The sequence below is a fragment of the Cygnus olor genome, chromosome 5 (genome assembly GCF_009769625.2).
Source record: "Cygnus olor isolate bCygOlo1 chromosome 5, bCygOlo1.pri.v2, whole genome shotgun sequence".
Taxonomy (NCBI): Eukaryota; Metazoa; Chordata; class Aves; order Anseriformes; family Anatidae; genus Cygnus; species Cygnus olor.
The window spans coordinates 58228455-58516812 of record NC_049173.1 but is presented as its reverse complement, the minus strand read 5'-3'; the positions used below and the strand labels follow the sequence as shown (position 1 = coordinate 58516812).

General features: G+C 38.4%; 1 protein-coding gene and 3 long non-coding RNA genes across 14 annotated transcripts; 3 read left to right on the top strand and 1 right to left on the bottom strand.

The window, feature by feature from the left end:
- The first annotated feature begins 48050 nt into the window (after nt 1-48050).
- On the top strand, nt 48051-55653 carry LOC121070796. Its single transcript, XR_005820231.1, has 4 exons — nt 48051-48178; nt 53369-53419; nt 54663-54777; nt 55638-55653. It is a non-coding gene; the product is annotated as an uncharacterized LOC121070796 (long non-coding RNA).
- Nucleotides 55647-62110, top strand: LOC121070797. The gene is made up of 3 exons (XR_005820232.1): nt 55647-55787; nt 57479-57664; nt 61980-62110. It is a non-coding gene; the product is annotated as an uncharacterized LOC121070797 (long non-coding RNA).
- A 19003-nt stretch (nt 62111-81113) lies between these two features.
- On the top strand, nt 81114-277230 carry MPPED2 (metallophosphoesterase domain containing 2). Of its 11 annotated transcripts, XM_040558433.1 has the most exons (12): nt 81114-81313; nt 88321-88427; nt 105507-105659; nt 106664-106762; nt 163218-163366; nt 170775-170911; nt 176758-177001; nt 208628-208809; nt 230560-230785; nt 270172-270287; nt 272415-272528; nt 275812-277230. In XM_040558433.1, exons 7-12 carry the CDS (start codon nt 176874-176876, stop codon nt 275928-275930), a joined length of 885 nt encoding a protein of 294 aa, XP_040414367.1. In that variant the 5' UTR covers nt 81114-81313; nt 88321-88427; nt 105507-105659; nt 106664-106762; nt 163218-163366; nt 170775-170911; nt 176758-176873; the 3' UTR covers nt 275931-277230. The 11 variants fall into 11 exon arrangements, with proteins under 11 accessions (XP_040414367.1, XP_040414370.1, XP_040414371.1 ...); XM_040558436.1 differs by lacking the exons at nt 105507-105659; nt 106664-106762; XM_040558442.1 differs by lacking the exons at nt 81114-81313; nt 88321-88427; nt 105507-105659; ... (1 more) ...; nt 163218-163366; nt 170775-170911 and adding exons at nt 183743-183810; nt 184803-185011; nt 207594-207635 and having other exon boundaries at nt 176862-177001.
- On the bottom strand, nt 167173-171511 carry LOC121070795. The gene is made up of 3 exons (XR_005820230.1): nt 171256-171511; nt 170055-170162; nt 167173-167536 (listed from the first exon to the last, which is right to left on the bottom strand). It is a non-coding gene; the product is annotated as an uncharacterized LOC121070795 (long non-coding RNA).
- Nucleotides 277231-288358: the final 11128 nt, after the last annotated feature.

Below are 288358 nucleotides of genomic sequence, written 5' to 3'. Positions count from 1 at the left end.
GATAATAGAGATTAATTTGTAATTGTGTGTTGCCCCCTGCTCCTCTAGCCATCTGTAGATGATGGAAATGGTTGTGAATGGTAAGAAGCAGGGAGGCTTGCAGGGAGGAAAACCAATGAAACTGAGATTTCCCTCCTTGCTATGCATGGTCTATTCTTTTGCTCATATGCATGAAATGACAGAGATCATAAAGATATAGTAGGTCATTATTAAAAATCCTTCAGGAAGGGCAGGATTGTATCTTTTTACTTGTGCATTACTTAATTCATTTTTGTAGGACTGAAGCAATAAAACTTCTATCACTTGTCTTGGGGATGTCTTTTCTACAGTATAATACTCCTCTCTGTTAAGAATATTTTTTTCTGACATTCAGCCAAAAAATATTATCTGCTCAATTTACTCCCACCACTCCCCCTGTACTACTACATTTTGCACCTTTCCCATAATTTTGATAGGAATTCATCCCACTTAATTCAGCAGTGAAGTTAAGTCATACACCGTTCCTTTGCTAGTCTATACAAATGAGAAATGCACCTTCCTAAATTCCTCACATTACTTTGACTTAGCTCCATTCTAGGAAAATCCTACGTTTCATTACACCAGTGCTTACCAGGCAAGAGAGTTTTTCTGAAATATTGTAGCTTTCTTTTTTTTTTTTTTTTGTAAATTCCATTCATATGCACTTTTCTTTATGCTGTTTTACACTGTAAGGCCATTTGAGAGGTGATTCTGGCACTTAAGAGGCTTTACAGCAAGTGCATATTTTGAGACTTATGCTTAGGTTTTCAAATGTACTTGGAAAATGTAGGTTCCAAACTTCTGTATTCAGAACTGGCTTCAACAAACACCTCTAGGCACACCTTTAATGAGCTTTCGGTAGGGTCCACGTAGGGTCTTAAATGCTTGTTATATGCAAAATGAAAGGTAAACAGTCTGGCAACACCGGCAAATACTTGTATCACCTCACTTTTTCACTCCAAGCCTTATTCGAGCTGTGGCTGCACTTCTGATTTTGACTTATACTTGAGACCGTTTTTACTTGCTCAATCTGTTTAGCTGCAGGGATTTTTAGTAAGAGTAAGCCCTTATATCATTTTTCTAATAGAGATCAGTTTTTTCAGATCATCTTTATGGTAGCTGGAAAAGTTTTCAGTCAATCTGAACGTTTTTCTAAACACACCTTGATTTTCTAGCAGTATTACTTCACATGAGTACTGTACCATACTAGGGTAATATTTCTAATACAAACGTATTTATATCAACTAACTTAAGCTTTGTGTCAACATACAGTTTTGTTCCATTTTCTTCCCTCTTTCCAATAAAAAGTTATACCAGCAAAAGCATATTTTGTATTATAATTTCAGTGATGCTGCATTTATCAAAGATCCTGCCTTTTCTTGTTTGAGGCAATGACTATGCTGGCAGAATTTTGTAGTGTAGGTGTGCCCTGAAAGATCAGAGACGACTGTTCTTAGTACAGGGAATAGAGAGGTTGTCAGCCGGTGACCAAATATTGAGTCATGGTATTACTAATACTGTTTTTCCAAGCAAAAACACTCAAATTATAAAATTGCTGGATAGATTGCTGATACAGTTTCATTTTTTAGAACTCTAGAATTTTGCCTGTACTGCATAGAACAAAATAGTAAAATTATGAGGTTTCTTCTACTTCTATATAATATCTTACATTTTTATGATCTTTATTTAGGGTTTTCAACATTTCTTTTGTTGACCCAAATCATTACAGCTATATACAAAGGTTAAATTGTGCTTTCAGGTGCATTTTTATTTGACTGTTAGAATATGAAATTGTGTTCAGAAGTTAGTGTGGGGTATTTTTAATAATAAAAGGGTCCAAAAGCCTGATAAAGGATTCACCTAATTTACAATGGGGTGTTTAAATTAAAAAAAAAAAAAAAAAGCTATTGAAAGCGTTTGTTTATATGTTGGCATGTCTGGATATATGGGTGAGTGTGTGTGCATAGCAGTGCCAGCCCTGTAAACTAATAGACTTTTGCCACTATATAGCTTCATCAGAATCTCACTGGAGTTACTTGGAATCCTGCAGGATCTGGTCCATGAGCTTTTCGTTCCCTTTATGGTGTTGTGGTGGAGACAGTAGCATAGGGACCGTATTTTGCAAGTCTCTACAAAATGTGCATCTGTAGACTCATACATCTTCATAAGCAGGCAAAGTTTTATAAACTTAAATTATAACATTCTAAACAGGATTTCTTGATCTGATTTATGCACTTCCAGTGTTTTCTGGGTTGTATGGCGATGTGTACGTTTTAGAGGAAATATCTCCTAATTATGACTTTGAAGCAATTTTCACTTGCGGGGCAAAATAAACAAATAAACTGAAATGTGTCTTATTAAAGGCAGACAGTGGGGCATTTTGAAAATATTATGATGGCACTTAAAGAAGACTGTAAAATTTTCAGAAAAATATTGAAAATAGAGATTCAAATTATAGAAGACGTCCTTTGAAGTGGTGTATGTCTCACTGCTTCTGTTGATCCAGATTCTTTTTTGTTCTGGACTTTGTTGACTCATCTTCTACCTCTACATATTGAAGGTTTCCTCTTACCCATCATCATGCACTGTTCATTCTTCTGTCTACTCTACATCTCTCCAAATATATGTCAGCAAGAATGATTACTGGTGTTTTCTACTTACATATTTCATCCAGCTTTTTTCTTTTCAGCTTAATATTATGGACTTCAAAATAATGCTAACCAGTGGTGTTCAGATAACAGTTTAGAGAGTTTTGTCTGTAATTTATTGCTCATTGCATTCCTTCATTTTTAGAAATAGCCTCTCGCTCCTTTGAAAAATAATTTTCTTACAAACTAAAACATTTGTTCATTAATAAACCAGTGACAACATGAAGACAGTAAATTAAAATTCTAAAATGTAACAACTGAGTCCCTTCTAATCTGGCTCCAAAAAGGAAAAGTTAATTTTTTTTTCTCAACTGTAAATCTTGACTTTCCTAAAACCTGTCCTAAAACAAGGGCATGTGACTTTTAGAAAGATAAATTTTATATTCTAAGGTACTCTAGCATGAATTAATAGTGACACGTGAAACTGATAATAGATTTTTTTTTTTGCCATGAATCCAAAAGATGGATGTAAAATCAATTTTTATTAGCTATATAAAACTCCATCTATACTTTAGCTTTCTTTCTGAACGCTACAGAAGTTATTTTTTAAAATGTGTTTTTCACAGTGAAGCTTTTATTCCTTTTACATTTGACTTTGCCAGTAGGGACCTCTGTTCAGTGTTTCATCCAAAGAAGACACCTTTGACAGTATGGTTGCTCTTCCCCTACAAGCACTGTGCCTCTGTGTCATCACTGAATTACAGCTTAAGTTTTTTTGTTGTCCTTCAACCCCTGACCTTCTGGCCTAAAGGCAAGACTATTACTACCACAGCTATGCTGAAGCAGAAAGCAGAGAGCATGCAAAGATGAAACAATGTGGAACTAGTCAAAACAGCTTTTTTGTACATTGTCCTCTTAAAAAAAAAAAAAAAAAAGGTACTAAAAAAAAACTTCTAACGGTTTCACTTGAGGCTTGAGTAACTTTAGGCAGCTTTAGTTTGTTCAGTGACCCAGGAACAAGTACCATCATCCTATTAGTGCCCATAATGTGAGATAACTATACCAAAACAGTCTATTGAACTGCTGTGTATGCATATATTTTGAGCAAGCTGAAGACAGTGTGTTTGTCATTTGGTTGTGTTTTGTTTCTTTTTCTGAAGTGTGTTTTTTCATGGTGAGAATTATTATTCCAATCCATTAAAAGTAATTTAATAAACCACACAAACAAGCTTGTGGTATATATAATGGATCCACAAGCACCAATAGTAGAAATCATTCAAAATAATATTACAGTAGCATGTGTTAGAACACGTATCTTTCAATCTGCTTCATACTGTCAAAATGAGTCATTATAAGAATTTATCAACACAATGAAGGCAGAATGGATCTTTACAAGCCTAAGTTTTGCTCTGAATTTGTTCAAAAAGTGTAATCCTTTATTATCTATGAGATTATTATATAAAGTTATTCTACAAGTTAATTTGTTAAGAAACGTTCCTTTCTTTGTTCTGAGACCTGTAACTCCTTGCTCCATCTGATGACCTCCTACTGCTTAGGTTGAAATAGATGGTTAACAGTCCAGTTCACTTCTCCATGCTTATCTAATAGATTTCTGTTATATCCCATGTCTTCTCTTTCCAAGCTGAAGAATCATGATCTATCATATGATAGAATTATACTCCATTGTTCATTGTATAGAAACCTGGCACTCTAGTTTTGTACCTAGATACACATATATGTTCTCAATAAATGGTGGAATTTGTTGTAATTCTGATTTATGATAATTAATTTCTTAAATTTAGTTCTGAAGACTTTTCTTTTACATTTTGCTTAAGTCTACTTTTTAAAGAACCCTGTATATGTGTTCAAACAAAAGTTTCAGGTATGTTCAAAAAATCCCCAAATCTAGGATGTGAACAGATGCAGCAGTTGTATGTATACTTAAAATAAAACAGTTATTTTTTAAAATTACTTCTGAAACAGTGCAAAAAATCTAATAATTGTACTTTTATGTTTAATATTTAAAAGGTTGCTATATTTTGCACTGTACTGTTTTCTTCATTCAGACAGATAATTTCCTGGAATGCTGCAATACTTTGCACAAATTCTGTCCTGTTAGTTCAAATGAAAATTCTGTGTATCATATAATCTTCTTATTTAAAATGTTGATGGAAATGGTTTGCTCAGCTGTTATGACCTTTATCCTTATGAAATGTATAGTGTCTAAATGATTAATCTGAAGCCATATCCACTCTGCATATTTCCTATTGTAAATTATAGCAATACAAATGCCTCAAGAGAGATGAACATTCCTCCACCAATCATAATTTTTAATGTAAGATATATAATGTATACACTGTAAAATTTGTTTTATACACTTAATCTGCATATATGAATTTTTGTAGGGTAAAAGTATAGAAGAGGTTAGTTCCTTAACGCATTTTCTTTAACAACTCAGTTATACCTTCTTATACTTTCAAGCTTAGATAGAAATAACATTTAGCCAATACATACAAACATTATTTTAATTCAAAACAGAAAAATGAAATAAGTAAATTAGAAGGAAAATTACCCATGAAGTATTACTATGTTCATTTTGTTCTTCTGTGGCTTTGAATATTGAGATTACAAGGTTAATTCAGGAATTAATGGGATCTTAATTCTATGAATAGGCTGATTTCTCAGAAAACTTCTTTTTACTACAAACAAATTAACACATGAAAATCCTTCTTCTGTTCATGGGCTTTATTTTGCAAAATTTTCAGCACTTTTTTCAAGTCTAGTAAAACATTTATGCATCTGGTTAATTGAATGGCATTAATGTTTGATTTTAGTGGGACTTCAGATGCACACATTTGCTTTGCTTGATTATGCCTGTTTGCTCACTATCAAGCACTGTGTAGGAATACAGTCTCAGACTTTTACAGAACTGTGATGCAGAAGGATACTCAAACTATAGGGAAATTCTAACAATAGAAAATAATTCCTATATCTGGTTCTTCTCTCCTTCATTTGTCTTTGCCAATGCACCTCTCCACTTGACTAATGTATACCAGGATAAGTCGGAGGAGCCCCAGGTTACTACTTTTGTTAGGCTTTTTGTTAGGGAATATTAGTAGTCTTGGATCACCCTTCTGCATATTAAATATTTCTGTCAATTAAGCAAGTTTTTATATATTCTGTTGAGTGTTTGAATTGAACTCAATATTCATAGCACTGTCAGTAGAACATCTGCTGTAGGACTGAGATTATCCTAATTTTCAATTTGTAAGAACAAGCACAAAAGCTGCCTTTTTCATAAGTACTGATAGAACTCAAATAGTTTAAATGATGTGTCCACAAGAGAAGGTAACTAGGGCTTTTCTGTTAACTAAAACATGACAGGTGCCATTAATAATCTTTATAGAAAAGTGTCTCAATATTTCCCTTTTTCATGATTTGTTCATTCATATGTCAAATGAATATGGAAGTAGGAAGGAGGGAACGTATTTTTACTCTTTTAGTACATAATAAATCATCACACTGTGTTATAATTTTGTTTTACTTAAGCTTATAAGAACACAGGTAAAAATAACTGCATTCAGAAGTAGTTTCCCCTGCTTAAAAGGCTCCAAGGGAGGAATCTCTAAATTAGTTCCCCCACCCCCGGCAAACACGCAGCCCTTTATGTTAGTCCCATTAATGTTCAGTAATAAGTTAGTCTTCAAATATCAATAAGATGATGCGGTCTTGATGGAAGTTAAATGTCCCTAAATCCTATGAATTGATCTGCAGGAGCTGTTTTCCACATGAGTGGTATCTTCACCCAGGCATACATCCGCAGAACGGTGGAGGTCAGGGTGATGAAGGAGGAGCGGGCTTGGCGGCACACATGCACTCTATTCCTGACAGTGTCTTGCTTCAGCAAAGGGAAGTGAAGCGCATATACCATGCTCAGTGGCATTTCCAAATGCAGCTCAGCTGGGGGCCTGTGCTTATTGCATCAGTGGCACATACTGAGAAAAAAAGGAAATACATAATTTTGTCAAAGTAGTAGATCACAATCTCCCCCTCCTCCTTCAAAATCATCACCAGCACACACTAATAGCTCTAATAGATACAGATTTTATGCATATTTCAGTCACAGCAGTATTTCTAATGCATATGTGAAAGGGTCCTTAATTTATGTCTACCAACTGTGTGGTGCCCTTCTTTTGGGTAATGTCATCATCCTAATGGTGTTTCTATTATACTCAAAGGTAGCAAATGAGGCTTATTGCAGGAAGGTAATTGATTTTCACTGAGTGAAAATGTAAATAGCTATAAGAAATCCTATGAAAGACAAGCAGTTCAAAATTGCCAGGAAAAAGAAAAAATATTCATATACATTACTTATTGGAGCTAGTACCTGTAAAATGTTTCTTATTTTAAGAAACCCACAATGACTGTATTTCACATTATTTTATTTCAAATTGAAGTAAAAATTGGAGAATTTAGATGATTTTGTCTTTACCAGTTTGACTGTGCATTTTATGAAAATTACTATCCTGTTCAGTAAGGGTGCTTCATTTTGTCAGGTTTCTCTCAAGTGGAAACACTGTGAATAAAATTCCTGATATAGACGTGTAAAGAAAAATGATTCTTATCTAGAATTTCAGTGGTAAGAGGTAATCGTTTAATGTATCCTCTCTGTGGATTTTCAGTGGGAGCTTTCCTTTTCATCTGAAGGGTTACTGGGCATAGTGCAGTTTACTCAGACCTCAGAATTCCAGAAGAATGCATGAGTTAAAAAAGAAAACATGCCCTTCGTGTTCTGGCTGCATCGCAGCCACTGTTTTAGGGAATTGTTTTAGGTCAGCAAAAATAGCCACCTGTGGTTATAGTCTTTCTGCGTATTTTGCAAAGTATAGTTTTTGTTGTTGTTGTTGTGGTGTTTTTTTTCAAAGATTGTCTTCCTGTTATTTTTGCTGTCCACAGTGTGCTCCTAATTGCCAAAGTGATACCTGCTACTAAGGGCAAAGCTGATTAGATGCACATTTACCTCCTTTCAGTATTGCACTGAGTTTAAAGTCATGTGTGTTTTATGATCAAGGACTGATGGCAATAGCTTATTTTTCTCCCATGAATAAACTGATTTTCAAATCTTCCAATGAGTAAATGACCAAGAAATCCTTCACACTTTAATCCCTGCTGGCTATACCCATTATCTCCAAAGTCATAGTTTTGTCTCAGCATAATTGTTTGGAGGTTTTAGTCCTTTAATTATTATTTTCATAACAAAACCCACTCTGCGAATAATTTATTTTGTTTAGAAACAGGACACTTTTGACTTTGTAACTAATGAGTGTTTATCCTTCTGCAGTTTGCCTGGAGTAAAATAAAAAGCCCCATTGATATTTCACTTCAACTATAGCATTGCGAATGCTCTCAGTGTTTCAATACAGTATAACAATACTGCGATTAAATATGAACGTAAGAGAGCTTGTTTTCAAAGAGTCTTTGAAAGTTGCTGATTACACTGTTATTAGTTCCTTTAATTATGTTTAAATGAACGTTTAAAATCATTCTGTACATGTTTTATATGGTCTAGATGGAGTATATAAACACAGGTCAAGCTTTGCAGTTTGTGTAGGTGCAAAACAAATGAGAAAGCGCTTTAATTTTTACAATAACAGAGTGAGTACAATTTTTTAAACATATTAAGTACCTGTATCCAGTTTTATGGGATCTCCTTGCTTGACAACTGCCTATAAATTTTAAACATTAAATCTGTTGTTTCTATGAACAACTTATTTTAAAAAAAATATTCATATTAGAAATCCTGTACAAATAATAGTACTGCAGTCTTAACTCTGTATAGATACAAACTGTAGTTAAACACCTTAGATTTAGAGTAAATGTCCATTATTGCCTGTTTCATTTCAGCATTAATCTGTGAAATTGAAAGCAAAACTAAAAATCTCATCCATGAATGTTGCTTAAATCTTCATATATGGTGTCAGAAATGCAGTGAGTCTGGTGCTTTTTAGAAGTATTTTTATGGTAAGCCTGCTTTTGTCTCTGAAATGAATCTGCAGATCGGCTGGTGCATTCACTTGAATTTTTAGGTATTCAGATAAAGAAGTTTTTTTTGTTTGTTTTTAAAAGTGGGTTTTGTCTGCTTTTAAATAGGGAGACCCAAAAAACAAATCTCAAATAGGCATTCTCTCTCTGTAGTTATTAGTACTTTGGCCTATTCGAGCAGGTTTTGTAACAAAATATTCCGCTTTGCAGAAGTAAAAAGATGGAAGTCTTAGGCAAACGTTTAGCAAAATGCTATACCTGTACAGTCATTACATAAATATATAGTTGTATTATATAGTCATAGGTTTAATTTCTTTAATTATTGCAACCTAAAAAAGTCTGTTATCCAGTATTTTTTTCTTAAAGCTAGAAGAATAGCTGGCAATATGTAGTTCTGTAGATGACATTTGAATCTGGAAACTTGAATACTGGTTAATTGAGAGTATTTGAAACTTGAATCCAAATGCTTTTAAAAAATCATGCCATTTTGTTGTTTGACACTAATTTTCTACCCAGCATGTATTAGCAATGACTGAAATTAGCTCCCAGTGAATTATAGTTAAGCTATTTTATGCCATCTGCAAGGAGTTTCTGATGGCAGCACTGTTTTTTTTGTTGTTGTTGTTGTTTGTTTTTTTTTTGTTTTTAATTTAATTCTCTGAGAATTTAGAGCTCATGGAAGGTGAATTTGACAGCGTTGTAGGCTTCCCACTTCACAATGCCAATACAGCATCGTTAGTGGAGTTTCCACTACTGGCCTTAGCCATGACCTGGAGGTACAGATTCAGGTTCCAATGTGGTATAAATTCTTAGTGTTTCTCCAAACACAAATACTTCAATGAACTGAGAGTTTACACCAGATGAAGTTCTGACCAGCATTTCACAGTAGAATTGGGCTTTATGGGGTCATGGGTGAAATCCTAACCAGAGCAAGTTCAATGCAGATTAGTTCACTTTTGACTTCTGTGGGACCAGGATTTTGCCTCTCAAACTTCCTGCTGAATTGTAGAAGCAACAAGAATGCCAATAGTGCCGGGCCTGATTGCATGCTTCATGATACAAGTCTACACTAGAATGGCAGTGAATCCATTTATCCAGCCAAATCTATCCTTTATACTTAACATGCTCTTCTCAGGTGGTATCTAAGCAATTCTGAAGTATTAAAAAGTACAATCAAAAAATCACCAGCGCTAGACTGTTGGTAGATGGTGGTAGCGTGCTTACCATCTATAATTTTATTTTTAGCCTTAGGTTTCAGAAATTTAACGTTTCTATAAAATCCACATGTATTAAAATCTTGTTAGTACACGATACTTAATGTGCACATCTTGAACTGGATTACGTATTATGAATCAATAATTTTGTAATGAATATCGAAAATATCAGTATCTCCTGGGAAACAGAAGCGATACTTCGAGCGTCGGACATGCTATTTTCCATCTTGGGAGTATGAATCTGAAACATGAGAGTATAAAATTACAAAAGAAAGTTTTATCTTTTTGGTTCAAGACCTTTATCAGGTAAATAAATTTGCAGTGGTGAGATACAGGCATTATTTGACCTTCTCTATCATTCATAAATTATGGTGGGTAGTTAGCATTCATAAGAAGTCATCAAATAAATTATTTGCCTTAGAATAAATATGATTGAATTAGAAATGCACAGTGCTGATAGCCTGACCTCAAGTATATGGGTTTCTTATTTAGAGAAAAATGCTTAGATATACCTCTGTTAGTCTGCTAATTGTGTACGTATATTAAGTAAATATGTAACTTAATTCCAAACGATTGAAAGCTTTTGTGCAGGAAGATGAAAGGGGAATGGCAGTTCATTCAGACTTTTCAAGAAACTAACCAGAATACTCTGCAATTTTATATATATTTGCATTTTAAAATAGAAAATTGTCTGCTTTCTATAGAGTAGCTATATTATTTTTCCGACTTCAATTTGAAAATGATTGCAGATTTTAAAATTTTGTGAGGAATTAATGCTAAGCTTCCAAGATACTGTTTCTTTAATATTGTTCTGCAGTTAACATTTCTAAGCTCTGAAACAACTGATAAAGTAGTTGAAGTAAGTAAATAAGTAATAAAAAGCACATCAAAGTAGTTATGATGAGACAGCCAGATGGCAGAGAATTGCAGTTCTTGCTGTAATTTTATCAAAATTACTATTGTCATGGCATGTTAGTTTTCATAAGAATTTGTACAGTCACTGATCTTATACAGACAAATTAATTTCAGGTTCTCTCATGTGTAGTCACATAACAGCTATACTTGAGCACGCACAAAGGAAAATTAAATAATCATAGTCACATAAACTTGAAAAGCGGCACAATTTCTTAAGTTTACTATTCCATAACGTCTTGGGATCAGTGATCATTTTTCTTATGGTAGACTCAATTTGATCTACAGGAGTTCTGCCATTATATAGTTTCTGCTGCATTTAATCTTCATTATGAAAAGATATAGTATCATCTAATAGGGTAGAATTAGTAGTAATGCACCAGCATTGTAGTAATTCCTAGGAGTTATATCATTTAATGGAGTTTCATACTTTTTCCTCCCATAAAACTACTGGGATGAAAATAATTGAGCCATTGAAGTTTCATGAATATGTTGTCATTACATGTTCCCTTTTTGGTAAAGGATACCCCATGTCCTATAAATGTTTGCAGAGGAGGAAAGACTGAGAATCACATATAGTGAAAACAACCATATTTTGATCCAAGTCCTATCTAGGATAGTGGCATGCTTGAACTGTTCATTTCCCATCACCATGCTGTCTGAAGCAGGAAGCCCACACGGCAAGCTGTGAGAGATTTCCTCTTCTTGAAGGTGGGCTTTTTATGCAACTGGTCTGACCTACTGTTTCTGTTGTTACATGTTTCTGTGTGAATCCTACTCCATTAAAAAATGATGGGTAAAATGGGTGCATAGGCATTACAGCATTTAATCTACTTTTAAAAATTCAGATAGTCTGACTCCATGGGCTTCTATGGGGTCCTTAATCAATTAAAGGCAGTGTAAATAAAGATGGTATTTTTTTTTTTTTTGAGTTGCTAGTCCAAAGGCTTTGGAACTAACTTTTTTTAAAGACTCATATTTCAGTTACAATGCAATCTCCATTAAAAAAGAAAAAAAAAAGTGAAAATACAGAGAAACTATCAGGCTTATGGTGATAGATGTTTATGGTGCTGAAAGTTTGGTAGCTTTCTTAGGCATGTAAAGGAAAACAACAAATGTAGAGGACTTGAAATTTCAGTTATTTTTCACATTGGTGAAATTTCACCAACTTCAATTCTTCCTAAATGTAATTTATCTATTTATCTTAAAAAAACAAACAAACAAACAAAAAAACAGTAGTAGAATTACTAAATTAAGGCTTTTGACTGTTTCTTTGAACTTTAAACATCTGAAAACTAGGCATTTATACATGTACTCCCTATTTTTATCAACAAGTATAAAAGCAACTCAATGCAAAAATCTGTTTTCTGATGTAATGGTCATAGCATTTGGTCCAAAAACAATGAATTAGAATTTGGAGTGTCTTGTTGTAGATTGTGGTATGCTGACATTATGAAGATATAAATGTGTGTCTCAGAAATTGGTGTTGTATTTGTGTCGGTTTCTTGGTTCCATTTTTGACTAATTCCTATTCTCATTTCTTCAGAGACCTTTTTTGTCTACAAAGATTATTGTTGCTCCATTTTTTTGAGGGTTTACTGTACAAAGGGAAATGATTGAGAATATATGCAGGTCTCTTGGAAAATAACTTTTTTTTTTTTTTAAAGTACTCAAAACAAGCATGAAATATTAACTAAAACCAAATTGGAGGGAGGAAGGGGGGCTAGTTATCAACAGATTATTCCGCATGGCATCGACATTTGAAGTGTACAAGAAATCTGTCTCTAGACAGAAACATGCATACATGTTTGAAGGTGTAAGATATATATATATATATATATGAATACATGTTTTCATAATATTTACATATATGTGAGAAAATGTTATGTGGTTACATTAAGTGTAGAACAAGTGTAAGGATCCATATTTAGTACTGCTCCTTTGAGCAGGTTTGTTTTTCCATCCTATCCCTGTGTAGATCCCCAATTATGAAAGTTTGTGCCTGTACAAACAGTCAAACTAGGCTCTGAGATTTGTACCTGTGATGTCACAATATTTTAAGATGACATTTTAATCACAGAAATTTGGTAACTCCTAAGGCCTGATTAAAGAATGTATCATCAGAAGAATTTGGCAAAATACAATGAAAGCATATTGGAAAATATAAACAGTTTGTAATCAAGACATCTGAGACAACTTTGTTATTAACCAAGGGATAGAACTTCAGGAAGTTTATAAAAGTAGGCTTAGTCTGAAGCTGAAAAATTTCCTCCTGTGTGGATTTTACTAGTGATACAGGGTGAAATAGCTCTTATAGAAGGCAGCTTTGTCCTATACCTTGTGCAGTTTGCTATACGTTCTGCTTGTGATGTTTACTTAACATGAATTTACTCTCTAATCTGCAGATCACCTGCAACAGACATTTGCAGAGGCAGAAAAATTATTTGCTACCAATTCTAAAGCTCATAAGCAGACTCAAAATGAGAAAGTTAATGTCATAATTCTTGTATGTAAATTCCAGTAATATATTGATTTTGAGCTGATAGTATATTTTCTTGAGATTTTAACCAATAAATGAAAAGCTGAAATTATACCATAAAATGAAGCTGTATGCAGCCACACATTAATCTCATGTATATTTATGCAAAAAAAATCACTCTGAGGAATGACAATGATCTGATAAGATTAGTTTAATGTAGAATAACAGTAATAAATAGGCAAAAGCTACCAATGTGATGGAAACAAATCCTGCTTGAGAAATCTATCACAAAATAGAACAGTTCAAAACTAGTATTGAAACACCTGGAGGGAGGGAAGATGGAAAGAGAAAAGGAAAAATTAAGCAAGTAATAACACGAGCAGCTGGAGACAAAAAGAGGAAAAAAAAAAAGCAGTTGATGAGAGAAAGAAAAGAAAAAATGAAGCACGCTGTTGAAAACCTGTTATTACCAAGAAACAATTTTTAATGTGGCTAAAAATCATGTTTAACAACAAAAACAAGACTTAATTCATTATGAAAATACCCAAGAGCCATGAACTGCTCTTCCTGGAGGTTAGTGGAAAATGGCTTTTAATCCATTACTTTTTTCCTGTTAAGCTGTGAAAAATTGAACCAACGTATATCTCAAGCAAACGTATTTACCCATTGTACAGTGGGTAAGATATTGGTAATCATGCAATGTATAAACAACAGTGAACAAGATAATCTCAGTATGTGGGACAGAGACCAAACAGAGTATCCCCAAGATGTTCCTGGGTACTAATAAGCTTTTATGTGTGTAGTCAAGGCAGGTATACAGCATGGTTTACTCCACTTATTTTTGCAGGCTCATAAATATGATCTAAAAATAAATAAAAAATAGACATAGGGTCTGTAATGTGACTGACTTGTTCAGAATTCTTTGGGACAAGGTAGAAGTCAAGTTAGATCCGTGTTTAAACAGCAGTAGACCTGCAGGACATGTTACAGGAATAAGACTTACATGTGCCTCCTTTGTATTGCTATATGTGTTTAGTATTTTGACTAACCTGTAAAAAAAAAAAAATTTACTCGAATATTCCACTTCTCTCTTCTGTTTTCTACAGGTCCATGCTGTTGCTCACTGAGGCTGAAGATACGTATGTTTTGCATTCTTTAAGAATAAGATTGCAGTTCTTTGCAATTCCATTTGAAACTAGTTGGAAAAAAAAAAAAAAAAAACAGACAAAAAAAAACCCTTAAGTATAAGGTAGAGCACATCTGATCTACTTCGGGAGACCCGAAGTAGATGTTTACTGCTATTTCCTATTGAATGGATCTAATGGAGAATCCATGTCCTGTTCTGAAGTTGCTTAGGGAGCCTCTTGGTGATTTTTTTTTTCTCATTGACCTCTTTTAAAAAAGAATAACATCTTCTGTCCAGCCTTCTGGAGTAATTCTGGGTCCTAAGTATGTCACTGGGTGACTGGAAGATATCTTGTGTCATTGAAATTTCTTTATGGAACACTATTCATTAACTTAGTTTTATGTTATTGGATTTTTATTTTGGAGATTCTCATGAACAAGTAAGGGGATCTGCATAATTGTAAATACCTGACTAAATACTGATGGCAGGATTTTTTTTTTCCTGGAGAAAATGCAGTTTAAATAGAACTGTTCAGGAACGTGCACTAAAAAAAAAGTCACGAGTCACCAGTCACAAGGTAAATCTAATCTGAAATCTGACAAGTTTCTAACCAAAGCAATTGAGTTGCAAAACTGAAAATTAACAAGCACATTTCCTTTTCTCACATGAAAACTATATTCTGCAAATATTGAACCGCTCGTGTTTTTAAAGAAGCAGCATTTGTAGCCATTGTTTATGGAAATGGCTGTGTGTTAGTTGTATGCCCCCCAGTTCTTTCTCCTTGCATTTCTGAGATCAGCAGGGCAACAGTCAATGCTGATCGAACTTTCTTCAGGAGAGGCCATACAGGGAATCTTATATAATAAAAAGAACAGCCAGCCTCTGCCAGTAGACAGTGCCCTGAAGGAGAACACTTGAAATAGCAACATGTAGTAGTAAGGAAGTTAAGGAAAGTGTGGAAAGCATGTTATAGTAATACTGCTTTTTGACATGTTCTGTGTCAGAAGTATATGGACAGTTGTCTTTATACACAACATACACTAACTTTTATGCATTTTTTTCCTTTTGCAGACAAATATGTATTTTAATTTAATTTACCAAACTGAGGACTAAAAAGGTATTTCAAAATGTTTAATTGTTTTTGTTTCCTCTTAAACAAAGGAGGTCCTTTTTTTAGACAAAGATTGTTTAGGAAAAAAAGACAGATTAAATAACCTTTTTTTATGTCAAAATGACTACTGCTTTGTCAAGATGTATATAAGCATTGTACCCAATCCTGATCATTAATTACTAGAATAACCAGTTCCAGATGTTGTGGAGCTTTAAGTTGGACCGAAGACCATGGCAGTGAACAGTGAGATAGAGATAATCCTCATGGTCTTTGTGTGTTATACTTTGTTGACCTTGTGGCCAGCTACAAAGTTTAACTGCTGTTCCTGAGCGAAAAATATTTTTAGATATGTTAAATGAAGCATACTAGTGTTTATTTTTAAAGGACCATAAGTATGCATAGCACTTTAAAAAAAAAAAAAAAAAAGTGTACTAAAGCAAAGTTCCTACCCTTGTAAACACCTGATGCACAAAAAAAACCTTAATTGTATAGACTGACGAGCAACAAGCTACAGAGAAACAGCAAAGAAAAAAAATACTTTTTCATTAGATAAACTGAAATTAATACATAACTAGTATGATATGTAAGTGCATAGTGGAATTATCTGTATTAAGAATAAAAGACTCTTCTGGCCCATGTACTTTTTTTCCCCACAAATAAAAGGGAAAAGATTTTCTCTGTAAACTACACATGAAATTGGCCATTGAATTCTTTGTAGCAAGGCTTTATCACCAGTTTAAGAGACAGTTCATGTATATTTTTATCTGCATACACAATACCCTGAGTCAATCATTTATGAGGAGGCATGTGCCATCCTTAAATAAGATCTTAATGCACAGTTTTGCTCTTCAGCCTATAGAGTACATTTTTAAATTTTATATTACTGTCATGAATATCTGTGCTGACCCGCTTCTGTTGCGTTATAGCTTGTCACAGCAAAACTTAAGGCCCCATAGGCAGTCCAGACATAGAATTAAGATGACTGCATATCCTTAATTCACTGACTACAGCATCTGTTTCCTAAGAAGTCCCCAATCAGTTGTTTAGGCACTCAGATTCTTAAATTTAGCATTTCTGATTTCAAAAGTATGATGGGTTTCTTCTGAAAGTGCCTGAGGCATTTTAACTTCTGAGTAGAATGCTCCTTGATGTGCAACATCCTCTTCACTTGGAGTCATGAGATAGCTACAGCAGTGCCCTCCTACTGCCACGATGATATGCAATAATGACAATTTCTAGGGAGTCCTCCGGAAATATTTAGGTCATGCTCCAAAAATTTATACCATATATTTTTCTGCCTGATTGCAGGTTGGTTCTTTAGTTGTTTTCATATAGTAATTACACTTTATTGAGAGAAGGTATCTGCCATTTCTTCCACTGCTTTCTTATGAATTTTGCAGTAAACATTGTTTCATCAAATAATTAAGTAAACAAAATATAAGGCTACTTCTGGAAAATCTACAGAACTTACTATAAACAGATTCTTAAAAGTTTCTCTTATGCCTTTCAGCCCATTTGGGTGAACAAAATAGAAAAAAGATCAAGAAGGTGGAGGAATGTTACTGTCAAAAAAGAGCCTTTAGAGTTGGTGGGTAGAATTTTGTGCAGGCATGAAACACATACAGTGGTGGTAGTCGGTACAATTTTTCAAGTATTTTAAAATCAGTTAAGTATCTGGGCTTGCATCTATGTTCATCCTGTAAATGGGAAATTCCTTCCAATTCTACCCTACTTTTTCTTTTATTAGCAAAAGCAAGTTATAAAGCCATTATTTTTTAGAACTCTTCACTTTGTTTTTCAATGAGACAGCCAGATGCTTTTTAAAGTATAGGCCTCCATCTCTGTGTTTTCCCTTTAAATTCCCAATAGGATAAATATGCATCCTTCCTAGTATATTTGTATACTTAAAATAGTTTTTTTAAATGTAATTTAAAATCAAAATTATTTGCAGGCTTAATTTTTGTCTGTTGCAAATGAGAACAGGAAAGGCTGCATGCAGAGAGGACTCTTCTTGGCGATCTGTCATGGATATCTTGATTCTGATTTTGTAGTTCAGAGAATCAAATTTGGCATAAAGGACAAAGTCTATGGATCTAATAAATCAATCTTAATATGTTGCCACTAGTAATCTATTGTGCTCCTTTCATTTTAAAAAAGTTATAAGTTGATAAGGACTGTACTTGGCAAACAGGAAACTTGCCAGACTGAGTTGTCCCTACAACACTGCTATTTTCTTCAGATAGATAGCACTCTGGATTCAGGTGAGCTCGAGTACCGACAGACGGCTACCAGGCAAGATCCAGTCCTTGTGGAAACTCTGATCTGAACATGTCTGTTTGACGTCAAAGTGAGGAATGATCAGATGGAAACACTTTTCTTCCTGCTTTTCTTAAAGAGCAGAGCTATCATTAATAAGCTGTTTAAATTCTGTGTTTGATAAAGGACACTTGGATGGTTTTCCTGCCAAGTGTATATTGTCTTTGGTCAACTTCTACAAGATATTCCCGACCTTGTAGAGACGCTCTAATAAATATACAGGAAATCTGACTTGCCTGTGTACAACTACCCAATGCTTCTCAAAACAACTCATCCTATGTCTAAGGAGGAATAAACTATTAACTTTTATTCCAAGGATCAGAATGAAAAAGTGGAAAAGGAGCTAATGTTTGAAGCAGATTTTTCATCATACTTTGTCTGGAGTAACCTCAGAGTAACTGAGTCACTGGGCTATAACAGTAATTTACTTTTGTAATTTCTTTGTAATTTTCACTTCTGTTGTAATTTTCATCCTTCTGTGAACGTTGGCTTCCTGGCTAGTCACATTAATCAAGAACTCATGATGTTCAGATGCTCATGATATAATGATTTCACAGAGACCAGGCAGCTCATTTGATTATAGAAAGAGCTTGTTATTATTTGAGTAAGTCATCCAACCATTCATTTAATTTGAAAGGTCCAAAGCTAAGTGCTCTCAAGCTCAGGGTCTGCCTGGATTAATTCAGCCATATACCTAGTATGAGGTACCAGAGTTCTGGAATCATCAAGATTTTGGTTAATATCCTCAAGTGTAATTTTTCTTGGTCATTTTCTCTTAATACAAATCTGTTAGGTTTCTGTTCTTCTGTCCGTTTCGTTAAGGACATCTCTCCCCCTCCCTGCATTTCAGACCTCTTGTTGATTTCCCTGGTGGAGATCCAAAGGGTTTGTCCAATAGAGGAAATGGGGAAATAACTTAGCAGAGTATATTGTATACTGTTTGTATATTGTATAACAGTATACTGTTGCAAACTCTGCTTTTTCTGTTCTTCAGGTTCTTTTAAAGAGAAGGGGGCTTGTAGGTCTTTCATAACCTCAGGCAGGACACTCAAATCCACACATGATGTTCATGACTGCCCATAAAGTCTAAGTGCTTTTAAATTGATCACAAACTGTATGACACTACTGTTACTGTATCAGTGAGCAGAGATTAACTTTGAAGAAGTTGACTAAAGCATCTATAGTATGGTAAACCTAAATATAGTATACAGAGTTGCACTAACCACTTCCGAGGACAAATTATTACTGCTTACATAGAATTTGATTTTCTGTCAAATAGTTTAGAACAGGAAAACAGTCCAGCAAAAATTAATTTCTTTGCATGGTATGAAGGCTAATAAGCCACATTTCTTTTAGAGCCACATAATTGTTGGGCTTCTACTGTTAATGCAGGTCTAATAACAATAATTCCTAGAAATATCTATCAGACTATTGTAAAAATGATTTAAATCATTACAGCATTGTTTCAGCATGGAAGGTACCACATTGTAAGCCACAAAAATTTAATTATGAGTAGAGCTAATGTCTACACAGAAATCAGTTAGTGCTGTGTGGTAGGGATGATAAAAAATGGCAGATTCTAACAAGAAGATACTCAAATATATTTGCCATATTCCCCACTAGTAGTTTTCTAGCATAATCTCAAGTCAGTTGTGTTGCAACAGTCATTTTAGTAATAGTAAAGATAGAGATCAATGCTGCAAATTGACAGTATTATGCAAAACCACTTATGTCTTTCCTAAAAAGAAAAAATTGAATGGAGGATGGAAAAGTAAAGGAAATCTGGAGTCCAAAATAACTCTGACATTGGGCAAACATGCTGTCTGTAATATTTGATAGTTTTTACTTGCTTTTCCTGTTTACAATCCTTTCTCTTTCATGTGCAGTAATTATCAGTGTGTTTATCCTGTTCTACTAACAGGAAGATTTAGAAATGAATGCCTCATTCACCTTCAGTGTTTTAATTATACTGCAGGGTAAGCAAGCATGCTTCACGTTCTCCATTTAATTTTTTCAGGTTGGAAAATACTGGCCTTCTGCAAAAGAAAGTGGTATTTGTAATTCTAGTCAGTAAAGTCCTGAAACTTCCCTACGGGTTTTCACGGGCCATTGGGAGCAAATGCCCAGTTTGCAGGTCAAAATCCACAGCACTGCTAGAACCTATGTACATAAAATCTGATGTGCTCCATTGAACACTGTATTTCTCCTGTCTTGTTTTGACATTTACTCACAGTGAAACAGCCAAATCAATCTAGATCAATTCAATCCTTTCTGGGTGGAAATCAAGAAACCTATTCAAATCTTTGCAGAGATTTGCAACACTCAAATGTATGTAATTTCCTTTAACTTGGAGAGATCCTGGATACTGTAAAGAAAGGGTGAAAATTCTGTTTAAAAGCTAACAGCCATATTCTCTACTAGTATTCAGCTGGCGTATCTCTGAGCAAAGTTTGTTTTACACTGGAAACAATATTGGTAATTACAGCAACATCTCATCTCTTTGCGAACTTTCCTTTTTAGGGAGATGCAACTTCCCCCTAAAGTTTCCACGTAACTGTGTGATGTTTCTTCGTGCCACAGTGTTTTATCACGACACTGACACTTCACATCTTTGAAGTGTTCAGGAAATGAAGAATAATTGGAACATGTGGAACAATCTTTTGCTTACCCCATAGATAAGCTGTAGAGGTTTCTTTAAAATTCCAAAGAGAAAACAGGTTATAAGAACTTGCTAACCATTGTGCATTGAGCTGTCACCTTCAATGTACCTTTGAAATACTGGCTGTTTCTTAAAGGGGAAGATGGGAAACAGAAAGTGTATAGTTTCATTCGCGTAGACTTTGTCAGAAAGTGCGGCTGTGATATGATTTCTGTCAGAAACAATCTGCTTGAAATTTTTCTGTCTTTACTTTTGAACATGAAGTTGCTTGTCTGTATTCTAACCCTAGGTGATGGGATCTGCTGCCTTGTCAGATAACATTTGAGTTCACTCACTACCTGCTTGTTGACTAGTGCACAGTCTCACTGTGGTGGCAGGGAAAGCCTTAAGGCTACTCAGCATCTGTCTCTTCTTGTAATTAGTTGCAGCCTTGTGTACAGAGCAAAACAGAGATTTTTTTTTTTTTTTCTGTGAAAGAGTAATGTGCGCAGACAGGAGTTTTTAAACCACAAAAGAGTTTGCTAGTGTTTGTCACTCTTCTTTTTCAAGATGAAATGGATTTTTATCTACCAAAAGCAAAGTGTTGACATCCTGACACCTGACATCCTTTTTTTTTTTTTTCCCCTCCAAATTGTTCCAGGGAAGTAGATTTTAGGGAAGAACACCCTAAGTCTAAATCTGGATAACATATTTTTATTGTTACACAAGACAGCCTAGGTTTGTGGAAGATCACTGGTAATTATGCTGCTTTTAGTCCTGCTCAAGTGATTTTGTTGCTCCGTGTAAGAGTAAGCCTTGCTAACAGTGTGAGGATTTGCAGATTTTAAGCAACCACCACACACTCTTCACTGAATGCTACTCAGAGAGGCCTCCTTGAAGCAAACTTCAAGAAAAAAAATAATTCTAGGTGTGACAGCAGGAGACACTGGATTTTTAGAAGGGCTTTATCTCTTGCTGCAGTTTTGCATCTCTTATGGTATCATATTTTCATTTTTCATGTAAAATATCAAGAATAAAAATGCGTTGTTATTACTGCCAAGAATATATAGTAATTCAAAATTATTAAAATGGTTGAGAAATAGCTTGGTAGTGCATTTAAATCATCGTGCTTCTGGACACAAACTACCACAACTAAAGATGGAAGCAACCTTTCTGGAAAGGCAAATTATTCTGTAATTGCTTGTAGCTTAGTTTCTTCTTTCACATATCAGAATTTTAAAGACTTTATCCTCATCGTTAAGAATAATATGTGACACCGAAGAGAAAATCACATTTCTTCCATATTATGTCTTTTATCTTTTTCAGGTTAATCCAACATGAAACATTATTTGGGTACTTTCTCCTTCTGTTCTTATTTGAATGGACACAATGCCACTAGGTTTGCAAAAGAAAAAAAAAATTAAATGTGTTCTCTGGATTAAAATATGTCACAAATACATTCTAATTTTATTATCTTGTGTTTATTTATTTATTTTTTTCCCCTTAGGGCTGAGCTAGCTTTTTTATCTAGAATTTTGAGGTGACTTCAGCTAGTTTTTTGATGTACAACAGCAAAGACAAGTACATTAGATCTCTAGATAGCATTTTATAAACATCAAGTTAAAGAATTTTAATTATGTAAGAATAATAAAATGAAGAAGACAGATGTTCTTTCAAAATAGTAGGTGACATTTGCTAAGTGATTTCAAAAGCACCTAGGAACCAAGGCCCATTACAAGTTAATGGGAGAGTTTTAATCTTATTGATTTATTGCTGTGTTCTCAGTTGTAGTACTAGTAGCAGACTGGTTAGATAAATACGGCTTTACGATTACACAAATAGGATTTCAAATAACTGGTTGTGCTTCCTTGCCTTTCCTATAAAGCTAAGCAGGTGGGATATTTATGATGGGTGTTCTGGAAAAAAGTGTTTGAACAATGTGTGGAATGCTCAAGGTTATTGAATCAGTGTCATATTTTTCCTTGCTTTGACTGTTAAAAGGTAAAGCCAAATTTCAAAAAAAATCCAGATTATCTTGGCAATGACAATGTTTTTCTTTTCTTCTAATTCAGCTCTGTTAATTATATGAAATAAGTTTGGTGGTCTTAATAGAGCTTGCACTAGACAAGTTGAAGAAACAGAGCTCTTGGCATCATCCCAAGAACAGCGCTGGCTGACATGTGCAATCACTCACTTCTGAGAGGAAAAGTGTCATTTTTTCACCCATTTTACCTCCCAGTTCAATGCTTGTATTTTCCTTCCATTTTATTTTTCGATGGCTTTATCCTGTGAAGCACACAAATGTCTCCTGGGGCTTTCCTACACAGATTTATTAAATTTCATTACCAGGGCATCTTTCCTGTATTTATACTGAATATTGTCATTACTTATTTCAAGATGCTCTTCCTTATCGTACCTCATATATGGTTTTAGATGATTCTTTGTGGTAGTTATGGTCCTAAAAGATGACCCCTTTTGTCAAATCTGCAGAAGTCTCTGAGGAGCATGAAAAAGGATTGCATAGGTAGAAGAAATCTGCTCTAATGGCTGCTGATCTAAAGGGTTATATAGACAAATGGGGTGTTACACAGAACTAGCCAACCTGTACCATTTTATGAACTGGAGAAACTTGGAGAAAGTGCAAGGAAGTACCCAAACTTTTTTTTTTTTTTTTTCTCCATTGAATGGGTACTAGTGAACACTTTTTCAAATGTTCTTTTTTAAATAAGCACTTAAATTTCTTCATTTGATTGTAGGCCTCATTTAAATGAATGATATTGGCTATTTTAATATTTTTAGGCTTCATAGTTTTAAGTTGAAATCATGTTCTCTTCCAGTAAAAAGACTTAAAAACTTTTAATGAAGATCTCATTCTTTGTTCAAGAAGTCAGTAACTGTAAAGAGAATGTTATTGATCCTATAGGTAGCGCACTGGGCAGCTCATTTACGGAAACTTTAGATTGTATATAAATGTAGTGGTCTGTCAAGACAATCAAAGCTGCATTGGCCTTTCATATGTGAGGTTTAGAACTTTTTAGATGCATTAAATTAACTACGATCTTAAGCATCTCTTGAATCAGTGCAAATAGAAGCCACACTACACAATACAGCCTTTGTATTGGACAAATTGTAACGATGTTCTGTGTTCTACTGTCTGATAACTAACTGTAGATATTTGGTTATTTCCTCCTTTTGGTAATTTATCAAGGGAATACAGATTTCCAGGGGAGATTCAGCTCTGATGCCAGAGTTGATCAGCATGTATTTTGAAGGTTGAAGAAACAGCATATGGTTATTGAAATACAGTATGTGAATATATCAACTTGTATATGAATGATTTTATAACAACCAGGCACCTCCCGCTTCCATAATTACCAGGGTCCTTTGCACAGAAAGCAGTGACAATGACTAATAGGCACAAGCAGATTTTTATTGCTGGAGCTGGAGTGTGGACTCAAAAATGTGTTTAGTTTAGAGGCTATAATAAGTACACTTGTTTCTATGGATTTTACTCTTAAAATAACTTTTCTAGGTCTTGAAGCCGAGAAGCTAGGCCACAGTGGGTTCAGGAGTTCATCATGAACTCTGTTGTGATTTAATTTCAGTTAGCAAAAACTAGGTAAAAGAAAGGTAAAAAGAGGGCAGAGCCTAAAAATCAAAGAGTGAAAAACAGATCTAACACCAAGGAAAGCAGAAGATGAATACAGGGAGGTGATTAAAGAAAAAAAAAAAGGAAAACAATAAGAAAATATATGTAATCCTGCAATGGTCTGTCCAGTTCCTGACAGCCTAGCTCTCCAAGGATGCTTTATAAGTAATAGGGACATCCCTTTAGCTCACCAAATAGAAAAAGAGGAAATATCAAAACTAAATTGTGTTTAGTTTGCTCTGTAATAGTTAATTTTTTTTTAATGTGTCATTTTTTAGACTTTATCATACCTATGTTTTACAGTATGTACTTTCTGGGCAAAATTTTGTAATTACATAGAAGAAAATACGTAGAAAATGATAAATCTCTACTATGCTTGACGTTTTTTTCTGAGTATCACTCCATTTTTAAATATAGCCACAGAGTTCTTTGCCATATATTACCATCTATTGTGTCCCTCATTTCAAAGAAAATTTGTCATATTATGAATATTAATTTGATCTTGCTGATAGATTTTGACAGTAATATTTAGCTTTCAATAGAACTTTTCACCTGACAATTGTAAGGGACTTTACAAATCAAGATAAGTACTTTCTTTTTACAGGTGGGAAAACTGAAGCACAGCTATATTAAGTGATTTGTCAAAGGCTAGCAAGAAACAATCTGTATTTCTTATCTGTAGACAGTGCTAGACTCTAAGTTATCTGCATAGAGGAGTCCACAATAAAATTAGAATTTGTCTTTGTAATATACCAAATTGTTTTATTTTACATTTATTCTTCCAAGGTTATTTTAATTATAATGTGGAATCAAAGAGTATACACTTCATCGGTTCAATCATTAAGATGTTTAAGGGACTGAAGTATCACTTTTATGAGGAAAGGCAGACCGTGCTAGGACTGTTCAGCCTGGAGAAGAGAAGGCTTGGGGGATCTTATCACTGTCTATAAATATCTTAAGGGAGAGTGCAAAGCAGACACAGCCAGGCTCTTTTCAGTGCTGCCCAGTGAATTTAGTAGTGTCTACACTGATATCCTTACACAAAAGATGCAGAGTGTAAGCTAAGTAAGGAGCTATGTTTTCAAAGAGGAATAGATCTTTGTATCTATTTTAATTGACACTGCAGGAATAATAACCATGTCTGCAGATAGGAATCCAGTGTTGTTCTGCATATGCTTATGGTATCCTATGGGTTTCTGGCTGCAGCTCCAGGGTGACATTGGATCTCTCCTAGATCGTTACATCTTGCACAGGTGTCTTGGCAGAAATTGCCTATGCTTATGCCCCCAAGTTACACCCTATTATTCCTGACCATATTATCCTAACAGCAGTATGTCAATTTATATCTACTGCTGCAGAATCTTTGTGCATGTCATTACTGAAAAAACTAGACTGTCTAAAGCAAACTTTGAACTCCTTTCTGTTTTCAGTAGGCTACAACCTAACAGAGAAGGATTAGTCGAATGTTCTAGATGTGAGGAGTAATACTAGTAGTTGTTTTTTAAATAACCCATGAAATATGGCTTCTTAGATGGTACGTAACAAAGCAGATGAGTCCTGGAGGAGTCTACTGAGTCTGTGTGAATTAATTTTGCATGCAGATTCTTTATTACTTGCCAGATCTGGTAGTCTTAGAAAACACTTTCCTTTCTGAATCAGCATTCACAACATATTTGAGAAGTGTCTCCCTCATGGAAACAAATAAAGCTGCCATGCAGAGTCTGAATCCTTGCCCAGCATTCTTATCATTAAGATTTCTCATTTATGACACCAAAACCAGCTGAGATTTCCTATATTAGGAGAGTGAATCTTCGAGCTTTGTTTCACTAATAGATGTTTGGTGTCCCCGTTGACTCCTGTTAGGTGGAAGGATAATATTTGGGATCCTTAGGACTTTCAACAGCTGGGTCGGATTTTGCAGTACTGATGAACAGCTGGTAACCACAGCGTATGTGCTGCAGGGAACTCTAGCCCAGCTGTGGAATGCACAGTGGTCCACTGTGGGCTCTGTAACATGGGATGTTTTTGTTCTGGAGACGAGAGGGAGGAGGAACAAATGTGTGCTGGTTAGAGTTGAATTTGAATGTGATTTTTTGGCAGTTTAGAAAGACTTGATCAGGATTATATGTGGAACTGAGCTGATTCTGCTTTTCAAAGTCGAGGCAAAACAAAAAAAGCCAGCTTGAAAACATAGCTAAGTATTTAAGTTATGGTCATACAGAATGTTGCACTGTACAAAAGTACTCTGACAAGATTGTTCTTGCAGCAAAAGCCATTCCTCATTATTTTCTCCTCATTATTTTGTCTGAGTCCCTACTAATGTCTGCGTATGCAAAGTCTGTCAAATATGAATAACTCCACCAGTGTAAACATTTAAGATTCCAGGTAACAACAACATCAGGAGTTCAGGAAAAAAGGAGCAGAAGAGTGATAGATTAGCCAAATATTTATGTCAGTAAAATCCATGCAAATGTATTTTAGTGCATATTCATAACCTCATTGCCCAATTATTCTTGCTTTTCTCCAACAAGCGCATTTACAATAGATCCAAACCCTTTCCAAAACGTAATACCCATATTTTTTCCAAGCATAAAACCTTGGTTCATGCATCCACTCCAAGTAAAAGATGTTTTAAGGACATTCAAGTTTGATCCTCCACTTCTGGGTCACTATGCTCATACCCAGAAAGAAAAGTCTGGTGTTGTCTTCCATGTAGCATTTCCCTCTGAGTATTGTGCTTTTTTAATGCATGTGGGCCTAGTGTCAAAAGTTGGAGCTACAGCAGCAAAAATGGAACAACTTGCCCTGTGACTTATGGAAGGAGGGACATGGCATGTGACATTATTGCTCTAATCATCTCCTTTTTCTTCATCTTTTTTTGAAGACTTTTGATCATACCTCTGCTTTAATGCACTATTAGAATATTCTTGTATTTCTCAGAGCTTGGTCCTTGTGCTTGGAGCCCAGCTGTCCCATTGGGCCCATTGTGCAGCCGTGTGGTACCGGTGTACTACTGGGAGGGACAGACTAGCTCTGCATTACTGTGGCTGTTGGCATTGCCTTGAAACTGCAGCTGAACCAGTAGAAATCCCCTCAGCTGACAGCCCTGTTGGTGCAAACAATATGCCTTAACATGTCTGTTAACCGTTCTTCATCCAGATCGTAGCTTGCCAAAATGGGGACCTTGTAATCCATATCTACGTGTATAGAAAATCCATATATCTATTTATATCTATATAGATATATGAGCCTGTTTATATACATCACTCTTTTAGTTTCAGTTAAAGGATACCTAAGGATTTTTCTAGGCTGGAATATACTGACTATATTTTTGCTTCTTGTTTTTCACATTGTAACTGGGAGTATAGGCATTCCCATTATATAAATGTCTGTTTTCATTTGTTACAGTGCTGTTTTACATTCCCACGGCAAGTGAAGTACCAGCAAGTGATCTTTTAGAGGTGACATATGTATTCATTGTGTTTCCTAATGCTTCTACTCTTTGCCTTAAAATGTGTGCAGTGTGATCACATGGTATTAAACAACGGATATTTTGCATCTTAGAATGTATGCCAGTGGCTGGTAAAATAATCTGTTTATGCCTCTCTTATATCCCATAAGATTATTGTGATAAGTGTTTGGAATGAAACACCAGGATATCACTTTTAACATTTTCTGTTGATTTAGAATCCTCTTTGTAAGCTGCTACATAGTACTTTTTCATATATTGCTTATTATAATAGCAGAACTATTCCAGTAGGATATCATGACTACAGTTTATAAGAAATTATATGGGCATCAGTGGCACAGAGTAACATACAGAAACCTGTCATATAGGGAAGGTGGACTTGATAGATCTACTGTTGTATTTATATCAATGCAGTCATACAAGATATTTCCCGTAGATGATGTTAAGTTTGTTGAAAGACAGTAAATGGTAAATATTTTAAGCTTTGTTCCACTTTATAGGAGTCTACGTTGTTCAACTGATGCGTTTAATATTTTAGATCTTGAAAATAATAACAACACTGTATTTGTCTTTGTAACTTGGTCTTTTTCAACATCTTGATTTTTTTTTTCCTCAAAAGGTCTTTTTTAAAGGGAAAAAAGTCTTTTGTTTTAAATAATTTACTGTCTTACTGTCTTCATTCACAATGCCTTAGTTTTCACAAGTCCTTTTCTGAATAGCAAATTGTAGCATTTATTTAGTCAATGTATTGGATTTGATCAGAACTTGCCAAAGTATAGTCTTTTTCAAAACTCCAGACTACAGGAGACAGAGGAATTAATACAAACGTTAAAAATGATGGGTCACATGCTGCTCTCATCTGAGGTATTTAAGAGTATCAGTTGTGGTGTTGTTGACTGCAGGCTGCACAGGCCTCAAAAACATGCGGCTGGAGGTCTGGTTTTTCTGAGAATTGTACCAGAACTCCCACCAGCTTTAAAACAGTGACAATTCCCCCGTACGTCAACTGCACAATAAGTGATATGGGGCTGCAGTATTTAGGGGGGGGGTCTGAACATAAAATTGCTCGTCTGCACGTGTGCAAGCACATTCTATGTTGCATGTGAAATAATGTTCATTCAGCTGTACAGCTTAATGAAAGGTAACTCATTAAAAGTGGGGGTTAATCAAATCCATCAAAAAAAAAAAAAGCTTTCATGTATGTAATATATAAGGGGACATATTTTGCTCTGAAGTCACAAGAGCATCTGGTACATGAGCCTCTTTTTTCAAATACTAACTGATAAAGACCATCTTTTCTCCAATACACCTCTCACTTATTCCTCTGAGACTTGTTCCAGGGATAGTGATTTGTGCAAAGACTTGTACTTGACTGAACATTATGTATTATAATTTTTGGAACATGGTTCTGAAGAGAAACTGCCTTTTCAAAATTCAACTTCTTGAGATAAGAATGTTTTTCATGAGAATGCATTCTTACACCTGTATACGAATTTCATGTGCAAATTAGAGGGCCAAGAGTTCATATTTCTGAGCGATACTTATTTTACAGCTACAAAAATTACACTCATGGCTGATAATATTGTCTTCAACTGTAATGCCTTAAAGAGTTTTGCTGGTTTCCAACAGGAAGAGAAATGCTTTGTTTTAAAGTTGATAAAAAGATTAGTTTTTTCTACTTACTGTCAACATCAGTAATTATAAAATGTCCGTCCGTGTAATTTGCTCATCAAAATTACTTTTAAAAGCCTGTTGTTTAGCTAATTCTTAAATTTCTAAATTCATGGTAGGCAAATATAGACGTGTAGATATCTACAATAAAGAAAAATTTATTGATTTATAAACAGAACTTATATATTTACTTGTGAGTTAATGCCTTTTTCTCATTTACATTATATGATTGTTTATATAAGGCCTGTTCCACTATAGTATACTACTTTCTGATTTCTTGATTTCTATCTAAAGATAGAAATAAAATATTTACTTTAAGCGTGCTAACCAATACAATATTTTTCATCACTAAGCAATGCCTTTTTATTTGCAAGTACGCTTGTTTGTATTCTGAAATTGGAAAAATCCCCTTATGTAGCTTTCCCATGCCAAATGTTTACAAGGGCAAAAGGAATATAAAACAAAGGCAATTTTTAGGATTTTGTTAAGATTCATGTTTATCACAGTGTGGACAAAAATGCAAAAAAGCATTTTCTTATCTATTCCTGTTACATTAGAAAAGTTCATGCCCTGCTCTTAGCATTTTCCAACACAGCTGTAGAGTAGTTTAAAGCCTATTTTTTAAATAAGTGATGCTCAATTTGTCTTTGATGATCCGCATGATTCAGGTGAGATGGGAGCACGGTCGGGCCCTTATTTGCATAAAAATTAATCACAGAAAAATGTAAATTGATAAAATTTTGCCTGGCTTTTCCCCCCTATTCGAGAACCCATGGATGGCTCCCAGAAGCAATCATCTCAGTATGGTGCCGCATTGGATGCTATACAAATGATCACATTTGTGTTGAATACTCACTCATTTAAATGTCAGCACTGATGGGGCGGTACATCAGTAGAAAAAAATGAAAAATAAATACACAGCAGCTGAAGACCATCAAATCTGTGGGCACTCTTTAGAGATATATGATCTAATGTGAAAAAATTGTAGATTAATTATCCTTTTTCAAAAAGGTAATTGTTTTAGGATCACAGCAGAAAAAAAATCTGCAATTTATTTGGAATCAAACAAAAACCAGTGATGTTAAATACGTCATTACATCATTGTGTTTATTAGAAGGCTACAATTAATTCCTGAGGCTCCTCTGGTCTCCAGAACTGCATAAAATGAAACAAAAGAGCATTGCTATTAATTTTCAAGCACCCTAATCCTGCAAATAACTCACCCAACAAAAATAAAGTAGTAACAATTTGAAAGTAAAAACTTTGTAGTTTTATTATTTGCAATGTATTTTTTTATTTTTCTAAACTATATACTTGCATGACATTGCTGTGGTATAGTGGCATCTCGCAATCCTTTATGAATTTGTCATCCTTTCAAAGGAAATAAATAATTTTTCCCATTTCATCTGTGTAACTGCAGCATAGGTATTGTACCAAAATTGCAAAAGCTTCCAAGAGTAAGCAACACAGAATCCTGCCACTTCTCTAATTTTTTATTAGAGAACTTAATTTGTGTCTGCTTCCTTATGGTGTAAATTTCAAATGGGGAGTAAATAAATTGGGTACTCTGTCTATTGCTCTGAAACGGTGTTTCTGACTGAGCTAAATCCAGCATAGACAGAGGAAATGGTAGTTTATACTTTTTTTCTTTTTCACCTTCTGGCTTTAAGAAGCAATCTCTAGAAAATTATAGCAACACAAGGACTTCTGTAATTTATAATCATCCATAATAGGTCAGCCACAGTGCATTAGATTAGTGCATTAGATCTTCAGGGGTTGGAATGCAGTGTTTCAGCAATACAGTGTGAGTCTGAACAGAAAGCAGAAATTTAAAAAGCCGTTCGTTATGCCTGCACTGTATAGCTTTGAATATTAAGTAGTTTTCGCTATTAAAAAAAAAACATTTTGGGTATACTTATGTTTCCTTTTTTCTAGTTTGTTTTTTTTTTTGGTGGTGGTGGTGGTTTTTGTTTTTTACTTAGAGGGACATGACAGTACTTGGATATGTGAATTATCAGGGAAGCACCCCCACTTTAATACACATGCCTTACCTTCCATATTGACTGTGCCAGTAGATTAAGATGTATCTAATGCACATTGAAAAAAAAAAAAAAAAAAAAAAAAAAAAACACCTTTTCATTTTACAGAACTGCTTCTGACTTTTTGCAACTATATTAAATGCAGAGCAGTAATTCTACTTAGAACAATAGATCTTATGTTTTTTGTGTTTTGTTATTGAAATCCATGGTTCAAATCCTGGCTGCGCCGAAATCAGTGGGAGTTTTGCTAGTGATTTCACTTGCCAGGGGTTTCACTTCAACAAGAATTTCACTAAGGGTATACATTTATTTTTCTGAAACGTATGGTAGTTTCTCTGTGAATGTAATTATATTTTTATGTTGTAAATGATAGTGTGTGGGAACAGAATATATGGCTGATGATCTGAATATTATCTGATAGCATACATGAGAATGCTGATATGCCCCTGTTGGGGGGTTTTGCAGGGATTGTATGGATGGGAATTTAACCCCATACTGGAGGGTTGGGGATTTTTTGAAATTGTTATCCTTTACAGTGTTCATGTGTATAGCTGTCAGCATTGCTACCTTTGCTGTATCCTTATTCTTCATATTTCAGCTGAGCTCTTTGAGTGCTTTTGTTGCTACTGACCTAGTAGGCATGCAGACGCTTCTTATACTCCTCTTTGTAATAATGAATCTTCCTTCTATCTCATGCCTAGAAAACGGCTCATGTTTTTGTCCTTTACTATATTCCTGCTACATTCAACTCTTAAATATTGATTGCTGTCAACAAGTGGCTACATACATAATCTGGAAATAATCTGCCAGAAAAAGCAGGTTTAGATTATACACAGCATGAAGGATTCAGTGTGCAGGGAGGAAACTGTGACCAGGAGCAGGAACATGACTGACATGTGGTCAACGAATACACGGTGCATACAACATATGCACCACACAGTTGACTTGAGAGTATCTACACCCCAGATAGCTACTTGTGATTCTGCATACTGGCTTTTTTTCCAGACTCTGTCACTTCTAACTGTATAATACCTGCTTTCATTCTTATAAAACTGGGTATCTCACCTCTTTGGGTCCTGTCCCCTCGCCAGCATTACAAAGGGAGAATAGAACAAAGATGGACTTCTGACACACACAAGGCTTCTCCCTTTCAGAGTAAACCGTGACGTCTGAACCTATCATTGCCATGAGGTACTTAAGGAATGATACAATTAAGAGCAGCGCTGTGGATGCCACGTACCACTGCAAATCTGCAACATAATACAGTGTTTTGTAGCTGTGTTGGACTTCTGTGATGGATGTTCTCATAGATACATTAAGAAGATAAAGGAAAATCTCAAAAATATTTTTTAGATGTAAAGAGGAAAGGATTTTTCCTTTTTTTTTCTCCATCAGCCCCTGCATGCAGAGCACAGAATAGCTTATCTAGTCAAGTATATTGGAGAGTTATTTATGAGGAGCATTAAGACCAGCTATGTCTAAAAAAAAAAAAAGTGACTTACAGTGGATGGAAAGGAGAATTTTTTCTATCATTGTTCATGAAGTTGAAATATTTTGTAAGCAGTAAACATCACATACAAATTTGAAAACACGAGTTGATTTTAGCTTAGATTTCATACTGTCGTCTTTCCAAGTCTATTACAAAAAGTGATTAGATTTTCCAAAGCACCAGCAGTTCCTGCTTATTTCTATGCTACTCATTAGAGAGTCTTTCAAAATCTGACTACTCTTCAGTATGGAATTCAGAGTGCAACTTCAAACACCAAGATTCGAAAACTTTAGTCTGTATTTAAAAACAAACAAACAAAAAAGACAAAAAGGCAAAGAAGGGGAAGTTTTCTACTTAACAATTCCATCTATAAAACTTTCCCCCCATCTGAAAAGTAGAACTAGATTCAAGTTAGTAGTAATAAGTAGCCCAATTATGTGAAATATGGAATATATGAATGAGTCATTGAGAAAATGGAACTAAGAAAGCTAGATTTTTCATTAATTTGCCAAGACTAAAATATTTATAAACTGGTGGTAAAATACTCTGGAAGGGCAACCTGGAGGTTTTTCCAGTAACCATCACAAACTAGAAACACAAATCCTTCATGCTGTGAAAGTTACCCAAAGATGTCCTCTTTGGTCTGTTTCATATTATCAGTTACACTTAGGCTTTTGTTTTCAGGTTCTATGTCAGTATTTGTAATGCTTTAAAGACTATGATCTTATTAAAACATGTAAGAGCCTTCAATAATAGCTAGAAAAAATTGCAATCCTATGGATATGTAGACTGAGTCAGATGGAAGCACATATTAATCACAGAAGTTTCTTTCTTCCAGCGTTAAATTATATTATAGATCATTTTGGTGAATGTTTACCAGGCTGGTCAATGTCCATTAAGTCAATTCAGCTGCTGACTTTCTGACCCTCAAACAGCCTGCTCAATTCTCTTTTTTTCCCTCACACTAGGCAAAAGTCTGTAGGACAGCTACAGAGACCACAGCATCATGTTCTTTAAGAATGGTTTTCTTCGTTGCTTGAAAAGCAACCCTGCATTTGAAAAGGCTTTGCTGCCCTTTTTTAAAGCATGGATGGGGTGTCTGAAGGGTGGATGCAAAAAAGGCAAAGCCAGACTGCTTTCGGTGGTTCCCAGTGCCAGGACAAGAGGCAATGGGCACAAACTGGCACACAGGAGTTTCCCTCTGACCGTCAGGAGGCACTTCTGTGCTGTGCAGGTGGTGGAGCACTGGCACAGGTTGCCCAGGGAGGCTGTGGGGTCTTCCCTCCCTGAAGATCTTCAAAAGCTGCCTGGACAAGGTCCTGTACAACCTGCTCTGGGTGTCCCTGCTTGAGCAAGGGTGTGGACCAGATGGCCTCCAGAGGTCCCTTCCAACCCCTAACCAACCAGTCTGTGATTCTTTGAACAGATGTCATGAACAGCTTGTACCAGCACAGTAACAGCCAATACTTCTCTTCCTTTACTCTTTGGAAGAGGCAATAGTGCAAAGAAACCTAAAGGAATCAACCCAAGCTACGTAAATTCCAGCCGCTTACTGACCACGATCAAACCCCAGCAGCCTGCAGGGAAATTTGCCAAACCTTTCCAATGGTTCTGCTAACTTAAACAGATGTTTCCAAGAGGATCCTTTTGGATGCAGACTGCCAATATGCTTTCATAGACTATATAGATTAATAGACTACAGTCGGCTACAGCTAGGCTCAGCCAAATTCAAAACTTTGAAATTTGATTTCCATTGGGAAATTAGCCCACGCTCCCATTTAGTGTGGTAAAAACATTTTAACTCAAAACAACTTCATTGCTAGGAGATCCCATCTTTTAGACAATAAGGAGATAGTATGCCAGAGTAAGAACTCCATCTGCATTTGTTTTAGCAGCTTAAATTAAACAGCTTACTTTTGCCTGCTTTTTAACTTGTACTATTTTTATAATTTGGAAATATGTCAGATTTGCAGGCTGTATTATGTAATCGCTTGCTTCTAGATACGTTGTCTCACATTGATGCAATAAAACTCCTTAAATTGCTAACCACTTTAAATTTTAGGCTGAATATCTGCAGCGTGGTCTCCTGGCAGTTGTTTAGTTGTTTGCACTTATCTTTGTTGGCTTTTCTCTTCTAGTGCATCCTAACTAGTTCAAAACTAGTTCATATGAAGTTAAAGATGGGCACAGAGCATATGATATCAATCATTGATCATGACTGACGTGAAAACTCTCCAGCTGCTAACTGGGAGACAGTTCTGTGGTAAGGACAATTAAATATGCTATGATAGGCTCAATAAATCAAGTTAATGTGGGGAAAGTAAATTAATGTGTATGGATTTTTCTGTTGTTTATTTTTATTTCCAGGAATTTCAAAAGTATCATTGATTTCACAAAGGCTGAGGTTTTTAATCGAGTATGTATTTTCTAATTATAAAAAAAATAATAATAAAAAAATAACATGGTAAGGATGTTTCTTATGGCTCAAGAAAAAATGCAGTCAGAGTTACCATTAGTAAATAAATTTCACGCATATTAGGCCTTGAAAGAAAGCTCTGGTACTTTGTTTATAGTTTGCCTGGAGTTTTATGATTTACGTATGCATACACGTGTGAAAGAGATTCAGGGAGACCTGCTACCTACTCAAAGCATGAATAATTTTATTTTACTTTCTTTGTTATAGCTACTAAAAAAAAATGTAACCTTGCAATCTGTGATGAAGTGAATGGAAAAGTGAAATCATGCTAACTGGCAGTAGCTGTGGTACAGCAGCTAGAAAATGTATGTTAGCAAGCATTGTGTGAATCACTGTCTCCACCTAGTGCTGTTAAAAGAAATTACACCTCTAAAGCCTCTGGAAGTTACAGACGGGATTCTACAATGATAAAACATTCTGTACGTATCTAGTCATAACAGTTGCAGTCATTAATGCCATTATAGTTTTAAATATGTCAGCTTTTATAAAAGGCAACTATAAGGGCTTATAATCTGTCTATAAATATTCACCATTTGTTGAAATTTGCCAGCATAATAGTGTTTTCTGCAAAGACCTTTTGGCATATTCTACAAACGTTCATTAACAGTAAGGCAGAGAATTTGTCAGAAGCTTCACAGAACTATTCATATGCTACTAAGGGTCTGGTTCAAGAGCCTCTTCCTAGTGCCATTAGGAACAGAAGAAAAATCAAGATAAGATCAATTTTCAGCTACCAAAATATGTAAATTAATGACTCACTGATACATTATAGACAGTGCTCTGTGTCAGGAGAAATAGGTGGTAGTGCACAGCTTAGTTCAAGGAGTTAACACTGATACATAACAGCTTACTAACTGAAATAATCTCTATTGTAATTTTTACAAAATCTTGTACTTCGATACCAGGTTAAAAACTAGTTGGAAATTCCATGTTGCCTACATTACCTCCTCCACATTACTGAGAAACTTTCAAATGTAACAGAAAATTCATGTGCAATAGAATTTGTTCCTATGCATGAAACATCTGCAACACAGACCTTCAGCTTTATTCTTAGTTTAAGAGAGATTATTTTGCCACCATGCCAAAACTAATAGAAGTATGAAGACAAACAGTGACTTCAATCTGCAACATACATTATATTTTCACATACTTGTAAGGTGTTTTTACTACAAGTTTCAATCTTGGCTCCCTACACTGAACCTAGCACCTGTCCCAGGAATTAGCTTGTCTCTTTTTAAGGAATTATAGATGCATGTAACTGTGACTAATGAACTGTGTGAAGTTCTGTGCATTGATTTGAGCAACCTGGTCTAGTGGAAGGTTTCCCTGCCCAGGGCAGAGGAGTTGGAATTAGATGATCTTTAAGGTCCCTCCCAACCCAAACCATTCTATGATTCTACGATACTTACCCTAACAGACTCTGTTATTTGGCATAAGAGGGGACTGGGAGCTCTTATAAAATGTTATGGCATTCTAAAAGGCTCAAAATCATACATAGTTTCATGAGGTTTTTTGGTGGGTAGACTGTAAAAAAATAAAATCCTCTTTCTGTAGTGTGAAGGTAATAATGAGGAAAATCCATCACAACTGTAACTTTTATCTAACCCACTTTTATCTTTCTAGATAATTTTAAACACGTTTTTTATGATTATGAACTGTAATTTATCTAATCTTGCTCAAATTAGATAGTGTCACATCTCACCAATTTAGTAGAACAGTTTGTAAACTCATGTATTAATGATTTAAATCAAGATTAACATTATAAATCTTTGTGCTGTGAGTTATAATAGGTTAAATAAGACAAGATAAGAATAGTAACAAACATTTTTTTGCCATTTAAATCAGATTTTGAGCATTGTTTGGATGTGTTTTCACTGGTTATTATACAAAATATACGTATTAAATGAAAAGTTTTTGTTGTTACATTAACCAGACATGAGTCACAGACAAAGAATTTGGGACAACTGTTTTACTGAGTCTGAGCTCTGCCCGGTCGGTATGTGTAATATAAGGCTCTGAGTGTTATCTTAGGTACTTTCCTGCATCTTCAACATAAAGACAAGTTGGACAGTAAAAACAATTGGCTATCAAGATGAACATAAATTTAAAACTAACATAACAGTTTTTCATAATTCAAATAATTTAAAAGGTTCATTTAAATCTCTGAGTTTCACTGTATTGTCATGTGGACCTTTAGATTTCGCCAAGGCATCAGCAGTAGTGCTGTCAGGTAATGATACATAAATCAGTCTTCATTTTGTCTTGGCAATCTAAATGATGAAAATTTTCAACTGTATTAAATGTGGACTTGATAAGATTAGCTTCACTCAAAAAAAATAATTTATTGGGAAGTTGAACCAAAAGTAGTTAAGTGTTGTCCATCAGGCTATATAGTTTTGGTATCTATCAGAGACTAGTGAATTTGGAACACATTTATTTTGTTCATAGAAAAAACTTCAAATGTTTGTCTCCTCCATGTGTGTTTGAATTTATCTTTTAATTTTTAACTTTTAATTCAAATATTTGAATAGTGAAAGTAAGTCTGAAGAATGTGAGAGAACAGATATTTATATATTCATGTAAGCAATAAAAATAGTTTATTTTAAAACTTAAAAAAAAAAAATCTTCCTTGTGAAAATGTGTAGTATTTTTAAATGAAAGAAATACCACCAAAAAAGCTAGTGGTTTTGGTTTTGTTTTGTTTTTGTTTGTTTGTCTTGCAGTAGTAAAAAAAAAAAATAAATTAAAAATTAAAAAAAATCCAGATTTGTTTACGTAAGTTTCAAAATACCAGTTACGTAAAAATCTGTATAAAATAGCCAGATAGGTTTCTAATAGCACTTTCCACCAGGGATGTTGTACAGTTACCTCTGATTGTAAAGTTAGGAGGGAAAGTATTCTGCAGGACAGCATAACCCAAATCCTGAAAAGACTTAGTTATGCTTGATTTCAGCAAGCCAGTGGAACTCTTAATGGTGGCAATATTAAAATGCATTTGCTGTGTTTGCAGAAGGAAGGTCGTATATAAAACATTGTAAATCCAGTGGAAGACTTTTTTTGAAACCTCAGATATTTTTTCATGTTTGTTCATTTCATGTTTTTTTTTTTTTATGTTCTTCAAAGGTTGAGAAGCTAGAAACATTTTCCTTTGTCAGTCTGTGTTCTATACCAGATTTCATCGCTGCATATAAATGTTTATAATGTACTTATATGCAGTTAACTTTGAATATATGCAGTGTTCTCTGCAACACTAGTAAGTCAAAGCAGAAACTGAAAAGGTTTGTTGAAAGAAACGTACCAAATTCAAATAATGTTTTGCTTTTTCACTGAAAACATTTCTACTAGCCACTTGAAGTGCTGCTGATTCAAAGCCTGTTCACTACTTAAGTTCCCAGTCCAGAATTTTTATCACTTTATGCCTGTGAAACTGCAAGTCTTCTGGAATGGAGATAGAAACAAAAGCAAGGGCATCTGTCATTATTAGATGAGATATCACAAATTTGTTAAAGAGACAGTGAGGTGGCAGCAGTTCATTTTAATAGTGGTATGAAATTAATTTATTTGAATGCAGTTAACTTTAATTTGAGTAGATCTTAAAATTGGAAAAAAAAAAAAAAAAAGCTATCAATAACTGTAATGATAAACTTACTCCAAAAGCCACAGTAGCCAAAGTTATCACTTTCCTTATTAAGTAATGATTTTTTCCTTAGTTCAAACAGACTTTGAGTATTACCCTTGTGTTACCCTTTGAGAATATCTTACCTTGTCAAAGGTTTGCATGCGCACAGTCTCTTCATTTGAGTCCCTTCTGTTCATCTCAAAGTAGCTTCTTCATTTCTAAGTGAGAGTTCCTGACATAGGAAGTGCAAGCAATACAAGACTTAGAAGGTTGTATTTTTTCAGTATTTCTTCCTCCATTACTGTTTGTATGATCCACGACTGTGAGTCAGGGTACATGGAAAATAAATATTTTCAGTCTAAGTCTGTCAGAAAGTGTTCTCTGTTGGCATAGTTCACGTTCCTTTGGGCAGTTCCTTTTCTGGCTGGTGGTATGCCTTCCACACTAACCTAACCCACTGAGGCTGTCTGCAGCACTGTTGAGAGAGTTGTGGCTTTATACCCAGGACATTTTAACCTATGGCACCCGCAGTGAAAATGCACTTAAAATGTGGCCATTGATTGTTTGGACAGGGACAAAAATCCCATGTACGTTTCAAATGAAGCAGCACTGGACAGTGGGGTTGGAACTCCTGGCTTGAAAATGAATGTTTTTCCACTCATAGATTTCAGGGGAATAGTTCCTTATGTCTAGCTGTCTTAGTTGAAACTAAGATGATTGTCATTGTTTCAGTGACTCTGAAAAGATTAAAAAGGAAAAAAAAACAAAAAAAAAAATGGAGGTTCATGTGACAGTTTTATTAAGATCAGGCTCGGATCTTCATAAAGTGGGGTTCGCAATACTTGCGGAAATGTGAATTACTGAACTAACTGTCCTTGTTGGCAATTACCTTATTCTGTAATAACGAACACGCTGACAAATGATTTAATGACTGTGAGGACCATCCTGTCAAAGGTTTTTGCAGCCAGACATTTAAAATGCACACCAATTCTTAAATAATTATTTAAAATTCTCTTAGTAAAACATGGAAAAATGTCTGTTTCATTATTTATATGATAATTTTAATCAAGGGGATAGAAAAATGCATTTTACACTTTAATTTTATGTGACAAAAGGATAATTTATATACCGTGAAAAGCTTGGATGTAAAGAATAAGTTAAATACACTGTTTCTCATATTGTTGCCAGAGTTGTTACCTTTTGACCTTCTGTTTGAGATTTTTTAGAACATTTGATGCTTCTCATAATAGTTTAATATTACTTTCTTCACATTGATTAAATACACTTCATACATCACTGAACAATGAGTAACATTCAAATAAGGCTGTCCACTGAACTGCCTGCAAAAATGATAAAGTAAAAAATTAATCTCCAAAGTAAGTCAAGCCTGAAATTGAAATCTTTGACGCATACATTTCATAATTAGTTCATTCTGCTATATCTAAAATGCAAATACAGTGCTCTTAAAATAATTCAGATCTTCTTACATGGAGCATTAATGAATTGTTCTAGCTTCTGCACCTCTGACTTCTACATACTTTGGAGTCATTTGACTTCGTTGTTTTCATTGTTAAGTTGCTGAATTTTCTTTTCTGTAAGGCTCCTAAAAGTAGTCCTCCTTATCTCCTGTGTTTCTCTACCATTTGTTTCAGTCAGTGGATCCACTTACAGGTCAAGGGAAAAGAATCTCACAAAATACATGGAAAATCAAGGTACAGCCCTATGCTAGTTTCTCCAATGCCAAAGCCAGCAGAAAAAGTCCCCCCATTGCTCTGCCCTCAGCCACTTCCGTGTTAGGAACAGTCCAGCTGTATGTGGGACTATTCTCTAAACTTGAGCAGCGAAATTATCCTGCTGCTTTTTGATTTTATTTCTTGGTTTGTTTGTTGTATTGGTTGTTTTTATATGATTTTACCTTGGATCATTTTCCTGAAGCAATTTACTTGGCAACCACAGGAGCATTAAGCAAATAGAAGCTGGTGTTTTAGAATGGGAAGAAATCTCATTGCCACACAATGTGTTGTCAGGATTCTCCTTGCAGGCTTAATGTTCTGTTTGCATTCACAAGGCAATGATCGTGAAGGTTGTTTCCTCTGTATTTTGAAGTGGATACTATGTCAAAAACTAGCATTGAATGTAATTTAAATTTGGTAAACTTTTTACTGAATTCAAACACTTTATATTTTTGTAAATGCTGTTAATATCTCATGTAAACCTTAAGAAGTGAGTATACTCAAATTCTGTGGTAAGAAGTCAGGTTCCTGTTCGCTTTTCTGGAATCAAAAGATCATCACTGTTTCTCGGTATAGGCAATCCACAGACAAACTTCTCAGAGTGAATTTCTTCAGGAAAAAGGTTGTCTGTGTTCACAAACTTTATAATCACTCAATAACCAGAATCAGAGAATTCTAAGTTGTTTCACATATTCTCTAAATGCTGCAAATACTTACTGTGCATAAATGAAATATTGATGTTTTTGATGCTAGAGCAGGTAGATATCTTCTCATGTTAAGCAAGCTCAGTGCCCAAATGCAGTGATTTATATATATATATATATATATATATATATAAAATAATAATGAAAAGCCTTCTGCATGTTTGAATGTTAACATCCTCTTGCCTTGCTGCAAGAATTAGATTGATTTCATTTCCCAGCACTGAGAGGGAAGAACAGTATACTCTTTATCTCATGTTTTTGTCCAAAGTAGAGTTTGGAGAATACTGTTGAAGTCCATTGCATAGCACTGCAGGTCTGATCAGCCAGGACTGACTGTCCTGCTAGAGTCAAGGTCTTCAGATTGCTATTGTGTTTTTAAAGTTTAGTAATAAATGCATAACCTTCCTAGCCACTTCCAACGCCAACAGAAACCCGCATGTTGCGCATCCTCGATAACAAATACTGGATACTGATATAAAACTGGTAACACAACTTTATATACAAGATTAGCCTTCCAGAACAGATGGTTATACCTAAGTTCCATTTCTGCTACCAGAACAGCCTTCAGAAAATATGTACCAGAATTGTGGGAGAAGGAACCTGAATCTGCATCTCCTATTTACAGTTGCACACCATAATGTTTTGCTGCTTCATGTCATTTCCATTGGGGTGGTGGGAGGTTTCTATACAATAGCACCTCTTCAGCAAGACAGCTGGGCATTCCCAAATGGCAGCAGATGGTCTCCCACTCCCTGAATAGGTGCCCTTTCTACCATCATATATAGAGAGCAATTCCTCCAGCCATGCTTAAGAAGTGGACTCTGTTGTGTAGAGCCCGATAGTGCCCTGTACTCTAATGATAGCTGCACTGAGCCTGTAATCAGGAGAAATCTAGGGTGGGATGCATCAGCCCAGGTGTAGGGAATTACACTGCATTCATCTGCATCTGCTTTAGGGAATGCTTCATTTTGGGTTCATCAGGTGCCCATTTCCAGGTGCAGAAAATTAAAATGAAAACCTTGACATGGCTTAAACACATCCAAATCTCACTTATGATGTACATGCAGAATAATCCTGTAATTTTGTTAGTATCTGTCTCAGAATTAGTTTTCAGTTCTGGGTTTTAGGGTATAGATGGAGAAAAAAAGGTACAATGATAACTATATCTTAAAAGTTTACAAAGTGTTCTGAAGGATAGGAAGTTGAGATAAATATTCAAAATTATCAACCTTTTAAAAAAAAATCTTATTCGCTTTTATACAATGACACCAGATTGTTTTTGTCAATACTTTAGCAATGTTTTGTAATTCACTTTATGCATCTTTGTATTCATAGTAAGTTATAGAAGTAAAAGGCAAATGCAGCTGGAGACAGACTTCCTTTAGACAGATGTTCTACTTCTGAAGAAAAAATAAAATAAGGAGTTGGAGGAAGAAACAAAAGAAAAAAGTAACAGTATAGAAAACAATTTAGATCATGGTCTGTAAGTAATCCAGAACAGTCATATTAGCAGCTGTGATGCATAAATTTTAGCAGAGATATACATCTATAAAATACTATAAAGGCAGCTACATATAGATCTCATACTAACATGGTATTTCTACAGTGACTGTCCAAAAAACTAGCTTTAATCTGATGAGGCTAATCTTCCTAGACTCCCTCTATGGTTAATACAGTAATTCAGTGCCCTATGGATAAATCATAATGCGAAGCCCACTTTTGCTGGTTGTAGATTAGTCTCCATCAGCTTAACCTTTGTGAATAAAAGCCTTGTGAACACCCTGATTAGATTGTGCTGTCCATATCTGTAAGAAAGACATTTTGCTTGTGCCTTTTGGAAATTACACATTATTAACAAAAAATAACAAGAACAAGCTGGCAGCTATGTTGAAGTATTTGTAGCTTTTGCATTCTATCAGCTTCTCATGCTAAGTGATAGCTTGTCAAATTTTCAAGAAGTTATAGGTTAAAACCAGAGGGAAAGAAATAAAGAGCACAGCAAAAGGCTGAGAAAGAATAGGAAAGATGAGGGTGGTGAAAGTAAAGCAGAAGACATTTAATCAGAAATTCAGAACCAGAACAATTTTTAAGTGCTGTTGAAAGAACGGGTTAAACTTGCACTGATCACAGATTTTTGCTCTCCTTTTCTGAAACCTAGTTTGTATCATATTCTCTCCCATCAAATGTGTCTGTAAGAATTCAAAGGAAAAGTTTCAAATGCAGATGGTTGCACTGAAAGACCCACAGTCCTCTGAAATGCAACCAAATTTTTCCCTCCATTCCTTCATATACTACCTGTGTTTGACATTTTTTAGTAAAACAATACAGTACAGTGTAACCTGAGAAACTAAATATGTGCAACCTAATTGGAATAAACTATGAACAAAGCAGAAGATTGTAAATTTCATGCCCCTTGTTGAAGGATTTTTGTTTCACAAGGATTATTTTTTTTCTTGGTCATTAAGAGATTAAATGATGACTCTAAGTATCTGAATGGGGAAAAAAATCAGGAAAATTATATTATATAAAAATTTAAAATAATTTGTTAGATGTATTAAAAAGATGTTAGATTAGTTAGATGTATTTAGAAAGAGCACGTGTTACAATAAGATTATCATTCTTCACAGGTTCTTCTGTATTGCAAATTCTAAACTTTCCACAAGTTACCTCAGGCCATTTGCTTCATTACAGTATCAAGGTAAGAGTCCAGGCTTTTTAAGTAACAGTGTCAGCACTAAATGCACTGATTTTTCTCTGCAGCCTGGTTGTTAGCTACCCCAATAGTTAATGTCTAATGGTTATAGAAATCACCCTTTGTTCAATGACGTAATTCCCCCAAATCCTTAACCAAGCCCACTACTGAAAAATAAAAGTATTATGCTTATTTCAACGTTTAACCACGTAAACATATTGAAATTCATTAGCCTACTCTAACGTGAGACAGGAATTGCACAGCTTTTCCAGAAAACAATTGAATAGTGAGTTGTTAAAGCAGCAAAGATAAAGCAGAGGGATGTGAAACTTGTCTAAGAAACATTAATTGTAGAAAGCAGCTGCACTTACTGTATGTAACAACAGATGGCAGTATTTTCTTATATGTTAGGAGATGTAAATAAGGTGTCTAAATTATAAATCTTATATCAACAGCTATTGAAATCCTATATGAAAGTATTTTTTTCAGAAACTCAATGTATATGTCACTTCTGGATAAATGTTAACTTTAGAAGAAGATTACACTGTAAAAACATTCTTTTACATACCTAGGATTTAAACATAAAAACATCCTAAAGCCATTCCCTGCTAAGGTCACTGTCTGGGTTTAGTTACTGAGCCCAGAAGGTGGTATGATGTGAAAGAATCCCAGGCTGAAGGTGCTCCCCAAGGAACATGGCTAACACATAGATCTATGAAAGATGAAGGTGCTAATTTTGCTTCTGGCTGAACAAGGCTCCACAATTTTCCTGTGCAGCAGCTGCTCATGTACTTTGTCTTTGCATGTGCTCACAAGGAGGTAGCTCTTAGCAAAATAAAAGGCCTCGTGGGACTGCCACGGAGCCCACAGAGTGGGCTTGGAGTGCCCACAGAGATGCACAGTGAGCTGTCAGACCGTGCCTTCCTCCAATACCCACAGGTTGGTGCCCATGTGAAACGTAGTTTCTGTTTGGTTGTCCATAAAGTAGACAAACCAGGAGATCAATCTTTTAGTCACTTTTCTCCAGTATTCATAATTTTAAAAAAAAAAAAAAAAAAAAAAAAAAAAAGAGCTTCTCCCATCTCTAAAATAAAAAAGAGAGGAAGGTAATTTTTATGTAGGACTATTACTGCTGCACAGCCAACCTCTTGCCACATCAGAAACTGTATACTGGGTTCTAGTTCTTAGAAAAAAGTATACATGCATTAACATACTACTAGTACTGGAAGAAAATAAATACATATATAAAAACCAATTTGTAGATGAAATTCTGAGTGTACTACAGAGAATGAAAAACCTGCCATTCACTGCAGAATATGTGTTACACCTATTTGCATGAGAGGTAACATGTCTTGCCTTGCCTTCCCTTGCCTTGTGTTTCTCAAAGCTTAGAGAAAAGTCTTGCTTTTTAAAATATAAATAGTTCTAGCAAGAAAGTGTTCATGAATTTGATGAAGAGAATGGATTCCCAAATGACAAGAATGAAGAATCATTTCAAGATAAGAAACTACCAAAAATCACAAGATTACATATTTATACTTTCTCTGAAATATTTTCTCATCCGTTTCCCCTTTCTTTGTTTTTTTTTCCTGATTTTTTTTTTTCTTAATCCAGCCTTCCTAGTCTATGTCCCTGTCTGCAAGTATGCATTATACTGACTTTTCTAATATAATTCCCATGAGGAAGTTAGAAACCTGGGCCATAAAACATAGAGATTCTGAAGACTATTATTTGTACATAACACTCTATACTATAAGTTCACAAAGTATTTTATCAACCTAAAGTTCAGCTGTTTATCCAGACCTCAGCCAAAGCTCTGCAGGATTTAACAAAGCACAAGACAGCTATTTGAGTTTGATCAGCACATTATAAATCATGCAATCCCAGGCCTTATTTTGAGAGTGTGGGATTTTGACCTATGTCTTAGGCCTGAGGTTATATTAGTGGAAAAGACATCTGATGGTATCGGTCACACCAGCTTTGGAAAGCGAATGACAACTGAAACCATTCCTTGTGTTTTAAGACCCAATGTTATGGAGGCAGACTTTCTTTATTATTTTTCTTAGAATATAAATGCAACTTTATAGACTGTTGTCTAGCTTTTCAAAGCCTTTATTGTATTTGAGAAGGAATTGGGTTTAATGATTTAATAGGGCCTCAATATTCTTCTATCATTTCCTTACTTTATTAGCCACTATTTCCTGCAAAGAATCTCACAAATGAATTTGAACAAAGCTAATGTGCCAGTATAATGACAGATTGCTTTCAAGCCTAATATCAAGGAACTTTCTTCCCATCTAGTGAATGAATCATAGTCATTTAGTTGTGGACTGTTGGACAGATATGCGAAGTGCTCTTTGCTTTAAAGATCTCTGAACATAAGGAATGATCTTAGGATCAAAATATCATCAAATAAAAATACTATACTGTTACAGAAGCTCAGATTAGTATTGATATAAGAAGTCCAGACACTGTGTCTTTCAAAAACAGATTAAAAAATATCAGCATGTATGCACCATTTGCCTTTAATCACAAAGACATACTGAACATGCTTGAAATGCCAATAGTTTTATAGATTGCTGTGCCGTTTACTACTCCTCTATTCTTCACTTTTTTCCCTTAAGAGATGAAACCCAGTGCAGCAGCATGACAGAAGATACATTGAACCAGTCAGCAGACCCATGAAGAGAGATACTGGACCTTTCAGTAGCAACAACATAATTTCAAAGTGGTGCTCTTGAAAAGTGTCTGACTCCAATAGCAGCATTCCCTTTGAATCTTCTGTGACTCAAGATAAGTCCACAGCATCCAAGATTTATATATATCTAGGGCTATATTTTCAGATTCTTCTACATATTTCTGTTAAACTACTTTTTCATCATATCTCAACTTGCGCAACTATTTTGCATGAAATCTTAAATCCAAAGAAAACTCCCTAGGGGTCATCTTTTTTGACAGTCATCAATTTTAATAAGAAAGTGTTTTTTACTTTCCTGAACCCCTTTTGATTTTTACCCTCTCAAAAATAGCACTGCATTCCCTTTCTTTTCTTTTTTCTTTTTATTTTCTTCTGTACCATTCAACATCCTTTTCTTTTCATATTAAATCATTTTCCTTCACAGCTGTTATTGCCAAAAAATTAATTTTGAGTTGGTTGCAGCTGTATATGTTGTATGAGCTGTGTCACTGCAGAATTGCTGCCACACCTTGGATCTTGGATTGCACTGTAGACGGAGTTTGATTGTTGCAAAGCAAGCTTCCATCATTTTACATTCACAACCATTGTGGTGGCCTTTTTTTTTTTTTCGGGGGCGGGGGGTGGGGATGGAGCGTGGTTAGAAGAGTTGCTCTTTACAGTTAATGTTAGTAAAAATAAATGTTATTGGAATGCACAAATAAAAATGTTGAGCTTTCTTGTACACATCAAGCAGAAGAAGCTGTGATCTGTATGCTGTCAGAAGGAAGTAAAGAATAAGAACTTGGTTAAAGTAGATTTTCTCATGTTAATATAGGAAACAATGCCTTCTTGTACTTTTGAAGTCGGTGTGCTTTTTCAACCTTTACCTATGCTTGAGAAATTATTTTTGGTTAGAGTATGTGTGGGTAGAATCTAGAACTAGTAGAAAATACCTAGCAGACATTTCAAGGTGCAATATAGGACTGAGCTCTTGCTGTCTGATTACCTAGACAAAGGTTTGTCCTATTGTTTACGGAGGAAAGGCACAGACAACTTTTCTCCTTTGATTTTGCAACCATTTTTCAAGGGGGCAAGTAAAAATCTTTTTGGATGCAAAGGCTGATAAGTTTTCTTCATGAAGGGAGGGGAGAGACTGTTCTGAGAGATGGGTGCTTTTGAAAAAGCTGAGCAATTTGAAAGGATTTATTAATGCAAAGTGTACAAATACAGCGTATATTACTGAACAAATCTGAAACTCTGAATGGATACTTATGATAATGGAACCAAGATGCATGTGTCACTGTGCAGATAACCTTTCTGGTGAGGTTTCTGCATAAAAATAAACAAAGAAAAGCAATGCATGTATTTTAACATAACATCGTTGTTATTTTTTTTGTTAGGAAATTTCACCAGATGAGTGATTTTAAACCTGACATCAACAATTACAATGCCCACAGAAACAACTGCATGTGAAAGGAATAAGGTGAAAATTCAGAGGTGTCCTGTTGTAGTTCAGGTAAGATGGGTGGATTTCTTAAAGTAGAAAATATCATTTATGATGTATATTTATATACTAATCCTTGTCCCAGCTGTAATCTTTAAATTTAATATACTTCATATTAGCATATATATGCTTCATATATATTTTATATATATTCTTTGACCAATTTTTGTGTGCATTATAGCAACACTTGACTTCCAAATGCTAGTTTTGTTACAAAAAAAAACCAAACTAAATAATTGTATAAAATAAATGGTCAATGAAAGAGCATTTAAGTAATGTGCTAGCGTATAGAAATGATGAGCCAAGGCATCCCAAGCAGTAGTTTTAATATAAGAAATATATAAAGTCAAATGGAAAAGAAATGTGTAATAACTGACTGGTAAAAACATTTTATGTGTTCTAGTTCTGAATGTAGACAGTATATTTCACTTTCCTAAGTTTTTGTTCGGCAGTAAGCAATGTGCAGCATGGTAAAGACTGTTTAGACTAGAAAAAGTCATTGTGCAGTATGTACTTTTGCTTTTTCATAGCTGCTTCATCTCAGTTCTTCCAGCAGTTAAACCTGCTGATTACATCTCTGGCGAATACTTCTGTGTGTGAACACAGATTTGTCTGAATCTTCCTCATGTTTCTTTCACATAGAGTAACTTGCACAACCTTTGTAGAATCTGTTCCTCCGTTTGTGATTAAAGTAGTTTTAAGCTTAATGCATTCTAATAACCATGAGTGATGTTCATCTCGCTGAGCTCCTCCCAATTCAAGCTAATGTTGTTACATGCTCGTGTTTTTCAAGGATGCTGTTCTTCATTTACTTATCAAATTAAATGAGAAGGCTTACTTAGCCCTCCCCTTTGCCTTCAGCCTTTTGCTGAGCAGATACATTATTAGCTGCTACAGATCTTGAACAGATACACATACTATGCCCTGATACTGGGAACAGGTGAGCTTGATTTGCTTGACTATAGATCATAGAATTATAGAATAACCTGAGCTGGAAGGGACCCAGAAGGATGGATCATCGAGTCCAACTCCAGGCTCCACACAGGACCACTCAAAAATCAGACCATATATCTGAGAGCGTTGTCCAATCACTTCTTGAACTGCGGCAGACCCAGTGCCCTGACCGCTTCCCTGGGGACCCTGTTCCAGTGCCTGAACACCCTCTTGGTGAGGAACCTTTTCCTAACACCCAGCCTGACCCTCCCCTGTCCCAGCTCCATGTCCCAGCTCCGTTCCCTCGGGTCCTGTTTCTGTCCCCAGAGAAGAGAGCTCAGCACCTGTCCCTCTGTTCCTCTCATGAGGAAGCTGCAGGCCACCACTAGGCCTCCCCTCAGTTTCCTCTTCTCTGGGCTGAACAAACTGAGTGACTGCAGCCACTCCTCATGTGTCTTCCCCTGTAGACCCTTCACCACCTTTGTCACCCTCCTTTGGACACTCTCTAGTAGTTTTATGTCCTTCTTATACTGTGGTGCTCCAAACTGCACACAGTACTTGAGGTGAGGCCGCACCAGTGCAGGGTGGAGTGAGGCTATCACTTCCCTTGACCACCTAGCCAATGCTTTATCATCCTGTACGCAGATTATATTGCCAGTAAAGAAACACTTTGAAAACAATACATAAAAATGGATGATTGAGAGAAAATCAAGAACACAGAAAAGAACACAGAATTCAAGCTACCATGCCATTTATGCCAGCCTTTCTCTTTTGGAGTATCTCGTACCCAGCATAAATGCAGAACATTCTTTCTGATTTAAGTCTACCCATTTCAAAACAATCAGCAATACTTTTCTGTAAAATCTAAGATGGCATAAAGGAAATTACTTTGCTTTGATTTTCTTTTACAGAACAGGGTTCTTTAGGCTACAGATGGATAAAAAGGTGCCTAAATGATTAAGCATTTTAATTTGAATGTCAAATTCCAAAAGAAAATGTGAGAAAATTAAGCATAAAGTGTACCCTTCTTTAACTTCTAACTTCTCACATTCTTTTGCTATCTGCTGTCTCCAGTAACAGTCATTTTCTGATGTTTTTGATCTTGAAGTTCTATTAATTCAGCTTCATTTACTTTTACATTAGTGGATTAATTTCAGAAGTTGCTGTATAACTTTGGATAGGAGGGAGAGAAGAAGAAATCTGTTGCTTATGACATACCATTATGCTGGATCTGGCTGGGATGGAGTTAACTTTTTTTTTTCTTTCTTACTGAATGAATGACATTAGAAAAAATACTAACATAGAATAAACATGCTGCTCTTTTTTGTATTTTAGCAGGCTCTTTTTAGTTTAATATTGTCTCAAAAACCTCATGAATTAATTGCACTATAAATAGGTATTCTTCAAAATTTTTGTGAAAAGTTAAGCGGAATACACCTAGGCGGCCAGAATTTTATACTGTCTAAAGCAATGACGTGCCCAATTTGAGAACATAATTAATGTCATTGTATGTACAGATTATACTAGTTGCTGCCTAACTGACCATTACTTTTACAAATTTTTAATCTATGTACACAAGTACAGTCATTGCACAGGTTAATTAAATGCTATTGAAAATCAGACTTGGTGTAAAGGTTATATTAAATAAATATCAGACTACTGAAAAATTATTAATTGGTCAGACTTACATGCAAGATGATATACATTTCAGAGTAGGCTTCTGAAGTAGTTTTATAATATTACTGTTAATCATTTTTACTTTTCTCACTTGATATATCTGTGAGTACATAAAGATTGATTGTTCTTAATACATTTAAAATAATTAGAAGGAAAAAGACCCTCAGGATTATAAATCCACTTTATATACTAGTCTGCCGAGAGTAAGAAAAGAGAAATAAAAATTTGAGATTAGTTTAAAGATTTAACAAACATTAAAGAGGTACAATATATCCTGTTCAATTTGCAGTTTTATTTTTGTATATCATTAATTATTAGATGGATGTCAGTCACGTAAATTCAGATAAATTCAGAATAATGACCATCCCAAAATATTACTGGGTTTAGTTCCTGCACTATAATTGGATTTATGTCTACTAATTAAAACTTAATTTTATTTAAACTGGTAAAATATGTATGCTCATATTCACATCCCAGTTACTTCCATGAGAATTTCAAAGACATAAATACAAATTAGCTTCCAATACAAGATCCAGAGCATCTATTTCTGTTTGCAGAACAGCTAATGCCATATATGAAAATCATATGTTGTCCACAGCAAGCTGATTGAAAGTTTTAAAACTGAATGAAATCAATGCCAGTAATTAGATACTACAAACAGAAGACTCAAAAATCATCAATTTGCTCCTTGCTTCACACACTATGCCAATTAATTAACAAATTAAGCTTAAATGGATACAGTGTTGGCAAGGAGAGATCAGAAATGAAGTTTTTCCATCTTTGCTAAATATGCAACTACTATGGATAAGAAGAGTAGTTCTTTTGGGATTTCTCTTTGTCCTCATTTAAATGTGTAATGACCTTTTTTCACAATGAGATCAATGAGATTTCTGACCAACTGTGCTGTAGTTTGTATTTTAAGAGGCTCCTGAGAGTGGGACAAACTAGAGTCAGGCCCTCTGACTTCTTCAATGACTCTTTTGGCAGCTAAGCTACGAAGTAAAAATACAGGACACAAACCACCTACTGTGTTTTTGAATATAGGTCGTATGGCTAATTTACTTCTGTTCACATACTGGAGCCTAATTGCAGAGACTTGGGAAAAAATCACTCTGAAGGATACAGATGAAATTAAATCAAGTACCTACACAGCGAAGTACTCAGTGAAATGTGAAACACTTTCTCGGTGTGTGGACCACTTCCTTGTTAAACGCCTCCATCTTCAAACTCTTTTTATGCACCAAAACAAATACCTTGATCTTGTCCGCAATTTCTGTTGAAGTGCAGACATCTGCATACCTGAGTTCCTGCTGTAATTCTGACAATCTCCACCAAAAGTTATTTTTTAGCCTAGCAAACAATTTTTTTTGCTTTAGACTGATTAGATCCATGCCTACCTCATTGATTTTTTTCCACTTTTCCTCATTTCTTCTTCCAATATTCATTCTTCCTTTCTTTGTCCATCTTTATGCAGCCTTTACCTTGCTGTAGCTATATTTGCACCCTCAGATAATCAACACCATTTTCCTCTCTCCTAAAAATGATAAAGTTCAATGAAAGGTGATAATAAAGGGTAGATTGCATGGTAGTTATTGCTGTCTAGACATACCTACTAACAGCAGGGATTCATGACATATCATCCTTTATTCAAAAAACTGCCAATGTCATTTCTTAATCTACTACTTTTATGCTTTTGCCAGCAAAACTGAATTGATGGGCTAAGAATGTATACAGCTAGCTAACTTTGATGAGAGGCATAAATGCTAGATGCTGTTTTGAGAATTAATAGATGGGAGAAAATATGAAATAGACATATCCGTATCACAAAGCTATCATGTTGGAAAGAATGGTAATTCATTGTATCAGAAATAAACAAATACAAAAGAGAAATCTAGAAAGGTAAAAAAAATCAAAATGAGGGAAAAAAGAAAACTTAAAAACAGTGGAACAAATACATATATTTTTATTTTTCAAATGTTCAAAAATTTCTGGCATTGATGTGCTATATAAAATGAATGTAAAACCCATTCAGTGCTACTTCAAACAAAAATGGCAGTGCAGTTTTCAAACTGTGAATTTAATTTACGTACTTTGAGTGTTTCTAAGTGTTATTCTGTGTATTAATAGGATACAGATCTCAAAGATGATAAAAAACACATGCAGTTTGTTATTACACCCTTTTGGGTGTGGAATAACAGTTTTCGCTTTTCTTTCGAATGCAAACTTTCTCACTGAAGGACTTCTGAGACTCCTTATTAGTGTGTGGTAATATTTTTTAATTCTAGATCATTTTAAAATACATTGTTAATGAGACCTAAATTTCTGTATTGATGTTCTTTAAACCTGCAGATAAAACTCATTGTGTTAGCATTAATAGTATGGGACTTGGTTATTTGAAAAACTATCTGTTCTTTGTATACCTTTTTACCGCATAAGAAATACAAATTTAAGATAAGTTCATTCTGGCTTATCTAGAATTTCCTCTTAAACCATCCTACCAGAGCTATCTTGGCTATGGTTTAAGAATACAAATTCCAGAATTTACAAAATCCTGAAATTTGTGTGCTGAAGAGTATTTTCTTTTATCTGTAGGTATTGTGAATTTGGACGAACATGATTACCACTTGTCTGACCTACTAATAGGTATAGTTAAATATTTTTCTTTGTGTTAAGCACTACAAGAGAAAAAGCAGGCCTTGAACAATTAATTATTGATTTCTCTCACTTGTTTTAAATCTTTTATTTCATTGCTTGCGTAACATTATCACTATATAAATTCTTAAAGTAAAAACATTGTGATTCAGAAACAAGTATCTAAAAGTTAGCATTAGTCAAACTATAGAGAAATTATACCTTTTAATCTGCTTTTATGATGTCAAATTTTTTAAGTTTCATCTACATAGGAAATTTTGAAATACTACATTTGATGCTTTTACATTTTGACATACCACTCTGTAAGCATACAGTTTGAGCCATACCATAACGCTGAGTTATAATGCCAAAAAGCCATTTATAGATTTAAAAGCTGCCATCTTCATGCTATAAATACCCACTGCTGTCACTGAAACGAAGTAAATGAATAAATCTGAGTCTTTTAGCCTCCCTCTTGTTAAAGACAAGGTTTTACAGCAATGTTTACTTGACATTATAATATAAAATGTTCTGTTAAAAAAAAATCAGAGATTACTGTACATACTGTTTTCATCTTTCTTAAGAGGAAATGGTAAGATATTAGTATTAATATCTTAATATCTTTAGAGAATGGTAAGATACTAGTATTAGTAGTTTGTTGTTACCGTTAATGCACAAAATCCCTGCATTGTGTTTGAATTAAGGCTGCTACGTACATCAAAATTGAAATTTGATTCCATGAAATCCATGGGATCTTCAAAACCTAAAAAGCACAGAAATGAAAAGATTTGGCTACCAATACTAGTTTTCCTTTACTGTATAACAGAGACACAATTAGCCTGTATGGAACACAACCATATTGCAGAGAATATGGTATAGAATTCATAGATGTGCTCTTATTCCACACCACCTTGCCCTAATGAAATCCATGATTTTCTGCCAGATCTATTCCCAGATCATATAGTCTCTCCCTTAGTGAGAGTGCACATTCAGGAGTTTGAAAGGCATGGCTAAAACATTATCCTTTACATGAGGTAAACAAAGCATGCTACATTTTTGGCTGTAGATGTGGGGTCAATAGTGAGCTGTGACTTGTTAAAACGCATAACAATGCTGACATTTTTCCGTTTTCATTTTCTGACTCTTCTTGCCTTTGTACTTCATCTAACCAGAGTAACCATAATGGATGCATAATGAAGTGATTTTAGGATGGTAAACACATAGGTTCTTCTTCTTCTTTTTTTTTTTTTTAAAGGTACTTAACAATGATTCAGGTTCACGTATATCAAAGAAACCCATCATCATTAAGTCCTCTGGATAAACAAAGAACAAAATGGCTGACTGGTTTTATGGAGAGTACAAAAGAAAAGGTAACTGTTGTTTTCCTTTTTTAAAAGATCCTCATTGTTGCCCATTCTTCAGCTTCTCCAGCTTTTTCTTAGGCAAGTATAATAATTTCCAGAATTTCTTGAAGTAATTTCTGATTCGTCAAAGACCATCTTCATCTAAAAAACTAAGATTCATGACCTTACCAGAATCCATTCCCAAGGCCCCTCAGTGGTTTCAGAAAACATTACTGAAGGCATATATCAAAAGGCAGTCTTGTATTCTAGTCCTGAGCTTTTCAAAAAGTCTTGGAAGTTTTTGCTTGTTTCTTTGACAAAGAATAATAGTATTTTTTTCTGGTAATTAACCAAATAGTTATAAAACCCTAGAAGGACAATGAGACTCACAGTATACCAAATACAAAAATTTGCTTTTCTGTAATTTTAGTTTAGTTTAAATAGGATTTCATTAAAATCTCACAAAGGTTGTTTACGCAAATTTTCTTCTGTAATCCTGTGAGATTTAAATGGTGCACCTCCTTTGTCCTCCAGCAATAAAGGTTCAACCTTGATGGTATTTACATTTCCATACACACGCCCCTTTTAGTACAAAGATTTGCTTTAAACAACCAGAGACAGAGATTTTCCACATCTATTGTTTTTCATCGTGGATCATTCTGCTATGTTACCACCTACCCCTGTGGTATCTTTGTTTATTCTTATTACCTTCTTCCATGATGTAACTGTTATAACTCAACCTTTTATTTAACTTGTTTTTATTAACACCCAACACATGAGCAAATGGATGAAATGAAATGTAGGTAGCTTGAAGAAAAATAGTAAGTTCAGAATAAATTCTTTATTCTAACGTTATAAACCTCGTCATTGGTTCTCTGAAAACCCAGGAAAAGCAGTTGAAAAGAGTGAAAATAAAATCACATTATCCTTGATGAGTGCAGGCAGTTTAAACATGACAGCTGGTTCTTCGTTTGTGGACATCTGCAGAAAGCTAACAGAAGTCAATTTCCTGTGGAGAACAACTTTTTGTCTGCGTGGTATGTATTCTCTATGCACCCTTTCTCTTCTGTAGTGTATAGACAGTCAAGATATGGTCGAAGCTGCCCTCCTGTGAAATGGCTGGCTGGTGTGTGTGCGACAGGCCATCAAGGGGCTGCCTCTGGGGAAGGAAAAACATCAAGTAATGATTGCCTCTCCTCAGGGGAAAATCTGGGTCTGTCTCATCTACCCTATGTCCGTTTTTATGTAATTTTTTAGCAAGGTAATATACCTGAGTCCTTTATGTGCCTGTCAAGTTGGATTGGAATTAACCATTGGATCTGAAAGATGTTATGGGAAGGACCAACAGATAGACAGACAGATTATTGCAGTGGCTTTATTTCCGTAGGTAATGAGGCTGATTTTCTGACAGTTTTCATTGATTTTCTGATAGTTTTCATTTATAAGAGTAAGAGCTTTAAACTATGTGTACATGTTAATAAGATGTTATAATAGCATCTTCACTGCCTTACAAAAGTGACTAATGATAGAACAGTTTATGTAATAGAAACAGTTAAAATAAATGCAGATCTTTTTCTTCACTTTCAAGGATTTTGGTAAATCTGCATTCTTTCATGGAACTTCATTAGGACATTTATCTTCAATTATTTGTCTATAGTTGAATCTCCCTAATTTGTCACTCTTCATCTTTTTAAAATAATTTTATTAAATATTTTTCCATAATAGCAGTGATTATACTGACTAGCTACTATAAATCTATATTTATCCATAGGAAATACAGACAGTAGAAATATTGTATTTATTTTATGATATATTTAGAAAAAAAGAGCCATTTATCTATAAAATAACACATTTTTCACTGATCTACATGCCAAGAAACTCAGAAAGAGAAAGTTATGTTAAGATATTTTTAAGCACTCTGTAATGCACATCATTATGGATTTAGGAATTTATGTCATAATGGGGTATAAGTATTTTTTGAAAGTCCAAATTTATTCATACAGTTCGGTATTTGGGCACTTTTTTGACCTAGAGAAGCCTTTGTAACATACGAGGTTCTTCCCATACAGATTTTTCGTGAAACAGTAATTTGAAGAATAACATTGCTTATGTCAGGAAATGCACTATTAGAAAGCAAGTTAAATTATGCATTTTAACAAATGAGGTATAATGCGTGGGCTTGGTTAAAACAGAAGAATAGAATTCACCATAATCTTTATAAATACATGAGGTAACTCAAGGCAACTGGCAAGCAGTTAATATTTAAGTTTAGTAAACCTCAGTGTGGAAAAAAATCAGCAGTTTAAAAAATACAGTTAAACACAGCTGTGTTTAACACTGTGTACTAGCATGGTTGTCACGTAAGAGCTACTCTCCTAAGACAGTAATAGAAAGCACAGGCAATAGGAAGAAAGTAAATTGGGGTTATTTTCAAGCACCTAATCCCTTATCCAAAACTATATCCATGAATAGTGGGAAAAGGCCTTTGCTGTTGCAGAACAAGACAGAAGTTAAACACAAAATATAAAGAAGGTGACTTTTTTTTTTTTCTAACATCTAAACAAAAGTTTTCTACATATTAACCCTTGGATTAATTCAAATACAAATCTGATGAATAGATTATTTGCTCCTTTTGCTTAGTCTGAACAGAATGATATCTCCGTATTTACTAGAGCTTTATTTTCCAGAAAACCTGTTTTTAGTTTTGCCTTACAAATCACTTTTTTAGTATTTCAGGCTCAATAACCTGAACAGCATAATTTCCATCTCGGAGGAATGAATGACAGCCTTTAAACCAGCTATGTTGGTTCACGCAAGAAGCCCTATCCAGCCTGTAATAGTGAAACCCTGCGGAGGTTGGACAAAAAGAGCTCAGGAACAAATGAAACTCATTCCAAATGCACTGTATACGGAGGTATTTCAATATACTTTGTGTGAATATTCTACAGTATAAAATATTTTTCACATTGTTAAAGACCTTTATCAAATATTTTGGTTTTTAAAGATCCCAATGATAAATTAAGAAGATTCTATATTACATTATTTCTAAGGGGCTTAACAAGATACTCTAATATACATGCAATTTAAAGCACAAAAATGTTTCAGCTGACTATAAGTCCAGAACTATGACCTTTAAAAAGATTAAAAAATAGTCATACAGACATGCGCATGACTAATTACATGTAGGACAGTAAAACAGGACTGATTTCAGTGCTAACAAATCCTTAGGGTAACTGTCAAAACATGAAAAGAGCAAAGAGTGAAATGCTGTTTACTTTAGAGGCATTTAGAATGTAAAATGTAATCTTCATCCATATGGATAAGCAGTCAGTATTTTAGTACATGGTTATGCAGAGGATATGTGATCAGATCTTAAGCCGTGATATGTGTATGTAGAAGATGTAGTAGGGAGGATTTTTTTATTCTTAACTTTTTATTTATTTATGTATTTTTCCTTTGGAAACATTTTAATCAAAACTGCACTGAAATTGCATGGCTTAAAAGAAACAACAACTGGTGCTAATAACCTTAATACTGTGTAGCCTGTTGATGTGTTATGTAGTTTGTTGACGGTGTTGACATCATGAAGAAAGGCCGAATTAAAGATAACAAATAATGCTTCAAGATCAGATGGGAGAGATTATCTAAGCATATGGTGTACAATACAAACTGTGCACAATACATATTTCTATCCTAAATATGGAAGGCAGAGGAAAAGCAACAATTTTGTAATTGAGCATTATGTCAGTGTGCTGGGTCTGTCTGGGATGGAGTTAACTTTCCCTGCAGCAGCCCATACAGTGCTGTGCTCTGCACTCATAGCTGGAGCAGCACTGGTATCACTCCAGTGTTGTGTCTGTTGCTGCACAATACTGGCACTGCATCAGGACTCCCTCCAACCCCTCCAGAGCCAGCAGGCTGGGGGTGGGCAAGTGATGGGTAGGGGACATCACCAGGGCAGCTGACCTAAACCGACCAAAGGGATATTCCATACCACATGATGTCACACTTAGCAATAAAAGGGGGGGCTCTCGTGGTGGAAGGGCCTGTCCTCCCGAACAACCATTATGCATATTGAGGCCCTGCTTCCCAGGATGTGGCCGAACATCGCTCGTTCGAGGGAAGTAGAGGGTAACTTTTTTTTCCTCTCTGTGCTACTGCATGGCCTTTTTTTTTGTTTGTTTTTTGCTTGTTTCTTTGTTTGTTTTTCCCTCTCCCTTTTCCCTTTAATTAAATCATCCTTATCTCATACCTTGAGCTCTTGGTGTCGTATTTTCTCCCCCTTCTTCTTTGAGGATGGGGAGTGAGAGAGCAGCCGTGGTGGAACACAGCTGCCCACCCGAGTAAAACCACCACAGTCAGTCAGCAATAGTTGTTTTCTCTAATATAAAATGGGTAAAAATCTGGCCATGAAATATAAATGAGTAATGAAATATCCAAATTATAGGTAAGCAATATTTGGACCATCTGTTGGCCATAATCAAGTCTTGTCTCAGTTGTATAAAATATCACTCTGAGATGCATTCGGCTTGGCATATATGTTCTTTCTTTGACATACCACTAGAGTATTTGAAATGGATTGTTTTATTTATTTACAAAGTCTAAAATCTTGAGAGAAATTTGTGATAATTTCTTTCTCTAAATTTTTCACTTTATAGACATATTACTCAGAGTTGCAATCCAAAGGAAATTTTTCATTATTACTTAAACTGCCATCACCCAAACAGAGATGTCTGTATGATCAACCAGCTGCAAAAAGAATTGTGCTTATCTGCATGGTTATAAACCTGACCATAGAACTTATGCCTCAGGAAAAAGAATTGCAGAGGTAAAGATACTAAAAAGGAGATCTGACTGTCAAAGACAGAGCCTTGTATCACAGAGCAGCTTACAAGACTCAAGTCTTGTTGGAAAAACATGGAGATTCAAGGATTGATTTCTTTACTAGATTAATTCCATAGATTCCTATGGTGCAGTCAGACTAATGAGAATTTCACTAGGGAAACAGTTTTGTTTGTTAACAGCAATCGTGCAGTCCTGTTACCTTGAATCCAGAGTAAAATGAATGACACGGCCTGTAAGACATAGACAGTAAGGTATAGTTTGTTTGGTGGTTATTCTAAAAATCTCTTGCCATTATATTTTTTTCAGATTCATTCTCTCTCTATGATTGTGTCTAGTACTATCTTGTTGCCTTCTGTTGTCAGTTTTACAGTCTTAGAGCTTTCAGTCCTCCCTCATCTTTTTATTATGATATAGCAGGTAAAATTTCTCTATATAGATGAAATTGTTCCTATTTCCAAAGATACCTGCATTAAGTTACAGTCTCCTACTACTTAAGACATCTAATTCTACAAAGGAGCTTGATGACCATATACTTAAATGTATGGCAATACTTGCCCTTTTTCAACCTGTTTCTGAGAGCTTGAAGTCATATTCACTTCCTTTGTTATAAAGTGTACTGTTTTATGTATTTGGTTAAATACATTTTATGAAAGTCTGCAGGAGACCTACAGCAACATCTTCATTACAATAGTTACATAATTTTAAAATTTTGTGATTTTTTTTTTTTATCCTGTAGACAGGACTCATCCACATGATCAAAAAAAAAATAAAAAAATGGTTGCCTGCTAGAAGAAAAGTAAAATAAGATGATTCTTTTTCCACCTGATAAATCTATCAGTTTTCTACTGATAGTAACATCTAGTTACAATTCTCGAGGATTGGTTACTTCCCAAAAATTGTGTTAGAAAGCAAGTTTGAGTTTGCTGGCTATGTGAGATATAGCTGTGCTCCAGCAGCAGATCACTTTTAGTCCAATGAAGTATAACAAGAACAAATACTTGCAGCTCTAGATCTTACATCTAAATAAGGTGATTTTTTTCACCAGGTTATCATCTTTTCTAATATTTTAATCATCTCTCTCTTTTATATTGCCGTATCTGTGAATTTATTTCTTTTGAGGAATTTTGAAGGAAAATCCTAGTCTCTATTTATGATGTGAGGGTTTTAAAATATGACAAAACTAAAGGAGCAAAGGTCATTTGTTTGTGTATGCATTAGAATGAAATATTATCTTCAATATTTGTTGAGTTATTACTGTACTTAATGCATAGATCTGAGATCTAGGTTATCAGGGTCACCTGCGTTGTCAAGAGTTGCATATAGCTACCCATGAAATCACTGCTGTCTCTTCCTCCCATGTAACTTACGGTCTCACCCTGACCTGCAGCTGCCTCCATCTCCTCTCGTGAATCGCTGTATGCATTGCAGCCAGGTTCCGCCCATTGGCTGTTGATACACAAAAAGTGACTCTAAGCCTGGCATTAAAGCTTTATTTCCTTCTGCTCTGCTACCCAGGGGTTCAGGAGGACAGCCACTCTCTTGGCTCACCCTCTACTGCCCCTTGCTCTACCCTTGGAGTCAGGGAAGTCCTGGCAGAGGCCAAGTATAGGCTTCAACAGAAGAATGGACTCTGTCCAGGTCTCCAGGTCCAAAACTGTCTTTCTGCATGTGTTGGCACAATCCATGAATTATGCTGACTTTATTTAACACTTCACATCTAATACCTGATAGGAAATACTGAAAACAATATTATAAAGCAATTTCTTATTCTTTATGTAAACATATATGTGCATGTGCATTCCTGGGCATTCCCATGCATTCAAAATTCAAGCATTCTCTGCTTGTCCCTTTCCTGAATACCAGTTTCACTAATTTGGGGGAATAATATGTGAAGTTGCAAGAGTGTAATGATCTATTCCTGAAATCTGTCAAATAATGACCTAGACCACCTTCTTGGCCAGAATGAACTGTGCCAAGACATCCAAACTACCATAAAAGCATTCATGTTGATACATTATTTGAAAAATATTTACACTTATGAGGTGTTAGACGTCTCTGTCTATGGTGGTAAATGTAAAAGAATGTCCTCGATCATTTCTGCTAATCTCATATTGCATGGATCAAATCCAAACCATTTTCTTATTCAAACTCTCATTAACAACTGTAAAAGGTTTGTGTAAGACTTGAAGTGTGGGCCTTGACTAAGGGTCTGTGGCAAGAGGTATTGTAGTGTTTCTTTTATCGGAGCAAGTTCTCTTATACCATTATATGCCAGTATTATTATTTTTAATTTATAATACTTAGGCCTTAAATAAAGAGTTGATTTTAAGTTGCTGCACCAGCACACATAATAATATATTTGTATTTTCTTTTTCATCTACTAGATAACCACACCTTTCAGCTGAATGCACAACAGCCTGCTAAAGCTCTTTGTACAAGAGACAGTGAACTGCATAAATCATGAGATGAGATAGAGAGAGACGTGGTTCTGTTTGTTTCTTCAGGAGAACCTTTTATGAGCAGAGAAGGTAATTAATTAATCAGATGTATCCTTCTACAAAAATTACACAAGTTACAAAGTCTTGCCAGATGGCCAATGCATGTTACTGAAAAAGAATGGACTATAACTTAACTGCACATAGAGAGTAAAATCTGAATCCTTTTGAAATTCTTCACCTAAATATAAATTTAGTCTTCATCTAAATTTAAAATTTCAGTAAAACTATCTTTCTTTAACAAACTCCATTTTAAATTGTAATTTGGCTTAAGCCAATTAATTTCTCAATTTTTATTTGATCTTTCTTTTTCCCTTTAACAGTTAGTTCTGGTATTATTGACATTTGCATTATAACATATCCTTATTGCAAGCAATTCATCAGTTTGGCGGCTGGTTTCTAAACTCCTAAATTTATATAGTCTTCAACTGCCCTGAACATCTGATAAAACTATCTATAGATTAAGGAAGCTGTTCACTCTGTGATTCCTTAGCTTTTGAAAGGCAATACCATCATTCATCAATCTGGATGTTCTTGAATTATATTGTAATTCGACTTAATGGAGTAATAATGAGAAACTGAGTGGGAGCAATGGATTCATACTTATCCTCTGAAATAAAAAATAAACAGTATAGGAATTAAATAGCAAAGGATATAGAAATTACAACAGATTTCGTTGATGTCTTATTCTCTAACAAAATGAAATATATTTCATTCAACTGATATTCCTGTGGTAATTGGTATCGCCAATCATATTTCCAAGGAGCACTGTATGAGATTCACCAGAAAAGAATAGTAAATTAAATGACTGCATGTGAGGAGCATAGACAGAATTTCCCCCTCATTTATTCAAGACTGAACACAATAACCAAGGAAAACTGATGTAGCTAACCACTTCTGACTTGTGTAAATTGATATGGGATGGAGCTGTCATCTCCTAACCAGATTAAGTCTTTTCTTTAGGCCATTTTTAATCCAAGTTCCTTCATGAAGTTTTACTTGAGGGCAAAATAAACTGCTTGGTGCTCCACTACTAAACTATTGATTTAATAAGATGACCAAAAGATAATCATCCACTGGTAACCAAGCATTTTAGTTGTGTGTATTTTTGTGAATGCCTTTTCACTTGTGCTTCACAATATTTTGGGTAGTATAAGTGAAACAGGGACTAATCACTAGTTTGCTTTAAATAATTGGATGTAATATTATGGCATGGTTGTTTGAATTGTTGTGATATGGGAAAACTTGGAATATAGTCATTAATATAAAAGACACACAGGTAGAAAAGTAATTTTTATTAGGTGCCTTACATCTGACTGCATATGAGATTGAAGGAACTCATACTAGAAAATTCAGGAAATGCAGCAGCAATACTTACAGAGAACTAAGAAAGTAGATTGGCCTTTAGTGTGGTCAGAAACTTGAGCTCTACATTGTACTAAGACTCAATTATAAATTTTTCACTCATCCTAAATTATCAGTGATAGTTCTCAATTATCATTTACGTTACGCTGAACTCATTTACATTCCTGATGCATTATGGTTGTCAGCATTTTTCTGGGTTTACTTCTTCGTACTTCAATTGGAGGCTTACAGTTTTATATCTCCCTGTTTTTCAACCTCTATAGCTTATAATATTACAATCCCCCTTATGCTAACTTAAATCTACCTAATATCCCAATAATGCTTGAATTCTAAAACCTGATTATCCCTTCCACTTCTGCAAGGGATGAAATGATGATCCTCTTTTGAGAGGTGATGAAAGAGCAATAGCAATAATCCTAGATTTTTTAAGACTCCACCAGAGCTTTGTAGAGTCAGAGGTCCCCAAGATTTTGGAAAAATAGGCAAAATCATAACAAAACATGACAAACTACTCATTTCTGAAAATGGTTTCAGGACTAAAATGTTCAAGCAGCAAGACGTTATTTGCTACATGGATCTCCTATGGTTCTTTTTTCGTAGCTGTTCTGCAGAGATAATTAGTCTGCGGGAATGCCATGAGTGATCACATAGGAAAGAGATGCTCCACTGTGTTGTAGGGTAGGGCTAAATAACACTGAATGCCTTCCCTCCCAAATTTTGACTATATTTCCATATTATTTGGGTCCAAGAGTTCTCTCTCTTTTCTTTTCAAATGTGAGAACAGAACAATCTACAAACTCCAAGAGCCAATTTGATCTGTTGGTTTTTTTAATCTTCTTTTCTACTATGATTTATTTCTCTTTATGTATCAGCTTATTTCTCTTTGCATGCAGCTGTCAAAAAATACAAAATTGTTTAATATTAAAATGATCAATAGGTGACATACTACCTGACTGAAATTCTGATTCATTTCCTTTAAATTCTATAGCAGCTTTTAGTCTGTAATCTGTAGGTCAACCCAAGATACTTTAAGATAATCTGTATTCCTGATATTTTGTCCTGTCATCTCGCTATATTTTTATTTATAAAATACTATGTGTTGTTGTACAGAATACAAAATAAATATATATAGTATATAATTAAGGCATCTCTTCATAAATTTTGATTTTAAAATGTACAAATCTTAATTGTTATGCCAGCATCCCAAAACAGCAAGATCCAGCTGCAACAAATACTGTTGTTCTTCCTCCAGGGAAATCTAACAGCCAGATTTTTTTTAAATAGGAATTTTAAACAGAATCTAGAAAAGATATATGGACACTATTTTTTTAATTTATAGTTAGAAGTGATTTATTCCGTCACTGTGGTACATCAGTAGTAGCTCTATACAGTTCATCTGCTATGAACTTCATAGTAATACAGAATTGATTAAAAGGATTCTAGATGTGTAATGCAACATATTTGAAAAATTTATCGTAAACACAGCAGTAGACCTGATAATTGAAGATCTTTCTTTGACTTTATTAGAAATATGTTTTCCATTCTATAAAAGTAAGAGATGCTTTAAATTTTTAAATGCATGACAACATTCAATCAAGTGAATCAAAAAGAAATTTTGCTGACATTGTCATGGAATTAACCCATGTGAAGCTCTGCCCTTAACTATCATACCAAGTGGTGTTTGTGTGTCTGTCTGTCTCCTAGGAACTTTTGTCATATACTTTGGGACTGTAGCCTCACAGGACTGATGCCACTTATAATATTATATTTTTATTTTAATGCAGTATAGGCTGCTTTCACTTTAGTAGAAATTAAGCAAAAAACTATTAAAAACAAATACAACACAAGTATCAAAGAAGTTCTCTAAGTGAATAAAAGAGTCTCGTATCCAATTTTTCAGAAGTAAAAACATGTAAATGGAGTTTCATAATGTGTTAGGATTAATAATCAAAAGCTGAATGGATCCAATCTAGTCAGAATGCTCACTTACAAATCTTACTTTCTCTAGATAAATTTTTCAGTAATGCTATTTTCCAGTGTGGCTGAACTAGGCTAAAATTTTTTGTGTAAATGATATCCCCAAATTCTCCCGCCATCTCCACTTGCCAAGACATGAGCAGTGGTAATTCCTACAGAGTAGTAGCAAATATCTCTCATTTTTAAGTCATAAAAATCATCCCAGATGTAATAGTTCTTTTTGTCCCAGCATGGCAAGGAAGAAATCCCAGCTTGTAAGGTAATATCTGTCAGTTCTCCCCTCACTGAATTTTTCTATATTAGTTAAATTTCCTGTTAATATTCTGAAACAACAACAAAAAAGAGTAATGTTTGTTGTGTCCAGTCCTACTGTAACATCATTAAGCAAAATGTAACTGCCTAAATCTCTAGTATATTAGCCACTATGTAGAAAAACAAGTGTCATCATTGTTCAATATTTAACTGAAAGGTGTTTTGAGTTAGTCTGAATAATGAGATTTCTATGAAATAAACAATATCGAAATTAGGTTAGTATTCATTATTAAGTGAATACTTGTCAAGTAAGCTACAGATCTTTACTCCTAAATGCTTAATTTTTGGGGGTGTGGAAATATTCACTGTTATTAACCCTTTGGTTAAACTTTGCACTTATGGTCACGATTGCGAAGTACCACAGCTTTTTAACAAACCTGGTAATTTCTGGAGGGCTTTTAAAATTTTGCATCAACTATTTGAAAGCCACAGATTAGATTCCAGTATTTTAGATGAATGAGAAACCATGTTGTTATTAAACTCGAAAGGTACCAACATCTCTGAGCTTGACAGCATCGCATGGAAGATATATTTCCTGCTGCTACAGAAACATTAAGGTGATTCAAAGGTAAATCAGCAGTGACAGATCAGTGACCATACTGCACACTCAGCATCCTCAAGAGTACTGTGTTTGTCTACATATCTCATACTTTTCTTGTCTAAAGAGTTTTCATATCCATAATTAACATGAGGATTTGATAGCCATAAAGTGTTTATTTGCAAGGTGTTTTCAAGCAAAATAAAAAACAGCTCATGCTGTGACTGCCTCCCTTTCTGTAACTGGACTACAGTTTTGGACAGAGTGGCATATAAATTGAAGTCTGACACTTTAATGTTGCTGTAGCAGCTTCAGAACAAAATATGTTGAAATCAATTATAGAAGAAGCTAAGATATGCATTGCAATATTGCAAAATATGCAAATACACCTCAGGAGCTGGTTGCTTCTTTATATCTATAGACTTTCTATGCTTATATTTCTACTGATAAAAAAGAGTAAATCCATATTTATACATATAAATAAGATTTAAAATATTCATAATTTTAAAGGGAGATTATGTGTAGCCTTATGCCATGGCTTTCCTTCTTTGGATTGTTTTTTAAACAATATGTGATTACTTACGGAGGGGCAGAAATTGTTCTCTTTCTTTAATAAATCATAGGTGTTTCGGGATGGTTTGCTGTTAATAAAATGTTAGCATCTGCATGTTTGCTAAAAGAAGAAAACAATTTTGTTACAAACTACTGATTTTTAATTTTATTTTAAACGATGCCTAATTTAAGAATATGAAAAATATCTATTAATGCTATGATACAGTGATTATGATTATCATTTTCTATTAATACCCAGGCTCCCAGTTTACTTTCTGGATCATATTAGCAGTACCCATTTCTCTGCTTGAGGCACTAGGTAAGCAGCAGATGTGGCCCCTGTTTTGTGACAGATTGCTCAATATGTGATTAGCTGAGCAGCTGACAACCTTCAATGTCTGTACGTAAATTCTTAAGTAATTTTTCCACTCTTAGTATCACGTTGGATACAATAATTTTGAGAAAATTTCAGACAGAAGCTGAAATGGAGTTGGTCAAATCATTACAAGATATTTAACAGCTATGACATAGTCCACAGCATGTAAGCGACAGCAACAACAAAAATGCACATTTCAAAGATTTTTTTTCCATAAAATTGATAAAGAGGAGTGCTTTGTCTGTAACTGTGAGGCAGGTTCAAACTTGAGAAGAGGAAAGAATTTGCTCAGTGCTGAGAGCTTTATCTAGTGAAGTTACGTGTCCATTGTGCACCACAATGAAATTAAGCTCACATACTTAGCTAAATTGAAGCCTAAGCCTATTACCAAAAACTGAGCAAGCAAAAAAAGCATGGCAGAAAGAATGGCAGCTTCAATGTACCACTTTATACCCAGGAAAAAGGGAAAATATAAAAAACAATACTACAAAGTAGCTGCACAAAAACAGAGAGGTTCATACATAGTTTACAGAACAGATCTTAGGAGAAATGACTTCGCTGCCCTTAGAAGAATGTATCTCAGAATTGCACGTGATACTGCAAGATTTCTTCAGAGAACATTTTGCATTGAGGGAAATGCAAGTCATTAACTGTTTTTGGTGTGTGTACACTACCATGGGATGAAAAAAATGTTACAACGTGAGAAAAACTGGCAATGTAAGCAACAGAAATTCAGAAACTCTTACAATTCCTGAGAAAATTTTCTATCTTTTCTAGCTAAAAAAATTGTCATACTCAGGGTCAAGCGTGATGCAACAGAACCTTTAAGATTAACTGTTTCTTTAGTCAACTTGAAATTCTGATTGTCTTCACTGGGAATCTCCTGCTTAAAATTAAGGACATTTTTAAGCATATGAGAATCAAGAACTAATCTTAGCTGCTTATGTGATTTTCATTACTGTATTAGTTAACTTCATAGTTGTTAATGTTGTTAGCAGCCTTGCTCCAAGACAGATTAGTGACTACTGAGGCTTGGTAATTCAGTTAGAAACCCACCTTATCGCTTGACATTGGTAGGCTATTATATTAAGAATTCATTCCCCACTGGGACATTAGCTTGGTATTTCAGGACTCCTTAAAAGCTACATTTTGAAGGATCAGCATCCTGCTCATTATTACATCATTTTATGAAAGTAGCTTACCAGTAGCTACTATCTTTGCTATGAGAATACAGGAGATGCAAATCAGCCTGAATGACCCAACACATACTGTGCTTTTGAGGGATTGCCTATGTTTTAGGAATCTTTCCAAAGTAACATTGGAATTTCACTTGAAGTCAGGGGGATGTCTATAGTCATTCTGTACAGCTGTTACTAACAGCAGTCCAAAGAAATGGTTATCTCTGTGCACGGGTTGTTGAAGAGGATGGTAGATGTGCTAAAAGATTAATTAGGCAGAACCCTTCAGGCATTGTGGCTCATGTATCTGGAGCGCAAGTTAAGCCAGAGCTCTGTCCACTCTTTCACCAGCAACATTTCATGGATGTTGCACTTGATAGAGCAGTCCGGCAATAACAGGAGTTCTTCTGGTCATGTTATCTTCTCTTTGACCTTCCCTTCCTTCTTGCAGTCTCCCCATCCTTGACACGGAGTGTATTCTAAGAAGAGTTTTTAAACTAAAAGAGGGAAAATTTATATTAGATGTTAGGAAGAAATTCTTCACTCAGAAGGTGGTGAGGCACTGGAACAAGTTGCCCAGAGATGCTGTGGATGCCCATCCCTGGAGGTTTTTCAAGGCCAGGTGGGACGAGACCCAGGGCAACCTAATCTAGTGGGTGGCTGGTATCCATACCCATGGCGGGTGGGTTGGAATTGGATGGACTTTAAGGTCCCTTCCAACCCAAGCCGTTCTATGGTTCTATGACAAAGTGTAGTTTACATACGCCCAGGTGAGATACTGCAACTGAAAAAAGCCCAAACATATATACACCAGCTGTGGGAATGAATATGTAAATACGTTTAAGAATTCTTGTTATTTGTAAGTAACCTCCCTTTCTGAGGGACATTGCTATAGAAAAAATACAAAAATCCTATGTATTCTTATCCAAATATTAGTAGTAGTATTAGAGCACTATTAGTTTGAGCATCACATTTAATTAAAATTTGAAACACCCTCAATATACTTTTGTAAAGGAAATACTAATTCCAAGGTACATTCTATTTTCAGAAAAAAAAAAAAGTAAAGATATTGAAGATACTAAATTAGGTGACTTGAAACGATCTAAAATACATCAGTAGTTTCTTCTTCAAAGATGAGATTGAAAAAGCTACCATGATCATACCTACAAGAAAAAATGGTATAACACTAAAAAGTTACCAGTTAGAATTTTTACTTGTCTTTCTTCCTTTGATGTAACGAAAATCTTTTGAGATGAATGTGGACTTAAAAAACAGTGAAATTACTCAAGAAATATAGTAGAAGACTTAACCTTTTGACTTCTGCCAAATGTCCCAAAATCTACTGAAAATGTTCAAGGTGATTCAGTGAAATGTGTTCAAAGCACTAACATCTCATCTGCAGCGAAGAGTTGAAATAGCCCTTTTGTTTGAGAAGTTCTCCCATTCCATTTCCATATTCCTCCTCCTTTTTTCTATGACAGTCTATTCTTTCTCTTAAACTCAGCCTTTCCACTTTTCCTATCTTTCAGTGTTGAAATTCCTAGACTCCTGCCAGATCACTTTTCTTCTGAGCTGAGTCAGTCTTTCTCAGCTGAAATTCCCAACAATAAATAAGGAAATTCTGCTTGCAAAAATGCTGTGTTGAGAATACTAGAATCTTAGAAATGCTACTGCAGTAGAACATGAAAGAAAAACAATATCAACACCACCCATAAAAAATGCTGTGATGTTTTTTATAATAGTTGTGGTTACTGATATTAGTGTTTAGTATTGAAACTGGGCAAAAATGCAATCTTAAGAAATTACTGGAGATTTTTTGAAGTGTTTTTTGATTAAGAGTTTGACATTTGAAAAAAAAAAGTTATCAGCTCTATTAAATATTAGACCTTTTTCATAACAGTCATAAACATATTTAGGGAATCACAATTACAAGTAGTATCATAAAAAATCTGCTCAATGCCCCAAATAATGGTATAAGGAAATAAAGTTGTATCTCCATTCTAATTACTGAAGTACCAGAGTCAATGAACTGAGAGCAGTGTCTTACATTAATTTCTGAGGTAAAACTTGAACTGTCTGGTGTTTCTCTGTTATCTGCTGCCCTTGGCGGGGGCGAAGAAGGTCCTGCCTCGTGAAGTTTACAGTACAAGGGCATAAGGGCTTTTTAAGCTGAATTCAAGGGCTGAAAGATGCAGAGGAAACAGCACATACAGAAGTAATAAAGTACTCTGATCTACTGATCTATGTTACTATTGAATGTAGGAACATCTCCCAAATGGAAACCAAAGATTAACAAAAATGTTGTTTAATGATAATCGAATACTAATAGTTGTGTTGATGAATTGCATTGACTCTGTCACCTGCAACTGCATTGAATCAGTTAATATAAGCTCTAAAATACACAAATAGATTCAAATATAATTGACTGTGTTACCATTACTATGGCTTTCATGCTTTAAGCTAGTTCTTGTAAAAAAAAAAAAAAAAAAGTCCTCCTTGTAAAAAGCTCTCTACCATATAATCAGTCCCCTCTGGCCTTTTCTTGGACATACAGAATAGATCTTAACTTGTCAGCAAAATAATGAAGTAAAAACATCTGAAAAAAAAAAAAGGAGGCTTTAGAAAAATGAAGATCATGACCCGACATAAAAGAAGAATGAACCAGCTCCATAGTTCAGGTGGATCCAGGTTTCATCATTCTTCACCCCCTCATCCACGGAGCACTTCACATAACCCCCTTCTGGATGTGCCATATAGGTAACATCTGCAAAGAATATGGGCATCACTCTAAAAACAGCTATGGTTCTTTGTTGTGTGCTAACTGCGAAGAGTTTCCAATTAGAATTACAGCTCATCAAGACTGTGCCAGCAGGCTTCTGGGTGGTTAAGCCTCCAATTTTAATTGAACTGCCTTTAGCTGGTGATAAAAGCTGTCTTTTTAAACAGGCAAACTGCATAGTTTCTATAGTTAGTTAAATTCAAGTTGGGTTTGCATTCAGGATAATTACATTGAGTGGAATCTAATTGATTTAGTTGAAATGTGTATTTGATTCACCAAAGTTCTGGAAAATGCAATTCTGCTTCCCCCCCCCCCCCCCCCCCCCGCCCCCCTTATTTCTCTCTTTTTTCTTTTCTTTTTTTTTAATTATGTTGTTCTTTGCAGAATAATTAATGTGCAAGGAATAAGACATGAGAAGGGAAGAGTTCTCTGGTTGAAAGCCAAGGTGCTTCAGAGTTTCCATACAAATGGAAAAGCAGTTTAAAAACTAAACTTAATTCATAATATCCATCTTGTACTGCCAAAAACATTCAGCACTGTGTGAAATTTAGAGAAATATATTGCACTAATTTATCAGACTGTAATACCAGAGGTTACCAGAGTTTCTCCAGCTTCCTATGCCACAGAAGAACGAACAAGGAAAGAGCGTATTTCTCAAAATATTAACCAAGGAAAGCATACTTTTAGGACAAGTACTCTCCAAGAGTAGCATGACAGTCTTTAAAGATATTGTTAATCCACCGTGTTTAAATAGAAGTATAAAATAATCTGAGGGGGGGAGGGGAGGGGGGACGGACACAATATATTCTTTAAATCTCATATGTATTAAGCTGTAAGTATTAATAAAACAACATTTTTAATTAAAGAGGTAGTATAAGAATACCTTTTAACTATTTCAGGATATTTTTAAAATTCACAAAGTACTGTAGGGACAATCTGAAACTGGTCATAATTGTATGTGGTATAGTTAAGCTATTAGTGTTAAGAATTCAGTCTATTGCTATCCAGAAAAACAGGTAAGCACACCTATTACTGTAAATGCTCCAATAATCTCCTCAGTCATGTTTATTATATTCATTATATAAAGTGGTGATGAGCAAAAAAAGTATAGTTTGCCTTCTGTCTGCTTCACTGCACGGGCATGTCTGACAGCAAAATAATCTGCCTGTTATATCCAGGCTCACTCGTCCAAGGGGTGCCATTTAACTAGAGGCCTCATTTGCAGCTGATCAAATATGTGGACATGTCATTATTTTTCAATGATGGGGAGAAAGTAATTATTGATCTTCAGTTGCAAAAGCAATACTTGGAGTGAAAAAAGGAATTTTAAGACATTCAGCAACAAAAGCTATCAAATGCAGCAAAAATAATTCTCTAAATTACGCATGTACAAAAACTTCTTAAAAAATAGATTTTTTTATCCAGAATAATCAGCAGTTGAAAGTATGACAAATGAGTCACCTTCCAGCAAACCTGCTGTAATCTTTTCAGGACGGAAATGTCTGGGGGAGGTACACGGAAGTCACTCTGAATGCACATGGCTAGAATACTGCTTGAGAATTTATTTTTCAGAATCATAGTATCATTTCAAAGTATGTATCTCAAATGATGGACTATCTGCCACTCAGGATTATCTCAGCATAAGTATGGGCAAACTGCTTTGACAATCCCTTTTGCAGTGCTGGAGGAAGCCCAGACTTCAGTTGACCATTGTAATAAATAAGAAACAAGAGAAACAAAACACATTGCAAAGTTGTAATGCAATATCATTAGTGATCACCAAAGTTTCTGACTGTTTCTATCTCTTCTTTCTTAATGTTTGCCTTTTTTTTTTCCTAGCAGTTAAGTTTGATGTTAATGGAAAACCCATTTAAAACAATGATTACCCTATGAAGACAAAGTGAGTGCACTCAAGTGGAAACGGAAGACTTATCGATCAGTTTTCAGGTAAGCCTTACTTGCCTGACACTTCACAACAAAGAAATGCATTTTTATTACTTGGCCAGATAGTTCAGATTGCTTTCATTCTTAATAAAGACCTTCTTTATAACATTTATAAAACTTTATTACAGTTATAATAATAAAATTGGATTTCAAAAGTCACACAAGATCTTGAGGGGCATGAATCTATAAACTTTAAAATCATTATTAATCTTAATGCATCTATTCTGATAAAATGTGTGTTTCTTCTAATTTCTGTGCAGATTTTAACAGTATTTGTTGTTTCTTTGGACAGGTGAGAATTTCTTTGGTAATCATTTTAAAATTTGTTTGATTAAAAAAAAAAAGTTAATGTTATAAGTTGGAATTTGCAGGCACATTCTTCTGAGGAACTTAATTAAGGTAGATCACTGTATAGTTGATGTTACCTGGGCTCTCTTGTGCACTAGACACGTTTTAGGAAGCTCGTTACTGTTGTTGTAAACGTGTAGAAAGTAACTAGAAATAAGTATTTGTGCAATCTCAAAAAAATAATTGTGAATTGTGCATGTTCTTAATTGTGTACTAAATTGATTCTAGATATGTCAAAATTAAGTAGTAACAAGAGACTGGAACACTAGGAAGCAGGTGGCCACAGTACTTAAGGATATGCCTCCCCCTGCAGCACAGTTAGCGGTGATTCCTCCAGAGGAATACTCAGAGTGTGGATTGAGCTCTGTCCAGGCTTTCTGAACTAGCCCCTGAGGGGTCTTGTCCCCGTTTATTGGGATACAGCTGAAGAGATCAGCCTCACAAATTAGGTTTTTCAAGTAGATACCCAGGTGGTATGAGTATTTGCTTACAATGAAGTTTTGAAGTCTCTCTCACAAATCCTGTCTGGAGTTTTGAAGTTTAGTGTAAGCATTTAAATTTTCAAAAATACACGCCTTCTGAAAAATAGAAGACATATGCTAGTTCTAAATTAGAAAAATGCAAGTGAATTGGAATGAAGAGTGTAATTTAACTAGTATTAAGAAACCTTATACATTTTAATTTGGTTTAAAATCTTTGGAACTTCTTTAGAACTATCCATTGGACTAAGATTCACAGAGATAGCCTTAGGAGGTGAGGTACCATTTTTACTACTGCTTGAATACATCAATATCTTTCTCGAGCTAGCTAAAGAAACCTAACTAGCTGAAGATTCAGTGACAAAAAAAATGTGATCATAGACATCCTTAGAAAGTTAAGAAGTGTTATAAAATCATCAGTATCATCCAAGAGTATTTTTAACTTAGAGATGCTAGGCAAGATCCTCACCAGAGATAAATTAGGAATACTCCAATTAACTCAACTGTACTATGACCTTGTAATTAAAAAGAAATTTGTTTCTTTTCCTGGCTGTTTTTTCTGGAATTAGGTCTCTGTATTATACAGATTCCAGGATCCGTTTACCACATTATTCTGAAAATTCCCTTATTTTCAGATCATCTCTGAGTTTAAAGACTCAGATTTTACTTACAGTATGACTCATCAAATGATCAATTCTTCTTTCAGCTTTCCACTGCTCACTCTTTGGGTTTGGTGGTGGCGTTTGTTTTTTGGTTGGGGATATTTTTTTTTTTTCTTCCTAGAATTCCCACTTCTCATATTTCTTTCCTCAAATAAGGATAAAGCCTTATTTCCAAAATCAGTAAAAGTCTAAGGTTATACTAAATGGACTAAATTGTTTTTTTTTTTTATTTTTATTTTTTTTCTGTTGAAAATATGGGAAATCCGTTAGTGTTTTTGAGAACAGATTATAGCCAAAGTCATGTTGTCCTGAATGCTTATGGGTTGTTGGGGTGTTGTGTGTGTTTTTTTTTAATTATTTCAGATAATTTTTTAATTATTGTCATAGATAGCATAATTTCTGCACTAATGCTACCTATGTAGTTATGTTACCATTGAGTCCCAGCAACAGATGCAATCTTGGAAACTACTGACAATTTACAAATTTAATGTTCTTGTTTTCTCTTAAGTAATTAAATTTTTTCTGCAATCCTTAGAATTCTGTTAGGTGAAGGCTGCACAAAAGCAGTTATATAGACAGGAGTATACAGAGACTGATTTCTAGAATCCATAACTGAAATCTTATCTTCCCTAAATCGGATTGCCTATTTTAACTAGAAAGTTAAAATTCAGATTCATGGCTATACCAGCCTCCTTTATTACAAGTTTCTTGAAGCAATTGAAAGAAACAGCAAAAGATTCTGGATAGGGAATATTCAGTTAAAAAAAAAAAGAAAAAGAAAATCAAAAGACTAATAAGATATCTTGGAGAAACTTCTCTGGACCTTTTCTGTACTGTGTGAAGATATATACTGAAGAAAAGCATATCCAAAAGTATGACTAAACATTAGAATTTGAAAAAAAAAAAAGAAAAAAAAAAGATATGCAACCACTACAGTTGTATACACCTGCCTATAATTGGTTTCAGATCGTAAATTTTCCAGTTGTAGTTCAATAATCTTAATCTAAATTATTTATTTTTTAGCAGAATTGGCTACAGTTGTGTTTCCCTCTTTGATTATGAGTTTTCTCAAAATCATTTGTTATCATGAGAAAACAGTTTTCAAAATGTAACATGATATAAAAACTGAATAACTAGTACAGAACTGAAATGTAGTAAGGGATTAAGATAACTTCTAAGATAATATAAAACTGTATAAAATAATAAGATAATTTTATGCATTAAGAAAAAAATCATGTTAGTTTAATGCAATTTTTAACAAAGGCTTGATAAAGCTTTTATGAATATACAAAAGACTTGGCTCGAAGCTATGGCTCTTCAGCTTGTATTATTTAGTATGATTTCAGCAGGCATAAATCAATAGTCTAGACAAGTTGGGTTTGAATTTAAATAGTTTTGATCTCATTATTTTAAATTTTGGTTTAAGTTTTGAGGGTATATTAGAAAAAATAATCAAAAGAGAACAAATAAGAAATTCTTAAAAGACCCTTTGATTCTTGCTATGTTAGATCTCATTATTAAAGTATTAAAGAGAAATAATTTTCTACAGAAGAAAGCCAAACTTGATGCCCACAGTGTTCTGTTGCATCTATAGCAGCAAGTGGACAGTGGTAAGTGCCTGATCTTCACACTATTATAAGATAATTGAAGTTGATGGAGTTATTCTACTGTAACTGGGAGGAGAGTGAGGCCCAGTCTTTTGAATTGTCAGTTTTAAAATCACGAATGAGAATAGTTTTAATAAGAAGATTTTCTGTAATGAAACATAATTTGGATTATTGCAGAAGGCTGGGCCCTCTGACAGACAGAATATTTCCTGAAATTTCCTAGGCGTAAAACTGGAAGCATTATATAGAGGTGATAGGAGGAAATGTGTCTTCTAATTTTGGAAAACCTGTTATCTTGCATTCGTTTTAAAACAATTTAAAGGCAATGATGATGTAGAGATTTGTACTTATTATAGCATTTTTTTTTATTGGACATTACCATTTCTACCAGGCTGATATAATGGAATGCTGCAGATTCCTCTGCAGAAAATAGGAGCTGCCAATGCATGTCAAATAACCTTCAAGTAAAAGTATAGGTAAATTTTTAAAGTTAGTTACTGCACTGAGGTGTGAGCAGTGAAGACCTTGACAGACTCATCTACACATTCAAGGGTATTCTCCATGTATTTGACTTCCACCAGTTCACTAAAACTAGTTAAGAGAATCACTCCCACCAGAAACTGAATGCATGTGATTCACTGTCAGTGGAATTACATTTGGAAGCTGATTAAAAGTGTAACCGAATCATAATCTTACAACCTTATTATTCATGTGGTGCATTAATTGAACAATTTTGTTTGTTAGTGACTTTTAAAATAGCCATACATAATATGTGCTTCTTAATGAATGAATGAAAATGAAATCTATCCTTTGCATTTTTCACGTAATTGGCTTTTACTTATAGAAGTGATTATATTTAAATCAAAAGAAACAGTAGTGCACTTACAAATAAGGCTTTTAAGGATAACTCAAAATTATCACTAAATGAATACTTTTATATTTAGGAATAATTGTAATACATCAATATGTGTAATTCATGTATTTTTGCCATGCACTGAATTATTTCAGAATCTATAGAATCATTTGTAGCTTTAAAAAAATATTATACAAGATAGACTACGAAATACATTTTTTGCTGCAAAATTGAATTCTGTTTATCTGGCATTTGGCATGGATGTGATGTATTTTTTGTGATATTGCTGCTATATATTCTTTACTATTTAATTTTATTTATTTATTTATTTATTTATTTGAGATGGATCTTTGTAAAGCTTAACTTGAAAAGCATTAGAAATCCAGACAGGCTATAGAAGAAGGCTATCCACTTCCCATTAAAATAACTTGATTGAAATCCCCCACTGATTTCAGTGCCTGAGTCATGCCCAAGCAATTTTTTTTATTTTTTTTTTATTTTTTAACCAGGTGTTACCTTAATTCCCTTGATAAAGGAAAGTATTTTTAAATAAGAAAATATTGGACTTGTTTATACCTAATGAACCACTGAGAACAGTATGATCACACTTTTGCTGTTAAGCGTGTACCTATCTGAACCTCAACTTTTAAAGTGTCTTGAAATCACATGCAGGTTCTAGCACCAGACCTCTGTCAGAAAAGACTTACAGATCTAATAAATTGTATAAAGAATATTCATAATTTAAAGTCCAGTTAAATAAATGGGTGGTTTTTTAATGTTTCATTTAATTTAGACCCATGTCTAAAAATATAGTGAAATATATCCACTAAAATCAGCTCATACTGTGTGAAGCATGTTCACATGTCCTTCTGTAGTCAGCGTCTGAGCTTGAAGACCAAATAATGTGTAATACAAATTTAGCATTGGTATTGAACTTTCCAAAAAAATGTCAGTGTACATCTCAAAATCCCATCAGTCACTGATGAAGGAATGATGTTAAAATAGAGAAGCAAGTGTAGCCAGGAAGCAAGGTATTTGGTAGAATCTCTGGAATCTTTGGAAACACTAAATTCATGCAAAATCTTAAATGCAAAGAAAAGACCCATGCCCTAAGGGGTCATGGCTTCTTGTGCTTCTTCTTTTTTTTTTTTTTTTTTTTTTCTCTTAAATCATAAAAAGTATTCATTTATCACGTTCAAGCAGAAATTGAACCTTTCTTCAGAGTTCCAGCTACTCTGATTTAGTGTCTGATTTTGTAGCTCTTTAAATAAATACAAAATCTTAACATATTGGCATGTTTAATATATATGTAACAGAATATACATAAGAGAAATTCTTAGTTTTATTTAGTCTGTACAATATATTTATTTATTTATTGCTTTAAAGGTGCAATTAAAAGTTGTTTTTGATAACAACTACCTTTTACTGGACGAAGAAGAGCATGCTCTTGGTCCTAGTTATCTATCAGAAGTTGATAAATTGTACCAATTCCTTCCTATATTTTTGTTACTTCAGTTACTGTAATGATGCCTGAATAGGCAGAGATTAGTTCCTTTAACTCACATTTCAATCTTCGGAGGTTCTACCATTCAGCAACTTGCAGGACTGGGCTTAGGAGGAAGACTGCTAGATGAAAGGTTAAAAACTTTTTTTTTTTTTCTTTAAAAAGAGGACTGCTGGGATTCCAGCTGCTTTTACGTTGATCATAATGCTTGTAAGATTCCCTATAGTGTATCAAATATTACAACAGTTATTAAGAACACAAGAAATGTACTAGTGCATTTCTGAAACATCTATCATATCAAGGGAGAATACAATAGAATACAAGCATATAACATGTAAATATTTTTAAAAATAAGTGTCAGGAAACAGTATTCTCTCTCTAATATTTCATTTCTCTAACAGCACACACAAAATGCCAAGAATGCTTAGAGCCCCTGAGCTCAGTAATGCGACACCAGTCTCTTCTTTCACAGTCCTTAAGATACAGAATAATAATTATAGATTTTTGCTTTATGCTAACATCTGAAACTCACATGGAAAATACAGCAGAGCGGCCTATGATAACAGCATAGGGAAAGGCGACTTTAAAAGAAAACTTCTAAAACCAAAAAGAAGGGGCCTTTTTTTTTTTTTAATTGCCATACAGTGAATAGGGAGACTGTGTAATGCTATACCTCCATCTAGCACAAGACTGATGCAGTATTTAAATAACCCTTCACACTTAATTAGTCATTTTTTATTATTGTAATAGGAATATGTCCCAGCTGATATCAAGGCCCAAGTATTCTGAGTGCTAGAATACATAAAAAATAGAGCTCTGGAGAGCATCTCTTTGGAGTCCAGAAAATAGGTACCTGCTAAGTCTACTTAAGTAGTTTATCAAATTATTATGGCTCTCCAGCATGTTGTTAACTTGTCTACTTCTTATGTCTCAGGCATTTCCCTTGTTTCACAGCATGATCCTGTCCACTCTCCACTCACACAGCTCCCCGGGCAACACATGCAGGGAGCATTCAGGATCTCAGGAGTTTCTTCTCTTTACATAAAGTTTTTTATTGTAATACCCCATGCTTTTATTCATGATCTACAAAAAGCCAGAGCAGTTGGGTAGCTGGGGCCAGGGAGCAGGATAACTGTTCCCAAATCACAGTATACTATCCTGCTGGTTCCCTTAGCCTATCACTGTTGCTGTGGTCACCTCCAGCATCAATGAACACCTGGTCTGTTTCCCAGCACCACCACCACCTCACAACCCAAAATCTGTGCACTATGGACTTCATTTACATATGTCCTCCCTTGACTCCCCTCAGCACAGAAGGTCTCTAACCATGCACGCTGCTGCTTCGTCCCTTGCTCTTCTCCCTTCTTGTTAATTTAGTTTGAAAGCCAGAAAGGTATAGGTGTTAAGGCAAGCAAACACCTGTCCACTTATCCTGCTGCCTTGCCCTGCCCATGTGGACAAGCACAAATTTTAAACTAATTCCCTGCTAGTTTCATGGGGTGTCCCAAGTCCTCCCATTGCAGAATGTGGTATGTAACAGTTCTGCATCTGTGAATGGGTAAAGCTTGCTCGCATCTCTGTCTTCTCACCTCCATACCAGTTCTAGATTTTTAGACTTTCTTCTTCACATAATGGTTACTCCCTTTGAACATTTTTGTTGCCTTTCGTGGCATCTTCTCTAAATTGACTGTCTTACCATAGCTGTGGAGACCAGAAATGTGCAGTAGTCAACATGACAAAAAGACAGTCCCTTGTGCCCCAATAGCTTTGGTTCTTGTCCAGTGTTTTGTTGGACACTTTAACCGATGCAGTGACCGGATACTTTCAGAGAACTAGCAAAAAAACCTGCTTTCTGGAGCTATAGAGACAATATAGGCTCGGAGTAGAGATCTTCGTCCTCAGACATAGAGATACATTTATTTGTGTATTTGTTTTCTTTTCCACAGGCACATCAAAAGCTTTCTAATCAACCCTTTTCTCTCTCGGTGTTTTCCTCCCGGATGTGCCGCTTGGCAAGGCAGGACAGTGAGTGGAAAGGAGAGGCAGGGCCAGGCGGCAGGCTGCAGGCCTCGCCAGCTGTGCAGCCTTGGCGCCCAGCACGGCAGCCGCATGAGGAAGGCCCTGCCGGTCTCCTGCCCCTTCAAAACGGTGAGGAAGGAGATTTTATTTTTCTGGATCGTAGTCTCCACTAAAGGTTTGTTTATTTATTTATTTATTCATTTACGTATTGGGAACGATTCGCCTAAAGATTTATTTAATTATTTATTTAGGAACGATTCGGCCGAGCGCCCCCGACGCTTTGGACACACGGAGGCCGCAGCGCGGCCCCGGCCGCCGGGGGACCCCGCGGCCGCCGCAAGGTGGCGCCTGAGCGCCGGGAACCGCTGCCCCCGGCCGGGAACCGCCGCCCCCGGCAACGCTGAGGCGAGGCGGCCCCGCGGCGCTCAGGTGAGCCGCGGCGGCAGCGGCCGGGAAGGGGCTGGGCAGGGCAGGGCAGGGCAGGGCAGGGCAGGGCAGGGCAGGGCTGCGCTGCGCTGCGCTGCCAGGCGGGACCTCGGCCACCGGCCGGCCCGGCCCCTCGCAGGCGGCCCGAGGGACAGGGCGGGAGGGGTTTGAGGCAAGCTCCCGCTTGGCGTGGTGCCTGACAAGCACGACGCGAGGCTCAGGGCTCAGGGGGTGGCGGGGATGTCGGCTGGGACCTGTCCCGTTTGCCACTCAGGTGCCTTCCATTGACTGCCTCCTTTGACAGGTGAGTTGTGCTGAAACTAGCAAATTTGAGCGGAGGATTTCTGTCTTTTCAAGCAGCTTTCGAACTACTGGCGCAATGCAAGCATGCACGTGCTGTGGTAGGAGAAATAGAAAACAGCTTGAGGTTTTTCTGCCAGAGTTAACGAGTATCCAGTTTGTGATCTGAGCTGCTTGCTCTTTTTTTGAGCAAATGCCAGTGAGCCTTGCATTGCTTACGGTGAGGCGTGCAGAGTAGAAATTTACTGCATTTGGCTGAGGGAAAACTTTGCTTTTAGGTCTTTGGTAATGCCTCTCCTTACTTCAGAAGATTTAATCCTTAAAGTATGCAAGTCTCCAGTTCGTATATTTCAGTGGGCTTTTCCTGACTTGCTAATTATGTTTTGAAGCCTCCAAAAGATTTATTGTAATTGTTCCCAAATGCATAAATACAACCCCTCTACTAGATGGGCACATGCTTAAGATATCTTCTTTGGTATGAGTCTAGTTCAGTGAGCTATATAACTCACTTGGGAGTTTAACTAGGACTTCCAATGGGCTGTGGAAGTGCAGAGGGCAGAGCGCACAGTGCTCATAAGCAGGTGAGCTGCAACTTGGCTGGCCTGTTAATGAAGATTTTATGGTTTAATGTCTCTTCTGCTGAAGTCTTCTTGTCCAGAGGACAATATACTTGTATCTCAATATATGGTTGTGCTAACACTTCTGTGACCTAGATGTATATTAAATGTGAGTTCATTAGCTTATTTGCATACAGTGAAAACAACAACTGACAAGCAATTACATTTATTTCTCAGGTATTACTTTTGACGAAGTAGGGCTGGGGAACACAGATGGACTGGGGCATGGTTTGTATATTGGTCATATCAGACATCAAATATTACTAAAATATTTTTCAGAAGAAGTGGCCTACTTCCAAGTGGCTTTTGTTGTGACAGTTTTTTATTCTTGGAAAAAGAAATGTACGGCTGTGACATAAGCCTTTCCTTAAAATGATACATTTGGGGTAGGGTATGGCTTTACCACAGTCAACAAATTCAGAAGAAGTCTCAGTATTTTGGGGCTGAAGTGCTGATTAGGAGGCAAGGAGCTCAGGTGGACATTCTCCATTTATATGGTACTCAGCCACTGAATTTTCTTGATGTATTTTCTCATTTCTCTCTCTGCCTGTTACAGGAAATAGGATACAAACAAGTTGCAGGCTATGAATGTTCTCCATTGAGTGAAGCATGATCTGGTCTTCTCTTTGTAATTTTTAGTAAAGTGAACATATTTGAATAAATAAATATATTTATGTATTCAATTTTTTTGCATTGTTAAAGTTGGCAGTAGGTATCATTCTTAGATCTTTCTTTAATCAGTATGATGAGACTTTTCTTCTCTCTGCCTCTGAGGCACAACAAAGTTATTAACCATGGGTAAACGATAGCACCACCATGTGATTTCTTTAAAAATCATCCAGCCAGGGAGGTCACTCTTCTTATGGTAATAAGAGACAAGTACATCCCCAGATGTTCTCATAAGCCTAATTTAACTGCCTGAGGGGAGGCAGGGTAGATTTAAAATCAACTATTTAAAATAGTCATTGGCACTAAATTATTTGCATTTAAGCCTTTTTTTTTTTTTTTTTTTGTGGGGAGCTTCATTGGTAATGAGATAAAATTTTAGATTGTTTGACCATATAACTTGAATTTGCTTAAGCTTTCTATTTCTCATGCATTTAGTTGTCTTTCATGTAAATAAAACTCTGGATCAGATAAACAAATGAGGTGGAACATAACTGTGCTGTTATCAGAATAGCTGTGCTCACTTGGACCAGCTGAAGATGTGTCGCTGTATGGTCAAAATCAACATGTGATTTACTTTTAAGTAGAGGATGGGGGCTTGTTGGTCAGATGCTGGATTCATTGTCAGGAAATGCAAGCTTTATTTCTGCTCTGGTCCTGAGTTTACGTGTAAGCTGGAGCAAGCACATAATTCCCTTACACTTTGTCCATAAATTGAGAACAATTCTTTCTCCCCTCACAGGGGTACTATTAAGTTTAATTCAGTGATGCATAAAATGGGATAAATACTTAGATTAAAGTTGGTATGCAGGGTGTCAGTCACAGTATGGAAATAGATACATTTTAAAGCTGTGGGACATTTCTTCAATGAGGTTAAGTTGAAGCAGTTTCCTTAAACCCCCAGAGGGGTGTGGGCTCATGCAAGCTGAAGGTCTGATCCATGTGTATTTCTTGAGAGGTTTTCTGTAGTACAGCCTATGTAAGAATATTGAGTTTTGCATATTGGAGATGCTGTGAAGGCTGGAAGCAGTCTGTAACTGTTACTTATTAATGGTCTGTATTAATAGAAGGAAAAAAGTCCTTGTTAAATTTTTCAAATCAGCAATGCGTTTAAAGCTGAAGTAAATTTGATTCTGCCAGCTGCACGTAAGTGAAATAGGTCACCATCACTACTACTCTGGTGGGCTTTTTTTCTTCCTTTGCTTTGATGATGCTTTGCAAAGCTGGAGGAGAAATTTTATACGCATCTCCCATATACTTTATTAAAAAAGAAGTCTATGTATGTATACTCTAAAGGAATAGAATAATAAAACCAAGGAAACACCAAAGTGTCTTCAGGCTACTTACCTGTGGTAAAAATGAGTTGAATTCATATATACTGTACTTGCACAAGATAATGTAAAATAGTAATATATTTACTCTGTGATGCAGCGTGGCCCACTTATTTCTGCCCCATATTAAATGGAGAGGGGGATGAACACAACCTCCAGGTGAATTTTTCAGTGTTCTCCAAGGAGTTTTGTCCTTGTCAAATATTCCATAGCTCCTGTATATGACTGAGCTATTCTCGCTAGAAGTGGTTGGATGAGAAAATTAGTTTTGGCCCATGCCATGTAGACCTTTAAAAGAAAAAGGCCCGAGGGGGACATCTTATTTAATAACTCCCCACACCCCTGCATAGCAATCAGGTTCTTCAGTACAGCCAGAAATGGATTTGTGCAGCTGTGAAAGGTATTGGTTGATTTGCCAAGGACAGGCCAGCTTGGAGGTAGGTCAATGGTGGCACGTCCCTCTAGTCCTGGCAGTGGCAGAAGTGGATGGAGAGTTCGTACAGCACTTCTGATCTGGGGCCACGCTGTGTCTGCGCACTGCAGGTATTTGTGCAGTCCTTTGTTGGTTTTGCCTATCACACTTCTACCCATCTCAGGGCAACTAGCTGTCATTGTGCAATCCGTGTAACAACAGCTGGGTGTCAAGAAAGGATGCCATTCAGCAGTGTTTAGTGTTCAACTTAATGCTACAGACTTATGCAGGGTATCTGTCTTGTACTTGTTTGTTTATTTATGTCCTCGGCTATTTCTTTATATTCGATCGGTCCATTTGTCTTCAATCATTGTGACCAACAAAGGGTATCTGGATGACAGTAACAGAGATCATTTGCTTCACAGAAATGTGTTGCCTGTTACTAGCATGGGCTACTGATATCACAAATATCAGGATATTAAGAGTGAATGATAAACACACTTTTCTTATAGACTGGTGGATTGTGATGGCATTAGGCACTCAGCAGTCTTTAGCTTTAGAATAGCAGTGTTAGAATGCAGGTAGCAAGAAGATAGTGTCTCCAGACGTCTTGTCTGTAGGAAGGTGTCAGCGTCAAATGAGGAAAGAATATGAAAGAGAATCAAGCGGAAGCTGCAAGTTTGTCCCAGGCAATGGTATAAAATCATGTAAGCTATGCTAATTGGTACTCTGAGGGGATTGATTCCTGCCCCTCCCCCCCCAGTACAGTACCTGATGACAATGAGGGAATGGAACCAGGCTCACCGCAAGGGTTTATGTAAATATATCTACACAGCTTGACTCTGAAGTTTACTTCTCTCCCTCTGTTCTTTGTATTTAGTCTGTTTGCGACTCTGACATTTCACTAGGACTTCTACTGCTTCTCTTCCATCAATGTATATTTTCATTTACAATATTGTTCTTCTCCTCCCCTACGTTTGCTAGAAAGATTTAAATTAGCATTTTACTAAAGCTTTTGCTGTATGTTGGTTTCCTCCTCTTGTAGGAGGATAAGTTGGATGAAGAGAAAGCTGCTATTTTGTCTTTGTACTTGCTCCTATTTTGTGTCATTTTGTTCTGCTAGACAAACTATCTTTGATTTAGTAGGGTTGAAGTATGACTGCATAATAGATTATCTGTCACTGGACCAAATCAATCATGGTTAACAGTGTATTGACAGAGCATATAGCAAGTATCCTTGACCTGAGGTTGACAATACCTGTTATCACCATCTTGTGGTTCTTGCTGCTGCTTGGCATGAACTTTTAGATAGAATATTCTTTATCAGCTGTTTTTATTCTGCTATATATCTGAGTTTTCTTTATTTGAGGCTTTTTGAGCTAACAGAAGCCGTCTCCTTCATTTGTGAAGCACCGTAGAACCTGGCTAGTCATGCCTGAGTGTTCTTGAAAGTAAGAGACAAACTCCTGTGCTTTAAATAGAAGTCAGCATTTAAATGTTAAGGTTACAATGAGATTTTCACTATAGTTAGGCTGCCATTTAATTGCCCAGGTCAGGTGGTTTGATTTTGTTTATTTTACAAATACAGTATCATATACCACAAATGAGTGTTGCTGGAGGGAGAGAATTGAATTGATCATGTCTGTTATGGTGATTCCTCTGCTTCTTTGTTCATTTTAAGCATTTATGCTTCAGCATTTCATTCACACAGCTATAGGCACTCCTAATAACATTTCTTTTAAGGTTATAGCAAAAAGTTCCCACTGCTTGTTGTGCAGTCTCAGTGCTGTATTATTTTCTGCCAGAGGAGAAGTGTCTTTTCCCTCCTTAATGGGGATGTTTTGGGATTTGCCTTGTGATTCTGCACAAATGAGGATGCTTAGCTACTTGCAAAAGCAGTCAGGAGATGACAGGGTCAGCCCGAACCATTGGTCTCAGTTCCAATGAACAGGTGAGATGTGCTCAGTGGTACCTTGTTTGCAGTGTTAATGTTGCTTATGTCTGATTTCAGAAATTGGAATGATGATTATATTTGGGCAAATATATGAACAACTCAGCTGAATTTTCTGGTGTTTAAGTTCAACATGTGCTCGAATGCTGTACTGAAGTAGGAGCTTGCCTTGGGTCTGCGCATATCTTTACAAAGATGAAGTGGTGATGCAGAGTAAGTAAAGTAATCACTACCAAGTGAGAAATAAAAGACTTGGAGGAATATTATTGATGTACTTTGCTACTTCAAGAAAAATGTATTTGGTAAGCTTCCAGGCAAGCAATGTCTGTGCTCAAGTTTGGCTTGCAATTTATGGACAAATGAAAATATATTTTGCCTACAGACAATGTAACTAGATCTTCTTTATCTTGCTTATCAAAGCATACATATATTCATGCAAGAATGACAGAAATTCTACCAGAATGCATTTTTCTTCATTGTTACTTTTTTTTTTTTTTTAATTAAAATGTTTTCTCATATTGTTTTGTAGTCCTGGCATATGAACACTGTCTGGTAGCATAATCAATGATGTGGTAATGTCTTGTCTGCTTTTTATATCCCAAATAAGGACTGTATGTTTTTGAAGGGGAAGGTGAAATGTTTTCCTCTGTGGACCAGATTGTAAATATATATTGTTGGAGAGGACAAGGTAGCAGTTTGCTTTCTGTTTGAGTCAGAATTGAGGAGATACGTGATGATCCTTACTTTTTGCTTTTCTATGTTTGTGTCAATTTCTTGTGTGAGCCGTGCAATAAAGAGAAGTTTGTGACACAAAGTTAGTAACATGGCACTGTTGGCCCAAGTATGGTTTCTTGTTTCTCTAATAACATCTGTTGTCACACCACCTCTTCTAGGCATCACTGTTTCTCCTTTCAGGACTTCAGAATACTCTGCCTAGTTCGTTCCTCAGGATTTGAGTCTGAGCACATGCTCCTTTCCCAGTAGCTTTCCTGTAGGACATACAGCCACTTTCTGTTATTACAAATATTTGATAATACATCTACCATTCCTGAAAGAAAATGTTTACTAAGATCAAATTTGGTCTAACCTTGGCTCAACTGAAATGCTACTAAGAAGCAGATTGCTCACTCCAGTTTGGAACCAGCAAAACCATTGTTGGAAAAAGCAGAATCCGATAATGGGAAAGGCAAAACAGAAGTGGGGTAACTGTCATCCACCCTAAACCACAACATTTGAGAAAGAAGAATCATATGGTACCCAGGACAGAAAGGTTTGTCTGTTAACCAGTTTCTCAATGAGCTCACGTGAGGCTAATAAAGAGTTTTCATCCGAGTCAGATGTAGTTAAATTGAAGATCTTCTAGATTAAAAGATGAGAAGAAAAACTCATTGTATTAACTTGTAGACCACAAAGCACTCATAACGACAGTGTTCGAAAGCAGCAATGTTTGATTGCCAAAGATATGAACAAATGCTAATCCTTCTCAAACTTAACCCAGAGGGCACTAATGAAATGCTGCTCCTTTGCTCTCCTTAGGGTTTGGGAGGTATTAGATGCTGGGGAGATTTCTTGCTAGGGGGAAGTGACACGCTACTGGAACTGAACGAGTAACTGATAACATGTCCAGTTTTTCTTTCTGGCTTCTGACCTAAAGAGAGAGCTACTTTATTAAGATACTAACTTTCTTCAGGCATACGTGTGAGGCTTGATAATGGGTTTTCTTTTATCTCCTCTGATGTGTTGTAAGCTGTATTCTGGTTCAGTCCTAGCTGAATTAGCAACTGTAAAGTTTAAAAATCAGACAAAACAAAGCTCTGGATATAGAGCGGCTACATATCTGTAGCTATATGTATTTTCCTTTTTCTCTTGCCTTTTTCTCTTAAGTTTTTGTAAAAATGTTTGGTTGATATAGAGTGTATTGTACTACAAAGGAGATGTAAACTCTATGCTAAAAGAGACTTAACTTCTGTTAAGTTTTTCTCTTAAATCAGATTTATAAACAACTTTAAACTAAAGGTCCTTCTGCATTTGCAGGGGAGAAGGAAAACCAAAACAATTGTGGTGAGCAAAAAGAACCAAAGAACCACAACAAGTGAAGAGACAACAAGAGGAACAGAACTGGGAGAAATCACCGTACTTCTGTAAGTAGATGGCCACGTTGCCTGCTAAAACATTGCCTCAAAGTCTAGAGACGCTCAGGTGAAATTGCCATTGCCTCCTTTGCACACCCAGCTGCTAGCATGTCCTGTCGTTTTAAGCATCTGTGGTGGGCTTGGCATTTTTGGTTTGTGGTTTTGCTGTTACCTTCCTGTTATGGCTAATTAGTGCTACTATTAATATCTGCTGAAGTCTTCCAGGTGTGGTGGTGGAAACCAACTTATTATGGGCAAGCGATCTGGGCTGCTGGTGTTCCCAGTGTAAGGTCTAATGGTGAGGAGATGTGAGATGCTTTTGGATCTTTTCCTGTGGTGGTTAGATAGCAAAGCTTTCAACAACTTCAGTTCCAGCTGGGTCATTGGGATTCTGAACTATGTACTTCAGCATAGCTCATGGATTTTAAACCTGTCACATGGTACTGTTATTATAGATATGGTCCTGCACTTGCAAGCTGTTTTCTTGATCTTTTGCCAGCAAGGCTTTTGTAGCAGTCCTTGGAAGATATACTGTAGCAGTTCTCTTTTATAATATCTATCATTAACACCTCGTTGGCATCTGTAAGAGTTTCTTCTTTGCTGGAGATTGGAGCAGTTGATTAAGCAGCCTTTTGCTGTCCACAGGCAATTTCTCAGATTTCCACCTTGTTTCAGATCCACCTTTTCTAGCAAAGGTCCTGGAAAAAGGTTGTGGCAGGGCAACTACAGCCCTTACCTTCATGATAATAATAAACTGTTTGAAAAATTTCAATCAGGCCAAAGCAGTAAGACAGCCTTTAATGAGGATTTGTAGTGACCTTCTGTTTTATAGTAGGTGGATTCTGGCACATTGTCAATTTTAATTCTTACTGATCTTTCAGTGGCTTTTGATACTAGAGATCATAGGTTTCTCTTAAAATACCTGTAGAAGGTCCTGAGCCCTGAGGGCCCTGCCCTGACACTGTTTCTTTAGTATTTGCCTCAGTGGTGCCAGTTTGTCACTGTAAATATCTCATCTTCTGATACTGCCCCTGTGAACTGCCAGGTTCCCCAGGGCTATGAATTGGGCGTGTCCCTGGGTTTCCTGTATGTATATGTGTTGTGGTTTAGCCCGGCTGGCAGTCAAACACCACACAGCCGTTCGCTCACCCTCCCCCCTCCCTCTCCGGGATGGGGGAGAGAAACGGGAAAGTGAAGCCTGTGAGTTGAGATAAAGACAGTTTATTAAGACAGGGAAAAGAATAACAACAATAATAATAATAATAATAGTATTAATAGTAATAATGTGTACGAAATAAGTGATGCACAATGCAATTGCTCACCACCCGTTGACCGATGCCCAGCCTATCCCCGAGCAGCCGGCCACCCCTCCACCCCGGCTAGCCACCCCTATATATTGTTCAGCATGACGTCAGATGGTATGGAATACCCCTTTGGCCAGTTTGGGTCAGCTGTCCTGGGTCTGTCCCCTCCCAGCTTCTGCTGCATCCCTAGCCTGCTCGCTAGCAGGACAGAGAGAGGCTGAAAAGTCCTTGGCTTGGTGTAAGCACTGCTCTACAACAATTAAAACATCAGCGTGTTATCAGCGCTCTTCTCATCCTAATCCAAAACATAGCACCCTGCCAGCTACTAGGAGGAAAATTAACTCTGTCCTAACTGAAACCAGGACAGATATCCACCCCTTATTCCATACCATTTATGTCATGCTCAGGTTACACTCTTTCCAGTACTTTCTAATTAATCACCATTTTCATCTATGATATATAGCAACCATGGTAGCGGTGACATACAGTGTTATATGATAATTAACATATTATAATTCAACTCATGGGCTATTCTCACCCAGTATTAGGTCCCCTTGAGGTACACACCGGACCTCCCCATTCTCTTGCATTACCCACCAAGTGCATCCAGGTCCCCGAGCAAAAGCAATCCCACGAATGGGCTTGCCTTTTCCTGAGGCGGGAGTAGCCCAGACTGTCTTACCCAGCATGTTTCTTACGTGCACTACAGGAACTTTATCCCCTTCTACAGTGCGTAACAGGTTTGATTGGGCAGGTCCAGCTCGGTTGGCAGATCCTCTAGTATTGACTAACCAGGTGGCCTTTGCCAAATGTGTTTCCCAATTTTTGAATGTCCCAGCACCCATTGCTTTCAGTGTAGTCTTTAACAGTCCATTGTATCGTTCAACTTTCCCGGAGGCTGGTGCATGATAAGGGATGTGATACACCCACTCAATACCATGTTCTTTGGCCCAAGTGTCTATAAGGTTGTTTCGGAAATGAGTCCCATTGTCTGACTCAATTCTTTCTGGGGTGCCATGTCGCCATAGGACTTGCTTTTCAAGGCCCAGGATAGTGTTCCGGGCGGTGGCATGGGGCACAGGATATGTTTCCAGCCATCCGGTGGTTGCTTCCACCATTGTAAGTACGTGGCGCTTGCCGTTGCGGGTTTGGGGGAGTGTGATGTAATCAATCTGCCAGGCCTCTCCATATTTGTATTTCAGCCATCGTCCTCCATACCAGAGAGGCTTTGACCGTTTGGCTTGTTTAATTGCAGCACATGTTTCACAATCATGAATAACCTGTGCTATAGTGTCCATGGTCAGGTCCACCCCTCGGTCACGAGCCCATCTGTATGTTGCATCTCTACCTTGATGGCCTGAGGTGTCATGGGCCCATCGGGCTATAAATAATTCACCTTTATGTTGCCAGTCCAGGTCCACCTGAGCCACTTCAATCTTAGCAGCCTGATCCACCTGCTGGTTGTTTTGATGTTCCTCAGTAGCCCGATTCTTGGGCACATGAGCATCTACATGGCGTACCTTTACAACCAGATTCTCTACCCGGGCAGCAATATCTTGCCACAATGCAGCAGCCCAGATGGGTTTGCCCCGGCGTTCCCAGTTGTTCTGCTTCCATTGTTGTAGCCACCCCCACAGGGCATTTGCTACCATCCATGAATCAGTATAGAGATAGAGAACTGGCCACTTTTCTCGTTCAGCAATATCTAAGGCCAGCTGAACGGCTTTCACTTCTGCAAACTGACTCGATTCACCTTCTCCCTCAGCAGCTTCTGCAACTCGTCGTGTAGGACTCCATACAGCAGCTTTCCATCTCCGATGCTTTCCCACAATACGACAGGACCCATCAGTGAACAGGGCATATTTCTTCTCATTTTCTGGTAGCTTGCTATAAAACTCAATTTGGGAAACAGGCACAGCAGACTTGAGATTAAGGCAATCAACATTGTGACTAGCAACTATTAAGCAGGTCGAATACTTATACCAATTTTAGTTTAACACACTCTGGTCAAATCTGTCGATATCTCAACCCTTCGAGCCCCACGTTGGGCGCCAAATGGGCTGTTGTGGTTTAGCCCGGCTGGCAGTCAAACACCACACAGCCGTTCACTCACCCTCCCCCCTCCCTCTCCGGGATGGGGGAGAGAAACGGGAAAGTGAAGCCTGTGAGTTGAGATAAAGACAGTTTATTAAGACAGGGAAAAGAATAACAACAATAATAATAATAATAATAGTATTAATAGTAATAATGTGTACGAAATAAGTGATGCACAATGCAATTGCTCACCACCCGTTGACCGATGCCCAGCCTATCCCCGAGCAGCCGGCCACCCCTCCACCCCGGCTAGCCACCCCTATATATTGTTCAGCATGACGTCAGATGGTATGGAATACCCCTTTGGCCAGTTTGGGTCAGCTGTCCTGGGTCTGTCCCCTCCCAGCTTCTGCTGCATCCCTAGCCTGCTCGCTAGCAGGACAGAGAGAGGCTGAAAAGTCCTTGGCTTGGTGTAAGCACTGCTCTACAACAATTAAAACATCAGCATGTTATCAGCGCTCTTCTCATCCTAATCCAAAACATAGCACCCTGCCAGCTACTAGGAGGAAAATTAACTCTGTCCTAACTGAAACCAGGACAATATGTTAGCTACAGCTTGCATTTCCAAACCTTACACACACACAATGGCACGCAGAAAGTGCTTGGACACATTTGTTTCATACAAGTATTTCTGTATATATGACAGCAGTGCTTGCCTGCCAAAATTACTCTGTGTAAAATGTTGCAAAAGTAAATGCAAACACAGTGAGATTATGACTGCCTCGTCTCCTTTTGATTGAATTGTATTGTTTTAGTCTTGATTCAGTATCTTAAATCACTGTGGTGGTCTATGCACTGTAGGAATTTTAGGCTGTTTGTGGTTAGTCATGTGCTGAAGAAGTATTTCTGGATGCCAAGAGGCAGCATAAACTGACTGCTCTTACCATTTGAGGTAGTAATGGCAGTATGACTTGCTGATGGAGAAAGTCTGCTAAATCATCAACTTCTCCAGTCTGAGCAGAACTTTACCCATAGGACATCTGCTAGAAACTTCTGCCTAATCCTTGTAAAAAAAAAAAAAAAAATCAAAAATCCAAGATAGGGGAATCTTTATATACAGAAGGAATATTTTTTTTTAGAGTTAATCTAATGTCCTTATTCTTTTTTCCTTTACTTCTAGTTATTCTTATAGTGACTTGAGGTAGAGTTAATCTTGTATTGAAGATGTCAGTAGTTAGATAAATAGCTACCTCTGGGCTAGATGTCTAGACTGTGGGCTTCTGTCTGTAGAAAGACAGAATAAATCTGTACTATGATTCATTTAATCCATAAGTGGGCTTGTATAGTGCAGACATTTAAATCTGGACAAATGAATCCTAAGACTTTTATATGTTTGTGAATTGCTGTGTTGTTTTGGTTGTTAAACACTTGGCCTCAGCCAAGGAACTGAACCATTGCAGTTTGGACGGTGGGTATAAATAGAAGATTATGGTCTGAACAGATGTAGGCTCGGGAAGCAAAAGCACAAAAAGGCAAGATGCCAAAAGATCCACAAGTAGCTTGTGCAATGTTTGCATGTCACAGACTTCTTAGTGGTACTGCTTTTCGTAACCTTGCCCACCCAGGGTGTGCTGTGAGGCTATAAGGGGATTCTTGTAGATTCTTGTAATTCTCAAGGGGAGAATTAGTTCCCTGAAGGCCTGCTATGTTGTAACGCAGAGGCCAGAACGAGTGTCCAAAACATGGAAGGTGTTTGTATTGTTGCTGACTGCCTCGGTTGTGTTCCTCCCCTGCCACTCAGGCAGTGGTTTCATAACTCACTGTCTGAGCTTGTAGTTCATTGTGGTATCCATTCAATTAAACTGTCTCTGTCCATTGTAGAAGAAGAGCTAGTTGATAATTTACCTTGTGATTTGGTGTATATATCCTCAAATTGTACCTGCCTATTTGAATCATGTTTCACTTTGAAATGATTTCTAAGGTCTCTTATTCACAACCTCTGTGGATTTCACTGTGGCAGCTAAATCTGACAGGAGTTATGAATTGGAGCCCTTCACCACCACAGTTCAGTCCAGGGTATTAAAGTGAACTGAAATCAATAGTGGTTTACATTATAATGGGCCTGGCTCTGAACTGGAAACTGAAGAATAGGCACATCTCTTCTTTTGCCTCTTATGCTAGAAGGCAGCAGCCTCCAGCAGGAGGAAGGATGGCCAGCACCAAGAAAGCTCTTTAACCTGGCTAATAGGGCTTGGAAGGGCTCGTAAGAAAATGTTGTTCCTTGATAGTTAGCTTGCTTTCTATATTGTTTGCTTGCTTCTTCCATCTGTACTTGGGATTATATTTGCCACATGTATTAACTTCGCATGTGTTTCTAATTTACCTAGTTTCTTCAAATTTTGTAATCTCATGCATTTTTGCCGTTTATCCCAAATTGTTACCAGCTGAAAAGATCACAGTACATTTTTTCACACCGTAGTCCTAATCACAAATGAAAATGCTAACTAAAACCAAAATAGCAACTCTCCTATTGGCACAGGAGACAATTTCTGTATTTGAATTAATACCTTGCTTCACGTCAGTTGCTATACAGTGCTAGAGCTATGATCTGTGTATTTCACTGCTCTGTCTCCACCACTGGTGGTGAGCAGCAAGGACAAGGGTAACAGCTTGTTTAAATATGGGATTTCTAGATGTGTAATGATTTCAAGTTAATTTTACTGTTTGTTTCTGGTTTTATCTAGCTGAATTTTAATTCCTTATTGCTTTAATAAATGTAAAAGAGATGTTAGTATTGGAAACTTCACTTAAAAAATCCTCAATTAGGTGAATGTAACTTTATCAGATGAAAAGAGTACATTACTGATATAATTAAATTTGAAATAGTTTCTGTAAATCAATGGTATTCAGTAGATGCTATCCTGCTTCTTTCCTAAGCTCTTTTCAAGCTTGAAAGCCGATAAATGTTGTTGCTACATAATGACAACTTCATAACAGAAATGATCAGGAGTACGCCTATCTTTCTAGTTCTGCAAAGCAATGCTGCGTTGTTGTTGGTTGTTGTTTTGTGTGTTTTTTTGGGGGGTGTGTGTGTGAAGGTGGGCAGGCTGTCTCTCCTAGCTTGCTATGACTTTTCAAAAATTACTGTCAGTGCTGCGGTAAGTGTGGCAGCAAATTCCCTTTTGAGCCATAGGATGTGTGTGTCTGAACCAACCAGGTATGCTTATGCTCTGTTTTCAAGCGTTGCCTCAACTGCTTATTTCTATAGTTGCTTTTGGTGACTCCAAGACACTGTGACCATCAGATAACATTGTTGAGCAGTAACATTAAAGTCTTGTTCATTTCCATGAAGCAGAAAGACAGCAGCAAACCTTGTCACCCTAACTAAGTGTTCACAGCACAGCCCCCCTCCCCCAAGGGCTGTACTAGCTTCGTGTTAAATCATGTATTGATTACAAGATTACAGCATTTTGTATACAAAATGTGTGTGGTCATGGGCCTCTAGATTTCAATTGCCTATTTATCTCTGTGGAAGATTGTATATATTCACAGGGGAGCTTCTTGGGGTGGTTTGGCACACCGTGGGGGGAAACCAGTTGGGACTGAGAAGCAGATGCATGCAGAGACCCCTCTTCTGAGGACTCTGCTCTTCGGTAGACCCTGGACTTCAGCATGTGAACAGCAGCAGAGAAGGAGACATGGCATTGCCTCTCTGATCACTGATGCACAATGCGATGTTGTCTCATCCCTGCCAGCCATGAGGCTAATGTATAGGACATGCAGGATTTCTTTATCCAAAACACTGTAATCGTAGCTGTGAAGCATTTCTACTGTCTTAGCTAGGGAAAGTGGAATTATCTTTACAGTGGCTACACTCTCTTTGATATAAGGAATCAAGTGTCAGGTTAAAGTTACCTCTAAAATCATGTTTTACAAATGACTGGGGAAAGCAGTTTCCTGTGCATCTTGGGAAAGTCTGAGATATGGAACATCTTGTGCGTGGATCTGCACTGGTACAGGTATGCATAATTTGCAGTAGGCCGTGGTCAACTTCATTTTATAGTTGTAATCTCAGCTGCTTATGATTGAGTTAAGTATGGCTGTCTCTTGGATGGTGTCATGTTTTACACTGTAGTGAATTAACTTAAAATCCCATAGCTTTTCTCCTGTAAAGCACTTACCTCATTTTCTTTAAAGTATTCTGAGGTCTGTGGGGCTGCAGCAGTGTATCTACTTTAGTTAAAAATAATAATTTAATTCCGTATTATGTGAGTATATTTAGCCTTTCAGGGCAAGTAATAACAATGAAATATCTCACTTTAATTCTCAGTTTTTAACTAGTTGCTTAATTTTCACTCTTGTCCTCCAAATTTTCATAAAACTTTGAAAGGCTATCCTAATATTTAAGAAGTGGTTACTAGTATAAATGTGGGAAATACTGATGAGAAATGTGAACTTGTACAGCTGCGCGCAGAACTGTGTTAATGAGAAGTGAAGAATGGCAGATACTGAGAATTTCCTGGTGGTTGGATGCACTTAAAGTATTCTCTTGATACTTGTACACTATCCATGTAAAGACTACTTGGTCATACAAAGGTCGAGTACATTTAATACAGGGGCATGAGAAGTGCAGAATAGTCCTGTATTTGCTAGAAAAAAATATATTTTGAGACTGTTTTGTACCAAGAGGTGCTGATCTGTTATGATCCCAGTAGGAAAGGCACTCAGACTCTGTAAAGTGTCATCTAACATGTTACTTATTGGAGCTAACACCAAAAAGAAAGAGAGAATAGTATAGATGATCTTAAATCCCTTTCCATACTGGGAGCCCTGAGCTGTACAGTGTCATATGGGACTCTGATCCCCATGCTGCACACCACACAGACCTGTCTGTAGGAAGGGTTACCCCGTTTCAGCCATTGAAGCTGTTGTAGGCTTGTCCAACAAGAAAACAACTCTATTCATCATTCCTACTGTCAAACAGAAAGGATGTTCGCGTGTGAAATTCTTGCTGCACTTCTAGATAAAGGCAAGGCCATGCAGGTGGTGCAATCACTGCTGCCAGGGGGAGCTGCTCCTCTGTTACCCTTAGCCAGCAAAGTTTATCCTGCAGATCAGGGACATGCGGAGCACATCACAGCCTGAAGGTCAGGCTGCACAGACAGTGCGGCACAGGCTGGGGACTGCTCAGGTGAGCCGTCACGCGGACCACTAACTTCTCAATGTACAATAGTCTTCTGCTCAGAAAAACAACACCAGGGATTATGACATATATATGTACATATACACGTACGTATTACCGGTCTTGGATGCAGCTTTAGAGTTTTATACATATTATGGCAAGAATACCTTTTAAGGAAAGGCAAGGATGTCACCAGCTATTGATATACTAGAAATGAAAACCTCATTAAGGTTTCATAAAATGAAAACCTTATTAAGTATTCAAAGAATGTCCCAATATGGTCAATTGCAGTGTTACTGGGCTGCCACAGCTTGAAACAGAGAATATAGAATTAATTGAATCTGAACTAACTCTTTGGACAAAGCCACAAAGAGAATTGTGTGCAGGTAAAATCCTGATGCTGACCTTACTCAGGAATTTCACCTGTTCAGTTTACACTGTCTCTTCACTGTATAGCCTGAACTCTCCTTCACTATGCAGAATTTCCCTTAATGCATATAAATGGAGTTATAAAACAAAACAGTGACAAATGTTTCTCCTAGATTTTGTATTTTGAATGTAACTATATAAAGCATTCTGAAATATTTGAAATTTATAATGGTGTTACTTTCCAGACATCATATGTTGACTTATAAGTCAGCTTCTGAGCAGTATTAGTAGTAGAGTATTTTACTAATATCTTGATTGTATTTGATACACCTATTACAAAAAAAAGTGTTTATGAAAAAAAAATGAAGACATTATTATTGTGGTTTTTTTTGCATTCATAATCCATGTCATCAGGTTACTTGTGCGAGGCAGAGGCAAAGGAGATGCTAGAAAATCTGAACCTGGCAGCTATACAAAGTTTACCAAGAGTCGTATTTCTCCAGTAACTTGCACTGATGCTTATTATGAGCTGTTGTAGGGAAGGCTTTTGTTTTGTCACTTAGAATAATCTGTAGGTTAAACATTTGAAAATACAATAATTGGGACCATTGCACTGAGTATCCTGTAGCCTTAAGTGTGCACGTATACATTTTCCTTATGCAGCTGTTTGGTTTGCATTCTGAAACGTGTTTTGTAGCCACGCTTGTTCCTAGCTCTTACTTTGCCAGTATTGCTGTTCTTCAAGCTCTGATGCCCAGTGTAACATCAAACAGAGCGCGCTACCTAGCATGTGAATACCGATGTGTAATTAGTGTTTTCAGGATCAAGGCTTTTGTGATAAGAACTACAGTACTCTAAGCTGTGTCAAGTCTCAGAGCGGCAGGTAAAACAAATAGGCTGAACCATAAGGGTTCTTTCTGATTATACTGAATTACCTGGATTTCAGAACAAAGATTTGTGTTTTTAATATGACATATTAAAACAAATGGAATCCTTTTTCTGCTTTGAGATGGTTAGGGATATTTACTTTGCAAGGACTCCACAAAGTAATTACTGAGTTCTACAGCTGTTCCAGAATTTAGGAAACTCCAGGAAAGAAACTAATAATTAAAATCTTACATGAGAGTGGGTTTAGGGTTTTGGTTTTTTCCCCCACCTACTAGACAACTTGATTGTTTGAATGCCTGCTAATTAGTGTAGGAATGGTCTAGATCAGTGCTCTCCTCCCCTTTCCTGGTGTATTTGGAGAGGTATGTTTCAAATTATTTACAATCTTGAACTGGTGAGTACTCCCAAATGTTTCACTGCATTTTTTTCCTACTGTTGCCTTAGATTTAATGTAATTAGTTGTCTCCATTTCATTAGGTCACTCAGGCTGATGTATATCCTGAATGAAATCTTCTAATCTTACATGTAACTAGTACTTAGAACGTACTTAGCCCAATAGGGTTAAGTATTGATATTTAACTTACTTTTTTAAATTCCCATCTTCTGTATTTCAAAAATGTGGGGTTTCATTTGTAATGGTACCTTTTTTTTTTTATTTTTATCAAATATGTTGCTTTGTCTTACTACATGGTATTTTAATGTCCTCTTATACTGTTTTTTTGCCATCTGGACCATATTGTTTTAAACTTACTCTAAACATACACCCAAGCCGTGCGCAGTGCTGTTCAATCTGTTCTGTTTTCAAGGGATGAATGAAGTTTGGGTTCCCGTTTTGTTTGTTTTTAAAGATTCCCTCTTCCTCCCTCCATTATCTGTCTGGTCCCTTTCACTCCTCAGGGTGGAAATGGGAAATAATATTGTTATTAAAACTGCAGAATACAATTCCTTCCTTTTTTCTCCCATGTTCACAGCAGTCTCCCTCCAGCTGCAAAATGTTTTGTCCTGGTGACTGTATTGCAGACCAGGTTATTAGGAAGTAGAATATTGATAATTTAGGATGAGTTTTTCAAAGCTAGCCTAGAGGGTTGGGGTGTCCAATTAGAAATTAATGACCTAGAGGCAGCTTTGAAAATCCCACCTGAAGAGTTGAAGCTTTTAAATGAGTCTGAACTTAAGAGTGCAGCCATAATGAGTGCACAAATTGTGTGATATTTTCCTGTGATTGGAAGGAGTGTTAAATAGCAGCTCTCTATTTTCATGTCAAATAAGTAAGAAAATTACCCGAAATAGACTTCAGATTGGTAAACTGATCCCCCTTTCTGTGCAACAGGCTAACAGGCAGCTACTTAAAAATACTAAGGCACAATACAGCCCCACTGTAATGACAAGTTTTGTCTAGGAAGTCATGCTGTATGTGTTTTCTGGAGAGAGTTAATCAGAAACTTTGAAATAAGCCTAGAGCAAGAGCAAAAGCAGGAAATGTAGATGCAGATTTTCTTTTCCAATGGAATAAGTGAAAAAAATGTTTTTAGTTATTTTTAAGAGTTTAAGTAGTAGTACATCAGCTAAGAGAATAAAATTAAAGCAAGGCTCTTGCGTGCCAAAGATTTTTTTTCTTTTTAATGATTCCAAGGGTATGGCAGGTGAATCCATTTAGCAAGTCTAATGACTGGAAAGTGGAATGTTTTTCAAATAGCATGGATGAAACGATCTGTAGCCCATCAGCGTACAGCTGGAATGATGTCATACATGGTTATGCTTTAATTCTTCCTGCGTTGCTAAAGGGGGAATGGGGTCTGTAATATCCGCAGACTGCCTTGCTGAATGCAAATCCTCAAGCTGGAAATGGAGAGCCTTCTCTTTCTCAACATGACTAATGTTAATTTCTTTAGCAGAAAAAAAAAAATTTAATATGTCTCTCTAATGGTAAATTACCATTTATTGTAAATGTGCCACATAAAGGAAGTAATAAGTCATTATTATTGACCTATTACTGTTCTTTCTATTTTACCTCTAATTAAATAAAAATGTGCACTTTGAGTTAATATGCTTTTTGTTTGAATATTCTTTTATTAGTCCAGAGCCTTCAGCAACCAGTGCTGATACTCCAGCACACTGCAGTAATCCAAACTTTGCGTTAGATTTTGGTTAAGCTGGGGGTGAAGTCTTCATCGTAGTTGTTCTCTTTTAATCAGATTCCCCCACCCCATTACTCTCCTTGTGACTTCGAGCCGCAGTATGGCGCTCTTAGGTGGTGTTTCTAGTCACTTGTTGGCTCTCCGAGCACAGAGGGGAGACTTTCTCCATGGGTTTCTCTGATGATACTTAAAATGTGTTAGTGCTTAAGAGAGTGGATTCTAAGATAGAAAAATGAAGGCGAGTAATTATAAAAGAGAGGCAGGAACTTTCAGGATGAGGATGATGTTACAGTGTACCTGCTAGAACAGCTGAGTGATTGAGGTAGTGGGGTAGTACGTGTGCTGGGCAGTGTTAGGAATGAGTCTCTCCTCTGAAGACAATTAATGCATTTACTGAAAATTGCCACTAGGGTAGAAACTATCCCAGATAGACTCAGAAACAGATGGTAATCAGGGAACCTAGGGGCAATTTACCCTGTCTTTATAGATGGCCAGTTGTGTTCATTCTTTCCCATGCTTTTTCCTTCAGATCAGCAATCCTTTGTGCATAACAAACAGCACAGGGTTAGTGGGAGGAATGGCAGGAGGAACTGTCGTAGCTTTACATACACCCGGGAGGCCACGCACTCTCCTTCGAGCTGGGAAACACAGACTTGAGCCTTGTTAGGTGAGGAGGGCTTTGAGCCTGGCCTCTTACACTCTAAGCAAAACTGTGTGTCACGATGGTATATGATGGTAAATAGTGCAAACACCACCTTGTTATATCACATTTTAGGAAAACAAAACAGCAACAAACAAAAAAGCTTCTTGGATCACATGGAGAATAAGTGCAGAAGACTACCCTGAGAAGATGGTCCAATACTCTGTGTGCTGGTGCTTGTCTGCCTTGCTGAATAAATGCATTAGTTTGGCATTTAGGATATTCTGTGAGCTCAGATTTTTCACTGGATTCAGTGCACTGGTTGTTTTGAATCCTGCTCTGAAATGCCAAGTTCCTCCATGCACTGCAGACATCGGACTCTGAAATCCGAATTCCCTCCTTGGGATTAGAAGCCTAGAAGTTAAATGCCGTTGCTTGTTCTTTATGGAGCCCCATGTCTCTTACTGGGCATACTTAATCCCAAGAGTATAGTCAGAGTGCAAGGAGAATATGTTACCTCGTGTCTCCTTAGCGATCCTGTTGCAGTAATTCTCAGCAGCGTTACTCCGGTCCCCCTGGTTCAACTGAATGGTGGCAACAATGCTGTAACTGCAGCGGGGATGAGTCTTTGCTATGCATCTCTTGACTCTAATTAAAATACGGTGATGTAAATGTAACAGTGGACCAAAATTATCATAGTATGATTAAAAAAAAATGCTCTTATTCCTTGAGAGATGCTGAAGAGCATTGCTAATTGAGGACTGTAAATCCTCATAGACTGTCATGACTGCTGATAATTATGTCAGTCCATAGCTGTTGCAGGAAGAGTAAGAAAATCTGTAAAAGCAGCTGCCATGTATTTCTCCAGAAAAATATCCATATGCAAGAACAACTGAAAAGTCTTTTGAAGTGCCGAATCTATTTAAATTTTGTTTTCTGGCAGTCATAGTTCCCTTGGTCACCTCTTCCAAAGAACATCTTCCTGCAGCATTTCTCTTGCTTTCCCAGTCTTCCCGTGCTTGCTCAGCTCCATCCTTTGCCTCTTAAACACACATCTCCCCTCGATCTCTTCTCCCAGAGACCAGCCTCTTCTTTCCACCAGTCCCCTGGTATCCTTCACTGTGTGCTTTGTTTGTTTGTTTTACTTTCTTTTGCTTTACTTTTTTTCCATGATGCCTTTGCTTACCTGAGCTTTGTGAGGAATGCTTTGAGGAACACAGATAACCGAGGCCAGATAGTAATGGAATAAATGCATTTAAGCTAATTGCCTTCTTCCGAGGAAGAAGACATTCTTTCTGGCAGAAGTTCCATTGCCTCATTGTAAGCACTCTTAGAAGAAAAAAGAAGGGGAAAAAAAACACATTTTTTCCTAGAACTCCTAAATGATCGATCTATTCAGCTCAAAATTTTCAATCTCTGATGAGTATTGTTAGTCTTCAGCAGTGCTCCTTAATAAGATGGAGAAAAAATAGAAAATATAATTTCTCTTTTAATGCTCTTTGTATAAGAGTTCTGATGTGGAAAATCAATACTTGCTATTCAAAGGAAAGCTACTGAAACAAATAATATTGCTGGTCAGCGGGCTTTGCCAGGCTGTTTGCTTTGATTATATTCCTGCTGACATAGTAGTGTGCTGGTGTTTAGAAAACACCCAAAAACAATTTTAAGTGTTTATCTTATGAAACAGGTTAAACAACGTAGTGTTTAGGAATCAGTTGAAACAAAACTCAAGAACAGATGAGAATATGTTATTACTTTAGCCTTAAAAAAATTATATTAATAAGCAAATAGATTTTGTATGTCAACAGAATGACAGTTATTGTCGCACCTCCCCCCGCCCCCTTTATTTTGGCGGTTCATGGTTAAAATAAAAAAGCTTTTTGTCAAATTCTTAAGCAAGAAATATATGATACTTGGATTTTTTTTCCCAGATTTCTCTGTGCCCATACTTAATCACAGGCATTTTCCTTGTTATATCTGAAACACAGATTACTCAACAGTCTTTCTTTGTCTGTGCCAGCTCATATAATTCACATTTTTATTACCCTGATCAATTGAAACATTTTATTAAAGGTCAAAAGAAAAGAAAAATTGTAAAATTAGAAATGGAAATGGATTTGATTAACGATTGAAAGCATAAATATGGAAGCAAATGATCCAATTTATTACCTTTTTCTGTTTAATAATTATCTTTGTCTTTGATGCTAGTTCTGCATTTTACTCTAGCTGCTTTGACTCTACAACTATCTATTCTTTTTCTATCTAGCCATATATAAATGTGGGAGAAATCTGTGTTAGCCTAGGTATGTTTAAAATGGCTGGTAACAATGGCAGCTCGAGACAAAGCGTTAGACTTGGTCAAATGCATTAAGCGTTCTTTTTCTGATTTGCAAATTCAATTCAGTACTGAAACGCTGGGGGAGGTAAATCTTTTTCCTGAGATTTAAATTGTAATGCTAATCATTTATTACTATTGAAAGCCTGTTTTACAGACTCTGTGTGCACGGTGCTTAGAGTAACGGTCACCATGGCTGTGCCTACGTTGTGGAGCAAGTATATTCAGCGGTGCGTCGTGACGCTGGTGTGTCAGTACTGATGACACTGATGTTGGCTGTGCTGTGGGCCGTGGGTACTGGGACTTGTGCTGCCAGTCAGCCCTGGGCTCAGCACCCATCGTCTCCCACTACTCCTGCTTTCCTCCTGAAGGAGACAGGGCTGTCTGAGCAAGAGGGGAGCCGACTTACAGTACAGTGAGCCAAGGGGTTTGGTGATCGGGTGACCAGGGCGGGGGAGTTTCTGCATGTTTGAGCATACTTCAGCCACACGGCGTGTACACTGTGTAGGTTATCCTGTCTTGGTGGTGGTGTAGCTCCAGGGTTCAGTGGTTGCGGAGTGTTTAATGGATATGGTAGTGGAAAATGGAGCCATTGTATCTGAGTATTGAGGGCATTCTCCCTGTCAGCGCCCAGGTTCAGCAAAAATACTAGCTGCTTTCTTAACTTTTAAGCATGTCAGTAGTCTTCATGAAAGTTCAAGTCAGTTAAATGTGAGCATATGTAACATGCTGAACTGTAGGCTATTTTCTTTTTCCGATTAATACTGCAAGAGAGCCCTTGAGACCCTTTGATGGAAAATGTAGCCCTATAAGCAGCCAGAAACAGGCACTGAGAAGGAGCAGTTGCACCCTATGTGCGATACGCTGTCTGAAATGCTATCAGGCCACATCAGAAACCTGGCAGAGGGCAGGTGTAGAGGACAGTTGGGCTTTGAGAGGGCAGCTGGGCTGACAGTACAGCTGGACACTCCCCAGGAGCTGATCCCACGTGGATTCATTCCCAATCACCACCCGGCTGAGGTTATTTGGAGGGACAAGAGCCCAGCCGTCCCCATGACACGGGCTGAGAGAGAGCTCCCCTCATACATCTCCGCATGTCCTAAGGGCAAGGGGGTGACTGTTACTGTGCTCCTCACACAAATAAGGGAGCAGTACCTGAAGTATCATGTAAAGAAAGTGCTGATGACACTTTGTGCACTTTTAATTACACAAAACAGATTGACAGGTACAGTGACATTAATGTTAACTGAAGACCAAAACAGACTGAAGCCTGTTATCCAGGCGATGACAGTATTCAACAGAGAAACATGCTGAGGGTTTTATTGTTGTTTGCTTGTTTTCTTGGAGAAGTACTAGTGGATTATTTATTTATTAAAGGAATCATAGTACACCATTTTTAGCACTACTAAATCATGTCCCTTATAACTTGCATAAATATATTTGTAATAGTACTTTATCTCCTAATGTGAATGTTTTATCTCAGTGCCCACTGCTTATATCTTACACTAAATTAACAGCTTTCTCATAAGCTTTCACTGATGATTGCAGCAATGTTATCTAACACAGCCATGCTTTCAGCAGCGACCAGCGCTCCAGCGGTCCTCTTTGGCTCCAGTAACAGCTCTGTTTATGCTCCCAGGCGTCTGTGAGCTGCGGTCTCTCCAGGTGGTTAGGTATTGTTGGTAGGGGCGAGGTGGGGAGTGCAGAGAGTGTCCATTGGGAAAGTAAAACTGGTGAATGCTGGATGAGTAGGAGGGGAAGGTGGAGGGGTAGGAGGAGAAGCTCTGGAAGAGCTGCAAAACAGTTATTTATTTTTGGATGCTGAATGTAAAATGCCTAGGACATCTACTTTAGAAAACTTACTAGAAACTGGCACTTGATATGTTGAAAGCTGAACTTGCATTGAGGTCACATTTGAATGTGCTCTGTCCACAGAACTGCATTCATACTTATTTAAATCAAACCCCATGTCTCAAGTCAAGCACTGACAACAAACACCTGAGGAATTAGTGACCATCTGAGGCGGGGGGAAAAGTGATTTGTGTAGCAAATAGCTTATGTGGCAGGCCGTGAGGTTGTATAAGCTTTCTGGGTCAACTTAACAGCTGACATATCTTTTTTTGTATCATCCTGGACTCTTTCAAAACACAGCTTTTTTTTTTTTTTTAGCAGCTAAAGCAGGTTTCCTTTACTTACAGCTCCATTCCTTCTCCAGAAGAACTCCAAGTTCCATGAATGAAGCAAAGAGACTTGTGAAAATGTCACTATAGTGTGTTGCACACGCTGCATGGAATGGAATGGAAATGGAGTGAAGGGAATTGTTCAGTCAGCCATAGTCAGATATTTCTCAGGTTTGGAATTCTTGGTGTTTTTTTTTATTTTTTTGTTAGGCTCAATACTGTTGTAACACAAGTTTTTTTGTGCGTAATTGTACAATACTCCAAATATGCTAATATGCATTGGTTGAGAAGATTGATGGATTCTAAATATATCAACAACGAATTACCGGAGATTATCTCAAGGGGTTATTTTAGAGACAAACAAGACAAGACAGATATTTTGAGCAACAATCATATAATTCTTTTACATGGAACAACTCTTTGAGAGATGTCTGATTTACTGATAATTAAAATTATAAATGACTCTTGTTTGGCCTGAGTGATTATGTTCATGCTCCAGTGACTGTGGCCTCTAAGTACTAAGGCGTATAATTAGACCCCTCTTTGACCTTTCAATATCATGTTGACCACATCTAGGCTATAACAGATCCATAGCCTAGATAGTTGTTTAGGGCCAGATGGTGTTTTCATGCAAAATTAACGCAAGAGGTTGCTACAAAGCTCCTTGTTCCATGCAGAGCACAAGAATGGATTACTGAAGCGGGGTCTGGTATGATATGATGAACTGTAGCTGAACTTACTGAGGCTGGGTGCCTTGTATGTATCATCCACCTTCCTGTCCAGCATTCTCCGTGTCCATCTTCCTAGGTGATTTAACTTGTAATCTTTTAAGAATTTTTTCCATTTAGAGGCAAAATGTAGGCTTTAATCTAACTGTAAGAATAATTCATGTGTTTTACCAATAACAATCTTGTATGTGTTTAGCTAATTATAATAACGGTCCTTTTAGAATAGCATGCCAAGGTACATAATTCACATGAAGCATTTATGTACTTTGTACATCCAAAGTAAGCGTTACCTTTCCAAACAGCAAGAAGAATAGGGGATTTTCTTTCAAAAGTAATTATAGCCTGGCAGAATTTCACATATAAAATCCAATTACTAATTCATTTTCCTGAAATTTTAGTTTGGGCTGTTTCCACTTCAAGCATTTTAGATTTTGACAATTCTTGTAGGAAGAAGGGTCAAACTAAAGAAAATGATAAAACACAGGATAGTAACGAATCTGTCAGGCACTGCTAAGAATTTCCTCGAGTTAGAAGATGACAGCCAAGGTAAGCATGCTTTTTGAAATAGCCTTATGGGCCTGAACTTTCAGAAAGTAGTTAATGTTCAGTGTATGAAACCAGCACTACTTCTCAGTACCCAAGAATACAAAAAATCATTTTTGAAATTATGGACTATAGCCATCGACCTGTTACAAAAACAAAGTTATGAAATGGAGAAGTATGTATCAGCTCTACATCTTGAGTGCAGCTGTTACTGCACCTTACCTACTGATGAGTTCATCAAGAAATAATGAAAGAATCCTTAAACTTCCATATAATCTTTAAATATGTGCACAGGAAGGCATGAGAAACATGATTTTTCTATATTCATTGGTTTGCTAACGAGTTGACGAGATATTGGGCTAAACTCCACCCTTGTGTATCTTTAGTGTTGCTTTACTGAGAATTAATATTGCCACTTTTTTCCAGAGTCAGCTGTGAGTATTTCTGTAGTGCAGTTTCCTTTTAGTGCTTTCTGGTAGACTTTGGAAATGATATCCAGCAGTAACTTTTTCTGGCAGTGCCTCCAGTTTTCCACATGTTCATTTAAATGATTTACATTTTCATCTACCCAGTCCATAGCCAAAGTCTTCATTCTGTACCTTGCTGCAGGTAATGGACCCAAGATGTATTTAGAAGGCCAGATGGAAGGTTATTGAATTTAAATACTTTGTGTATGAGGCATATGAAAGTAATATAAAACAATTTGACTGTTGATGTTGATAACCTAAAGGAGTATATTACTTTTCAATTATTGATTTTTAAGTAAGCCTTGTGGTGAACGTGTCTTTGGTTCTGATGTTTCAGGCTCTTGACTACAGAAGAAACTGGTGGTTTTTGTATGGTTGGGTTTTTGTCCTCCTAATCTGTTTAAAATAGAATACTGCGTGGCCTGTATTTATGTTGGCAAACCAAGGTTTTTCTCTTTTCCTTCTATTTGTTTCATCTGTAAATCTGGAGTAATGCCACTAACTTAATAGTTACAGTAGCTTCGTGTGATTATAAAGCAGGTGGAGGTTTGGTCTCTGTGTTAAGTCTCATTCAGTTCTGTTAGGTGTGATTTCCTTCGTAAGTAGAAATTGAGGAGTCTGATTTGCTGGTAGTGGCATGCCTGTTAATGGCATGGAATTGTTTCATGAACCCCATCCTCTTTTTGCTGAAATTTGTATACAGAAGTTTACATAAAACATGTATTAGTAATTACCAGAAAAGCACTTGTAGGCTAAGGTTGTGCTAAAAAGGCCTGAATAATGCGAATTCTTCATTTATGTAGCTGAAGGTAGTGGAAAATATAAGTTGAATCTGAACTTTTTTTTTAATTGTGGAGAAGATAGCTCCCTGTAGCTGTTTAATGGCATCTTTTATTCTAAACATACTAACAGAAAGTCATGTCGTCCGTTGCTGAAATGGATCTAACACTTGTATTTAAACCATGTTAGCAGCAAGCAAAGGCAGTTTGTAGAGAGCAGCAGAGAACGATAGAATCATTAGGATTGGAAAAGACCTCCAAGATATCTGGTCCAGCCATCCACCTACCACCAATATCACCCACTAAACCATGTCCCTGAGCTCCAGTGACACTTTAACCGCATCTTCTTTGGAGCTTGCCTTTTTTAGGAGAGAGATGCTAGGGTAAGGATGGATGCACAGATGAATGGGGAAGGACTTCTTGTTGCCCCTTTGGAAATCTCCGCTGTTACCTTTGTGTGCCTGAGGAGTCCTGGTGAGCTGGGAGCTGTTGGAGTTGCACTTAAGGAGCAGGGTAGGAGAGAGATCAGAGCCGGAGCTGCTCCAGAAAATGCCAGAGCCTTAGGCAGTGAGTGCCCATGAAGTCTCTCAAGGTTTGAGGTCTGGCCCTGTTCCGTACAAGGGTAGCTTTGAACGTCATACATTTCTTGTTCCCTTTCTGTCACCTCTCATGACTCCTGTGAACTTCCCTGACTTCTGCTTTGAAAGGGAAAACTCCGGTTTGTTATTCTGTTATGCAGGGAAATGATGCAGTTTGACCTGGTAGCCCTAGGAAGTTTTCAAGCACCTCTTTGAGAAACTGAAGATCAGTATAGGAATCTGTAAGGAAAAATGAATAAGGCAACTTATGATAGAATTTTCTAAAAGGGCTTTTTAGTAGTTGTTGTTGCTGGTGTTTTTTTAACCAGTGCAGAACCTGCTTTAATTATCTTGTGGTTTCCTTTATTCCATTTTCTCCAGTTGTACCTGTACTGTCACTTAACTTCTTAAAATATGAATATTCTCTTTTTATTATAAAAAGTGGATTATAAAAAGACACTGTTCAAGTAAGAGTGCACACCTGCTGTGTTAAGGTCTTGCCTTCTTTGGGGTTACTGGGAGAAGTGCTTTAGTAAAATAACCCCCCTTCCAAGGCGAATATATCAAGCACCTCACCTCAACCAATTGTATTTTAACTATTGGCTGTAAAATTCTGATTTAAATATAAATAGATGTAATGTGTTTTGGTTTGTTGTTTTTGTTTTGTTTTGTTTTCCTGGTGTTAAGTTTTTCTTTTTGATATTGTATCTTTCCTTGTGTATTCTCATTTTGCAAGGCAGCTGTTTAGGCTTATACAATGCAAAATAATGCAAACAAACACAGGAGGTTCAGTCAGCATTATGCTTTTGTTTTACTCTGTACTGAGCACTGAGTACAAATGATAGGTTGCAGTAAGTATTCAGTTCTCTGATGAGGCTTAAAAGAACTTAGGCTCTCCAGTGTATCAGCATAGGACTCCTGTTTCACCATGATAAGAAGTGTTTGCCTTTAGGGAAAAGGAAAATGATTGAACGCGTGTGTTTTACATTACTTGAACCATGATCATTTTACTGAAACAGGCCAAGACATTAACAAGGGTTTGGCCATGAGGGAATTAAGAGTCAGCCATGTATCTTATATCCTAGTCTGAAGTTGCTTTTTTCTTTCTTTTAAAAAAAGTGCTGGAATTAACTACAGTTGGCTCTACACAAGCGTACATAGATAAGGGCATATGTTTGTCCATCCACATACATGGGTGGCCTGTATGCAACATCTGTATATAAAGCATGTCATTATCACTCAATGTTAATAGCAATCATCAAGTAGCAAAATGTGTTCTGTGAAGAAAACGTTAGAATTTAGGTAATGGAAGTAACAAAGAACGAGATGTGGTTATGCCAAGTTCAGTGGCATTATTCAGATAGATTCGAATCTAAATGAAAGGTGCTTAAAATTCATGTGTAAAGCTGAGTTATGCATTATATACTTGTGGCATTACAATTCTTTGGTAATTGTTGTAGCTTCCATGTAGACTTCTTGTCATTTTCAGACCACTGATCCACTCTCATTCAGGAGTGTCTGGCCACAGCTGGCCACCCTTTAGATATTGTTTTGTACCTGTAAGCTCTCCCCGGAGCTGCATCCAGAAGTATTGTTGCTTACAAGTCGTGGAGGATTCCACATTCATTGTTGCTGGAAAGCCACCTGGCTGGCAGTTCAGATGATAATCTGGATGTTGTAGCATGATCCTATATGCCATGTCAGTACTGATGTTTGTCTGTCCGCTTCCTTTCAAACAGTAGCCGCATTGATGTTGTCTTCAATGGCATGATGTGAGGGGCAGGCACTGGGCTATTTGCTGATATTTTGTAAGAAGCGATGATTCTGAAACACAAGAATTCCTTGCAGCAGTACTTTATGACTGAGTTGCTTCCACAGACCAAAAGCCACCCATGAATAATGGCACGGAAAAGAAAATCCTGGAATCTGCTTACTAAAAACGGGATGGCACAACTCATTATGCCTTTTCATTTGGTGCTTATTTTCAAACAACAATATCGTAAAAATAGGATGTTGCGTCCAATTAAGATTTGTCTCGTGAAGCTGGTAGGGTAGCCGTGGTTTATTCCAAGTTTAGAGCTCTGGAAATTGTTACCTAGTTGTTTAGAAATGATACTGCAAACTCTTGGAGGTACCAGGTTGCTGGTCCTCTGGGAAACATCGTAGAGACCACTGATGCTTGTGCCAACTCCGAGTTTCTGGGCAGCTCTAGACTTAAGCCCTTAGCCCCTTAGCCAAGCCCTGTTATTTCATGCATCCTGGTGGAATACACGGGGGCAATGTGCTTTAAGAACTGGAATGGTTGCAGTCCGCATGTTTATATTCACAAACTGCACGGGCCAGATCCTTTGCCTGCCTAGGTCAGTCTCTGCTGGTACAGTTTATGTTACGTGCTTTTAGTTCTAATGATGGACCTTAGGAAAGCTCTAAAAGACATCTCCTTGTATATGCCCAGAGATCCGTGCTGACCTACAAGATAAACTGTTTAGATGCCAGCCAGGCTTTCTGGTGGCAGATTTTGGTAGTTCCCAGGGGCCCTTGTTTTCCTGGCACTGCCTGCGCTTCCTAGTGGGGCGCAGAACCTTCAGCCTCATGGAACACGCAGCGTTAACCTGTGAAATCAAGATTTTCACTGCAACATAAGCTGTCGTCCAGGAAAGCGGTGTACAATGCATTTGTGAAATGTATGAAAAGAAGTCCAGGAATTCAGTTAATTAACCACATCAGTTTCTTAACGTGATCAATTTTAATTAAACTGAATTTTAATAGAGATCTGTGTAGTCTGTAGAGAGCAATTGCTAATTCTACAAAGCATGTGCTGCTTTTCACTTCAGATTTGCTCCCATCTAATTAATATGGATAGGGCATTAAGCCTTTTTGGACTCTGGTGGTTTTCATTTCATGACTATTAATGATTTTAATGAACTGGACTAATTCAGTAGTTTTCATCCTAGTGTTTCAGAGCTTTGTTCATCACAAATTTCAGGTTTATAATTGGTTTCCAGGTCTTAACAGTGGTCATTGATCAGCTTCAGCAGTTTCTTTTACAACCCAGTAGGAACATAAGAAAAGTTTTTAACCCTTTGCTAGCACAAGGGCACATCAAAACTGCCTCAGTATCCAGAGAAAGAAGATGGGCTCTAGGAGCTCGTTGAACATGCCAAACTGCCTCTGAACGGGAGCTGTGTGGAAGTGTTGCCATTTAAGATGTAAGACAAATGAAAAAGCAAACACGCGAGGTGAAACTCTGTCAATCTTAAAGTGTAGCTATGGTACAGAGTTTACAAAATGGAGGACTGGATTCTGTACTGTTCCTCATGGTAGTTCTTTATACCAATGCACAACTATGTTAAAGCATTGCTACTCTAAATATGCGTATTACGGATCCACTGCATATATATCAAATGGTTGTGAAAAAGTGGCAAATGCTTGTTCTTGAAGTCTCCAGTGTATTCAAAATTTTGCATTAAGAGATCAACAGACCTTTTTAACTCTTTCTGGACCTTATGTATTTAGATTGGAAACCCTTCACAGGTTCATCTCTGACTGCACGGACTAGCACAAGGCATCCTTCTCTCAGTAGGAGGCCTTTAGCGTGCTATGTATTATTACTAAACAAAAACATTTTCTCAGTAGGATTTAACTCCACTGTTGAGATAAATAAAATATGTATTATTTTGGCATTTAAATATGTTAAATATTTCTAATGGGCTTTGATCAAGAAAGCTTATGCCTGTAAGGCAAGTCTTATTGGTATGACTTCTTGCACTGCCTTTGCAGTTGTTCAGAACCTAAGGAAAACCATTTCAGAGGAAGAAAATAGCATCATATTTTATTTTTTAATGAATTGGTCATCTTAGACCTAGGAAATAACAACAACAAAAAGTTTTAGATTTGTTTTAGATGTAAACACTTCCATTTACAAGCCACATGGAATGCTTTGTAGTTGCTACAGACACCAGTGCTGAAGCGTGGAAGTAAGAAGTAACTATATGTGTCCTGGTGTCACGAGGATGCTGTTCTGTTTGTTGAAAATATTGATCACTGATCAACGGAGTGCAGAAGGTAGAAGAAGGTTAGCTTGCTGCACACTGTATTCAGCAGCTGCCTGGCTGTTTGCTGATGGCCATCTGCATCAGGACACAGCCCACTGCAGGACTGCTGCACATTGGCATGAGAAAGCAGCATGGGCTTGCAGCTGAGCTACCTGTGGACATTGGCTTCCTCTGAAATGAGTTAGGAAGAAGCTGTGCTCTCCAAGTCTCTTGCTGAGTTGTGCGTCAACCTTTTTTTCCACTCTTTGTCACGAACCATGCAAGTTTGGAGTCCATGACGATGAAGCATTTCACGCCAACGATTACATAAATGTTTATATACATTTCCAGGCTCTAAATACTTGGTTTCATAGAATCACAGAATGGTTTGAGCTGGAAGGGACCTTAAAGCCCGTCTAATTTCAACCTCCCCGCCGTGTGCAGGACACTTCCCACCAGACCAGGTTGCTCAAAGCCCCATCCAGCCCGGCCTTGAACACCTCCAGGGATGGGGCATCCGCACCTTCTCTGGGCAACCTGTGCCTCACCACCCTCTGAATGAAGAATTTCTTCCTTACGTCTGATCTAAATCCACCCTGTTTTACTTTAAAGCCATTCCCCTTCGTCCTATCCCTACACTTCCTGGTAGAGAGTCCCTTACCAAGTTTCTAGGTGTTAATGTCGGCTTGGAATCACATTTGCAGGTACCCTAGATATGGTCAGGGTTTGTTTTTTAGTTAATTCTGCCCTCAGACTGTGTCACTTCTTATGAATATGACAAGGATAAAAATGTATGGATGTGTAAGACCAAAATTGTTGGATTGTTATAATGGTGAAAAAACATGCTAATGACTTTCATTATTCTCTGAAACAAAGGTGTCTTTTATTTTGGAGCTTGCTTTTTTACATTCACCTAGCAATGTTAAAACTTTCAACAATTCTAAAACAGTACTGTCTGAGTCAGAGCTAAGAAAAATGCTGAAGTAGTAGGACCCAGTGAATAGGGTAGCAAAAGACAGTGAATTCCTGGCTCAATATTTCCTATGGTAAAGTGAACAGAGGCTCTCGTTTTATTTACTTGCTGTTTTTGAGGTCGGAGTTTATCTGTAGTCCAGCAAGCTGCTCTTATACAGTGCTGTGATGATTTCTTGGGTTGAATGTGGGGGGGAGTATGACTTATTAAATTTCAAGAAAGAGGAGTTATCCTTGGGTTTCTACCCTGTCTTGATTAGTTTTTTGCGACTACTGGATAAATGCATAAGGAAATACTTCAGGACAGTAAAATTAAAACAGTAGAATCCTTCTGACTCCCCATCCCTGCCCCTGCTTTGCTCTGTCTTCTCCCTAGACCACTGCTGTGGGAGGTGAGCAGTGTGCTGACTTTATGATGACTTGCAGCAAGATATGCACAGCATTATCTGTGTGCATGCCCCAGGCAGGATTTATTCATTTCATGAAATTTGCAACTTGCTGCAGTGATTCTGTGAAGTCAGAAAATGTTCTGTGCAGAAGGATTAAGAGCCAGCTTGACAGCTGTAAAAAATACAGATATGTAACCATGTTTCATGATCTATTAATTCCTTTTAAGTGATGGGTGTAAATATTAACGTGTCGGTATAGGAATCTAGTGACACTGAGATACCGCAGTTCTAGGAATCGTATAGGTAAATACTTGTTCTTATACTGGGGTGTAAAGGAACTGCCTGGTAGATGTGTAAGGGAGGAGGTATGTAAGGGCAGGTGCAGTATTATTAGAAAAAACTTGCCTATCTGATTTTAACCATTATGACTGGTTGACTGTTTTCATGTCAGTTGACCATAAGGGTGTTAAAGAAGCAGATGTCAATTGATTCAATTAGGTTAAAAGTGAGGCTTTTCTTATTTTGGTTTGCACTTCTTCCCTTTGATATAATCGAGAGATAATGAAGACAAAACAAAAAGAGAATAAATAATGGGGAAATAAAGACAAAGGAACATTAAAATACAGAAAGCTGCAGTCTAGTTATGGATATGATTTTGTAAGCAAGAGTCAGAGGGGAGAAATGTTAAAAAGCACCAGAAAGGGACAGAATTGTGTTATATTCTATGTTTAATAAAGACCTGAACATAGAGTTGCTGCAACACAAAAAGCAGCTGTGATTTAGAAAATGGTCACGTTTGAAATGTCTAGGTCCCAGTTTTCCTATTTCTTTCATCATTGCAGTCAGTATAGTAACAAAAAATAGCTCTCATGATGTCATAAACTTTACTGAAGAAAGCTGTGTGTTTCTTGAATAATTTATTTTACATAAAACATTTATAAAGTGCTACCAGACAACATATAAGAGCAGCATAATAAAATCAATAAGCTTTAAAATCAGAATAAATTTGGGCACCGTATACACCCTGTGGGATTATTCTTCAACTGTGTCCTATGTGTGGCTACAAAATGCTTTTTCTGCCATCCTTGATCCTGCAGCATCTCTGGGGAGACTGTATGTATTGGAATAACACAGCTGGGCCATCCTCAGCCAGCTCCTACTATTGCCAAAGGTCTGTGTCCCAGGTGGGAGTTGCTTGTCATGGTTTGTGTTGGCCATACCATTTCCTCCCTCCTCGTCTCCGGGGCCTTTCTGAAGTTGCTGAGCACCGGCATTTTTTGCAGAGGTTTGAAGTGTAGCACAGAGCTGGCTCAACTAACCTGTGCAGGACTGTCTCTGAGGTCAGGGATCTCCTAGCTACCTGGTAGCAGAGCTTTAGGTCCATAAACTCCCTTGGAACGGCAGAATAAGGACCAAGGAAACAACTTTCTATTGCCTTGAACAGCAATTGTTAATCTCAAGTCTGGAAAAGTGATAAAATCCTCAGCATAAGAAATAAAATGCAGCTAAGGAGTGCGAGCAATGTGGAAAGGAGATAGAGATGGATTTTGTTCTTACTGAATAAATAAATTTGTAATTATCTGAATTAATAATGTCACTCAAATATTGGATTTCTGCAAAATGACAGCATTATATAGGACATATATAAACATAAAATGCCATCATAAAATATAAACATAAAATGCCATCACTTTGATTAAAAGCTGAATGTGTGCATATGTACAATGCAGAGGCACTGAACGTTGCAAATACAGTTTGGCAAGTGAAATTAGTTCGATGTCACATAAAAAAGCTTTTTGCAGCGTGTGTGCTGGTGTCATACATTCCATCACAAAATTTATTTTTGAAATTGCTGAGTGATAGTTTTGCTGTGAGGTGGTGCTGATGCAGCTAAATGCCTTTTTGAGATGGCTGCTTCATCCCCTCGGATAGTTCTCAGCTGCATCTCTTCGGTTCACACTTGGGTGAGGTTGGTGCCCTGGGGAGGTAGGTTATCGTGCTACCAGCTCTTGCTGTGCACGCTATTTCTCATCTGCTCTATCATCTGCTTGCTTCAGAGCAACTGCTCTGGGTTTCCTGACTTAGTACAGCACGGTTCCCCTGGGGCAGTATTGGTATTGCCTGCTGATAAGCTGTCAATATGCTTCCCAATAATAACCTGTCAGATGCTGCGTGCTCCGCTGTGATTTCTTAGCATGTAATTTGTTGGTGGGGTGTTATAGTTCCCATCTAATTTCTAGACAATGTCTGCCAACAGATGGTCCTCCTGCTCCTGCCTCTTCCTCTTGATAATCCTGTTGGTTCCAGAATGCAGTCACAATTCAGTAGCTGCAAATAGTTGATGTGTTTTGGTTGTTTTTTGTTTGTTTGTTTGTTTTTAAGTCTTAGGTCAGCTGTTGAAGAAAAAAAGCTGTCAGAAAACTTGCTTTTGAGCTGAAGCAAATCTTGACTACTTATTTTCTTGTCTAAATGAAAGAGGGGAAAAGTGAACAAAGCATATAATTCAAACTTAAATAAGCACAAAAAAACCCTGCTGATTCCTGTCTTTTCTCGGTTGAACCTGCATCTTATAAAATTAACTCTCAGACCAGGCAGTACAGTCACTTTCTTATGCCTTTTTTTTTTCTCAGTAAATATTTACATATTTTGCACTAACTGAAGGAGTATCAACAGCAGAGGCTGAGATCACATACACAGATGCTGTGTATGGTTTTGGCTTGCGGAATAAGAAATGAAGGTTCAGATTTTCCTAAGCAGAGAAATATATTGCATCTGGCCTTGCATTGCTGTTACTGAATGCTGCTGACAGCTCCACTGACAGTTCAGAAAATTGATCTTCAAAAACGTTTTTTCATTCTCCAAGGGTGTTACGGTGAGTTTCACACAAATTTCCTACTAGTTTTGACCCATGTGGTCCTGGGGTGGCCCAAATTAAGTCTTCCAGTAAATAACTTGGAATAATATTTCCAATTTTTAGTATGTGTGTTGGCTTGTTTTTGGTTAGTTATTTTTTAAAGGACCCTGCATGACAGTCCTCTTCAGCAGTAGGCAAAAATACCTGGCAAAAGTGATGTTTTGCCAAATTTTTCAGTTTGTGACTGTATCAAAGATTCAACAGATAGTTCCTGTACAATTAAAAACATTTATTTCTTTTAGAAATTACAACAGTCGCACATAGTTGTGAACGTACTTTGTGTATTATCATAAGAAGCCTAATCTGATAATTTTTCTGCGGTGTGTTTTGCTATGCTGATCAAAGTGTACTGGTCTCATGACTGAACTGCTAAAGCATCTAAAGAGCCTCTAAGGCTTCACAGAAGAGCCACTACAGTGTGCGAGTGCCGCAGGTTTTTGTATGCAGACTCACCAAACTGTGAGAGTTTTTATTTTTGCAACCTAACTTCTCTCTCCATGGCAAACTGGACAAGGGATCTGCTTGCTTTAACTAGTGTTCAAGTGGCTGTGTCACAGATATCTCAGTAGTAGGCGGTACCCTGACAGCAAGACTTCGGGGCTCAGTTTGGACGAAGTTCTGAGATCTTACGCTTTCTGATGCCTAGAGATGTTTGAGATCTGCTCCAATGTAGAAAGTTCAGTGCCTTCAGGTCTGCACTGCAGTTGCAAAAATAATAGACCTCATTTGACTGAAGTGTTTTGTGGTAAAATGCCGCCTCTCTTTAAAAATCTCCCACCATCCAAGTGACAGATGTGATCTGACACCGACGGAGGCTGGGTTGAGTTCAGTGAATATTGTATATCCTATTGGAACACTCAGCTTAGGAGTAGCAGCTTTGAAAGTTTCTTGACAGCTTTTCCTGGCAGGCCTTTCAGTACACACAGTGTGCTCTGCCCATGGGGGACGATGCCTGCTTTTCCCGTCTTGAAAGGTGGTCGGTGCTGCTGGTACGTGCTGTGGACTTGGGGCTGGGTGGGACCCAAAATCGGTGCCGGAGTTTCTGCATTTGGGGGGGGGGGGGGGGGTGAGTTGTTTGTTTGGTTTGGTTTCCTTTGTTTTTAAGTAGCCCTTTTGTTGTAAGGGTTTCTAGCTCCTATTCTTATTGCTTGAACATTTCTAAATTGTCTAGTAAGGGTGCAAAGCGGAGTTAGTAACAGAATGGCTATTTCTTATTTTAGAATATTCATTCTAAATAATGTAGTATAATTTTTATAAATTTGTTCTTTGCTGGGTTCTCCAGTTCCATTACAGAGTTGCTGGTAGGTTTCAAGGCAAATACTTAAAAATTTGCTCAAATAATAACTAGCATAAAGACAGGTTCTAGAATCTGAAAAAATTATCAGCTGGAGTTTTGATTTATTTATTTTTTTCTTTTAACATGAGCCTCTGAAATGGATAAGTATTATAGAAGTATTTAGTAAAAGAAGTAAAGAAGTATTTCCCAGTTAGAAGAATCATCTGGCTAAATGTTAGAAACAGATGAAGTGCTGGTTACTAGATGCCAGTCCCCTGAATGCGTGCCTCTATTTCCTGTCATGATCCGCTGTGCATCACTCAGTTTTGGACGCGGTGCCCAGGTAAACTGGGCTGGCTTTTCTGTAGACAGCAGTGCAGGACTACTGTAATGTAAAAACTCAGCCTGTGCATGCCTCCACATTGCTATATGTTCTTCTTGCTACTGCTGAGCAAAACGTGGGAGTGCAAAATGGGATGACAAGGCAGTGCTGCTGAACAAGGTCACCTGGAGCCCACGTTTCGTAGCTAAGCAGGCTACTGCTCTTGACTGAGTCCCTGGTGAGTTCACTGCCTTGAAGAGTAGGTGGCCATGACGAGCTTTGCTTGCTTACTTTTGGCAGGAGAATAAAGGCAGCGCTGGGTGCCTGAGAGAGGCAAGAGCAATGAATTCTGTCTTGGAAGGCTTGTTCTTAAGGTGGCAAAATTCAGTTTTTCACATACTATATGGAGCGGAGCACATGACCGTCATACTTCAGACTTAATTTTAGTAAGGAATGGGAAATGTGGAGATGTTAACTTTGAAGTAAGTGATCACTAGCAATTCAGTTTAAATTAGGTGGAAGGATGTACGTAAACACTAAAGTAATTTCAGAAGGGAAGAGTTTGGGAAACGGATTAATTAAAGATCAATCAAGTTAACTGGACTGAAAAATTGTGAGGAAAAAGTGCTCTGGAACCTCAATTTAAAGGAATTCCAAGGTACAGTATAAAATTTGCAACTAAGGACCTAATTACAGGGATTCAGGATACAGTTGCTACGGAGATAACTTCGGGCCAAAATTAAGGTATGCAACCCGTATACAATCATGTTCTTTGCATGCCCCGAAACTATAATTAAGCTAACGCAAATCTGGTGGGAGAACAAATGTGTGTAATCTTGCTTTGAATAAATTTAGATTGAAAACTAACTATTGAGATTCTGGCACAGCTCTCCAAAACAAGCCATGGGGGACAGAAGACCTAGTGGGAATGAAGGTGGAGCCCACCGTGTTTAGATGTGCTATCTGGAAGGCGGGTGGAAGTTGAAGGTGTAAAGCAGATATGAACTGTGAGTGGCCTCTGGTATTTTTCTGCACAATGCTGTATTGCACAGCGTGGGTTTACCCTTGGAATTTGTTTGTTACAAACCTCTTGTACTTTTTCAAAAGACTCCCATTGACTGTAAATGGTCCTTGAATTATATCCAAAAGCAACAAGTATGGTTTAATTGTACAGCCCCTGTTACTTCAGCTCAAGGTATTTCTTATTTTCCTTTTCTTACACTGTAAAGCCTAAGAGAAAGAAAAGTCTGATTACCAATATTTTATGCATATCACCTGCAGCTGATATTTTTAAAGGCATACAAGTTATTTTATGTGAAAATAAGGTATCTAAAAGTATGTAGTCATATATGGATATAGGTATTAAATATATGTTAAATATTTAGTTTCAAAACCTGTCTAATGCTAAGAGCAGGAAATTGTTCTGTTACAATGAACAGGATTATTTATTGGCTTAAATAAAGTAATTTGTGTAGTTCATATACAGAAATATCCAGTGTACCCAGTGTTTATTAAATCGACATATCATCTCCTGTCCCTTTCATGTTTTGGGGATCCAGGAACTATTTGTTTATTGAATACTTGACATTAAATCTAGGAGACTATATTAGCAAAACTATTATACAGTTATAACACTTAAAAGACAGAGAACATTTGTTGCTATTAAATTACTGTCTGCAATAGTCCATCGGTAACTGTAGGTACCTGCAATGATACCTAAAATATTTTAGCAAGGTCTGTGAGAGCTGTGAAATTTGCTTTAAGGGCTGTATAGTTAAGCACTTTTTAAATGCACTGCTTAATTTTTCCTCACATTGTAATTCATTGTTGGCCTTTTCTGCAATGAATTGTTGGGATTAACCAATAAATCAGCAGAAAAGACATGCCAATTTCCTCAACAGTTGACAAATTACAGTGTGGGCAAAGTACTGTATGTTTTATTTATTTTTTAAATTTATTTCATGAGGAAGGGTAACATTCAAATGCCCCCCAAATGTGTTGTTTTTATTTGGTAATATTATGTTTAGTCATGTTCCACTGTTTCTCAAGTAGCATATGTAAATGTATTGCTAATAGTTATTACCAATATTAAAGTAACATTTTCCTTGATTTGCAAATATTTACTTTAAAAAAATACATTGTTGGGAACACAAGATTTATAATTACAACCTTTTTCTTTCTAGACCTTTATTTTAATAGAAGACCTTAGTCTTGGGTGCAATTTTTTAGAATAAGTAAAAGAGAACTTGGAGGTTCAATACTATAGCTCTGAATTATTTAAATACTTGCATTCTGGTTTCTGCACGTTCATTATTTCCCATTGTTTTGAGACTGTAGCTGTGCAGTCAAACCCAGTACAATATCAGCATGCACAAATCCTGTACCAGTCTATATGGCTGGACGTTTAGCAGGCCATTTGTAAGCAACACTTGATGTGTGTGAGTAACAGTGATAAATAACCATGCAAATTAAACCCTTAATTGTACATTAATTTAGATTTCTCAATTCTTAAATATCATTGCCTGCATGAGTTAAAACAGATATAATTGCTGGTCAGGAGTGTAGTCTCTTTTTTGTCTTTATCGTAACAAACCTATTGTTTAAGACAAGCTTTTGTTAAGTGCTTAGAAAGTGCCAGCAGAGGGAAAATGTTCCTGACCTTGGCCATGTACTACACCTCCTGAAATTGTATTAGCTTTTATACTGCATGATGTATGAGCAGCCTTTTGAGATCTGAGTCTAGAATACGATGGTGAAAAATAACCATCCATGTGATTCATTCAGTATTTAAGGTGAGACATATCAAAAAGACAGCAACATCTTAGTGTATTGCAGCATGGTGGGGCTTTGTACAAAGGTGCAGCTGCCATCTCTACCCGGGCAGCTCCCTCGGGCACCTGCCTACCCTGGGAAGTTCCTGCACATCAGCAGAGCGCATAGCTTCACCAAGTGCTTCCTGCCCCGCTCTGAGGCCTTGTGGGGACTCTGTGAGACCAGGGTGTGCTGCCTGTACCTACCTCATGCCAGAGGAGCATGCACAGAAGCCTTGGTCCTGTCGATTCACTGCCTGGTGGGTGCTGTTGAGAATTCTTCCTCTGTACGAGACATCCAACTGTGGCGGGGAGAAGCTGGCATTGGGATCTGCTGCTTCCGTGTGCAGTGCCAACTGCGGGCACTCTGCTGCCGTGACCACCCTGGTCTGTCTGAGAGCTGCTCCAGAGAAATGCAGTCAGTCTGTTGCAGCAGTTCTGGGTCTCTGTGAGCTTGCCTCATTCCCACCACAGTGCTGTTGTGGGGGTACTTTATTTTGTTATGTCTAAGATCCACGTGTTCCCCTGGGTGTGCAGGTGCCTTCCTTATCCCAGAGACAGGAGTCATGTGGAAGGGCTGCCAACCTTGGTGGGTGCACCTGCAGGTGAAGAGGCCGTGAATTGGGAATACTGGGGGGCTTCTTGCTCACTTTTTAGAAATGGTTTGGTATTCAGTTATGATACCAGTCAAAAATGGTGCAACTTCTGTAGTTTGGCTCCGTTACTGCGTGATAAAGTTCTTAGCCCGCTTCTGGACAGGGAGTGTTCTGGGAAGTCTGGTGGCCCCATAACAGCAAAAATAGGGATGGGAGTGATGGGGAAATATATATAGTGTCTGTTTGCATTTTTAAACTGAGTTTCTGTTTACTCCTTTGAAACCCTCTAGAGAGTAGGGCTAGGTATAGCTTATTTTAGAAAGCATACATTATTTACTTAGCTGTGACAAACGTGCTCCTGATTTAAAACAAAACTGCCTCTTTCTTAGGTACCAAGCAAAAATACTCTGTGTCAGAGGAAGCATAAATAATGAAATCATCAACAGTGCTATAGTGTGGTTTTGGGAGGGGGTTGCTTTGTTTCTGGAGCTACCAGACTTGGTGGTAAGATACTAGTAGATATGCTCAAGCAGATAACGAAGCAAATTCTTGGGTATGGAGCTGTCTGCCACACTGGCATTAGTTAGAATATAGTTAACAGGAAAAGATTATGAATTGACAGCACTTTGGCTTTATATCTACGCTTTAAAATGATCAGCTAAACTCTGCTCTAAGGAACTCTAGCTGTATTTCTGTGTCATCATAACAGTTTAAACTTGTGTTTGGCTATAAGTATACAACAACTTCTAGAAGTTAGCTTACTCATGTAATCTGAAAAGTGCAATAGCACCACTCAAGCTTTTTATTATACATGTAACAATCTGCAAACCTCAGGGATGCCATTTTTCAATTCATTGCTCTGAGTGGTTGGGCTGATTTGAACAGTTTCTAGCCTGGCCGGTCATTTCTGTCTCCTCGTGCTCGCCCAGCTTGCTGTGGCGCTGGCCTTCAATGGGAACCCATGCTGGTTAAAATCAACCTTGCAGACAAGTGAGAAAACAATGAGGCATGCTGCTTGGGGTGGGCGAGAAGGAAAGCTGCTTGTGCCAGCCCTGCCAGCAGGGCCTAAGGGCTGGGAGACTTCGTCCTCTGTCGGATCTTCTGCACTGACTTGCATTTTTGCCATTGAATTGGAAGCTTATAAAATTGTTTGCTTTGTTGCAAGACAGCAATATTTCACGTAACAGTTTCTTTTCTGTTTTCCCCAGTGGTTCAAAATCAAGCTTCACTAAACTGTTACAGAGGGAAAAGGGTTTCCTTTTGTCTTTTTCCTATAAGCACTCTACCTCTTACATGGTATAAAAATATTATTTACCTCTCTTAAGAAGGTTGCAAGGGAGAGCCTGAGAACTTGGTATATAAATATGTGTTAGAACAAAATGGTCTTGAAGGTTACTCTGTTACGCTAATTTTGGTGACAATTTACAACTACTTTTGGAATCACTGTTTTGGCAACGCTTCCCTTTTTCAGTCTGTAAACAAAATATGGCTCGCAGAAGTATCATACAAAAAAACATAGGAATAGGCAATACATAGAGTAAGTACGTCTTTCTCTTTTGAACCAGTAGTAATATAGGATGAGATATGTAATTTGTATAAACAGTCACAGATGGAGCTTTAGTTTTACTATTAGGATCTCTCATAAAACACTAATTACTTGGCTTAAATGAAAACATCAGGGGAAAAAAATGGGCTTCATGGATCAGGAAAACATGGAATCTGATGTGAAGTTTCTGCTTCAGAATCGCTTATGCCTTTATTTTGGTTTGAGATATAGTGTGACCCCCAAACTGTATCTGACTCTGTTTTCCTACAGATTAATTTACATAAGGCAGTAGTTTAAATAACCTTCCCGTTAAATGGAAGCATTTGATTTTTTTTTTTTTTCTTGCTGTATTACTGGCAGAAAAAAGGTTGTTGTTTTTTTTTTTTTTCCTTGTTCCTTATTTCCCAACAGGCATATGTCAGACATGAGCTCCTGACAAAATAAGTAAAAAGATTAACAATGTTTCCCTGAAAGTCTGCATGTTAGGACAGGACCCAGGACTGCAATCCTGAAGAGTGAACCCAAAGAAAAATCTGAATTTACTTTGCTTTTTAAGTCAAAGGTATTTATAAATGTAGGTAATTTAAAATTAAGGTGATGAAAATTGTCTCAAATTGTGCAAGTTTCTTTCAGTTTATTAGTAATTTTACATGAGCTAAAATCACATGTGCACACCCATGGAATGTACACATTTAAAAAAAGAGTTGGTCTGTACCAAGCTCTAACAAATTTACCAACTGATGGTACTAGCGTTTTGTCACTGAGCAATGATTCAGATCACCCACACAGCCTGGAACTCTTACTGCTACAATTACATTTCCTTAAACTGTCAGGGCCACTCTGAAACATTTTAGGTATTTTTGTAAATAACTTTTACTGTAAAGCATCCTTATTTGTAGAAAAAGCAAGTTACATTTTTATTTCAAGGCTTAGTTGGCTTCTCTCTAGCTGATGAACTTTGGATACATGGTCCTGTGTTCCAAGAATTCAACCTGCTTCTGGCATTTGCCCTTTCATGCTTTGCCCAATCCCCTGTTGCATGACTCTTTTGATCAGAAAGAATATGTATGGATGTGTGCTAATAATTTTATCTAGAATTTAATAATTGCTGTGGAGATTCGTTTTAGGAATGATGATGATTTAAAAAATATTAATTAACCAGTCAGGTTGGGAGCAGTGGGTATCAGCATTAGATTTACAGGCCTTTGATTTCTTCCATGAATTTTTGTTCTGTGAATCTACATTTTTCTGCATCTGATTAATCAAATTTTCTCTTTGCTAGCACTTTGCTTTTAGAATTTTGTGATCTTGTTCTGTTTATCTGGAAAAAAAAACCCTTTGCTTAATACATATGTATACTGAAAAAATAACACAATTAATGATTTTTGCAATTTTAGGATATCTAATTAATTGAAACACTTGAAACAATGTCTTGAAATGAATGAATTTTGCTGATGAGGTGGTTCATATTTTATTTTTTTTGATACTATTTTAGTTTTCCTAAGGGGAAAAATATTTTTTGTTCTTAGTCCAACATTTGTCTCAAGAATAAGCGTAATGAGCATCTGAGAGTTGACTCTGGGTGAAATGATGTGACATGTCAATGACATTTTCATTAAAAAATATTTTAATGAGAGCAGGAAACAGAAGGGGGAGAAAAACCCTGCAGGGTCTGATGCATTGTTAGCTACCAAAAAGTGCAAATACTTTGGAGTGTGGTGGTTGCATACACATCTTCTTTCTACAAAGTAATCCTTAAAGAGGTGCCCAAGTTTCTTGTAATGGGATATAAGTAAAGCAGAACGTAAGAGTGAAGCGAGCCTTTGGTGAGTTCTGTGACATGAGCTGCTCCAGTTCCTTGTACTGCTGGAAACTGGAGGCTCTGGGTAGAGCTGTTTGAGCCATTCTGGCAGTGTGTTGCAGCCCTCTGCCATTCTGAGGAACTGGGAAACCTCTACTGAGATGCAGCACAACATTTGTATCACCTTCTTGGTTATAGCGGCAAAAGCTATGTCATTGGAATTAAAAAAGAAAAAAAAAAAAAGAAAAAAAGGACAACATCAGCTGATCCCTCCTAGGTGGATGCCAGATGACCTGTGTCGGTACCGAGCCATTTCAGTTATCCACGCCGCACTGCAGACTGTGTTGCACTACAGTATGACAGAGCCGAGGCCTTGCAACTGCCTGCAAAGATACTTTCATTTCCACATATATAGATGTTCAAAGTCACAAAAGAGAAAGGCAAAGAGCAAAATGTCTGACTGATTGCTTAACCGGCTTCTGACAGTTGGCTGCTGCGTGTATGTGTGATTTTTTTTTTTAAATAGGTCAAGATATTCTGAAGGCTTTTGCAATGTTATCTTGGCCAGTAAGAGCCTAAGAAGGTAATACAAATCAGTGAATAATTTTTGTGTATCTCAGAACACTTATACAATTAGTAATTCCCTTGGGAAACGTTCTGAATTTTTGCCAGTGCTTGTATTGGTACGGAGCCAGTGCAGAAGTAATTGAGGGGTCCTTATGTGTAAAACTTGTGCTGTGTAATAGCGCTTGGGAATGAGGGAAAGGTCTGGGCTCATGTTTCAGTGATGTCAGCCCCGAGCTTAGGTACCATGTGGGGGATGCTGCGAACTGGAACAAGACCTAGGAACCACCACTGCCCCCTTTGCTTCTCAACAGCTACCACAGTGTGTCAAACCCTTCTTCTCCTCCACAGCGTAGCAAACTCCTACTGAAGTCTCAAGGCACTTGTGGTCCAGTCTTTGAAAGCAACAGAGAATGAAGCGTGGAAATGTCTCATGTAGGGGGCTGTTTAGACCAAAATAGTAATTAATCTTCAGGTCAGATTCTAAATAGTTGAGAGGGTAAGGACATCTTCCTTCATTAATATGCCTTCAATGCTCACTAGGGAGGAATCCTGAAATTCTAGTAAATATCAAAAAAAGAAAACAAAAAGAAAACAAACAAACAAAAAGCTCCACTGGAACCTGTCTGTGAAGGTAGCAAAGTTTAAAACAAATAAGACCTTGCATAATTCACTTCAAGCACATGGAAAGGCAAGCTTCATACAAATGTCTGCATGCTGTCCTTGCTTCGTCTGCTGGCTCTGTGTCTTGGTTGCCCTGTCAACACGCCTCACATATCTGCTAAAGGTCCCTTACAACGGAGACTGACAGTATCATGCCAAACTATGTCAGGCAAAAATTAGGACATGAATAATTTCACCCTAGAATATTTTTTACTTTTCCCTTTGGGTGAATATATAATAATAAAATCTCTATCATGGAAGAACAGCCTCGTAAAATCCTAAGTGAGCAGTATATTGGTTATTCATTTTGAAAGAAAGCCCCCACTACATTTTATCTGTAGAGAGGAACAGAGAGAGTAGAAAGGTGTACCTAGTTTTTCACGTACTTAGTCCAGTTTTGAGTTCTGTTGGTTTCCTTTTTTTTTTTTAACTCAGAAATATATTTTAATGAAAATCCATTAGGTAGACCAATTTTCATAGCAGAAATAATGACATGTTTTCTTCAGAGTCTCTGACCTTACAAGCTGTGCCACAAGCAGGTTTTGCCTTTTTAGACAAACCAAGTATTTCCGTTTGATGAACTAGCTTTGAAGGGCTGAAATTCGTAACACATAATTGTAGTAGAAGAGTTACAGGCAACTTGTCTTTGAGTCTTCTTGGCACATAAATACCAGATAACATCAACTATACATGGTGAATGGACAATGCTCCCCATACTGAGGAAATGGCAGCCATCCTGCAGATGCAGCGGATGCATCCTGCACCTTCACCAGGCGCTGAGCTTCTTTGGTTAGACATTTAACCTGGAAAACAAGCAGTAGGACAAGATGCCATGGCAGTGATTGGAACAAAGAGAGAGAGAGGTGTAAAAATGTAAAACCAGATTGCTGTCCTCTCTATGCTTACAGAGAAAAAGCTAAATATATAGTAGGGTTTAAATATGATATAGTGCTTGGAAGGAGTTCACTGTACTGAAGAATTACTGGTTTTTGATCCTTTTCCGGTCCTTAGGACTTGTGCTTATGTATGGACAATCAGTTTGTCGTTCCAACTTTGATATTTAAACTGATTCATATTTTAGCATCCGAGGGCTAAATTTCAGAGTTACTTGCTGTTCAGGAGGCCAGTTGAAAGTACCTCAGTTTGGGGATGAGTTTTTGGTGATTTTCTGTTTTACTGTTGTTTTGTGAGCATGGGGTTAGCATCATCTCCAGACATCATTCCACAAAGTTCTTGCAGTTGAGGGAAAGATTTTTTTATTTGTTGTTTGTTTGTTTGATAGCTCTTTCTGCATCTTGACTAATTAGGTTACGTTTAAATGAGTGCCTCTAAAATTGGAATATTTTAGCGACAACATTTTCTGTAACATGGGTCAGCTAAGATTTCATTTGTAACGTGGGTAGTGTACTATTGATAGTGTTGCAGTAATGATCTGCTAGCAGACAGACAAAGCCTTTCACTGGAAATCAAATAACCTTTGAGCTTGCAACCGTAAGCACCAAAACTGTCACTGGTGTGTGCAGGTAGAAGAGAAGACGGCGATACATAAGCCAGACTACTGATGATTTCCGGGAGAAAAATTTCATGGCTGTACCAAAATGTTCAAAGAAGAAAGATGAAAAATCTGCAGTGCTGCAACTTAGGTCTCATCTGGAAACTGCAGAAGTGTACAGATTCAGACTTGGATCGGTGTGGTCAGCTTGGAGGCTGTCTGAATACAACTTGAATAACAATTTTAACTAAATTGGTTTAGAAACCAATTCAGGTCTATAAACCGCATCAAACTAAATCAATTTAAGGTTCTCTTAACCTGATTTAAGAGGGACTGCACCAGGAAGTTGCACAGGTTTAACTAAATCTGTTTCTAAACCACCTGAGTTAACTCAGTGCTCATCCTCTGTATAAATCAGCCAGTAGATGCAGAAGTTAAAGGGTCCATATTTTATGGTTGTTCACTTGATTCATCTAGATCTATGTACACTGTACACAGCTAGTTCATTAGCATGGAGCAGCATGGAGTGGAAGCCACAATTTTCTTTTTTCTTCTTTCTTTTTAAATGAGCTAATATTTGGAGAAGGAGAGATCTGAGGTGCATATAACGGCTTTCTGCTGAAACCTTTAGAAGGATGAAAAGACACTGGATGATAATGAAATTGTATTTTGAGCTTTTTTCCATAAAACGAAGTAGTCATTCTAGTGTGCGAAGTGCTATAATTATAAAGCAATTTGCCACTCTTAATGGGAGGACTTTTATTTCATAAAATATTAACAAAATATAATATCGGTGCAATAGGTTAGGAACAGTCTTATTTTCTCCATAAAAAGTCAATTTGTAACCACTGCAGCCTGTCTTTCTCAAGATGACTATATTAGGGTAACTGATCCTTTTATAGAAGTATCAAAATATAAGCATTAAAATAATCACAACGGCTATCTCATTTACTTTTCTACTTAGTAATTAAATATTTTTCACTGTCTGCCTATTTCACTTAGAGGCTGGTGTTGTTTCTGCAGATGATGGGCCAAGGGAAGCAGCATTTGATCGATGCCTAAAAAAGTAAAATCATTTGAGATGAAACTACATTTAAGAAAGGTCCATTCTGTCAAGATGATAACCCTCTCTCCCAACGTGCCTAAAAAAGCATTTCTTTTAAGCTAGCAAGTAGGGAAAAATCAAATTTTTTTTCCCCTACAGTAAAATGAGGGGAAGAAAGTGAGGGAGTGTCAGTAATTATGGGATTTCAGTTCTGATCTGGGCAGCTGCAAAGCATATGTATCATAGGAAGAACAAAGGACTGGAGATGGCAGAATTAACCAAGACTTAATGGATTCACTCTTTCTCTTGCTCTCTTTGTTACTATTTTTAATTATCCAGTAAATTTTTTTCCTTTTTTTTCTTCTTTCTGTTAGTGTTCCAGTATTCATCCAGTCAAGCAGAGCACGATCAACTCCTAGGGAAGTCGTTAATCATACTCATTTTGATAGTGCTTCAAAATCAAATAAGGATTGGATCTCTCTAAATAGTTGAGACAGAGATCATGGAGGAAACTACTTGAGCTGAATGATAAACATGTTTTTTTTTTTTTTTCTTAAAATAAAGGAGACACACACACCCCAACCTCCCTGGCCTCTGTGCTCACGTTAGCTGCGATGTTAGCTAGGTAGAAAAGGTAGAGCAAGAGGAATGTCACGAGACACAGAACAAAACATTCAGTTAACAAAAGAATCAGAAATAAAACAATCTCTTTCTCCAGCTTTCCATTCTGTCTGATCAGTCACTGAAAATGAATACAACAAACCTTAGTGCAGTATAAAATTGCTGCAATGAAGCTGATGAGAGAGATGTGGTCTGCCTCTGCGCTGTTCAGGATGAGAATATGTCAGGGCTAAAGCTTGTGTGTTTGACAGAAGCTAAAGGGACAGGAAACTGACATTTCATTTTAGCAACCAGTTCATTGGCTTCAGTGCAATTGCACCATTTTACACTGACAATAATCTGATCCTATATCTGGTAAAACAAAAGGTGGAGTTTTGTCAGGTTTCTCCACTAGAAAGACTCAAGGAAGAATCCTGGAGGACTCTCAAGGTGTTGGTGTTTTCTTTGGAAGCTATGAATCATTGCTCTTCCTTTTTTTGGTTTCGGTTTTGTTTTCCCCCAATATTAATAATGACTATATAATAGTAGTAAAGCCTTCTGCATTAAAAAACAAACAAAAATAAAACTAATCATATGTGAACATGTACCAAACTTTTATCAAATGCAGTCCCAGATCAGTTTGGCAAACTATATTTGTAAACTTTGATAAGTGGACTAAAACTTCATTTTAATGATGTCTGTTTTAAAAAAAATGTTTGGGTTTGTTTTTTGAAAAAAAACACCAAAGGAACAGCACCACCACAACCCCTCTTTTATTTCTAACTGCGTTTTAAGACGGTCTTTTCTAAAGAGAACAAAAATAGTTTAAGGAAGTTAGAGTTTTCTGATCAAGAATACAATAAAGATGATTAATATTTGAGCCGTACCAGTGCTGTGAGGTCCCATCTCAGCATCCTTTATGCCTCCAAAGCTTCCAAGGATGTTAGGCTGTACCAGGGCTTTGGTTGCTGTTGGAACTGAAGGCTGGGATCCCAGCAGTATAGTTAGCAAATGTGTTTCGTCCCTAAGAGCTCACCGTACAGTCTGAACTTGATTATTAGCTAACAAATCACTGTGAAGCGAATGTTTAGTCAGTCTGCCCAAGCTGCTGATTGGAAATCTGTATCTAGGAATGTCATTCACACTGGAAACCCATCCTGCATCTATTATTAACAGAGGGGAAGCAATCTTGCTTATGTCTCTATGTATGTTCACAGCTGTCTGGCAATCAGGAGTGGTGGAAAACACAGAAGAAACATTGCCTGAACTAGTTGCTTGTGGGTTGAAAAATCAGCATGTTGCTATTTATCCCTGTCAACAGCAGGCCCTATTAACTATTTTTAATGAATCACCACTGCTTTTACTTTTGCCATCAGCCATGACCTTCACCATTTAGAAACACATGGTCTCTCATAAACGATAGTCTATGACATATAAACTTGAGAAGGATTCTATCACGGCTCAAACTACAGTATCTATCACAAAAACGAACTGCTCATTCCAGCTGAAGAGACACTCATATATATCACGGAGCCAGCCTTCCGTATTTTGAAATTTACTGCCCTGCATTGGTGCTTCTTTTTCTTAGCTCGCTCCTTTCTTTCTTTCTTTCTTTCTTTCTTTCTTTCTTTCTTTCTTTCTTTCTTTCTTTCTTTCTTTCGGCCATGCAACCTTGCTCACTTAATACTTTTGATAAACTTCTACTGACAAGGAACTTGATTAATGATGGTTAAAAGAATTGAATCAAGAGTAGGAAAGACAGGGCCAAAAAAGCAGACTGCTGGGCTGATGGAAACTAACGTCTCTACAGAAATATATGATGGACCCTCCTTTTTGCCATGCCAAGTAATTACTCGCACAGGCCTGTTGTAATAATTCCTATTACAGCCAAAACGGAAAAGTCAGTAACTCACAGCCCTGGGACAAGGTGAAGGCAAGGCCAGAGTAGCGTGGATCAATATTTCATTTACTCACTGAGGTTAGCTTCTATCCCTGTATCAAATTCTTTTACAGAAAGCCATGAAAGAAATGAGGTTTGCTGAAAAACACCAATACAGGCCCCTCATTTCCTTGGGGGTGCTCATAGAGTACACGGAGCAACAAAACCTTTCAGCAAAACAATATGCACTCAAGGTCACTCATTACTTGCTACTGTTGGAAAATAAAGTGCCATTAGCCTGATATGAGTAATGTACATCAATCAACTGCAGACCAGCAAAACTATGTTTTCAACATGGTATTGCAGCTGAAAATGAATGAACCATGTTAACGCTTTCCGAACAGTTTGACAACAGTGAAGAATTTTTCCTTTGGCATTATCATTTACTTCAGAGTTTCACTACAACTCATCTCTGTAAAATCAAGCCAGAGCATATCTGTTGTTTGCTGTGCTTTGTTGTAATTGAATTAATTCTCATTAAGCAAAAGTCATTATTTCGATGGGGACGGTTGGATGCTTTCCAAAAAGCTCCTGTCTGTGCCTTACAAGACTCTCAGGCTAAGGACAGATAAACAGATGTAAAAAGAAACGATCTATCATGTTAGAAAAATAATTTAAAGCAATACTTGCTGCAAATATAAAATGATATTGAGGTACACATACTTCTACTTTACTGCATGCAACAACTCTTTTCTTCTGTATGGGTTTAAGTGTTGAGGAAAAGGAGGACTTCAATATCTCATTCAAGATTGGCATGTTGTATGTAAGGCTACCATTATGCTGATCTGAAAGGCACATAAAACATATGTTCCTGAAATAGCTAAAGTACACTGCAGTGTATGTTTTTGCTGCCTTCTCTCACAGACTGTGTTTAATATTTTAAATATTTTTCCCTGTAGATCTGGGGTTTTCAGAGAAGCTGTTGGGGTGAGGTGGTAAACACATGTATTTTGGAGCTATTTACAAGAGACCTTCCCTTGGTTTCTATCAAAATGTAGCCTTTCTGGTTGGAGCTTTCTCATCTGTAAATACTTCTATTAAAACAGGAGAGAAGGCTCTTTTGCTTCTGTGCACTGGTAGGAAAACAATTTTGCTTTTATTGGCTGCTTTTTGGAAAAAAATATGTAGTGGGTTGTTTAGGACTGCTCATATAGTTGGTGCAGATCTCCTCAAATCCTCTTGATTGTCATCTCGTCAGAATGTTGTGTTTTGCTAGTTAGACCATCTTTGATTTTTTTGTGGCATTTTTTCACTTATTTCGGGGATGAGTCTATTTTGTGTTATTAAAGATAAGAATTCACTAATCTTTTAAAATCTTTAAAAATTTGTATCATAGTCTTGAAGGGTACATTCCCAAGAACTGCTGTGTCATACTGTTTAAAAACAAAGGCATTACTTTGGACTGAAATGAACAATTCCCAAACAGGGGAAATTGCCATGTGATGGTCATAACTTTTTGCTATAGTATTTTCATCTTTTTTTTTTTTTACCTTTTTATTTTTATGTAGCATTCTCTGTCTTTCTTCAATGTTTTAAAATCATTTCCTGAATGAAAACTTGAAGTCTTTGTTCCAGAATCTTATCCTAAAGACTTACTGGGGCATACAAAGATAGCTGAAGTGTTTAGGATTCTATACTCTCACTGTCTTTTGTAGCGGGAAATATAAAGCGGTTTCCTTTTCTAGCACCATCTCCTGAGATCAGGCACCCAAAGCAAAGCACTCACATCCATAATGAGCACTGAGCTCCTTCTAGCACCTGAACTCACTTAACCCATGTTAGTTCTATGCAACGCTATAATGTGCAGGTAAACAAAACGCAGAAATAATGGGCCAAGGAGAAAATGACTGATCGATGGTCATATGCTAAGTCAAAAATGATTGTGCTCTTTCATGTCTGACATTTGGGAAGTTTCTGCTAAGTGTACTGCTGTGCAGTAGAGTCTAGGGATATCCAATGAAGTAATTTCATGTTTTCTGCGTAAATGCATCCTCTGCAGTTGTTAATGAGTTGGGTAATGCTCTGAAGTTTGCTGCAGTCATAATGTTTTGTATTTTTCTTTACAATTTGGAATTGTGGGCAGTTCAGCAAACAGTCTTAACCAGTTCCTCACATGCAATGCTGTTTTCTTTCCAGTAAATCAGTTGAGCCACTAGCAAATGTTAATTTGACTACGTTTTAGACTTTTCCTATGAATTTCCTTTTTTAAAGATGGAGATAATAGAACCACAGAACACCTGACTCTGCTTCCTATTTTTCTTTCTGCTATTTCATTTTAACCATTTCATGTGAAAAAACATACAGTGCATGAGAGTACACTGAGAGTACTGAGATAGTACTGTTCCTTTCTTCATGTCTTCAAGAAAGAAGACAGATGAGCATTCAGAAGTGCCTGTTAGACTAAGTAGAAGATCAGTCTAAAGAGAGTCTGTCTTTCCAGTCATATAGAGAGACTGTCTTGGATTAAAAAGGTCCACTAGATTTGATTTGCTCCAAGGTTTAGATGTGGAGTCCTCTCCTTAAGGATGGAGTAATTCAGTCATAAAAAGTCTGGTCATTCCTAAGTGAGATTTTTTTGAAAGAAGTAAAGGAGAATTAGTGAATCTGTCTCCTCTCCTTGTAGGAGAATTGGAATCACAGTTTCCTTTTTATAAATTCCTGGTTTTGTGATTAAGTTTCTTTTTAAAATCTCTTTCGCTACAGGTAGCAAGCCAATAATGCTGTATGGGGCTTAGCCACATCCATGCACCTAAGATTGTCCCTGAGGCCCAAGACCTCAGAATTATTTAGGTAACTGCGTGCAATTTGAAATGACTCGGTGTTTTTTAGTAGTTCCTTCTTTGAAACTGGGAGACACTGTTACCTTTGGTTACTTTCAGTTACTGGGAGGAAGAGGGGTGGTGAAGCATTGAATTGGTTCAAAGGCATTTATGTGCCCAGTAAAACCAGAGGGAAGTGGGCACCTAAGTAGCTGTTGGAGATCCAGGTTTCATTTACTATAGGGAGGATCAGCATTATAAATCTGTGGAATTGCCTTATGCTTCTGCTTGCAATGAATGAATCTTTCAAGAATGTCTAAATTAGGGTAAGAGAATATTGTGATGGGAGGTGGAATGCTTCAGCATGTTTTAAAAGAGCATTAAGACACTCTTCCCCCCCAACTTTCATTGGTGTAGAGAATACTTTTTTGTTTTTGTTTGTAAACTAGCACCCTAACTTCTGTGGTAGGTTTTGTTTGTTTTTGTTTTTGTTTTTTCATTCTTATTTCACAGGGCTAATACCCCAGTGGTTCTTAGCATCACTGAGAATGAGGAGGCATCACTTTTTATCGGTGAGCACTCTGCTATAGCTTTCAGGGCGATAAAGTTGCATGTGGCAGAATTACTCCTTGACCCAGTGTGAACTGAGACTGGGCTCACATCCGTCACCCAAATGTGAGGCGGTCTGCTTGCGCCTGTAATAAAGAACACATGTTTGGTCTGGAGGTCAACGTTTTTGGACTCACAGTGCACTTAGTTAGATCAAGGTCTGATCTGGGGTTAAAATCAATATTGCAAATTGCAGATAAAATGACAACGAATATGTTTCCATCTATGTTATATTTTAGGTACAGTAGTATTAATGTATAAGTAGGTCAATTTCATTAAGATGTAATTTCATTAAGGAACTGGAACTGGAATTTGGCCACTAAGTGATTTAATTTTTTTTTTTTTTGTCTACAGCAAGTGTACAGACATGCATCACTCTTGGATGCTGCTCACTTGGATAGTTCTACTTTAGACCAGTAAACCAGCAATCATAAAGTGCACTCTGAAAGAAAGTTTGAAGGAAATCAGTGAAAAGTATAGAAAATATTTGTCTCTAGTGAACACGTTCTTTTTTTGAACTGTCACAAGAATACTTGTTAAAGCAGTATAGTAAAGCATTCATGCATTTAAAAAAAAGTATATAAAATGCATACTTCATAGAAAGAGATCTTCAGTTTCATACACTTGTATTAAGCAAGTACATATACAAGTAGAGTATTTAGCAGTAGTGCCTTCGGGATTGCTTTCCTAATTTATATGGGACATGAGACGAAACATGTAAGTTGAGGAAGCTTCACTTCAGTTTCTGTAATGTGGCAAATCCGTTCATAGTTAACCATAAATGATGGTAAAGGCATGGCATAAAGATATTGAAATGTTCTTTTCTGTGTTCATGCTGGCTAAGGCAGAAGCTCTGCATGCAGGGCACCTGAAGGTTGTCAGATGGGGAAGAAGGGGGGAAAGTAGTCTCCAAATCTTGGAAAATGAGGAAGGCAGTGGGATGTCTTTTATGCAATCCTTGGTGAGAAGTATTCTTTCATGTGCGTAAGGCTCATGTTGAGCTTTGTAACAGAGCATGATGCCGGCTTTACAGAGCTCTATATCCGGCTCTGTATGTGGTGGCTGGACCATAGGCTGAGAATCATCTGACTTATAACCGGTAAGCTCGATGAGGCTGTGTGTATTTTGCACAAACTAGAAAAGCTTATTTTGCTTATTTTCAAAGCTTATTTTCATCCCCACTGCCCGTTCCCCTGGGGGCACTACCCAACATTGCCAGACAGTCCAGGGCATCATATGTTTTTTTCTACTTGCAGTGCAGAGGGGAGAGGAAACACAGCCAAAGCCGTAGCCAAGCAAAGAGCTCCGACTCTCTCTCTTTCTGCTGTGGGGTTCCTAAGGAGCCCCAGCTTGCGGACAAGGATCTGCAGCATGTACGTGGAGGAAGCCTGGGGAGAGAGAAGATCATAACTGGGCAACAGCTGCTCTGTATGACTTGCTTCCCTGGTAACCTGGCAGCTCTCCAAGTAGAAAGCTGAATAGGAGTATAGGAGTTAAAGTGCTTGAAGCATTAATTCCCCTTGCAGTCTGCAGCCTTCTCTTTCTCCTCCCAGTTCCTGCTGGAGGAATGCTCAGCAGAAGTGGAGGCGTCTTAGGGCCATGCAGGTTTTCGAGGGTTCCTGTGGGCAGCAGGGGGGGAAGATGCAGCTACCTGTTGTCTCCCTTGTCTGGAGCGCCTGCTGGAAGGCAGAGGAGGACCAAGCTGCTGGCAAGTGGCTCTGCTGCCTTCCCTTGGCCCTGCCACCTGAGCTTACCAGGAGTTAAAAGCTGCACGTAAACTGCAGTTGTAACAGGGTCAGTAGTGGGGGATTCCTGTTTACGTGCGATGCTTTTACGTGAATTTCCAGTCATGTGGTAGGATCTCGGGATTATTTTTTGCTGCCTCTGGGTTACTTGGACATCCTCCCCCAGTCCCCCAGGTACTCGACATGAGCAGAATTTTCTTGGCAGCTTTTCAGGACTCTCCAAGTTGTTACTGGGTCCTCTTGAACTTCAAAACGCTGCTCTGCATCTAAACCTCATTGTAAAAATGCAGTTTTATGCCTCTTGGATTTTTATAGATGTAATATTATAATTTTCTAGTTTTAATCTTCTTATAATTTCTGTGACTTTTTAAAAGTATTTTTAAATTGTCCTGTTTCCTTCCTGTTGCCTTTTGTAACAGTTTTGTCTTGAGATTTCAGTTACTATGCAACATTAGTGACTCATATATTCCAGATTATTGCAAAAAGGAAAAAATAATTTTTTTACCTGTTGGGGAGTTAAGAGTTGTAATTTAAGCTAGACACAAATTAGTCCCTATTGAAGAAATGCTGATGTTTATTTTGTCAAGATATGTAATAAAACAGTATAAAATTAAACAAGAGTAATACATACAGCTGCTCTGTGCTTACCAGTAACTTTGCTCTCTCTGGAGGCAGTAACGGCAGCAGCCCAGACAGTTTCTTAAGGCTTTTCCTGCTCTTCTGTGCCCTCTATTTGATCATCTGCCAAGGCTTGTGAATAGTGCCAAATCAAACAGTACAGCATCTCTATAAGTCTGCTCTTGGAGGCTAAGGAATTCAGCAGTTGAAGTGCAATGCCAGATATAAAAGAAGCAATTATAGTGGGCTTCCAGAAGTTTAGGTTGAATAACTTTAATATTTGTATAATAGATATTTTGAGGCTCCTTTTACTATCTGGACTTTTGCTTTCTGTATATTATTTCAACAGAATCTTAAGCTACACAAATATAATCTTGCCCAGATGCAAGAAATGTGTTTTTTTTTTCTTTTTTCTTTTTCTCTTTTTCTTGAGGTTCTGAAGTTCCATAAAAACTTTGAAGCCTGTTTCTGTGTATCCTGGCATTGGCAACTGAAGTGCCGTGTTCATTGGTAATGCTCCTTCCTTCGCAGAAGGAACTGTAGCAGTTTTGAGTACAGAAGACCACCTTCTCCTTTGCAAGTCTTTCTCTTTCTTCATACGTATGCAGAATGCTTCCCAAGTTTTGTGTCCTCCTTACTTCGTAACAGTGAAGACACATTTGATGTGGTGTCTCAGGTTTTTGTGCCGTATACAATGAAATGAATTAGTGGAGTAGTTGTATTGTTGAGTGAAAGAGAACCCGGATTTCTTTCACTGAACTGCGGTGTGAACATGTGCCAGTTCTGACTGAAGTAAAATTCATCTCACTGTGATTGACCATCCAGAATCTATTAGCCATTTAATCTCCAGGAGCACAAAGAGGAACTTTGCCCCAAATGAAGCTATTTTTACGTGTACGTTAGTGAACAGCCATCCTATCCTGGGGTCTAGAGAGCCAGGGTCCACTTGTACCAACTTAGCACAAACAGCATGCTTAAAATACAGATGAGGGAACAGGAAAAATCTAACTGAACTTGAAACTTGATTACAGTATGGCAAGCTTAGGGAAGACATGGGCAAACTCCATGTAGAATTTACTGATTTTTCCATGTTTTAAAAAAATCCCTTTTTACCTTTATATATATTTTCTTGCCTCATAAAGAAGCAATGGTTCATTGCTACCCACATGATCCAGACCTTCCACATTGAGCCTGTTACATTCACACCACTGTGTTCAGTGGGTAAAATAATTTCTTTGAATAGCTTTAATTAGATAAAAGCCAAGTTCCATACTGGTTTTTTTGCTGTTCCATAGCATCATATTGGAATACTTGAGCCATCATGATAAAGGGAAAAATGGTTGAAGTCTTTCACTTTTATGTGAAATTTATTGAAGTTGCTTTTGATGAGCTCTAACAAACACTAAAATAAATGGAAAATCTTTTTTTAGTAATTCTTGACATTTTCCCCCCTATTTATTTTACTGTGCAAGCTCAAGTATTCACTACAGTAGATAAATAAACAACTTGTTTGCATTAGGAGGGCTAACTTATGGTTGGTGCTTGGCTGCATACAGAGGTCACTTGCTCTGAAAACACTTGAGAGAAATCAAATCTTTTACCTGCTTTGGTTGAATCTTGGGGCTGCTTCAGTACATAAAAAATTGCTCCTTTTTCCTCCAAGGTCTTAGGTCTTAATTGTAGCTACTATAGCTCTGTTATTTATGGTCTCTGTAAGGCTCGTAGAAGTAATAAAAAAGAAAATCCTAGATTTAATTTTATTTTTCAGCTCACTGCAAAAAAATCAAACCGTCTATTTGTATTGTAAGTTTTGCTTCACAACATCACAGTCAAATTAATTTTCCAGATACTCATTCAGAAACACTTTGTGAATTCTATCCCTTGGACTAACAGGTGGCTTCATTGCCACGTAGGCACACATTTGCTCCAGTAACATGCTGCAGGCTCATTGTAAAAGATCTCATGCACTCAGGGGAGTTCGCTGTCCTTGTTAGCTGACTTCACCTGCTGGTGAGCTTCCAAGTTGTAATGGCATCAGCTAAAGAGAGGGTTCTTGCAGTCTCCTCTGTCTTCTCTTTCCTGGTTCTCCCCATCTCTAGTGAACGATGCAAGCAGATGTGATGATTATCTATCAAGCAGATGTAGGTTCAAGCTTCTGTAGATGAAACTGTGGCAGCATGTGGAAGTCAAGTGTGCTGAGGAAACGATCCTTGTGACGTGCACGTAGACCTACACGAATACTAACGTCTTGTCCGTATGGAATGGTTTGCTTCACCCCTCCAAACATTGGACTGATGATGCACTCTATGCAGGTGAATTACTTTTCATCCCTCTCTTTTGGGGTGAACAGTGTAAAGGCAAAAGGAGGTGTGCGTTACGCAGTACAACGGGCTGGGGCTCAGCCACAGAAGCGGAGGGCGCTGTGTGGCCTGCAGATCTCGGGTCTGTTACTGAACTTGTGGTGAAGATCTCAGTGTCTCATTTGGGACTGAAAGCAGACACCATACAGAGCTCTGGGATGCTAAGGAGGCATGTGCTTGGAAACGGCAAAGGGAGGGCTCCACCTGAAACTTCTCCTTCCACCACAGGCTTCAGCCATGCCTCTGGGGAGCTGTGCTCAAGCTGAGGTGGAGGAAAGGAGGAGGAACAGCTCTGGTTAGCCTCTGAGATCTTAAAGCTTAAGTTCACAGGACATATTTAGTCCTCAGGATACAGCTACTTAATGTAGGGTAGAACTGATAGAGTGAATTTTAATATTTCATCTTTGAAGGCTTCTTGAAATGTGGAGAAAAAAAGGCTTGTAAGGAATCTTTATACTTCTTGTATGCAGACTTACTATATTTTTAATCAGTACTGAACATTAAGGAGAGGGGTTTTTGTCTTTTTTAATTTCACTTAATGATTGTATAGTTTAAAGGAACATATTTCTAACTTTGCCTTTTCCTAGAAAATCAAATTTACATAGATGCATATGTATGTGCTGTCCATTAGGTGACATTCCCTAGTAGCTTTTTCCTAGAGAAGTTGCATACATTGAAAAGACATGTAGCAGGAAAATAATTCCACTTTGCTTTGGAAAGCAACTTTTGTAGTGTAGAATCCTATGTTACCATGTTCTTGAAAAGCTTTCTTTTACCTAAAATAAACTTTCTGAAATATCTCTCACCATTTGGGAAGCTTTCAACACGTTGTAGGACAGAGTTCTTTCTTTTTCTCTTCCAATAATGCTTTGCACTGTGCTGTGACTTGAACTTTATTTTCACATGTTGTGGGAGCATCTTAAATTCCTTGCCCATCTATCCTGCTCTCCAAATCCTTGAATCAAAATTAAAGAAAAAAGGGTTCCTACACGTGGGTATGATACAAATACATGCACGTGGTAATTGTTTTATAACAATGGTAGGCAGCAAAACAAAACAGGCTGCAAATGGAGCCTTCTGAAATCATTTCAGTGACAGTACTAGCAAATGCTAGTTTTACAGCAGGTTTACAATAAACTGGTGCAGGTTCAGTTGGTGCGGAGGCAGACCTCTGATACCTATGATATAAAATAATCTTAACAAAATGACAAAAAAAAATTGTTGTGAATTGGATAGGAACTCTTCTAGGGTATATAAATACATAAAAAATAAGAGGTTGGTCTTTGTTATAGCAAACTGTTACAGCTAGCCAACTGCTCAGAAATGGAAGTAGGTTGTACAATGCAGGCATGGCTGTGATGTGTGGTGTGGCAAGGATGCTTAGTTCACCTTCCGTGAATTGAAAAAAAAAACCTGTTGGTTTTAATTTGATTGGTGATAAATGGATTTTTCGCTTTGTGCAGTTATGTTTTTTCTTTTTTTTTCTCGTTGTTTTAGTGAATGCAGTTTATGTTTTCAAAAGCCTGAAACCCAGTCAGAACAATGTTTATGAATTCAGTGGTTCATGTGAGTAATACAAAATATTCCTGCTGAATGGAAGTGCTGTTGTATCTTTCACTGATGAATATTTTTTCATGAAATTTAAGTTTATATTAACCCACATCATGTTCAAAGAGAAAAACTAGTTAAGGGCCTGATCCTATAGTCTCAATTTCTTTGAACCAGGTACTGTATGATTGGGTCTTGATATAGTAACAGTTAATGCTAGAGATTCTTGCGTTCACCTTGAGCAATTATATGGTTTAAAGTTTATGCAGCAAATTATTAGGTTTGGCAATGACTCAGTCGTCAAGATTAGTTTTACACCAAATTGCTTGCAGATACCAAATGACAGGTTTTGTAATGAAAGGTTGCAATTATTTCTAATTTCTTCAATAGTAGTCACAAATCACTGATGCTGATTCTGCCATTTGTACGTGGCTTTCTAAAATAATATCCTGATGTGTCTGCCTTACCAGTCCTTTATTCTGTTCACAAAATTGAATAAATCAAGTAAAGTTACAAGTGTGCAGGAGGAATTTTCAGATAAATTATTGCTGAATGATCAGGGTGGGTGTTCTGCTTTTTGTCAGTACATTTGGTCCATGTTTTTTTTTTTTTATTTTCCATTGCTTGTTGATTATGTTTGTTGTTTTTCCTTCTTCTGAATGATTACAGTGAATTTCAAAAAGGGTAATTAACCATGGTACAGCATTACACTGATGTGATTATTCTGCTCCTAGTTCTGCAGGTAGCATGTTCAGCCCTGGCTCAGGGATCTTTGCATTCTTTGCTACTCAGTACAGTATAAACGCTTTCAGTCTTCCCAAGCTTCTGAAATTATTCAGTACACAGAGGCTTATCATATTGCCAAGCTTATATAATCTCCTTATCAGGGTCAGTCTCACACCAAGTAACATGATGTCTTATCCTTATGCTGTTCTGGCCAATATTAATGTATTCTTTCCAAATAAAACAGCTTCTAATTGCCTAAGCTGCGTGTGAGCTATCATCCACATGGGTACTCCTGCTATTGCAAGTATTTAATGGCTTAGTAATACTATGGGTATGAAAAACACCATATAAAAGAAACTTCGGTCTATTTTATGTCATGTTTCAACAACTTGCTGCAGCAGCGCTAATGTAACTTTCTGATTAATGTTTTTGTTTACGGTGTATGTATAACTGCATTTGACCAAGGACACACAGGCTGGCATTGCCTGTTTGTACATGAAAGGAAGGTTTTGATCCCTGCATGGTCTGAACAACAAAAAGTCAGTAGGTTCACTTACTGTTACAAAATCTAGAGTAAAGACATTTTGGCATTATAGGAAATATTTTTATATTCATATTTTTTGAAGGTAACTTTAGGAACAAAACTGTACTTCCAGAGAAAGCAGCTAAAATCACATGAGCTATGTGCAGTTCTTTTGGTTGAATACTTGTTTCATCTCATCTAAAGTTTTGGTCAAAGCTGTGTTCACAGTTTACGCCTGTTTCGATCAGTACATGGAAGTGGATGGCAGCACTATTCTGGATTGTATGAATATGTGACTACTTTAGTCTGCAGTGTGATCTGGATTTAGATATTCATCTCAAATTCTTTTGCATTTTGGTTACTTGCAGGAAGTAGCACAACTAATGACGCATAATATCATATTGTGGAGTTAAAGCAGTATTTCCTTTGGAGAACACACTGGGAGCTTCCACGTGTGTTTCCAGGAAAACTTCCTCTTTTCTCTGCCCCCAGTTTCAGAATGTTTCTGTTGGGTTTGTTTGCACAGGACATGTATTTTTCTCGATAAAAAGTACAAGTGCAGGTTGTTGCAAGACCCTTCTCTCCTCAGTGCTTCTCTTTCATTCTGACAAGATGTTAGCTTTAGGAAAATGAGTGTCAACAGACAAATAAGGATTTATTCCAACCTTCCTTAACATTTGTTACTAAAAAGAGTGCCAATATCATCCTTGTATAAATTGCAGTGACTCTCTTAGAGTCGAGCTTCTCTCATTTTCAAACAATTCTCAGATGAAGAATAATAGAAAATAAGCCAGCACCAGTGGATGAGCAGTAAAAAAGTTGACTGTCCTCAGTCTGTTTGGGTTTCTTTGTGCTCAGTTTTTATGTTTGCAGATATGGTTATTAGAGAGGGGGTCCATTATACTTGAAATAAATAAAGTAATGTTTCTGGACTGATATAACTTGAAAAAGCTTTAAGCAGTAGTTTTTTGTATATCTTATACGTACACTATGTTTTCTCAACATTTCATAGCTATTCTGTTGAGGGGAAAAAGTACATATGCTTAAGTACAAGGGCTTTAAATCATTAAAAAAAGAGACAAACGGGATATCATTTCTCTGGGATGCAGTTTGTTCTCAAAGATTTGGGATTCTCAAAGGGGACTCATACAGAAAGTCTGAAACACCCAATTCCTTTACATCTGTGACCTTATAAGCAAGTAAGACATTTTGCAGTTGGATGCTGCCTCTGTGGAATAACATTGTCAGAAAACCAGTCAGTAGCCTAAAAATGCCAGTGGTAATCACTGGCAATCAGACTAAAGCAAAACTTTTCTGAGATACAATAATAATAGCAATATGTGCGAAGTATGGTGGTGTAAGCAATCTTCTGGCCATCTAGTGCAATACAATCAATTTTAGGAATGCATTACAGAACATGACTACCTGATGGAAAAATAATCCCTTATGTTGCCTGGGAAGGGGTGGTAGCAAAGCTTTTTTAGCTGAGAATATTCTGGGAAGGCAGCAACCTGGTTTCTTCCTTACTTGCTGCGCACTTGAAATGGCAATTTTACTCCATGGCATCTTGGTGCTATACAGTTAATATGAGACTTGACATTAAATGCAAAATGAGTAGGAAGACGAAACTACTTGCAGATGGGACACATTTGAATGCATAATCACACCAACTTATTATTACCAGGGCTTTGGCTAGGATTTTGGTCCCTTTGGTATTTTTTAATTATTTATTTTTCCCGTTTGCCAGGTGGTTTCTGTTCCCTAATTGCATTTACATGTACTGTGTTCCTGTATGATGTACCAGGCAGCCTCTGTTGATAGTCAGGACTGAGCATGTTTTTCACTGTAGTGCCAAAGGAATGATTTTACACTCAGGGCACTGCCTTATGAGTAAGACTTAAAACTGACAAGAGCTTTAAGTCCAGAGCTATGTTCTTTTTCTTTTACTTAACTTCATTTTTGGGCACTTATGTTCATTTTTAATTCTCTCTGCAGTTTCAAAGAGTTGTTTGTAAAACGCATCTGCTTCTAAGCTGCAGTAAATACAAGCAGTGGTTGAAATGATACCTGTATTCTGAATGCTTTTGAAACTACACAGTAATCAATGGAGACAGAAGTCTCTTTATAAAAACAGAAGTTAGTATTTAAAATCAACTTTTGAAATACTGCAGAATTTTTAATTACTCTTAATTTAATTCTCTTATTTAATTACTTTTCAAATGTTCCCTTAATTTTTGTCAGATAGCCTTGTTCTTATGAATTTGAGTCAGGCAGAAATACAGAGATGTCAGAACAGAACAAAGCAGGAAGCTGGCTGTGTCTTTTCCCATCCCTTTCTTTTGTGTGGTTTCATGCATGAGGATGAACACCCGTCACAGGGCAGAACAGTAAATATTGCAGAATTTTCTCTCTTAAACCTGGATGGTTTTAAACATATTATTTTGCTTGAGACGTTCAATGACGAGAGGACTATGTCTTTCTAATGAGACTTCCTTTTAACACCTTTGCTCATCTCCAGAAAAAGTCATCCAAAAAGCAGTGCTTTTTATTTTTAACTCAGAGATATATCATCTTCCTGAAAGACATGCAGCCTGCAATTAACTTTCTTTCTTTACTTTTTTTTTTGTGTGTGTGTAAGAATCAAACTTTATAGCATACCCTTGACAGCTTGAGTCATTTGATGGGGTCCTTCAAGGTAAAAGGGTCATGAAACATCACAGAAAAAGGAGACTTGTTCAAAAACCCCAGCCCTTAGCCTTTGCTGTAACTACGCTGCTTTTACTTCCCAGGAAGAAACACCATGCTTCAAAACGAAATACTTCTATCATATAGTAATAAACTAGTGTCAAATAGAGAGCAGATATAAAATTGCTCATCAGTTCTGCTCTTTTTCAAGTCTCCACTGGGAAAGATAATTATAAGTTCCATAATGAAACTGTTTTATTTTGTTTGTACCCTACTCTTTGGTCCAATCTCTTCTTCCCAAATCAATTTTATGAGATACTACTAGGAACTTCTGTTTAAGTAATACTTAAAATACCAAGAGAATTTGCCCAGGTGGACTTAATAGCACAATTCTTAGGATGCACCAGATACCGGCTAAAGCAGTAATACTTTGATCTCAAACACTGAACCTTGCAATAGGTCTAATGCTCAACTGTACCACCGGTAGCAATGAAATCTTGATCCCATTGCCATCAGTAGGGACTGGCTGCATTACTGTCAGTGTTCAGGCTCTCAGCTCATCATCGTTATCAGCCATATTGTTGCTTGCTTTTCAAGTGTGATAATGGCTGTTAGCAAAGGGAAACGACATAAAGAAAATCTCTGTGACAACTATGGCAGTTGACCTGAGTTTGTTAATATAAAGAACTACTGATAATAGTTTAAAATAGTTTCCATTTAAAGGATAAAAGTAAGGAGATGAAAAGTATACTAATCTATCATTAAAAGGAAATGAAACTTCAGAAGAACTTTTGGCAGTGCCCCTAGCTCTGTGTATAGCCTTGTTAAAAACATTGATCAGTAAAGGCATAATGGCAGTGATAACAATGGTCAGGTGTGCAGCAAGGTAGTTGAGATAACTAATCTGATTAGAAAACTGGCAGACTATTTGAGGAACATCCGAAATGTTTATGGACTAAGGAATGCCGAGGACCTCGTCAATACAGCGAACTGCATGGACTGGACACCAGGTATGGGTAGGGATTCCAAACGCAAGGTGGATAAGCAACATCTGAAACATGTCTGTCAAAGAGTATGCTTTATATAGGAAGGATAGAAATTTAAGTGATAGGTGATTTTCTGTGGTGATGAATCTGTGGAGTAATACGAAAGAACAGATTGGCTAAGACAAGTGTTTTGGAACTAAAATGGCTCACTTTTGGTTGAACAGTGATGTTATGGAAAAGTACCAGCAGTGAGCTATACAAGCTAAGTTTTGGTTGTGAGCAAAGAACTTTATAAAATAGTTTGACTGAACACTCTGAGAACTGTGTCACTGTAGTAAGGTTTAATGTCCCACATAAAAATGGGTGAAAAACTGAGAAATTAGTGGTGGGATCCAATTTTAACTTGGTGTGAGAATGACTTCTTCAAGTTGGTACAGGAGGAATAAAAGGTGATACTATGTTATGTGTGATTTTTGGTAAGCAGTAAGCACATAATGAAAGCTGTTCAAAGAGGAAAACCTTGACTTGGTTGATTCTTTGACTAATTTCAAATCAAAAAGAAGTATAACAATCTATTCTTGAAAGAAATTAATAGAAGCAGAGAGCTATTCAGTGGAGTCGTACTGCAGAACTCAGGTTCTGGATTAGCTGTCTACTTTTGGTTTAAAAAGTGTTTGAAATTTACTTTTAAAGAAGAGGGAATAAACTTGTAAGGTTTTGAGGGCCAATGTTATGTTAGTCTGGGCAGCCACCTAAAAGAATATTAAGAGTAAAAATATCACTAGAAATTAGGCAAGAAGCTGATGAACAGAGGAAGAGATCTGTCATGGGTAGGAAAATTGCCTAGGAAAAGTGCCGAAGTCAAGATAGCTTAATATGGGAAAGAAACGGAATGTAAACCAATGGTAAATAGTTCCTCATTGATGTTTTTAAAGAAAAGCTGGTGAGAGAAAGTGGGACTTGCCTTTAATACAAATGAGGTTTAGACTGAGGATAATCTAGTTTGGGCCAAAACAGCTGGAGGGGATGAAGAGGGTGGGTGTCAATGAAGTAATGCAGTTCTTAACGAGACTGAAAAGTATAAAAATACAATCTTAGTAAAGCTGAAATGAAAAATATGCATAATATACTTCAACCTGGAAGGGGAGAAGTAGCAGAGAAAAACAAGCGGACAACTCCTTCCAAAAAAACCAAGCACCTAGTACATGAAACTGTTTGCTCTAGTTCCTTTTTATTTTTAATAGATTATTAAAATGGTAAATACGGTGGTGAATAAAAGCATTATTTAGGAAACATATGCATGGTGATAAGGATGGTCCTAGATAACTTTCTGTTGCTCCAGCTTTAATAGTATACAGAGCTTTAAACCAAAAGTTAAAAGAAAGTATTAAAAACGAGGAAACAGAAAGCTCTGGGGATTGATGCGTAATAGGATAACACACCAAAGATAAATTTTGCCACATCTCTCTTTCATATATTAAATTCTCCATGTAAAGGATTTATTGTTTAAACCTGACTTCAGTAAATAATTTCTTATGGGTAATGTACGAAAAATCATGAAGGCTGGGGGCAGAGAGAAGTAAGAGGAAAACTGTGTAAGGTGGCTGAAGAATTCTACAAAAGTGTGTTCCAAAAGTAGAAAATTTTGACTGGATGTAGATTGGAGTTATTTTAAAGGCCAGCTTTGGAATCATTGTTATATAATAACATAGGAATAAAAAGCAGGTACAATATAATTCAATTATCGCAAAGCCCAAAATTATGAAGTCATTGTTATTTAAAGAAATGAGCTTCATAAAGGAGAAATTTGGTGACTGAGGAGTGACTGAAGGGGGAAGGCATTTAATACTACAAAGGATGATGCTATTCTTTTAAAAACTAGTCATAATGTCTTTTGCGAGATCTGAGCTAATCAATTGGAAATGACTACAAAGAGAAGAACCTGAAAATATTTGCACATTACAGAATGAGGGTGAGCTACCGCTGTGATGTGGGTTGAAAAAAAGCAATAGTTATGTGCACCTGAAGAAGTATTCCCAAAAGGGACAGCAAATTGCTAAGGTCACATATGACGGTGCTACATGTCATTTAAATTATTGTGTGCTGTTCTTGCCCCTGTGTCAGTAATATAGTTCCAATAGGAAGAGGTGTAGGAAAAGGCCGCAAGGATTAATGATGGGATGAACCAGAGCACAGAGCAGATTGAAATAGCTTCATTTGTTTAGCCTAGCAAAGTGAAGCAGAAAAGTAGCTTGCTTGCTCTTTACAAGTGTGTTAAAGAAGTGAATGCCAGACAAAACAGCTGCTTAAGAGAAAGGAAAATATTGGCACAAGAACAAATTGTGTTATCACCTGGTCTTAATAGGCATACATTTGGGCTGGAAATGAGAAGATCTCTTAAGGACTGGAGGAGGGAGATGCCAGAAGTGCTGTTTTATAGTAGAAATGGGAGAAAAATGCCAAGGTATTTCTAAGATAAAGTATGATTAATTTATAAACCAGATTCTGTGATGAAGTAGCTTGTGATAGCAGGCAATTAGTTTTGATTTAGGAGGCTCCTTCCTGCCCCGTGTTTGGGATTCATTAAGCAGTCTTCCCACCTGTCTCAGAGTGCATGGTGCACAGGATGGCATGGCAGTGAGAAAGCACCAACAATGGCATTTTTCATCCATGTCGTAAAATCAGGGGTATACCCTTTGAAATTGTTAAAGTTACCAAGGCTGTTCTCTCGAGTTCTGTCTGACTGCTTGCCACCTTGGGAGTTTGCTGTTTGTCTACCTACCATCTATCTCGTAGCAGTTTTGCTGTACCAACAGAATATTTGGCCAGTTCTAGCCTTCTCTATAGAGCACTGAAGAACAACAAAGAATCCAGAGCTCCTCCACTGCGGGAAGGTCTGAATTCCTGTATCTGTTCAGTTGTGGAGTTGCCTCCTAGAGCCCTCTTAAAGTGTCTGCCTCCAGAGGAGTGGACGTGCGGAGTCGGAGGGCAATGGCTGAAGTGCTCTTGGGCTTCACCAGCCCATGCAAGGTGGGGCATCCATTCTGGGAACCACAGCGTGGCAATTCAATAAGACCTGCTGAGCCATGCTGGGACTCAGGCCGGCATGAAAACCAGTCCCAGACAATAGCTGTTGCCAATTCCTTTTTGCAGTTTTCTTCTAGTGAGCTTTCTGGTTTTCTGTGATCACCGGGTAATAGGAAGCCAGCTAAGAATTAATTCACATTGTTGTTGCACATTAGTAATCAGTGCCTGCATCCCTGTTCTGAAGTATATGTGCTTTAACAGTGAATTAAATTACATTTATACAAGAACTGAAAAAAAGCATGAGTGAATGTATCTTACACAAATGACAGCTGATTTTTTTATTGCGTTTAGTAAATTAAAAATATATATGGTGTTGGTAGAATATTTACACAGATGCTACAGCTTCAAGAAAAATAAAACAGAAATGAGGTAATTAAGAATAATATGTCCTTTTTTTTTTTTTAAATTGAGATAGGATATTAATAATGAGAACTGGATCTATAATGGATTTTGTGAGTGAGGTGGGGTAAGAGTTAGATACTGCCTTTAAAAACCCATGCAGTTGGATTGTTTACCAACATATCTTTGTAAGAAATCTTTAAAATAAAGAACCTATCTACCAGAAAGTCTTTTCATGTTTCTTTCTATGAAATTGTCATGAAGCTTTGACTCTAGATAAGGGAATTATAATGAAATAAGGGAAACATTGTTTAGTTGTCAAAACGAATTTGATGTGTGACATGTGTGGGAAGAAAGAAACCACAGAAAATTGGATATTGGCTCCTTGAAATTTATGTATGTAATGTGATGACTGTGGATTGTCTAAAAGAATCTAGCTCTTCATGGTTGGTGGAATCAGCTATTTTACTGACCTTTCTGATTTTATGTTTTATAAAGAGTGTTACTGTTGAGGAAACATAAACAAATACTGCCAGACAGGTGAAGTATTTATCTGTAATCAACTTAATATTCCATGTTTCTGCTTTTTTGCAGTTTTATTATCGTGCTTGCTCGAATTTCCTTGTAAATGAAATGGTAGATTTTAAATAAATGTTTCAGAGTATCCGTGAAACAAAATACTTTTTGCATCAGAAACAGAGTATTGGGTTTTCTTAGATGATTAAGATTCAGTTTTATACAAATAAGAACTACTCAGGTGCCATGCATGGGAATCAAAAATCAAATGTTTTGGTGTACAAATGACTAATGCTATTTCTTCTAATTACTGCTCAGTAGGGTTAAAGTATGCTCACGAGGTTAACGTATGTAATGCTCAGGTATAAAGGCAGATACAGAAATATATTCTCTCTCTCATGTGTATGTATATGTGTGTATATATATATATGAAGAGTCAAAGGATGAATGAACACATTTTAAAATACAGATACGAATTTAAGGCATTGTGCTTCTCTTCTAATAGCCAAGCATTTGCATAATGATGATCATATCAACTTCAAAAGAAATGCATAGAATCCTAAAGTCAGCTTTGACAGCTGTAGCGAAGGGAGCTGTCTCAGTCTTTTGTTTTGCATGTGCCTTTATAGAAAATCCCGGAGTGTGCAATAATGATAGTGCCAACGAGCTTCTGTAGGACAACTTGTTCTCCCAGTAATATGGTACAATTCTGTATAGACTACCGGTGGTTTTTTAAGTTTCTTTCAAATTCTGCACGGTTTTTATAAAACGGCCCAGGGAAATACATGTAATGCTTCGATGCTGGCAAGGCTGAGAAGCTGAAGGGAGGCGGAGGAGAGTTGGGGCTCCAGCCCAGGGTGACAGCGGCGGTGCTGTAAGCAGGGAGCATCATCCCAGGCTAGGCCCCACCGATAGCGGGGGTGCGTAAGCGTGCCCTGACTGAGGGAAGGCCCGTCCTGTGCGGAGCTCTCTCAGCCCCAAGCGGACGGTTTGGCCGCGCGGTGGTCTTGGGAGGCGAAGAGGTGTTAGGAAGGGGCGGAGGCATCATTTTGTCATGCTTTCACAGCTCTGCCAGCGCACGGCACAGTGTGCCGGCTGCTTGTACGCGCTGAGGCTCCTCAGGCGTGCCCTATGCTGCAGTACAAAGGCTCTGCCCTTTTCTCAAAGCAAAGAACCTAAAGATCAAATACACGATGGACCCGAGCACACGTCCCTTTGGAAACATGGAGGGAAAAAATACACTAAGCCAGCCTCTTTAAAAGTTTGAGTTTCTACAATGGACAAAAACACTGGATTTTTGCTTGTTCCAAATAACGGTAGAATCAAACTGTGCCGGCGGAGGGCAGGTGGACTCTGAGGCGAACAGCGTTTTTTCTTTCATTTGCCCAGACAGATTCCACCGTGAATGATTTTCACTGAGGTACTGTTATTTTACGGTAAGTCTGCCAACTTCAGAATGCGTCATCGGGTTCATGATCATGATAAATTATGTCACAGGAAAATGGAAGGAAACACACAAAGCAACAGTAATAGGACAGCTTGCTGGTTACGCCAGTCTAGAACCCATTATAACCCATTTCTTGATTGCATTTTAGGCAAATAATTTCAAAAGCATCTAAGTCAATTAAGAGCTCATTTTGAAAGCATCGTAGGCATTCAGAATTTAAGCCTCTTTGAAAGGTGTTTTTGAAAATGTAGCTGCAGGACAGTTCCATAGCTGCAAGTTGGGGATCACAGCACTTCTTGCAAAGGTGATGTGTGAATAAACATTCTTGAAAAGGAACTGGGGAGGCAGACAGGCTGCATGGGCTGCGGGACTGTGAGTGTTTATTGACGATAAGTCATAGCTTAAGCAGCCCGCACATCTCTCCTGGCTGCTGGTGGGTTATGCCTGGCTCGTATGTTTGGGTTGCCGCAGTTGTTTCCACAGTGGCACAGTGAACTTGATCGAGGAGTAGATCCAGCTGGTAAAGGATAAAATATGTGGTGACTACGTGGCAACACAAATGCCTGTGCTAGCCAGAACGTTGGGTGGCATGTGCAGCAGAAGGAGGTTGCTGGGAAGGAGGGTGGGAGCCAGGTGAGCAGCCTGCTGCCTGCTGAGTGGGAGATCTCAGTCCAGCCTTATTCTCATGTACCTTAAATGTTAATTGAGGACACAGAAGGGTTTTGTTCTAATGTACAAAAAGGATTGAATGTGGGCTCAGGAGAAAACTTGGAGATTTTGATCACTGATTTGCACACAAGTAAAACTGGCCCTCTCACTCACGTATTAAAAAATAGAAGTAAAGTAAAACATGGTGGTGGCCTATGAAAGAGATGATTTAGGAGTCATACTCTCAAGTGTTATATTTCGATTTTTATGAAGAATTTAGAAGGAAAAAAAATGGAACACTGCCTTTAAAGAAGATAGGTATAATTATTTATAAATTTTCTGAGAAGCTTATAGTGTGTCTAGTACAGCATTACTTTTATAATTACTGCTGCCTAATTGTGAGGTAAATCATTGCTGCATTACCCTTTTACATTTGTGATAGGGATACTCATACTTCAGGTTTGTCTTTCCAGGCTTCAGTGGCGGTATACTAAAGATGAATTTCATCTATTCCATGTGACACAGGTTGTTTAACAGGAAAATGTTTTTATTAGAGGAGCTGGGTTAAGGGTCCATCTGGAACCAATTGAATTCTATAATGGCCTAACCTTCTATTTCTAGAGGGAAAGAGGAGGAAAAGCAGGGAAGAAATTCAGGCTAACAGTGTAGTTCTGCAATGTGAATTTAAGAACATTCCCCTCCACACCCTCCAGCCTCTTGTTCCTGGGCTCTTGCTGTAATTTGCCACATCCTCAGCTTTGTGCATACAGACCCTTCTATGACTTCCTGTAAATTAGACTGTTCAAATAACTGCTCTTAACAGTCTTCATCCAAAAAGAATGGGGGGAGCACCTAAATAGAACAAATGAGGGAAAAGCAAATTATGCGGTGGGAGAGGAAATGAACATGGGTCTATGAGAGGAGACTGGGAAGACAAGTTGCTCCTCGAGCCATTATCCCTTGAGCCAGTCATCACTAAAAGCCTATATGTCATGTAACTAAGACTCGGTCGTAGGCTTTGATGCTCAACAGCCCTCCTTAGATTACCAAAGTATCCCCGTGTACCTCCCAGGACTGCATGCGAGGGCTCTGTCAATATATGAAGTTCTGTAAAAATACAAGACTACATATTGCAGCCTGATTCAAAGTCCAGTGAAGATCCCAGATGTCTTTCCTTTATTGCAAATGGTTTTGGACAGAACCTGTACGTTGTGTTTCCACATCAGATGGTAGGAATTCTGCCCGTCATGTGGTACAAATCAGGCTGAGTTTATTTAAAAAAAAAAAAAAGGAATGGAGAGTTGCAGTAACACTATCTGCAGTTGCAGGTATATCTTTAAAGCACTTTTTTAATATTAGAAATACACTGAGGCAGCATTTGCTTGATGCTGTGTTGTTTATAAGCCACAAACTTACCAAGGTTGCCATTTTGTAAACCTGTTCTCATAGTCAGACGCCATGTTAAGCAATTTCTTTCTCAAATGCAGACAGCCTGAAAGAAAGCAAATTATTGCTAGTTGTCCAGGACAAAAAGGGTTATGGTACATACATTAATATACATCATGGGACTCTGAACTTTTTTGATTGTGTTGTTTGTTTATTTTCAAATAAGATTGTGTAAGAGTCATCATTGATGTATCACTGTGTTAGCTTATGCAGTTTTAGCAGCATAAAATAAGGTCTCTGCCCAAACCACCTTAAAACGTTTTTAGTAAGCTATATAGAAAAAAATGTCTCCAAGAAGAAAGTGCATTTCCTTTTAGAAGGTGACAATTGAAAACATTTTACTTCTAACTCATATTGTACTATTAGCTCATGTCTCATATATTAACTATGTGAGGGTAGACTGATGGCAAAATGTAGAAAAAAATATTACCTTGATAATCAAAACAAACAGCTGTGAACTCTGAAGCTGTGAATTTTCTGTAGCTTATGTTCCATAGCGCCATATCCTTGACAAAAACATTATAGGCAAGAGTATGGCTAGAGGAAATTAATGTAAAAAGTGTTGATTATATAATATTGGTGAATGTCTTTGTGTATGCGTTTGGGGAGACAACAACTGTGTGGCTCACTTGTAACCCCATCTGCTTAAGTGCACTGCACAGTTGTTTGAAAAACCTTATAAAAAAGATAAAATCCTGAGTGCAAAAAACTAAAAATTCATCTATATTGAGAAAGTGTAGCCAATTGATTATTCAGCTGGCAAAATGGAAATTTCAAGTTGCATAGACAGCTAATTGTGGCCTGCCTATGGAATGACAGGTCTATAATTTTTAGTTTTGTGCACATTCAAAGCCAGTCACCTTGACACTTAACAGTCCATTATCTGCCGGCCACCGACCATATGATGATATTCAAAGAGTGACAGGTCTTTTCCATTACAGAATGATAAAATGCACTATGCTTTATTTGGATAAAGCTGTCTTCACAGACAGAACAAACCAGGTGCTTATCTGATCTTTGCACGCAACAATGACATTGGGACACCTTTTACTCCACAGGGCTAACCCTTTTTTGTTGTCTTTGTTGTTCTTTGGGGATAAAGATGAGGGAAATTGGTATCCCCAGCATTGTTTCCTAGGAGAACAGGTAAACTGGTATTCGTATCTATTTCTTTCAGTATTAAATAAGATAGATTGCAGGAAGCATTGGGACTCACGTCATGCAACTACATGATTCATAACCTAGGAATAAATGTTTATTATTACTATTATTAATAACATCAATTGTTGTATTTTCAGCGTGAATACATAGCAAGGTCAGAAAACGTGTCCCAGGATACTTGTGACCAAATAAAAATCAACGACCCACCACAAATCAGGCTGAGAGCTAGCATTTAATTCAAACTCAAACAAGGGGTTGGATGCAGCCAGGGATTCTGTGAGTTCTACTGCACCTTCCTTGAATGTGGTGAATCTGTCTGCGGCTCTTGCTGGGCTGAGACAAGAACACAGGATAACAACCTTCTCTCTTTGTGGGGAAGACCTAGCTTGAAGACGAGGTGGTGTGATGGTGCTTCCTTCCAAGGCACTGTTTTTTTAGGGTAGGGCATTCCCTGGCTGAGCGTATCCCCAGGGTGTTGGAGTATCTACAGAGGAACATAAAGCAGTATTCTGTGCCAAAAACTTAAGTCATGATAGACAGAGATAGACATGATAGACAGTCTCAGACCTTGCTGTGAAGGGAAGGCTATGCCTTGGAACACTACAAGCATTTTGAGTGCCGGAGCGTGCAGTTTTCAGGAGCCTCGTTAGAGATGGGCCCCAGCCAAAGCCATAAACTCTGCTTTGGCCTCAGCACTAGTTTCTGTACTGAATAGTTCTCATTGAATTGGTTTTGTTTATTTATTTATTTCTAAATGTGAAGTTTTAGTTATAAATTCAGAATAGAAAAAAAAATTAATATTTCTGAAGTTTTATCAAGACTCAGTATTGTTTTTCTTTGCCTCTTCCAATTCCTAGGGATATCAGTGCAGATTCTCACTGATTCACTGTGTGCTGGAGCAAGTGGTATAGGAGTAACCATACAGAACATTGAAAGAGAGAAGTTTTATCATTTTAGGATGATCTTAAAATGATAACAATCCTGTGATTTGCAAACCAATTTCTTGAGCAATTAGACTTAGCGATAGTAACCTTTGCTACTAGAAAACACAATCTATAGATTTTCGAAATAATACACAGCTGCCATTTCAGTGTTAAACGTTATTCCTCTGGCTCCTTGCTCATTCAGTAATGAGTGAAGATAAATCTACAATATTTGTGATTTTTTTCCGTAAGAATTGCAGTTCATATGCAAATGTACGATCTCCTATGTGTATGTACAATCTCCTATACATACATACTGTGTATATACAGTGTATTAGATGTATTTATAGCTCTGGAGGAAAGGCTAATGAAGAGAGCATACTCTGAAGTGAACAGTCACGCGACTTCATTTGTTCCCTACATGCTGCAATAATACTAATAATACTACACCTTTTACTCTACAGAATGGCTTGTACTTGGGGAATTGTGTTTCATCCAATTTTCTTGAAAATAATGAACAAGTTCCCTCAGGTTTATTGGCACTACCTTGTGCACACTTTTTTGGTGTAAATTATTTATTCTACTAATTTAACAGCAAACAGTCCTGGATAGTGAGCTTAGTGAGGCAATTTCATATATATTGGTTGTAGGTTAATTATTTAGGGATTGAGATATCTCTGGTAATGCCAAATAAGTACAGACCTAATCAGAGAAAGCAATTGAATGCGGCTAGGTTTTCCAAATCTCAGATTGTGCAACCATTATATGATGGTCATTAAGTTTGGTGTGTTATTGCAAAAGAACACGAATGTGTTTTGAGGTAGTCCACGCATTAACCCTTATGGTTCCTGTCATTTCCCAGGCGATCGGTTCTGATCACTCAGACCCAGCTAAGCAGAATACTTGTATCTACATATTCTGTTATTGTGGAAATTGAGATAGTTAAGGATGTTACTGGATATGCATCTGATGGGATAGCGTAACGGTTTGGGGGCTGATGAAATACGGATGCTGAAGAATCAACGGATAAATCATATTTAGCAACTAAAATAAACATCCTCTGTTTTTTGAAAGGTGTTGTGCAGTCACGGAGAGGACATTGCTTAACTGTTATAATTTTCACAACTTTATAGAAAGATGTTGGTGCTAATAGACTAAAAAACATTAAACATCTTGAGTCCTATGTAGCATCACTATCCAGTGTCAGTTAAACGAAAATACCTATTTTTTTTTAAATCAATGAGTTAAAAATATTCTTAATCGGCATGAGGGTTTTTTCAGCTGACATAAAATGAGTTAGGCAGCTCATTTGAGAGGATTGTAATCTCTGAGCAGAACCTGGGAAGATGATGAATGAAAAGGAGCGTGATGAGAAATCATTAAGGAATGTTTGGTGTTTAGAAAATGTTGATGCTGGGACAAAGTTGTTTCCATTCTGTCATCTTTATTTCTACAACGAAGTTAGTGCTCTGTGCTGTGTTGTGCTTTATTTCTTAAATGGCCCTCAAATCAGGGCCAGAAGGAAGGGCTAGTAACTCTTTATCTTATGTCCATGTTTTAGCATCTCTTCAGTAGCATCGGGGCGGGGGTGGAGGGTTGGTCTGTTTTTCAAAACCACCAGTGCAAGTAATCTGTTCTGCGGGGCATTGTTTTGGTAGGGTTTGGACACAATCTATCTCTTGGGTGCGGATTCCTTTTTAATGTTAAATATAAACAAGTTCCTAAAACATGACTTGAAGTTACAGTAGGTTGGGGGGAGAAGATTTGAGATGATCCCTTTTTATCTAAAGCAGTTCATTCCACAGGTTTAGGTCAGCCTTCATGGAAATGTTTGCTGCCTTCCCTATGAGCCCTGCTGTGTTCTTTAAGGATCCATTTTGCTGGAGGAGGAAAGTTGTTCATTGCAAAGCTTTAGTATTCACGGGCTTTCCAGTGTAGAGGGTAGAGGACATGATGGTGAGATCACGATTGTTTGCATTGTTGAAGGGATGTACTGAAGTGTTCTGCACTAATTGGATTTTCTTTAGCACGAAAGCCTTCATGCCAGATGTATTGCACTGGTAAGAGAGATGAATAACTGAAGCCAGATCATTAACAAGCACGATAGGATGGAGTCACTTAGCAGAAGATTGAAGGAAGCCTCATTTGTTGCCATGTAAGGGCATTACACTAGCAAGGATTTCAAGAGTACAGCTAAATATGTTTCCCATTTCCCACTCACTTGATCTGAGATGCATCCTAACAATATTTTACCCTATTTTACTACGTAAAAATAAATACCATCCTCCGATGAGGATGAAAAGCTTGGATGTATCACCTGTCCTCTGGTAGGAAGACATGCTAATCTGCTGAGTTCTCCAGTTGCTATGGGATTTTTGCTTTTGTAAGGAGAGAGCTAATAAAACTCATGATCAGTGGAAGAAGGTAGGAGAATCTTGGATAGTATTTTAATGACGAAGTTGCTTCAGGGAAGCAAGGAGGAGACTAGGGGCTGGAGTCTAATGCTAGTCCATGGCTACCTTCTGAAAAGAAGTCTAGAAGATGGATGTTAAAATCTGTCCAAGGTTCTAATGAAGCTATGGACTGGAGTGAAGAGCTTAGGGATCATTCAGCAACTTATATTTTATGGAACTATGGAAACTGAAAATTAAAAACATGAAAGGAAGACTGTAATAGTTGTAAGAGTGTATGAGGAATGTTGGCAAAAGTATGAAATAAAGCGTATACAGCTGTGTTAAGAAAAATACTTAACTCCATTTTAAATGCCATGAGTCATTAGGATGTTTCAAAAGGCAAGAACCAGAATGGTTTGGTTTTCCAGAAAAAAAAAAAAAAAAGGAAAAAAAAAAAGAAGAAGGAAAACTGTCTCAGTTAATCGTAAACTGTTTTTAATTATAGGAGTATACTGCACTTCTGCTTAGGGGAAGTCCCTGTGCTCTTAAATCCACCAGCTTAGAATCGTGCAGGTACACATGGAAATGGAAACACAGCTAATCAAAGGCTTCAGAGTTACACGGGGTGAGTGTAGGAAGGTTGGAAAGGGAATTGTGGAGGATTTGGGACAATTGGGCCTATGCTAGTTCTTGTTATTTTAGAGTCTTATTTTGTTAAGACAAGGTGCCAAAGACAAGTAATAAAAATGACTTTTTCATAATTCAAGAATTATATGAGCTGGTAGGCTGGAAGAAAAGAAAGAAAATCTCTTCATGTTTGGGCAGTACAGCTATTTTTCCTATAAAGCTGAGCACATGTAGAAAACTGAGCTGTGCAGTGTAATTAAAATTGAGGAATACTGCATCTAATGTAGTGATGCTAGTCTGACCAGTGAGTGAGAGTAATACATGAAAGACACAACTTTGTGAAATGAATGGTTTCCTGGATGTGATAAACCACTTGTTCTTTCAGTGCGAGACAGAAAAATGGATACAGACTTAGTGAGCTGTGATGGATGGGTCTTTAAAAGCCTCCCAGTTTTGGGAAAAAATAAATATTTATTTTACTAACCTAGATGGAGATGCTCTAGCCAGTCCAGTGTTTAAATTTATGCCTGTATTACACATCTTAGAGTTCTGTAAAGAGCTACCTGAAATGGCTGTAAATGAGTAAGCCGGGTAGTGGAAACAGTCATAGTAAGGAACTCAACAAGCCCAACTTTATCCTGTTTAAGAAAACCCAGTTTTGAATTCTTCATTTTCCTTTTCTGTTTGTACATGTTAAATTATCAGTGCAGGATGCAGGGAAATTAACAGATTATAAGGGTGCATTTTTGTTGGATGTGACACCACACATCCAGTGTGTTGAATATGATGCCACTGGGTGAATATTCAGTAACAAAGCACTGGATCCCACCCTGTCAGGTTCCTTGTTTCTGCTTTGCTGATCTGAGCTGAGATGCTTGCTGTAATATGACATGAGGTGCAGCACTGTATTTCTAGCAGCAGGCTTGTTCATCTGCTCGCAGATGGAGTTCCCCCTTCTCTTTGTGGCATGGACTAGGTGTTTTGAGGAGAGAATACTGTAGACAGGCACAACAGTCAGGATTTTAATCGTTTTCCTAACAAAACTCAATGAAAGTCTTCAGAAAGTTGACATAGCTTGTCTGCTAGGCTTTCTGCAGTAGTTGTTTTTTATTTCTGCCATGAAGCAGTTCTAAAATGTAGTGCAAACCAGTAGGAATGACTGTGCAAAAGGTGTGTGATGCTTTCCATTGTTTTACTGAGCTGTTTCCCAGTTTACCTCCTGCCTAGTGGCATGGAGATACAGCTCAGCCCATTTGCGTGAGAAGGAGAGCACAGGACTGGTCTGGATACAATCAAAGTAATCATAGAAACTTGAAATAAGAACACCTGACAGATTCAGAGTTTCCTGGGTGGAATATAGCCTTTGAAAGTCTCCCAAGAGAGTTACATTTTGTATTTCAGTGACATGTCTTTCAATGAGTCTTCCGATTTTAACATTGTTCTTTAGTATGAAATGCTAAATGGACAATCCACCTGCCTGTTTCACAAGTAGGTCAGCATTTGATAACTGCATTAAAATTGGCCTTTCCTAAATCCTCTCTCTCACTGCAATCTTTGCCGTCCCTCTCAATTTTCCTATGTTCTAATGCTCCACTGTGGAGAAAACGTTGAGTCCTTTGAGATTATTTCCAAACTGTCACCCACAGTGAAGCTATTTTGTTTTTGTTTTGGATTGCTTCTTCCTCAAAAGCTTGTGAATAGGTATCACAGATATGATGCCACGTGGGAAAGACTTTTTTTTTTCATGCTCATGCAAAATTCTGTCTTTTTTCTATTATCCTGAAAAAAAATCCCAACATTTTGGGCTTGTGAATAAAGAATATATTCATGGGCTTAAAGAATATATTCAAAATATTTAAATGTATTTGTAATCTAATTCTCAAGCCTAACATCCAGTTCATTTTCAATGTGGCCTATCACTTCTGGTGTGACATTACTGAAAACCTGCTGATTAAAGCCAGCTCTCTTATGCATACTTTACCTCTGTGACCTCTAAGTAGCTTGAAACCATTTGAACTCCGTCTAAATTGGATCCCCCTGGTTGTAAGTGTTACTGCATGTCAGTTCTGTGTCAGTTGGATGGAAATCTTGCTGTAGAGGATGAAAGTTCACAGCTCACTATTAATCTACTGGGCAAACTACATCTAATGCCTTCAGTTTTCTTGAAATACAGCTGCTGATGACCTCTGACAGGTAAAACACAATATAGGATTTTCTAATATTCATTTTTAGTATAGGTATTTAAAAAGTATCATGTATCCTTCTTCTGTACCAAATAAAGAAGAGACAAAATTAAGAGTAGTGACGAGTAGGCGATCGGAAATGGAGACTTCTGTTAATAGAATATGTCTGAGTCCATTACTACATAGTTGTCTTGTTCTCAAAACAGAACGTGCAAATTCTGGCTTCAGTAAAGGAAGCTGTGTACTGCTGAGCTACTGGCTGTGATTCCCCTGATGTCTGTAGGACGAAACGTTCAAACTGGTGTGTGAAGAGGAGCTTAACAAAGGAAAAAAAAAAATCCTGAACCTGCATGGCTTCTGGAGCAAGCAGCATAAATCATTGCATGCTGGTGGAGTCTAGCCTTAACTCGCAAATAAGAACTAATAATTTAGCACCAGAAACTGTTTACAAGAGAATCTGTATAGAGTTGTGTAAACTGGGTGACACCATTACCAACGTCTCTGTTACAGTGCAACACCTTTGCTCTGTCAGCGTTAGGGAGTCTTAAATTGTAAGTACATTACATTTGGGTTTGCTTTTGAAGTGACCTTTTTTGTACAGAGAATTCCAAGCTAAAGCAAAAGTTTAATAGGTGCAGGTTTGTAAGTTTGCAACTTGATCTCACTTTTGTTTAAACTAATGGTAAAACCTCTGCCTCTTTCAGTAGGAGCAAGATTTAAATATTTAGTTAGCATCTGAAAGGAAGCTGATCTTGTATTCCTTGCAAATCCCAGATTGTCTCTGAAAACAAGTGGGGTTTGGCAGGAGGAAAGAAGTGTCTTAGATTAAGCGCTGGTTTATGGTGGGATAATGATGACACTGGGAGGGACACTTTTAAGGCACTAGACATGAATCAGATTCAAATTTCTCAAAGCCATGTACCAGTCCTGTTGCCTTAAAGTGTGCTTTTGCTAGGTCTGAACGGAGCCTTGGCTGTTAGAGAAACCTATGTTTAAAAGGAAAATGTAGTCTGTGGAGTGTGTTCCTATTTTATAGTATCTTTTGAGCCCTTTCAACTCCCCTTACTCTGTAGCTACAAGTGTGTCGTTACAAAGCATTGTAATTCGGTAAGTCAGATAAAGTATCTCATGTGACAACTCTTTCCCATCCTCATTCCCTCTCAGGGAAGAACAAAACAACAGTAATAAACCAGTAAAGGTATGGCTTGGGCTGTTTTAAGACACTGTCTCGCGGATCACTTCTTGGACAGTTTAAGAGCATGTTTTTATGTGGTTTCCATTTTGAAATCCAGATTTTTTAAAATCCTGAGAGCCTGACTCCTTTTTCTGTGAGTCACACAAAGAAATAAGTTTTTGGTTCTAACATGTGGAGAATCCAGAGTCCAAAACCTTGGAGTTCTCTCCTGCCAGAGGCTCTAACACCTGCTATCAAAAGGGAGCAGCAGAGCTCCCTGTGGTGCGGTGTTCTGGTCACTCGTGTGCGGGAGAACAGAGCTACTTCAGTGGCAGTGCCGCTGAGCTTTCTTGTAAACCTGCGCACACATTCTGATGTGAATATAATGTAACAGCATAAGCACTCTTACAACAGTGTAGCAACAACAAAATGTAAGAAAAAAAAGTTAAGCAGCTTGCAGACTGTGGCAGTCTTGTGGTTTGTGAGCTTTTAATCATTGATTTTTGCTTTGTTAATTTGGCAGTATTGAACGTAGGTAACTAGCGTTCTGATCCAACAAGTATTTGGGAAAGAGCACCCCGATGAAAATCCATCAGAAGATGAGTGAATGTTGGAAAATGACCTGTGCACAGTTACTCAGATTCTGAACTGAAAGTACTAAAGCGTGAACTGACAATTATGATCTCTTCCTTTACTGTTTTTGGCTCACGTTATTAATTAAAACAGAGAACTCCAGATAGGAAGAATAATTTACCCCCTGAAGAACTTGCATATATGTTAATTTTCTTTTTAAGTTGATAGTATACCATAGGTAACTTACATTGGAAAGAATAGGAAGTGTTACTGAAACCAACAACGAGGGATTAGGTAGTACGGTTTAATAGGCTTTGTTGTATATGAAATGGCTGGTTAACAGCTTGTTCTAAATAGGAAAGCATAATTGTCAGACTACTAGTTTATCTTGCATCTCGGTAGACACATCAGCTAGTCTCAGAATGTTTTCCATCCAGATTTGTTTTAGAAACTGTAGAGTTTTGTAGGTTTAGCCCCATACTGGACATGCCACTGGCCTTGTGGAGAGTTGGGATCTGAATCCCATCTTTTTCCTTCGTATTTTCCTTTGTCTTTTTTATGTTTTTAATTTTTTCTCTTCATTTCTCCTTTTCAGAAGTGAGACATCTCAATGGACACATCATTGTGACAGTGAGGGTGCTCCAAAGAGACACTGTGACTCTGCTTCTCTCAGCCACTGTCAAAGGCTATGTGCAGATCTGAAAGCACAACAGGGATCAATGGGAATCCAATGTGGACAAAAAGGTACCCTGGTTAAATTCAAAACGAGTTTTATAAACTGATTTTAGAAACTGTTTTTCTTTTAAAACATATCTTTTAAACAAGATCACAGTTTTGAATTTGTAGTAATGACATCACAAAAGATAGAACTGCGGCCAATATTTCTGATAGGGAAAAAATATATAAATGGTAAATTTATACTACCCTGACAGAAGAAGTCTTCTCAAGTGCAGAATTTGGATTAACAGTAACTGACTGAAAAAATGACTTTTTAACGCACAGATTTTAAGATCACCTTATGGGAAAAGATGATATTAAAACCCATGGAAATCATGCATAGATTACTTTTGAAACTCGCATGCATTACCAGTAAGTCCTCTCTAGATTCCATTTACCCTTTTTCTACTAAGCTTCCTATCTGTATATCCCCCAATAGAAAGAAATCTTCTAGACATTTACTAGCACAACTTTCTAATTAGGTTTATTGATAATTAATCTCTGTAAGTCCATGTGCAAAAACATCTCATTATCATTCTTTTAAAGCATGATATAGGGTGTTTGTTTGTAGATCTTTTTCCATTTCATGTTTTCTGCTCTGTGCATGTTATGGTGAGATTGTGGGTATAGCTTAGTTAAATTTTCAAATCAGTCTGTGCTTTAAAGAAATTAGTGCTTGATATATACGGCTGCATTGATGCTGACATTTGCCTTTTGTACATAAAGATATTATGACTGTAAGAAATATTTTGACACAAATATTTTCATTTACAATGGCACATTTTTTTATCATTTCTGTGTCTCTTTTTTCCCTTGTTACTTTCCGATTCTTGTCCAAGCACACTGCTAAGTGGCAGGAGGAATAACATATAGCTTGCAGACCATCATCTGCATTCCCTTTGCATTAGGTGTAACACTGGCATGAAAATCAGAGCCCTTGCTCCAATTTTTCCAGCTGTCTCTGTGTCCCTGTGATCTTTTTGTACAAATTTTCTGGCAAATCTTTGAATATGCAAGCTTATGTCCCTTTCTTGAGAGTACACATGTTCCTGTCTCAAAACATGGGTACAACTGAACAGAATCTTTATTGCTTTTTTTTTTCTTTTTTTTTTTTTTTTTCCCAGTACTTCAAGTGTGTTTAGTGATCTAAGCAAGTCCTTAAAACATGTATCTTCCTCCTGTGTCCTCTTGTTCCCAGATTTCTATGTTTGTCTGGTTTGTTTTCATTCAAAATGTATGAATAAAGCGGTATCAGGATCTTTCCACTGCCATCTTCAGGTCTTTATTTATAGAATGCTTTCACAGCTTCAGGAATTGTTAACTTTTAGGCAATAAATGTCATCTTACTTCTGAGGTTACATTTGTTTTATTTTCCTTAGCAATATTATTGCTTTAAAACTGTAATATGTTTTCTATTTTGGTCTTTTTCTGTTGCCCCAAGGGACTTGAGCTATTACTAGGATTTGCATTGGCCGTGGTGCTGTTCTTATTCTGCACATGGTTATGGGTAGACAGGCGAGAATGCCAGGGCCAAACATGGTATTCTATTGGAAGAGCTTGTGCCAAGATTCAGGCTTGAACAATTTGGAAGAGACATGATGTCACTGTCTCCATAAAGTGAATTTGGACAGGAATATTGCATTGTATTTTGGGTATGTGTTTCAAAAATAACAATGAAAATAACATCTTGTATGTTTCCTTAATTTCTGCATTTAGTCTCTGGTTTCACAGTCCTTGCCCTGCGTTTCTTGTGTCCTAGTAATATTTCTGTTTCATTATTTTTCAAGCAGAGTTTGATGACACCGATTTAGCAGTTTCTCACAGTTCACTGCCTCAGTTTTCATCAAATTATACTTCTAGTTATACTAGACACCTTCATCATCAATTTCCATATGCCTCAAAGACATGCAGGGGCCAGTTTGCCAACACTGAACTCAAATGCTAGACAATAACTGGAATAGAGGATTTTTTTTCCTGGGGCGTCTGAGTGTAGAATCCAACAGTATAGGATCCTTCAGTAGTGAACAAGCAGTTTCAGCCTGCATGCATTCAAAATCTAGACAATAACTGCTATTCAATATTGATTTTAAAACATCGAATCAAGTGACAAAAATGATCATTAATCAGAGATTGTACCTTAAGATCTTGTCTGTTTCTTTCCAGAAACCTATCTTACATTAAACAGACCTGTGTGTGAATTCAAGCTTCGCTCTTTCACCATAGAATTTGGGCTTCATAAGCATCTTGCATACCACAGAATTTGATAATTAGGGTAGTTAACACATAATGAAGACTTTGGCTTCAGGCTCTAGGTTTACATGTGCTTTCAGATCAACAGTGTTGTTGGGGACATTCAAAGTGATGAGACTCCTGAAAACATGAAAATCTTTTCCTTCCTTAAGGAAATCTTGTTCTTAGCTTCATTCTCAAATTGGAAAAGATCTTCGTATTGGAATGCCTGTCCCCTTTTAAGGCTTTTCATTATAATTATCCTACAGTTCCCTACAATTTTCTGTAAAGGGAACACACTCCTGGCCCAAAAGTAATTTGGAGTCCATAAACTGGAACTAGAAGTAGGTGTGCTGGAGATTATGGCTGTAACTGCTGTCAAAAATGTAAGTTAATTATGCAAGGCATGAAGTGAAGCTCTGGTGTTTATTTGTTTAGATGTAAAGAGGTTAACTCTGAGTAACCGTTGACAAAAGTCATCAGCAACAGCTGAATTAGCAGTTGGATCTGTAGTTTTAAAAAGAAAAATTCAAGATAGCCTAGGAGTGATATTCTCTTTTCAGCATTGCCATGTAGATTTCTTTGTTTGCACTGTGAGCTAAGGTCTGTTTCAGTCTTGCAATTTGCTTTCCATGTGGAATTTTGACTGATGTCGAGAATTTCATAGGTAGCTTTCAGTGCAATAGGGACCTTCTCTCAGAAACAGAGAATGATTTTTCTCCATCTACCGAGTTTCCACTCGTGAAGTCTGTAATTTGCAAAGTGCACTTCATGTGATATAAACCCACTTCACTACATGTTGTCTCTGAAATCAGAAGGACATGAGTAGAGGGACGGTGTAGTTAGGAAGCTTTCTGATATTGCCTTGACTACTCAAAACTCCTGGGTATGAAGTTCATCTTACATCTCTGAACAGAAATGTATTGTGGACAGTCTGCCACAGGATGAAGCGATGTATGTGATGAAAAGGGACAGCAGTTGTTGAGTAAGCGAAAGTTCAAGCAGAAGAGAGGTTCATAATTCTCTCTACTGTAGTAGTGAATGCCTGTTTCCTGCCAGAACTTGAAGTTTGGGAATTATTTGGTACAATGAGCTTTGAGTGGCTGAACTGCAGTAGGAAAAAAGTGAAGACTTTCTGATGCATTGGCCTTGGCTGAGTACATTGTAGACCAATTAACTGATAAAAAGATCACTTGAAAAAAAGGCATCTACCTTCTCCTAAACAGGCAAATCAATACGCAACAAATAGGGTGTTTGACCACCTCACATTACTTTCCTTATTCACTGCCACAGCTTGTTGACCAGAAGGTGAACACCAAAAACTTTTCCTTGTAGCGTGTCCCGAGCCTTCGCTATGTGGGAGCAAACCTAAATGTTCCTGCAGTAATATCTTTGTAATAACTGCCATGCATCAAACAGTACTTGCATCTTTATGTACATACAAAGCTGAAGTCACTGCCTGCTCTGTTATGAAGGAATAAATCACCCAGACATCCTTCTCAATTTGAAAAATTTCAACCCCCCCCAAACCTAATAGGTACCTTGACTAGCAGTTAAACTGGGAGATTTTAGAAGGGCAAATGATTCACCTACAGCTTTTTTGCATCATTTTTTATTTCTACAGAGAGCAAGTAGGAAAGTTCCAATCAAATATTTAATTTAATTTAATAGGGGCAAGGCGGCAGACAACCATTATCCTGTGACAATGTTCTGGTCCATCGAATATAAAAAGAATGCCCAGAGGACAACTGATGATATTTCCTTCAGTAGTCTTACTTGATGCTCTATCAGCATTATAATGATGTGTTCCTCTCTGTCTGCAGCTTTCTGACAGAAGGCTTCAGTTTCACTTCCTTAAGAGAATTGTCCTTTTTCTGAAAAAGCTGGTGCGCTTCTGTGGAGAGGCCATGGTTTCTTCCTGAGGATGTAGCATTCGCTGGAGTGCTGAACTGGTTAGTGTATGGGCCCCTATTGCGAGAGAAAAAGTCAGATAAAAGAAATGGTAACAGCAGAGACTACAAAAATCTAAAGCCAAGGAGTACTGTATTTTTTTAATTCAATTTTTAGGGTTTAATTTTTTGCTAGTTCTATTCTCTGATTTTCTATGTGAAAGTAACTCCAAGTGATAAAAGAACAATTTGTATCTTCAAAGTTCGAATCCTGGCTTTGTTTGGTTGGTTTCATTTTATATCTGATACTGTGTTCTTCTGTTGTATGCCTGCTGTTGTTGGCCAGCATGCACACCAAATACTTGGTGACTTTCAGGCTACAAATGGAGAAGGAGAGCAGTAGAGAACTTTTCATCTATCCGGCTACATTGTGCAAATTTGAAAAGTAGTATTTGCTCAGTGGGGCATAAAGGCTAAACTAAGGTGGTGTTCTCCAATTGTCTTCTGTTCCATAGTTACTGGAGAATTGTTGCTTCAATGAGGGGAACAAGCCCGTTAAAAATACAGTTTTTGGCAGAATTGCAGTGGCATGTGGTGAAATATGCTCAGTCTAGTGACTTCAGTGTAGGCTGCCACCAGTGGATGTCCGCTGGATCAGTCTCTGCTTTCTTAAAATATATATTGTCTAGCACTGTAGGTAATTTACTAGTGCACCACCATGGCCCAGTCTCTGAACTTGAGTTCTCTCTGCAATACAAATGAGAATCCTTATTGCTGTTGTCTTAAACTGGCCAAAAATCCAGGTAATGCATGTATTGAAACAAAACCAAACAAACAAAAAAGGAAAAAAAAAAAAAAGGCAAGAACAAACAAACAAAAAGGTTACAAAAAATCCCTCTGATACTGTGTCCAGACTCAAAGATAATGTGGATCAGTGGCCTTTTTCTGAAACTGTAACATAGTGTGCGTCCACCTTGCTCCTGTACTGCTGACTGAAGTGCCCTGTGTTATGGTAGTGAAAGCTTTCAAGAGACTGTTGTGAACTGGGCTGGGGAAACTGAACTGCTTTAAAAGCCTATTTGGAAGGAGGCTTTTTTAAAAACATTTTTTTTTTCTTACATGGTTTGTGTCCTTAAAGAATGGGAGCAAAAAATAAATGGTAAAGGAGTGGAGAGGTTGTGGAAACAACCTCAAAGTAGCACTGTCAATCATTTTATACTGTGAAACATGGGCTTGTAATCAGGTCTTGCCTCCTTGGGTCAGACGTTGGAATATTCTTGAGATACCTTACTTTGCGAGTAGCTTCAACACGTGACATGCAGCAAATCATGGAGCACAATAAGGCACCACATGATATAGTACATCCTAACCAGGTAGGACCTGTGTCAGGCTAATACTGTAATCACAGACCAATGTCATGATGTGCAGTTGGAAAGTTGTGTGTGTTTTTGTTTTTTTCTTTTCTATGTAAAAGATTAAAAGGTGTCCACTGATATTTAGGGAAGATTTGTCCCAAAGTGAAAATCAAAGTGAGACAGGCTTCCCTAGTTCACTCTGAACTGCTCTGTGTGTATCTCAAAAGTTTATAGCTTTTTCTTGTGCTTGGCAGAAACTGGAGATGATAATACCTATGAAATTACTATCAGAGATTGCATGACAGGTTTTGGAGAATCTATATGCTTTTCATGACACTGTAGTATTTCAAAATTTTTAACATGCATCAACTGTATCTGTGCATTTGATGATACTTGCCTTGGATTTGTAAAAGTGAAAGAACGAAATCCAGAGCAAACTCCGAACATGACTGAAGTTTCGTGTATAATACACACTTGAAACGTTATGAATAGGAAGTACTAAAGTAAACAAAAGCTGCTTGTTCACTATTTTGAGTTTCACCCAACTAGAAAAATCAGTCCTGTGACACTCACAATAAACAGCTTGTTTGCTTTTTAATTTTCCAAATTTATCTTTGAGATCCTCTTGTCAAGTGTGTATTTATTAGTAAGTCCATGTTCCAGCCACAATAAAGACATTTTCTTTTTCTGTACTTACATACTTGCATTTTGAGGCTGCTCTTTTGAACTAGAAAGGCAACAAAATAGAACTCTTTTCCTCAGAAAAGCCTGTAATCAATTTAAGAAAACAATTTTTCCCTCTTGTAGCAACTCCACGGACAATGCACTTCTAAAAGTGGGTAGTTTGGAACACATAGTGTTCTTGGGGAAACTGAAAACAAGTAGTTTGTTAAAAGGAAGAATTTCAATATGTGCTCTTAGCAGAAGATGTTTCTGAGTTTGTGGAGTCACTTATTAGAAACAGTGCTCCCTGTGACTGTATTACAGCTCGGTGTTGCTGCTGAATATGCAGGATCGTGAAAAAGGTGTGACCTTAGAATCAGGACCCACCCTTGACTCACGTTGGCAAAAGCCAAGTAAGGCTAACTTTGAAGCCATATACTTTATTTTATGTAAGGACTAGTAAATTAGGTAAACGCTTATTTCAGTACGAGGACACTGAAACGATGGGGTAATGTGTCTGATTTGTCTCTGACTGTACAAGCTATCAGAGAGAAGGTCTTTGAGCTTTCAGTCACCTACCCATACTTCCTCCTTGGTCTTCCTTCTATGCCAGAAGCTCACATTTGTAGTGCTGAGGGCTCTGGATGCGGTATGAAGGCAAACACAGGAAAAGTCCTTCTGCTGCAGCTGCCGAGAAGGGATACAGCAGGTTCTGGATGGAACCCGCTCGCCCCCACTCCCCATATTTTTATATTTAAACAGGCAGTGGCACCAATGAAGCTATCCTGTCCTCTTTGTGTCCCCAGTTGCTCATCCTGCCCCCTGCCTTGTTGCAGCAGAAGCGTTTGTGCAGTCGTGAGGTGAATGGGTTGGGGAGACTGATCGGTGAGGAAACAGGCTGCGTTTCCCTAGCGCCGACTGGATCTCTGTCCCAAGGTGGGGTTCCCCGTTCTTGCACAAGGACTTGTGCAGGGACAGAAGGTGGCTAAGTGGGCTGAGTGCTGGATCACTTATTTTCCAGCAGCATCAGGGGCAGGCAGTTAAACATATTTGTGAAAGTATGGCCCCAGACTCATTCCAGGCAAAGATTCCCTGAAAATGTTGCTTCAATTTGGTGAGGAGGACGACTAACTGTAGGCCGTTTTGTCTGAAACAGGAAAACAGGAATTTTCCTTTGCTGGTTCACAGTGTTTACTTCTATTAAAAGGGAAAATGGCAAAATAAAAGATCAGAAAGATCTGATGTCAAATTTGGAAAAAAAAACCACATGCAATTTAATCTTTTTTTTTTTTTTTTCAGGCTGATTATTCTTAGTTTGCTGTGATTCTAAAGGGGACCATCCATCCTAGTGGGTTTCTGTCTGACAATGCCCTGGACCCTTCTCATTGTTTTCAGCAACAAAGAAAAACCTGCCTAGTTGCCATGCATATCCAAAGGTTGGCCAGAGCCAAAATTATTTATTTAAAATATGTAGGGCACGCCGTTCTTTGAGCAGCCTGGTAGGAGCTTTCATTTTTTTTCTCAGCTCCTTTGGATTTTTTTTTTCTTGCACTATAGATGTATGGCTGTTTGGAACTCCCCCTTCCCATTTGTTGTCTTGGAAGTAAAAACCCAAACACGTCTAATCTGTACTTCTTTACTTTGTCACTGTTGTGGCTGTTGACACAAATGGTGTGGGTTTTGAAAAAAAATAAAAAGGGGGGGGGGGGGGGAACAAAAAGACAACGGCACGCTCCCTGATGCTACCTCTTCTACCTCTGCATAGAAAAGCCCCACTTACCCTAGGATAATGTTCAGCCCAAATGGTAATCCCCCGGTAGCGCTGCTGTATGTTGTTTTTTTCCTCCCGGCGGCTGAGGTTAGCTCATCCACCGCAGGAACCGACCCCCGCATCAGCGCCTGATGACGGGAGGTGCTGACCGCGTGAAGCCCCGCGGGGGACCGGTATTACTGCCGTTGTCCGTAAATCGCCCTTCGGCCCGCTCTGCCCGGGCAGGGGCAGGGGCTGCGGCCGGGCCCCGGGGCTGCCCTGCGACCGGCTCCGCGCTGCCCGGGGCCGCGGCGCTGCGGCTCCGCGCCCTGACCCCGGCACGGCCGCTGCTCTCGCCGGCCTCTGCGCCCGGGTTCGGCGGGGGGAGGCTTTGCCGCACTTGGGAAATGCAGCAGCGATTCCTCCCTCCCTCCCTGCCCGGGGGGGTGAAGTGCGAGGCGGCGGGAGGAGCCGTGGTGTGTGTGTGTGTGTGCGCGTGTGTGCGTGCGAGCAGCGCTCCGTGGCCGCCGTGTTTCCTGGTGCCTGCTCCCTGACCCCAGTGGCAGCCCCGCTCACTGCACCGCGCCCGCCGCCGCCGCCGCCGCCCCGGACCCGGACCCAGGCCGCCGCCGCCGCCGGGCACCGCCGCGGGGTCGGGCGCAGGCTCTGCCCCGGCCGCGCCCCCGCCGCCCCATGGAGCGGCCCCGCCGCCCGCGCTGAGGCGTCCCCGGCCCGCGGGCAGAGCCGCCGCAGGGAAGGTGAGCGGCCCGGGCGGGGGGCGGCCGCGCCAGCCGGGGGGGCTCCGACGGGCGGCCGCGGCGCACAAAGCCGCGGGTTAGAGGTGCCGTGTCACGGGCAAGTGCGGGGGGGCGGCCGGCGGCTCCGGCGGCGTTGGGGCCAGCCTGCTGCACACAATGACCGGGGCGAGCCCGCCGCCTCCCCCGGCGTGACCGCCCCGAGCCTGAGCCTGAGCCCGCCGGGTCGGGTCGGGTCGGGCCGGGTGTGTGCGGCGGCGCGGAGCCAGCCCGCCCTGCCCTGCCCGGGCCGTGCCCCCGCTGCCCTCCGCCGCCTTCCTCCGCGCCCGGGGCGGGCAGCGGCCTGGCGGCGGGGCCGGGGGCGGCGGCGGGGCACGGAGGATAGGCCGGGCCGGGCCGTGCCGAGCCGAGCCGGGGCGGGCAGCGTTGTGCCGGCCGGGGCTAGCGGCTGGCGGGCGGCAGCCCCGGCGGGCGCAGCGCGGAGCGGCTCCGGAGCTCTCCGCGCGGGGGGGGCGCTGCGGGGGGCGCGCCGCAAAAGTAGCGGTGGGGAGCGGGCTGCGCCCCCCGTCCCCGGCGGAGTTCCCCCGCTCCGCCTCGCCGGCGGGGGCTGCCTCTCGCCGCCCGCTCTGAAAGCCCGCTGCCGGAGGCCTGGAAACCTCCCCGGCCGGAGGAACGGCGCTGGGCAGCGCCGGGATACGGAGCCGCCGGCAGCCCCCCCGCCCGCCGCCGAGTCGGTGCCGGCCCTCCCCCGGGCTCGCCCCAGCCGGTGCAGCCCCGCTGCCGGTGGGGGGCCGGGGCCGCGATGCAAACTTTGCGCGCAGGAGTCGGCGCGGAGCGGAGCCGCGGAGATGCCGAGGCGGGGGCAGGGCAGGGCAGGGCAGGGCGCCGAGCCGAGCCGGGCTGGGGGCGCGGGGCGGGGGCTGCGGCACACGCCGGGACGGGGCCGCGCCGGAGCCATTGGCCGCCCGGAGCCATCAATCAGCGGGGGGCGAGCCCGGAGCACCGCGGGGCCGCGGCCGGGGCGGCCCCGGGAGCCCAGGCGGCGGCCGGAGGTGGGGAGCGGCCGGGGCCCGGGGGGGCGGCGGAGGGCGGGGGGCAGCCGGGGCCGGCCCCCCGGGCTGGGGGGGGCGGGGGGGAAGGGGGGAAGGCGCGGTCCCCGCTGCCGTGCCCGGGCGGCCGGGATGGAGCCCGGAGTTGGGCGCCAAGTGTAGCGCGGGGACGGCCGGGGCAGCCGCGGGAGCGTCGCCGGGGCGAGCGGTAACAAGGCGGGGGCGGCGGGGCGGGGGGAGGCCTCCGGGGCAGCCCCCAGCGCTGGCTCGGCGGGGCTGGAGCCGGAGCCGCGGCTGTGCCGGCAGCCGGGGTGGCCGCCGAGTTAACCCTCTCCGTCTGCCGCACCGCCCGGCTTTCGTCTCCGGCGCGGTAGCGCTCGGAAGGCACGGGTTTTGAAATTCAGATTAGGAAGGCATAAATATTTTAGTCGAGGGGGATGCGGTGGTCGTAGGCGCGGGTGTGCGTGTACATGGCCGTACGCAGAGCTTGCGTGTGTAGTTTGCCGTGAAATGCAACCTTACGCTCTGAAATGACCTATCTGGGCATATTTTGCGATAGCTTTTTGGTAGTAGTAGCCTGCTGTAAAATTAGCTGCGTGTAAGTTTGTGCCGGCCCTTTTATGGAAAAAAAAGGCTTACAGCAGTTTGCACCTTGAAAACTGAGCAGATTTATACAATAGCACATCTCTCTGTCAGTCCAAACCCACGTTGGAAAATGATTGTTTCAGCCAGGGTAAGCTGTACGTGGGGAACCGCAACGTGCTGCGATTGTTTCTTTGGTTTTTCAATATAATTAATTATTCGTAATCCAATATTATCGTATAAAGTGTGTAAAATTGTTTCACTTGACAGATGTGAGAAATAATGCAACTTTTATTCTTTTCTACTCATCTCTTGCATGTGATCTTCGAAGAGTGATTACATTTGGAGAAAGAATGGTAGTGATACAAAGTAGCCTTTTTTTGTTTGTTTTTTAAACCCTGGGCCTAAAATACATTTAGTTTTAAAGTTGAGAAGCGTTTAGGTCCTTTTTGATATTTTCTTTAGAGAACTCATTAAAGAAGGTATTAATTAGACACTTCTGCTAGGTGGGCTGTAGTACCAAATAGAGCACTACAGGGAATTTAGAGAATTGACACAGAAGTGAGCTACTTTTTTTCCAGTCCAGCATTTGTTGTTGAATTTCATTTTAAAAGGATGCTTTGCTTGGCTTTGTCTTGATTCAAGTATAGAGGTTTATTCTCAAGATTAAAGGCTAGCATAGTGGGAAGCAATTGTAGCTTATATACTTAAAATCATACAAAAGTCAACTTTAAAGTACCTAATATAGCTATTCGAATATTCTCTTATCATTTGTTTTATGCCAGTTGTGGTAATTTCTTTCCATGACATAAAGGTTATAAACCTTGTAAAAACGCTTATTGTCTTTATGTATGATTCACTCTTACAAACAAATTGGATTTTTTTTTCCAATGAGTGAACTATAATATAAAACTTAATGCTCTGACCTTTCTTACACTAGATTACTGAAAATAGTGTGATTTAGCTTTTCTGAAAAAGTCCAGACATATTTTTGTTGTTGCTTTAACATGTTATTCTGTATAGTAGCTTTTAATTGCAAAAATGTAACATAGATGTGTAATTTTCATACCACTTAATTTATGCAAATGCTAAAGTTCTTGCAGCGTAAAAGAAAAACTTATTTTTTTTCCTGGGAGCTTTGATGGCGAGCATTCTTGTTAATGACAGTCATTTCTTCAACAGGAAGATGTTTTCATTTGTATTTACTTTTCAGTGCAGGGCAATTATGCTGTTCTGTGTTGCATGCTCCTCGTAGTTTGTATCTCAAAAGAATTACAGTACTTGGAACAGGACTGCAATTTGAAGCAGGTGTTGTGTTTTACTGTTATGCAAAATAACACCGAAATATAATTGTAAGGGAAATTAAGGAAACAGCTGCAAACCTGGTATGGTAACCACCACATTATGATTCGTAAGCAGTTGTTGCACATATCTTAAAACACAGCTGAGATTTAGTTTAATAAAGCTTACCTTGCTGATTTTTCCCCCTGAAACTATTGTGCTTGGTCTTAAGAGAGTGGGTTAGTGCAAAGGCCAGACCACAACCTTAGTTACTGAGATGGACTGGATCACCAATGGCTTGGTTTTTAAATGGGAACTTCATGGCCGAGTTTCATCTTGCATTTAAAAAAAAAAATAATAAAGACGATGAGGATTAGAACCCAATTACTGGAATGAAGGTTGCCGAATGTCTTAACCCAGCTAACATATGGAAGCCTACGTAGGCCCGAGGTTGTAAAATAATAAAATAAATGGCCTATAGCAGGCCATCTGCCATTTGCAGGGCATTTTTATTGTACTCCATGCCAAACTGGAAATTAGTCTTTGTATTAAAAATATATTTTGAATACAAATCAAAGATTCCAAATGTTTAACGCTACACATGGCAAACACATTTCGATCTAGGAGCTAAGAGAAGTCCAGGAATATCACACTGGAAAAACATTGCTTAGTTTGATGCCCAGGGATCAAATCATCCTCTTCTCTTTCTTATCTCTTTGTCTTTCCAGCAAGTGCTGGCTTAGTTTTATAAAGTACGCGCCAGATATGAAAAATTTGCTATTGTGTGAAGCAGCTAAAGAGCAGATCAACTGATACAGAGTGTCATAATTTCACTGAAGTCGTTGCAGCGATGGTAGTGTGCCGCAGCTGAGGGTCTACCTCATGAGCAATGCTTTTAAAGAGTTGCTCATCTTGAAAGTATTCTTCAAATACAAGCAGATCAATTTTCACAAAGTCCTTCCGAAGGCAGGCAGCTGAGGTAACCTTAGTTTATTGATTCAAGAAATTTAGACTCAAATTGTGTGTGGGGAACTTGACAGAGTTCAGATTTGGGAAGTTTCTGGCTCTTCAGCTTATCCTTTTATTGTAGAACACTTCCAGCCTTAGTGCAAAAGTATATTTAAGAGCATTTGGAAGAAGTGAAAGATAAGGACACCTATAGAGGCAAAAATATTTCTTTCATCCTATGCAGAAATAGTTGTGCATGAAATTGCTCTGAAATTTACCGGACAAATCATTACTGTCTGATGATGAATCCAAACGGGTTTCATTGCTAGTAGACTGTAACATGGATGTTCCGTTAGTGTTGCCTAGATGTTAGCCTTGCTCCAGGCAGATAAATACATTGATTCAAAGGTATTTGAATGAACCTTTTGCTGTGCAACTGTAGAATTTTCTGCCTTGAGTCAGCTTCCCCAAAGTCCCTCAGATGTAACTCATTTTGTAAAGCTAAAACAGGGCCTTGAAAACAAGTGTGTGTATTTGCGGGAAGCCATTTGTCCTTCAGGAAACTAGGTCCACTTGTTAATTTTCATGGTTGCAATTAGCACAAGATGTTACTTAAAATAAAGGATAGTAAATATGGAATACTTAACTGGGGCTTTCCGCACGGATAGATTTCTAGTAAATAAAGCCTTATTTTAAGCATTCTTTTTTATTTTAATTCTATTTAATGGTGATGGAGTTAAATGATGAAGTGGTGAATACAATAGTGAATAATAATGCATAGAGTGTTGGGTGATGCGTACATAAAAATAAAGAAAAAAACCTTTGAGTGGAAATGGGGAGAGGACAGAGTAATGTCTGTGCCTGCTTATGTCTCCTTCAAGGTTTTAGCAGTATGCGCTGTTGTTCTCTCCTCACAGAGGTCTGCGGCGTTGATGAGGAGCTGCTGGGATTCGGGAGCTGCCAGGAACACAATGCCCTGCCTCGCTCTTGGCCTTGGGAAGCTGTGAATTGCTCATGTCCATAAGGAGGAAGGATGGCTCATGGAATTCCTTCACAAGGCAAAGTTACCATAACAGTGGATGAGTACAGCTCCAACCCAACGCAGGCGTTTACACACTACAACATTAATCAGAGCAGGTTCCAGCCTCCACATGTGCATATGTAAGTATTACTAATATTGCCTCTGTGTGTGTGTGTGTCTGTGTGTGCTTAAATGGAGAACTGCTGCTGAAGGAGTGGGTTGAAAACTGGAAAAATCGGTTAGTCACGTTAGCTAATAGGCAAAATGGCTATCGGCTTTCCGCATAGCGTGCGGGAGAAGTACCGCTCCATCAGCTCCTGGAGGAAAGCCTCTGCCTCGGGAGCCATGCCCGGACTTCCAGAACCTTACCTCAGCAGCGAGGTACGGCAGGGTATGTTTTCTAAAACTTGGCACTTTGCTGATCACACTGTAACTTGCCTGAGGGACCCATGGCTTGAAAATTTAAGCTCCCTTCCCCCGCCCCTTACACTCAGCTGCGAAATAGGCCTAATTGGGACTAATTGTCCCCCCTGATCACTGAGTCCTTTGTCCTCCTGGTTGTGAGGGGAACGTGTGCCGCATGCTGCGCTCCACGCAACCCGGGGCACAAAGGAGTGGGAGACTGCTGAACAATTGCTCCCAAGAAATACAAATACTGCGTTAAAATAACGGGCATGGCCTGAACTGAAACCACCACAAGCATGGGAAGTGGCGAGCTTTGGGCTCCCTTACCTCACCTTGTTATTCTTGGGCATTGTGTGACTGGCAAGATCACTCTGCTGCCTGTACCTAGGCACAATGGTTCCTGTTAAGCTAAGCACTAGCTTTAACTCTGAATTTCCTTCCCATTGTTTAGTAGGTTTGATCTTTATCAGTTATTTCTGTTAAGGTTCTTTTTCTTTTAACATTAATAGACTGGAAAGCACTTGAAACTAAAACAAAGAGGACGTCTCTTGATCTCCTGTGTGCCATTGTTAGTCAGGATTTTGAGTGATGTCACACTATTGAATTTGATAAGGATTTTGCATAATAAGAGTGAAAAAGTTGTAGGGTACTTCATTGCATTTTTGTTATGTAGAAGCCTACCGGAAGAGTCACAATGTAGGAGTTCAGCACCTTCTAATAGGATTTCATGTGGTTACAATCTTCCGTAAAGGAATTTTCCTGAGGAAGGATGCTGGAGGCTCTGTTGTGCATGTGACTGAAAAAGTTTCTTCATTAATTACATTTGATTTATTACTGCAAAGATGCTGTAACTCTGCCTTTAGGAATATTTCCATTTCTTATTCACTGTTCAGATCTTTTGTCGGCAAATTTCTATTGCAAGTTTTGCACTCCAGACTGCACTTCTGACTGACATTAAGCACAAATTCTGTGGAGAGAATGAATTCAGAGCAAACAATAGAGATTTAGAAAGCAGTTTTAAAGAACTCCTCCTTATTGAAAACTGACTTCAGTGGGAGCTGATTCTAGGACCAACTAAGTGTGGTATTCAGCATTTTAAGAATTATTTGTGCTTTGGTTCAAAAATGCACAACTAACTATACAACTTCTTCCCTAATAACTCGCCTATCTCTTAAATGATATTGATTTGACAGACATTTTCAAAGATGTTTTACTTGTTTAGAGAAGCTGTACACTTGACAAACGCTGAAGCTATAAAGTACAACATAGTGACAGTATTTAAAAGAGTAACTGAAATACTGCAGCATTCTTAAGTTTCTTAGTTTGGTTTCAAGTGTATGGCATATGATCTTTTGGTCTCCCTCTCTTAAAAGAGAGATGAAAACTTAAAAGAATGAAAGAGGATTAGTCTGTTAAAACAGATCAAAGAAAATATTGCAATACAGGAGGTGAGTTGGGGTGTAGGTCTGGATAGCAAATTATGGGTTTTGGAAAGCCTGTTGAGGAGAAAGATGATAGGATCATACTGAGTGTCTAGAGCTATGGGCAGAGGAAAGCAAGAAATGAAGATATGACTAAGGGTATGGATTTGTGTGATGGTAAGAACATAGAGTTATTTCTGAGTAGGAAAATTTAGAGCATGTTGTACCTTCAGAGAGGGGACAGGGTCCTTACTTACTCCCAGTATTTTATAATGGAAGCATTGTGCATATTTCTGAGAGAAGATACCAAGCAAGAAACCCTGAACAGAAAATTAGTAAAAGCAATATTGACAAAGAAACCATGATCTATTTTTTATCATGTTGTATCTTTGCTAGTACCACATTGCTGCAGTTGCCAGGATTGTTTTCTATTTTGGCATCTGAAGGTAATGCATGCTTTTTTTTTTTTTAAAGAGGGAGTTTGAGGAGGTTTTATTCTTCTTTTAGTGAAAAATTAATTTAAAAATCTCGGGGTATTGAGAAATGAGTAAAACAACATAGAAACTGAGCATTGTGACATGTATGTAAATAGTGGGGCAATCTATTGCTGCAAGGCCCTGTTGCATACCATAAATGAGTGGCTGGATGCAGTTTAAGGACATCGTTATTTCCTAAAGGAATTAATTTCTTAAAAAGTCATTTTTTTAATGCATATGCATCTTCACATGCAAAGGCAGGAACTGGATTTTTGGCATATATATTGAGTCATTTTTGTGTCTAGTATTCATTGGGCCAGATTCTTATCTCACATGAAGTAAATTAAAAGTCTTGGAATATCACCAGTGTAAAACTGATGTTTAAAGAAATACTGAAATTAGACTTCCTGTTCCCTGAGGCATATCCTTTCTCCTGGTTTCATTTAGTGCCTTTCACATGATAGTGTCATGTAGTTTAATCAGCAGGGATATGGTTGTCTTTTACTGTCTTTATATGTATTTTTACACCAGTGTTTCTTCGTGAACCCCTTTAAGTGTACCATCAGGTAAATAACAGTGTATTAAAGCTGCCTTTGCTTAGTCTGGCTGACAGTAGTTTTGTGAGTTACTTGGACTCCGGTGTAGTACAAATTTTATATCATTTTGTCCAGCCTTTCTATTTTATTTCTGTACTAATTAATGTTTAAGCAGGTGCTGTGAAGACAATTTTTACTGTAAGTTTATTTTGGATAGAGATACCATCTTAAATTTTTGAACATCTTGAGGCGATGCCCCCACCCGCAGGTTTCCCTAATTGTCTGAAGATGTTATTAAATGTTTGCGTTTGAATATTTTCACTTAGTTTTAATTAACTGCACTACCTTAGTTCCCTGTTTTAAAGGGCAGCTGTAAAATAATAACAATGATAATGCACCTTTCTTTGCTTCTTGATGATTAGTATTCTTCAGAATGTCTTTGTACTTTCTCATTTTTTTGTTAGGAGAATGCCTCTTGCTCCTTTGGTGTGGTGCTGCCCTCTCTGTTCTGCAGCACAAGTGACTCAGAGGGCTTCAGAACGAGTCTGGTCTGAGAACCAGAGGGGCATTTAAAAAAAAAAAAGGGGGGGAAGTTCTACCAGGTAATAAGCATAAAAAGAAAAAGCTTGCAAACTTGTTTAGACCATTAGTATGTTCTATGTGAGGCCAGTCAGTGGTGCCAACGATACTGGTGAGTAGCAGGAGGATGCAGCCTTGGGAGGGAATCAGTGCATGCGGGAGGATCTGACAGCAGGGAAAGATAGGCTTTAAGCTGCAGAAGGCTTTGCCTGTGAAACCACAGCCTCAAAATAGAGAGGGCAGAGAATTTCTGCTACAGTAAACAAACAGGAGGAAAAAGTGAAAATGACTAAACTTTGAAGATAGTTGAATTCATTGAGTATATTTTTTCTTTTCTTTTTTTTTTTTTGGTAAGACCTTTTTCTTTAAACTCTACAACTTTACAGTAACCACCATAGTGGATCTTTAAACCATTTTAATTTAGCAGAAATCAGTGTGGCTTGGCTTTGCGGAACCTTTCCATCTCACCTTTTCCTCTTCCCTCAGGCCAGTGGAAAGGAGCTGAGAAGAAAATGGGACAAACCCAAATTGAAAATTGTTTACTTAAGTTCAAATCAGAGGGAAGAACCTTCCTATTGGGTACAATATAATCACTTTCAGGGAAAAAAGGGGAGAGTGAAATAAACATCTTGGATTTGTGGTAAGAAACACCTGTTTTGATGAGCTCTGCTGCTAATGGTATGAGTCCTGTGAAGGTAAACTAGCTGTAGCCCAAGCTACTGCAGGCTGATCCATTTAGAAAAATTCTAATTAAGTTCATTACCTTTCCTCAGACTTCACCAGAACGGCTCAGTAGCTTGTTTTTAGGATTCTCTGAGTATACATCTGTACTCTGGGACGGTTTAAGTTCAGTACTAGGGGAGTAAGAAAGAAAGAGGTTTCAGTGCAAGATAAAGTCTTCTAAATGAGTTTATTCACAAGCGGAGATGCATTGAACAATCTGTAACTATATAATTTTATTGCCTTTTCTGTACTAGAGCAATTCCCTATGTGAATATTCTTATTTTAAACAGAGTATAAACATAGAATTTTATATTAGTAGAACTTTATATATAGTTGAATAAAGTACATAAATGTGTGAAAGTATGTAAACGTGAGTATATAATAATAATAGTAATATAAAAATGTAGCTGTGTAGTCACAGAAGAAAAAACTTTCAACTGTGGCAAAGCCTTAAACAGTTAAAACTCAAAGATCTTACTAGACTACTCACCTTGACAAGTAGTATCTTGCATATTTTTTTCTCTTGGGGAAACCATCCTGCATTTAATGGGTTTTATAAACTCCCAGTGAGATTAGTAGAAAATTCATGCGTTCTGTTGGTAATGTTCTTAATTTTTGCTTCATATAAGGTGTGTGATATTCAGGGTGGTGGGGAAAGACCAACACTAGTAGAGTATGGAATCGTTTGATGTTTACAGAATAGTGGAGTCTGTCCATGTAATAATATTAGTTGAGAAAATACAGATATTCAGTCTAAGCTATCTATCTATTTATTACCTTGTGTGGCTGGGCTCGTTATTTCAGATGATATTGAGGTGACGAGGGAATCACAGCTTTGGTGCCAACTGTTGCTCTGCCTTTAAAATAACATTTCTTACAAAAGCATATGTAGCTTCTGAGCATCGTAGTTGCTTTTCACTGCTTTTCCAAAAAAGTTGTAAACACTTTAATGCCCCAAACAAATTATATTTAAGCTCTAATACTGAAAACAGGAGTACAGTGAACAAGTGTTGTTAAAACTTGAGCCTTACTTCTGTCTCACAGTGATTTTTACGGGGCCTTTGGCTCACGGTTAGCTTACCTTGGTGCAGTTTGAGTCTCTTATCCTTCGCTGGTCCCTTCGTGGCAGGGTGGATGCTGAAACGCAGCAGTTCGCAACGTGGTGTATTAAGTAAAACAAACCTGTTTTTCTTAGCCCATGAAGCAGACAGCAGCAGCCATTCAGCAGCTGCCTGTGAAGCAGCTGAGCTCTCCCTGTGCCAGTGGGGATTCCAGCAGAAAGGAGGGGAGGACAGCTGTAGGTGAGAATCCTTACAGCTGTCCCAAAATAAATAGTCCCCGCTCAAGAAGAGGACCATTAACTGATTGCATTTTCTAGAACAATGGAAGCTGAGTTGCAAAGATGCTAATTTTAATTGTCATTAAGAAAATGTTTTACTGGAGCGTGTGCATGTGTCTGTGTCTCTGTGGGCTTAAATAATGAAATATTTCTATTGATCTTAATGATTTTAAATGATGTATTTTGCAAAATCTAAGCATAAGATATATTCTCAATTTAAATTTCAGATGCAAAATGAAAAACTTTTTTTCATGAGGGTACACTTTAATTATATTTAAAGCCTTTTGAGATGCTTGAGTGGAGCACGCTGAAAGTGAACATTGTGCGAAGGTGATATATGGCTTGCAGTTTTGTAATTAAAGCTCAAATTTAGCCCCCTTATACCGTGTTTATACAGTTCAGTCATATCATGCTAATCTCTCTTGAAGAATTGATTAAGTTTCTGACCTTTATTTTTGTCACTGTAGAAAGGACCCATACCGACCTACCTTTAAAAATATTTTGACATCCCTGGAAGACTGATGCTCTAAAAGTGCCAATATTATTTTAATAAATGCAGGACAGGTTTAAAATAATGTTTCGTCACCAGCTCTCTATCGGTTACTATATTCCTGAATTATGTTGTCCTAAGATGGAGGCCAGATCTGGTTTAAATGGATGATAAAACTGCTGACTGCTGGTGCTGGTTGGGGCAGGCCGCCGGAGTGGTCTCCACACCTACCACAGTCAGCTGGTGTACCGGTTGGTCCCCGTGTGAGCTGTGTGTGCAGTTGCCGTGGCGGTCAGAATAGGAAAACATGGCCCATTGGTGACTTCGTGGACTGGGAGGGGTGAAGTCCCCAGGCACGCAGACCCCAGTGCTGAGCCTGCTGCCCCCCTCCTGCTTTCAGTGACCTCTGGTGCTGCAGCCTCATGGGCAGGGGTGCACATGCAGCTGGCAGAGGTGAGAGGGCCATGAGCGTGGCTGCATGGCAGCTGGGAGCAAGGATAGGAGCAGGTGAACGTTCCTTCGACTTCCTCATTGACAAAATCATGGTCCTAGAACAGCACATTGTAGGGTCAGTCTAGCCCCTGTGGTAAACCCTGAGAGGGAGAAAGAAAGTGGTTTGGTTTTTATGCACACGTACGTTAACGTTCTTTCATGCTGTATTAATTGTGCAAAGAAGCCTTCAGTGACAAGTCCATTATTTGTAAGGCCTCGTTTCAGTAGCTGAGCACTACAAATGGAAATTTTCATTGTAATGTAGAATCAGACCATATAGCCTTTCCCATGTTGTTTCTCTAGTGTTCAGTCATAGTGAGTGACAGTGGACTCTGGGCTTCACGGTTATGTACAGTACACAATTAGTTCTTATCTTCGGGGAAGCTTGTGGTGGGATCTGACCAAGAATGCTTTTTGCAGCAATGGTCCCTACCACAGGATCCTGTGCCTGAGGGGAACTGCTCACTGAGGGAGCACTTCGCTGTGAGGTAGGTTGACAATGTTGTGATTATATACCTCATAATCACAACGTTGTACTGTCACTGGCAGCATGTCACTTTATTTAAAAAAGTTAGGGCAGTAGGGCAATGTGAAGGCAGCAGGTTGTAGATTAACACCTGGAAGGTGAGGGTGTGATCTGGTTGGTGAAAAAACTTCTAGAGCATAGATTTCTTTCCAGTCAGGGAGTCAATACTTCACAAAATTTTCAGGCCTTGCCCTGGTACACCCATCTTTGTTTTGGGCTCATGGTTTTCATTTCACTTAGTGGCAGAACAAGGACAGCCCTGCCTGCCAGAGGGGATGAGGGAGCTTGTTCCCAGTGACAGGTGGCTATTCGAAGCCCAGGGGAAGTGCCACAGCTACCTGTGACGTGACACATCTTGTTGGTTTATTTTACAAATCCTTGTTTGACTATCTGGCTAGACAAATAAACAAAAGGAAAGCCCTGCAAACAGTGCAGATTTAGAGGTTTATGTTATATGTTAAGTGACTATATGCAGCTTATTTGCTTATGTTTGATATGGGACTATTTCAAATAATGGTGATGAACATGAACTTTGTACTGAATGTTGCATAGATATTTTGGAGTTTCCATTTCTGATCTCGAGCTGCCATAAGTGGCTCTAGTAGTAGAGTCAATTGCAAAGCATGGGTATGTATAGAAAAATTTAGGAACAAAGGGGTCAGCATGTTTCCTTCCAAAATGGAGCATTTGATTAGTTTTGGTTTAGAACTCTGTAAAATGCCTCGGCATAACTTGAGAAAGTAGACACACTTCAGCACAGTTGAAATTCAGTGAGGCAGGGAGATTTCTTTAGAACGTGCATCTCTTACAGTGAACTATTTATTTGAAGAAATAGTAAAGTTTGGTGTAGGGGTTACCTGTGTTGTCACAAGCGATGAGTGCTAGCTGAAAAAGCTGAATGTCAGTCTGGTATGGAAAAATCACTAGCTTTCATTTCACACCAGGTTTTTCCAGGTCCCTAGAAACGATTCCAGTGAGTTGTCAGTTTTGGTTCTGGAAGCATTGGCTTGTTGTTCCCAGTGGTTTGAATCATGCTTGGCATCTACAGTTGTAGTTTCATGGACTTCAACATGACTGTTTCTGCTTGCAGAAGGCCTCCTACTGGCTTTCTTATTTTTTTGTGTGATGTGTACGTGCAGAGCAGTGCCAAATAGAGGAAGGAGGTAAGTTTGTCTGCATATGTACCTTCACGTGTTTCATAGAAGGTATTTCAGAAGATACAAAGAGCTTTTTCATTTTTTTATGGGATTTGGAGATTCAGGTCATGCCTATTTACTCTCAGTTTTAATATGGGCTGTTAAGATTGCAATTTTTAGGTCTTGTTTATTGCAGAGGGCAAGTTTTTGTGATACTGAGTTTGGTTGTTTTTAATTATAGAGTGAGGAGTCTGGGGCTAAAATGTGTATGTGTTTAAAACACTGCAGTCAAAACAGTTCTATCATGTAATAAATGTGACTAGACTTCATTTAATGATTTTTATTTTGACGTCTCATTCAAACAAAAAGTCAGTATATGATAATCTTGTACCCAGTAACATGCACAGTACTGGTAACATGCCAGGAGCAGTACCAAGTGGTAAGAGCAGAAAACTGCAAGTCTGGATTTTGAACAGTAAATGCTAGGTACCTTGAGTTGTACCTTTTATTTCTCTCTTGAAAGGTTGACCATAAAGCTTGGTCTTATCCTCCATGCACCCGGAGATTCCTCCTACCACATCAGCTGTCTGTGTCCTGCATGCTTTGCAGCATGAAGGTTGGCCAAAACATAAACGCTGGTGGATGAGCATTGGTGTTGTATGCTGCTGCTGAAGCTTTCTGCTGGTGCCGAGGAGGAAATGGTAGAGAGGATGGCTAAACACCAAGTCAACCCCTAATCCCAGAATCTGGTCACCCTCTTCATAACTCAAAGGGATCCGGCCCATTTCTTGTCTTGTAGTTCAGGATATCAACAGATAGGTAGTTTGCTAGAAGCGTAATCCCCATTGGCAGGGAAATGCCCCTGTTTTTATAGTGGGCATGTTTTCTACATACACATTATGTTGACGGGAGAGACAGGTAAGAAAATCACAACTCTCTTGTTTTTACCAAAAGATTATTTAAACGATTGTGCTATGGTATCTTGTAAGATTTATTTATGTCACAAGTTGCAGACTTCATATTCCAAGACCCCATCTTCCTTGCATGCTGCTTGACATAGGGCTGCAAAGATTCCAGTAGATGTTGGCAAGGAAAAATAGGACTCGAGGCTTGCTCACAGCAGAGTACCCACTTACTGTACCGGGTATTAACTTCTATCCAGCACATTAGACTTAAAAGCAGACAGCCATTAAGTGTAGCACTCCCTTCCCAGGAGGGCAGCAGATGGAGAGAGGATGGGGGAGGGAAGGAGAAAGGAGTATGATAGAGGGACTTTATCTGATGTATCTGTAAGCCAGGAAACTTGCTATTTACCACGTTTACAATTTCTCTGGTATAAGGAATTGAGTGTAGTGACTGGGAGCATCAGGGTCAGCACATTACTCCTAAATGTTTAGCTATTGTATCATTTTATGGGAAGGAAAAGGTGCTGGTCCAGTATATCTTCCCTCATGCTGATTTTTATATAGGGAGCACAAAAGTCATTACTTTTTAATTACCCTAGGTTTCTTTGTTTCTGTAAGCACATTCACTTTTGGTTAGAATTACCAAAGGGTTCTCTTTCTCTCCTTTGAATGGTGAAGTAGTTTTTGGGAAAATGAGAATTGTTCAGAATTGTAATTTCATGCGGTCCAGCGTGTTAAGTAAATTGGAGCCCAGTCCTATACTTTTTAAATGCAGGGATTAGTGACGCTCTTATTGCTTCCAGGGGGACAGTACCAGTTTCTTAGCTGCCAGACTAAGTGGCGCCCTCAATTTTAAGATATGATTCTTCAAGGAATTACATTCCTCTGGTTGTTAATAGTCTGTACATATAAGATTGTGATAATTAAGATATATTAAAGAGAGAGGAAATTTTGCCTTTATGACTTGTTTGTTTTGTAAATTTTAAGTCAGCCAGGCGTTTACTTTTCCCTCCTGGTGGAAAGGAAAGAAAAAATTAAAACTAAATAAACACAAAATTACAAACATTTTATAAAGAACTCAGGTATAATCTCTGCAATTACTTGGAATTTGTTTATGTATTTTTTTCATTTTTATTATATTTCTCTTGACATCAATTTGATTTTCCCGTCATCTTGTTAAACAATGCTCACAGCTTTGAAAGGAAGGCATGTTTATAGGAACAACTAATTTTGTTCTGTTATTATTATTCTATACCTTGAAAGTAAAAAAGTTCCCGCTTAGGACATGCTCTTTGGGTTACAGAGGGAGAATTACGGCTCATATTGCATTCTTGGATCTTTTAGATGGCATTTTAATTGTTCGTACAAAGTTTTTAGATGTTTTTTCTGCTAGAAATGTTGCAGTATAATGAGGCTATACAGATAAAGTATTGCAATACAAGTTTCAGACACCCTCTGAGAATTAAAATGGTGATGATAATCCTCTAGGGGTGGTACACATGCTGGTTTTTGTTTTGTTTTTTTCACTGTGACCTTTGACGTGGTGTTTTGCTAGGCTGCTTTGCATTACAGCTTTGTGAGTGCCACTATGTTAATGGAAGGATCACACAAACTGTTTGTCTCAGAACCTGATACATCATCTTGGCAACAAAATGAAGACCTTTAGCTCTTAGAGTTTTCATCATTTGTTGTTAGTTGTCTATTAGCATAAATTTTACGCCTTCAAGAAAATAGGGTATTTTTAAAGTGTATGTAAGTCTTCGTTTTCTCAGAGCCAGAGGAGAAAGGAAATCCTGATATCGGTTTCAAGGAAATTAAATGGTCTATTAGGAGGATTTCATTTTGTTTTCAGGCTTGTTCATTTTAGTTATCATTAATTCAGGGCATCTTTTCCAGAAAAGAATCCTTGCATTCAGGCTAGATTGGCAAGAGGAATATTAAGTTGAAAATTAACTTTCGATCACCTGGCTTTCTTGGTAGTCTGTTCATACTATCATTTAATACTGTGATATGCACGAGTCATTATTTTCAATGAGTACTTCTCTTAGAGGGTTTTAAGACATCACTCTACAGAACGGGAAAGACCTTTTATGACTCATTTTATTCAGCGTAGAGTTAAAAGGGGTAAACTGAAACACTGAGTGAGGAAGCTGGCAGAAGTTTTTCTGATTCAAATGAAATTGAGGTCTGTAGGAGATTTGGTACAAGAAATGGTGATTTTTCGGATATCTAGTTATAAAGAGGCAATGCAATTTCTTTAGGGTCCAGACACTTGTCCAATAAAATGTGAGACAAATGTACCGGAGGTGACTAATGCAGTGGTGGTAAGCAGGAAGCAGAATAAATGGAAGACGAGAAACAGATAACTGATCTCAAATACTCAGGAATAACCAGAGATAAGAAGTTGGCCTAAAGTATAGTTCTTAGCACACCTTGCAGCTGTATCTCATTTGCTATGATTTTACTGTCTGCTTATGTGTTTAAAGGCAATCTTGCCCTAGCATGAAACATAGAAGTAATGTATGACACATTATTACTACAGCATCAGTATCAGAGTCTGTCTTTCAGTTTTGTGTGTTTTATTATTTTCCTGACAAAAGCTTTTTTAGGTTTTGAGCTTCTAGTCTTATGCCTTGTAGTTGTTCACAAGGGAATCTCGCAATACTGACCAAGAGGTTGTACGTTAACATACTGAGGCAAGGTCATCTGAACCTTTCAGTACTGTGCCCAGAACCTGATGGCTTTAAAGACGCACTTTTTTTTATTCTTAACAATTTTTCTTCTGCTGGGCTTCATGTGCTTGTGAGAAGTGTCAGTGCACTGAGAACAAATTCTTTCTCCACATATGCACACAGAGCTATTGTAGTTACTGTTGAAGCTTCCCTCATAAGTTCCCTGCAAATGACTGTCGTTCGTCTCTTACCTGTAGGGACTCGACGTGGAACCGAGGGGGAGATTAGTCTCTGTGCCCATTCAAACTAGAGTTTCTTCAGAGAACATCCATTACAGTGCTGGTTTTTGTTATGTGAACATCTTTATATGAACTAAAACAGAGTCCTTTGTGGGTTTCGTTTTTTTAAGGCAGCAAACAGCTGTTGAGTTATAAAATTTCTCTTGTTTAGGGTCAGATTAGACAATAAGCTCTAAATGAAAAATCAGGTATCCTGCTATATGTGTCCCGTGAGTCACCTAATCTTAAACTGTATGCTGTGTATTTGTAGTGCGTGAACAGTGCTGACCAGTACTTTCCAAGAATGTATGGATTTTACAAAGAATGTATGTGTTTTCCAAGCAGAAAAGGGCAGAGAGCTAGGTGTCAAAACAGTGACTCGCTAACAATGACATAACTTAAGTATGTTATATATTAGCTACAGTGGTGGCGACCTGGAGTTACCATCCCCAGCTGTCAGAATTTAGCACCCTTCTGAAGACAGGAGCAGATGAGTGGAGCATGAGGAAGTTTCCTGAACTGCATGAGTTTATACTTCAGTATATTAATCAAAATGAAGACTGGCTCTAGTTTACTTGAATACCTTGACTTGAAACAGTGATGGTCCAGAACCTTGCTGTATGGGTGGCTGTATCTGAGAGAAGTATGGAAGAGAGAGTAAAACTTAGGCTGTCCTTGTTTAACTTGTCAGAGCACGTCAGAGTTCCGTTCTGCTCTTGTTCCCTCACACTGGGAATGTTAAGCATTTTACCTGTTGCCACTTTGCTGCAGTCATACCACAATACCTCCTGGATGTAGAAGGCATTGTGGCTACTGCACTTAGTTGCAAGTTGAGATTTGATGATGTTGGTTCAATGGCTTGCAGATCTCCTAAGTGAAAGGACCTTCCGAAACAGGTGGGTATAGTATTAAAGCAATGGCTACATATGACACACCAAAAGATGTTTTCTGTTTGTATTCCTCATGCTGCTGCCTGTGTTCGTGAAATACAGTTTTCTGATTCATTACGCAGCTACACTTCTGTTTTCTCCAAAGAGCCTTATGACTGTTTCTTGGATGTCTTCTGTGATGTGTGATACAGCTGTGATCTCACAGCGACCTACCTGGCAGCTTAACTAAGTTATGAGTTCAACTGTGCAAAGCAAATAAAAACCTTATTCATTAACCCCCGTGTATCTTTTGATAATTAGCAAAAGTGGCATGGGTAATCACCAAAAGACTTGAGGCTGAAGTGAGACGTATTAGCAGGTATTTCCCTCACTGTGAGAATCTTACTTTGAGATGGGATGGGGAGACACCAGTCCACATGTGCAATTTAGATAAGTCTGTATTCTGCGTTATAAATATGCACCGGATGCAGGGGAGAAAAAACAGTGCATTCTCTCAGGATGCTGTTAGGGCCAAGCAGAATCTCATTAGGGACAACTTCAAAGATCAGTTCCTCATGTCCATAAAAACAAGTGTAAATTATCTTCTGTGAGCCTGCTGTTAGCAGTTGCACTGTTACATTATGCATGATTCTAGACTGCACATGGTACGAACAAGCTGCACTGTGCACCATTAGTGTTTTTTATTTTAATGCTAAGCCTTGGAATTTTGCTATTTATTGGTGTTATTTTGGCTAATATACTATTTGACTTAAAATCTCCTGTTATATTAGCTGTTAGTAGTGACACAATGTCTGGAAAGGACTTCTAAGGTTCTACAGTGCTTATATTTTTACAAAGGGATAGCATACAGACAACTCTGTATTGACAGCTTTACTTGCTTCCTCATCCTCCTCCCTGCACTCAGTAAGAAAGTGGCTGCTCCTGACTCTGGGAGTGAATGAAGAAGCTTTTTGTGATGCTGCTGTGCAGCACTTGACCTAAATATTTATGAAAATAAAAAAAATAAATAAGGTAGAATTTATTCATGTAATGCTTTCACTAAGCTACTTACCTCATTGTATGCATTCAAAAGGCTAGTTTGTTGTTATTGCTGGGGAAATATTTTGAAACTGTGAAGTGGGACCTCTGCACAGAAGTTTTGAGACTGGTTTCATTGGGACTAAGATTTGAGCTTAAGTCTTCGTTATCTTTGCAGAAACAGTAAGATGTGGAATATATTTTTAAACTGAGCTGCATTGATAAAAAGGGCAAAATACTCCCTCCTGCTACATGACACTAGCTGCATGGTGAAGCCAAGCTAGCAAAGCATTTGCTTGTCTCTTCTTTCCACGCCTAGCAACTTCAGCACATCCTTCAGTCAGCAGTCTGATCTGTGCTGCGGCACCACCGAGCTGCTCTGCTGCCTGTGGGGTGCAGCTGGGGCTGTTTTAAGCTGCTCAAAATAAAGTCCCAGTAACATCCCGCGTAACTGGCTTGTGAACTGGGCCAAGCTGTTGCTTGTTAAATTCATAACAGCAGTGGATGTGTGAAGCCATGGTTTTATGAGGGCTTTTTTGCCCCCCATTGTTCTGTGGTGGAGGTACTGCCAGCGTGAGCACCTCTACTCTGCCTGTGGTGCTGTTCTGCTCTCGCCCGTCAGTGCCATGTGTGTGACATAACCAGGAGCTGGGAATAATCCCTGGAGGGAGGGGAACACACGGGAACCAAGGCAGCAAGAGGGGCCTGTGAGCGGCTGAGGCCGGCACTGCTGTGGAAAGGAGAGGTTATCAAACTGTGCCCGCACCGCTTAGCCACGGCATTGCGCTTCATTGTGTGGCTGCCTTCGCAGCTTGTGTGCTGAAGTGCTTGATGAGACGCAGCTAGGAGGTTAGCGGCTTGTGTGCCTTGTGTTGGGTAGCCTGGAGTTCGGTGTGTAGGTGAATTGCCAAGATAAAAGTCCACACAAGACTTCTGTATAATTCCCAAACACAAGAGCTGAAGAATTTACCACCATTGTTCAAGGCTACAAGAGTAATCTGAGGTGGTTTCCATGTCCTGAAGGGTCTGAGCACACCTATGGAGATGGGTGGGAAGCAGTGATGGCATGAGCAGCACCGCGAGGATTGAGAGGAAATGCCCCGATTGGAGCTGTGGGGTGGCCACCCTGGACATGTCCCATTGTGGAGGCCCCTGGGTGAGCTGCGGGCAGCCAGCATTGTCCCACTTAAAGCTGAGTTGGCAGGATGGGGTGGGTGACAAATGGGTTTTGTACCATGGAACCATGGGCGGGATGCTCTCATCTCCATGAAAACCTTTAATCTTCATATAGAGCTCCTACCTGTGGCTCCCCTGGCATACAGGGCAGTTTGAACAGAAGCCAGATCTATTTTAGTAAAGTGTGCTAGTATAGTTCTACTGTTAATCATGTTAACAAAGCCATCTAATTGAGGACACAGATTATGCTGGTAAAAAAGCTTACGCTCTGACAGCAGGCAAGCCATAGAGAAAAACTGGATACAAAAGTCTTACTCCTTCCTTGGTTTAGGGTTTTGTTTCATTCCATATTTACCAGACCTTTTACTGTTATAAAAACGTTGCAAAAATAATTTTCTTTAACTGACGTCACTTTCTAGTGCAGTGTTATCTGCATTTTAACAAAATTATCAAACACAAAGTTCTTTACTCTGGAAAATTCCAAGTCAATTCCGCTGCCTTTTAAAATATAGGAGCCAAAAAGCCGCCTTCAATTTCTTTTCTGATCACCCAGTGTGAAGGAGGAAAATTTGACTCTTCTTAACAAATGAAGAAAAGTAAAACAGACAACAACAACAACAAAAAAAACACATTTGTTTCTATATGCGTGTAGTTGCTTCCTTTTGACTTTCTTTCGACTTTGTTTTTAAGCCTGTGAAATCCCAACATGGTTTGTTATCTCATGAAGGAGTGATCAGTTTCATTAGAAGTTCAAGACTGCCATGGGAGGAAGTCTTCATTTAACATCATTGTTTAGGTCTGACTCTGTCTGACCACAGCAGACAATGTTTGAAATGGCGATAAGATAAGAAGTGGCAGTGATAACCGTGCTGTAGGGTTACTGGAAGGGCATGAAACAGCATCTGGCTGTGGGATTTTAGAGGTCTGATTCTTAGTTGTAATGGTTGATTGAAATGTTCTTCTCATGGAGTTGTCAGTTAATGTGGCAGTCCTGTCAGTGTGTCCCCGTGGAAAAAAAATGAAGTGGTTGTAGGAAAACAACAACAAAAGCAAAGACTGTAAAGCTGAGCTGAGCATAACTATTCTTCATATACAGTATGTCCACGTGCTGCTTTTGAAGTTCAAATAAGTACATGAGATACAGGGATACAATTTAGTTCAAGGAGGATAAACAAAAACGGAGTAACAAAAGAGCATAGGTGGTTAGAGCTGAGAAGATGAGGGGAGAAGTAAAGTGTGAAGAAGGTTGCAAAATACAGCACAATGAAGAAACTGGTCAGGGCTCGTTATCTCAATATATATTTATGTTAATTGCTTTTCTTTTTTCATTCATTTTGTTTGTTTGCTATTAATTTGTCTGTTCAGGAAGTCTGCTTCCCATCCAGGCCCAATGCTGTCTCTGACAAAATGAGCTGTCTAGGATTCAAACATGCAATACAGTGTCTGGAAGTAGGGAAAATTCTCATTAGACCAGGGAGTTTCTTATTTCAGCCTCAATAGGAGAAAAAACTACTTGATTAGTGCTTCAGAAAATGGCTGCGTCAATCCAACACGTAGCTTCTGCTGGTGGGACCAGCCCACAGCCTTCATTCCTGCTGTGCCCAAATGCTCTTGTTGCTTCACTTGAGCTTGGGCTCTTCTGAGAGCCCGGTGAGCTGAACTGGCTGATGGAGGTGTCACGACTTGCAGGGCTAGTCCACGGCTGTGCCCGTGCCACTGCAAGCGCAAGGAGGGCACAGGAGAACAGCTGGGCCCATCTAGGGCTGTGAGTCCGAGCTGTCCTGTGAGTGCTGCCTTCTGGGCTGTCATTTCCACCCGTGGAGCCTTCACGTGCTCAGGACAGTTGTTAGTGCAGCTGCACTGGGAAGGGGGTTAGGAAGAAGTTTGACTGAAAACCTTCTGTGGAAATGGGGAGCAATAGGAAGGAGGTGAATGGCCAACCTTCTGTAGGCTTGCGGTATAGGTTCTGGATTAGTGGGACAGAAAGAAAGCCCTTTTTTCCCTTACTCCTGACAACTGTCCGTGAAACAGTTCATGACTCACTTTTTACACTCTGACTTTTAAGCAGGGACAAGACCTGAGCTTGTGTGTCTTCATCTGTTAATCTGTAAATAGTGGTCTTTCCAAGATCTGACAGAGGGATGGGTGGTGAAGGCAATAACCTTTATAGGTTTCCTGGCACAAGTTGTCCTCTTCCATACATCAGAGTCTGGTGGGACAAACGTGAAGAGAGAATCATGGGCTGGGAGCCACCAGGGAAAATCCAGGAGACAGCGGGTCCTCATGGTTAACGCTTCCCTCTGTTTTGCATAGTGATGTGTTGATCACAGCATAGTTTGTGCAGTCAGCAGCACTGCCCTTACTTCAAAAAAAAAAAAAAAAGATCAAAAAGCTGTATTTTGTGTTATCCTCAGTGTGTAGCTTTGTCATGTTGTTAAACCGGTGGCCAGCCATACTAAATGTCCCAAGGCCGAATTCCCTTTGTACCATACTGCAGTTGTCCCTCCACATATAAGTGTGTACCCATCATGCTTGGACTGGAATTGCATTTTTGCCATCAGGCTGGGAGCTGAAAAGTGAGTGGCACATGCCAGGAGCCAGAGAACTTGCTGAATTCCTGTGAGGTTGGATTCCCTTCGCATAGTTGGCCTCTGGGAGCCGAGGGCAGCTAAACAAGCCCATGCTTAGGGCCGTTTTGGGCCTGATGGTGTACCTGGCAGGTTGCCTCTTGCTAAGAAATAGCTAAATGGCAGGTCTGCAACTCAGGCTGGTCTCTGGGCATAGCTGTTTAGCAGAGGTCAAGGGCAGAGTGACTTATTGGAGCATGGTTTTTGTGCGCGTAGAGAGAGTGGCCTGTAAGGAAGGGTGTTGTGGCACAGAGTGTGCCATTGATGTGTAAGGAAGTGATTGTCAGCCACTTCAGTTAGCTGGTTACAAAAAATATGTGTGTGAGTGTAATCCAAGTTGTGTTTGCAGCTCTTATGGTGATGCAGCAACCTGTTGCTTCTGTGCGGAATGGTCTTTGGGAGACTGTGATGTGATGCTTTGGACAAGGAAATGTCTTTGTGTGGAATAACCCTTAGGAAGTGCACGATGTTTTCTGCATTAGTCAAAATGATCATTTTTTAAAAAATGTAACGTTTGACACCAAAAAACTTGTGATCCTTGTTACTGCAGGTAATACCAATGAGGGGGGAAGCAACTAGAATAGATGGCTTCCAGTATAAAGGCAGTTTTTACAGGAAAGCCTCTGAATGTGTTGCCATGTGGTTCCTGCAGCAGCCTTCAGACAGAGCCGTGTTTGAGGCTCTGAATTCTAGAAAGAGCCAGTCGTGCCCGTTAAGGATAGAGTTAGTCTCAAGTCTTTACAGCCAGCAGAAGATGAAGCAGCTGAGGATTTTGTAGGTCACGATAAACCGATGGAGTAGAACTAGATCGAATAATCAATTGCAGAAGGGGTTTCTGGAACAGACTGAAGTGTCTTGCCAATTTTGTCCTTAAGGGCAGTACTCATTATGAATCAGGCTGTAAGTCTGGTCTTGATTGCCAAAAAGGTTGGAGGGGGGAAGAAGGAGAAAGGTTGCAGGAAATTAGTCACTTCAGTCAAAGAACTAAGAATCTTAACTGCTAATTTTGTTTAATATAGATGACTTAAAGTACCGATGTGAACAAAATAGTTTCTCTTAGCTCACATTCCTGTACCATTACGGTCACTGTGAACTTTGGCTTCATTGACTTCAGTAAGCACAAGCACAAGCCCTTCATGCTGTCCAACTGGAAATTTCAGTGACAGCGCCAAAGTGCAGAAATGTAGAGAAAACTGAAAAAAGAAATGGATCCAGATGTAGAAGAAGAAATGGTTAAAATACAGCTGTTCCCAGGTTTTAACACCTTTTTCTTTTTGTCTCCGTGAGCAGCTTACTGAATTAGCCTATTTTCTCACTTAGAAAAAATCCCCAGTTATAAGGCTGTCAAGGATGCTGGGAAATTTTAGTTCATTACCTTCTGCAAAATGTTTCGCAACGATTTTTTTTTTCTGAAAACTTGTACAAATGTTTTTGTTGATGTATTTTTTTCTCCAATTCTTCATAGCCTTGCAAAGCTGTCATGGAATTTTGCCATATTCTGTGCCTAGAAGGTATCTCCTCCTGCTCTGTAGTGACAAGGAAGAGAACTGGAGCTCCATTTTGCACACAGAGAGAAATTCCTGTGGATGGGGAAGTGGGTGCAATTTTGCAAATGTTCTTAGTCAAAGCAAAAATGGGTTTGATTGTTTAAAACAACAAAAACAAATGCCCATTAGTATAGCTGACAATGATTGCACCCTGATAATACTCCATATATTTATGTTGTTTTTTTTTTTTGACAGCTTTTGCAGTTTTATTGTGAATTTTAAAGCATCTGGAGCTCTTCTGAAAAACTTACTATCAAAATACATATAAAAAAGATTTAAGTTTCTTTTGCTTGTAAGTACTAAGAGGAGAATGAAAATGAAAACCAAGAATAAGTGTGACCATGTAGGGGAAAAATTATTTCAGTAGTTCAAACAGAAAAAGCTATTCTGCAGCTGCTATTCTGGAATTCCTCCTGGTGTGGACACTCATATTCTGTAGGAAAATTACTTAAGCTAAATCAGAAAACCGGACTGTGCCTAATAAATAGACTCCCTGGGGAGTCATATAGGAAAAGCTATGGTACTTTCAATTCACACAGCCTGTCTTAATTCAGGGAAACCTCCTCATAGTCTCAAACTTTAAAAAAACAGAAGATTAATAAAAACAATGAAACAGATCCTTTTGCATATATATATGTTTAAACTCATGGTTTGGAGGACCTGAGATGTATGATTTCTCTGTCTTTGGCTTGTTAATGACACGTTTGGTGGAATTCACCACTGTGTGTGAGACCTTATGCATCACAGACTAAGCTTAGATGTTACATTGTTCAGTTTATGCCTCACCAGTGCACACAACAACAGGATGAATTTCACCCACCGAGGTTATTGCCATCTGAATGTGAAACAATGGTTTCTATTTGAAAGGAAAGGAAGTTTCATGATTTTTCCATGTCTAAAGCATTGGCTGAAACAATGAAATTCCCTCTTTTGTTTCAAAGTGTAATTAGTGAGATTGCATTTGCATTGCTTGTAACTGAATCGCGTAAGTGAAATTGCATTGCCCACATCTCATTTCGTATCGTAAAATGTTATGTGGTGCAGCCTGTTTTCCTTCTTCCCGGAGCTTTTCATGGTGATATCCTTTCTCTAAATTTCAAAGCTACAAAGCATTTGCTTTTTGCGTTTGGCATAGGAATTACTTTCTGCAGAGCACTTCTGTATCTGCCACATGAACCAAAATTTTGATAGTGAACAACATATGGATTTGGAAAGCAGATTGCAACGTTTTCAAGGTCTCATGTTCTGTTGCATGTTAAATGATTACTGAGCAGGTTTGTACAATTAACAGCAACTTCAGTCATACAGGGTAATACCTTACTGCCATTCACACGTAGAAGCAATATATTGAGGGGGTTTAGGCTTATTTGGCTTTAGAATTGACTTGAGGATAATATCGAAATCAAAATAATTCTGTAGTCCTTCCCTCTTTTCCCCTGCCTTTGTTACTGGTGTAGAAGTGAAAGTAAATGTATTTTTAAATTGAGTTTTCTGAAAGTATCCCTAAGGTAGATTTATATCTTGGCTATAATTTGGTTTTGCTTTTATTTGATTTTTAGGGAGGTACATCTTTGAGGGGAAAAAAAAAAAAAAGGTTTAACACAGAAAATAATTGATAAATGCAGAAGTCCGTAACAATTCTGATAAATGTGAGCGTCCAAATATTTCCACTGAGGACTTTTAATTCATTGTGTTTTTTTATGATAGAAGTAGAAGCAAAACAAAAATGTTCTTACATAACCTGTAACACGGTGGTTACCCGCAAAACCTCTGCTTGTTAACTATGTTATTGATAAAGGCTCCTGATGATATATATGGCAGTACTTTTCATAATACTCCTTGTTTAAATGTCAAATAAATGCCATAGCCAAGTTACAGTGATGGTGAAACAATACTCATTGCTGGTTTTTATCCTTAAGAATTTTTCATTTTGTGTAAGAAGACATTGCTGCTGAGTTCAGTAGCATCTAGCATGGAGGTTCTCATTGCTTGGGAAAGTGTAAGAGCACAGCGAATAATGAGCAAGGTTTGGAAAAGAAAAAGAAAGGCAAGAGAGTCAGAATGAATTACGCAGTTCTAAGGAATATCTTCAGCTGAAGCTGCATTCATTCAGTTCTGCTAGTGCAGACATGAGGTTTTATTTCTCTCCCCCTCTGCTATAACTTTTATCTACCTAGCCTTTTCTCCCTCAGACTAATGTTTGTATCTTGAAATATTGTGGAACGTATACTATTTGACCTGCGGTTTCCTTGTCATAAGTTGTTTAATCCTGGAGAGAGAGAGAGAAAGTTATCTGGTATAATCTTTTTTAGCTGGGAATGTATTTGGCACAATCTTTTTACAAAGAAAAGAACTTGCTTTCAGTATCTGCAGCACGGCATGCTACAGCCCTCTCCATCGCAGTCACCCAGGAATTGCAGTCTTTTCTTGATTGAATCCAGTTCTGCCTGTGACTAGGTTTCAAGTTAGACATGTATTTTAGGGTGATGATGTTAGCTGTAATGAAGACAATTAGACAATTGTCCTAGAAAGTTAAAGATAGATAAAAGTGCAAAAATATACCCAGTAGAATTTGGTGCCCAAAGTCTTCTTGCATGTTTCTGTGTCTCCAACAAACTTACTGTGAAGTTTTGAGAGCATGCTTAGGGACAGAACTTAGTTCTCACATTTTCTTCCTAGCTGGAAAAAAAAAAAAAAAGGAAGTAAATACGAGTTTTTCTATACACCCTGGGACTGATTCAGTCTAAATCTAGAATTCCAGTTGAGACTAAGATGACCGGTGTCAGAATTTATGGCAATGGATTTGGTAGCAGTATAGGAATAATATTAGGTCAGCTGTGTGACTGTATAACATGAAAGCTTATGTAATTTCAGTCAACCATTTTATTGTGTGGAGCTTTTTGGCAACCAGGATGCTGAATAGGAACTTGTATTTTGAGGCTCTGTAGATGCTGGTAGAAGTTAGTTAATAATCTCCTCTCTATTCCTATTACAAAAAAAAATGACTTTAGAAGGAGAGCTAAATTGCTGTCCATAGTGTATCATCTTCGCTGCAGAAGAATTCTTAAAACTTAAGAGGGAGCTAAAGGCTGAAATCTTTGACAAGGGCTGAATTAGTTCATGAATATGAGTGGAAAAAAGCCTTTCAGGACAGCATTCTGAAGGGTTTACTTAATAGGAATACAGTGTTAGATGCCCAGTTTTAAAAGGAAGCATTTTATTACTAAAATCTTTAAAAAGTTTTTTCAAGCCTAGGTACAAGAGAGAGAATATATACATCCTGGTGGAGATGGGATTTTTGTGCTGGTTCAGATCCACAAATGGATTTTGTAGATAATAGAGTTTGCCAGTGTACCTCCTTAATATACTATCTCATGCTGCAGGAAGACTAAGAAAGTTCTTATTTGAGTTATTCATTCTGCTCTGTTAGTTCACAGATGTACTAACATCAGTGACAATTTCATAGGCATGTCGATGGCACCATATACCTTTAGTAATTTTAAAATAGGAACTGGTGGCGTTTGCCCAGCACAAATTGTCTTTCCTTTGAACAGGTTCTTTGGACTGGGCTCTGTTGCCCCAGTGGGCATTATATAATTGTATAAGGCAGAGTAGCAGAGAGATTCTCGTGATCAGCACTCCATTTAGGAGAGGGATAGTACTTTGGTAGCATGGGGGTTGAATTGCATCTCATCCCTGGAGAGGGTGCTGCCTTCAGGTCAGAAAGCAAAATGATTGAGAAGGCTTGAAGTTTCTTACTTGCGTAGTATGCTTAACGTGTGGATTAAAGAAGGATCTTTTATTTCCTGAGTTAAATGTCGGTGAAATTTCTGGTAGCTGCTATGTTTCAGACCAAATACATATTGGAAAATAAATACATAAATCAAAACCAGCCTGAAGTGTTTTTTTTTTGCAAACACTCTAGGCTCTATCCTGTCTAAGCATGGAGTATTAATTTCTGGAACACGAAGATAGGCTTCGGGTTAGGTGGCTAATTCTACAAGGTGATCAGTTCTCCTTGAAGTTTTGTGTGCCTTCAAGTCCAGTTGCCTTATTACATAGGAGTTATTCTTTATCGCTGAATTTATCATCTCCAAGAAAAAGTACTGAGTTATGCTTGTGAATTCTCTGCATTTTGGGACATTCCAGATTTCATTCTGAATGTGAATGGTCATCAAAACATGAGTATATGCTTCAGTATTTCTTCTGCAGTAATTCTTCTTACACCAGTCTTTTTTGACAGAACCTTGTAAAAGTAAATGATCTTGGTAGTTCTCTACATCTGTCCCTCTGATGAAAATCATTGTGATTTTGGAAAAAAAAAAAAAAAAAAAAAGGCATTTTCAATGTGTCAAGTTAGAGCAAAACCAATTAAATTTACTCTATCCTGGAGATTTTTTTTTTTTTGCATTGCAATTTGAAAAACTGACTTATGGTTGCATCAAGGGCTGAAGCCGTCTCTGGACTTACCTAGAGATAAGTCCACCCTGTTTTATGACTCATGCAGTTAAAATAATTGGTGGGGCACCACACATTAATTTAGCGTCATTCTTGATGAGATATAAAAATGTGAATCTTTCAGATCTCATTGTCCTTCAAAATGGGGTCTAAATTCACATCTTTTGGGGGTTTGGGATTCCAGATTATACTTTGAGTATGTAATGAGTCAGTGCTTGTAGAGCTTATAGTAGGGAAAAAAAATAGTCTTCAGTGTTCGAAGCTTCTTGGTATATCTTCCTAGTAGGTGCAGTTTTATCATCAATTGAGTTCTTTCAAGGTGAAGGGAGGGTATAATCTATACCAGTCCCCCAACATGAAAGGAATGTGGGAAAAGTGCTTCTTAATGACTTGAAACCGTACTTGCGTAAAAATAGCATTTTACTGTTTTATTTAAAGTAGAAATTTCTGCCTGGGCCTTAGAGTGATGCTGATACTGGTTTTGATATCATTTTGAGTTCTGTTTTGCTTTTGTAACCTTTAGAAAGCCACTTATGTCCAGATTTTTAAAAGTATTTCATTGACTGAAGAAATTTTGTTTGCAAAGAGATGATAAACAGGACTTTCAAAAGTGCTTAAGTAATTCAGTTTCTGAATTCCCATTAGTACCATAGGTACTTTAGAAAAAAAAGCTAGGTGACTATTTGCACCTGAAAATCTGGATTTTACCTCCTGGTTTTATTACTGACCAGAATCTGGATTAACTGATGTTAGACTCTTAATTAGTTATGGGTTATATCAGGCTGTAACTTCCTTATGCAGAGGGTTTTCTTAAGTTTGCCCAAATTATGGCAGTGGGTAATACAGGTCTTTTCTGTTTAATCTCATAAATCTCACTGGAAGGAAAACAGCTCCAAAACCTGTAATAAAAAGATCCATCATTTACCTGCAGCTATAATTGTTGGAAACATTAGCAGTAAGCTGCTGAGTGGTACATTGAATCCTCGTGTGGGTTTGGAAATGTAATTTTTTTTTTCCACGTTGCACCGAGACACAATTAATGGCGTCTCTGAAAGAAATATCAGCCCTCTGTTTTACAGTTTCCAGAACCTCTCTTAAGGTTTTGATGGGTGACATATGTACATGGAGGTTTCCAGAAAAGGTGTGGGTTTTTTTGTTTTGTTTTTAAACTCATTTGAGGTATTCTGCTCTTAGATATGTGTGCCTGTACAAATAAGACCTGGCAATGAAAACATTGAAAGGTATTTGCATCCCTTTCTTTTTAGTCAGAGGAGAAACCAGATGTTTTCTTGGTGTTTTACTATACTAGAAGATGGAGTCAAGTCAACAAAAGCACGAATATAATATATAATTTAAACAACTAACGTCTGACAGCGGTCAGCTAATGTAATACTGTATTTTGGCATTCATTGTGTTTACTGAGAGGAAACGAGTATTTAGCTTTGTGTCATTCTGCATGTGTTGTATCACAAAATCAGCTCTGCATATGTATATATAGTTTTCAGGCCGGAGATGTCAGGATATTCATATGACGCACTGAATTTATACTGCAAGAAGCTGCAGACTACCCACCTTTCCTTTCAATGGAGGATACAACTAGATAGGTCCCAGCACACTGAGATAAACTGCCTTTGCCTTCATCACAGTTTTTGTCGTTCACCTTTCAAAGTCAGGAGATCAGTTAAAAATATTGAGAAGTTTATCCATTTGCCAAAGCATTATTAAATAGTCACTACAACTTAAAATATTTGTATGAGGCCTGTTCTGTTTAGAATTTTGAAATTTAAGTTAAAAATGACATAATTCTTCACTTTCTAGAGTAAATTTTCAGGACTGCAGATTCTTTACGCGTTCCAAGACTTGGACTGAGGGCTGGAAATTGTGGTTTTCACACTACCACAAGAGAGGTCTGTTGGACTCACAAACCAGAGCCCAACTGGATCAGGAGAGGGTCAGCAGGACAAAACCCGTGGGACATGGGTATGACATGGCTGCTGGCATCCTGCAACTTCAGTGTGTGCGTGTGTGTGTGCAGGGGAGTTGTAGTGCTGGGCACAGGCAGGGTGCTAACTGGAAGGGATAAGAAAATGCCTCAATCTTCCAAGCTGCCTTACAAAATAAAATTGGGGAATCATGCCCAGTGCATGTCTTCAGAGTGCTGAAAGGAGAAGGGGGCAAGGCAGAGTCAACAGGGTAGCGATGGACAGGCTGTGGGGGAGAGTACAGGCACAGAAAGCTTGATCTGTTGAATGAAGCAGCTTAAAGATTTTGAGTTAAGTTTTAATGAGGAACAAGGGCATTGTGTTCATTCTGCACTTAATGCTGCAGTTTCTGTTTTTAATCAGACAGGGTTATCAAGTCTTCAGTAACATGTCCCTATTCATATCAGCCTGGTCAACTAAACTGGATGACACTACATTTTAAGGTTTATGTTCAAGTTTTGAGCTGAAGATTCTAGATTCGTATATTGAGTTTTTATTTCAAAATATAGATACACAATTTAATCTTGATATAGTTCTGATGGTCTGTAACATTAGAAGTCATTCTATAATTATGAAGTTGGCCTAATAGCCTCAAGATTTTGATTTTTAAAGAAGAACAATTGCACATCTTTTATTTTCATTACATTTCTTGAACCTCTGCGGGGCATACAGATTGATTTCATGCATTTTTCTTCAATGAGGAGACCGACTGATGTATTTTGACAAAAATAATTAAGCCACAGGTCTCACATGATCACTCAATTCCAGGACTTGGGACTCACTCCAAGAGAAATAACAAATATCGCAATGTAACAAAGATGGGATTTGGCTACAGTGACAGTGCTGTAAGTAGAGTAGCAAGGGTTTTTCACAGAAATTCCCTTTTTATTCCTCCAAAACTCACATACCAGAGTTAGTATGCATAGAGACAGAGGAATGAATTCAAAGAAAGAAAAAGCTGTAGATATAGAGGGTCTGTTTCTTTTGTTTTCCAATTTCAACAAAACCATCTTTTGTTACAGCAGCTGAGGAGGGGGATCTAACAGCACTTAAAACCAAGTTTTTTGTAAGTGTTTCTGCAGGAAATATTTGGATTAAAATCCAAAAATAAATATACTGAGCTAACTGGCTCTTTGAAAAAGTATTTGGTTTACAAATTTTGAAAATAGGAGTAGCAGGGAGGGTATGAAGATTTTGCAAGAGGAATCTATACTGTAAATAAAGCAAACCATGACTATGCATAGTAAGAATGAGTAGATGATTTTTTAAAAACTGATAATACAGATGTATTTTTAACGTAGAATAGTTGCTAGATGGTGTGTCTCCAAATGACCCTAAACCCATTAGAGTGAGTGCAGTAACATACAGATTTTATATGGTCTGCAAATAGGAAGTTGGTGCTTAAGTTGATCTATAATAAATGCTAATTTACAAATAGAAACCAAACCCATAAATTCAGTCACAGATATAACACATGGAGAAATCATTAACGGATGAAAAACCAGCATAAGTGTGACAAAATCTGGGAAGGACATAGGCACTTATGTCATAGGACTATTTTTCTGTTTGCTGAGCCTGGGAAAGAGTAAAATGATGTGGTCCTTTGCAGTGACCTCTGACTTGTTCACCTGTGGCAAAGCCAGTAGTGCCAGGTTAAAAGGAGTGGGCTGTAAGCAGTAATACTGCTGGTTTGAGTCGGATGGTTCTGCGGAGGAGGATTTTTGTGCATCTGTGAATGTTTTATCCAGCATAGGTGCTACATTCATCTGAATGATTTATTCCACTTTAGGAACTAGAAATTATTCCTGGCTTAATGCTTAAGATTTTTATTTCGTTTTCATGGATGAATTGGTTTCTTGGGAATTGTTCTATGGGAGGGGATTTGGGGCCTGCATATCTCAAACACCAAGAGAGCAGGAAGGCGAAAAGGCTGTATTGTGTGTTCTGCTCTCCGAGCACAGGCCTTCCAAGGACTGGCTAACCGAACCAGAGCCCGGTATTTTCAGCTTTCGAAGTCACCCATGCAGAATTATGCCTTGGAATCAAAACTTTTATTTCTCTGAGAAAAATGGTGCTAGTGTCTTCTCTAAGTTTTCTTTGAAAACAGAATTCCAGTGTAATTTTCCCTGCAGCTATGTCTCCTGGAGGGCTGTACTGCCTTTGCTGTCTCTGATGTACTTGCTAATGCTGCTGATTTATAAGACATCATTATGGGTAACTAGTGAATGGTTGAGCTGAAATGCACAGCTAATGTATTTGTTCCATAGCTTGACATCCTAAATCATGACCTTTGCCTTCATGCATGTGAAAGGCCCAGTGTTTTCCTCCTGTGTGTGTTTCTGAATTCAGCCCTCCTACCTCGCTGTCAAAATCTCCTTGATAACTTCAGTGTTAACGGTTGGTGTTTAATTATTTAATTTCCTATCAGTACCCGCTTTTAAAACATAAAGGCATGACACAATGAGCTGTGTGATGGAGGAGCACAGCCTAAAACTCCCAAGTATTAGTGGCAGTGGGGAGCAGAAGCAGGTAGCAGCAGCCCAGGCAGCACCACAGGCAGGCTGCTGGAACGTAGCCGGTAGGCCGTGGGGCAGCACCGAGCTCTCTTACTTTCAGGGCCCCGGGGTCTTGGAAGTGCCATGGTAACCGTGGTTTTGGAGGAAGGTACTGTTTAGTGATAGCTGATAAGTAAGCCAAATCGGAGTCTGGTTTATACTGTCGCTTGGTTCAATTGCAGATGTGTGTGAGGAACTGTAAAGCTGAGGGTTTTGTCTGAGGGACTCTCATCCTACATGAAGACAACTGATTGCAAATGCAGTTCGGTAAAGCCAAGTTATTATATGATAAGCAAAGTCCTTACAGAAGTATATGAAGATCCTATTGTCCCTTCTCATTCTTAAGTCCTTAAAACGCGTTAAATGTGACATCTTCAGTGACTGTCACGATCTTAAAAAGCAGTCATCATGCAGCTGCTGTAGGGGCTTTGTTTTGGGTCGTATGTAAACTTTTGAAAAAACACATAAAAACATTATTTTCTAAAGTGCAATTTACCTTATGATGAGTAGTTATTATCAATTACCTATAAAGGATGTTGGGTGCCCAAATTTGTTTACTAACTTTAAGGCAAAACCTCCTCCTTCATATTAATGCTTCTGACTGTTTTGTTCATTTATTTTCCATTTCCTGGTTGTTGTATTAATGTTTTAAATTACAGTGAAGTAACTTTCACTACATCTTTCTATAGGCATGCTTTTCCAAATGCAATGATAGAATAATCTGTAAAGTGTTTGTCTGCCACGTAAAAAAAAAAAAAAAAAAAAAAGTGTTGTTAGTGAAGGAGTTGTCAGTTAGCTGGATGTATGGTGGTAGGAGCAATGGGGGAGAATCTGCTGGACTTCTTAGGGATGTGCTACCCAAGCAGAGACTGGTAGATTCAGTAGAGACTGGTGTTGGGCAGGGCTGAAATAATTATTTCCTGTTGGGTTGCTGTGAGGGTCAGGTGCGTAACTGTTACAGGGCTTTTAGAAATGCCAACCTATAATCCCCAGTTGCTGGGTCATGAGGTGAGCAGACAACCGAAGGAATAGATGATGCTCACAACCTAGGCAGGGGCCTGCTAGCGAGCTGTGTGCTGCCAAAAGCTGTGAAAGCGCAACGCTTTGCCTACTGCGGTAGGTGATCTCTTAAATTCAGAGGCCAGTCGTCTCATGATGCAGTGATAAAGGCAAATCCTGCATTAGTGTTTCTCATACTGTAGCTGTGGATGAAAAGGAAACTTGGGTCTTTAGGACTGGTAATAACGCCACCTTTATTAAGTTTCTATTGAAGGACTGTTTTGAGTAAGATAAATTGATGAGCTGAACACAATAACAGTCAGTATCTCACTTTCAAATACGTAGTGGGCAAGCACTACTGAATAAGAGAAGAAATTAAGCTAAGATGTAGAAAAAAGGTTACTTGGCAACATCATAGAGTATGTAAAGAAGAGAAAGAGAAGGGTCAGGAACTTAATGAATTTTGATTATAGAATCTCCTATAAGTAAGTTGTTGCATGAATAGAAAAATCCTAAACCAAATTTTGGTGTTATACTCTAGTACAGATTGTCTAAAGCAAAAGAGAGTTTATTTCGGAATAAACCGCAGAGAATAGCAAAAGCAGAGCTGCTGTGTACGAGCAAACTGGACTCCCCAGAGGCAGGCAACACTGATCATAGCTCATGCAGAGACAATCTGAGTAAGGTATATGGTGGTAATGAAAGTTGGTGTTCATATTTTGTGTTGTCTGGAGAAAACATGCTTGGTAGTGTAGAAATATCGATTTATAGAACCCATGTTTACTGTGTGACATATTTCTAAAACGCCTCAAGTTACCTTCAGTAACTGGGAGGAAGACACCAAATACAAGAATGCTATGGCCGACAGTTAAATTTCTGCCCATCTTGCTAGTATAATTGCAATGGATAAGTGAGCTTTCTGCTATGGTAATAACCTTATTAATATCTAACTGTTTTAGAAAATAAGATTTCACTGATTGCTGGAGTTCAGATTTTACGTTGGGTCTCTGTAGTGGTAACCAGTTGTGTGGCTCAAGTAATCATACATGGTGCTTTGGGGAGAAAAGGAGGTGCAGTACTGAAAAAGAAAAAGTTACCTACCAAACTGAACCTTTCCATCCTGCCCGGCCTACAGTGACATTTTATTTTTAATATAAAGACTGTATTAAAATAAACATAATTTTGTAGAGCATGAATTTTACAAATAAGCTCAGTGGTCCATGGCAACCAAATGTGGTACATCTATGGGAAATACACTTTAATTTGAACTGTTATGGTACCTAGAAAAATGCAGTCTTACTAATGCAGGGAGCTGAAGTTAAAGACATTAGTGGAAGTTATCACACAGTTCAGCAGATAGTAAATACTAACTTAGCATACTAAATCTAGTAAATAATGTTCATCAAATACAGGAACACATCTGAAGTCTGAATTTTCTTGTTTTTCTTCCCAGCCATTGTGGAGAGCAAAACAAAGTCTGTTTGATTTTCTTTTTACTTTCAGGCACCAATTCTTGAACGGTTACTGTTGTGTCAGTTTGTCCCAGTAAGTCCTGGAATACCATTATTTTGGGTGCTTTAAAATACTTGGTTTGTTTGTGCTGCTGCGATGATTGGAGATATTAGCAGACAGTTGTTGTTCCAAAGTAAGCAATGGGTTGCCTTTTACATTTTAAGTTATTATGATACAAGTTAGAACTTCTAACAACTAAATATACATAAAACACTTGTCTCTTAAAAATAATAATTTTTTTCTCTGTTCTGCGTAAATTAAAACAGACAAAGAAACCCTCAAAACCAAACTGCTATGCTGAATCATAGGTAGCTTATGAGATCACATTAACAAATGTGTAACTTGCAAATAGCCACTTGAACTAAATTTTTAACATCATTGACTGTAGAAAAAAAAATGTTTGTTTAGTGCTCTAGCACATCAGCTTGTGGCTTTATAGGTTTTTGAAAGATGAGCTCAGGATTTTCTGTGAGAGCAAGAAGTTGTCACTAGGCTCAACTCCGTAATTGACAGGCTTCATCAAAGGCTTCATCCTCAGTGAGTGTAAACAAATACTGGTGCTGGAATCAGTAGGAGTGCCCATGCCCTTGGATGAAATTTTATGCTAAGCTCAGCTCAGGTGAGAGCCTGTTGCTGGCCCACCTGCAAGATTTGTAATTTAATAGTCCATGCACCTGTTCAGTTATAAGGCAGATGTTGGGGAAAAATCTATGTGAATTCAAAGTATTCCCCCCCCCCCCCCCCATTTTTTTCCCAGTGCTTTATTTTAACATCAGAAAAGTAGTTGTATCTGTGTGGTTTTTAATCTTCCGTCCTTAACCAGGTAAGTATTTGAGAAGCATTGTGATCCTTTCTGGATTTTTGGCCTTGTTACCAAAGTCGTTCTTTCAGCATGCTGCGTGTAAATGGGTGTGTATGTGTGTGTGTGCACACTGATGTATAGATTGATTTGCGTTAATACTTGAAATAAGAGATGGGAGGGTTTTAATCTTGTAACTGTTACGAGATCTTTGTGTCTGCTTTAGGGTCGACCCTATCCCCTATGACACTCCAAAACCAGCGGGCCACACGCGATTTGTCTGCGTCTCAGACACACACTCCAGAACAGATGGCATCCAGATGCCTTATGGGGACATCCTTCTCCACACGGGCGATTTCACCGAACTGGGACTGCCCTCAGAGGTTAAGAAGTTTAATGACTGGTTAGGTAAGGAATTACTGCGTTTTGGTGACCCCAATTAACCTCTCCTGTCCAAGTGTCAGTCACTGCTTCCTAATTGAATTAGAGTACTTGAAAATCCCCCCTACCTTTACTTCACTTGTCTTCATGTGATGTGCTCTTTCTACTTTCAGTATGATTCTGTTAATTAAGACAATTTTAGAAACTTCACTGTATCTGTGCATTGTCTTTGGGGAAAAGATTCTGTCATTCCTGAACAACAACTGTGTAACCTTCTGTGTGCACTAAGGGCCTGGTGACACCTAATGTGAATGCATTCCGTGTCCCATTAGTTGATGCCGTGGGCTTTAATGTCCACATCCAAAGCTATTGCCTGCTGCATTTCAGGTTTATCATACTTTAAAGCACAGCTGAAAGCTACAACATATTCAGAAATGGTGAAAGTCCTTTTCCCCACAGCATAGGATGACAAAATCAAAATCTTATTTGAAAGAGCAGAATTTTACTGTGGTGGCAACATGATTGGCCCTTTGAGTTAGAGTTCTGGTTCTAATTTTGAACGCAGATACTCAACAACTCTTAGGTTGAATGCATTTTGTATTCTGCTATGTTTGACAGCAGTGTCTTGCTGGTTTGCTGCTGCAGATGAAGGCAGTTAGATTGCAATGGCAGAAGACCAAAATGAAGGAAGGGAACTCATGCAGTGTGCATGATGCTCCTATTACAAATGCTGCTGGTAGGCTGGCTGGGTACTGCCATGTCACCACTTGTGCTAGAAATACTCGGAGGTGAAAGTGACTCAAGCAGCTGATCTTCCCAAAATGTTAGAATGAATGTAGAACATTACATAAAAACCTCTGAAAGCATGGCTTTGTCATCATGCTTTACCTCAGTCACTGCAGTCTTCTTTGCATGCTCTATGATGGCTGCATCTCTACATGTCTTTAATAGCATAATTTTATTCCATTGGAGTTCGTTGGCTGACCCTTCAAGAGATAAGTAAAGAATATTAAAGATTTACAAAAGCAATTTTTAAATAAAAGAGCTTTCGTAGTCTGTCTTTTTTACCTACCTTTGCATTTTCTCCACACTGTTCTTTCTGTCTTTCTTACGGCCTCCTCTGATTTCTCTAGCCTAATTTTAAAGAATGCTTTTCCGTCTTTTTATGGCTGTGCATGCAGGACTGAGGCTCTCAGGTACTGCTGTATTACTGTAATTCCATTTTACTGATCTTATTTCTAGAAAGCAGTACCAGATTTTATGGCCTCAAAACTATCCTTTCTCTCGAATGTAATCACAAGGCTAGGAAAAAAGAAGTGGTATGGGAAATAGGTGGATGTGTACATAGGTTGAGGGAAGACACAATAGGAGAATAATTTTCCTTTTTATGCATTCTTTGGGGTGACCTGTAAATGTTCAAGTACTGTGAAAGAGGAAGAGAAGGAGCAAGCAATGTAAGGGCAGTGGGAGGCTGCACAACTTCCCTGGGGTCGGGCAGTGTGGTCTCCACTGAGTTCCAGCTGTTGTAGAGAAGGTGGGCAGGGCAGCACTGCTCTGCAGTGAGGTTCAGTTGCCACAGATGGGTTTTGTATCAGTCAGCTCCAGGAAAGGAATTGCTTTCTGGAGGGTGTAGACTTATGAAGTCTGCCCCTACCAAAGTTTGTCTTCGGACTTCAGGTCATTACACAAGTATTTTGATACACTCAGAGCCCAAGTCCCTTGCTTTCTGTTGGAAAATGTTAACTCGATACTTACTGCTGAAAGCCAAAGCAAGTAAGCTGCTGTTACGTTCTTAGTCTTTCACAGGGACTCTTACAGTATCAGTAGCCACTTGGCATTCCCCTTAGGTTTAACAGGTATTTCATGATGATGCTATTTTATCATACATCCTTGGTTTAACATTTGCAACAGAAGGATTATAACCCTTGAAATAGGTTTTGTTCCAGCCTCAATAATTTATCATGGGGCTTTCTTAACATATATATAGTTCTTGCAGAAGTCAGTGTGGTATTTATCTGAGAAAGCAGGTTTTGCATTCCTTGGCAGTCTGTGTCACTGAAACTGGCTGGAAGCTGTGAGAGAGCCTGCTGGCTTCGGCCTCAGGCTTTCATATTTCAGGTACAGAGAAAATCTCTTCTGGTATTTCATTGTGGTGTGTGTCTGTTTTTTTTTTTTTTTTTTTTTTTTTTTTTTTCACATGCACAGAGTCTACTCTTGCATCTTTATATATAAAACAATGCTGGTTATTAGGTTTCTAGTATGAAGTGAGGCTGCAAATTGATTCCCCTGTGGAGTCATGTCATAATGGTGAATATTTGCTCCGGTGCTGCCCTCTCCTCATCTGGAATCAAAACGCTATGAATTCATGCACGTCCTCTAGTCACTTTATTTCAGGCTCCTGTCTGTAAGCTGGGAGTAATCACATATTACTATTTGCTGTGCATATTGTGAAAATTAATACCTTCAAGGTTGTGAAGTGACATGTAATAATATAAAAAGTACTTACCAGTGGCAGGCAGGGACGAGGAGGATTCCTTTTTCTGCTGCCATACAGTGGAAAGCATCTTTCTTCATCATATTTGGTAGGAACCTTATTCCAAAACAATGCACTGAGAACTCCCATCAAATACAAGATTGTCCTTACAGAAAGGGGTTTCATATCTTTTGCATGCTTGTTTTTTTTCCCTGGCAAACCTGTTGTAAAGCAGTAATAAAGACAAGGCATTTCTATCGCTTCTACCTTTAGGGAATGAAGCAAAATTAAAGCTAGACTTCATTTTACAGCTTAGTTTACCTGCTTTGTGGTGAAACAACAGGGGCTTATCTCTCCACTAGGATTATACAATGGGATAACAAAAACACAATGACGGTTCCATAATTTTCTTAACAGGAGAAGGGTGATGATTCTTAACTCCTGTCTCGATTTTATTTCACTGGCTGTTACATATGTCAGAGTTGCATAGGATTGAGAGCAGTTCCATCAACCCTGTGACTTTACAATAGTGGGTCTTGCATAACTTTGCAAGTCTTTGCATATTTCACCTGAGCAAAATGTTCAGCATCTTGTCCATCTACTTCATTAACATTCATTCTTCTTTCTCCTTTTTGCAGCTGAATCACAGAACGTGCTTTCATGTCTTCCCTCCCGTTCTTCCTAGCTTTCAGCCCATCATGCAACTTTTTACTAATTCTTGTGTTTTTTTTCCCTTTGCCTGATAAATTTTCATTATTGGTTTTGCATGAAAGTCATCTAGGCTCATACATTGAGTAACCTCTGTGGTCACTTAGTGATTGCGTACACTGGCTGAGGTAATTTATTCACTTTGTTTTGGTGTGAACACGTCCCCTGGGTCTTGTAACTGCTATAATCACTTGACCTCAGTGACTGTTAAATGCTTTAAACACAGTTATTTTAAATTTATAATTGTTTTCATTAAAAATCTCGGATAGTAACTTAACTGACCTTGCAGTAAACACAACAGTTTGTGCTGAGGAAGAACTATGACATTATTATATGCCCCGTGTATTTCTTACCGAATGTATTCAACATACCATTATTATCATTGTTCATATTTTCCTCAGCCATTCTCATTCAGTCATATATGGGAAACGAAATACAGGAATGTCTAATTATAGCTCTGTCTTAATATAATACTTCCTTTCCTGTGTGATGGGAAGGGATTGAATAACTCAGAAGAATTGAAATGAAAAGAAAGCAAAGCTAAACTCGGGTAGATGTATCTTCAATGAGTGATATGCTTATTGGTCTCAGTTAGCAGGGGCTTGATTGTGCAGATCCTTACTTGGGTGAATAATTTGCATCCATTCTAATCGTTTTTCTGAAAAAGACATTTTTTTCTTCAGATTATCTTTTTCTTGTAGTTCTCTCTTATTTATGATCTGTGTTGTTTTGTTGTTGTTTTTAATGCAAAATTTCTAATATAAGGTGTATTACTGGACAAACCAGGCAAAATTCTGTAGGGCCAGTGGATAAATCCAGTAGGTGAAATTACTGCCAGTTAACAACTTGTGGCAGTGAGAGTAAAATTTGGCTAGATTTTTTTTTCTCAGTTGTTCAAGGATTTGGCAGCCTGATTACATTTTTTCTTTCATGTTTTGTTTTTGTTTTGAATGTGTGTTTCAGATTCTATCCTATCATTGCCCTGTTATCCTAGGAGTTGAGGAATTCTGTGAACGCTTTTGTGACCAATTACCTATGGGTTTGGACTGTAACAAGTTCTTATTTACCTGTAACATATCTTTGTGTTTAGTGTTGATACAACTAAAATAAAAATTCAGCTTTTTTTTCCCATGGTGTAGCTCCTCTATCATGTTACTTAAAGTGAGAAGAAAAGAGTGGTTATACTATTTTAATGTGTTTTTCTTGCTACTTTCAGCATGTGTGGACGTGGTCCTCAGAAATGTATTGTCGGTTCTTTTAAAGTTTATTTTTCTATTAGTAGGACTGATGTTACAGTCCATGTTACTACTCATGTATGAACGTTTAATTCTAGAAAATAGCTGCTTCAGGCTGGAAGTGTTGGCTGTAACATGGAAAAAATGACAAGACAAGAAGCGCTCTGAAATGTGGTGTGGAGGCATGGACAGACAGGTTTTGTCTACACTTACATTTCTTCATTTAGCTCCTGTAAAAGCTTGAAATTATGTCCAAAATTGTCAGCTAGGACCTGCCAAAATAGTCTTTGATCTTTAAGGTAATATACTTAATGGGGGTGAGGGGGAAGAGCTGTAACAAAATAGTATGATAAATTCAAGCTCTTTTCTTATCACCATTTTAAAATTCAGGGTCACAGTCTTCATATATTCTTTCTCACTCTGTCAGGCTCAGTTGTTCCCTCATCTTACCAAGCCTTGATCTGCTATCCAGGGAAATTTCACTTAGGGCTTTGTGTGACTGTGTTCCTTTTGATTCTGTGCACTGAAAACAATTTCACTATGACCAACTGTTTGTCATTCAGAACTTCTGCTCCTTACAAGTGTATTTCAGATGTGAATTATCTTAACATCTGACATGAGACTTTTTTTTTTTACAAAAACAAATCAGCTCTAGGTTTTTCAAAATTCAGAGGATATTAGCTTAAAGTATTCCAATCTAATTTAGATCCAAAAGGAAGCTTATGCATATTTTAAAGGAAAATTATGGCAATAAAAACAAATTTCTTCCTATTTTTATAAAATGATTTATTTCTGATTTGTGTTTTTACCATCTGGAACATATTTTGAACTCTATATTGCTCTACTTGTTTTAGCCAGAATGAATAATTAAGTGACTAAACATAAAATACCATTTTGATGAACAAAACTCTTTAACAGTTGGAAAAAAAAATGGCATTCATTGCAAGTGAAAGAAAATGCTGAGGTAGCTTTAATCCTGTAAGTATGAGTTTTGCACAGCTGTTCTGGGAGAGAGGGAAGCAACTTTCTGAAGTGTCTATTAGTCTAATTTTGAAAACAGCTATGTCTTCTGTGAGTGATTTCAGCAAGGAGCTACTTCAGGCTTCAGACACTGGAATGGACTACATGTATTTTAGCAAGAGGTTGGTACCTGCATTCCTCTTTACATCTAGAAAAGAAAGCTCCTTTAGGAGCTCTTTGTGATTTGTAGGGCCAGACCAGGTCGGCTGTCAGCTTCGGAGATGCTCTGAACTGGAGACTAACAGAGACTTTATGGTGTACCAGCAAGCTTGCGCAGACAGTTGTAACACATCCACCTGCTTAGTAATTCTAATAGGCAATACATGCAGAATTTTATGAGCATGGAATATGTTGATGCAATTTCTTTTAAAATAACAGCAACAAAAAAGCATTTATATGATAGAATTTAGAGTCTTAGGCAAGTTTTGGTTTTTCTTACTTAGTTTTCTGGAATATGTATCTCATTCCATCTTTACGGTAAGGTTTTATAAGGATTCTTCCAAGTTAATTTAGATTTTATTGCAATATGAATTCTTAAAAATATTTCCTTTGCTTTTGCTCTAACTTGAACTGTTTAATGTCACTGTTGAATTCTCATTTGTACTTAGTTCTAAATTTCCATATGGCTTGAACAAGTTAATCATCAGTTCTCAGCTTTTGTTTGCATATACCTTTTTTAGGCATAGCAATACTGATCTTAATTTTTTTCTTCTCAGCGGAACACAGAAGTAATTTCCATGTTGCATTTTATTGTATTTATAAAATAACAGGAAAATACAGCCAGGTGCATTTTTTTGTAATAGGCTGAATAATGTTTTCCTGATGTAGCAATCTACAGTGAAAAGGTGAAAAATGCAAGAGCCCTACTTTTTTTCCTACTTTTGTTCTATGTTTCTTTTAGTTCCTTCTTTATATTTATCCTCTGCTCTGAGTCAGATATTTATTACATGATTTGTGGGCAACAGACCCCTTAATGTATAACTTAAAAGATCAAATAAAATAAATTACTATTATTTCCACACAAAGTTTCCACTGAATAACACTGGTGCTTATGCAGAAATTCCACGTGAATTTATTCATATCTCATCACTTGTTTCTTGTTTTGCCCTTGTTACTCCTGGCAACTTTTTGTGAAGAAATTTCACAAGAAACTACTTCTACTGTCTGTTAATGGCACACAAAGAAACTTTGAGCTTTTTTTCTTATATTGTAGTCACCTACTTACTGGAGATACGGTGTAAAATTCTCTATACAAGTTGTGTACTGCTAAACGCAATCAGCCAAACCAAATACTGAAGTGTTATTTGACAGCCATTAGAAAATGACTCAGGTTAAATATGCTTTCAAACAGAATAATCTTCTAGATTAAGTAGTTCTTCATGTGTTCAAATCTAGTGTATTCACTTGGTAATTTTCAATGAAGGAGAGGAGCAAGAGAGCATTGGAAGGTATTGCACAAGTCTTGAACAGGGCTTTCAATCACAATAATTGCTCAGTCATTTCTTGGATCTGTTTCCCTGGTCTGCTGTTGTCTTAAAAGGGCAGGGAATGATCAGGTTTCAAATAGCAGACCGTAATGAAAACAGATTTTTAAAGTAATCAAAATAATTTTCTTTCACTTCCTTCTTTCCCCCATATCTATGGTTGTTGCACTGACCAGTTATCAAGCAAGTAACACTATTCAAATAGAAAGTTTTGTGGGCATTGTCATCAGCTTCTTCCACGAGCCTTGCTGCAGCAGACACATATCAGCTGTGAGAAGGATTCCAGTGGAAAGCAGTCACCATCAGTTTATTGTCACAGAAATTAATTGTTGCATCAAAATATGCAAAGTGCAAAAACTCCTGTCACTTAAATTTTCACATCGCGCTCGTCGTATTAACAATATCTAATTAAAATAAGAAGTCTTTTGGTTAGCAGAGCATCACATTCCTGCTCAGAAAGAACAATGGTTTCAGGGGGTGGAGGAGTTGTTTCGAGCAGAGAGAGGTTGGGGCTAGGGGGAGAAAGCACTGCAGATTTTAGTATAATGTGTAGTGTTCAAAGAAATTTTATTTCATCATAAAGATTAGCAGGCTGTGTAATTCAATTTAAAGCTGGTTGGCAGTGTCCTGTCTATTACAGGGACTTTTTTTTTTTTTAATCACCACTCTTTTTTTAATGTCGTATGTGACTACAGAAGCTGACAGACAGCAGGAATGGTCTCTGGGTTTTGTGCTTCGCACCCCCCTTCCTCTTTTCAGTTTCAGTTTTCAGTGTGTGAGATTACCTTAAACTGAGCTACAAAAACGGTACCTCAGTGAAATGCCTTACTGCGTTTTTTTTTGCTTTGTAGAAAATGATATTTTTTTTGTGGCCAGTCTGTGAGAATGAAGATCTGCTAAAAACATTAGATTGAGGGGTTGAATCAAGCTTAAAACCCAAATGTTAGCATTTATTCACAGTATTGTGGACATTACTATGCAGTAGAAAAGCAACATGCAGCAATTTATGTTAATGCAAGACTGGCAGACCTTTATCTTACAGTAATTGCCAATACTAGGGGGTTAATAAATGTTCCAAGAATTACTGACTTTTTTTTATTAAAGAAAAATAGATGGTTGCTTCTTACTGGCTATGAGCAGCCTGTGTAGCTTGTTAATTAACCCTTTTGTTCCAGTGGGTGAAGCTGAGGCTTTGAGCTCTGACAAATTCTGCATGGATTTTACGTATCCGGAGCGATAAAGTCCTGGCACAAAAGGACTGTGAAACAAAAACCAGGGCAACACCGTCTCTTCTCCCCCCTACTCCCCACCTCCCAGCTTGCCTGTTAGAAGTGCTTGAAGCCTGCACTGGTTATATTGAGGGAATATTTTGATTTCAGAGGACAGCTGTTGTATTTGTGGGCAATGTGGTACTACTGGTGGGGAGAAAAAGGGGAAGAGAACTCCTGTCAGAGCTCAACTTCTGTTGGAAGAGGAATTTGTGTTTTCTTTGTCCTGTTTGTCACCCTGAGCATGGCAGGGTGAAAAGCTGTACTTGTTCCGAAAGTCTTTCTCCATAGGGTGGTGACAAGGCCGAGAGGCAGCCGCATCTCTCAGCCTCGTGGTGCAGCGCTGGAGGAACTGCTGTGCTGCCGTGTCCCAGGGCAGGGCAGCTCCCAAAGCTGGCCGTGTGCTGGGTCGCGCTGGGCGCTGAGCTGCTGGGGCTCGCTGTGGTGCCTCGCTTCCTGGAGCTGCCCTGCTTCTCTGTTCTGCTTGCCAGCTGCAAGGTGACAGCTCCTAAAGCCTCTCTTCCTATTGACAGGCCTGTAGTAGAGAAGGAACAAAGCAGCACAACAGGGGATAGCACTGCAAGGAGAGGGGCAAGGAGATGCAAAGCCAACGCAGGAGAGAACAAAATGACTTCAAACTGGGGGAGGGATGGCAGCTCCAGAGAAAAGAAAGACAAATGAGAGCACGGGGATGTAAAGTAGTAGAGATTCACCTGCTTTTTCCAGAGCTTCATTTCTTCCCAAGATAATGAAATTAACAAATGAGACCTCAGGAACACTCTGTACTTTTGAATTTCCTGTGACTTATGATGAGTGAACCTTCAAGGCCCCAGGGTTATACACGTCTCTTCTAATGAACCACAATCTTTAATATTACAAGCCAGGCACCAGGGTACAATAACTCCTTTTCTCCTCAGTGTTGCCCTTTATTATTTTTGTGTGTGTGTGTAACTGCCAACAGAAAGATGAAGAGTTTTAGATTAAAACAGAGCTGCACATGCTAAAAAGTTACTGTGCTTCCTTACTTTCATCTGGGCTGCCCTCCCTTGTGTGCTACCCTTGAATCCTCCCACTCCTTAAGAGGCATTTGCTATTTGCATTTCCTGCTGAGAGATGAGCAGAAAAGCTGCAAGGCAACCATGAAATTTTCTGCCTTTTTCTGCAAGAGATTTCTCCTGAGCGTTATGAGGAAGGAGTTCATCCCTTCTGCTCTCCTGCGTCCCTGCTGGAAGCTTTGGAGGTCACTGGGAATTAAGTAACAGTGCTGGCTGTACTCATGCTCCTGAGAGCCAAGGTCGCAGACTAACATCCCTTCATATCCCCTGGTGAAGGAATTCCTGGAACAGCCCTGGTGTCTGTAGGGTCTGCTGTAGGGGAAGCCGTTCCCCACATGCGGTCACCTGGTTGCAAATAACAGCCCTGTGGCATTTGCTAGACTTTGAAAGTGGGGAAGGATTGAGCAAGGATGGCTCAGGGGATGCTGTGCTCCGCCCGTCACCTGGGCAGTCCCCATGGGGCAGCGCTGGGGGCAGAGGGGAGGAAGAGCCGCTGCTTTGATGACTGACAGCTCTGGGTATATGTGCTAAAATGAGGTCTGACATTTGACTGAATTCCTAGAGAGGATGGCATGTACAGTTATAGTGGAAGCAATATAGCCATTCATAAACAAATGCTTCCGTGAAGCCAGCTGTAAAAACAATGATGCTTGCCTTTGAGGTGAAAGGGCAAAACCTTAGCAGAAAGGAGTATAAATAAGACATAAATTGTTACCTTTGTGTAAGTGACTGAAATAGCTGTTCTGTTAGTGCTTTGTCTGAATGACCAGCAGTGATTAACTATGTTTGCTGCGTTATTCAGCAGAAGTTAGGATCTGCATACCTTGCCTTTTTATGGCAGTTTTTTCTTTTTTTAAGTCTAGAAATGATGACTAAAATGGGTAAGTCAAGAAAGACCCTACTCTGAAAAAAGCACAGTAGATGAAAAATTGCAAATGCTGCATACCCCAGCAGTTAATGATAGCATTTAATGATAGAGAAATACTTACTCATCTACCACAGTCCTTGGTGTATTTTGTGTACACAAAGGGAAACTACGGATGCTGCATCATAGAGATTTTACAACACCTCACAAAAATGTTACTGTAAATTCAAGCGCACAGATATAAGTACCATGAATCACACATACTCCTTTAGCTTGCTTTAAAAATACTTAATTACCTTAATATGTTAGGCACTTACTATTATCCTTATTTTAATAAGGAGCGGAGATGGCTGGGGCAGAGGGCCAAAGTATGTGTAGTAGCAAGGACAGAAAGATAAGGCTTACCTGAGTTCTGGCACAAATAAAGCACGTGAACTCTGATATTGCAGAATGGAGTTTATATTCTTTACACTACTTCCCTTCATCTCTTTTGTTATCCTTCTTTGGAAGGACGATTAGGAGGTATTTTGGCACATAGGTTTGCCCACTAAAAGTTGAAGAGTGGCACCTTGGATTTTTAAAAATCTTCACTCTGAACTTTCTATTGTGGGGCCCTGGGATGCTGTAACATGAGCAATTTGGTAATTGAAATTCTGCAAAGCCGAAAGAAGAGAGGAGGTGGCAAAATGTAGTACCAGAGGTGCGATTTGGAACTCAGAACTTGCTGGCTCTGATTTCCATTATAATTCCAATTTCACTTTAGAGCTGATTTCAGGCTTAGTTTCCTTCCTTATTTTTTAATGTTTGGGCTTAGTATATGTGCTTAAACCTACAAGGAAAATGTCTGAGGCTATGTGGCATTCTCTTCAGGCAACTGTAGATGGCTAGGGAAAAAAACAAACAAAAAAAGACAAAACGGAATATGAGAGATTCAGTTCATTGTAATAAGATGATACAGCTGGAGTGATTTGGTTGTCTCCTTTAGTAGCTAAGAAACCTCTCTGTGGGCTGGATTATTAAAAGGAATTTCCTTACAGGGCTCAGGAGATCCCTGATATCCAAGTTCATCTTGAAAGACTGTAATGGAATGTTTAGGTTTATGTAGAAGAACAAATTTAAATGTGGGATTCAGAAGATAGTACTGGAGGATCGCAGAGATCTGCCTGAATATTTTAGTTGACTGTAATTTCTGTTTGCATTCTCTTAGTACTTTGTCTTTTTTTATCCTCTAAAAAATTCGGGGGTGGACTGTGAAGGTAATTCTGAAACGCAGTACATAGTGCTGTCAGAAGTGTACTGGTCTGCTTCTAGAAATGGAGTTTAGTTCAGGTTTTAGATTTCTCCTCTTGTGACTTAGAAGAGGAAGAAACAATTCCCAACCAACATCAGCATCACCATCTGAAAGCATGTTTAAAAAACCATTATGAATATTAGATTTGCTTCCTACACTAAATGTTTACAAGTAAAACCACAACAAATGAACACAGCGTAATGTTTCAAAAGGAACTAATTGCTTTAGCACATTGGAAAATGTTACATTCTTAGTTACTAAAAAGCTGATGTCCTGCTTTTAGACAGCATTCTATGCTTTTAAAACCTTTATGATATTTTAAAAACGTTACCTTATTTTTCTTCTTCTTCCTTATGGTTTATTTTACTTGTGATTATTCTTGCTGTTCCTGCTTATTAATTGTTCCTTGCCATTATTGGACTCTATCCACGTTACGTTAGTATTTGGTAGTCAGGTAAGTCTGGGCACCAGTATGTTTTACTGTTTATCAGTAGTGTACTCAAAAAATCATACTTTTGAAAGGAAGATGTTCAGTTCCATGTACAAAAATGGAAAAGGTATTGTTGTGGTTTAACCCGGCCAGCAGCTGAACACCACACAGCTGTTCGCTCACCCTCCTCCCTCCCTCTCTGGGATGGGGGAGAGAAATGGGAAAGTGAAGCCTGTGAGTTGAGATAAAGACAGTTTGTTAAGACAGGAAAATAATAATAACAATAATAATAATGATAATAGTACTACTACTAATAATGTGTACGAAACAAGTGATGCACAATGCAATTGCTCACCACCCGCTGATCGATGCCCAGCCTATCCCCGAGCAGCCAGCCCCCCACCCCGGCTAGCCACCCCTATATATTGTTCAGCATGACATCAGATGGTATGGAATACCCCTTTGGCCAGTTTGGGTCAGCTGTCCTGGGTCTGTCCCCTCCCAGCTCCTGCTGCACCCCCAGCCTGCCCGCTGGCAGGACAGAGCGAGAAGCTGAAGAGTCCTTGGCTTGGTGTAAGCACTGCTCTGCAACAATTAAAACATCAGCATGTTATCAGCACTCTTCTCATCCTAATCCAAAACACAGCATCCTACCAGCTACTAGGAGGAAAACTAACTCTGTCCTAACTGAAACTAGGACAGGTATGTAAAAGATACTGCATTATCAGAGGAAAATTCAAGTTTTTTTTCTTCTCGTAAGAAATGTTCTGATCACCTTTCTGGGATAGAGAAAAAAGGAGGCATTTGAAGGGATTGTTCAGAAATACTGACTCGGCTTCCCAGGCTGTGAGGCAGAGGGAGGTGTCTGCCTATGCTTTGGCAATTGTAAGCCACTGAGACTCTGCGTCTTTCCTTTAAAAATGAGGAAACAGTTAATGGGAATGTGTTCAGAGAGGAAAGAAGAGAATGTTTCTGGCAATTAATTGCAAATCCTGATTTGTTTATTTATGTATTTATTTTAAGATCTGTAGGTAGATATTGGAAATATCTTGGTCCAGGTCCGTTTCTCAGTCCTGCTGCTCACATGAAGCTCCCTGTTGGTAAGGCAGAAGAACAATCTGAGGCAGTCTAGATCTGGGTCCTGCATTCATAATTCTAATTGATTTGCAGCAAGTTTCTTTCAGTAAGGAGTAAAAAATTGCCACCCAGACTAGCAAGTCTTTTTTAAAGATTTTATTTTGTCTGGTAAAACGTGCCCTTAGCACTTGCTGGACTTTTGTCGTGTGAAAATACATGTACATGAAAATACCAAGCTATCGTCTGTGATGATTATGATTAGCTTAATTACTTTCTATATAATTGTTCTCAAGATGACCTCCTTTTGGATGGCTTTTATTCATTTATTTTTTATAAATATATAAAATATAAAAGACTTAATTGAAATTGTAAATTACAGAGACAAAGGGCATGTTATGAAAATAGGTCCAGAACTGTTTGCGTCAGACAGTGACTGCTGGTTTTGACATTCTCAAGATTCACTGAGAATAATCATTTAAATTGATACAGTATGTGCATGCACAAGGTAATATCAACTACCAATATATTATTTCAAAAACTGGTGAGTTTCCTTATAGAGAATTAGGTTATATAGTGTGGGGGGGACTCCAAAAAGAAAATAGAATTGTGTATTGATGCCTTTAGAAATATTATTTGAGGGCAATAAAATGTTCCCTTAAATTCCCTCCTGAGTGAAGAAAATGGAGTTTGTTTGCAGTAATTGCATTTACTAGCATTTGCTTTCACACTTTCCAATATGAGTTAAGCCAATTGGAACTTGTGATTTCGTTTTGCTTATTGGCAAAAGTACCATGTAAATTGATCTGTGATGCATTTATAGAGAATGCTTTGAAAATTTTGAAATAAAGATGGCTTTTTCATATTAGATTTAGATAGTGCTAGGGTTCATTTCTTATTTTAGCCTAATGCAATAGTAACCAAAACCATTCCTTTTCAATTTTTTCTTAATCAAGTTGAAGAAGAACATTTCTACGTAGCCCAACTGGCCCTGTGAAGGCACGCTTTGTTTCCATTTTCAGCACTGAGCTGAAATCAGTCTAAAGCTTGATGGCCCTGGTGTGTTACATCTTAATGCACTGATGTTTGATGTTCATGGTCACAGGAGAAAATGTAAAATTCTGTTGGACAAAATATAACATTTCTGTATATCTGCCCACAGGATAGACCTAAAACTATAGGAGATTAGATGCAAATTTCATTGTAAGTGTAAATATGGGGTAATCCTGTTTAAAGGAATACCCTTCAACTCTACCAGACAAAAACAAGTTCTTAGCTGAAAACCTTATGTAATGTCCCAAGTGAACTCTATTTCACTTAAAGGATCTCTCTAAAAGCATGCATGTAGCATCAAAGTGGTCATGCTAGTCCTTTATGTATTGCTTTGTTTATAGGCAACAGAAGTGGAGGAGGAACTACCATTTCTGCAAGAATCCTTTTTAGAAATGAAAGGGAAAAATAAGGCTATTGTGATTTGCAGTGAGGGTGTTGTTTTCAGAATTTGCTAAATTTAAAGGGAAACTTCATAGCTGTCAGCTTTTTTTGATTTTAAGTTACGGTTTTTGTTTTTTTTTTTTTTGAAAGCTCCGTCTTTTTGGTTATATAAATACAAGCCTGAAAAGAAACCCTTTCTGTGGACTCATAAACAGAGAAATCTGTGCTGCTTAAGTTCCAATTATGATAATTTTAAAGCCAATTTTGGGGACTTCTTACAGCTACAGTTGGCAGTGCTGTGAGCTGCAAAATCCTGAGGATAGTTTTTGTGAGCTTAGACTAAACAAAACCTTCAGATTCTTTTTCAAAGCAAATAAATGTCATGTATTAATTGATAAGACCTTAGAGAAACTTTCTGTTTCAAGAAAAAAAAAAATCAATAACAGAAGTCAAATGAAATTCAAAAATGACTTTGAGATCAAAAACCAATGTGTTGTAATGTCAGAATGCTACAGAAGCTGTGCAATGCTGAAGTGAAACAAAAGGTTGTCCTTATGTTATGCTACTTTCTTTCTATTAGAGGAGAAGGATATTAATCACAAACAGTTACATTAGAATAATGTTATGGTTGAGACATAAATACATAAAAGCAAGGAATTGTTACGATGTCAGAGCTTCGTTAAATCAGACCCGTAGCTAACTAGGTTCGGCAGTATATATGGCCCTGTTTCAGGGTTCGTGCTGTGCTTGGTGATGTTGTGGCCCAGTGTTGTACCAAATTCAATTCATTTACTTAGATGGGAGAAAACAGAAGTACTTGGTATTAGGCACTGCCAGTTCTGCAGCCTCAGATGGCTCATAAGTGACCATATAGGTACAGCAGTGCCTGCATCTGTGGTCACTCAGAGAGGATTGTATAGGCTGCAGTATCTTGGCACTGGGTAGCCGAGTTACAGGTGCTGAGGCAAGATTCACTCAATACTTCCTTGCTTTCATGGGTTTATGACTCAACCTTGGCATTATTGTAACGTAGTTTTTTGTGTTTAATGTTTCTTAGACTTGGTTTTCCATTGCCAGCATGGAAGAAATCCTAATGCATGAGTTTCAGAGGAGAAGGTAGCAGTCTGAACCTGCTGTGTGGCTCGATCAGCAAGTGTGAGTATTAACGCTAGAGCTGTCAGGCCTTGTGAAAATTAATGAAGCCTGACGGTTACAGAGTGAAAGGTCAGAGGCAGAGCTTGCACTTACGTAACATTTCTGTTTTGTTGTGTCTAACAGCGTTTTCAACAAAGGGGAGCTTTAATGTGCGAGCTTTAGATTTATCACAGGAACTCAAGGGTCTCAGCCTTTGCTTCTCCCTGCGCTGTGGTCTGATGTTTTCCTTGCATAAAGGCAAAACAGTTAAACTTTCATTCATCTACTCACCTTGCTGCATTTCCCATGTGTGTTTTGCCTTTATTTTTCCTTCTCCAGGTTTTCTTTTGGAGGAAAAAAATGAAGAGGCATCTGAACTGATGAGAGTTTAAAAAGCTGGTGGAATACTTTTCATCAAAAAGATTTTGAGATCTTGGGCTTCAGCTCTTTCTGCTTCTTTAGAAACTTGTTCTGGTTTTGTGCATGTTCTGTCTATTATTTGCCTGCTTTTTTGTTATTTATTTCATTCTTCAGGTTTCTACCGATACAAAGGAAAGATGCATAGAAATACATGGGTTATGTTTTCAGTCAGTATATCAGTTGGCATCAGCATTAGCTGTTTCATTGAAGACTTCTTATGCAGGCTGTTTGATTAAAACAGCCAGAATATTTTTAAAGCCAATCATTCTCATCCTAGAAAGGATGTTTTTTTTTCCATACCCAGTTTTGAATCTCCGTACCTACAGTGGGTGGATAGTTATCCTTTATGGTGAGAGAAGTCCAGCATATCATGTGAAAGTTTAGGTCTATATAACTGTACTTGTACAGTCTAACTCATTTGTTGCTGCTGAAGGAGAAATCAGATCCTTTCTGATACTGCTGCTTTTAAAATTCTGAAAGGGGCTTGTGAGTGTTGTGATTATTCTATAAATGCTGGGAAGAAGAGTAATAACCATCGCCTTGAGATTCAATGGACTTTCCATGGGAAACCTCTTTGAGGAATTCCAGTGCTACTGAACGGCGGTAATGATATTTGCTGGCTGCTATCAGGGCACTTATTCAGCTGTGGTCAGACAGCTGATGGCAACCTGAGATGCTGCAGGGACTGGAAGGCCATAGGACCACATAAAATCTGCTTCTTCAGTGTTTATCTCTAGACATGCATAGGGTTGGTTGTAAGTGAATGTTCCAGAGCTAGTTATGCTCTTTGAAGCATATATGATACACTGTAAATTGGAGGTGATTGACTTGCACAGGCATCTCACTTGTAGAGATTTTCCTTCTTTTTGAATGGACAAAGCTTTTTACTTCAAGGTTTCTCAGCGCAGTTTTCAGGATATGGCCAAAGGGTCTATGAGACTGTGAAAAGGCCATGAAAGCACTTAACACTTCATGGAAGTGTTGTGTGGTGTGTATAGTTAGTGCATGTGTGTGCATATTCAGAGCTTCACATCAAAAGTATTTGTTTAGCAATGGTGTGCAAATACAGGTTTGTACCACTATATATAGACAGTTAGTATTATGTTATTTCTAGCTCCCCTGCCTCCCAATGCATTTTGTAGATAACAGTAGTCAAAAAACAATGTGATTTTTTTTTTATTTTTATAGGGAGTCAGTAGTTAACATTCATTGACAGTCAGACTGCTTTTCATGTCTGGCAGCTCTACCGAACTTCAGTTGTGCGACTAAGTTGGACTTGTATGAAGCATGCCATTAAAATAGAAATGGTTGTTCAATGGATTAAGGATTCCTAGGATCAAGTATTTAAGGTAAACTTAAACCAAAAAACAACAATGTAATTTTTATATTTAAAGTCAGTCTGTTCAGCTTCTGCTTTAAAGTGCTGTGCATCGTTGCTGCCAGTGAAAGAAGTCCTGCCTTACTAGCACGGGCGTACAGTCTTGTTCCTTATTTGCTGCATCGGTTTTCAGCAGGGTTGGTTTCCTGATCCACTGTGCTCTGTGGCCACCAAATCCGCGTGCTGGCAAAGGGGCTTAGTGGCAGAGGAGTGAGAACGAAGGCTTGTGGATCAGATGGAAGAAAGTATTGCTATATGGGACTCTAGCTTGACAGTGAACTGACAAACAGAAAAGTTACAGAAATCTTCTGAGGCTGCCAGATTAATGTATTAAATATATATATATATATATTTATTTTTTTTATTTTTGCAAATGATTTGCAGTTACGTATCTTTGTTCTTCTTTGAGCGAGAGTGATATTCACCTTTTGTCCTTCAGGGTAACAACTTGTCTAGCTGTGACATTTTCTTAACTACTACCTTCTGCTCTTGTTATACTCCTATTGAGGGCAGATGTTAAATGACATCTTGGCCAAAAAAATATTAACATATACTGAAGATATACACCACGTGTGTGTACATGTGCACATATATGTATTCTATACCTTTTTAAGATTTCAAATACTTCAGTATAAGTGACTCTGCTTCACAGACTTAGTGCTCTAATCATTTTTAGAAGCTGTGATGTTAGCCTTTTGATTTCATCTGGAAAACAGTTAAGTATTTTTAATTTAAATTTAGCTTTTACTTTGTGAGTTGATATTTGGAGTTTCCGAAGTGCTTGTCCCAGCGAACACATCAAACTCTTCCTAGCTTGAGAAGTTATTCTTCTCTTTTTCAGAATCGCAGCGTAAATTGGAATGAATAATATTACTGAAACATGATAGAAAATTTAGTAGTTAGCAAAGTAGTTTAATGAAGACCAAATGTAGCTAACAGAATTTTGGTGAAGAAAACGGCTTTCAACTTCTGTATTGTGGTGCAGTGGCTCTCTGAACTGACAGAATGGAAGCAGATAGGCAGAGATTAATCTGGTCAAGATGAAAACTAAAATATCATGAAGTAGGAGATTTGTTGTGTGACTGTTCATGCTTCCATAAAAAGCACAAAAGGTCAGCAGATTATAGACAAAGGGCAAAATTGCCAAAGTAAAAGACACCAAAATGTTTCATAAATTATATCAGAGAGGATGAATGTTGTGCACTGCCACAAGGGCCTTTCAGGAAGGCAAAACCTGAATGTGATGAACAAATAGGTAATCTGATTGCAGGTAATTTATTACTGTGATTAGTGCTATATAGTCTTTCCTCAGGGAAGAGGAAAGAAATGGATGAGACTTCCTCTGACTGCTCTCCTTTGCTTGGGCCTGGCTTTTGGTGTGTTGGCATTTTTATGAGTCATGTTCCTCATCGCTAGCTCGCAATGCAGCTTTGGTGGTTTTTGCCTCCAGAAAAAGTGCAAAATGTGGCTGGTAATAAAATCAGGGAGCTAAGCGGGGGAGCCAGGTCAGAACTCTGTGCCCATGCTATGGTAAATAACGATGTGTGTACAGCTATGGAGTGAAGCACATCTTGCCTTGCCCCTTCATGGGGGACTCGGGACTGCGGTGAATACATCCACAGCCAGCACTGGTTGCTCTTCAGCTCACGCACTGTGGATGTGCAGAACTACAAAGCTAGAGCTTGCAGGCAGATATTGATGAATTGTGGTCCCTGTAGGATTTCTCCTCAGGCGTCTGTTTTGCCCTGTTTCTCAGTCCCTGGTGTTGATCCTGGAGTTTCATTGGTGGGGCCTAGTCTTGAGCTCCCTGGTTACACCTGGTGCCTGAGGCCTAGTACCTGGGCCCTGTGAGGCTCCTTGATGCATTACTGGGGTTCAAGAACTGACCAAGTGGAGCATCTCCTTAGTCTCAGTAAAATTAATGGCTTTCTTGACATTAATTGAAGTAATTATTGTTAGATTTTCCCCAGTGATTTCAGTTGCTTATATAACATGTATTATATTACATTTGTACGTTTTAACAATCATTAATCCCACAACTCGTTTGTTTTTTTTTTTTTGTGTCCTATGTGTCTTTAGAGTAAGCCTTGTTTTTCAACATGTCAAGATAAAAAGCATTCACTTCAAACAAGGTATTCCAGATTTAATTGGACATAATATCTGCAAAATGTGCTGATTTTCAGATCTCCTATCAAAATAAATTGGAGAAAGTGTAAAACCTGGGCATTCATCTAGTAAGACGAGAAGTTTTCTCTGCTATCATGGTAAATGTTAATAGCTTAGCAGAAGCCTGAATTTAACTTTTCCATCCTACTTCTCTGAGAATTTAATCACATCTTTCTTGTTTTGGGGCATTGATAGGTATGACAAGTGTATCAGATTTCATGCCAGTGGTGTCTTTGTGTTTCCTGAGAGAGGAGAAAGTAGCAATTTTACCTTGTGCCCAGGAGTGTCAAAGAGCAGGAATTTTTAGTACTTCTAGTATTCAAATAAAAATTAATTGCAGAGCAGCATGTAGCAGAGATGGGGAAAGGAAGAGGGAAAGGAGTCAGGCATAATCTGTAGAGGAGCATTTACTGCATCTCCCCCAGTTTTTAATCTAATGCAGCAGTTCAGGGAATTATGGATATGTATTAACTGCATTTAGTTCAGGTGTGAGGAATCTATGAATTTTTTGTTTTTGTTTTTCCCCAGGGGATATATAACTGTTTGTTATTCTGTCCAGAATTAACTAATTTCATGAAGACAATGCTTATGTATCTTGTATAATTCCTATTTCTCTGCTGTAAATACTGAAAAGCAGAGAGTTTGGGCTGATTCCCTATAAGCCTTATTTGGGGGAAAGTTAATCTTGCTGTAGATGTTTACAGGTTTAGTTTAAAACTTACTGTTTCAAAAAAAAGAGAAAACACCTTTGGAAGCTGTTTAAAACAAGTTTTGAACTAGAAAAGCTGTGTCTGTTTAGTGTAGGAGAACAGTATTCATGAGAAATACATTGCATACAATTCTGTGTCCCTTGGGGGTCGATGTTGGAAGTTCCAGATCTGGAAGATGTACCCATGTATGTTTTGAGGACCTGTGTTTTATTTCCAAATCAGTGGACATACCTACATGTATATATACGTATGAGCATCTGGGCTAACAGCATTAACAATTACAGTGTGTCAGTTGTTGTTTTCATGGTTTGTGTAAGTAACTGAAGACCCATGAGCAGTACAGAAAGTGAATATATATAATGATATATTTCATATGTATCATCCATTTGGTTGTAAAGTATTGTGCACATTTGTGGGGAAAAAATAGTTTTTTTAATGATTATTAGGAATATGCACCAAAATGAACAACTTGGTTCAAGACAGAATCAGACAGTGAGGGCAGTAGAGGAGAGATGTGAGCCTGGTTTTAGCTTTGATGCAAACTTGGATGTGATTTTTGGCAAATCACAGTAAGACAGATTTTGTAAAAGATCTTGACTTCTATGAAGACACCACAGGAGAGGAACATATTTTTAAGGGAGCCCAATACTCAATATGTTTAATTGAAATATTTGGCACTGGTTGTTGGTACCAAGTGCTTGAAAAATCTGTCTCTGAACTCAAAAGAAATCTGGCTCCATGGGCCTGATCCATGCCTCGTTCCAAACACTGGAAATAGCTGCATGGACTTCAGGTGATCAAGCCTGTACTCTTCATATCTGAAACTCAAAATAAATGAGCTAGCCACATTTCTTTTTTCCCACCTTATGTCTTAATTGTTTGGGTTCCATGGTTTCTTCTATGTATGTACTCTTTACAGAAATGAGACACTACCATAAACTGAATAATAATAAAATGAAAGTCCATTTCAAATGAGTCAGAGCTTTGAAGAACAGACTAGGTCTGGGAATAAATGCCATCTTTCGAATGCTTGGGTTCCATATACATTGACCTAAAAAACTGCATAATTCAAAAATACCTGTGCCAGCTAGCTGATTCAGTGCCCTGTAGCTGGTATCCTCACAACGTGCTGGTGAGGCATCCTGGTGAGGCATGCTGCCGCCTCTGTTATACCCACCCACAGGACACCTGGTTAAATCACTGTGGGTCGCTTCCATGGGCTAGGACTCAACACTGCTGATTGACCCAGTCCCATGAATTCAGTGGTAATTCACAGCTTAGGGTAATATAAACCAACATATAATCAGCTGAAAGCAAGGGAGCACTGGTGGTTTATGCCATGCTTGGAGGTCGTTCAGTGCCTGTCAGCTTGTTTTGTTTAATTCTGCACTACACACAGAATTATTGTTTAGGATTATTACTATTATGACATTTATTTCTGTGGCGTTACTTTACATTTTAAAACGGTTTCATTCAATGGAAGAGAGGCAGCATTAATAGCTTCTGCTCAACATGGAGATGCATGCAGATCTTGGGTATTTCATTCTGTCACTGCTAGCTGTCTACTTATTGTGCCGGCAATGCTGGTGTGGGAGAAAAATGTGCTAATTAAGTCCTTTTTTGTTATTTCAGGAAACCTGCCATATGAATATAAAATAGTGATTGCTGGGAATCATGAACTGACATTTGATAAGGAATTCATGGCAGACCTTGTTAAACAAGATTACTACCGCTTTCCTTCTGTGTCCAAATTGAAACCAGAGGACTTTGACAATGTTCAGTCACTCCTGACAAATAGTATTTACTTACAAGATTCAGAGGTAACGGTTAAAGGATTCCGAATATACGGAGCCCCATGGTAAGTCTCAATTTAAACTTTCTTTGCTCTTTATTACTTAAACCACAGCAGGAATCATTCCTGCTGAAAATGCATGAAGCTGCTTTGCTGTATTGTCCTGCAGAATAGTATCAAACTCAGCTGTTAACCGCTCTGAAGAAATGGCCACTTTTTTGTGTGGATAACTATGCTGTATTTAGCCATGTATGTGAAATAAAAGAAAAAGTTGTAACCTATCTATATTCTGCGTGCTGAACGCACTTAAATTATGGACTCAATATCTATTCAATGCTTGTGGATTAACTTCAGTATCATCTTAATATGTAATATGTATTAGGGAAGGAAGCACCGTTCTACTGTATGCTATTTAGATATTTATATCTGCTGTGCTAATAGGTTAGTATGGTGGCATTTATCACCAACGCAGCACAAGGTACAAGGCAGCAGGTGATTTAAGTCCTATTTCTGATCAGTTTGAGGTGTGGTTTTTTTCATGTAAAGCTAAAATAACCTGATCTTGAGCTAGTTTTGCTTTCATTCCACCCCTGAGCCAAGCATATGCAGGAAGAAAATTGCTGTCCAGTGTTGTCCTAAGGAGACTATTCCTTGTTTTCTCAACATGTTGTTAAATTGCAATGCCTGTTATCTCTCTGTGGAGTCTTCAGCAGCACTCATTTTAAATTCTCACACTAACAGCAATAACCAAGGTCCTTCGAGCCTCTACCAGAAAACTGAAATTCAGTGATCGTGATGATCATTATGTTACTTGGCATTCTCAATTATCAGCTGAAGTGATTGGATGCTAATTTATGCACACCTATAAAAAGGGTTTATTTTAAGCTTACAATTTACATTTTTTATGTCAGGCTTGTTTTACAGGTGAAAGAAGAGGAAGGGGAAATGGCAGGGTCTGAACCAAAGAATGGGGCAAACATATACAGGCATAATTTTTTTTTCCCTTTCTCATACTTACCTTCGTCTCATCTCTCCTGACTGTTCACTTAGCCCACGGTATTTGGTAGTTTATACACATATGGTGATGCTTCTGACAATACTTTTTAGATAATGCATGTGTACTAGTGCTATCTAGAAAACGATATAGCTCGATCTAAAATTCTTTATTTAAAGTAGCTTAAGTCAGCCTGACAGCTTGCTTAACTAAAAAATAAATAATTAAACAGCCAACCCTCTGTGTCCTGCAGTATCAGCTAATTGGGAAAGATGGTCTTAATTCAGGTTAGAAACCATCTTGTAAAGACATTTCAAAGTAAAAAAAAAAAAAAAAAAAGTTTTTTCAGTATAATAATACATAACACACAGAAGAAAACAGAGGCCATAAAAGTTCTGCTAGTGTATGGTAGATTTGTGAATAGCTGTGTGAGCTGGAAGGTTACCTGCTGAGATTAAGATTTTGTTCAGCTTCTTTCATATGTATGTTTGAGACAGAGGGCTTGCATTCTGCAGGCACCCAATGATTTCAGTGTGTAGGCATCTTTTCAAAATTTATTGGGACAGATTACATTTATATGTGCTGGCAAAATGTACTGATGTTTCTCCCTCCCTGCCCTCTGTGGTTTCCAAAATTCATAATTGTGATTAGTTATCCTTTTCATCCAGCTGTGTCTAGAAGTCCTTCATTTCACTGGTATACATGTGAATTTAGAATGTTTCTTCTGAAATTCCAAGGGACAAGCCAACAGAGTTAATTTTAACCATGAGTGGCATATATATTGCAACCTTGTTGTGGAAGACAAATCTTGATTATTCATCCTTATAATCTATTGATTGATAACTGAATTTCTCCAGTTAATGATCAACGGGAGATTCAGCTAGATTTCTGAAAAGTCAAGTTTTGCTCCAACCAAATGCAGACTTCTACTCTCTCGTGAAGGATGTTTCATTTGTGTTCAGCTGTGACAAACTGTTGTCAAAGCATGTTTTCAAGCAGCTGGTGATGGGAAATGGAGTTGAGGTTATCATTTTAAGTACAGGTTTTTAGATCAGTATATGTAATCCGAGTTTGGAGGACAGAGATAAGTATCTTCATTTCTCTTGATTTGTGTGATTCCCACCACCACTGCCGCTGCACCCCCGAGAAGATGAATATTAAGCTGGTGTCCAGTATTTTACTTGGTCCTCAAGAGGGACAAAAAGTTGCATTAGATACTGGAAAAATCTGTTCCAAATCTGATCTGTGCCTGGAAACTAAGACAGAATGATCAGAAAAGCGTTTGACCACTCAAATTTTTTTCTCCTTCCCTTCTAATTGCATCTCACTCTACTAGAATAAATCTTCAGATTACTCCAAAGGAAGAGAATTTGTGGGGATTTTGTGTGTATTTATGGCCTCCTTACCCCAATTAGTTCTGTCACAGATGTGGAACAGTGGTCATTAACCCAGAAGATGCTCCAACCCTAAAATGAGATAAGTTGGCGTGTTCAATTTATGTGCATTTTTGTATTTCCAGAGGGAAAAAAATTCTCATTTGCTGATAAAGCTACTGGTTTTAATTTAAAAAGAGGGATCAAACCAAGAATAACAGCTGTGATTCTGGAGGCTTCAGCCTGTCAGAGGTTTCTAAGAAGTAATTGCCAGAAGACTGGGAAAACTGGCTATAAGTCATCTATCTATTTAGAAAATGTAAATTGCCAACTCAGTGTAACTACAGAAAAGAAATATCAGTCCATATTCATTACATGTTATTGCTCGTGGTACATCTGAAAGCTTTCTAAAGACCTAAGAGAATTCAAGTAGTGCCTGCTAACTTACAATTTAGAAGAATTTGTATGTAGAAAATAACTTACAATACACGGGAGCATTCATGTGTATTTGCAATTGGAATGTGTGGTGGTGCATATCAACAGCCTCTAAGGAGCAGAAAATTTGAATTTAGCCTGATGGTTCTGAGAGTATTAAATGGCATTAGCTGGAGGGGAGTTAAAAACAGAGCAACAGCCCCCAGAAGAGAAAAGAGCGAGGGTGGGACATGAATCACACTCTGGGCTCTGCTCACTTTCAGAGGAAGATCTAACTGATGTTTTCACACCTTGAGTAGGGGATTCTTTGATGTACCTTGAAGGAATAAAATGGCTGAAGATTTTCCATATAGTCTATAGATAACAATCAACAACAAAAATATTTCCCTTCTTTCTCTTTCTTTTGACTTTGCCCTATGAATGTGACTTGTTTGGTGGAAAAAATGATAAATAGTTTATACTTTGGGTAGTCAAAACTCTTCAGGGTTCCAATAGAAACATTTTCTCCTTTGGAAATTTGAGATTAAGGCTAGTTATTGAATGAGACAAAAAACAAACAGTAATGGATGTATGAATTTCTAAATCCTAGGACTCCCTGTCTTATATATATATATAAGTGTAACTCATACCAGTGTATCTTTAAAAGGGTAGGGAGAGATCATTTGTTTTTACTGGACCTTGAGGTACTGAATATATGCAAGTGAATTAATGTAAGTTTTATTTAAATTCAAATGTACTTTATGTGTGTTCAAGTAATATTTGAAATTGTTCATCTATGTTGAGGAATAAACTTTCTGTAGCATGCTATTGACATTTGAATACGAATATTCTAGCAATGTCTATTTTCAGATGAAGCTCTAAAAGCGTTCAAACCACTGGAGAGCTGCAGTTAACTGGAGCCAGAATTTGTTTAAACCACATTTTGACAGGAACAATTGTTCAGGGAGAATATTTTCTGTTTTATTTTGTTCTGCTCTACAGCTAGCTTTTTTTGGTTTGTTTAGAAGGAAAAAGTTTAAAGTGTTCTGATGAGCTTCATTTTATGTGCTTAGAAATTTACGGTACATAATTTCATGAATAATGAGATGATAGGTTTATTTATGGATTTTAAATCCTGTTTTCCATAAAATTTCACGAAAATGCCACCAGTCATAAGTATAAAGTAATCTCGTAAAGCAATCATGTACATTATTTTTTAGCTACAAAAATACACCCATATCTAGCAGAATGAAAAATAAAACTGAAGACCAAAGACTTTCAGCATATATATTTGTTTAAATCACTATAGAGAGAGATGAATCATTTTAAGGAGCGAAAATGTTTTATATAAAAGCTAATTTTATATAAATCAATGTATTTTAATGGTTAATTGAATCAACTTTATGGAATTAACTGAAAAGTGCAAATGTAAAAGATTAAAATTGATTATTTAAATAATGACTCAAAATCTGTGATTTGCATCTTTGTGATTAAAATCACTTCATCCTGAATGAAGCTGGAAATAAAGCTCTTCTCTTCTGACAGGAACTGCAGCATTGTTCAGCAATATCCTGCACATTTGTCAGGTTGTAGCTTGCTCAGGTCTCAAGAACAGTAGCACAAAGCTGGCCTCCCAGTTGTTTTTAATGAATACTGGTGGGTTTTTCCTATGTCCAAGAATTTGATCTGTAGGGTGATCCAGAGGTCAAGAACAAACAGCTCACTATCATTCACCTCTGAGAAGCCAAGGCTTTCAAGTTTTTTTTTTAGTAACTCTAGAGGAAGTGCCTTAACTTCTTTTTCAGAAGCAAAATTTTAATTGGCATAGACAATGCAACCTTAAGAAAGTGTAGAAAGGTTCAGTCATCTGCTATAAAAATAATTTTTTGAAATTTTTTTTCTTTTTAGCACACTGTAAATTTTGTGGGTTTCATCAAAAGATTTTGTGAGTTTGAATGTATTTCTATAACTGTTTCTTTCTCTGCTTCAGCTGCAATTATATTTTAATCCAAGTGGCTCTAACTTAGTACATCTCCCTTCTTCTGATCAGTGTTTTCAGACTTTGTATTTATCCTGTCAGAAAAGCATCAGATGTTGTTTTTTCTTTTCAATTATAAGTTTCGTAATGCATCATGGATTTTGCTGACAGTCTTCAAGTTCTTGAAATAGCAAGCAAATTAACAGCAGATATTGAGTGTGAGGACTGGAAAACCAATTGGCAACTCACATGATAGGATTCAGATATACTGATGGGTTAGAATGGATCTCATTTCTTTTATTTCATAATCTTAGCTGGCAATTAACTAGTGCCTAAAAAAAAGGAGGAATAGAAATTGGACTACTCAGCAATAAAGTTCTTCATTGCAATTTAGCAGCGAGGGAACCAGGAGGAGACTGGAAAAGAAAACTGGTGATGTACCAGTTTTTGTATGAGTTCCAGCATTTGTTCAGGAGAAGTCAGCAACCGAGCAAAATATTGGCAAAAACTGAAGTCTGGTCCTCTGTCCGTGTGTTAAACAAACACGCTTCCACTGTAGCGTGCTTGTGTTTAAGGTACGGGCTTCTGTTTCGTTTTTCTTGGCATTTGTCCTTCAAGCCTCTCATTTTAGGTTCGAAGAATGTGTTCCCCCAGGTCCAGGATTGCAGCGGTTTGTTTACATTTTTTGCCTTGTTGGGAATGTTGCTGATTTTTCTTCAGTCTGCTTGATATCAGATTCACTCTAAGTTAAATTTTTTTTTTCTGTTTACTTTTAATTTTTTTTTTCTTTGAAGAGATAATGGAATGTTTGTAATTTGTAATATATTATCTCGTGATTTTTAATACTACAGTGCTATCCTGTCCTAGCGAACTCTTTTGGAAAGCTCTGCATCCCATCATTGGGACAAGTCACAAAGTCTTAACTTCTCATTCAGGCTCAACTTCAACACGAATTTACTAGTACACACGAACTGCATCTATTTGTGGGTGGAAGTCTAGACAGTTAAACAGGCAAAAATGGTGGTTCTCCTAACTCTTGCATTTTTCCTAGTGTGGAAGCAGGGATTTGAACTCCTTCAGAGCACCCCAAACAAACGATTGAGGCAATAATGTGCTGTATGTCTCTAATTCCTGCACTGTTTTTCTGGAGTTAAGTAGATGCTATACAAAAAAGCAAAGAGCCACAATGAGCATCACCTGTGCTGCTCAGGGGTTACTTAATTCTGGTGGTCTCCTATTCATAGATTAAAATAAGGTTTGCTCAACAGCAAGGTAATTTTGATGTAGAAGTTGTGCATACAAAATCTACAAGTGGTGTACGTGGGTGTGGTTTTTGTTTGTTTGTTTGTTTTATTTGCCAACTGTTAAGGAACAAGAAGTTTGCTTTCCTTTTGTGAACACTGAAAGTATACAGTGACATTTGTGTACACTGTGGAGGCTGAACCCGTTCACACCCAGCAAGGAGTTAGGAAGAGCAGGGAATACTACCCAAGTCCTGAATTTTTCAACTTAGCTTCTACAGGCTTCACCGTGAGAGGAGAAACTCTAAATAATGGGAGCTGGGGAAAGAGGGAAGGGGAGAGTTAACCCTAATGTGTAGTTACTCTGTTCCTTGTGAGGTGAGGCTCAGGCTAAGTTGATGATTACTTAAATAAATTCTCCTGTGTGGCTTCTGCGCACCTCATGACTCTTACATTTTCTTCCTGTATGTGTGCCATACCTCTGTGGTGCTCAAGTGCAGAGGGGAAGACAGATAAAATTGAAAATACCGACCTGTTAAGGTTAACTGAAAGATTATCTTACTTGAGGACAGCCACCTTCTCAATAGGAGACTGGAAAAGTAAGAGGGTGCCTCGGGCTGTGTCTGGATTACATCAGACCAGAGTTTACATCCCGTTTTCCACACTGGATGGTGTGCTTCAGGTCCCATTACTTTCTTGACTTCATTGCCCCTGTGTGGTATACCCTAAACACGAAGAAGTGGGGAGCAGCAGAGTGCTTTGAGTGAGAGGCAGAGAGGCTGAAGAGGACTTGGGGGCAGAGTGATCTGGTGAGCCTGAGAAACCAGGACCCCAGCAAGGAGCTAGGTAGGAGACCAAGACTTTGTTGCAGGGGAGGCCAGCTAGACGGGGACTGTATCACTGGAAGAGAGAGGCCCGTCGAGCCTGATGTGCATGGAAATATGTATATTTTCAGCAGGATATTTAGATCCAAACAACTTCTGGTGGGGAGTTTAGTCAGTAATGCTGCTGCTTTAAAAGCACTGGATGAGTGAATCTTTCCTAAGTCAGGCGTTGTGACCCAAAGTTAGAAGAGACTTACATGGGTCAATACCTTCAATGGAAGGTTGATACCCGTACTGCAAAAATGTGGCCGAAACAGCCCACTTGAACAAGGCACCTAGATGCGCCAGATCTGGGATGTGGCTAGATTCACTGACTAGGTGAGACTAGTAATAAACTGAAGTTAAATATGTAGTTAGTGGTTAAATATGGATATTTATCATTATTTAACCAATTATATATATATATATATATATATATATATAATTGGTTAAATAATTATTTATATAAAATTGTAATTATAGATGTAAATAAAAATTAGGAAAATTGCTGAATTAAGTTGTAATTGGAAATATAGAGGACACATTCAAGTGCGTTTTAAAGATTATTTGAAATGAATGAGCTTGAGAGGTGGACAGAAGGTCTTGCAGGTCTTGTCCTGCATTGTCCTGCGCACTGTCTCAAGGAGGTATCAGGTATGTGAAATGGTTAAGTGTAGTCTCCAGGTGGTTTGCTTCATAGTTCATCTATTCTGGAGAAATATGAGGAAAGTGTGTAGAAGAATTTATGTTGCTTCATATGGAGGTGGTGATGAGACTCACATGATGTGATAGTGATAAAATGAAATAGAAGAGAAACTAAGTTTGAAAAATAGTGTTATGGATTTAATAAAAATAAGTCATGTAGCAAGTGACTGGATTTTGTTAGCTCCCAATGAAGGGTAAGATTTCTCATGACTATCTTGAAGATGATTTGGGTCATATTTATCTAATACTTATTGATCAGAATGCTAACTTGAACCAGTTTAAGATACTTAATGGAATTCACAGAGGCTATGAAATAAAGCAGAAATTGCATGAGCACTCCGAATAAGAGAACACTGATTGTGAACCTGAGCATGGATGTAAAGGTCAGGAGTAACAACTACATTCATCAGATTTTCATGAGAATCCCTTCAGTAGAATAGATTTGGCATCTAATCACAAGTGGTCAAGACTCATGGATTTAGTTGAAAATCAGTGAGACCACTGGGTATTTATCACCTCTAAAATGTTTAGGTGCTTGTCAATTTTTTGGTCTGTGTATATCTAAGGTAGGGGAGTTGCTGGCATTTCAGACTCTACTAGGTAAACATTAAAATCTTTGTATGGCTGAGAGCTGTTTGTATTTGTGTGCTCGGAAAAGAAGGCTTAAGTGGTGTTTACAAGCAGGAAAGTGACAACAACGTATCACCATGCCTTGATGGAAGTGGCTGAGTAGCGTACTCCCCTGTGTGTCTACAGGAGGCCTCGCAAGCTGTGGTGCTTGCTACCTCCTCAGTTAGCTCTGGGTTATCCAAAAGTGCCTGCTCCAGCACAGCCTCGTCATCTGATGTAGCTTCAACAGGTGAGCTGTACCTGCTTGTCAGCAGGGGTTGCATTGTCTGCCTTTCCTCTGGGTGATGTGTCAGTACAGTCACAAGCATAAGCTGCTTTGCATGCTGTAACCATGCACAAACAGGAGCACCATTTTACAGCCTGGGTGCACAGCATGCTGGGGTGAAAAGTAATGGGAGTTAGCAGCTAGTAACTCCATTCTTTTTTCCTCCTCTTCTAGCGTTTTGGGTAAAGCCATCTCTGTAAACAAACCTGCAACCTTTTATGTATGTGCTTCGCTGGTGGCCTGACATACTGATATGCATGTCATATTTGGGAACCTTGTGCCTACATCTCCATTGTCAAAAGAAATCATACTTCCTTGAAAATGAGCTAGTAGTGATGTGAAATTGTCTGACAAGCGTGTCATCATGTCCTTTGCCCTTTATTTTGCAAGTAATATTCTGAGTACTTGAGTATTGTATCTGTGTATCTGCCAACTTGTCTATCCTCTGCTTCTGGAGAGCCTTCCATTTTGGTGTTTCAGCAGCAGTTTCTGGATGGGTAGGACTGACAGAAAGTTGTGTGGTCCAGTTCCTCAGAAAGCCTCTTTATTTCTGTACACATGTAAATCTGTGTATCTTACTGACAAAGGCAGGTATTTGGAGCTGCTAACTGTGTTGTTGCCCTGGTGAGAAAGGCTTATAAGTTTGTACCCTGCGAATATACTTACAGGTTGTGTATTGCCTCAAACTTCATGTAAAAAACCTTTATGTAAGAAGGAAGGAGGAATCTTTCAGTCTCATTTTCTTGGCACAGATTTTAATGCATCTTGCTTCCCAAACTGGGAATGTAATAAAAAGAAACCACAAGAAAGGTGTTCTCTTTAACACCTCTCTTGGTGTTCCATCTGGGCTGCTTAGGGCACTTCCATATTCTGCATAGCAGGAAAACGTAGGAAAAAGGCAAACTGAGCACTAACCTGAAAACTGCAGTCCTAAAGTGTTTCCCTTTTCAATGTGGAATGCCCCGATACACCGTAATCCGGGACTCTGTGCATCTGAATTTTTTTTCCAGTGCTTAAAAAGTTTGTCTCCTTCTTCTGCTTGTGAATAAAACTTAGGTTTTGTATTTGCTGAGAAATGTAAATAGTGCCACTTTAAGGAAGAATGTCATCCATTGCCTGCCCTGAAGATCCTTTTTAATTAACTCCTAGATTTATAAGGTTCAAGAATGATATTGCTTGTGTTCATGTGTGTATAGCTTTTGGGAAGAGGTTGAGCTTTTGGGAAGGCTTAGAAAATGTGGAAATAAGTATGAATCACTCTACTAGAGTTCAGTATATTGTTTAATCTTTCTGTGTATGAAGAGATACTTTGAAACATAAAGGATGAAATCTGTCCTCTCTGAAGTTAAAAGGACTTGGGTCATTCAGGGTTTTGGACAGCAGCTTCCATGTGTTTCATGAAGTTCACAGTGCAAGTGGTACCTGGAGCTCTGAAGCAGGCATTTGGTGTTGCCATTATCATCACTAAATTTTATCTTAGCCAATCAAATGGAATACTTTGAAAAGCAGAGAAACTGTTTTCCTCAGAGGCGTGAAAGTCTTTTCCATTATTTTCTGTATGGTATTTGTACAGCCACTGCACACAGTTCATGCATAACTTCTAATTCTTGTTTTACAGTAGCATTAGTTTATCTTGCATCTCCTTTCGGAGAGGTTTATTTGTAGGACTTTTCTCTGAGTTCATTTCCTTCACGAGGTGGAATCCTGCTCAGGGCCAGCAAAATCTGCTGGCCAGAATGGCGCAGCAGGAGCTGCACACCTCCTTGCAGGGTCTTAGCATCTGCTGTCATGTTCCAATGGCAGCAGTGTTTGAGTCCCAGTCACTCACTGTATGCCCATGTGGGATTTGCTGAGCTGTGTGTATATAACTGAAAAGTGTACTTCCTGCAAGCTTTATAATCGCCTAATCTCAACAGCAATTTAAGGGAGAAGAAAATATGCTTTGCTTTGGAGAAAGGTTTTGCTTTGATTTCATAAAGTCTGGAGTTAAAATAGAGGTAAGACATTCAGAGATGCGTAGGCAGATTGTCCATCTGGACATGAGCTGTTTTAGCACAGAAGAGTGAGACCTTGCGGTAAGGATGTGCTGTTAGCTGATAATTACTAGCAGTCAAACTGCCCAGAGTGTACACCTTTTCTTATTTATATTCCAGTCCTGTAACCTTCCCTATTCTCTCGTGCCTTTGTTCTATTAATCTACAAAACAGGGCTCGACTTGTGATTAGTCCTTAGAGGTTGTTTCTATTAATCAGGCTGCAAAACAGGTCTACTTGGATGTTCTGTTGCAAGTGCTTAATGTGCTTTCCTCATCAGCCCACAGCGCAGAGCTGCTGGGCTTGTCTTAAATGGCAATGAAATCAGTGATGTGTCTGTTGCACTTTCTTTGTTTTTACATCTTGATTGTGTTGCTGTGGGACGGGGAAAATAGAAGGAGGAAAATAATTGCAGTCCTATAGAAAATTGCTCAAGTTGGTGACATTTGTGGCTGCGTGTTGCTAGAAAGGTGAGCAGCAGCTGCAGGAAGGAGCCTGGCACAGCAGAAGTGCTTGCTAGGTGCCTTTTGAATGAGAAGAACCTCGCATCTTTAAAGGTGAGAACTGGAATTTAAACTGTGATTACAGAAGGAAGGCTATGTTTTTAACTCCATTTATAGAGTATTAAAGATACTTCTAGGCCCCTAATATTCGGAGTCATTTAAAATAGCATGTGTTTTTCTGGAGTAGGTAGAAGGCCAGACAGATTTATGCTGATATTAAAAAAAAAGAATAAAAAAAAAAGAATAAAAAAATAAAACCCAAAACCGTGCACAGAAAAAAAGAAAAAACAAAACACCAAGGAACTGACGGAATATAAATGGGGAAAAAAAAAAACCTGCAAGCTGAACTGATCTGTATTATTAGAACTTACTGTAAAATTTGAACAATAAACAGTGTATGTGGTGAGAAACTAGTTTCATTATATAAGATATTACTAACTATAAAAGCTTAATGATTTATGATTCCAATTAAATGTACTATTTCCTCCCTGTAGGAGGAAAGTATCTATTTTCAAAACGTATTGGAAGAAACAAAACAGACCCCTAGTTATTTTTTCTGTTTTGTCCCTTTGGTTTGATTCTTTTTTTTTGAAGTTTCCATTATGTTTATTACATATTTTCATGTCAGATCAAGAATGTCTGTCACTGAACTAAAGAGCTTGGGTTGTTGGCTGGAAAATAAATCGGCAGTGAGGCAGTAGGGTTTGTCTCGACTGCAGTGCTGTTCTCTCACTGTATGCGTGTCCTTTTTTATTGTTATTTCCACAGCACATGCCTCAGTTTCACTAGCACGCGAGCTTAAATCACCATCCTTTGCAAAACTGGACCAGTCTCAACTTCCAGTGAAGTACGTATCTGAATTCTTGTTGGCTGTGATAAGACCCAGCTCCATTATCGCTTCATGCCATGATTTAACTGCTAATTTAAAAGGCTTTGTGCTGCCTTACCCCCCCCGATACAGACTGCTTCATTAGGCTATGTTTTGTCCAGTTTGACCTTTCGTGGCCTAAAGAACAGTGTTAAATGCTAGCGTTCTGCCTCCCTCCCTGCTCTGACACTGTGCAGATGTAATTCTTTCGGTTGTGTCTTATCGCTGACATGATCCTGACATGAATAGCTGCGCGAGCGGCTTATGTGCACCCCCATAACCTGTTTCACAGCAATTAAGGCAAATGGGTCCCAAAATGTATCATGCTTTGCAAATCCATCGCACCCGTCACTTATTTTCTTGCGTGAGTTGAGGAGGGGCTGCTGGGATTCGAGGTTACGTGGCTCTTTTACCTGTGGCAGACCTGAAGCATTACAGCGGGCTAACCGTTTGAAGGTGCCGTGTAAAATAAAGCCATTTTTCACAGGCTTGCAGAGTAGTGATAACAGTCATTTAAACAAACAAATCAGTAATACTTTATACTGCGGAAGGTGTTTTTCTTTCTAATTCTAGCCATCTTGGGTAAGGCTCTCTAAAAGCCGCCATTGTGAAGTATCACCTGTGTTATTCTTATTAGGGATTCAGAAGAAATAGAGCCCATAGTATGATTTTCTATAGTCCCTTTTTGACCATTTCATTTTCACCATCTCTTTCTACAGATTTTTTTTTTTTTCCTTATCATTTCCCAGTTATCAGAGAAATCGCTCTTCCTGCATTGATTCATTTCGACTGGAGTCTGGAAGGCACAGAGAATCAAATTAACTAATATTTTACTTTTGCATGTGATTAATGCTAATGCTTACAAAGAAGAAAATACTTTACTGTGATTTAATTTTCATTCTCCAGTTGATTCCCAGTGATTTAATTTTGCAGAGGATTGTCTCTCTGCTTATTGTCTCTTATGGAATCATTGAAGTTAGAGATGGAAAAGACCTATTGAGTCATTCTGCCATTGCGGGATTGTCTCCTGCACTATATTTTTGAACGTTTTGCTCACTTTTGATGAATAAAGAAAAGGTGTTTTAGTTAACTCCTTTCAAAATTGTTCCTTAGTTTGGTAGGTGTTACTAATGGGAATTGATATTCCACTTAACAGTCTTCCTATATGCATTTAATTTCTTAAAAAAATCCAAGTTGTACCGTATTTGATGAGCCTAAAGGTTTCTTTTCCTTTCGTGATGTATATATTCCTGTGCCTTTCAGCTCCTGTCTCTATTATATTATGTATTCAGTCTTTTTAATCCTTCCAGGTTTATCTCTTTTGCTCTTTCTTAATTTCTGTTGTTTGTTTGTTTGTTTTTGTTTTTTTGTTTTTTTTTTTTAATTTATATATATATTTCCCAGATATTATTTTGATTTAAATCTTCACAGGAGGCTGAGAAGCAAAAATCCAGTATTTTGCATGAATGTCACTAACATAATGTATGTTGAGTGGAGACACTTGGCTAGCTGAAATACTGATTTAGTATGGCAACTGTATGTTTATTGCTTCTGCAGGAAGCCTGGACTTGCACCGCATTGTCTCTTTGATGTCTTGTGATACATCCATGTGTGTAGCCTGCATCATTTTATTCTTTTTCCCCCGTTCATGTTGCGAGCTCATGCATAATGCACTGTCAAGTGTTGCCCTTAGGTCTTTTGTTTTAGCTTAACAGTTTTCAGGTTGCTTCCTCTCACTGATTATTTACATTTTTAAATTCTTCTCCAATGTACTAGCCTGCATTTTTTCAGAAGGGATCCCATTTTCTTACTTCTGCATTTCTAACCTCCTTTTGCATAATTTCTTTCCCCACTGTCATGTTTATAACACCTCTTGCTGTATTGAAATCTGTGAATTTAATTAATGTGCTGTTTACCCGTTCTTCCAGATCATTAATAAAGATGTTAAATAAAACTGATCCTAATACCAGTCCCTGTAGCAATCCACTAGCACCTCCCTCGTGCTGCTGCAATCTTGTTTGTTTATAGCCCTTAGCCACTGTTCCTCCGAGTGGTACTCCTAACAGGCAAGCCAATTTTAAGGCTTTTTAAAAAGACTGTATTGCATTTTGTTAAAGTCTAGGATGATACAATCTACCAGATTATTGTTGCATTTTAATTTAATGTAATTAATTTTTTTTTTTACAATACCATGTGAGTAATCTATATAGAATTTTTCCACTAATATTTAGAGGTTTGAACTACCTTTTGTTTGTCAGCAGTCACTGTGGTCAGAGCTTTGTTACTTTGTAATTACAGGTATCTTGGTTTGAATTTTCATTCTTCTGTTTGCAAAAGCAACAGTAAACTCCCAGCTTAATTTTCAGTGCACACGTTTATCCTTGTGAAACTTGTAAGATTTATGTACTTGCTTAAGTTTAATATGGACTTAAGCGCTTTCTTGTTCTGCAGGTTGGGGGAATCACTTGGTTAGTAGTCCACTGAATTTATATTCCATTCAAATTCTAAATTGCAATAGGAAAAATCTTTTGCTATATGATTTTTTTTCACATTTACATTGTGTACATCTATATGAACTTGAATAGCAAGTTGTGCTATCAGCAGTTGAATAAAAACAATCTTGGGAAAGTTCAGTTTCTTTTATATATGTTAGGCTTTATTTTACAAGCTCAGTGCAAAAATTGATTTTTACATTATAAAGTGCAGTGTGGAGAGTGTATTTGTCACAGCTTGGTTGGAATGGCATGCTGTTCAAATCATAACTGAATCATAATAACCGGGAGAAGAAAAGGTATTAAAATATGGGTCACAGCCCTGATTTACGACTGTGCTAATCCAGAACTATGGTAACATAAAACCAGAGCACTTGTTGTTACGTTCTGGTTGGTAAGGGCTGGGGAGCGGTGCAGCCTAAACAAAGAAATCACACTCATCGTGCGTGTTGCTCATAAATCACCAAAGTCCCTGAGCCAGGAGTTGTTACTTCTCCCTGCTGAACGGAGCGACTTCTCCAGTGACACTAAGCAGGAAGGTGCTGTATTAAATGACTTCAGACACAGGGGTTTTGATGTCACCCTGCAAACATTTAAATCCCAGTGAAACTGGGGAAGGGAAGGGAGGCTGGGGCACAGTGTGATCTCAGCCCCAGTTCCGCAACTGGTGATGCTGGGTCTGAGATCTGCCATACTACCCCTTAATGTAGGCTTCATCCACGTTAGATACGTTTCTCATTCAGTACGCAGAGTACAAAAAAGGGAGTCCGCGCTGACTGCAGCAGGACAGAGCTACTCCTTTGGGTGTGTTCAGCGTTTACAACTGGGTGAATGCTTTGCAGCTTGTTGCTGCAGTGCTTTGTTCTGGAGTTTGTTTAGGGTTTTGATCTAGTTTTGTTTTAGTACTGGGTACCCTGAAATGGGATTTACTGTTTTGTTGAACCATGGTTCCAAAAAGAGGTGGTACTTCAGTAAGATCTGCTAATAAAGAAGAGCAAGAAATGGAGTGGCAGGTCTGGTGTCCACATTTGTACTCTAAATGTAAGGGTGTTTCGTTTAAACTAAAGTGCTTCATGAATAAAGCAGGCATTTGGAATTGGACATGATATATTTTTAAACAGCGTTGTTTGTCTGGCTTACATTTTCAGTGGGTTGAATGCTTGAGGAGAAATCCATTAGGAAGTTACTGTACCCTCTCATCAGAAATCCATGTGATTTGCTCTTATGTGTGCATCTGAAAGCCAATTGCACCTAGGTCACCTGCAATGAAATAATTTTAATTCAGACAGTTTTCAGAAAGCTAAGTGGGTGAGAGGGAGATTCAGTAAATGCATCGGTTTATTCAGGAGATGAACAGTTGGGTCATAGGTTGCTGGTGTAGAGGAGAGCGGGTGCTCTAGAAAGGTGTCAGTAATTGTGAAAGGCGGTTGCAGGAACGAGCGTTTCCTGCAGTGCTGGGAACCATGGAGTTATCCAGGGGACAGCGTGTTTGGTGCTCCTTAGCAGAGCACAGGGGTTTGTGCTGGGTTGAATTACAGTACTCCTGAGGCAAGCTTTTGGAGCTAGAGCTGTTAGTTCATGTCTCAAGCCTGTAGTCAAATCCATCCCTGCCACTAACTGAGGGGTGGTTTTTGGCAGTGGTGCTGCTGCAACCCCGCAAAAAAACACTGCAGCGTGTGCATGTCAGAGATGCCTATGTCTTTGAAATTACTAGGTAGCACAATTACTATCCATTTAAAAGAACACATCTTCGAGTATGTATCACACTGATCTATATTAATTGCTGTAAAATAATTGGTGGAACCAAATTTTTCAATTTTGTTTGTAGCACTGCAGACTGGCAGGCAGCTGCTATGTATGCTAACCATGCTTTCAGCTAAAGAGCCACTTTATGCCAGAAGGACTGAGCATATGGGGAAGGAAACGGAGTGGGAGTCCCAGCTCTGCTGCTGCCTGGCTGCGCGAGGAGCAGGAAGTAACTTGTTTCTTTGCCTTCATTTCTTTATCTGCAGAATGAGGCTCGTGCTATTTGGATGCGCACCTCTCTGCTTGCTGTTTGGGCAGTAGTTTCAACACACGAAGTACTGCCAAGTGCCAAGTATTACTATTAGGTATTTTTAGCAAGGTGGTCTGGGAAGGTACTGAACAGATTCAAGCTTACTTTCATGAGTGATTTCAAATAATCCAGTGGGACTATTTGCCTGCTTGAAGTTTGTGTACTTGCTTAAGTACTTTGCTGGATCGTGCCACTGGAAAGCTAAGTAGGTGTCTATATTTTTGCAGGATAAGAAAGGGCATATCAGAGATAGTGTTGAAGTGGTGTAGATAGCGGTGGTACTTGGAATGGGAGCTGATAATGTGTCCTTTCAGGACACTTGAAGCCCTCTTCTGCAAAAAGAGGAAGGTTAATAAAAACTGGGCACTGAGTTTGCTTCCTGACATTTTTGTTTGGGCTGGTAAATGCATAACTCAGCACTAACTAGTTTATTAAGAAAGAATAAAAGAATACAGACAGACTTCAATCTGTACTGCAGTGCAGTGGGGTTAGTGAAAGCTGTTGGGAACTCTGCTGGAAACACGGTACCCCCGCTGTCCAAACCAGCAGCGAGCGGCTGGGCTCGTCCTCTTGATGCATCTCCACAGTGCCCTTCCTACTGAAGATGCGGCCACCGTGCCGGGCAGGGACCTGCAGCCATCACCAGTGAGGTACAACGAGGACGTGGGCTGCCCTCGCAAGGAGCTCATCCCCTTCTCTTGTAGCCGACCCCACTGGGAGCCCCTGGGAGAAAAGCAAGAAGCTGGCTCTGTTTTAATTCCCCGGAGCAAAGCCTGTACCCAAATGCCTGCTGAGAACTTCTCCCAGGGAGTTCCTGAGTTGCCAAAACCCACAGCAGCCCCAGCCCTCCACTGCCCAGCTCCAACTCCAAGCCTGAGCCACTGGTTCGGCACAGAGCTCTCAGGATGTTGCTTGTTTTTCCCATGGACCTACCTTGGCTCTGAGGACCTGGGGAGGGGTTTGGGCTTCAGAGGGATTTAGAACTTTCAGACTTGGGGCTCACACATAAGCACCTGTGGGAAGAAACACACCTTTGTAATTCCCAGCTCCTATGAATATTCGTTCCTGCCTACCAATACCACCTCCCTCTCTGTGTTTAAAATCAAAGTAGAAGAGTCAGTCTGCTCTGGAAGGCACTTCCCAGGTATTTGAGAAAAGAAAGCTGCGATCCAGGCAGTGAAAACCGACACTTCTCCATACCTTCTATCAAAAGCTGTGTTGAAACGTAGGGCCTGTTATTGTGTATTTATTCAGGCATCAATCACAATCAAGCCTCTTGCTAGTTCGTCTGTAAGGGCATTGTAAGCCTATTTTTATCAGTTCCTTCCTGTACAACAGCCAGTTAAAATAGCATGAGTAGGGGTCAGAAATATCTTAATGGATTCGGTTCCCAGAGATATCGGTGACCAGAGGAAGAGTTTTGCCGAAATTTCTTCCTGAGCTGATAAGGTGGATAAACAGCAGCAAGGTGCAGAAAGAGGGCATGCTGTGGAAAGCAAGGCAATGGATGGCACCGTAAGGGAGCTGAAGAAAGATTAGGCGGACAGTGTTACTTAGGGGAAAGCCTCGGGAGAAGAGGAAAACTCAGCACTGCCATTTGCCAAGTTGCCTGCTTGGAAAAGAGAGTCCTTAATTGTGTTTTTCAAAATGGCTTGGTTTAAGTTGAAGTGATATTTATAATTAGCCTTAATCTGGTTTTGCTTTTGTGCTATTTAAAATATGGGTGATTTTTTATTGGAAGAAAGCTTGAGTTTTGCTGATTAACAGTATTTCTTTAGTGGTAACATCAGATGTTATGCTGCTTATTCTTATTTAAATAACAGCATATCTTGCTATATGTTAGTCACTACTTTTTTTTTTTTTTTTTTTTTTTACATTTTAGTCTATGCATTTTACATTTTTCTGGATATACAATGGTAAATTAGGCTTTTTAAACTTTTTCTGTCATTACTTCAAGCAGTCTTTGGATGCAAATTAGAATTAATTTATGAATAAACACAATGTTTAAATTCTTTTGCTTGAATAAAACCACCTTACAACTGTTAAATACCTAAAGTAAGTTCATTTCAGCAGCTTTTTTGTCTCATTAGACAAAGTATTGCTTTTGTCTCAGTTTCTAAACTGAGCTATTGTTCCTGTATTGGTCAAGCTAGTCTTTCAAGATTGCAGAGATAATGGACGTAGTCTTCCATTGTTAGATTTTATTCATAAATTGCAGGTGGCACCTTTGCTTTTCCAATTCCCAGTCTATTTTTTCATTTTAATTAAACATTAATATGAACTACTTGTATAGGCTAAAATTAAAAATAATTCTCTTTGCTCCAAAAGCAGAGAATAATCCTATGAAAACCTTTCTCAGCAAACTGTGGTTCTAAGAGCTTATTTGGGGACTTCTGCCAGTTCAGTGGTTTGACTTTTAACTTTAGAGGCTTACTTCCTAAGTTAATAATGATTTTAATGTATTGTTGGAAGTGTAGATTTCATGTAGATAGTCACAGATTGAGGGTAAATGTTAAAAATAATTAGCTGTCCAAAACAGTAATAATGTATTTAATATAAACTAGAATTCGTTACGTAAAAAATCAGAGTAAAAATCCGTATTAATTAAATCAGAAATAGAAGTTTACCTCCCTGCCACCATTTAGTGTTGTGAATCTTAACATTTTTCCTGCATGTCTGTGATAAAATTGCAGCAGAGAACTGAGTTTGACATGTGTGGCTTCTGCTTTTCTACTTAGTAAATTTCAACACACATGCACAGCCCGTGAGCCTTTATGCTAGCAATGTTCTGAGGATTGAATGGCATTTCTCTATGTTTATATTTTTACTTGTTAATTATTCTGGTTATGTATTCCAAAATATCCTTTCCTATGGAAACTTATTTAAGATATTTTGCACAAGGAATCAACCAATCAGTGAGTAAAAAAATAATAATAATATATATATGTATATATATATATTTTGAGACTGAATGTCTTTTTGCAAGTGATAAAGTGAAGGCACCAGCATTCTTGCATCATGAATAGTGGGGGGAAGAAAAGGTAACAATAACAAGTCATCTCACTCTCACAGCTAGAACTGTGCACATAGTAAGCTGAATTTCAGTATTTCTGTACTCCTGGAGTTGTTAGCTGTGTTTCACAAAGCACCCAACAAGCTGAGATGAAGTTGGTGAACTTCTCTACAGCTGCAACTTGTGGAAAGCCGTAGTGTTCATCACAGAGTCTGCAGAAGCTTGCAGGGACAAGTGGAGCTTTGGCTGATGGGTTCAGTCCCTTGGGACGGATAGCAAGCAAGCACTGCTGGGAAGTATTCTCAGTTATCTTTTGCATATGTTCTTGTTGCCCTTTTCAGTTTCTGTAATGGAAACTCTTGGTGTTTTTCAGCCAACCTGTCAAAAGCACTGCCCTTTCATACAGAAACATCATGCTGAATTGTGCACTGAAAATCTTAGTTAATCCTAATTTTGTAGTACTTGACCTTACAACATGAGTAACTGAATCTTACTGTTTGAGGAATAAACCTAATGCAGTATAGTTCAAGAAGAAATTCAGTGTAGTTACGATGGTCTAGGTTTTTATTTTGTTGCTATTCTTAATTTTCCTTTCAAGAAATATTAATCATTTCTGGAGGCATGGTACATAACTTCATTAAAAGTTGGTCCGGCACAGCAATTTTTTTCTTTTTTAATGACAAGGAGGTAAATGTTGGTGGGAGCAAAATATGTTTTCCTAGTTACAGCAAGCAGTGGGGGCCAGCCAGGGTGGTAACTTAACATATCACAGCTTTAATGTCCTGCCTTTGATTGTAATTATATGTTGCACCTTCCACTCTTCCTCACTGGTAATATTTCAGGTGAATTCATTTTACTTCAGCAAACACTGGCAGCAAACTTGGCACGTGTATCAAAACTGCTTAGTGTTGATATTCTGTTCCAAAATCTCAACTTTCTCACTAGTGTGGTGATTCATTAAAACAGCAGAAGGAAATCCATGGATTGTGGTTTCTATGCTTGGTTTTTCACATAAGTAGTCAGGTTCCTGAAAGTAAGCAGAGGAGCCCATCCTACAAATTGCTGTGTTGAAAAATTTGTAACAAACAGTACCCCTGAATGAGTGTCAAAGATTGTACGTAAATACTTGTGGAAATAGAATCTTCCTGCTTCCTCACCGTGTATTCAGCATTCATATATTCTCTACACACCTTTTTCTATAGGGAACTTGTACAGATGATCTGTAACATACCTGTAATTCCTCAGGTAAAATTTAGTTAGCTGTAAAGAAGATGGTGCTTTGTAAACAAGGTGCGATCCAGAGCTGCCTTCATCTTTCCATAGGCTTCAGTGAACATTTGGTCTGGTCCTTCTGATTGCACCTTCCTAGGTTTCAAACATTTTTCTAGCATTATCATTAGCGAAATATGTTTTGCAACAATTGCACAGTAAATTATTAGACCTAGTCCAAGCATGCATAAAAACAGCAGGGAAAAATGAAATGTCTTGGCAGTAGTCACCTGGAATTAAATCCATAGGGAAACTTTTGGTTTCAGTGGGAGCTGAAGTTGCAGTCTCTGCAAATGAGCGTCAAATCAAGACATCAGTCTTGTTAGGAGTTTAACAAACATATGCTTAAAGGGTAAGTGGTGAATTATAAAACAGAAAATGGCAAATTGTATTTACGGATGTGCATGCACAGCTCTTAAGTCAGCAGACTGACCTGAGTGGGCTTTGGACAAGGAAATTGATTGTGGTGGCTGTGCAGTATTAATACAGCAAAGAGAAATGTGTTTGCTTATTAACCATATATTTGTATGATCAAGTTGCACTGATTTTTAGTCTGCTGGTGCCAAAGGATGCTTTTTTTGGCTATGTAGTAGTATGTGGCTTTGGTACCACGTTATAAAACATGGCACTTATTATAAATAAATCTCCTGTAGTCATTGTAATGAACTATCAAATAATTATCTCTGATAGTTACCCTGTGTGAACCGGTTTTCATAATTTAGTGTCTTTAAATATGCTACAAAAGTATATCTGTTCCCATGAATAGGGTAAGTAAAAGACTCTGATAATTAAGTCATTTTCTCTTTGGGAAGAATAGAATTACCATCTGAAATATTTATAGGAAATATCTCAATGACCATATCATGTATCAAGTCCAGTTTGAAGTCACCATTTCCTATAGCTTGAGTTCAACAGAAGTTAAGATATCTTTGCATAACATGAATAGAAGTTAAGTGTTATTAGCCTCTATTTTATCATGAGGTTCTGTTGTCAAGGAGAAAATTCCCAAGTGTACCAAACAGAGAGAGAGGGGAAAGGGTGAAAAAAGGAGCAAAAAAGAGGCGCCCGATTTCCAACGAAACAAAGAATAAAGAAAATGTGAGATTACTGTAGTTCAGGACAGGAAGGTGGAAAAGTTGAGAGGAAAACTAAGATAACTAGAAGTTTTTGTGCTGAGCTGGCAAAAAAATGGTGTACTTCAACTGAGAATCTGTTTGTTTTCAAAATCTATGCTGAAAGCACTCAGTCATAAAAGTGTTTTCAGCATCTGCATTAGTTCTTTGGAAAACTTACTAGATGCCTGCTTCCATTTGTAGGCCCAACATAACTTCCTGACTGTGGTCCTCTGAGCCTGATCCAAAGCTTATTGAAGCCAGTAGGATTTTTCCATTGATCTCAGTAGGCTTTAAATTATGTGCTTGATCTGAAGATCTTAGTCAGACAACAGATGAGAAAGATTTAAATGCCGCACTTGGATTTCTGCCTGATTAAGGACTGCAGATTTACATTACGAAGTGCAGCATCCAGGCTCAACCATATCTCCATCTTGATGCCAGCTTTGGCGTCTAAATAGCTTAGAAAAATATATTGAAGTCTCCAGGCCTGTAAGAGTTTGGCTTTTGCTTTATGCAAGCAAAAGTGTCATATTTACATTGAACTGATACCTGCTCATTATGCAGACAATAACGAAAGATCAGGCAGGAAAGCCTACTCCCTCTGAAATCAGTATCGCTGGCTCCTCAGTTCTACAAAGCCAGAATTTCATGTCAAAAATCAGTTCAGAAGGCAAAACCCTTCCCAGTAAAAGGCATGGCCAGTTTGATACTAGAGGACCAAATATATAGGATCCTTACAGCCCCCTCTGCTTTTCAGTTGTACCATACTTTTGAAGCAAATGTGAAATTCCTTCATAGCAGTTTTCTTAAAAACTACTACAATTTTTACCAAATAATTGTAATTCTAAAAATAAACTGTTTCGGATTTTAGCTTGTGTTTGTGATGCAGTCCAGTACTATCACACTTGAAAAAGGGATCTGGGAAGGGTAAAGGAAAGCATAGAATCCACACACTGCCTTTAGAATAACCCTATTCAGAATGTGGGCTGAAGACTGAGAGCATTTTAAGTTAAATTGTGTGGACCTGAAAGCATCAAAGCTGAATATTTTATGTGAAGCTTGTCAAGGGCCTTTACTAAAATAGCTTAAAAGCAGTATCACAGTTGCCTTCTTATAAGCATTGCACACTTTGAAAGATGAAACATGCTGAAGGGTTTTCAGTATTGCCAGAAGTTGGTGTATATATGTTCTTTCTTTTAGGTGTCAAATTTTATATGCCCTATATATACATTCGCTCTCATGTGAACAAACACCTTTCTTACCACTATTTTCTGCAGAAGTCTTATTGCATATATTCATGATGTTCCTTAAGGTACAGTAAGTGGGGTTGTTGAGGGTGGTTTTTTTTTTTCATTTAAAGGCTGAGAGTATAAGATAAGCTAAGTTCTTCAGCTACCTTTTTTAGTTAACGGGGAGAGAAAGCAGCCCCTGCATTCCATCCCACTGCTTTAAACATCAGCCTGTGGACAAGCTGAATTGCACTTCGCAAGGCTTGGCTGTCTCCATTGCCTATAAAGGAGCCCAGCCCTGGCTTGGACCAAACGTTTGACTTTTAGAAGGCTAAATTTAGCTGACAGGAACTCTAGTATTAATAGACTTGCATTCACTTTACATAACAATAACAGGTCATATTTGTTCCTGATGCATTGTAAGAAATAAAGCCACAGCAGGGATAAACTTACCTCCGTAAGGATATCGTGCTGGTGGTTTAGGTGGTTCACTATTAAGCTCTGAAAATACACTCCTAATATATTGTATGCTTGACTCTCATAATTTCACTCGTGGAAGATTCAACTCATTTGGGGCCTCAGTTGTACTACACTTGCTTAAGTAGGTAGTTGTACAGATTCCCATATTCTGGGGACTTTATTGAAGATGCGGTGGAGAACTCTATTTTTACCCTACCTCTATGACTCAAAAGTTCATTTCCTAATGCTTACAAGAGAGTCCATGTTGACCTCTGATTTTTTTTTTTTTTTTTACACAGAGACTATTGCCATAGTTGAAATGATTTCTTGTGAGGATAAAGCCAGATGAAGGCTGAAAAACCTCTGGTATCAGAGAATGGATAGCAGCAGAGCCTTATAAAGAGGGTGAAATGTGAAGTTTTAAAGTGGATGTTGCTAATAGAAATGCACCTTTTCATATCTTCTGTGCTCTCAGAAGCAAAGCAATATAAAAGAGAAGAACAGTGAGAGATGACTTATTGAAAAATAGATCATGGGTGAAATTTTGAACACTGACTTCAATGAGACCAGCATTTCACACATGTTGATACAGGTGCTGGATGTTTCTAGATGGAGGTTGCTGCATACAAATGCTCACTGCTCCTTTTTCTCCCCCCCCCCCCCTTTTTTTTTTTGGGGGGGGGGTATGGCTCAGAAAGAGTCATTGCCATGCGTGGCAAGTCTTTTGATCTCGTTGAGGTAAACAGGAGTGTTGTTCAGAGCATTACTCACCTGGAAGAGAGGGTAAGCAACATTTAGGTGTTCTTTCGTAACTTAATCCCATCTATTTTTCTTTTAGTGGTTAGCAGCTCTATGCTATGGACAAGCCTGTATAGAGAGGTTGCTTAATAAAGGTTTCATTACAATGAGGGAGAGGTCTAGGAATGAGAAACCCAAGTTCAGAGTTTGATCTTGAAGTCATCCTTGAAACAATTCAGTGCAGTCAGTAGAAATAGTTAGCTAAGGTGGGACACTGGTCAGTGTTGCCATGGCCTTATCCCCACTGTCACTGAGAGGGAAGTCTCCACAGATTCTGAAAAGCCACCGAGCTGGAGGCGTTCATCTCTTAAGCAAATTTTTTCTGAAGGACGTTTATTTTTTCATCAATACCATCCGAGCCTCAGTCTGTTAATCCACATAAAATATGTATTATGGCCACATGGCTCAAGTCTTACAGTACAGGAAGTTTATTGCTCTCAGTGTCTCATTAACCCTAGTGAGATACAGTAAAATAAAAAATGTATATATATATATATTTGCAAGGTGTGGTCTTTAGTGCTGTTTTTAATAATGTGTGTGTATATGAATACATACGAAGCATTCTTAACCGCTGATCTGTATTTCAGTCTGCATGAAGTCCCATTCCAGAACTTACCTCTGGTGCCATTAATACATGCCTGGGTGTGGACCAAGAAACCGGGGCAAAAGTAAATTTTCACATTTACCAGGCATGATTCATTGGAGAAACCAACTATGTTGCTTTCTTGTGCTTTTACTCATCTGTCACTGTGGCAATATGTAGTGACAATTCAAACTGCTAGCATGGAAATAAGATAAAAAGTGTTTAGGACAACTGGGAAATTTCATTTAGACAGAATGTCAGACCCTAGTCTCCAGTGTAAATACTGTAGGTTTACCATGTCCAGCTTTGCGATATCATTTTATGTGAAATTAAATCAGAGGCCAGCCACGAACAAGAATGCAGTTGAGCCTGTTCAGTTTTAGTTTGCAGTGTAATTCTGTTGCTCCTGATCTCTGTTCCTAGCTAGAGTAAGTTACAATTGGTAACAGTTTATAAAGTGTTTGGAAACCACAGTTCCTATACAGATGTCTTTTAGTTTCTTGCATTACGTTGTAGTTTGAAAAGTTTGTAAAGTCTCTCAAAAGCTCGTTCTGGTCCTCATTGTTCTTGTGGATCAAGTTCATGCTGGCTAACAGTTATTTTGATTTGCACAGTAACCTAACACTGATATTTCAGGACAAATAGGCACCAGTGTGGCTCCTGAAAGGGTGAGTTGCATGTATTCATAAGCCATTCCATTCATTTCTCTGACATGGAAAAAAGGGCAGGGCTGCTTTCATCCTGCTGCCAACCCTTTTATCTCTAAAGAATCAAATTTCAGGAAACCTTTCTGCCTAGGCCGAAATTTCAAAGGGATCATGTAATACTTTAAAAGTTTAGCTGCTTAATTCTCATAATTTTAGGGGGAATGTTATTTTTCCCACTGACAAAACAAAGCATTCCCCCAAAACAAAACAGAAACCATTGGAGAAAAAAAAAAAAGCTGGTTTGGTTAGTAAAAATGTGTTTAGTATTACTTCACTTCCTACTATTCAGGACAGCGCATTGTTAAAACTGATGCAGTGTTTATACACATTGTGGTTATGACTGTAGTCGTGGCTATTGTTGAAGGATGTTACATAGACATTTATCACAGTATGTCACTAAACCCATGGTAAAAATGTCCTAGTAGTTAAATGAGGCTTAGATTTAATGAGTCTGTAAGAAAAGAACATTTTTAAAATCATACTGTAAATAAGGTTCCTATCGTAATGTTATTGGGATCAACATGCAGATTTTCTTTTGTTTCATAATAACAGCAGTATCTCTGTGAAGTTAGGCAAGCAATTTTAAGAACACACTTCTACAAAGCTATTGAAGAAACAGTTACTTGGCCATACTCAAACAACACCAGAATAGTAAATGAAGGTGTGAGATCATTAAAAAATAATAATAAATATATATACAAGTACATGTCATACACACACACACCAGTAATAACAATCTAGGTAATAAAATCCAAAAACTAATAAAGTACTATGCTAATCACAAAGTAATAAGTTGTCAATGGCAGAAAAAAAGTTGCTCAGTTAACACAGTTCTGAATTAGTGCTACTTTCCACTCCATGTGCTAATGCAGAAACAAATCTATGTTTTTAAAAACACTACTGCACTTGAGAAATGTAAAAATGATGCTCCTAGCCATTATTAAGATTTTACCGAACATACACTTTTTTTGTAGCTGTGAAAACAGCCATTTAAATTTCTAAAAGGTAGTCATTTGGACCTCATTTTATCTTCATTTGTTTATTTTCAACCTGACATGTTTACTGTGAAGTACAGAGTTGTGCCTTATTTTGTTTAAATTAGGAAGTATGAAACTGTAAGGGGAAAATAATATAATTTTAACCATTCAAAAGGACATTGTAAACAACAGAATGTGAGGAAGTATCCTAATTATTCTCCATGTTTCTTCTACAATAGGGGTGAACTGTTATCTGTAAAGTTGTAGTTTGATGGTAAAACTTCAAGTGAGTTTTGCCACCAAAGAACCAGTTTGTGCCCTGAATAACCAGTCCTGTGCGCTGTTCTACCATTCTCCTTTCCGTAGTTTGTGCTGTGGAAGATTTGAGTGCTGTAAATCAAGTAACTGAAAAGATATGCTTTTTTTTTTTTTAAGATGTAATGTGTCAGTGACCCCATCTCAGTCTCATCAGTACCAAGAGTGTGGAGTGGTGCCTGTTTGGAGAGCAGTGAAAGCTCAGGAGAAAGGCAGGTGGTTCTCCAAGCGGTTCTGCCACCAAAGTATCTTTGTACAGTGCTCAGTGCTCAGCTCTATCAACCCCAGTCAGGATGAGTAACTGGATAACAGAACCAGTAACAGATAACCAGCTTACTGCAAAGGTTTCTCCCTAGTCTCTATAGTGTGAGCTGTGCTAGGCCACTCGTCAGGGATAGCTGTCCACATCACAGATGGCATTTTTGCCCTGGGCAGTGGCTCGTGCTTTTGTGGCAACCTCCTGAGAGCTCAGGGATGGAGTGTGGTTGCCATGGAGGCTTGAGTCATGAGAACTGGGGGCCACAGAATTCCCTTCTGCAACATTTGATTCCTGTTAGAGTATTGCTGGCTTTGAGAGGAAGATCCAGACAATGGATTATTCTCAGGGAAAATAAAAACAAAAGATAATTCAGGATGAGGATATTTGGATCTATGACAGCAGCCGTAAACGTAACAGCTTTCCTCTTTCACCAAGAAAGGTTTTGACTTAGCCAGTAACTTGTGTGTCCCGTTGGTGTCTGAGGCTCCCCTTGGGCAGCTCACTTCCTTTCTGCTGCTACATTCTCTGCTTAAACCTTCCCGGGGGCATTACCAGGGGCATGATTCTGAATGCTTCATCCTACAAGAGTAGATTCCTGCAGCACTCTATTTAGAAGGCCATTTAATGTTAGCTCTCTCTTCATTTGGAAATAATGGTGCTGGGGAAAAAATTAATTAAAATGGTTTCAGAAAGTAGTTAATTATAAAGCCTACCATGGCCTGAAGTATAAAATACATTGCAGACTGAGAAATCATGTAGGGGTGCATTACTAAAATAATTAATTTAAGATTTTACATATATCACCCACACAGCAAATGCCGTGGCTGCTGCTAAAATGAGTCCAGTGCCCTTCAAAAACTGTTAGCATCTCTTGTATCTCCCACTCACTCCCTTTTAGCTGTGCTTGTTTTATTCTTTACTATGGCCATGCAGTTTGTGTTAAGAACATCCATTTTGCAAAAAGGGCTTTGGGTAAGAAATGAAATCCTTGCCACATTTGTGTTAGCATTATTATTGTGTTTGGGGCCAGGATTAACTCACTAGGTGCACACTCTAACACAGGCAAACAGCATGTGGACCTCACTGCTACCTATGCTATGCATCCTTCATCTGCGGCAGCCTCTGCAATGATCTGGATCAGTGTTAGGTGTGAAACTACTCTTTGCTGAAAACCTGACACTTTTCTCGAAGGATAGCAGATGTGGGGCCAGCATGCGGTCCTTATATCGCCATGGGTTCCCATCCAGGCAATCCCTTAAGTTCTGCACCATTGTACCAAGTTTAGGGCTCTTCTGCCAGTGTGGCTGTGGTTGCCTTATGTATGCCGAACTGGAGTTACATAGAGAGAAGTCTCACCTCTGAGTGCAGGAAAATAGCTGATTGTTGTTGTTGTTGTTGTTGTTTGGGGGTGGGGGGGTGGGGTTTTTTGTTTTGCTTTTGACAAAATGAGAGTGTAGCCTGTGGACGTTCTAGTTTTGTGGTGCTGTCCAAGCTCTATCTCCTCTTGCTAGCTATCAATATGCTGAGATTCCTGCCTCTTGTCAGTCTAATTTCTAGTTGGTACAGGTTCTTGACATTCAGCACTTTATCAAACATAAGCTGCTTGGCACCTATTACTACTGATCTCAGCATTGCTAATAAACAGCAACATCAAGGCCATATTTTCTGGTTCCTGTCAGACCACTGCTTTCCTGGGTGAAATAAAAGTCCTATTAACATGCTCCTCCTCATTGGCTCTGACAGTTTGATTAATTAGGCCCCCTCTTTAGATGACCTCTGCACTGACACGACAGGGAGGTGAATATAAAATGAATAGTTTGCCCACATAATGGCCTACTGCAAGTTTCAGATTTTTATCAGATCAGACTGAAAGTCCAGAGCCTGTATTAAAATTGAGAGTACAGCAATATATGGCTGTGGGTTATGAACCGCAGGTTTTACAACATGGTTAAAGGATTAAAACCAAACCAATCCTAGCCATTCTGATATATTGACTTCTCCTCTAAGAATTAATCTTTCCTTTACTCTTGTGACCATACAATACAAATCTAACTCGTTTACATTATCAAATAAAATGACCTTTTGTTTTCAACAGATTTTTTTATTGCTAGAAAATACAGTATGTTAACTCTGTGGTTATTCAGCCTCCCATAAAATACTAATGTAAAGCCATTATTCTAGATCCACTCTATTTAAATGTCAGTCTGCCTTTCTATTATAAACCACCAGTTCCTAGGCTTGTAACTCGTCAGTAAAAATTTACTTCAGGTGGAAACTTGGAGTATGAGCTCATGTCTTTTCTTTGAAAATGTGTTTTATAAAAATGCAAGTGTATATGATCCAGAGGGATGAAGAAGTGATTGTGAACCTCTAGCAGCAACGGGAACATCTGATGGTGCCAGCACTTTGGCCACTACACGGTGCCCCTGACTGGGGTTGGAGCTTTGTGATTGCAGGAGAAGAAGCAGCTTGCTCTGGCGGGCATGCAGAGGGCTTGAAAACAGACAAACTGAACTACAGTGTCCTCCAGCCAGGAGGCAACTCCATCTTGCCATAAAATCAGGAGTTTTGATGGGTCGTTCATGAGAAAGAGGTCTTTCCTGACTCATGTTTTTTTCCTATTGCTTGCTTGCACTTAATTATGTGCCATTAACCCTCTTTTGAGGGGAATTAGGTGTTGCATGTTACTTTTGATAGCTGCAAGGATGAAAAATCCTTGTCTCAGTCAATGTGAGAACTGGATAGAATATGAGGAGCATTTTGTTGATCGGATGGAGTCATTGATACTGAGGTAAAGATTCTACGACATTGGTTTCTAATTAAAGTTTTCATGTTAGCTTTTTTCGCCAGAAGAGTCAAATTGACTCTTATTCAGTCTGTGGTAATCTGCATCCCTCTTTGAAGGGACGTCATGAAGGTGGGTAAGCCTAAAATTAAATGTTGTGTAAATTGACATGCATGTAATCTGAGATCTTTGCTTAATGATCTTGAAGCCAACAAAAGCGAATGACCCATGCTTAAACAGATCCTTTTCAATTAAAATAATGCTCCTTTTACCTCCGTAATGCTGAATGCTCTGCAGTCTTTTCAGCAGCTCCTGCTTCTTTTATGATCCTCATTTTTTTTTGTCAGCCTCTTCTGTCATTTTTTTTTCCTTTGTGTTCATCTGTTGATCAAGTAACTGCATTACTTTAATTGATTTGCTAAATTGGCTCATACATAAAACAACTCCTCCAGGTAATAACCTGAAAACATTAACTTAGGTTACTGGGTTCATGCTTGAGTGCTATAGTAGTTGTAGTTTTCATTGGGTTGGGAGTGCCTTCTTCTGTTTCTTCAAGTTATTTCCTAGATTCCTTGCCACAGGTAGAGCAACAGGAGATAGATGTATTTATATGCATCTGTATTACATATATAGTGTGTATTTATATGTGTATATATATGCGCACATGCGTATACATATGTAAGTTGTGTGTATGTAGTATCAGCTAGAGGATTTTTGTATGTGCCTACCAACAAATACATAAGGTTGCCTGAACTGAGAAGGAGGTATGATATGTATTCAGAGAGCCATACTCACCCCTTTCCCCTGATGAATTTTTGTAGTTTCTTGGTTGACAGAATTTGACAAATGAGGTGGCAGTGTGTTTGGATGAAGCTACCAACTTTTCTGCGGACTCCAAAGTAGGATCACAGTTTTCAGCAAAGTGAAATTTTGATTGTGTCAGATGTTACTTTTCAGCACAAGGCAAAGGCTATGATAAGTGAAGAAAATGAAGAAAACATGCATAGTTTTTAAATAAACGACACCTTCTAACACTTAGAATTAAATGGTAAATATTGTTTAGGGTCTAGCCATGATGTTTTGTGCAGTACTTAAACGCCAAATAAATGTATATCGTGACTCTGGAAACTTTTTGATTGTTTTGGCTGTTTTCATAAGGCTATGGAGGGTAAGTGGCTTTACACCCAGCTTAACAAATAAACTGAAATGGAAAGTAGCACAGACTTCAGAGAAACCAAATGCTGGTAGCATTCTGTGACAGTAACATAGATGAACACTTATCAGTGATCCCCCCCAGTCTCACTTTTCTTCATCTTCTTCCAGTTGTCTATGCTCTTTTTTTTTTTTCTCTCTCCTCTTTTTAGTTAGTTTTCTGCTGTTTTAGTGAGTTAAATCAGCTCATGAAAGGGGCCTGCAAGAAGTGGAGCTGGCATAAGGATCTGTGGCAGATGTAGTGTGGAGACTGTGGCCTCTCTGGCAACAATGAGCTTCTGCAGTGGCTCAGGGTATCTTAAGGAATCTCCAGCCAAAGACAATCCTCTGGGGGAAGGAAGATTCAGTTTTTGTATTGCTATCGTTCAGTTACACATATTAAAAGCAGTAAGGAACGCAGATGTAAAGTTATGTAAAGGTGCTGAAACACTGCATTAGAAATATATATAAATATATATATATATATATATATATATGAAATAACTGTAGTTTGTGGCTCCAGCATTTGTTAATGAATAAACAGTCATGTTTTTCTCTGACCAACATAGTCTTTTGGGGGAAATGCAGAGACTCTCTGGTGATGCTGAAGAATTCTGTTTTAAGTAGTATTCAAAAACATGAAGTTTCAAGAAACTGCTTCTTAGGAACAAGAATCAAATTCACCAATAGGATAGGCAGGAAGACCTTCTTTTGAGACTTTTTTTTTTTTTTCATCACTGGGCATCTGGCAACGTTTGTTTTCACCTCCACCAAAATGTAGCTTGTTTGTGTTAAAGACAGTATTTTTGAAGTGCTACTTAATATCTCTCTCTCCGTGTGTGTGTGTGTGTGTGTGTATATATATATATATATATATATATATAAAAGCAATTACATGAATGGAAAACATGCAGAAATGCCCTAATTTGTGTTGTCAATGCAAAAAGAGGGCTATTCATAAAACCCTTTTCCAGATCTACCTGGGGTTGAAGCTCTGACAATTTATATTTCCTGCATAGAGAGTTCAGAGGCATATAGAAAAAGGAATTTAAGAGGTAATGTGAATCGTATCTTATGATCATGTTTTCTAGAAGAAAGTAGGCATCCAAGCATTGTGCTGGAACATGCACAGTGGTTGAGAAGAATGGAATCAAAATTTCAGCCAACTACTGTTTGTTTTTTCTTTCTTCCTCCTCCTGCCCGGTGCCTCAGAGTGGACGTTGATTTTATATTGTGGAGAGCTTCTGGACCAGTCAGCTCCTTCCTCTTCATTTCCACAAAAATCAGAAAATCCTACCATTAAAAACTGAGAAATTCAAGCTCTTTTCAATATTGCAGCATCCTTTGACACTGTAAGGGGCATGGATGCAGTATGGGAATCAAGGGGACAATATGCCCTTTCTGGAACAAGAAGCAGTTCCTCAGATCAGTCCACGTGGTGTTTCGCAGGCCTGACCTGCTGCCACAGCACTCCTGTTGCAGTTGGGGAAATGCAGCGTGGGTCCTGTGCAGCCCCAGCTGAGCCTCGTGCTAACTTTGGCCCAGGTGCGTCCCTTAAGCCATCCTCAGCCATACGCAACGCAGAAGAACGCAAGGGCTAATACGTTCTTCTGTTAGTAGGTCTGTGTAGTTCTGTGTGTTTTAAAAGTAGAATGAAATTAGCCCTTGAGTCAAGTTTGAATTATTTTCATATTTTTGGGATATTAAAATATCTCCCAGATCTCATTAAGTAAAGCCCTCAATAAAATAATTGCAATACAGCTAGAGATTGGAAAACCTCAGAAGATTTGGAGGAAATTTCCTCTTTGATGAGCGATTCACATACTTAACCAAAGTTTTTCTGAGTCATAAAGTTGAAAATCTCATCTATTCCTTACCTCTCCAGTATCCACTACCATGCTGGTGTCATCTCCTTCTCTGCTTCACTGCATATTCTTTCCCTCCTTTCCCTAGGGAGCCCCATGCTCTGTCTTGCTGTCCTCTCTGTCTTGTGATCCTCTGTGATCCTGCTGGTGTTTTAACCTCCTGACTGTCAGCTTTATTGGCTTTAAGTTTCTTAAACGCTGGCGTGTTTTTGTGTTTCTTTACACAACTTTCTTCTGGTTTCTTTTTTAAAAAGCACATCTTTCCCATAGAAGTTAACTTGTGGTCTTAAATACTCACTGTGGTGCTCTGGTATTGTTAACACAAAGTATGTGATTTGAGCAGATATTTCAGTTTCTCCTATGAAACGCATTGCTAACCACCCAGGATACAGGACAGAAGATGTCGGGTGTTGGTTGCATGGCCTTTAGAGAGACCGGATATTTGAAAGGTATCTGCAGAAATAGTAGGCTCCAGATTTGGGGACCAGAGCTCAATCACATGTCAATAAAAGTTGGAGCATCCTCGAGGCATCACAGGCAGAGATGTGCAGAGTGCAAGAGGGCAGAACTGCAAGATGCAGAAGAGAATTCTTTTCATACATTTTCCAACCATACAGATGGCTAAAGCTGTACTTAATTCTGTGTCTGTCCATGTTTTAGGACATAATCTGGTCCAGACTAGCATATCTGGAGAACTTGCTAAATGGCAGCATTTGAGTACCTCGTTTTTAGTTTCTTACATCTCAAAGATCAAAGCACAGGTCTCTGCCTGAAAGGAGTCCAAGCTAAAACCTCCTCTTACTGGTTTGTATAACCTGAGGTAGAAATTCAGAACAGCTTGGTGCAAGGAGCACACTAGTTTGCGCTAGCTTTATGGGGGCAAGGTACTGCGTGGACTCTTTCCTTCCAAACTTGTGGATGTGTGTGTTGTGTTTCTTAAATGTTTTATCATTCAGAGAACCAATAAATGTTTAGAAATTGTAGTATGTGAGTTGAAAGAGAGAAAATCTGAAAAAATACCAGCCGTTGTTGTGGCTTCAGCTTTTTGTAACGTTGGGAGAATAGCAGAACTGTGTTTTAGACATTTGCAGAGGTGCCTGAAATTCGGAGAGGCATACAGTCACATTGTCACAGTACTGGTAACCCACTTTCGTAAGAGCTGTCCCATGAGAGCTTCAGTTGTTTAAAGATGCAGGATAAGCAAAACCCCAAGGAACTGGACTCTGTGATACTTTTTAAGAAGGTTGCGTGTTACTGTCCCCACTTTCCTCAGTGGGACACTGAGGCACAGCGTGTAAACGCAGGTGGAAATGAGCTAGGACAGCTAGAACCATTTAACTTTGTCCTTTTCTGATATCACAACGTTATGAGCAACGTCACGATGTTATAACAAGCACATTTAGGAAATTATTTAGCCTTTAAGATTTCCTAGTTGTTGTTACATTATATTAAAAAAAGGGGTTTTAATATTCACTCTAAGAAAGAGCTTAATCAAAAATGCTTTTGTGGCACTGAAGGCAAGTGTCAGAGTCTTTACAGAAGCTCTTATCTTGTAAAATGTGCTTACTTAGTACGCTGTGCACTTGCCCTGCTCAGCCCTTTGTTTTCATGGTTACACACGCTCTGGGCTTCCCCTTCTCCCCTTGTCACAGTCACTGTTGTGTTTTCCCACCAGGCACGCTCTGCCCATTGACGAGCGGAGTGGGCGCGTGTGCTGCTCCGCCCTGGCAAACATTTGTGTGCCGCCTCGGGATGGAGGGCGGAGGATCGGAAGGCTTTTCTTTGCTGTGCACAAAGGTCGCTTTTGTTTTTACTCCCTTTGCAGTTTGCTGTCAGCTAGTGCACTGCACTGCACTGCTGCAAGCTTTTGCGTAGGGCTGTGGCGAATATTTTGGGGCTACGCTAGTAGGCTAGTCCCGCACCTCAACAATTCTAGGAATGCATATGCAGTGCCCTGTCTCATCCTGTCTTTGCTGCTGCAGGAACTGTCTATCTCCTTCCAGGCTTGTGTGTTCACTTTGAATGCTGACAAAAATACCGACCGTTTCATTACTGTTGTTCGTTGCGTGGAAGCGCTTCCTGCTGCGGTGTGTTTCAGATGCTCATTCAGCTTGGTCCTGTAGAAGGAAACAGCCCCAGATTCTTGCCTCCTGTACACTTCACTCACAGGATTAAAGATCAAACTGAAGCTTTTGTAGGGGACTGGTTAGCCTTAAAAATGAACGAATACAAGAAATAGAAAACAGAATTTATTTTTTCTGCTGCTGTTTAGACGTAACTAATGAAATTATTGGATTTACTCATGGGTTAAAAGTAAAAGTTTTGTCTAGAAGGTCTCATTGTAGGTTTACCTTTTGCGTTGTTGAACTCTGAGGATTGTGTAATTAAATTCATGAGCCCCTAGCCAGAGAAGGAATGAAAGTAGATGGTGGGAGATACCATCCTTTAAAAACATTAACCTTCCTGACGGAGTCAAAATTCTTGCATCACTTGGATGAACTTGGCCATAGCTGTGTGTCTTCTGTTTCCTTATGTGACTGCTGCTCAGAAGATGTGCATGCCACAGAGGGGTTGTGATTTTGTTTTCTGAAGCTTATGCTGTAAAGTAATGCTCCCTCGCTGTACTTTTTTTTTTTTTTTTTTAATAATAGCAAACTAGTAAGAACACTTAAGTTACTTGGGAAAAGGGAGGATGTGATCACCTGCTGAAGAGTCAGCTCTCTGCCTCTGAAGGCCGGTGGATTTCTTTTTCTTGTCAGGCAGTTCTTCCAGTGCACCTGTGAAGGGAGGGTAAGCCTTGCCCTGAAGTTTAAGATCCCCTCCTCCTTGTTATGATGGCAAGTGATGTGCGTGCCTCTTGCAGCACAGGGTGTGAAGGTAATGCGTGGTAAGCATTCTTTTAATTGCAGAAAATGTAACTTCCAGAACGCCAGGTGGAGAGGAATCTGTGGGGATTTCTGCGTAGAAATGAAGAACTGAAGAGGGTATAGCAGTGGGGCAGGTGTCTGCCTTTCATTAGGATATTCCCTGTGACACATCTGGTGCCAGCAGAGCTGCTATGCCTAAATGATAAGGAAGCTTTGCAGTCAGGGGAGGGCTGAGCTGTCAGGTGAGCCAGGGATCAAGAATTACGATGACAGTTTCATGGCACGTGAAGGATGCTGTGAAGCGCAGTGTGGCTCTGACGAGCAGAGGCTAAATTAGGTTCTCCTGGCCGTGGGCTGACACGGTGCGTAAGCGGGACCCGTGTCGTGCCATGCGTTGCGTATGAGGAAGTGTTCTGGTCCGTCAAACGTAAAATGACAAAATCATTTGTTATCTCTCATTACTAATTCCCATGGTTTTTTATGTCTACGCCTCCCTTGTGACATTTCAACAGTTGATCGCTTTCTTTTCTTTTGACTATTTAAAAATGAAGCATGCTATTTGTGTTGCTAGTGGTTCACAGAACTCTGTTACTTTGAACTTAATAGGAAGGAAAAATATGTCAGGTCTTAAATACGATTACGAATGCCTAATTAGCCTCTCCATAATTATTTGCACTGGATTGCACCTTATCATAGGTGGGTGCAGCCAAAGCACATCACAGACACATCCTCTTGGAGCGGAGGTGTCTTCTCCCAACAGATAGTCAGCTCAGGAAGGCATTGCGGGAGGCATGTATCTGCGTGCAGAGTTTTTCCCCTAGATTATTTAAAAGTTGTATGTGACTGTTTAGCTCTTTGGTATGCAAAGAAAGGCAATATCTGGAGTGAAATATCCCTATCCAACATGTGCTGATAGCATGCTACCTGCCTGCAGTGTGGGCTTTTCCTCTCCTCCACCCATTCAGCACTTGCTGGGGACAAGCAGCCATTCATCTGGCCACTCCGGGGATTCACAGCACATCAACTCCATTTCGTCTGCACTGCAACACAGCGTAGTGCAAACACAGGGTGACCTTCCATGGGATCTCATCCCAACCTGAGCCTGTGCCACAGCGCCGTTTTTCTTCTCGCTGCTGTTCCAAACGCGCCCTGTGAGTTTCCCTGCGAGGCCTTGAGCGCCTCAGGCCCACAGGGGCCAAGCGCCTCTCCTCATGTTGGCCGAGGCACAGGGCGAGGCCTGCGTCAGGGAGGGGAGCCTAAACCCTGGTGTTCTTCCAGTCACGCCCTCTCATCTTCCCGATTTATTATTTTTTTTTATGAAAAGATTTAGTGTAATAAAGATTGCTGTCTTTTTTGTGCATGTGCTGGCTATTGGGGAAGGCATCTCGAAAGTTTTCTTACAAGTGGGTTCCCATGTGGTGGCAGTTAGTCACAGCTAATTACAGAGGCTGGTGAAGGAAAAATATATTGGAACTCGGATTCCCCTCCTCCTCCCTCAGTGCTTAAGAGTAACATAAAATAAAAAACCTGCAGACAAATGCAGCTTTTTCCGTGGTTGCAGTCTCCAAAGAGCTCCAGAGAGATCACAGATGTGGTTTCATGTTTCAGGTTTAACTATGGTATAATAAGTACAGTACTATCTGCAGGAGAAATGCAAGTGGGGAAAGAATCATTAATTGATAGTGAAAAGTTCAACCTATGTGCTGTGTGTTTGTTTTTTTAAGCAGCTGAATGTTTAGCCAACTGCAGCCCTGAGGGTTTTGATAATCTTGATATGTTAAAACGTGGGAACATTATAGGAAAGGAAACATTCATACCTAATTAAGACGTTTCAGAAAGGTGAATCATGGAAAAGCAGGAACAGTTGTGATTTCGCTGAAGTTCAGACACGTTTCATTTTTAATTCAGTAGCTTACAAGCCTGCTCTGTGGTGCACTGCCCTCACTTAACAACATAAGATCTTTTTTCAGGTTTTCAGTTGGTGCAGAGTAAGCCAACAGTGAGAGCTGGAGTTTCTTTGCTATGCACGAGGAACCAATAGCTTATATAAAATGCTTAACTAGCATTAATTTTCCTGTCTTTTCGTGCCATTCTTCCAACATGCAGGAAGTCTATTAGGTCGAACAAGTTCCTATGTATGTGTAATATAAGCATTAGCTCAGAAGGACCCCATGGGAGAAGGATGTGTCTGTGATTTGTAACTGTGACCTTCCTGCACCTGTATTGGTAGTGCATGCTGTTTGCCCATACTGCTGATTGTCAGGAACTCTGAATGTACTTAGAACTGGGTAAACCTTTCATTGGTCAAATTACTTTCTCTGGCAAGCAAAGTATGTATTTTAATTACAAAAAAATAAAATTAAATAGAGATGTAATCTCAATGGGAAATTTCCACTTGAATGCGTATTTGAGATTGAACATATTCATAAGTTAGGGTGTGCAGAAGGCAGATTACATAATGAAGTGATGTAGGACTCTTAATGATCTTTCTTATTTAACAGATATGATTTTCCACTTTTTTTTTTTACATGAAAGTTTTCTTTTCACAACTGCAGTACAGAGAAGACTGCAGGAGTAGCTTGAACTCTGAGAAAGATGGCCCCAAATATCTATGTCTGGAACAGGGAAAACCTCCTAGAAAATGAAGCAACCCAGTCTTAATTCTGTTGCCTACACTCTAAGAAGCACACACACAGATGAAAACTATTAGAAATACTTCAATTCTAACAGCTATCCAAAATGTTGAAATAACAGCTGTAAACGTTGCCTCTTAAGAACAATTGTGGACTTACCCGATCAGGAAAGACTTTACTGTATTATACTTGCATCAAAACCACTCACTTTGGTATTACACGTTGAAAAAGTACTCCTAAGAAAGTTAAGCTTTTTATCATTACATGCCAGGGTTGATGGATAAACAAATGTCACAGAACAATGCTGTGCTGTGATGGAGAAAACTGAGGATCTGTTTTTCTTAAGAAATACTAAATGAGTTTTAAGTGATAAGATCTCTTTTAAAAAGTTACTGTGAGGCTAAACATTGATCAAGGCCTCCAGGAGGCTCAGGGGTTCAAAGCCAAGTTATGTGCAAATGTTCTGATATTAAAAGTGCTAGACAAAGGGAGTTTGAATTTGGTGAAATAACGCAGTACACAGCGCTTATATCCACAATATTATGCTGTCTTCCTGATGAACTGTTACCCGCTAGATGCCTTGTGCTGTAATTGTCCCTTGCCTCCAAAAACTGAGATTTTTGATTGTTTTGATTGGATAATACAAGGTAGGAGTTCTTATATTTGAACATCCCCAAATGTAAGCTTTAGATTGAGCTTGCGTTATTTAAATTTTTTTCCCTTTCTCTTTGTTGGATAAATGCCCCCAGAGCTGGATACTCCTGAAGTACAAAAAGAGCATTGGGTATTAATGCAAATTCAAATGTACAGATCAGTATGTATTTGAACCAGTTTGTTTTAGAGACATCCCCTTTGAAAAGGCTGTCTGCAAGTAGTCTCTGTACTGCAGAAGTTACTGTAATTCAGAAAAATTGGAGAAGGGAAGAGATTTTTATTTTCCACTGATGCACTTCATCTTATTTTCCCCCAAAGGACACCGTGGTTTAATGGATGGGGCTTTAACCTACCCAGAGGTCAGTCTTTGCTAGACAAGTGGAACCTTATCCCTGAGGGTATTGATATACTAATGACACATGGACCTCCCCTTGGTAAGTGAAACAAAAGCTGTGTGTGATTTTTTTTTTTGCGTGAGAATTTTACCTTCCACCTAAGCAAAATTAATAATTCCATAAGGTGTGCTGTAATTGCACTCTTAACTCGAAGCTATGAATTAAAAAGCCTTTGTGAAAGAAGGGTAAAGTGATGATTAAGGTTAGCAAAATCTGTTGAGCTTCCAGGTGTTTTTTTCAATTACATTTTTTGTTTAGCTCAAGTGAGGGAATATCAAATATCCAATTCCACGGCCATTTTATTTAAGTACAATATTCATCTGACAGTTTCCAATCCCATGTGATTTTTCAGAGGTTGGCTAAAACTTCTAAAACATTTTCCCCCCTACTATGACATATTTCTTTGAGGTTTTAGAGTATGCAGTCAAAAGTTCAAGAGTGTGTAGTCACATTTTCTCCTTTACAATTTCCTTTTAAGCATAATGTCTGTAAAACCACTGTTACATATTCTAATTGACTTATAGTAAATTTGTGAAGGAATAAATTATGCCCTCAGATAATTGTAAACTAATGACAGCTATATAAATGTGTAAATTTTTCTTTCATGAATTAGTTGAAGTTTTCCCATTTAGTTAAATTTTGCTTGTCCTGAAAATGTGTGTAATTCAGATATAACAGATATCACAGTAATTCTGCGATAAAGTAAATTCTGGTTGTCTCAAAATGATGCTAAGATGATCGTTCAGCAGAGGCAGAACTACTTGGTTTGGGGCATATCTCAAGTGCCCACTAAACCATTTTAAAATTTCCACTATTTTTTCCTATCTTTTACCCTACAAAATACTATCACACATCACGTATTGCTTTTCTTCAAGACATGTGACAAGCAGTCTAGGATCATATTTTCAATATTTCAGTCAGTTTTACAACTGAGCATTGCCTTTTTTAAATGTGGCTTATCAGGATGAAGGAGTGTCAGCTTCTTATTCATTACCGTTACTGCTAATAGATTGTGATTTTGCCAAGCTTTCAGTAAATTGTTTTGAAATCCAAGGGGTCAGATCATCGCACAATCACATGAAGTCATCAAGTTTTGGGATGGTAGTGAGTTTAAAAAAAGAAAACCCACAGTTCTCAGAATTGCATGGTGCCAGTGTAAAACAGCTTTTAAATGCCACCAGGTTGGCTCAGTGCTCTCACAGGGCTCACAGGGACCACGGAGTCAGGATAGACATAATTTGTATAGTAGTAAGTTAAGAGTCAGCAATCTAAGCAGAGCTAAGAGGAGAAAAAAAAAGTTTTTGACCGATAATATACTTACTGCTCTTCTTATATCCTGGTTACTAGGAGCTCTTTTAATAGTGCTGCAAATTCACTTTAAGCTTCCCGGAGCTACCTGTGTGCTGCTTTTGATAAAGCAGCGATGCACCATCCGCTGACAGTGGAGCACACCGGATATTGAAAACCAGCGCTCTGAATAGCATTCTTTTAATCTGTTTATTTTCCCGAAGAAGCAAAAAACCCCACAAGCACTTTTATGATGTTTCACGGGTGCTATTTTACATGGGTTGCTAATCCATCTGCTCTCAATTGGGTTCGTGGAGAAATACAGTGATGCTGCAGATGCTAATGAATGCTTTAAATGCTTTAATATGCATTGCTTCTTGTTGCTGACTGGGGTCTCAGAAATTACCTGACACTTGCAGACCTCTGGAAGTTGTGGGAGGCTGTGTTGTTAAATCTTTGGGGTGGCAGAGGTGTCAGGTTGTAGAACAGCTGATTTCCTCACGTATTTTGCTTCTGGAGGGACCACCTCACTGAATTGGGAAGGTGACCGCTGTGAGAGCCAAGGGAAAGGGAAGAAAAATCAGCAGCGGTGCCGGGAAAAAATATTCCAGGGTTTGAAGGTGGAAGATGAGTTTAAGCCTATAGTTTAAAAAAACAAATCACATCCAGAAAAATATTAATGCATATGGAGAGGGGAAATCTTAAGGAAGACGAAGTGACAGTGAAATGTTGCTTAAAAGCCATTGTGTGCTTTAATGGAGAGGTTATGACTGTAGATAATGGTAATAAACCTTCAGTGCATTATGACTTCCTGAAAGACTATGTAAAACCTTACCTGAATAGAGAAAATTAATAGTATTGATTGCATTTTGCCTTCAGGTTTTCGAGACTGGGTTCCAAAGGAGCTGCAGAGAGTTGGTTGTGTGGAACTGCTAAACACAGTGCAGAGGCGAGTAAGGCCCAAACTCCACGTCTTTGGTGGAATCCATGAAGGTAAGGACCTGTGCTACTCTCCTCTTTGATCTGAGGCTAATTCCAAAGGAGCGCATCTCGATGATGCATTGCAAAGGGACGGGTACTGGCATATTGGACTAAAGCAGAGAGGGAACTGAGGGAAGTGATTGCATGCACAGCACTTTGTAAATTTATGCCAGAATTAAAACAGGCTGTTTCAGGAATGTGTGCTACATTTAGCCACCTACATCTTTCACTGTGCAAAGGTTGTTCTACACAGGTTATTTGAAAGCAATATAAATTTTGACAAACTTTGTTAGAGAAACAGATGAGATTCCCCACACATGCAAGCCAAAATTAAAATTATTCCAATTATTCCAAGTGCGGGAGCCAAGAAAAGTGCTAGAAAATTGAAGACAACTTACTGTCTCAGCTTACCTCCCTCAGCATGCAAGGAAAAGCAGAAAGGAGGACAGACATCAGGAGGAGAGATTGCCAGAACTCACTCTGCATACATTTCTAAAAGCATCCTGTAGTACAGTTCATACTGTGTATGTTAGCTTCCAGCAGTCTCATATTTTAGAAGAGATTTACCCATTGTCAGTACCAGATCAGAAATGAAAAGCTCGGTTTGTGGCAGTGGGAGGGAATGAGAGATTAAATACATTTTGGAGATATTTAAATTTTTAATACAATTTTGTAGCTTTCATGTGGCTGTGAGACAAATATTAGGAGGTCTGCCTGAGAGAGAGTGTAAGACTTTGTGACCCTAGAACTCAAAATTATGCATTAAATGCTTTATATTTCCCCCTTGGAGGTTTCTCTATTGACTCTAATTAGCTTCTCTGTAAGCTCACAGATTTGGAGAACTTCAGAAATGAAAAAGGGAAAAAAAAGAAAGAGAGCTTTGTCAACTAGTATTGTTGGTTTTTCCAAAGCCCTCATGACTTCATGAAAGGGATTTTATGCATGGTTTATAAAGATGTGTAAATAAGGAGTTTATAATGGAAATCCTGACGTGACCTTAAGTATAGTAGCATGGATAGCAGTATTTGAATGCACCCAGGAAAAGATTACATATTTTGTACAAATATTAATCCTTGCATACTAAGAGTAAGTGAATACAGCAAGACTTCCAGCTAAAACACACAAATGCAGCTTTTGTAGTTGCATTTGATGCTGAAACTTCTAGTTGTAATAGTCTTAAGTAATGGGAGAGAAAAGAATTTTAATGTGCAAGATCATTATGAAAAAGCACTGTGGAACCACTTGCAGCACCTCACATCTAAATCTCGTAGGAAGGGTGGTAGCACATGTTAAAAGCGAACATTAGAATGCATTCGTACAAGAATACTAAAACAAGTTAGAATCCTGTTTTAGTACTTACACAGAAGACATAAGAATTACCTGTTTCTGTACAGAAACAAATAGCCAAGTCTTTAAGAGCAGCATCTCGCAGTACAGTTAATTCTCACCCAACTCTAGCTCAGACGAACACACACTACATTCTGTTAAATCAAGGGAGGCTGTACACACATTTTGATCATGCAGGTTTTTTGTCCTGGTTGATAAGTAAAAACAATCACAAACAAGGTTTTCCCCACCGTAAGATGATCTAAATCAAAATTGCCAGTCCAAATAAATAAACTGCAACAATTCTGAAGTGATTATTCTTTGTGAGAGATGCTGTAGGTAGCTGGATTTATCTTAGCTTTCAGACAGCGGTGATCTGTACTGTATCACATTGGTTTAAAAGAAAAACATTTTCCCTTGTGCATTAGCAATGGGGAGTTCTCTTAAACTCTTAATAATAATAATAAAGTGAAAAGGTACAATTTGTGCCAAATTCTTCCTAGACTTTTTCTAGTTTCTTTGTGCGCTTTCTACGGATATCAGCTGAAAACAATGGATCTCTTCCACTGGTGGAACTGGAGCCCCATCTCCATGTCCTTGAGAGAATGTCTGTAAGAGGAGACATTTCTGTGCTTTTATTACCATTCGTTTTCTCACATCGTAGAATCACATTGGCTGAATGAAGACTCAGGTGTGATTCAGTTCACAGGTATTCAGTTCACAGGCCCAAAATTCTTTGAGTGCGCAGCCCTCTGCAATGTTCCATCCTATTCCTGTGTGGCAAGTGGAAGAGAAGATAGAGGCCAGAAGAGAAGTGGCATTACTGCTGGTTGCTCAAATTTGTCCTGAACACGGCAGTTGCTGGCCAGATGTTTAGGAGGTTGAGAAGAGTCTCCAGCCTCCTGAAACTGACGCCATAGTGTTACTGAGGAGTCAAGTCCCTGGCATGCTGAAAAATCCTGTGATTAATATTCGGTACTTCTTCATTTATTTGGGAATGAGTTGTCAGGATCCCTTCATAATGAAAAGCAGTCATCTATTAAACTTTAACCTCAACTTTCTGCTTAAGCTAGTGGTTATCCAGTGACCTCCAGTGCTCTATTATGCTTATAGCAAGAGATTCCTTTCCTTAGTCATGATTTTCACTGGTGTCTCCTTGTAAAGAACTTAATCTCTTTAATTGTGTTCTTCTTGTCAAGTCTATTCCTACGTTTGGATTCAAATTGCCTTGCCTGTTCAGGCTGCCATAACTGCAGCTTCCCTTTGAGTCAATGAGACTCATCTTTTGTGTAAAGACCTGTTTAGAACCAAGTAATACCTGTATTTTTCACTATTGGTTACATCCACTTGTACTTTCAAAGAAATACTTTGCAGCAGCTTTTATGAGTGGGAATATATGTGTGTGTGTGTGTGTGTGTATTTTTAACCTGCTGCTAATGGGTTTCTGAGGGTTCACAAGCCAATGTGAACACCATCTTGGCAGTCCTGTGAGGATGACCTGGATGATAAAGGCTAGCATGGGGAAAGCTTACCAAGCTTGGTTCATTGTCCAGAGACAGCAAGGATTTTCGTAGGTAGAACTGATGTTACTTCTAAATCTCCTGTTCCTGATTGGTCTTTTATTATCTGACAGATACTACAAGCATGCAAAGTACAACGTACTAATTAAGTAATTAGAAAAAGTACGTGTGATTTTGTCTCTGGTTTTGCTGTAACCAATTGCAGTAGAGGATTTTCCGTGGAAAAATGTGTGAACATAAAACAAAAGCCTCAGTTCTTATTTCAAATACAGTATATTGCATTTTTTCCATCAAGTCTTTGTGGCAGCTTTCAAGAGCTTATGTCATTTTGAAGGGATTAATTTAATTTTATTCCAAAGCATTGATCCCACAACAAGCTTTCAGTGGAGCTGCCCATGGGCAGCATCGTTTGTTTATATTACAGTAAGTGTGACACATTCTCCCTACAGGTTATGGCATTATGACAGACGGTTACACAACCTACATCAATGCTTCAACGTGTACAGTCAGCTTTCAACCAACCAATCCTCCAATTATATTTGACCTTCCAACCCCTCAAGGATCATGAAGCACTACTGCACATTTGGAACTGGGGAAGGTCTATAAACTGCCATTTTCTAATTACAAAACTTACATTCTGTTACATGTTTATTTCAAAATTACTGGTGGGGGGGGAGCATTTTGGGGGAGAGAATTGTGGTTGTTTTTGTTTTGGGATGGATTTTTTTTTGGTAAATTGGTGGTACAAAAGAAAAAAAAGTTAGAGGGTTGTGCTTTTTGGAAATGCAGCATTCATTTTAAATTGATAAAGCATTGTGAATTTGTAAAATGAATTTTGTTTTTCAATAAATTTGCCATTGTAAATTGTTATAGTGTTCTCAAAAGGACAGCCAAGCTTTCTTTTAAGAAGTGAGAGACCTTATTTTAATATTATATGATAAGCTAAAAAAATAGGCAGCATTTAAAAACACCCAAATTTGCACAACTTATGTTACTGTCGGGGTTTTTTTAAGTGTCTTCTTTTTCCCTAGGCCTAAATGTTAGCTTTTCATCTCTCCATTTATATCAATTTTTTTTTTAGTAGCACAAACAAGATTTTGGGGTCCATTTGCCTCTTGATATGTGTGCACGTACTGAAACTTCTTTCTGTTGACAGTAGAATGCAGCAAGGGGAGAATAGACTTCTCAGTTGTTTGTCACTACCTGCTTTATACGTTAAAGACTGGTATAGATAGCCACAGCCTGTACGTGGTATCTACCTTTTATTGTTTGTTTTTAAATTATTTTAGCTTTAAAAAACTGGGGGTGAAAGCTGCAAAGAGCAGGCATTTCACGCAGTAAAAAAAAAAAAAAATGTAAATGCGGACTCCTTTTAAATATGAATTTATATATATATATGTATTTTTTGTGCATTATAACTAAGCTAGGATTTAATATTGCCAGTATAGCATCTGCAAAATTATGCTGTACAGCACATCTAAATTATGAAGGATGTGACACATTTTCCAAGTGCTCAAGGCCTTCAAGAGCCTGAGTTAAATCTTTGTCGTAGTTCAGGCATGTATAGAGTCAAATGGATACAATCAAGCCTAACTAAAATAAGGCTTAGTTGTCCTTTATATTTAAATATTCTTCTTGTCTTTTTATTTTCTTTTTCTTATTTTGCACTGTGTGTAAATGCAATCTTGCTAGCACAAAATATTGTTGCAGATAGTTATTTCTGTTCTACCACTGTAAATGCTATTGAGCTTTGTTCTGTTTTATGTTACCTTGTTAATGGAATTTAGAAAAGCAGTTGTTTCTTTAAATTTATTGTGATATTATATCTAGCAGCCTTTATATGCAAATAAAATTGCAAGATTTTTAAATATGTGGTTTAAGAGAATTTTGCATTTTTCTTTGGCATGAACATTTTGGGGGACAGCAATAAGAATAAGAAACAACTTTTCTAACTTTCCATGACTTTTTATTGTTTACCATTCGTAGGATGTCAGTTGGGTCAATAAAGCACTCAGACTTTTTACTTCTGTTTCTAAGCCATCCATCTTTCCATTCTTTTTAGAAAGAAGAGATTTTGTCTCAAGATGACATAATTCAGTGCGACCAAGTTTGTGCAGTTAAGCCTTGTAGGATACCATTCCAGACAACATGAGGAAAAATGGATTAGGCAGCAGCCTTTGTAGTTCCTCACTTGTTTGTACCAAGCTGCGGGTGCTTTAAGCTCATCCACTGTGGGTTAAGAAATGAATAGTCATAGATGAAATGTATCTTTTTATTCAGATCTGTTCTTAGTTCTGTGGCTACAGCAGAATTCACCACTGACAGGAGAACTGCACGGGATTATGATTCAGTGTGTGCCAGCAGAATGACAAACGAATCAGGACCTGCTGGTCATGCTGCAATACAGTTAAGTATATAATAACAGAATCTTCTTTAAAAATAGCACTTAGAGCTGTGAAAATCTAGACTGAAACATAAGAAGATACGATGGTGTTTACATGATTCTGAACCTGCAGTGACCAGAAGTGGAGTAAGATAGAGTACTCGCATTTATTTAGCAGGTTGTTAGCTTTTAAGTCTCTTGGTGGTACTGAAATTTCATTGTCACTAAATATCAGTCATTCATTGTAGATGTAAATTCAGATTTTTTTTTTCAGTTAGCAGTACATTGCCAAAAACAATATTCTAGTCACCTGTTTACTGGCAAAGAACGTGGCTATATTTAAAATGGCTGTCCTTCCTCAGGTAAAGCATTTTATTGGAACACAAAAATTTTTTTTGTTTATAGTGCACCCTAAATTATCATCTTTCATTGGTCTTTTGCTTGTTGTTACCACATAAGGAGGAAGGATCCATTACTTGGAATGCTTCATAGTGCCATGAACTTCTAGAAGAGCAGAGAATAGTGGTTGCGTCTGAATTCCTCTCCAGCCTTATGAAGGACCTTGTACCTTTTCACTATGTGCATTGTAGTTAGGACAGGAACAGTCCATGACACCAGTCATTCTCCTCTGCAGGTATTTGTCTGTAGTGAAAACTGGGTTGTTATTCATAAAGCAAAAGTTATAAGTCAGCAGCTTCTGGCAGCAGACGGAGCCAGATGAATTGAGGCTGGTGCAAGTGCAGCCAGGAGTCTGCCTTTAAATAGCTGGTAGTGAGAAAATACCACAGGCAAAATTCCTTGAATAAGCAAAAATCTGCACCAGACTGCAATAAACTGAATTGGCACATGTAATTGTGTATGTCTTCAAGGTGTCTGCCTCTTGGTTTCAACTATTTCCCTTACAGCTTTTAGGCCATGTAGTGCAGCAGGTGGAACCAAGTGGTTCCGCACTGGAATATGGGGGGCCTACATTTGTAACAGACTGAGAGTTCTCCTATTCAGACAAGCATCAAGTACAGTCACTGCTTCATCATCAGGTGGTGTTAGACAGTGAATACATGTCCATTTAGAGAAATCTGTAATCTTCAGGGGGTACTTTCAAAGTATATTGTTTCTCTTGTATTTTTTTTCTCTGACTGTCAGCTTCACTGTCTTTACCACCATTTGTTCATCACTGAGTTTGTTCTCCATGGCAGGATCTTTTAAATCGTCTTTCTTCCTTTTCCATCATGATTTCAAAAGTTACCTATCCTTTTCTCCTCTCTGAGAAAGCTAACATCCTGGATAGCAGCAATTACAAAAAGGCTAGGAAAACATTTGCAGAGAGAGTTTGGCATTTTTTTGTATTCTTTAGAGACTTTGAAATGTATATGTGTCTGTCTGCTGTCACAGGCAGGTAATTTTCCTTTGCTGGATGTCAGCCATATCTGACAATCAGTGTAAATAGGACACAGAATGATTTGAAGAAGTATGGTTTCATTGGGAGGCAAAATGGCGTTAAATCAGCTGCTTTTCAAGGTTTCCTTACTACTAAAAGTAGCTCAACGTCTTTATGCAGAGTAAACCTTGGATAATAAGTCTTTCTCTGAGGTCTGATCCAAGTCCACTGAACTCACTGGGAGTCTTTCTATTGACTTCAGCTGGCTTGGATCAGACACCTGGCATCTATCTGGATTGTGTTTCTGTCTATTACTCATCCTTCAAACTGGAGGAGATGGTCCCTGGTTAACATGCAAGAACCTCTTGGCAGGAAGAGGGACCTACCTATTGTAAGTGCTGAATCTTTCCAAGTGATTGATTAACAGCGGTGTAGTCGATTAACCTTTCTTCTTCTGAGAGCAGCTTTCATCTAGTCATCTTGCTGAGGCTGAAAGCAGTCAAGGCCTTTATCAGGGGAGGGCTGCAGAACAGGATGCTTCCCAGAGGAGATTGGTTCCCAATTCTCTCTGCATAGTGAATTTAGTGAATTCAGCAGACCTTGAGGTCAAGCATTTATTAGGCTAAGAGACTGTCAAATCAATCTGGTCTACTCCAGGCAAGTTCTACCAGGAGAATGGGTTTTGCCAAGACTGTGTCTAAGAAATAGATTGATGGCTAACTCCTGGTTGAAGCTGCCTTTCTCTTTTCCATTTTCCGTGAATCAGATTTTTTTTTTCCCCTCACTGACATCAATATTTTCTCCCTAGACAAATTTTATTAAGGAAACTCCTGGAAACCATCTATAATTTAAGTCTCAGGGAGACATCCAAACTCTGCAGTCCTTCCATTTGGTGTTAAATTGACCCAAGGGCTTTCTCTAAGACCTTGCTTTTGACCACACCTGATTGAATTACACTTCTGGAATTTTCTTTACTTCCTTTCCCAATTCCAACACACCCCGTCACCCCCCTGTTTTTTTTCCTTTTTTTTTTTTTATTATTATTATTTCAGGATATTTTCTCATAGTTATAGACAGGTAGGGATTTCCATTCTCCCTGCCTGGTGTGACCAACTTCTTATCGGAAAGAGAAACGCATTATAAAAGCTGTGTGCAGCCAAGCCTGCAACACAGGGCAATGTATTCTGTCTTGTCTCTCTTTTGAGATACAGATCCTAACTTCCTTGCAGATTCTCCATTTGTAGTAACCAGTCTTTTTATGCACCATCGTTGTTGCAATTGACATTCATCTGGTACACAGATAGAATCACATTATGATCAGGCTTAGACACCTATTCCAGCTGTTAGCCCTCACAGGATGATGCCCTGTGCACTTTTGCAGAAACTCCCAGCCATCAAAGCACTGTCCGACCTCAAGAAGCGCAAAGAAAGGGACTCTAATAAATCAGTGTAGCCTAAGTGCAACATGGAAGACTAAGGCTGGGTTTTTAACATTTTCAACTTCAGTTACTGTCAGCCTAATCAAGAGAAAATGCAAGAGAAAGCTGAGGGAGTTTTAGTGCAGTAAATAGGATTTCAGTCATCCATATTGATTTATTTTTCCCCATCTAGCTATTGCTTTCCATACCTCCATCTCTGGCTTGTGTCAGCCAGTTTTATAATGATTCATTCACGATGTGGCTGTAAGGATACATCTTGTTTTGTTTTACCTCTAAATTTTGCTGAGGAAATTTGCTTCTTGTTGATTATAGCACAGAATTGGAGGAGTCCTTCACTTCTTCTAGGCAATCTGTATTATACAGTTGAACCACTTGCTTTGTACCTAAGGCTTACATTCATGGGAGAGGGTCTGACAAAAACACTTACCTTGGTTTAGGATAACTGAATGAATGTCCCACATTCTTGTCTTCCCCCAAAAGTGCTTAGTGTTTATCTAGGTAAATGGCTAAGTGGTACAATAGGATTTGTCAGCTTTATGAACTGAGGAGCTAGGACTGCAAGAGTTCTAGGAGTTTAAGAATTCTAAACTACAAAACATTCAAAAATAGGCTTTAATGTGCAAACTTAAAGGTCTAAAATAAAAGACTGAGACTTAGTCTTCCTCAAATTTCATTATTTTTATATGACTGATACTATTAGTGTGACTCAAACATGCCAGTCTATTGCCTAGGGCTTTCAGTGATGATTTTCCTGTTAGAAAAGAAACAATACAAAATATTTCATTTTTTTTGCATATCACGTACAAGCCTTTTCACCGTTCACTGTCATATGAGTATTTCAGCAAAATATGTTTACTGTCTCCAGAGAGTCCCTCTACAATTGGAGGAAGAGAGTAACTTTCTCTCTCTCTCTCTCTCTCTCTCTCTCTCTCGGTCTTAATTGTGAATGTAGGTAGTATTGCCCAAAGTCAGCATGGATCTGATTTGTTTGGGAGCTCAATGCACATGCTGTAAGGCTGAATCTAAAAGAACAGGATGCTGAAAAGGTAGGAGGGGAGTCTCTTGAGTAAGCAGATTGAAAACTGACTTTCCCAAGATCACACAGGAGATCTCACAGAGGTGAATCTGCATCTCCCAAGTAGTGTTTTAGCTCTTTGTTTACAATTTTCTATTTTGTACACTTTGCTTTGCAAATAGGTGGAGATACTAATTCCTTCGCTACATCCAAGTACAAAGCTGCTGCTGTGATAATCATCCATGGATCCTGGAACACAGGCTGACAGGGGAGACTTTCAGCTAGATGGAAGAGAAAAATCAAAGCCGATTCCTGCATTTTTAATCAAGCCAGGATAGAGTGAGGATAAACAGGTAAAAACAGGCTTTTAGTAACAGAGCAAGTAATCTATGTTAGATGCACAGCAAAACCTTTATCAATCATCTTAAAGTGCATCTTGTGTTTTTTCTTCAGCAGGCAAATAAGTGATGAATTAGCTTAGTTCAAACTCTCTGAAGATCATCACTAGCATAGATTCCTTAAAAGGTCTGAAGCAAGTACAAAATCTTTACATTACTGTAAGATACAGATGTCTACAGCTCTGTCAGTAACACCACATTGTTATTGGCTTTGTGTTATGAGGTATCTAGAGAGTTTTGGAGACAACGTATTTGAACATTGTATTGACACTACAAGGCATCTGGCTGAAGCCCAACTCAGGCTGGGAGAGTGGCAGTTCCGAAGAGGAGCTAAATTGTATTGATTAAGGTTTCCTAATCAACAGAACAACTTCTACTACAAACTGCTATTGAATTTACTGTAGACTTAAAAGTAAAAAATATGTGAAATTCTTATTCATAATCATTTATACTAGATATAAAACTTTGAAATTCAGTAGGTATATCAGCTTAAACTGAAGCTCAGTTTATTGTTGTCTTTGATTTTGGGTTTCTATTAATGAAATGCAGCCAGATTTTCAGATATCTTAAGGTTGCCAGGAACATTCGAAAAACCTTTTTGGGCGCCCTATCACTTCGGTGGCATTTAAATCCATCACCTGGTGGTATTTAGAAATATGTTAAAAAACAAAGCAAAACACATTTTTGTGTCATGTCCTATGCAAAAAAAAATCTTTCTTATTGATCCAAGATTACTTTAGAGCTACTGTAGTTACCAGATAGACTTAAACACAGTAGATAGTTAAAGATTAAATTCTTAGTATAAAATACTACAGCAAATAAGATTATGCAAGTATTCTATCAGGAAAACTGCAGCGCTCATTTGTGTGACAGTGGCACTCCAGCCAAGGCTAAGACCTTCCTGGTTTGGTGTTACATGTCCAACAAGGTGAGAGTGTTCTTTTACTATGAAGCACACAGCCCGGAACAATAGGGTAGAGCAAAAAGCAGGTAACAGTATGCTGCTTTTACTGGGTGAGAAGCTATGGGACAAACATTAAGAAAAATCAAAGTCACACAAGTAACCTGTGGCCAGAGTAAGGATTGAATCCTTGTTTTCTCAAACTGATAGTTTGTACCTGTTTAGATACCCCACCTTTTCATTTGTAAACATCTGGCAGTGAGAATAGACAGTTTGGTGATCCTACCTCAGAGCAGCAAAATTAAAAATAATAGTAATTCACATACAATGGTTTCTTTTACTTTTCAGAATTAGTATTGTTTACATGCTTCAGGCAATGTGATGGACATCGGTTTATTTAGACAAACAGTATTTTGTTGATTACTGAAATCTTCCTTTTTTTTTTGATAAAGCTTATAAAGGAATATGCCAAAGTGACCATAGTAGGAACAATTTTAAGACTATCCCACCTAACGTTTTTTTTGTGTGTGTGTGTGTGTGAAGTAGTTCACAAAGCACTGTTAGTTGGGCAGGGAATGTTCTTTGTTGAAACCTTAATCCCAGTTTAATTTTTTCAGACCAGTCAGTCACCATGCTTTTTTTTTTTTTTTAACTGTGTTTTGATAGATTTAGTTCCATGATGTAAAGACATGCTCAAGCAATGAGGGCAGCTTGGTTGCTCTGATGATTTAGAGTTTGGCGGCTTTTATACAGAGCAAGAGGAAAGCTAGTCTGGTGTCAGCAGTCATTACGTTTTTGTCTGTGATGTGCTTTCCCAGCAGATTGGCACTTGAGAGACTGCTATGTAACTATGAAAACAGACTTCTCCAAGGAGTGAATTATCTATCCAGAGTGTAGTAACCATATGCAGACAACCACAACTGTAGCTGTGGCTTCAGTAGTATCATGCGTACGGGCCAGAATATTTATATAGTTGCCAGTTAAGCTGTGGAGGCATTATTCATCACAAAAAGTTTGGCCACATGATGAAAATATGAGAGTATGGCAATGGAAGAAATACTGGAAGTGTTTAAAGGGAGGTAACACGGAATTTACTCTCTCTTCCAAGTATATATTCAAACAAGAACATAATGTCTAAAGTAAGTTTGGCCAGCAGCAATTACAATGCCAATTTTAGAAATGAGCATTAAACAAGATGCATGTGCCGATGAGTCATCCTGTGTGTTAATTTGTGTATTTAGTTATTGAAATACTTGTTTATTTTTTTCTGGCCTCTAAAAATCAATGTGTAGCCATGCTTCTGTTATTAGTTACTATACCCATAGGCCAATTCTGTGGTGATAATTTGATACATCCGCAGTAAGAAGCATGTGCTCTGCCATCTAGGTCAGCTGGTTCTTTTTCCTTTGAGACAAGATAGTAGCTCTTCATAGCAAATGAAGCCTCTCTAATCTTCAACCATTGTCCATTTACACATGAGTAAATAGGTTAAACTGTTCATAAAATGATAGAATCATACCAAAGAGTAATACAAAGTGGCAGCAGCAAAACTGAAAAGCAGTCCATTATATTCTGCTCTGCATAGTACCTGCCACTGTACTGAAGACTGAGTACAGCACTGGATAATGATAAAGTTAATGAATATGGAGAAACAGAGTAATTCAGGGTAAAACAGGGTAATTCAGAGAAGAGTCTTGCCCTCATTCCTCCTGCCAGGTGACACGATGCTCTCACGATGGCCCTCCAGAGAGCTCAGCCCAGCAGTTCTCTGGTTTCCTGCGAGTGAGGGGTGGCCAGCAGCGCGAAGGATCCTGCTCCAACAGCTAAACGACCCGATTGCGCTAAATGTGCCTGACTGCATTAGGACTGTGTCTCTGCATACAAGAGCAGTGAGTTTCATTACATGATTAGTGTTTCTGCCTACTTCTTGGTGCTCTAGACAATGCGATGTCCTTGTAACCCTCCCAGCCTTTAGCACTGCGTCACATTTTCTCCTCTGCAGCTGTACTTCCGAGGTCTGCTCCTGCCGCTGCTGGGCTGCATGCTGGGGAATGCCGTGGCTGCCGCTCACCCTGTGGGGCCACGTGCAGTAGCGGGCATGAGAGTCAACAAGTGGTATGTAGTGGCAATGTGGTTTAGAATATGTTCACACACACAGCAATGGCATTCTTCTAGGATATAAATAAGCACAAAAGAGTATCAACGTTACTCTGTCAAGCAGGAATGATTAACTGAGCTAGGCAATTTCCCAAGCCCATCATTGTCCCTTACACTATAGAAAGCTGCTATGATCCTGTAATAATCACTGAATGTTATCTTTCCATTTGGATAGTTTGTCCAATATAATTCAACCAGGACTTATGGCTCATCCTTACAATAATAGGTCACCATATGCTTCACATCTGGTCCTACAAAAAAGCCATATTACATGCGTGATGTCAACTATTTTAGGGGACAGTCTCCAGAGACCCCTAAGTGTTACTAGCAGTCTTGACAGTTTAGTGGTTTCATTAATCAGCATTAAAACTTCATTTTACTATTACAAGCATAATTGCTACTAGTCCAAATGACAACTAAAATAAGCAATTTCACCAGTTTTGTTATTTAGTGAGCTGATATAGCCATTTTTTCCCCCTAAGATAAAGGCACTTAAAAAGCCAACAGCAAGTCCACCATTTTGCCTCATCAAAACTCATTGGACTGAATTAACCCAAATTCTCCAGTGATGATAGAGCAGAAGTTTGTTTAATCAGACATCAAGGTAAGATTATAGACTTTCATATTTGTATTTCTCAGAATTCAAATATCTCTAGTTTGTCATAGGAGAAAGTGCTATGTTAGAGTTGCCTGCAATATCGGAATATTTGGTGTCAGCTGAAGACTTCAGTTTACAGTCAGGATCTAATTCTAGCTTTTATCTGAGAGGGAAATGGAAAAAAAAGAGCTTGGAGGCAACAGTATGCAGAGAAAATGCCTTCTTGTCTCACATACCACATCCTGGGATTTGCTGGTATTTAAAGCTTGAAACATTTTATTTTCTATAGGTTTACTGTAGAGGATTGAAACTTGATACAAATACATTATGTTAAATACTTGAAGTTCTCCTTTGAGGATAAAACACAGGAGCCTGGATTAATCACTGACTGCCATGCACAATTTTGTGCACGTCTTTTGTTCTTAGCCTATGTCCTAACAGGCTTTTCTTAACATACCATTCCCTAAAATATTAATAAGAGGAGAGTATGCAAAGTGGAGAAGTACACTGTAACTTTCAGTAGTTCATAATGTTAGACAGCTGCCTGCAAGAAGTCAGCGTGACAAGATGAGAAAAAGGTCCTTAAAAAGAGCCAGAATGCAATAATTTGGTTCTCTTCTCCATTACTCACCAAATGGAGATTCATCCTGTGCTCCATACAGTACAGCTGGCAGCTTTTAACGTCACCAGCTCTGGGGGTGCTTTTGAGAGGACTGCCTTGTATGCTACCACTGAATGGGCTAGGAACAGCAGGCTTCATCCTTTTCAAGTAAAATGCTTTCTTCTTCCCAACTGAAAGTAGAGTTACTTTCCCTTACATTTAGAGAACATTTGGGGTTTCTGGACCCCAGGTGCAATACAACAGCAAGGTATATGTACTGCCTTAAAACCTTGGAAGGATAAGGGCTAATTTCCAGGTGGTTCATTATAACAGGAAGTCTTCTAAATGTGTTCTGAAATACTGGACATGCCTTTGCTCTACGTGTGTCTGGTGGGCCCTTCTTCCAGGAACAAAGAATTCCTTCAGTGTTTGCAGCCAAAGTTTCCCCTTTTCCTTTTGATGGGCAGAAAGCTCTTTCGTTCTTCCAACACAAGGGTGGCTAATTTAGTATGGGTTTCGTGAGCAACTTCGAATACTTTGCATTGCAACTGATGATGTACACAACTTAAATGAACTATGTTAGAGCTACAAAGGAAGGAAAGGTATTTATTCCAGTCACTGCAATAAAATTGGATTTATTCCGCACCCCACCTTTAAACAAGCTAGATACTGGGGTAGATGAGCGTGGGTTCTGGCCCGGGGCTGTGCCGTGAGGTCCCTTTCAGGGCTGTTGCTGTCAGTGCTGGCTGGCTCCCTGCCAGGCTGGAAACTGGAGCAGGAGGCAGCTGAAATGGTTTGAAAACTGTCATTTTTCCCAGCAGCGAGAACTATGCTGCTAATCAAGAAAAACACAGGAGATGTACTGGATTCCTTACGTGAGCAGGTCTCCAGCATTGAAATTGTATTTTAAGCTTGTGCTTATTTTTAGAGCGTTGTTGTCAAACCTATGCTAAAGCAATTACTGTCGGTGAGGGTCACCAGGAGTTCAGTGTTACCGAAAACCTTACAGCACTGCTACGAAGGGCCTGCATGGCCAGGCAGAGCAGTCTGCGCAGACATTGTCGTTTAAAGAAACAGCAGATTCTTGCCTTCCTCCTGCCTGTTTTGTTTGTTTGTTTGTTTTTAACGAGAAGCACGTTTGAGCCCTTTTCTTTAATTACCCCAAGTCACCCTGCCAAAAACCCCTTGCCTGCTCCAAGCACCCCAGCTCAAATCCTGCCCTGCCCTAGTGTGACCTGACAGCTCTGTCCTTCACTCAGCTGGATGGTCAGGGGCCGAGCAAGCTGCCAGTGCCTTCCAGAGTAGCCCACTGAGACAGGCTCCGCATTTCCACACCTTCTAAGATGGATGAAGCAAGACAGAAACAAGCTAAAGACAAAACAAGAACCAAACCCAGTCACCTAAGGGAACCCCTCTTGCGTGTCTTACCCCCTCAGTCAGCTGCTGGCCTCAAGCTGCTCCATTTCTGTCTGGCCAAAGTGGTAGGTGTGAGTTTGTGCTGCTCCAGTGCTCATGTTGCTACTTTGTGAGCGTGAGCATGGTCCCAAGGAAGGACTGCTGACTTCATGCAGCTTCATTTTAATTTTCCCATTTTCTAACTGATAACAAAATCATTTCTTAAATAACATCATTTTTACATTTAGACGAGTTAAGAGACTAATTTTTCTACTCAGTCCATTGGCTGGGGAATTACTAAGTAATGCAAGGCAGCTGTTCCTGCATTATCATTTTAAAGTGCTAATGCTGAGAACTTTATACATACAAAGACAGAAGCCTGCGCAAGGAAGGAGTTTGGCAGAAACAGTGGAGACCCTGGCTGTCTGTTCAAGGTGAAGAATGAGGACTTTTCTGAAGGTGTGGCAGAGCACAACAGCCTCTCCACCACAGAAGGATTCAACAACCAAAGTACTATATTCCTTGTATTAAAGCCATGTTCATTTTTCTCCCAGCCATAAAAAAGGCAAAATACACGAGTCCATAGATTCCCCCAAATGCTTTATATTTTGACAATTACACTCCAGAGAAGAGCTGGACAAATGTAGTTGTTGCTCTAGGCAGGGAGGAAAGATTTAAAATAAAACAAAAATAAAAAAGCCTGCCTGCTTTCCCTTACCTGATTCACTGAT

Bases quoted from the DNA above. Each gene is read 5' to 3' on its own strand.
- MPPED2 (XM_040558436.1), top strand. From the start codon at position 176,874: ATGGCTCATGGAATTCCTTCACAAGGCAAAGTTACCATAACAGTGGAT. The intron at 177,002-208,627 runs GTAAGTATTACT...TGTCTGCTTTAG, and splicing joins CAGCCTCCACATGTGCATAT to GGTCGACCCTATCCCCTATG. The intron at 270,288-272,414 runs GTAAGTGAAACA...TTTTGCCTTCAG, and splicing joins GACACATGGACCTCCCCTTG to GTTTTCGAGACTGGGTTCCA.